Raw genomic sequence first — 231,477 nt, 5'->3', positions numbered from 1 at the left:
CTGAAGGTTAGGGCTTCAACATACAAGTTTTTTGGGGGGATATAAACATTCAGTCCATAACATTACCAAAACTCATCCAAAAACATGGAAAATCTGAATCTCCCTACATCTAATTATTAATTTATTTTTGAATATGTTTTTATTGATTTCAGAGAAAGGAAGGGAGAGGGAGAGAGAGAAACATCAACAAGGAGAGTCATTGATTGGCTGCCTCCTGCACGCCCCTACTGAGGATTGAGCAGGCAACCAGGGCATGTACCCTGACTGGGAATTGAACCTGACCTCCTGGTTCATGGGTCAAAGCTCAACCACTGAGCCACACCAGTGAGGCTGAAATTTAATTTTAGTTTGAAGCCTTCCCACAGAAAACCTTGGACCCAGATGGTTTTAACGATGAACTTTATCAAACATTTCTGAAAAAAATAGTACCAATAGTACACAAGCTGCTTCAAAGTATAGGAGTGGAGGGAACATTTTCCCACTTATTCTAAAAGCACAGCATTATCTTGTCCTCAAAACAAACAAAGGGGGAATTAGAAGAAAAGATAACTACAGACTCAAAAACTTCATGAACGTTGATGAAAAAATTGTAAACAAAATTTTAGCAACTCTAACTCAACAATATATAAAAAGGACATTGCATCATAACCAAGTAGAATGTGCCAGGAATGCAAGACTAGTTTAACATTCAAAGCTCAATCAGTGTTACTCATGTTAATAGACTAAAAAAGACCATATGATCATCTCAGTAGATGCAGAAAAAACATTTAAGAAAATCAAACATTCATTTCTCATAAAAGTTCTCAGCAAACTAGGAATAGAAGAGAAATGGCTCAATCTGATGAAGATCATCTTTTAAAAAACTAAAAAAAACAGCTAATATAGTGAAAATAAAGTTGTTTCCCTAAATGGAAAAAGAGCAAAGATTTATGTTTTTATCACTTATATTCTACTTTGTACTGGAGGTTCTACCTATTACAGTAATGCCTGCAGGGGGGGGAGGGTGTGGAAAAATAAGTGCCTACAAATTGAAAAGAAAGAAGTAAAAACTCTTTACTCACAAAGGATGTGATTGTCTATGTAGAAAATCATAAAGCTGCACAAATGCTAAAAGGACTAAAGAGAGAGTTAAGCAAGGTCAATGAAAATCAATTTTTGACGAGCTGGAGTGGCTCAGGTGGTTGAGCATCGTCCTGTGCACCAAAAGGTTGCTGGTTTGATTCCCTGTCAGGGCACATACTTTGGTTGTAGGTTCGATCCCTGGTCAGGGCACGTAGAGAAGGCAACTGATCGATATTTCTCATACCAATCTCTCTCAGCATGTCCTTGGGTAAGGACAAAAAGAATTAAAAATCAATTTTTATATACTAATTAGAAACAATTACAAATAGAAAATTTTGACATACCATTTATAATAGTATCAAAAACTATGAAATACTGAGGTATAAATTTGATGAAAATGTACAAGATTTGTGCACTAAAAACTACAAAACATTGCTGAGAAAGATGACATAAGTGGGCATGTATATACCATGTTCATGGATCAAAAGGTAAAATATTGGGTAGGAGAAATCTTAGTTACCTTAGGTTTGGCAAAAGTTCCTTAGACTTAAAAAAAATACAAATTATAAAGAAAAATTCTGACTTCATAAAATTTATACATTTTTACTTTTAAAGGGACATTGTTAATAAGATGAAAAAAGCCAGCCACAAATTGGGAGATGTTTATTAAAAATGTTTGAATACACAAAGAAGATAAAAAGCTCTTGTTATCTCTAAAAAGATAACAAGATCATGAAAATATACTATCATTTGAGAAATTAAAATGAAAACGACAATGAGATATCCACTGTTCACTCTCTAAAATGATTAAAATCAAAGACTTGAGAATGTGATGCAGCAGAACTCACACTGGTAGATATGTAAAATGATGTAATCATTTTGGAAAAACAAAAAATGTAAATGTTCATACCAGTATACCATGACACCACTGAGTCAAATCTACTCTTTAAAACTTCCATTGAATTTTTTCTCTTTTAAGTAAACTCATGATTGAAATGAAAACATAAATACAGAAAAGGACCCAAGCATAATTGTTCAGCTCAATTATTTTTCAAAAAGAGAATATACTCATGTAGCCAGCATGTGGATAAAGAAAGGGAACATTTCTAGTATCCCATTCTATTATTACCCATCACAGCAACCTCTATCTTTTCTTTTAACATCACAGACTTGTTTTTTGAACTGTATGTAATAGAATTGTATGGTATGTACTCTTTTGTGTCTAGTTCCTTTTGCCCAATACTGTGTTTGTGAAATTCATCCACATCATTGCACTTAGTATAGTTTGTTTACTTTGTTCATTCTCATTAGTGTATTCTGTTACTAAAACACCCCACAGTCTATCCATTCCACTGTCCCAGAGTTTAGATATTTTCAGTAGAATTATAGTGATCACTCTTTTACATATCTTTTGGTGAACATATCATGAATTTCTCTTGAGTATATACCTAGAAATGGAATTTTTGAGTCATAGGAGATGCATATGTTCAGTTTTAGTAGACAATTATATGGTTTTCCAAATAGTGGTACCAATTCATACTCCCTGGTATGAGTGCTCTAGTTGCTCTACATCCCTGCCAACACTTTGTTGCAACAAGTTTTTTTTTTAACTTAATTTATTTTAATCCTCACCTGAGGATATTTTTTCCATTGCTTTTCAGAGAGAGTAGAAAGGTAGAGAGAGAGAGAGATGTGAGAGACACATCAATTGGTTGCCTTCCACACACACCCCAACCAGGGCTGGGGATCGAGCCTGCAACCAAGGTACATGCCCTTAGCTGGAATCGAACCTGACACCCTTCAGTCTGAGGGCCAACTCTCTAACCACTGAGCCAAACCAGCTAGGGCTGCAATGAGTTTTTAAGTTATAATATTCTTTACTTATACAAGTTGTATTTCTGTTTCAAATATGTTTGGAACTTGGAAGATATGCATGAACTGAAGATAGAGAACTTGTGTATAGTTCATGTGCACTATTCAAGAGAATATAATAATTTTTAATAGTTGTATAATACCTAGCAATTTACCAGCTTTTACATAAATGTACAAGTTTAACCATAACAATCCTCTGAGATCAAAGGAGTTTATTATTATCCTCATCTTACAAAAGAGGAAGCTGATGCTCAGAGTATCTGCGATATACACAAGACCGAGGCAAAGCTAGACTCAAATGCTGATGTTCTGAGAGGTCATTCCAAGTGCTCTCCATTCATATCAGTGGGCTAAAGAAAAATCAGATGTGCCAGTGGTACAGACAAGCTTGATCCTACTATCTGGTCTATTATTGATAGTAAATGTAACTTTATACATATAAATATTATGGGTATAATGTTGATTTCCCAAAGACTTTGGATCTTCAGAGATGACCAAGATAGATTAGGGGTTAGGGATGGTCCATCTCCTCATCATATTTTTTATTGAATGAGACACAGGCATATCTACACAAACATGATAGACATATAATGTGTAATCAGTAATAACAGAAGGAATTAGAGTAGAGAATTGAATTTGGAATTTGTTGAAAAATCCCACACAGTTTGCTCATCAAATTTCTGAGTGTTTATTGTGTGCTGGGCCCTGTTTTTAGGCATTGGGACATAGCAATGATAAGATAAAGTCGTACCCTATGGAGCTAAGCTTCTAGTGGAGGCAACAGAGAATCAGCAGATGAACACAAATATGTCTTATGATTGCAAGTAGACATCACATTAAGAAAAATGACAGTAAATTATAATTCATAACGATTATTAAAGCCTGACAGAAGGTAATTGCTGGATTTAAAAAACAATTTTTAAAAGGGAAGGAAGTGCCCGGCCAGCTTGCGTAAGTGGTTGAGCATCGACCTAGGATCCAGGAGATTGAGTTCGATTCCCGGTCAGGGCACATGCCTGGGTTTCGGGCTGGATTCCCAGTGGGAGGCCTGCAGGAGGCAGTCGATCAATGACTCATTGATGTTTCTCTCTCTCTACCTTCCTCTCTCTGAAATCAATAAAGACATATTAAAAAAATAATAAAATATTTTTTAAAAAACGGGAAGGAAGTTTATTTTCCATTTTAAAGAATAGTAGGTGAAAATGGGGTTCACATAGGGAGGGGATCGAACAGACATGACCTGAGGCAGGTGGGACCTCTGGGCTGAGGGCCAGCAGAGGGCAGAAACCAGTAGTAGCTAAAGGACTGGTGATACGCAAATGAATTAAGACGAGAAAGCTAAAACGTAAAACTTTGCTAGCAGGAGAATCAGTCTCATTAAATAGTCATATGAAGTACCTGCCATGTAACTCTCAGAGTTTTCTGTTTAGTGAGTTTAACATGTAACAGTGTCAGATTAGTGTTTCCCAGCTGTGTGTGTCACTGAGGTAGGCAGACAAGGGATTTTGTGAGTAGGAGGATGAACATCTTTCCTTTTTGTGGGAAGGAGGGGGTCATATTCTCTTAAACCACGTTTCTCAGAAGCAGATCCCTACACAAGGATTTGTGTGCTGGCCATTTCTTAAAGGAGCCCACAGGAGAGGCTGAAACAAGAGGAAGGTGGGGATAGGACAGGGAGGGTGCAGTTTAAGGCCAGGTTTTACAAAGGGTAGCTTTAGCCTGGTCTTCCAGGGAAAGAGGACTTGTCTAGACCTAAGGTGAGGGAGCAGGGCTTTCATAGTCCCATATCCTCAGGCACTGGTTAAAAGCCATGCCCAGGATGCAGAGTCCAAGCTCTGCAAGTGTGGTCCAAGTGGCCGCATCAGCCCGAGCGCAGTGAGTCAAAGTCGCAAGTGTTGACTGTTGGAAGCAGAAGCACACTGAAGCCTAGAGAGCACACAAAAATGTTTAAGGGGACCCAAGGGGAACATTGTCCACTACAAATATTGTTGGGGAAATGTAACTAGAACATCAAAGACTGAATTTAATTTTTATACAGTGAGTCATTTAAAAGAATAATGTCAAGAAAATAGTGGCATAAGTAGTGCATAAGGTAAAAGTGTTAAACTGGCACAAGCCGGTTTGGGTATTTGTTTTCATTTCTATGACGCAGGAGTTCAGTTGCCATTTAGTGGTAGCCACTTCAATCTCCTTTGGCATTCTCCATGCCCTCCTACTACCCCAAGACAGTGTTAGTCTTGCACTTATTACATTGCACAAAAATGATTGATGTGTAGTATTCCTTCCCTAAAGGCTCTGCGAGGGTCTTAGAGCAATGACTGTGCCTTATCTTTGCATTTCTCACTTCCGCTCCATGCCTGGCTTACAGTAGGTAGTCAATAAATGTTTGTGGAATGGATGAAACCATTTATAGCCTATGGAAATTCTAGAAATAAATTTTATCTTCAGTATAAAGTTTGTGTCTTGTATAAACTAGACAAAAGCAATTTAAAAGGCAGACCCCTTCTAGCATGCCAATAAAAGTTACTGAGCCTCAGCAGATAACTTGCATTTGGCACAGAAAGGTTCTTACCTGAAAATGGAAACTTAAACCTTTAGTTAAGAAAAGCATTCTTGATTAAAAGCACTTGATTAAAAAGAGCTCATTAATGAAAAACAATACTATTTTTATAAGGACTAAGCTGCTTTTATCTTGCCCTGGTTTAGTTTCACGCTTCAACAAATAGCACCCTTTGGCAGTCACGGCTCCTTGCGCTGCCAAATGCAGGATCCGTGCTTGGTCATGCCCTTCCTTGACGTCACTCTGGAAGAGGTCATCAGCTAATTAGCTGCATAAACTGGTCACCATTATTGTCTCCAAGCTCTAAGTGGTGCCGTCTGATGGACTCACAATGACTTTTAAAAAAAACAAGTTGATTTTTTTTCTTGACATTACAGACATGGTCCTTAGAACATTAAAACTCGGGACAATTATAATGGAATGTATTTGATTAAAGGTGACCTATAGGTGTTCAGGAGAGCAGAAAAAAACCTCTCTTGCATAGGATGAATGCTTTTGGCTTTTTCTCCAGATTAGACAAAGAAAAACTGTTTCTCAGAGGTTAGCTTTTCCCTCTTCAACTTCCACCTCCCTACGTGTCTGCCGTTCACCCATACGTAGTAGTAGTTACTGCTGCTCCTTACAGAACTGGAGTCCATCAGCTAGGCTCCTCTGCTCACCTCTCTTTAACTTTGCTCCCCGGATAGTCAGCACCTTCAGAAGTGCTGGAGCCCCATCCCCACCCGCAAGAGGTCCCGCGTGTCCTACTTGGGAAGACCATGCTCTTGTTTTCCAAGGCAATTCTAGTTCCTTTGAAATTTGTCATTTTTATCTGTGTAAATCAATTAATGGTCAATCTTTTCACCTTTTACTATCAAAATTGCTCAAAGAAGCAACTCTGTGTAAATTTTATGTCCTATTGCAGACTAGAAAGGGAAGGATCAGAAGAGGGAAAATTATTTTTGAGGGGGCTCCCTGAATTATAGCCTAAGTATTTTAGGTCTTATTTCCTTCCCCATTCTTTCTGGGAATGAATTTCCAGAGTAGAACTTCTATCTTTGAACATTTAAAATTTAAATAGAGTCAACTAATTCATGACTTTAGCCAAAGGCCATTACAAAATACAACACAGTCTTTAAATTAAGGAATAAAGCGCAGAATAAAGAATTGCGGGCACAGAACTTTGTAATGGAAATTTCACATTTATTTGAAATACGTACTCACCTAATCAGAGTGTCACAAGGAATAACTCACTAAGTTGTGAGTTCCATAGTTGGGAAAGGAACTATATTTTGTTCCTAGGTTTCCCTGGGGTGTCCAGCTTGGAGCTTCACAAATTTATTGAATTGAAGTTTTATTAACACTCTTGAGGCAGTTAATACAAATAAGAGGCCTGCCACTTCAGGTCACAGAGGTTTATATAGAACAGTAGTATACCCCAAGGATGTCACTTAGACTGATGAAATTTGCCCCAGAAAGAGGTGATTTCTAGTCTGGTAACCTAGCTCAAGTCATAAAATAGGACTGCCTTGAAGAATTATTGAGGTTAAGTGAAATAACATATAAAATGCCTTATTGAGGTTGAGATAACATATAAAATGTGCCTGGCCCACAGTGAGCACCCAGTATATGTAAGTTTTCTTTTTTCTTCTTTCAGGTTTTACCTTCATTAGTCCCGATGCGACATAGTTGCAGGTACATGAACAACATAGAACAGAGTGAAGGATATTCCCTAACTCAGGCACTCCAAATGTAGCCACTTACTGCGCTAAAATACTCTACCACCCTTTTTGGTTGAGATCTGTGCTCATTTTATTACACTGTACCCTATCAGTTAAAGACCTTTGGGGTGATATATAGTCCAGTATTAGAAGTAGACACATTTCTCAAAAGCAACTAGGTTGTGTTTTTCTTGAACTATGAATTTTGTAATTGCTCACATTTCTCTCTGTTGGCTGGTACAAACCTTAGAATCAAATTTGTTCCTTAATGTGTAGTAAGTATATAGAAATTCATGATATATATTCTTGCATTATCTTTACTCCTAGTTCTATTTTATCTTTATTTTTTCCCTTTGCAATGTATTTTTACCTGCATTTAGTTGATGCAAACTTGGTACATTATATGCTTATTTCTTTATTAGCTGTCTTAAATCCTAGGGAAGAGAATAGGAGACACAGAGGAGTGTGTGTGTGTGTATGAACTTTGTAATTGTTCACATTTCTCTTTCTCCCTCTCTGTGATCATCCATGGCTACAGATATCAGTTGGAAAAGGGAAGTTAAAACACAACAATCGCAACAAAAAAGACCAAAGCACCTTGTCTATTACTTTTACAAAACCTAATAATGGAAGATTTCCCTGTTCTTTGTGCTATTTCCCACTCAAAAGCTTTCTCATCATGTTGTTTGTGTGGTCTTACTAGTCTGGGTTTTTATTGCAGGTAAAAAAGGAATTTATTTAAAGCATGTTGGGTAGGTCAGGAGATCTCCAGAAGTGTTAGAGAACCACGCCTGAGAAATCATCAGAAACGCAGGGCATCCAGGCAGCTGGAACCACAGTGTGCATCTCACCGAAAGCCAGCGCAGGCGGGAGGCTGCCGCTGTGAACTGTGGAGACCTGTCTCCCCTTCTGCCTTGCTGCTCATGGAGACTGCTTGCTGCTGCCCCGCTGCCCGGAATGGGTTCTTCACAGCCTCTCTTTTTTTCTTTTTCTTCCTTTGCTCTCTTTTTTAAAATCACTGCTCTTGCTTCAAAGTCCTGGGCAGGAGCCTCTCATTGGCTAAGCCTCAGCCACATGGTCATTCTCTCGTTGCAAAGGAAAACAAGTACTCATTTTTTAAAAAACCTTTTTTCTGATCTAATCTAAATTTTTATAGTGAAAGGAGGGCTCTGTGTCTCTCCACATTCACCTGATGGAGAAATTCCCCCAAATAAGAAGGTTCAGATCCTGGACAGCAAAATAATGACAACTGTCAACTCCAGTCCACTCTATTGCCTACCTGATAGCCACATGTACCCTTTTTTCCTAGCCTAAATTTTTTAAAAAGGGGCATTTACCTAACCAAAACACACAACAACAACACAAACATTTCTAACACATTCTCCTAATGGGGTGTGACCAGCATAACTACAGCAGCTTCATTCCTGCTCTAGCTTCAGCACAACCTTGTCCCAACCTATTTAAGTTTATATTAATAACACACCCTACATAAAATAATGTAGACAAGGGAGAGTGAAACTTTCATCTTAATTGAAATATATAAACATTTTCATTTAGTTGAAAGGAGGTGCGTACTAATCATTCTACATACTTAACAAGAAAACTGGAGTAAGCTGCAGAAATTTGGATCAATATAGAATCTCAGTGTCCTATTAAAATGTACCCACATAAAAACAGACTTTAGAAATGTTTGTTTCCTGGTTAAAATGTAATAACTCAACTATGGGTATAATTTATCAACAGAAACATAATTCTGAGCTGCAGTTTGCTCTTAATAGAATGTTACATTTTGTTGAGATTTATGAATTCATTATTCTTGTAGATGATTTCATTATATAGTCTTGCCTATGTTTTGCATACAAAATTTTAATAAGCAGGACTCCCAGCATCATAAGGGCTCAAAACGAAGCATAAAAGCTGTGGTTAAGTTACATAAATGATACATATTTATGATATCTATCTCCAAGGTGTCTACCCACTTCAAATTTCTCTCTAAATGTACAAAATAAAATTTCTTATTAAAAATCTCTCCAGATTGAATAGCATGGGGTTCTGACTTTCTTTTAAAATACTGAATTACTAGACACATCTTTATGTCTTCCTCTAGAAAAGTATGATAGCACAGACATTTAATTTCCTACTGTGAGTAAAACAGTGCACCGGAGTCACTCAGGGTAGAAGCTGGAATGGACCATGGAGATACATAATCTAGTCAAACACTCTCCTGTCACAGATGGGAAAGGGGGCCAAGAAGATGAGATTAGTTTCCCAAGGCTACACCGCTAGCATCAGCATTATTGCTCACAGATCTTATGATAGATTCTTCCTGAAATCTTTGTCAGAAATGACAGTGGTTGAAGCAGGTTTGAGGGCTATGTGAAGCACAGTTGCTTGTACAGAATTGTATCTTCTCATAGACCCTCTCTCCCCATCTCCAGCATCCCCACGCTAAGGAGAATACTGTGGTCCTTGGATTGGAATTTTATGGACCCATGACAAAAACAACATTCGTAGTGTCTTATTCTTCAGAACACTATCAAATATTTTATTTACTCTTTGAATTTTTGAGCTGAATGGTGACTTAGACATCTAGTCAGTCTCAGTCTTGGCTGCATAGTGGAATCACCTGGGGACCTTCAAAAATCACTGATGCTCCCTGGCAGGCGTGGCTCAGCTGTTGAGCATTGACCTATGATCCAGGAGATCGAGGTTCAATTCCCAGTCAGGGCACATGCCCGGGTTGTGGGCTCGATCCCCAGTGGGAGCGTGCTGATCAATGACTCTCATCATTGATGTTTCTATCTCTCTCTTCCTCTCCCTGCCTCTCCCTGAAGTCAATAAAGACATATTTTTTAAAACAAAATCACGGATGCTGCCCTGTCCAGGAAGCTCAGTTGGTTAGAGCATCGTCCCCATATGCCAAAGTTGTGGGTTTGACCCCTGGTCAGAGCACATATGAGAATCAACCAATGAATGTATAAGTGGAACAAAAAAATTTCTTTCTCCTCTCTCTTTCCCTCTCTCCTCCTCTTCCCCCCCCCCCACACTCTTTCTCTAAAATCAATCAATAAATGACAAAAAAATTGCTGAAGATTTAACTACACAGATTCTGATTTAATTGATCTCAGGTGTGGTCCAGGCATTAGGACTTTAAAAATATCCTCAGATGATCCAAATGTACTGCGGGGATTAGGAACCTTTGACCTAGAGCTACTCCCAACTCTCCTTCACATTCATTTTCTAGATAAAGTGAGACTTGGAGAGTTGAGCTTGCTCATAATCACCAGCTGGTTAATGATAGCTTATGATGTCAATTTAGCTTTGTTTTCCTAAGAAGCAGGGCCAGTGACTGACCTTGAGATTCTCACCAGCAGGACTCCTTTAGGCTGTCAGGACACAGAAGCGTCTGTCCTTGGGGCTCCTGGAATGACCACACAGGACAAGCCTCCATTGTTGGATCCAGATACGTCCATGAGGTTGGCATGAATCACCCCATTTTATAGATGATGAAATTGGTGGTCAGATAGATTTTCATAAGGTCACAGTTATTTTAGATTGTATGGGAGCTTTTGAGTAAAATCTGTTATAGTTACTCTAAAGTACATCCAAATTATTTTGTTTTATTATTAGAAACCAGATCCCTTAGCACTTAAAATGTAATTGATTCACAGCCCCACTTGTGAATTAAGTGAAAGGAAGCTTTTTAAAATAAAAAGAGAAATATATGACAGGGCTATGTAGAGTTAACAAGGTGTTTTTTTTCTTTATGCCCGTAATTCATTTGTAATGGCATCCATATAAGAGGATTTTCCTCATAATCAGCTCTCACAAGAAACCTAAAATCTAATAGGAAATACTGAACTAGCATGAGTAAAGGGCACGAGATCGTGTGTAAAAAGGATCATGCATGAATGATGCATTTGTAAGTCCTGTTCGGAGAGAGCAGGGTAATTACGGTCTCACGGGCGAGGCTTGTTTGAGTCAGCAGTGGCTGTGTGGCCACTGGCATTTGGAACACTGTTGGCAGAACTCCCCCTGTCACTCCTAGAGCTGTGGCCGGGGGCTGGCACTGAGCGGGGGTGGGTGCCGTGTGGGGGAACAACGCCTCTGGTTGAGGGGACAGGGCAAGTGCATGAAAATGGGCCTCGCTGACCGTGACTCACAGCGATCACACTCTGGCCTCCGAGGAGACAGTCACACGTCTCAGGCTGTGGCTTGGGACGTCTTTTTTATTGTGCCCTGATGGTTACCGAGAACGGGCCCCTCTTGGAGGCAGCCGCTTCCCGAGCCCTCCAGTCTCCTTCCAGCTGCTGGCCAGGCCCAGAATCGGGGGCCTTCCCGCCCCCCAGCCCTCAGCAGCCCGGGCGCCCGCCTGCCCAGGGCTGCCCGCGGCTGCTGCGCCGATTGAGTTCCAGAATGTAAAAATACAAAAATAAAAAACGTGCTTCTACATAGATATGTAGATAGAGAAATAATAGTTCCCTTTCTCTTGATTTGTGTGTGTGTTTGTCCCTCTCTCAGCGAATAAGAAAAAAATGGGAAAAAATCCAGGGTGGGACAAAAGTAGGGTTACAGTTGCTCGTATGGAAAATAGTACAATAATTAGTAAGTAATAAGACAAGAATAAACTTTGCCATACAACTGTAAACCTACTTTTGCCCCATCGTGGACATCAGATTGGTAAATAGTTTTCTCTGGGTAGTAGATGATTTTCCCCAGTCCTTGTTACTGTGCTTTCTAAATGTTCCACTATGAGCTTTTTTTAAAAAGAGATAAGTTTTTTAAATCCTCACCCAAGGATATATTTTTTTCCATTGCTTTTCAGAGAGAGTAGAAGGGACAGAGAGAGAGAGAAACATCGATGTGAGAGAGACACATCGATTGGTTGCCTCCTGTACGCTCCCTGACCAGGGCCAGGAATCGAGCCTGCAACCGAGGCCTGTGCCTTTGGCTGGAATCGAACCTGGGACCCTTCATTCCTCGGGCCAATGCTCTAACCCCCGAGCCAAACAGGCTAAGGCTATTTTTTTTTTTTTTTTTTTACCAAAATATAAAATATTTTCTTTTTTAAAAGTATATCTTTATTGATTTCAGAGAGAGGAAAGGAGAGAGATAGAAGCATCAATGATGAGTCATTGATCGGCTGCCTCCTGCACGCTCCTGACTGGGGATCGAGCTGCAACCCAGGCATGTGCCCTGACCAGGAATTAGACCCCGATCGCCTGGATCCTAGGTCGATGCTCAACCGCTGAGCCACGCCCGGCTGGGCTAAAATATTTTCTTGTTGAGCTTAAACCATCTTAACCATTTGGTCTCTAGCAAACAGTCTAATTAACTAAAGCACTGATTTACCTTAAAACCAAGATGTGTTACTTAAAACCCTATTTGTTCACAGGTGAAATGAAAGATTGGGTTAGCAAAGAAAGTATATTCAGAGAAAACTGGGAAGGTTAAAAAAGATATAGCTATAGCTATAAAAAGGCAACACGAGGAATGGTCAAAGTGGTCTGTGTCTTGACTGTATTGATGTCAATAGCCTGGTTGTGATGTTGGTTTTTTTGTTTTCATTTTTTGGGTGTTTTGAGGGGTGAGGGCAATATCTTATCATTGGAAAAAATTGAGTAAAGGGTATATAGGATCTCTTTATTTTTTCCTTATAATTTCTTGTGACTCTACAATTTTCAAAATAAGTTTAATTTTTAAAAAGTTCCTAGAAAGTATTGTTCAGCTATTTCTTAGGACCATTAAAGGCAGAAAAGCTTCATCATTATTATCCATCTCAGAATCGTTCTGGAGGTGAATATTTAATATTCACTCCTCACGATTTTGATGATAAAATTTTTGTTGCATTATATTTTAATATTTTAGGCCATAGACATGCATTTCAAAATGTGAAATACAGAAAGAGTATTCTGTGAAATGAGAACATGTATTGTTGGGAGGCAAACCTCCTCCAGTCTCTTGTGTTTCTGCACATCTTGTGCATGAGGCACTGGCTGCTCTTCACTCTAAATAATCTTTCCAAGGTGGTTTGTTTAGCGAATAGCCTTGAGAGATAGAGTGACTCCCTTCAGAGCAAAGAACAGGCATGCTTATTGCCCATTCAAAAATATTTAGTTTCCCTAAGCTCAGAGTCCCTCTCTGTAACACAACCCACTGGGTTTGCAGGTGTCATCTGGAGACCTTTGTGTCATTCTGTAGGAATTTGGACTTGGGGAACCAGTGCAAAAAATGCCAATACACAGGCTACTTCTATTGCCGTAAGGTATACATTGTCCTTTGCCTCTGACTCAAGATTCTCATGTCTTCTACCAGCATCCATGAAACTGTACCAGGCTAATTCATTAGGTTACGAGTAGGGTAAAAATTGCAGACGCTTCAGAGTTCTTGACAGTGTGGGTGATGAGTAGAGAGGTTACTTTCTGGAATAGGAAGGATGAGGGCCTTGTAGCTAGCTAATGAGATTTGAAGAATATCTATGAGAAATGGCAGGGAGCATGCTGGTGAAATTTTATGGTTAACGGCGTAAGAAATGGTCTTCCACTTTATTTCCTATCAATGAGGAGAAATTGGGAATTGGTTGCAGAGCGATGATAGATTCAAAAACAGCTGGCCAAATGGTACCCTGACAGTTGCTAACTATGACCCAGATGGAGAATTTCCTTGCCAAACTGGCAGACAGCCTCAGATCCACACCTCATTGTAACAACTAGTACCAAGATTTGTCCTGGGCCGGCGCGGGGGGGTGAGGCATGCAGGCAGAAGGTTCTTCTCTTTTCAAATAACAGTTACTGAGATCTGCACCTACACTTGGTATGAATTTCAGGGAAATTCATGAGTGCTATGGCAGAGACCAGGTAGATTACTAGAACTTGGGCTGGTTTGTATGGGAGATGAGATACCTCAGGACATAGTTTATGAAGAAAGACTAACAACAGCTGTGTGTCTTATGGCTCAAATCCTCCTATAGTCCATCAGGACAACCTTAGATCCATTTGGAAAGCAGGGTAAAAAGTCTCAGATTTTTTTTTGCAGCATGTCCTGGCTGTTATAGAGAGACTTTGGCCATCTTAGGGATGCTTCCCTGAGACGAATTAGCTCCCATAGGAAACCATAGATGAGGCATTGGCTAGTATTTGGGCTCCTACTGACTTGTATTGGGTTTATTTAAAATGCTGACACAGATGCAGATGATCAACTGGAGAATGAGAATCTGACTCAAAGAAATAGAGATAAATTCTTGTGGTCAGTCTTGCCACCCTGAAAAATTCACCTGACCATGATCTGGAAACAAGATGAGAACATGAGATGTTGTCTGAGTAATGGGCTAACAGTTGTTCCTGATTATGGTGACACACTCCTCAAAGATGGTCACAGCTGTGTGAGCCATGCTTGACTCAGCAGTGGGCACAAACCCCATGATCCCAGGAAATAATGTGGCTGTGGCTGCAAAGTCAAGGGTTCCCAAGGCTGAAATAAATAGTATCAACCATGAGGACGTCACTACCCAATATAGAGCACTGTGAGGGTTTTCAATGGACCTTCCATGCTGCCTACAATCCACAGATATCTGATATTGTTGACCATCGGCATGGCCTCCTCAACTCTCAACTCAAAAAGATTTCTAAATCAACTTTTCTCACACCATTCAGGTTTCTATATCTGTCTAAGGTAGTTTGGCCACTGAATTAGCTGTCCCAAGAAAGTGATCATCTCCTCTTGGCTACTTCCTAGATAATATCATGACAAAAGTGGTAGGGAGATCTTTTTTTTGGAAATTCTGGATTTTGTCCTAACTTTCTGGGTATGGTGTATCTTTCCCCTGCAAGTAACTCTAGGCTGGCCTGGTTTGTACACTATCTGGGTGGCAGCCTGTCCAAATAGGGCCTTGGTGAATCTAACTTAATTCTGGTTCAGATACCTGAATTCTCCTGTTGGATGGTCATGTCCTAGGTCATCAAGATAATGACCATTTGGTTGAGTACACTGCTCACTGAGTCTCCCTGGGGTGGCCTACAGGGGCCAAAGTGGCGGCACGATGGGTCTCTGAAAGCTTTATAAAAATGCCCATATCCCTGTTGCACCTAACTCGTCTATACAGGAGGTCTGGGCACAAGTAGGAGATGATCAGAAAAAAGTTATGATTATTGGAATGAACACAGTGATTTTATGGTAGTAGAATCTGGGAAGGACACTAATGATCTTAGACTCTGGAATGTATGAGGGAGGGAAGGGCACTATGATCTTTAAGAATCACCCTGAGGCCTTCCGCATGAAAGAAAGTGCCCTGGTGCATTGAGTGACATGCCTTTAACTGGCTGCTGGGTCTGCCATCCCCTGCCCAGCAACTCTGACCAGAATTTGATCTCCATTTTTCTTAACTAAGAAGTCTAACAAAAACAGCAGGGAATAGCCCCAGTTCTTGTAACACATGTGTCAACAACTCTGGATGTCTTCACACTCTTGATCTTTTTTATTTTAGGCATCAGTTATTCCATGTAGCAAACATATGCTACCCTATTGGTGGCATGGACAAAAGGACAGGTTAGACTGACTGCTATCAGGCAATCCCTCCAAAACCAAGGATCAGACTCAATTCTATTGCACTGGAAACCCTAATGCCTACCAGCCAACCAGGAGATCATGTTTGAGGCACTGTCAACCATGGGCCCTCACGGATGTTTCTACTTGAGTGGCACCAACAGTTGTAAATGCACTTTTTTTCTAGGGCACAGTGTACATTCCTGAGACTTTAATTCTTATGTGGAAGCCAGGCATTAACTTGCCTCCCACCTGAAAACATAGTGACACCCACATTAGGAGTAGTCAAAAACAAAACTTCAATGCTGGAAAGTATTCAGATAACTTCAACTCACCAGCCAGGATTGTTATGGATGAGAGAATTGCTTAAGACTTCCTCCTGTGCAATTGTTAATACATCCTGCTGTACTTGGAGTAATGCCTTGAGCCAAGGGGATTTCCAAGGTAGACTCTGATATTTATAGGATTTGTTCAGTTTAGAACTTGGGGTGGGGGAGGGGGAGATTGACTGTAAATTGGACTCATCCTGGTTCTTAGAATCTCATTAATAGCAGCTTTAATGAAATACTGTATGAGATGATCTGAATGGATTTGGTCTTAGCCTCTGTCAATCAGATTAATCAGTGCAATGACATATTCGTGGGAAAACTGACCAGAAGCTGAAGGGCTGAGAGGTGGCCCCTAAAAAGATATTTCCATGTCTTAGCTCCCAGAACCTATAAATGTGACCCTATTTAGAAAAAGTGTTACAGATTAATTAAATTAAGGATCTTGAGATGAGATCATCCTGAATTATTGAGATAGGCCTTAAATCCAATAACAAGTGCCTTATAAGAGAGACACAGGAGAGAAAAGGAGAAGGCCACAGGAAGAGGCAGAGGTTGGAGTGATGGAGCCAGAAGCTAAGGTACACCTGGAGTCACTGGAAGTTGGAAGAGGCAAGGAAGGATTTGAGCCTTTGGAAGGAATGTGACTGTGCCAACAGCTTGAATCCAGACTGTTGGCCCCTGTATAAGAATAAATTTATGTTGTTTTAAGCCACCCAGTTGGTGGTAATTTGTTTGGGCACTCTCAGAAAATTGATTCAGTGGTGTTGAAATGAGGGTTGGATATTGTTGGGGGAAATTTTTCCATGAGTATCTCGTTTCACTGTGTCTTGCATGCACGGTATTGGCTGCCCTTTATTCTGGATTATCTTTCCAAGGAACAGTCTTGGAAGATATAGTGTCTCCCTTCAGAGCAAAGGGCAGGTATGATTACTGCCCTCTATAAAAGATTCAGGTTCCCTAAACTCAGTTTCTCCCCTGTGACTCAATCCACTATATGTTTAGGTATCATCTGGCCCTCATCACATTACTGTGGGAATTGGGGCTTGGGGGACCAGCATAAATGCTGATACTTTGGCTACTGCTATTACTGTGAGTTATAAATTATCTAACCCCAGGAATTTCATACCTTCTTCCAACATCCAGGAAACTGGCAGATTAACTTGTTAGTTTGAATGTAAGTTAAATCTCAGCCTCTTCACAGCTACTGACAGATATTCTTAAATCTCCTGTAATTAGTCTGTGAGTACCATTTTAGCTCTGTCCCCACCTTCTGTAAATGCCTAATTTAATTCTATCCCCCCTTACAATTCTCTAAAATTATGTGAACATTATTTGTCAAAGAAGCACATAAATTGTAAAGAGGTTGATTTATTATAATATTTTATGTTTTCATCAGTTAGAGAAAGGGAGTAAAGAAGAGAGAAACTTTGCTCTTGAAAATCTGAGTCAAGTAGGGAAGACATTGATGAGCATATAAACATGAACAAATTTTATTGTCCTTACAAAGTTATATGTAGTCAAGAATGCTTGCATTAGAATATATCATTCCTACTTGTCATCTCAAATTAGATGGAGAGCTGATTTGTTGACAACTCTTCTTCGGGCAAGAGACACCCCCGCCAGCCCCAGAGAGCTGAGATAAGGACTTGCATTGGTGCATGTTGAACTTCATGAAATGACTAATTGGTGCCATTTGTGGTTAGATGTTGTAAATGTTTCATATCAACAATCCTGTCATCATTCAAAACTGGGCAGGAGAAAGGAATAGGAAGAATGTTTTACTTAACAAGCCTAAGCTGGTCAGGACAGGCTGGAGGGAAAGTTCTGAAACTGAGCTTGTCTCTGGCACCACCCACTCTTCTCTCCTTTCAGCATCTTTCACCAGGATCTTCATGCTATCTAACAGCTGCCTTAGGCTGTCACCTCCAGCGCCAGAGCTCTGGTCCTCCCCCATCCCTATCATACCTTCAAAACTTACCTGCCCAAGAATTTCCAAATTGTCCCTGTTGCAAACTGACACCACCCCATCCATCCTTGTTTGCTTTCCAATTAAAGCCCTCAGTGGATCCAAGTGGGCAACACTATAGACTGAAAGCGATGTGCCAAAGCCTGGGAAACCGTGTCTTTGATGGGTTGAATTGAGAAATGAATCTCTATGTTGTGTACTCTCTGCCTTTTACTTTGAAGAACAAGGGAGGATGGCCATGGAGAGGTGGGAGGTTAGATCTTGCTGTGACCTTCCCCTAGCTTTAAGGTAGGGAGAGTGTGAAAACCAGAGGGCCGGACAGCTACACCACACCATACAACTCTCTTCTCAGCTACACCAACTGCGCCACCTGCCTGCAGGACTTCACTCGTGATACGTTCATTCCGTGACTTCCACTCCCTGTGTGCGCCGGGGCTGCGGCTGGAGGGTGCGGGTCATCGGGACCTCTGGAAAGGCTCGCAGGCAGTGATGCAGCACAAGTGAATGGGGCCTCTGTTCATTAATCCCGTCTGAAATGGACAGACAAACCAACTACTCCCAACCAACAGTGACAACCATGGCATTTATCAAGACTCTCTCAGTCATAAGGGACACAAACCCAAATCAGACTGGTCCCTTTAAAAACGGGTTTATTGACTCACATAATCAAAGTCCAGGGATGGGGTGCATATCATAGGCCCAAGGAACTCCAGTGATGCCAGCATGTCTCCCCCTCTGTGTGTGTGTGTCTGCCTCTTCTCTCCCCTCTGCTTCTCTCTGTCAGCCTCCTCCTGCTCCCACCACAGGTGGGCATGTCCCCTGTGGTGTGGGGGTCAGAGAGCTCCAGGCTTCTGTCACCCCTGCCCAGCAAATGCAGAGGAGAGTATGGTTTCCTGCAAGTGCTCATATATAATCCAAGATAAGGACTCTCATTTCCAGCTTAGGTCACATACCCATGTGGGGACCACTTTCTGAGCTGGGCGGCCTGAGTCACTCGCCCAATCCTATACAGTGACAGCCTCACCAGTACTACTGGAATGAGGAAGGCTAAGCTCCCCAAAGGATGGTCAGTTCAGTTCGTTGGAGGAGGGGGAGAGTATAGGGGTGGGGAGATGAGCCGGTTCTCAGAAGAGATGCCTGCTTCCAAAGGTCCATGTGGACACAGCTCTGATGTGGTTGTGAAAAAGTTAGGTGCTTCCAGATCAAGACACGTGGTAGCTCAGGTGATTCAACGTAATCACACAGCTGGCCTGGGGTTAGCCTACTGCTCTCTGGAGTTTGGCCAACTTCTAATCATCAGTGTCTGGGGGAAGCACTTGACATCCACTGTCAAATAATGCTGGGTCACGTGGAACTAGTCCTTTATAAGCTTCAAGGAGACCAGGGCCCTTTTAGCATTGCTGACTCTTGATTTCTGTATCTTAGGCCACACCTGTTGGCAGTCATTAGGGTAGGGACAGAAAATAGTGGCATTCTTTCTGCCACTCCCCACTCCTGTGCTCCTAGCGGATATAATTAATGAATCAAAACACTCTTTCCCCTTGAGCCAGAAAGGGCCTTGTTCTCCAGGCAGCCACTGGTTGTGTGTGTGTGTGTGTGTGTGTGTGCGCGCGCGCACGCGTGTACTGAGGCGAGGCCTATTTGTTATCCCTGTGCTGTGCTGTCACAAGCCAATTAATTGATAACTTCCTTTTGTTATGCCTGACCAATCAGCCTAAGAAGGGCCTGTGTGAAATTCTCATTGGTAAGATTGAATATGGGCTGCACCAGATTGAAAAAGTTGGGTCCTGTGCCCTTAGGGGGATGTGACAAGTGCTGAGCATTGTGGAAAATTCTCTGTTGTTCAGACAATGTGTGAAAAATGCATTCTAGAACAATATATAACCTTTTTATCCAGATACCTTCCAGCTGTCCACATACATATTATCTTTCCAGATTTTTCTTACTTAAGGATGAATAATCCTGAAGAACTTATATGCATTTATGCATAGCTCACGGACAGACGGCAGTGTGGGGAAGGCCTGGGGAGGGGCAGCTGTGGGGGAGGGGTGTCAATGGAGAGGGAAAGGGGACTTCTGTAATACTTTAAACAACAAGGATACATTTTAAAATAAAAAAGGAAGAATAAACTGAAACTACAAAATAGGGACCATGACATGTTTTTAAGCATGAAAAGCGTGGCTCCAAAGATGCAGATTTACTATAGGGAAAATGGAACCAGCTTCGGAAAACGGCTTTTTTCTCTCGGACAATTACAAGAAAACACTAACTTTATAAAATAATATGGTAGATACAAAAAAGCAACAGATTTGACAGTGTGGAAAATGGAATTTGAAATGTAAAACACAAGTTTAAGAATCTTTCCCAAAACCAAAGACATAAGGGTGAAGAGCATAAATGATTTGAATCAGTGAACACACTTCAGTTGTGGATATGTAGACGAACCTGCACGAGGTCCAAATAGTTTCATAACTTTTATAACCAAGCCCTGAAGGAATCTTTATCATGTATACACCGTTTTGAAGAATAGAAAAGAGAAGAAGTTTCCCCGACTCCTCTTAGATACTACAAAGATTCTCAATATTCAAACCAGATAAGAACAGGAAAGGAAAAGAGAATTATAGGTCAATTTTACTAATAAACATAGGCATTTACAATTTTTCTATAAAATGCTAGTATATCAAAACCAGCAATGTATAAAACAAGAATACATCGCAACCAACGCAAGGGAATAGGATGTTTTAACATTAGAAAATCTAATCTAATTCAACATATTAGCCAGTTAAAGAAGATAAACGCTCTCAGTAAAGCAGAAAAATTCAGGGTTCACTCATAACTTATAAAAAGAGAAATTTCATAAACTAAGACTGTCGGAATTTTCTTAAAATGATGAAGAGTATCAGTCAGAATTGTACATCCCGTACGATACTTTACGTTGAAATGTAAAATCAGGCACAAAAACGCCGACTCCGGACACGTCTCTTCCCATGGCGCTGGAGGCCTTGGTGCACAGCGAGCAGAGGAAGCCACGGGAGGGCCAAGGCCGGGGGGGCAGACGCAGCTGTCCCGAGTCTGCACTGAGAACCCAGGAGAACCTGTCGGAAGATCTGTAACGTATGAAACACTGTCCACGTTACACCTAATGGTAGGTGCGCGCGGGTTTAGGGCATGATGCTGAACGCCTGCCCCGGCCGGGTGCTGAGCTGCGTGCTCAGTATGTGGTGGTGGATGAGAGGCCCGCGCGCAACGCGTAACTAGTGAAGGAGACAGGCGGTTAAACAGATCGCAATACAGTGAGATAAGTGTTATTATAGGGGAGGACTCTGAGATTCCAGCCGGAGCCTCTCATCCTGTGCAGAGAGAGGCGGGGAGTCAAATGCATCTTCCCAAAGAAATGGAAATGTGATCTGAGGTTTAAGAGCTGAAGGGCAGGTGGGCACAGAGCCTGGGAAGAGCGCTGGGCGCAGACAGTGCCCTCGGGAGGCCCAGAGAGCAGAGTGAGATGAAGGGCGGCTGGGGGGGGGGGGGGCATTGGAGCCTCGGTAAGTGGTGCGAGCAGGGCCCTAAGGGCATTGGCAGCCATCAAAGCATTTAAGCGGTTTCCATGTTGGGGGAACTACTCTGGCTGCCGTGTGGAGGATGAATGGAGAGAGGGTGTGCCAGAGGGAAGCCAAGGAGGCCGGTTGGAGGGAAACTGCAACAATCCAGGCAAGAGGTGGAGGCGGCCTGTAGGAGGCAGAGGCTGGGAGGAACTGGAGAGACTTGGGGTAGATTCAGAAGACAGGGTCACAGGACTAGGAGACTTTGTTGGATACAACATGGGAAGGAGGAATGATACTCAACTTTCATGCTAGGATATACCAAAGACTGGAGGGAAATATACCAAGATGTTAAAATGATCTATTACTTGTGAATGTATTAATGATTTTTCTTTTCTTTGTTATGTTCTTTATTTCCCAGTTTTCTATAAACTATTTACTACTTTCAGAATCAAGAAAAAGTGTGGATAACCATTTTCTTCTTCCTAACATCTATTCCTTAGGACTCGACTCTTCTAGGCAAACTATTATAATCCATGCTAACAGAATAATGGGTTGGCCATATGCTATTTTCCCATGTAAAATATTTTGCTTTTTATTGGTGGTTTCTAATGGCAGTTTGTAATCCCAAAGAATTTTATGATTTGGAAGCTAGCAATTAATATGAAAAAGTAGGAAAAACCCAAGTTTTGCAGACCTCTACTGCTTACTAGCTTAGTGGTCCTAGGAAAGTCACCTGATATCTCTGGGTACACCACCTATCACACTTTCAGTGTCAAGTGTAAATGTGTGTGAAAGTACTTATCAAACACCATACAGATGTTAGTAGTTACGTGGCATGACCTACAGGTAAAGTTCAAACTCCTTTCCTGGCACGTAGGTCCTTAAACAACTTTCCTGAAACTAACCCTTCAATTCTATCTTCTCATATTTCACCCTTCTGTTAAGTACTTTCTGTAACTACACTCCACTTTCTCAACCCCGTGTTCATTGAGTATTTGCAAAGACTGAGGCAGTGGTGCACATATTTTCAAAATGTTGCCTTAGAGCTTAAGTGATCATATGTCCTGGTTTGCCTGTTGTCCTGGCATCTCATACAGTTTACATTTATCTTGAACAACTGTGTCTTTTACTGTGCTCAGCTTCAGGAACTTTAGACCTACGTGGTCTGCTAAATCCTTGTGGACTTTGGATTCCATCCATGGGGCTCAGACCTTGGACAAATGATCTCTCTTTGAACTGTCATATATTGGTAGTAATAGTATCCACCTTGTGGTGATTAGAAATAGTATGCATAAAGTGACTGACACATAATAGGTGCTTAATAAATCAGTACTATTATTCCAGAGATTCTGTAGTAATTAATCTGGTTATTTTATATTTTCCGAAAACAAGCAAAAATACATTACTGCCATCAATATGACCAGCTTTCTGGTGAAGGAGGAATATAGATTTATTTTTAAAATAATATTTTTCATATTCTTGTACGGTGTAGTTTTCTGTGCTCAGTCTGTGTAATTCTATCACAAATTGGCTGTAACTCAAGTAATGGCCAGCTATTCAATCAACACAAGAAGTTCCCCAAATCTTTAGCACCCACTGAATGAGTTATCTAAGAGAAAACTTCATTCGTTCACCTATTATTCCTCTCAATCCATTTTATAGTTAAAACTAGGTTTTTAGAAGTGATGGAAAAAACTTGGCAAAACTGAAGGGGAAGGAAAGGTGGAGGAAAATGTATCCATCAATCTTTATGCCTTCTTGACATAGGATGACATACACTTTCAATTAACATATCCCCCTGTGAAGAGCCACTTGATGTGTAAATAAATACAAAATGCTGTTTTAAAGTTATATTAAAATGAGGTCTCACCCTTTCAAACATCCAGTGTGTGAGCTGAGTCTCAAGACCTTCAGAAGCTACTTCCTCCCTTGGGATAAGAAGTGTCAGCAGCAGTGGCTGTCAAGTGCTTCAAAGCCCTGAGCTAAGATCCAGGATGTCCTACCCTGTGGTCAGTCATCAGGGGAGACCAAGGCCCTGGAGGCACTGACTGGCCCTTAGCAGTGAGGAAGGTCCAGGGCTGGACTTCTGAGGAAACTTGACATTTTTCAATTGGATTTTGGGGGGAAAGAAACATTTATTTGCCCTTTCTAAGACCAGGGAAGCAAAATTCCATTGTCCCTAGAATTCTGACAAGAAATGGTGTCCTGCAGGCACTTGGGCAGCCTGCCTTGTGGGGACATTCAACCAGGAAACAGGACAGAATGATACAGGAACACGTGATGTGAGGAAAACCCCACAGAATCGGCACAGACATGATCTTTCTTGCATAAGCAGCAATGTTGCTGTGGATTCTTTTTCTCAGAGATTTAGCCTTAACTCAGGGCAAAATAATCCCTTTATCTCTGCTTGGGAAGCCCTGTGAAAATAAGTCAAATTAAATTATTGATATGGCTATATTAAGCTTATTCTCATTTTTTGTTCTAAGAGCTATAGGATGTCTTGCCCATAATCTATTTGGGTAATTTCAAGAAATTATTTCATTTCTAATTTTTCTTTTTCTACTTTCTGATCTCTTCCTTTGACATTTAAGGAAATAATTTATTTACAAACAGGAATGGCTTTCAGATGGCTTTTTACCCAGAAAAGAAATTTCCAAAACAGGCTATAAATTAAAATAATCAGATGCATCATTTGCCAGAGATGAATCTCAGGATTTTTAATGTTTGGGAGACTTTATACAGAGGTTTTAAGACCTTCCAAACTATGTCTTCATCTCACCTCTATATTTAGGGTTGGAAGAGTAAGGACACTTGTCTATAAAAAATGAAATGGGATCCTTGAGAATTAGATGTCAGTGGGTCTCCCGGGGAGCACACGCTGTAGCAGGAACACAGCACACCAGTCACGTGTTCAGGCAACAGGTCCAAGGCTGTTTGGTTGCTATTCAAGTGAGCACGTCACTGGCCTGGAGCCAAAATCAGGAGCTGCAGAAAGCATTTGCACTTTGGACTGCCGGAAAGTGCAGCGTTGCAAAGCATGCACATACAGGCCACCTCTGCAGGGCTCCTGTCCTTTCTACTTGAACGCCAGAACCACGTGTTCTTTTTTTCCTACTCAGTGAATTTAGGCATATTCCCATTTCTGTGCTGCGTTTTTTGACAGAAGAATTGGCACCACACTGATATTCCTACACTTCACTGCAAGAGAAGCATTTGCATGGGTTTTATCAATTTATGAGCTGAAAAACCATATGAACAGTTTATAGTTCCTTGTGTGACACATGAAGTCAAGAAGTGACATTTTATGTACATCACAGGCCTGAGGAGTGAGTTGTTCAGTTTTGGTATCTCTTTGTTTCACCACCTAATGAAGGGAGGAAGAGGCAGGATGTTTAAAAAGCACTGGCTTTAGAGACAAAAGTGGCTCTACTGCCTATCAACTGTGTGATGTCTGCTAAGTAATTTCTTTTTGCTCACCTGCCTATTGGGGATAAACATGCAATCTCCTTTGGACAGTTTTGAGAATCACCCAGTAACAGTACCTGGCCTATGGTGGGTAGTCAGTAAATAGTAGTGTCCTTTCTTTACCCCAAATTTTGACCCAACAGCTCTGGAAAATGTTATTTCAGCACATTTGTTAAACATAAAATGAAAACTGAGTGATCCTTTTTGAACACCAGAAATACACAGGAGCACAAACATTATCCCCATCATGTGCTCAGTCCTGTTAGATGCACTGAGGAATATTTAAAAACTATGAAATATATAAATAGCACCACTCAATAAGCAACAACCAACCTCATTATCAAGAACATATAAAGAATTCTCACAACTCAACAATGAAAAGACAACCTAATTAAAAAATGGTCAAAAGATCTGAATATACATTTTTCCAAAGATGGCCAATAAGCACATGAAAAGATGCTCAACTTCATTTTCCACCAGGGAAATGCAAATCAAAATCACAGTGAGCTACCACTTCACATCCCCTAGGTTGGCTATGACTCAGCAGTCCATTCCTTAGGTATATACTCAAGAAATAAAAACATTTCCACATAAAAACTTGAACATTGAATCTTCATAGCAGCATTATTCATAGTAGTCCAAAGTGGAAAGAACCCCAATGTCCATCAACTGATGAATGGAAAACAAAAGTGGTATACTCATACAATGGAATATTATTTAGCAATAAAAAGGAATGAAGTACTAATACATGCTACAACATGGATGAAACTTATACTAAGTGAAAACATGCTAAGTGAAATAAAGATTACACTTTTTATAATTCCATTATATAAACTGTCCAGAATACATTAACCTATAGAAAATAGATTAGTGGTTGCCTACAGTTGGATTGAGGGGGATTGTTGGGCAGTATATTAGTTTCCTATGGCTGCCATAACAAAGAACCACAGATTGGTGACATAGAATAGAAATTTATTCTCTCACAGTCCTGGAAGCTGGAAGTCTGAAATCGGTGTTGTCAGGGCCATGTTCCCTCTGAAGGACATCAGGAAGAAGGTCCTAAGGGCCTAAAGAAGAATCCTTCCTCGTTTCTAGCTTCTGGTTGTCTGCTTCCCTTGGTTTGTAGAAGCATCATTCCAATCTCAGTCTCAGTCTTTACATGGCCACCTCTCCACCTGTCTATATCTGTGTCCAAATTTCCCTCTTCTCATAAGGACATCAGTCATATTGGATTTAGGGCCTACTCATCTTAACTTGATTACACCTGCAAAAAATCTGTTTCCATTTTAGGTCACATTCATAGGTTCTGGTGTAAGGCCTTAACATATCTCTTGGGGACACAATTTAACTGACATTTCTTTTGGGGATGATGATATTCTATAACTGATTGTGATGATGGTTGTTCAACTCTACAAATATACTAAAACCTAGTAAACTGTACACTTTAGGTGAATTATATGGCATGTGAATTATATCTCAATAAATTTGTTATTAAAAAAATAAAACTATAAAGCATGGTCCTGAGGGAGATTAAAGATGGCAGTGGACTGAGTGGAAGCTACACTGACACTCTCCTGGGATCAAACTGGAATTACAATTAAAATATAGAAAAACCATTCTGAATAATCAACTGCAACGGAAGATGAGCTGGAGAGCACCCTCATAATCAAAGAGGAAAAGTGAAGACCACAATAGAGACTGGTAGGAAGTGCAGAGGCATGAGAGGGCTGGCTAGGCTCCCACAGGCAGAAACTGAAGGTCCAGAGGGATATCACAGCTGTGGGGGGTTCCTACTGAGGACCCTGGGGTCTAAACCCTAGGCTGGGCTTCCCGGCCAAGAGCACCAGAACTGAGAAAGGTGCCACATAATATCTGGCTGTGAAAAGCAGCTGGGTTTCTGTTTGCCAGGGAGAGAGAGCTAGAAATGCAGGCACCCTCTTAAAGAACCAACACACAAAGTTTCATGTGCAGCCACTCACCTTGGGCTCCAGCAGAGGGAGGGTGGAGTGGACTGAAGCTGTGTGAGGAAAATCGATGGTTGTGGGCTTTGGAGATAGAGCTCAGAGGGCACCCCTCTGGATTCCTGTGCAGAGCCATTCCACCGTACTGCAGAGGCAGACATTTGCCTTCCAAGCAGCTTTTGCCTGAGGGGGAAGCAATTGCCCCACCCTGCTGGGAAACCTCTAGCCCTACCCCATAGAGTTTCTACTGCATGAGGCTTATTAAGAGGCTGATAACAATCAGGTATCCCACCCTGTGCCTTTCTACAGCCTGAGGCTCATTAAGAGAATCAGATTAATCAGCCTTTGAGACTTTGCCTGATCTGCTTCTGGACCTGGGCCTTAGAAAAGCAGACTTTGGAGTGCATCTTGGTCCTGTCCAAATGCATCCAGCCCCAAAAGAGGGGACTTCAAGCCACAGGTTGTTGATAGCTCCAAACAGGGTACTGTAGGCCAGTCACAAACAGCTTTAGACATTGGACACTGAGACTGTCCAAAAAGACAGACAGTCCAAGCAGGCCTATCTAATACAGAGAAACAAACCCAAATAGGCAACCAAAATGGGGAGACAAAAAACCAAGCCCCAAATGAAAGAAGAAGAGAAGTCTCCAGAAAAAGAGCTGAATGAAATGGAGATAAGCAATCTATCAGATATAGAGTTCAGAATACTGATTGTAAGGATGCTCAACAGCATGAAAAGATATGGAAACAATGAAGGAAATGAAGAACGACATAGCAGAAATAAAGAAGACATTGGGATGAATAAGCAGCAGATTAGAGGAAGCTGAGGATCGGATCAGTGAATTAGAAGACAGGGTAGAAAAAAATCAATCAGAGATCCAAAAAAGAAAAAACAAAAAATAGGAGGACAGTCTAAGGGAGATGTGGGACAACATGAAACGTAACAATATTCACATCACAGGAATGCCACAGGAGGTCAAAAGTAAGCAAGGGGTAGAGAACCTATTGGCAAAAAACTTCCCTAACCTGGTGAAGGAAAAAGTCACACAAGTTCAGGAGGCACAGAGAGTCCCAAGCAAGAAGAATCCAAAGAGTCCCATTCCCAGACACATCATAATTAAAATGCCAAGAATTCAAGACAAAGAAAGAATATTAAAGGCAGCAAGACAAAAGCAATCTGTTACCTACAAAAGAGCTCCCATAAGGCTGTCAGATGACTTCTCATCAGAAATTCTATAGGCCAGAAGGAAATGGCATGAAGTACTCAAGGTAATGCAAAACAAGGATTTGAAAACAAGACTACTCTATCCAGCAAAACTATCATTCAAAATAGATGGTGAAATAGCTTCCCAGACAAAAAAAAAAAAAGGCTAAAGGAGTTTATCACCACCAAACCAGCATTGCAAGAAATGTTAAAGGGACTGCTGTAATGATATGAAGAAATAGAGAGAGAAACTTAGATATAAACAATTAAAATGGCAAAAATAAGGATCAATCAATAATAACCTTAAGGACTTTAAGAGAGAGATCAACAGCAATACAGTCATAGTCGGGGACTTTAATACCCCGCTGACTTCACTGGATAGATCTTCCAGATAAAAATCAACACAGAAACAGTGTCTCTAAATGGCACACTAGATTAGATGGATTTAATTGATATTTATAGGACATTTCACCCCAAAGCTTCAGAATATCCATTCCTCTCAAGTGTACATGGGTCATTCTCAAAGATAGACCACATATTAGGACACAAAACCAGTCTCTACAAGTTCAAGAAGATTGAAATATCAAGCACCTCAGATCACAAGGGCATGAAATTAGAAATCAACTACAGTAAACACACTCAAGAACATTCAAACACATGGGGGCTAAATAACATGTTATTAAACAATGAATGGGTTACTAATAAGCTCAAGAAAGAAATCAAAAACTTCCTGGAAACAAATGAAAATGAACACACAACAACCCCAAATCTATGGGACACAGCGAAGGCAGTTCTAAGAGGGAAGTTCATAGCACTGCAGGCCTACCTCAAAAAGCAAGAAACATTTTTAGTAAACTATCTAACCCTACAACTTAAAGAATTAGAAAGCTCCCCTGTGATGCCATCTGGACCAGAGCTTTTGTTTGCTGAGAGTTTTTTTGTTACTGCTTCGATTTCATCAGCTGTTATTAGCCCATTCAGGTTTTCTGATTCTTCCTGATTCAGTTTTACATGACGTGACTCAGATGTGGAATCTAATAAACAAAATAGACTGAGGAACAAAATAGATCCAGAGACACAGAGGAATGGAACAGATTGATAAATCTCAGTGGGAAGGCGGGGGTGGGGAGTGGGTGAGGAGAGATGAATCAAAGAGCTTATATGCATATATGCATAACCCATGGACACAGACAAATAGTGTGGGGAAGGCCTGGGGGGGGGGGGCGTGGATATTGTGTGGAGGGGATCAATGGGGGGGAAAAAAGGGGGATATCTGTAATACTTTCAACAATAAAGATAAATTTTTAAATAAATAAAAAAAAGTAAAACATGGTCCCTGCCCTACTGTAGCTTATGGTCTACTGAAGGAAACCAGTTCGTCCCTGTGAAACAGATGAACAACAGAAGTCCCTTTAGAATGACATGTCAAGTCATGCAATATGATGACAAATACTCTAGATGTTTAGAAAAGAGGGAGATGAATGAGAGCAGCATAATCCCCAAAACTTCATAGATAAGTTGTGATTCAATTGGAACCTTGAAATATGAGCAGGATTTAAAATGACTTCTCCTGGGATTTAGAATGGCTAGAAGTTCCCTCGCTACCCAGCGCTCCTTTGTCTTCAGGAATTTCATGTGTGGTCTCCTCTGCCCTGAGCACCCCTTCCTCTAGCCCCCTAGGGCTACCTCTGGCTGCTGCCCTGGATTCCAGTCAGAAGCCAGGCCCCTGGCTTTCCATGCTGACGTTGCCTGGATGGCAGGGTTGGGTGCACTTCCCTGGCTCTCCCCTCTGTGTGTACCTCCCCAGGGCAGGGTGGAGAGGGGGGACTTTCCTAAAACAGAGACTTTGTGTGAGTCACCTGATCCTGGGGGGCAGTTGGCTGGTCTTTCAGGTGCTCTGCTGGCAAAGAAATCCACTACCTGCAAAAGGCAGGAAGGAGCAGGCAGGCTGTCTCTTGCAAGGAGCTGGGACTCTGGGAGGATGCATGGGAGGAAAGCGTGGTGAAGTGAGAAGAGAGGGAACAGAGGAAGCCCAGAGACTCACGGTGCTCTTTGAGGGCCCTCTGGTCGGTCCTGTGTGGACAGAAAGGGCCCATTTCCCTGGAGAGAGTACAGATTCGTTTTTGTGTTATTTTCTGGACTCTGTGGCAGAGGACGGGAACTGAATGTCATTATAGTGTCTCCCAGACAGAGCCCACCTCCTGGACCACAGCGGCCCTCAGTGAATATTTAGTTGAATGAATGTATCATTCGGTTCACTTATAGCTCTTAGGCACTGCTTTTTGTTTTACTTAATACACCCACTTAATACTATCTTAATTTCTGAAGAAAAAGTAATAGGTATTTATTGTAGAACACTGTGAACATAAATCTTGGTAATGATTTTCATACATTGTACAAGGGACAAGTAAAAATGAAGATTATATGGTAATTATTATTTTAAGTAAGGCTGTTTGCATTACCTAAGGCTAGCATCACCATATTCGGTAGGATATTTTCATATTATATTATATTATTATATTATATATTACATTACATTATATTATATATTCCCTTTTCCCCCCAAAGAATATGGAGTATTTTATAACAAGTAGCATATAAAAATGGACAAGGGGTTCTCAAATATAATTGAGCATTAGAATACCTGGGGTATTGGGTAAATACAAATTCTTGAGTCTCACTTCTAGAGATGCTGACAAATAGGTCTGCATAGGGGTCCAGGAATCAGCATTTTTAATAGACACCTCCAGGGATTTTGATGCAGGTGGTTCTCAGATCACACTTTGAGAAAACATGCAATAGAATCCCCAAACTGAAAATCAGAATTAAAGAGAAGAAAGCATATAAAAGTGGTTCCTGAAAGGATCAATACAGTGTCTCATTGCTAAAATTTATTTTGAGATTCTGAGCAACCCTTGCAAAAAAAAAGAGAGATGATAATTTATATGGCTGTTATTGGAAAAGTGAAAGTGTATATTCCTTAGGAGAAAAGTGTTTTCCTATCAATAGACACTAAAAATTGTTTTCGTAAGTGGTCTTTACAGAACTGATGCCCAGGCTTACTCCTGGGGTGCTTGCAAGGCTGGGCGCAGGAAGAGATGTTTGCTGAGTGGGAAGCTGTTATCAGTGGCTCTGCTTTCAGAAATGCAGCAGCCGGAACGATGATAAAGCCACACACAGAGAAGTTCTTTGCAAAAAAAATATTTATTACCTACTATGTGCCAGAAACTCTGCTAAATGTTGGTGGAAGAGAGTAAGAGAGCCCTGCTCCTGAGAGGCTGATGGCCAAGGGGTGCAGGAGCTGGCAGGAGAAAGGAAGGTTGTGAGCTGAGCAGGCAGCTCGCTGGCAGGGGGCAGAGCAGGCGGTAGACTGTAGGGAGCGTTGTCTGACACGCGAGTGGGAAATGCTGAGCCAGTTGGACGGAGGCAGGAAAATGTACCCTCAGTGGGGTGAGCTTTTCAGCTCACGGAATCAGAGGTCTGGCCTCGCAGGAGCCCCACCAGGGGGAGAGAGGGCACCCTTAGTGATGATGTCCACTGTCACCAGTCTTGCATGAGTTAGGTTCCAGATTAGGGAATAAGAAAAAATTACATTTAATCAAAATTTCTCTTGTAAAATTCCTCAAATTGTCCGTAAAATAAAGCTTACATAGACAGGGTAGGGCAAAAGCAGGTTTACAGTTCTGAGTACACAAAACACTGTTTATTCTTGTATTATTATTTAATAATTATTGTGTGATTTTTCCATATGAGCAACTGTAAACCTACTTTTGACCTACCTTGTATACAATATATGTAGGACCATGAGGTATGTAATGAGTAGAACATATGCAAAAGGAAAGTTTGTACTTATTTTAAGTTATATCATTTAAATCATTTCCCTCTTCCTACCTACTTCCCAAGCATAAATCATTGCTTCAAATAAGTTAAAAATCGTGTATGATGAGATGGCACTGAAATGAATCATGTCCTCAATAGGCTTTTTCTTTTTTTGCCACAAATACAAAAACAGGTTTCATATGAGTGGTACTTACAGGCCTCTTCAATAAAATCTGAACGTTAAATGTTAAAGTATAACTCGGTCAAGATGATTCTAGCATTAAGCACTGAGTTATTGGGGTCTACAAAATAGGGTTCTTTGAGTTAACTTGCATTAAGGTAGAGTTTAGAGAGCCTAGAATTGCTGAATTCTAAATATTGTGTCCTTACGACATTTCCCAAATACTGCCCCTGTGCAAGGCTCTTTGTGAGACAGTTTAATTGTTTGCTGCCTGGCAAGGGCTGAGGTACTGGTCCTCTCTATTTCTTTCCCTTTTTTAATCCTCACCTGAGGATATTTTTTTCCAGTGCTTTTCAGAGAGAGTGGGAGGGAGAGGGAGAGAGAAACATCGATGTGAGAAAGATACATCGATTGATTGTCCTTTGCACGCACCCTGACCAGGGCCAGGGATCGAGCCTACAACCGAGGTACGTGCCCTTGGCCGCAGTCGAACCCGGGACCCTTCAGTCCACAGGCCGATGCTCTAACCACTGAGCCAAACTGGCTAGAGCTGGTCTTCTCTATTTCTGATTCCAGTCGCTTCCTTTAGGAAAGCAACAGAGGAGACTGCAGAGATGATGTTCATATAGGAAAGTTGTGGAGCCTGGCCTGTGTTTCTGCCAGAGCAGAAGGCTGTCCCACAATCACAAAGAGGGTGGCCACACATATAGAGATTTTTCTCAGGAACAGCTTTGGGCCCACCTTAGTATTTAAATACTATACGGGTCACCTGAGATCCAGAGTTTCATAAAATAAGGCAGAAATAGTTGTGGTCTGGGAAGATTTTGAAAGCAGATGCTAGTGGTTGCCCGGTATGGATGGAGAAACCCTTCGGGAGTGGGTCGTCTGATGGTGAGCAGCATGGCATTAAAATATACAGCCATTAAAATAAGTTAGTCGTAAAAGGCATTATGTTTATGACCCCAGTCTAACTCCAGATTGCTTGCATTTCATGGCTGGGTTTTAGCCTCATGTCCACACTCTCCCTGACACTCGAACCTTGGCAGCCCTTGTGTTGGGGTCCCCCCTTTTCAGTGCTGACAGCTCCTAATGACCTCACTTTGCTCATCATCGGAGATGGGCTAGCTCCATGAAAGCTAATCACTTATGAATAGAGGCCAAGGCAGCATTGTCCCAGGAGACTGATCAACAGAATTAAATCTCAAAGATACTTTACGCCATCGTGGAACAGTTCTGTATTTTCATCCATTCTTAATACAAATTTTCCATATGCAACGTTATTTACTCTGACAATGAAGAGGAGCTGTTAATTGTGATTTGGCTTAGATAAGAGGTTTACTTTATTATTTAATTTGAGGAGATTATAGTCTCAATTAACTTTCATGCTTGCATCTTTTCACCTAGTTTGAAATAGACGTACAGATTGGCTGCCTTCAAAGTCAGTCTACTGGGCCAACTCAGTGGTTTAGATTTCTTTTTTTTTTTAAAAAAAATTATATATGTTGATCGATTTTTTTAGAGAGAGAGGAAGGGAGAGGGAGAGAGAGAGAAACATCAGTGTGAGAAAGAAACATGATTGGCTGCCTCCTGCATGCCCCCTACTGGGGACTGAGCCCACAACCCAGGCATGTGACCTGACCATGAATGGAACCCGCAACCTTTATGTGCATGGGACAACGCCCATCCAACTAAGTCACCCCAGCCAGGACTGGATTTCTATGTCACCTATTTTGAGATACTCCTGGGGTCTTTACTGAAAAGACTCATGGGCCAGTCTTAAGGTAGTTTTTCTTGATGTGTAATCTAATAGATACATGAGACCAGTCCCTCCCAGCAGGGACAGGTCTTGTCAAAGGTGATGTGTGGTAGCTATAAGCATTTTACCAAGATGCCATCACTATCTCAAAGACTTTCTAAATAGGTCATGGCTCCAGTCTTCCTACAAAATAGTGAGCCCACAGTATCCATGGATTGATCTTGGATTAGCCTGGAGACACCAAATTGAATTGGGTTCACTGGAGAGCAGATCAAGCTTCCAAAGCTACTAAGTAGTGGCACAGAATTCTCAGAGAGGGGATTGCCTGTAGACACACCTGCACTGCACCTGAAAGGGGAAATATGGACATGAATTAAATGTTTGGGTGCCCTTCTTTGCCATGTCTGCCACTAGATCCTTTACGTAATAGTTCATTGAACCTGATGACATATGTAAGATTCCACACCTGTGTTAGATCAGGAAACTGAGGTTTAAGATGACTGGCAACTTGCCTGAGGTCATATAAATAGTAGGTGGTAGAGACAGAATTAGGATCTGGGGCTGCCTCCACACTACCACATCAGCCTGTCATCCTGGGAATATTATGAGAAAATTTACAATCACCTTAATAATTTTTATATGAAGCCAACAGATGAAAAAAATGTGTGGTGTGTGTGTAGCTACCTAGATGCTTATGCTTGATCTACAAATGTTTTCTATAAGGTTTTACTCAGATGAAGTGTTAGGCATGTGAAGCAGTTGGCTTTGAACTCTATCGCTCGTTCCTCTTTCCCTCTAAGCTTGCACAAATAGAAAGGCTTAATGTAAGACTCACCAGTCAAATGTGGATCAGAGCATCACATTTATATTAATGGTTTGATATGTAATGAATGGTTTCATACTGATCAATGGCTGAGCAGGGTTTCCAGGAAGCCATTGGGAGAATGAGGCATAGAGCTGCAGCCTGTTGGGGTCTTCTGCTCGCTCCCGAAATCTAGACCTTTGCAGCCCACTCTGCCCACGTACAGAGCAGCCGCAGAGAACCTCAAACTCAAGCTGACCTCATCTTCCCAACTGCCAGAAGGGAGAGGAGGGGGGAGGAGGAGTACTTTATACACTGGGGACAGGAAGTGAAAGGGAGGTCACAGTTAGGCTGATGGCCAGCGGGCCCAAGAGAGACACAGCCTACCTGTGACCTGAGACATATAATCCTGTCTTCTAGCAAAGCGTGGCCCAAGCAATGCCAGGCCCTCCCTCACCACATTAGCCAGCCCTCCCCCACATGGGAAGGACAGCAGGTGTCCTCGGGCCTGCTTCCCTCTCATGCCTGGGAACAGAAAATCCCGTCCTCTTTGGAAACATGAACAGGGATGATACACGTTCTTGAGCATTTGAGCTATGCAGAGAGCAAGACTGAAAACCAGAAATAAACAAGAGGCTTGAGCCAAGACGAGGTCACAGTGACAATCTTATTATCCCAGCAAACTAACTGTTCATGCTCAGAGGATTCCAGGGCCTGTCAGTGTCTACCCAGAAGCAGGTGGCATCATGTTCTCTCAGCACAAAGATTTTCTTAGAATTTGTTAGGATTTAATCTATATTAACTTGCTCTTAATTTTTTTTTTTTTTTTGCAGTGAAATATAGTACTGTATTGGAAAAGTATTGTCCTATTTTGTACAAAATGATTCCAAAACTTTATTTTGCTACTTAGTTTAAATGAACTTGCACAGCCTTCAAGTGGTTGTTTCAACATGCGAGCACTGATGTTGCAGCTACTACCAAATTATAGCAGCTAAAACAATATTTTTGTTTTTGCATTTTATTTGTGCAGTGATATAATTTTCTATAGTAATTACAAATGTGCATCACTCCTATTATCAATTTGGTGCTTGAACTTACTTTTTCAATAGTTTAAAGTATAACTGTCATTCATCAATTATAGTAGCTAACACTTACGTGCATGTACCATGTGCCAGGCATTGGCCTCCGAGCTTAACTCATTCAATCCTCGCTACAACCCTTTAAGGGGCTTGCTATTGTTAGCTTCACTTTACAGATGATGAAATTGAAGTAAATAAAATTCTGAAACCTAGTGTGTTTATATAAGAGATGGGGATGCTGCCTGCATTGCACACACAGACACACACTCACTAGCCGAAAGTGTGTGTGTGTATAATAAATACATATATGAATATAATAGAATTTATCTCCCATGTGCTCCCTGGTCCTCACACATGCATGAACTCCCCCATTGTCAACTTTCCTCACCAAAGTGCTGTTACATTTGCTGCGATTGATGAACCTGCACTAAGCACATCACCCAGAGATCAGAGTTTACATTAGGGTTCACTCTTGGTGGTGTAATTTCTATGAGTTTGGACAAATTTATACTGAGATGAACCCACCATTATAATATCAGAGTAGTTTCACTGCCCCCAGAATCCTCTGCACTCTGCCTATTCATCTCTTTCCCCCAGCCCCTGGCAACCATTGATCTTTTTACTGTCTCCATAGTTATACCTTTTTCAGAATGTCATATAGTTGAAATCATGCAGCATGTAACCTCTTCAGACCTGCTTCTTATAGTTATATTTATTTTTTTAATGTTTTAATTTATCTTTATTGTTGAAAGTATTACAGATGTCCCATTTTTTTGCCCATTGGTCCCCTCCACCCTTCTCCCCCCCTTGTAGGCCTTCACCACACAACTGTCTGTGTCCTTGGGTTATGCATATACGCATGTAAATTCTTAGGTTACTCTCTCCCCACCCACCCACCCTGCCTTCCCTCTGAGACTGTCAGTCTGTTCCATGCTTCTGTGTCTCTGGATCTATTTTGTTCATCGATTTATTTTGTTCGTTAGATTCCACATATGATTAAGATCGTGTGATACTTCAGGCTGCCTTATTTCACTAACATGCACTAAAGATTCCTCATGTCTTTTCATGGCTCGATAGCTCACTTCTTTTTTAGCACCAAGTTATTCCGTCGTCTGCATGTACTGCGGTTTATCCGGTCACCTACTGAAGGACATTTTGGTTGCTTCCAAGTTTTGGCGATTAGGACTAAAGCTGCTACAAACATCCTTGTGCAAGCTTTTGTGTGGACATAACTTGCAACACCTTTGGGTAAATACCAAGGAACATGACTGTTGGCTCGCACGGTGAGAGCATGTTTAGTTTTGTAAGAAATGACCAAACTGCATTCCAGAGTGGCTGCACCATTTTGCATTCCCACCAGCAACGCATGAGAGTTCCTGTTCCTCCACATCCTTGATAGCATTTGGTGTTGTCAGTGTTCTGGTTTATGGCCATTCTAATAGGTGTGTGGAGGTATTTTTTGTCGTCTTAATTTGCATTTCCCCGATGACACAACATGTGGAGCATCTTTTCATATGCTATTTGCCAACTTTGTATTTTCTTTGGTGAGGTCTGTGCTGAGGTGTTTGGCCCATTTTAAAATTGGGTTGTTTGTTTTCTTATTGTTGAGTTTTAACAGTTCATTGTATATTTTGCATGACAGTCCTTTATCAGATATACCTTTGGTAAGTATTTTCTCCCAGTCTATAGCTTGTCTGTCATTCTCTTGACAATGTCTTTGCAGAACAGAAATCTTTATTGTAATGAAGTCCATCTTATCACGTGCCTTTGGTGTTGTATCTAAAAAATCATCACCAAACCCAAGGTCATTTGAATTTTCTCCTATGTTATCCTCTAGGAATTTTATAGTTTTCTGTGACACATTTAGGCCCGTGGTCCATTTTCAGTTTATTTTTGTGAAGACTGTATAGTCTGTTCTAGATAACTTTTTTTTTTTGCCTGTAGATTTTTAGTTCTTCCAGCACCATTTGTTGAAAAGACTACTTCTGCTCCATTGTATTACTTCTGCTCCTGTGTCAAAGATCAGTTGCCTATATTTGTAGAGGTCTATTTCTGGGATCTCTGTTCTGTTCCATTGATCTATTTGTCTATTCTTCCACCAGTGCCTTACTGTCTTAATTACTGTAGCTTTATAGCAAGTCTTGAAATGTTTTAGTGTCAGTCTTCTGACTTAGTTCTTCTCATTCATATTGTATTGGCTATTCTGGGTCTTTTGCCTCTCCATATAAACTTTAGAATCGGGTTTTTTACATCCACAAAGCAATTTGTTGAGATTTTGATTGGGATTGCATTGAATCTATATATAAAGTTGGGAAAACTCACATCTGGACAATACTGAGTCTTCCTATGTGTAAACATGGAATATTTTTTCATTTGTTTAGTTCTTTGATTTCTTTTATTAGAATTTTATAGTTTTCCTCCTATAGATATTGGACATATTTTGTTAGATATATATCTAAGTATTTCATTTTGGAGGATACTGATGTAAATTGTATTGTTAATTTTTAATTTCAAACTCCACTTGTTCATTGCTGGTATATAGGAAAGCAACTGACGGTTTGTGTGTGAACCTTGTATCCTGCAACCTTGCTACAATAACTGATTAGATCCAGGGTATTTTTTTGTCAATTTCTTTCACATTTTCTTCATAGATTCATCATGTCATCGGTGAACAAAGACAGTTTATTTTATCTTTCTCAGTCTGTATACCTTTTATTTCCTTTCCTGTCTTACTGCATTTCTAAGATTTCCAGTACAATGTTGAAAAGGAGTAGTGAGAGGGGACCTCCCTGTCTTGTACCCGATCTTTGTGGTAAAACTTTGAGTTTCTCGCCATTAAGTATGTTTGCTGTAGGGTTTTTGTAGATGTTATTTATCAAGAGGAGGAAGCTCCACTCTATTCCTAGTTTTCTAATTGTTTTTATCATAAATGGGTATTGGATTTTGTCACTTTTTTTACGTATCTGTTGATATGATCATGTGATTTTTCTTTAGTTTGTTAATGTGATGGATTATATTAACTGATTTTCAAATGTTGACCCACTCTTACAAACTTGAGATAAATCCCACTTAGTCATGGTATATAATTCTTTTTATACATTATTGGATTTAATTTGCTGTTTTGTTGAGAGGATTTTTGCATGTATGTTCATAAGAGATATTGGTCTGTAGTTTTCTCTTAATGTCTTTGTATGGTTTGGGTATTAGGGTAATGCTGGCCTCATAGAATTAGTTAGAAAGTATTTGCTCCGTTTCTGCCTTTTAAGGAGATTGTGTAGTGATGATATAATTTTTTCCTTTAAATGTTTGGTAGAGCCCTGGCCGGTGTGGCTCAGTGGTTAGAGCGTCGGCCTGCTGACTGAAGGGTCCTGGGTCCAATTCCAGACAAGGGAACTAACCTCGGTTGCCAGGCTCGTCCCTGGCCCCAGTAGGGGTGCATGTGGGAGGCAACCAATCAATGTGTCTCTCTCACATTGATGTTTCTCTCTCTCCCTTCCACTCTCTCTGAAAAGCAATGGAAAAATATCCTCAGGTGAGGATTAAAAAAAACAAACATTTGGTAGAATTCACCAGGGAACCCATCATGGCTGGATGCTTCCTATTTTGGAAGAATATTAATTATTAATCCAATTCTTTAATAGATATAGCCCTATTCAGATTGCCTATTCATTTGCATTATTTTTGTTTATTATGGAAGTGCATTTTATTTCTCCTAAAAGCACCAATTCACAGATTTATTGTCTATAAATATGTGGGATGCTCACTTGTTTTCTAATAGTCAAGTCATGTAGTCTATATGGTCTATATTTGCTATATGTCTAAGCCATGTTTTCAAAGGCAGGCAAACAGTAGGTAAAGAATCTTTAAAAGTACATCTTCTGTAAAAGGTTTAGGAAAACCGGAAATTATAACGTTTAAAATTTGGAGGTTTAAGCATTTTAAAAATTAGTTTAGCTTGCATCTTCGGAGGTTGGCTTGATTTCAACTTGACCCTGGGGGTGCAAATCTGAATGGGATCAACTCTGAGAGATCCCGATGTGGACAGTCCTGAGTGATCTGATCATGTCTCAAATAAAAGTTGGCTGGAAGGACTTGGATTGTCTGTCTTTGATCCCATCCTCACACCCATCCAGTATCACAAACACAGTATGTAATGTATGGGTACTGCTCTACTGTGGTTCTGTCCTCTGCTGCAGTTTGGCCTGATTCCTCTCCAGGCCACCTGCGTAGCTCGCCCTGTGGAACCTGCTATCACTGTGCCCCTTGGTTTGACCCACTCTTTTTCAGATCCCACACATTTTTCTTGTTTTACTCCCTTGTCTGCTTGAACACAACTGCACCTTACTTACTCAGAAAAATACTTCAGAGAGGTTTTCTGAGTGCTTGCAGGTCTGAAAATAGTTTTGCTTGTTTTCTCCATAGTTGATAGATTGGTTGGCTACAGAGCAGCAGGGTAAGACTCGTTTTCCTCACACAGTCTACGAGAGCTGCTAAGTGTGTACTCAACAGTGCTCTCTCCCCTCCCAACTCAGTGTAACTATGAACGCAAGGAGAGCCCTGGAGGTGGGAAGGGAAATAGCTCAGGGCCTACTTCAATGTGGGCATCCATTGTGGGAAGAGCCTGTACTGGACATGGGCCTTCATGTCCTCCAGGCCAGAGAGAGACTGGGGCCAAAGGACGGTGCCTGGAGGCATGGCTCAGAGCTCCAGAGTTATTGGAGGGTTTGGCCCATGGGACCCCTAGGTAAGAGGAAATATTAGAGGGGGAACAACCCAGCTGACAAGGTGACCAGATTTAGCCAGCTAAAGTGAGAGAGAGATACAGGACACCAAGTTAAATTTGAATTCCAGATAAACAATGAATAATTTTTTGCGTACAAGTCTGTCCCATGTAATATATTTTATCTGGCAACCACAGCTGTCCCTGGAAGGACCTTCTGGTCTCTCTGGCCCTTAAGAGTCTCTGGTGAGTTAACAGGGGAGCTGAGGCCTCTGTATCTTTGAGGCTGAGAGAAAACTAACCTATGTAAGCTGAGGAAAGTGGGGAGCAGAGAAGCTTGGATGAGAAAGAGTTTTCCAGCTGATACTTTGTCCACAGGGGTGAAGACCACTGAGCTCCCATAACCCATGGGATGGATAGGCGTTGCTTAAGGCTCTTACGCAGGGTGGATAACATCGCAGGCGCGCAAGTAGCAAAGCCAGAGGGGGGAGAGTGAGAAGAGCACGCTGGGTGGGCAGTGCCAGCGAGACAGATCAGCTGGAGGAGTGCAGAGCAACTTGAACGGAAAAGTAATTAGTGCAATCAGGGGGATCCAATTAGAGCATTAAACTGCTATCACCAGAACTTAATGACGTGATTTTTAAGTTTAAAAACAGAGCAGATGTATTGAAAAAGAGTACAGCGCCCTGGCTGGGTGGCTCAGTTGTCTGGCGTGTCATCCAGTACACCCAAGGGTTTCAGGTTCGATTCCGGGTCAGGGCACATACCTAGGTTGCGGGTTTGACCCCCAGTTGCAGCACATACGGGAGGCAACCGATCAATGTTACTCTCTTACATCAATGTTTCTTCTCTGTCCCTCCCTGTCTCTCTAAAAATCAATAAACATAAGCTCAGTGAAGGAGTAAAGGAAAGGAGAGAAAAAGAGTGTGGCAGCTGTTGAGAAGGGAAGAGAGGCCTGGAAGAACCAGTAGGAAAAAAACCTCTCAAAACAGAAAAAATTTAAAGACGGAGTCACAAAAGCAAGCAGGAGAGAACCAGAAGATAGATCCAGAAGTTGGAATATAGAAAAAACAGGAATTTCAGAAGGAGAAAAAGCAGTAGAAGGAGGAGAGGCAATGTTTAAACAAACAGGTGAAGAAAATGCTACAGAGCTAAAGAGACACTCGAATCTTCGGATAGACAGCATTCTTTGAGTTCCGAGGAAGGAGTGACAAGAAAGGCAAACACCAGACAGATTCCAGTAAAATGTCTTGATCCCAAGGAGATGACAAAGTTCTACAGTCTACCAGGCAGTAAAAATAAGTTATCGAAACAGAAAAAGAATCACATTGGCTTTAGATTTCTACGTGCAACTCTGAAATCAGAGACAGTAGGGTAATATCTGCTGACAACGGTCAGTGTGGGTTAAAAAGTGAAACCCAACCACACGTTATCTAAAGAACCCCCTTTAAATAAAGTAATAGAAGTTGAAATTTAGAAGCTATAAAAAGACCATCATCCCTGGCCTGGTAGCTCAGTTGGTTAGAGCGTGGTCCAGATGCACCAAGGTTGTGGGTTCAATTCCCAGTCAGGGCACATATAAGAATCAACCAATGGTAAGTGGAACAACAAATCGATGTTTCTCTCTACTCACTTCTCTCCCCCTTCCTCTCTCTCACTAAACTCAATTTTAAAAACAGATACAGTGAGATAAATATAAACCAAGAGAAGTCATGTCTTATTAATATTAAGTTCAATATTAATATTGGAACAAATAGGATAAATATTGATACTATATAATGATAAAAGGCAAATTTCTAAAATAGGTACAACAGTCATAAACCATGTTTACCGATCAAGATTGTAGCTATATATATATATATATATATATATAAAGCAAAAACTCTTAAGAGAATGTAGTAAAAGTACAATTATAATAGGAGATTATAATATACCTTTTCCAGAATCAGACAAATCTAGCAGACAAAATAAATAAATAGGAACAGAGGAACAGAATAGAAAACAACTAAGAAACTTGACCTAAGAGACGTATGGAATTATGTAACTATCTCATAACGATTTCTTTTGTATTTTAATGGAACATTTACAAAAGTTAATCTTGTATTTGGTCCCAAAGAATATCTAGGACCTCTAAACTAACTCACAAAAGTTGAGGTTTTATAGGCTACACTTCCTAATTGTAATAATTTTTTTAAAAGAAACAAATAATGAAAAGGTGATACCACAAAAAAATCTTCTTTAATTACTTAGAAATTAAGAAACAACATTCTAAATAACCTTTCATCAAAATGTAAAAAGAACAGTAATTACCAACCCCTACAAAAGAATGCTGCAGAAAACTTCATAACAAAACATACACAACACAGCTTAAACTATCCCAAGTGGGAATTTATAGCCTTAAATGCTTTATTATTATCAACGTAAGAAATGTCCAGGCCTGTGAGAATTTTTATGAGTTTGTTTGAGCCAAACTGATGACAATTGCTGGGAAGCAAAATCTCACTGCCCTGAGACAGTTAAGAAGCCTCGCTGCTTCCACACCATTCTGGAGTTGTGAGCTATACCAAGGGCATAGCTTCTATTAGTGCAAATACTGACTACTTGATTTTTGGTCAGTTGACAAGACTGAGTTACTGTGGAAGTTACTGCATATTCAGCTTGGTAACATTCCTGTTCATCTTGCAAAGATATATCTGTAAACCAAATTAAGCTAGCATTACCAATAAGAGTTTCCTGTAAACCATTCCTTGGAACAAGAAGGTGGTCAGTAAGCAAAACACAATCATGGATGTCTTCATTCTGCAAAAAAGGTAGCAAAGTTGCTGGGTGAAGACTGTTACATCGAGTTAAAGTAATATTAGGTGCAGAAATCAAGAGCCAGTCGACTGACAGAAGTGCTGAGTGTGATGAGAATTCAGAGGAGATTCAACAGAATGAGGAACATAAACAAAGGAGAGCCCATAACTATCTTTTCTGTTTATTTGCATAACATGTCTATGGCAGATGGCTATCATGTAGGGAGGGAGCCCTTTGGTTACTGAGTCTAATCGCTGACTATAATATCCTATGATAATCACAATGTTTTAGAGTTAAAACTTCCATAGTATTTCCTTTATTTTTATGTATAAACAATTAGAAAGTTTATAATTAAGGTGACCCAGAGCTAGAGCTTTAGATAATTCTTTAGAGATTTCACATATTGTTTCCCTTCTGGGTTCCATTGAGTTGGATCAGGTCAATTTGATTTTAATAAGGCATATAGCAGTTGGGCCATTAATGAAAAATTCAGAATCCAATGCTGACAGTATTCAGTTTGACCTAGGAACGCACTAAGCTTTTTTGTTGCTGTTGCTCATTTTTAGAAGAGGAAAAGATACTATTCCTCTGAGTCTTTCAGGGTTAATCAGTAGCCCATCTTCAGATGTGGGATGGCCAAGGTATTTTACTCGAGGCAAGCAAATTGAAGCTTATCCTTTGAGACCTTATGTCCTTTTATGACTAGCTGTTGTAAAGGGTAAATTGTGTCCTCCTGGAAGCCTAATATGTTCTAGAGGACAAAAGTAAAGCATCTACATATTGGATTAGAGTGAAAATCTCTGGAAAATTTAACACCATTCAAATCATCTTTTAGTATCTAAGACAATAGTTGGGACCCTCCATAACCAACCTTTAGTATGTGTCCCTGAATGAGTCAATTATTTAATTACAGTTGAGTTGGAATTACCTATGGAGCTCCTGCACACTGTGAGGATATACCCTCTGATACCTCCACAAAGATTGAGTCATCTAAGAATACCAGAGAGTCGAGCTAGAAGGAGAAAACCCCCCTATTTTCAGTGCTGAACGATTCAGGCTCCCATTTATCCAGCAAAAGGTTTTTTTGTTCAGACCCTCAGAAAGCAATTTCATTGAAAGACAAAGTTAAAAACCAGTCACCCATTTTAATACTGTCCTGAGTTTTTAATTCTTACCTTTAGCCTGGTTTCTCTCAATCTTTAACCTTTAGCTCCACCTCAACTTTTTTTTTTTAAGAGCTTAAATAATGTCAGGCCTCTTACCTTAAAACAGGGAGTTCTGGAATTCCAAGGGAAACTCGCCCAACTTCACCCTGATGCAAAACAATGCAGACTGAGGAGCTGTTGGGGCACAGTGGGCTTCTGCTGGTACCAAGTCTAGGTCTGGGTCTGCAAGGTGGTCCTGGGTGGGCTTCTTTGGAATCCTGCCACACTACACCAAGTAAATGTCAACATAAGAAATGTCCAAACCTGTAAGAATTTTTATGAGTTTATTTGAGCCAAACTAATGACAATTGCCAGGAATCAAAATCTCGACGGATCCAGAGAATGGCAGTTTTGCACTTATTTTATACATTACAGCCAAAGGAAGAGTTATGTGTGAGGGGGTTACATGAAATCCATTGGCAACAGATTAGGGAGGCAGCAGAAAGCAAAGGGGGGATCTCTGGGACTGGATAAAAAGTAGAAGGAATCGATTCATACTTCTTTATATTGGTGGGAATGGGATAGTTAACAGTCAACAATGAACAAAATAACAATAACAATGCGGGCATTTGTGGCCTCTGCTCTAGTGGCTGTGCCCTGAGGGGTCCAGAAGAAAAAAGCAAATTACCCTGACATTCCAAAGGCATGTTATCATAGATGCAAAAAGACAATAGACAGGCATAGTTAAGGTAAAGATTGACCTTTGTCAGGAAAGATACCTGCCTAGACTATCTGCCATGACTCGGTTTCAGCTAGAAAGTTTTAATTTCAGACTTTCTTAGGTGGTTACTTTCTGTCTCTGAGTTTGTAAGGCCACCCTGCAGGCCTCCCCTGAGCTTGTCAGGTTTAGTACGTAGCCCTTTTTCCGTTCCAAATTATTTTTAAAAAGAGAGAGAGAGAAATAAACTCAGAGCTCAATCTAGGAAATTAGAACAAGAACAACACAATGAATCAAGGAGCTGAGAGAGTAAAGTTAATGAACAGAAAACAAGGACGATAGGATCAGTACATCTAAAAGCTGATTCTTATGAAAGACTCCCCTAAGGAGATGAAGCCCAGCCTGATGCTGGGAAACGCAGGGAGAGCCAGTGAACTAGTGTAATCACGGGCTCGTGGACTTGGCTTCACAGGGTGCAGTCAAGAAATAGCTTTGCTTTCTTCCACCACTGCCTCACACTTTTTTTTTTTTTTTTTTTTGGTCAAAAATATTTCCTTGCTCTTCGTGACATTTCCAGTAGATCTCATGGCTTTTTGCCCACTTTTGATTCTAAAAACAGTCCCATTTTTAGCTATTTTGTAGTTTGATCCAATCTAAATGAAAACTTCCACATCTCATGCAATTCAATGCTTTTCCTATTTTCCCAGCTCGGGCCTCACCCTCACTGCTTTCTAGAACAGAGGTGAGGAAGGGCTGTGATTGCCCCTTTCACCTGTGTCCCCTCTCCCCAGTGCTCCTCCAGAGTGAGGCAGGGAGTGTGTGGAAAGGGAAAGGACTATTGGTACTACTTCTTTTTTATTTTATTTTTAATTTATTGAGGTCATGGTTAATAACATTATATACATTTCAGGTGTACAACATTACAATACGATATCTGTATATTTCATTGTGTGCTCACTGTCGAAAGTCTAGTTTCCTTCGGTTACCATATATTGTACTATCTCTTTTGTTAGTCATACACCCTCTCTCGTGACACATTTTTAAATTCTGGTTCCTTCTTGGCGTAAAGCCACTGAGTCTTTGGAGGTTTCCTTCAGAGACCTTCATACCTGCACCCTTCCCTGACAGTTACACTCACCAGCTGACCTCTAAAACACCCCCAGCCCCTGACCTCTGCCTTTTGGGTTTTGTGGGGGAAGGGGGTTATTTTGCTTTGTTTTGGAATTCAATTCAGCCTGGCCAGTAGCCCTCTTTCTAGGAATCACTTCAAGATGCCCCAAGCCCTGCTACCTAAAGGTACTATGAAAAAAATGTAAGCATCCTTTTGCTATTAGATGGAGGAAATCCACCTAATTATATTGCAACCCACCCTCCCTGCCCTGTTGTAGGAACTGCTCCAATCCGCCTGCCTGCTCCAGACTCCTCGAGGAAAGAGACAAGCTCTAGCGCTCTGCAGTGACCCTCAGATTTCAGGAGACACAGGTCAGCCTCTCCTGATGAACTCCTGCTGGGTTCAGCCCTGGCCCCGCAGCCAGCCGGGGGGAGAAATGCCACCCCCTTTCCTAATAAACGGCCACTCCTACAAGCATGTTGCTTAAAGCTTGCTTGACCGGGCTTGCGGTGGGAGCTGAGGGAGCGGAGGGCAAGCACTCGCACGCCCATCTGGGCTGGCAACTTCTGCCCCACTTGCTCCCTTCCATCCCGCTTTTGAACTTCTAGTTTTCTCTTTTGTCAACTGGAGGAATGTGTTGAGATGAGTGATGAGGTACCATTGGCCGTCCATCCGGAATACAATGGTGAATCTCATACCATAACAAAAACATAAAGAAATTCCAGATGATTAAAGACTTGAATATAAAAAATAAAGAATGACAATTAAAGAACTACAACTGAGGATTTCTGGATAACCTTTAAATAAGACAGAAGACAATCTAGAAGCTATAAATAAAAAATCGGGCATATTTGAGTATGGAAAAAAGCCATGAAGAGCCCATCCCTTCCCTTTCTCCTTCCTTTCCTTTCTCTTCTCTTCCCTTCCCTCCACTCCCATCCTTTCCCCTTCCCTTGCCTCCCCTACCTGGACAATTCAGCCTAAAGCCACAGGGGGTGGGGGGAGCAGTGCGGGGAGTTGCATAATGACCCAGAATGAGCTGTCCTGTGAGTGGTGTGAGGAGGGCGTGGGGGAGGGAAGTCCCAGCACAAGGGGACAGAGCCTGGGTGGGACAATAATGAGGCTGTCTCCCCAGAGCAGCAGACTGGAGCAGGGTGTCCGAGGGGAGTGAGGAGGGCTGCTGTGTAGGAGGGCAGCCCCGAAACGGATTTCAGAATTGAGCAGGATAAAGGCGCTGTCCACCTGGCGGGGTGGCCAGGTGTGAACCGTCAGAGACCACGCTGGGTAGAGTGTGTCGGAAAGGGAGGGCTCACACTGGGAGATGTCCATGTGGGACGTCAGGGCCCAGGCAAAGTGAGGAGGGTGTCTGCACGCCACAGGAGGACAGCGTGGTGCAGGATAGCAGAGAACATTTGGGGTGAAGACGCTGCCCTCGCAGGCGGCTGGCTTGGACGAGATGTTGGAGCCTGAACTGGGTCGGGGGGACATCCTTGTGGGAGAGCCTGTGTGGGGAGCCCAGTGGCAGGACGCAGGTGGAGCAAGAAGGGTTTCTTCAGGGAGGAAGGGCCAGCATAGGGTAGGGAGACTGGGTATACAGAGGATTGATCAAAATTACAGAGGATTGATAATACTGAGGAAAAGAGTAGCAAGGGAGGGGAGGTATAAACATGGAAAGGGAGGAAATACAATCAGCTCTGTGGTATTGATTGGAATTAGAAGTATCTTGGGCTCATGGGTTTCAATGTTTATAGATATAGAAATAAATATGGATGCCAATGTGTGTGTGGTCTGTGTGTGTGTGTGTGTGTGTTCCTTATCTGTCCACTGAGATGGCCTGAGGTAGAGATACTGCAAAAGCAATGAGCACAGTAGTACCAGGATATTGATTTCTGAAAACCATCCTTCACTTAAAGGAGCCAGGGCTCCTTGGAGAAGTGAGATTCCAGGGCTGGAGCAGGGTAGTTCCTAAAGGAACCTAGGATATTGCATAGTACCAAAAAGCAAGAAGATACTTAAAGAATTTGGGGACATAGCAAAGGAATACAGAAGCCAGACTGAAGGAATGCCCACAAATCTAGGACAAATTGAGCATCAAAACAAGTCATGATAGAAATGCTTATAAGCCTTTGAATAAAATTGAAAACCATGAAAATATAAATACATGAATAAATTGAAAGTTTGAGAAGAGAATATTTACATAGCCTCAAAATACATCTTAAGAAAATACTACAGGGAGAAGACATAACTTAACAAACAGTGGAGAAGACTGGAAGACAACATCATAGTCAAGGTATCAATTTGGACAACACCAAATCCAAATCACCAGCCACCTGCTAGGATGCTGGGAACACAACATCACTTCTGTGAATTTTCTTCCAAAGGTGCATAACCTGAATCTAATAATGAAGAATATTTTCAAACCCAATTTCTCCAAAATATCTGGCCTATAATCTTCAGAAGAATTCAAGAATGAGAAATGATTTCCAAGTTGACGGAGATTAAAGAGACATGATAATAAATGCAATGTGTGATTCTGAACTAAACAGGCCTTTGCTCCAAAGACTACTGACGATGACGATAATGATGATGATGATGATGGTGAAGGTGAAGGAGAAGAGGGAGATAACTGGTGGTAATGTGTGAATGTCGATGTCCCGGTTTTGATGGCTGTCGTGTGGTTGTGTAGGGCAGCATCTGTGAGGTGATGGGGCACTGTGTTGGCAACTTACTCTTAGATGGTTCAAGAAAATGAAGGGCCTTTATATAGTGCCTGCGACTTTTCTGTAAATTTGAGATTGCTTCAAAATTTTTAAAAATTAAAAAGTGAATTTATATGTAAATATGTAATTTATAGATAAATATAAAAAATAGAGAGAAGGTGAAAAGACTGATTCCCAATTGGGAGAAATGTCAGTAATGCCAGTGTCAGATGCAGCTAATATCTTTAACATACAAAGGGCTCCTGTGAAACTGATAAGATCAAGACTAACAAACTCAAGAGAAAATCCAAACGACAAGTAAATAATAAACAAAAAGAGGTTACCTCATTCGTTGTCAGGGACATGCAATTTAAAATAGTAATCCGAGATCATAAGGCATCTGCCAAATGATATAAATTAAAAAGAATGGCAGCCAGCAAGGGTGATTGGGGATGTGGAATGAATATTTTCATACCATGATGATAGAAATCTAAATTGTTTAGTTTTTGTGGAATGAAATCTGTCAATATCTGTTAAAAATATGCATTCCCCTTGACCCAGAAATTTCATCCTGGGGAATCTATTCTCTACATAAGGATATAGAAACAAGAATATTTATTTCAGCTTTGTTTTTAGTAGCAAAAAACAAAATAGTGAATGGCTACTAATAGGAAAATAATTGGGATACAACCATTCCGTGGAAAACTATGCGACTATTATAAAGAATAAGTTAGTTCTATGCCAGTTGACTAAAAGGGATTCCTAGAGTATATATTTAAGAGAATAAAAAGCAAGCTACAAAGAAATATATAAGATATAATCTTATTTTTTAAACAAAGTCAATTCCCCTATATAGATACATATACTTTGTATGTGGTTACAGGAATGGCTGATGCAGATAAGATGATGAACTCTGATGTATTGCTCCATTTTGACTAATTTCTATTGCTGTGCTCACAGTCCTCACAGTCTGGGTTAACTGATTACTGAGACGCTAGCAGTTTGGATGAATTAATTGAGAAAGACTGCTACTGTGAAAAGAGTGAGAAGTAACAGTCTGTAGATCTAAGGCCAAGCCCCAACTGAGAGGCTGGGATCTGAGAAAACCAGCAGTTGGAAGTAGGACAAGTGACTAACACACTCAGAAAAAATGTCAATGGTGAGGTCCAAGAAAAATTTAAGATAAACCCCACAGGTGAAGACTATTTACCAGAAGTGGATGAAGGGGTGGTGAGTGGGAGAGGAAGATTCCAAACATGAGAGTCAAACATCAGAGGATATTGCGGGCCAAGAATGTGGAAAGACTTAGGGTCAAGTTCTTACAGCAAAAATCCTGTAAGTGGAAGATGGGTCTGGAGTTTATCTCAGAGGTAAAAGTGTTGACAAAGCAGTGTAGCTGGGTTGGGCCCTCATCTGCTCTTCCTCCTGTAAGGCAGTTCCAAACTCTCATCCTTGAAAGGTTTGGGCAGCTTCTGGTACCAGCAGAAAGGGAAGAGAGACAAAAACAACAACAAAAACACTCAGGATTAAAAATGTAGAATGCTGCCCCAGCCGGTGTGGCTCAGGGGCTAGGACATCGGCCCGCAGACAGGTCTCAGGTCAAGGGCACGTACCTAGGCTGCAGGCTCCACCCGGCCCCAGCCAGGGCGAGTGCATGAGGTGACCAATCGGTGTGTCTCTTGCATCACTCTCCCTCTCTCTCTCCCTCTCTCTCTCTCTTCCTCTCTCTCTCCCTCTCTCTCTCTCTCTTTTTTTTCTCTCTCTCTCTTCCCCTTCCACTCTCTCTGAAAAGAAACAACAACAAAAAATCCTCAGGTGAGGATTTAAAAAAAAAGTGGAATGCTGATGTTATTAAGAGAAAAATGCTCCTAAATTCCTCAATGTAAAATAATCACATCAATACTAATACTAATATTAATACTAAGACTAGCTAAGCTTTACTTAGTTCTTCTGAAGTGCCATGTAAATACACTAAGCCTCTCTTTTAAAATGTATTATCTACCCGGCTGGGCGTGGCTCAGAGGCTGAGCACTGACCTAGGATCCAGGTGATGGGGGTTCGATTCCAGGTCAGGGCACAGGCCCGGGTTGCAGGCTGGATCCCCAGTTGGGGGCCTGCAGGAGGCAGCTGATCAATGACTCTCATCATTGATGTTTCTATCTCTCTCTCCCTCTCCCTTTCTCTCTCTGAAATCAATAGAGAGATATATAAAATAAGTAAATAAAAATAAAATATATTATCTCTTTCAGGGTTCACAACCACCTATGAAGTAGGTACCATTATCTCCATTTTATAGATGATGAAGCTATGTCTGAGAGTCACATTCTTAAAGTCCCATCAGTAAAAATTCCCAGAGCCAGCACTCCAATCCAAGTTTGTCTGACTCCACAGTCTAACTATTCTGTTTGTACAGTAACTTATATTTACAATGATGACCTGGAGTCATCTGTAAATGTTAATTTTTTTTGTATCTTTTATTTCAAAAATCAGGGAAACTTATACTGTATTTCAAATATTTTCATCCAAATAAAAGCTGATTTTTTAGAGTAACCCAGGTTTCAAGGAATCTGGATAGCTGAAGATTGAACTGTACTTTGCAGCCTCTTACTAGATTTCAGTAATTAGAACTCTACAAATCGATTGAAATTGAGTTGCAAATAAATTTTTTATGAAATTCTATAAAATATATTGGTTGTAAATTCTGAGTACTAAATAAACTCTATTGCATTTCTTTTTTATTGGTTCTTTTTAAAATATATGTTTTCATTGATTTTTTTTTAGAGAGAGAGGAAGGGAAAGAAGAAAGAAAGAAAGAAAGAAAGAAAGAAAGAAAGAAAGAAAGAAAGAAAGAAAGAAAGAAAGAAAGAAAGAAAGAAAGAAAGAAAGAAGGAAAGAAGGAAAGAAGGAAGGAAGGAAGGAAGGAAGGAAGGAAGGAAGGAAGGAAGGAAGGAAGGAAGAAAGAAAGAAAGAAAGAAAGAAAGAAAGAAAGAAAGAAAGAAAGAAAGAAAGAAAGAAAGAAAGAAACATTGATATGAGAGAGAAACATCGATTGGTTGCCCCCCATATACACCCTGACTGGGCTCTGACCAGGAATCAAACCAGCGACCTTTTGGTGCACCTGATGATGCTCAACCAATTGAGCATACCGGCCAGGGCTATCTATTGTATTTCCTTGCAAACTTTTTTTTTTTTTTAAGCCTTTTAAATATTTTTGGCAGGATTTTTTTCTAAATAATACTTCAGTATGGACTTTTTCTTGGTAACCCATGTGATTTCCGCGAAGTTCCTGCTGAATATATCCTTACTGTGTAAACAGAAGACTTGAGTTCCACAGTAAAAGCATCAACCATTTGCAAATGTCAATAGACTTTATAAGTAATTTGCAACCTGTGAGTAAGGTCGTCCACATTTTTTCATATTTTCTCTAATGCTTGTGGTATGGGTTACAGAACTCTTAGTAAGGCCATTCGCAAATTCTTCTTTGCTTTAAGACTTCCAGACCTTTTGACTAAACATTCTTACATTTTCCTGGAGTAAAGAATCCGATTTAAAAACTCTAGCCAGCTTACCTGATCACATTTCCTCCAATATGTCAAGTTAGCCATAACTGCTTTGAACATCTAACCTTGCCTTAACCCCTGTCACATTCATACAACTACACATAACAATATATACAGTTCCTTTTCATTTATCAAAAGAAAGAATCCTTGGGGAATAAAGATTTGACAGCTTCTGTTATGAGATAATTGTAATACTTTAAAAAGAGAGAGAGAGAAAGAGAGACGAGACAGATGGTGTACACTGGAGACATGTGGAAGTTTGCTTGAAAAATAGCTTTAGAAATTCAATTGAGACTGAAAAGAAATTATGCAAACTATTTTTTGCATAAAAGCATCATGGAAAACTAGGAAATAATCTTTAGTCTTCCACAATCTTGTCAAAGAGAAAGAATGTCAACTGGACTAATACCTAAACCCTAGTCCTATTTTAAAAAAGCCTCTGTAGCCACTCATTTGAATGACAGAGAAAAGAGATTATTTTGAGTGAGATGATTAAAACCTGTTTTCTATATTGCTATGCTTAGGTGAGATTCCTTAACAGCAACCATTAATACATTTTTGATGAGTTATTTGGTATTTTTATTATATATTATGTAACTTACATTGGGAATGCTCTATGGTAAATGTATTTGGTATTCTATTTGATTTATAAAGCATAAAGTGATGATGGAAATTTAATTTAAAAAATTATGTTTATTACTTTAAAAATGATAAATTTTACATACTTGCCTGATTCACACATTATGCACACACACACACACACACACACACACACACACACACACACGCATGTTCAAGAAACTATGAGGACTCACACAATACAATATACAAATGATGTATTATAGATCTGTACCCCTGAAACCTATATAAATTTATTAGCTAATGTCACCACAATAAATTAAAAGAAAATAAAAAAGCTATGAGGACAGAAATTCTATAAGAACAATGTGAAGATTGGGGTGAAAATTTTGGTGGTATAGGTTGCTGTAATGAGGAGCAGAAAAATAGTAAGGAGACATTTCAGTGAAAGGAGGAAAGCCACTTACTGAATTCAGGCAAGCTTTCAGAAAAACAGATTTGAAGTGCAGCATGATCAATATCTGATGTCATGATAATCATACTTTTAAGAAGATAAATACACACACATTTTATTTAGGAACAAGAGAGAAGGTGAGGCTTAGGCTATAGACAAAAGAAAATGCTATGATGGGATCATTTCCACTCATTATGAATCACAGAACATAGGGTTGTATGTGAGTTAGGGTGGATGAATTGAGAAAGGCTCATATCTTTTGCCCACTATTATAATGAAAAAAGAAACATGGATCATCTATTATGAGTCTCCAGTGAATTCACCTCATGTTTCCTGTGTGTGTATATGTGTGTAAGCTGGCCTGTTTAAATGCATTATAAAAGTCAACCTTTATTTTTAATTTGATCAGAAAAAAGGGAATCTGAAGATTGATAAACACTCTTTAATATATAAAGATGGGTTACCAAGAGAGATTATGGAATTTCATCTCCCGAAGATGGTTAGATAAAGTGATGGGTATTTATCTACTCTCTAACAGTTTAGGTTAGGTAAGGTTTTCTTAGAAGCAAAAAGACCACTTCCAGGAACTTTTAAAATGATAATGGAATTTCACAAGAGAAAGTATTTTTATAATAGAAAGGAAGAAGTCCGGTTATATTTTCCTCATATAGGTTAAATTTATCTTTAAACTTGGGTCAGAAATGTACTAGGGACACCTAGTTTTTGGGTATGTTTTCATTGAAGTTTAACAGTACTAAGCAGCAGGACTTCCGAGGCTTGATGTGGGTGACCCTGGTCTACTTTTAGATAACTTGGGGCCAGCCATGTGTGTTTCTCTGGACAGGTTAATATTTTGGCTCCCTTTAAAACTGATATTAAAAAAAAAAATCTGTCCAGTGTTTATTAAGAGGTGAAGCCAAGCACTGCATGAGGGAGTGGGCAGGGAAGTGGGGGGCAGACTGGAATGAGTGGAGGTGGCAACACTCAATGGCTCTCCTGTGGACCCCAACTCAAAGCTCCCATCTCCTCAACAAAACCAAAGCCCTAAAGAGCTCTTTATATACTAGCTTCCCTGGTCAGTGCCTGGGGTACCCCCTTTTAATATGCCTCTTGGTGACTCTAGTTTGTGTTTTTCATATTGTATTCCCAGCATCACCTATATTAGAATCACCTGATTCTTAAACCCATGCTAGAGCTACTAAGTAAGAATCTCTGGGAAGGATGCTACAGGGTCTGTGTCAGTAAGGACCTTTGCAGGTGATTCTGACTGCACTAAACCTCAAGAACCACTCCGTGAAGGCAGAGCTGGATTTAGAGTCAGTTTAGAGAACTCCAGCTCTCCCCAAGTATTCCGCTGTCAAGCAGGTCCTCAAATCTTCAGACCTGTTTCAAGAAGTTGGAGGAAGATGCAGTTCAGTTTCCTCCCACTCATCTCCTAGCATCCATTCCAACTGAACTGAAATCCTTGGGGAGTGCCTATAAATATGCCATCTGCTCAGATTTTTTTGGATTTTTTTTTTTGCTGCCAGACAGTGGAGTTCGCACCACCTTCCCACTACTACAGACCAAAATAGCTACTTTGGGTTTGCCTGATTCTAATTGCTAGGAGCCCAGTTTCCTGACAACTAGGGCATCTTAAGACCACTTGGCTTTTTACAAGGGGATTCCCTTGCCCTTGGGTATCCTTTATGCAGTTCTGATGGAGATAAACTTTTAATGCTGGAAAGAACCTTAGAGATAATCCAATCCACCCTCTAATTATTTAGAAACAGATGCAGGCAGATACATGGGAAAGGAGGCAGGAAACAAACATTTTATTGACTCCCTACTATGTGCTAGACAAGTGCTGTGCTAGGTTTCAATGAGTGTTGTCGTTTTTTACAACAAACTTTTTTTTTTTAATATATCTTCATTGATTTCAGAGAGAGGAAAGGAGAGGGAGAGAGAGAGATAGAAACATCAACGATAAGAGAGTCATTGATTGAGCCCACGACCTGGGCATGTGCCCCGACCGGGAATCGAACCCTGATCGCCTGGATCCTAGGTCGATGCTCAACCGCTGAGCCACGCCCGGTCGGGCACAACAAACTTTTAGAGTAGAGAACGTTCTATCCATTTGTGTGGATATGGAAGTTGAAACTCAGAAAATTCATTTGCAAAGTCATTCAGTTAACAGGTAGGAGATCCAGGATTGAATCTAGATTCTAATAAAAAGGACAGTATTAACTCTCATTTATGAAGCACTTACCTAATGTGTTGGGCATGATTCCAAACATTCTGTTTTTATTAACTTATGTTAAATTGCCGCAAAAACCCGGAGGTAGGTAGTAGTAGTATGCTTTTTTTGACAGGGGAAACTCAGGTACAGAAGACTAGGAATGTGCCTGAAGGTCACCCGGTTGGTAGATGGAGAAGCCTTTGGTTCCAAAGTTCTCTCCGGAATCCAGTACCCTAGAGAGACCAGAAGCAGGGAAGGTAGTTATTGTTCAAGTAGGAGACAAACAAGCCTGAACTAAGGACTGGGAGGAAGGGACAGATTTAAGAAGTATTCCTGATGATCTCTGGATCATCTGTCTATATGGATGGGAGATAGGAGAGCAAACAGAGAAAGAAGGAAATACTGAAATAATAACTGCATTTCCTTGATTGCTTGCTTGGGAACTAAGTACATGCTGACCCCATTAACTAGGCCTAGAATGAAGACAAACAGGCATTGCCTTTATGTTCTGTGTTACATTTAGCTGTTTCTCCAACTTAACTATGAAACGTAAGAGGAAGAATCATGTATCCTCACCTTCTATATAAAAACGTATTGATAGATTATAAGACTTTCAATGGAATTTGAAACATTTTCTGCCTGACTTCCTGTCTGCAGGACAGTGAAGTATTAAGTATATATGTAGCTTTAGGAGGCAATAAATATAAATCTATACTTGATTAATTCATATTTGAGAATTATTCTCTGGTACCCACTGTGGATTAGCTGCCAAGGATGCCTTGGTGAAGAAGACAGGCCCAGTCCATGCCTTCAGGGACCTTGTATTCAAGCAAGAAGCATAGGAAATAAGCGAGGAATCAAGAATTAGTGAAAAAGTGTTATAAAGATAACGAAGTGCCATGATAGAGCAAAACGGGGCAGGGCCCAGGTGATATAAGGTCTTGTAAGACATGGATGTCATTTGATTCCAAGTGTATTGGCAAAAAATTAATGAGTTTTGAGTAAGGGAGTAATATAACCTGTTACGCATTTTTTTTGCAGTTCACTATGAATGTCACTATATTCAGGGCCAGATTGTGAAAGTAGAAAGGGAAGCAGAACAACTGGTTAGGAGGGCCAGAGGCAAAGAGTGATGGTGGCTTAAAAAAGGTATAATGAAGGCAAAGGAAAGTGGGTAGAAATTGAAATATATTTGTGGGGTAGCTGGCAGACTTGATGGAGAGAGATGGAGAGGAAGAAAGGGAGAAATCAGAGATCACCCCTAGGTTTCTAGTTTAAACAACCAGGTAAGTCCTGGCCAGGTAGCTTGGTTGCTTAGAGCATTGTCCTGATACGCCAAGGTTGTGGGTTCCATCCCTGGTCAGGGCACATACAGGGATCAACCAATGAAGGCATAAACGGATGAAACAACATATCAATGTCCCTCCCCCCCTTCTTCTTTCTCCCTCTCTAAAATCAATACATAAAAATTAAAAACAACAACAACTGGATAAAATACTGCTGTTATTTACCATTACCATAGTAACTGGAAGAGGAATTGGTTCTGATACACCAAAAGGAATTGGTATATCTTTCATATGCCAAGAGGAATTGGTATATGCATGTATGATACCACAGCTTACCAAAGAGTATTCTGGACTGGGAATTTAAAAGCCTATTTGTATCTTAATGTCGTCAGTAAGAACAATAACTTCTTTTCACCCCATTTTCCCCCATCTGCAACATGGGGATGATTGTATCTGTCTTTGCTGCTCCAGAAGGATGCTGAGAAGATAAATGAGGTAACATATATAAAAGCACTTTGAAGTCTTGGGAGGGTAAAACGGTATAAACCCAAGCTATCATTGTTACGTACAGCATGTGTTTATATTTTTATGTTTCTACTCAAAGTCACAGGGGCCATCAGTATTATCACACTTGAATTCTTTCCTTCATGTTCAGTTCTAAGGAATGGGAAGATGAATATACTTCTCATTCCCCAACTATCCCTTCACCTCTTGCATTCTCTTGACAGGATTTTGCAATTCTTAGTGTTGTCTCAGATTTTTATAAGATGCTGGCGCAAAAGGGTTTTGCCCAGTATGACTCAGCCTGGGTAATTCTCGTGTTTTCTTTTCCAAATATCTAAACTGATCTTTATTTCTAAAAGTTGTCACAAAATTAATGCTTATATTAAAAAGCTAGTTGACTTTTTATGACCTTTTATAATGTAGGAGAATTTTAACATTTCTTTAAATTTTCCAATGCATTAAAAAAAAAAAAGAAGAATGCTACATTTGCTTTGGGCAAAGACATATTGAGCAAAAACAAAAGAAGCTGTATTTATTTATATTTCAGTTTGCAGGATAGACATGGTATATATATACATATATATGTGTATATATTCACTTTATTATTTATCTTTATTGTTGAAAGTATTACAGATGCCCTCTTTCCCCCCTCATTGACCCCTTCTACCCTGCACAGCCTGGGTAATTCTTGGCAGATAGTGTTAACGATGGTATCTTCTCCAATAGAGATGTACAGGTTATAGGGAATTAGCACGTTGTCTCATTGGACCCTCCAACAACACTCTAAGAAAGGTCTTTCTTCACCAGGAAGATGGCTCAAGAGGTTAAAGGAATTTGCCCAAAACTTCATTTTACAACAGGAGTAATTAAGGCTAATGAAAGAGATGCGTTCTAAAAAAATGGCATGAACTAGCACCACGGCTGTTCAAAAAACTGCAGCCATGTCCTGATAATACTCATGGAAGTATGTGCAAGCTTATTTGATCCCTGTAATCTTGGACACACTGTGTTCAGTTCCTTGATAATGGGTTTGTGACTACTGATTTTCCTGCCTAGAATTTCAAGAGCTGTACCATACCACCCGCGGTCTTGTGCTGATGTCCTATCTAAATACAAACAAAATAAGAACAAAGCAAAAATTGTCCCTTGCTCTCCAGAGTGATTACGTGATTACCAGTATGGTCTTTCCATTGGGAGGAGACACAGTGCACTCAGTTTTGTCTGAGGTGATGTGAAAAGAGAGGTTACTGGAATGGTAGAAAGAAAACTGGACTCGGAATCCAGAGAGACATGAGCTTGAGTCTTGGTTCAAATTTATTGTGTCACCTGGGGATGAAGTGAACCTACTGGAGCTTCAGTTTTAATAACTGTAAACTGCTTATAATAATATTTATCTATTTACTGGCTGTAAACTTCTACTCAGCTTCACCTTCATCTGCACAGTTCCAGAAGCACAAGTATTTGGGTTAGTCACTTTCAGAGTGCCTTGTTTGTAGATTACTGGACTAAAAATTCTCTATTCTGTTCATTTCTTTCTTTGTCTTTCTCAGCAAAAATGCATGTGCATTTGCTCACTTCTAATATAATAGTGGGCTATTATTTCTGGTATTCATACAGTATGACTCTCAGCATATTAATCTATTTAGAACAAAGCTAAAGAGGAATGACATACAGGGTTGCATGAGGATTGAATTAATGCATGCAAAATGTTTAGCACAGTGACTGGCATACAGTGAATGACTGCTGATTGTTAGCTGTTATAATTTTTTCTTACTTAGGTGATTCTCATTTGTCTTGTATGGTTTAGCTGTGGCCCTGGCTGGGGAGTAGAGAATAATCTGATTCCCTTTAAAAACATCAGCCTGGTCGATAGCCAGGCAGGGCTTTCATGCATAGTATCTGTAACCCTTTTTCTTATTTTTGCCTAGTTTCTGCACACACAGGAAGAGCACCTGGATAATTTTTTGTAAGTTGATGGTAAATGCAAATACAATAACGACAACTTTGAGATCAGTGACAAAATTTTAACGAGTTTCCCCTTTGAATAGAGTCTGAAAAGCAACCCTAAACCTATGGACAACTTGTTTTTCAAAACTACATTTCAGAGTTTACAGGTGTGTGCCCGGGGCAACCAAAACAAAGATTACAGTGCCGGTTATGGCTGCCTCCCAGGCTCAGATAAAAGAGGCGCCTCTCAGCTAGCTTCGCGCGCCAGCTCACCTGAGGTCAGACTTTGAATTTTCCCCATCAGGGCAGGTAGACCAGGGCCTCCCGAGGCTGGGTTTTGAACCCACACGGCTGCTTTCCCAGCCTCTCTCCCTTCCTCATCTTGAGGTTCTGGGTCGAGTGCGTGTCCGAGGCAGGCAGGGTGGTGCCTGCGTGCGGGCAGCTCGGGGAGCAACGCTGGGAGGCGGTGGCCCCGGAAACCGGAGGGTGGACGGCTGCCCTGAGACTGTCCCCGCAACGGATTCAACGTGCCTCCCTCGGACCTGAGGGGGAAGGCACGTTTGGCTCTTACTCTGCCCAGAATCTCCCCGGGGCTGGGCGCACAGGAGCGCAGCGGAGCGGACCAGCTCCCGCCCTTCCCCGGGACCAGCCCCTCCCGCGCCGCGCGGCCGATCCCTGCCCCGTGGCCGCTTCCTGCTCCGCTCCGCCGCCACTCCCAGCGCGCTCCCCCGGAGGCTCCGTTTGGCGGGCGGAGTCCCCCAGCCCGCCCGCTCGCCGCCCCCTGGGTCCCCGCGCAGGTACCCCCCGCGCCGGGCGGGGCGCGGCGGGCGCGCAGGGGGAGGCGCTGTGGCGCGGCGCGGCCCTCGCGCCCCGGGCGCCGGCCGCGGCTCGGCCTCCGCCTCCTCCGCCCGCGCTGCCTCCGCCCTCCTTGGCTGGGAAAGTGGGAGGCGGCGGCGGCGTGTGTGCGCGCGCGAGGGGGGCGGCAGAGAGGAGTCTCCGGTGCCGCGGCGTCAGAGACGCTGCGAGCTGCGAGCGCCGCGGGGCCGCGTCCGCATCGGCCGCCGCCACCGCTGCGGGGCCGCGAACAAAGAGGAGGAGCCGAGGCGCGAGGTAGGGCGCGGGCACCGGCGCGGGCACAGCCTGGCGGCGGAGAAGGCGGTGGTCGGGGCGCCCCCTTCTCCTTCCCTCCGCGCCGCTCGCGCGCTCGGTCCCCCACGCTCGGGTCCCCGTGGGCCCGGAGCCCGGACCTGCGGGAGCGGAGCCCGCGCGGCCTCGCTGCCTCCTCCCGGCAGGAAGCTGCCCGGGCTCCGTGCCGCGGTCCCCGGCGCAGCCCAGCTCCCCCCGCGCTCCGCTGGCTGCGCCTCTCTGGGGACTCCCGCCTCCTCTCGGCGGGGTGATGGCTGTTTCCCGGTGGCACTTTATGGGGCTGACTTTTGCAACTTAAGGCTGCGAATTTATTTTTAAGTCCTTGAAAACTTCCAGCTGGGGGGTTTGGTGCCCGGCCTGACCCAAAGGGAGGCGGAGATGAGGCTGGTGAATGAGATCCCCGTTCGGGCACCGGCCGGGCCGCAGCCCCGGCTCGGGACCCTCCCCTGCCCGAGCCGGCGACACCTGGCCCCGGGGTGTGTCTGCGGCGCGCCCGCCGCGCCTCCCTGCTCGCCTGGAGTACCTGTGCTGGGCAGCGTGGGAGAGGGTGCAGTCCCGGGGCTCCCCCCGCCCCGACTCTGTCAAGAACAGCTGTTCACGCTCCCAGCAAAACCTCTTCGCCCCATCTCTCCTAGGCATTCACGTTTACATTTATTTTGGTGGTGGTGGGAGAGCGGCCGGCGCAGTCACAGGTTTAAAGGCTTTCTCCTGAATGGCCCCATTTCCATATGATGCCCATAGCTTTCAGTCCAGCATCCCATTGTCAGATTCTTTTGGTGATAATTTTGCCCGATTTTCTGAATGGGACTAGGGCAGGCCGTTCAGAAATCCGTTTCAGAGTTTGCCAGCCACTGCCCTGAAGGCTGCTTTTATATTTCAGCTGCTTTCCAGCCAATCTTCAGTTGTGTCCTTTAGAATTGTCACAACCTTCAGCTCATTTTGGTTTGGGCAAGATTAAACAGTTCTATTTTTAAGGCCAGTGAAGAAACATATGTATTTAATATTGGGATCATTTACCACAAGCGATCACATGAGGCATGGTTTTTCTTAAACACGAAAGTATCTTAAAAATTGGGAATTTTGTTGGATTTAAAAGTAATTTCAGGTGGAGAAAACTTTCAGTTGCTTCTGTTGAGCTTCTCATACGAGTTGAGGACTTTATTAAGGTAGCTAATAGCACTTTGAGAGCTGAAGAAATTATGGTCTTTATTGCATTTCATAAATCCTATTTATTGCAGGAATCCTGTATAGTACTTCATAGCTGTTTCTGCACAGTGAGCTCCTGAATATCGCTAGGGATTAATTTCCAATTGTTTTTAAAAGCCTACTTTGTTTTTAATTGTTGACTTTGGAGTTCAGGAACCACATTCCAAAGCAAAACTACACTATTCAGAGGAAGCACTTTTGTGTACTTTTTGGTTCTTGGCTCCTCTGTGAACCTTTTCCCCAGATAACAATAGTAATTTTTTGTCTCTTTTCTTTCTCCCCTGTGACTCTAGAGCACAGTCTGAAATGGATGTTACATGAATCACTTTAAGGGCTGTGTACAACTATGAATATTTCTGAAGCGTTTCCTCAGTAAACTAGATAAAGATGGATGAATCTGCTTTGTTGGATCTTCTGGAGTGCCCTGTGTGTCTAGAGCGGCTGGATGCTTCTGCCAAGGTTTTGCCTTGCCAGCACACATTCTGCAAACGATGTTTGCTGGGGATCGTAGGTTCCCGAAATGAACTCAGATGTCCCGAGTGCAGGACTCTCGTTGGCTCCGGTGTTGAGGAGCTTCCAAGTAACATCCTGCTGGTCAGACTTCTGGATGGTATCAAGCAGAGGCCTTGGAAGCCTGGCCCTGGTGGGGGCAGTGGGACGAACTGCACAAATGCATTAAGGGTTCAGAGCAGCTCTGTGGCTAACTGTAGCTCAAAAGATCTGCAGAGCTCCCAGGGTGGACAGCAGCCTCGGGTGCAAGCCTGGAGCCCCCCAGTGAGGGTGAGTAGCCTGCTGAACTTCGTTGCCTAATAATGGCGGTGATGACCACGTTTTTGCTTTAACTTGATGTTTTCTTTAGCTTATTGCTAAAGAAGCTATATGTACTATAACAGATAGGAATTTATGCTTCAGTGTATTTTTTCCCCCTTTTGGAATGAGATTGGATATAAATAATTTTCTTGTTTTTAAAATTTTCTCAGATAGTCTCTGTTATCTTAAGATAAATTTTGGGAAACACGTAGCAATTCCATGAAATCTAAAACAGCAGTTTTTTTGTGCCCACTTTAATATGGAAATTTGTTATGGTTTTACCTTGTTGATGGATTTGGGAGAACCATAATTATGTATATATGTGTACATTTGTGTATACATGTTATAAATGTGTGTGTGGGTAAATCATAAGTAGGATTTACCCACACACATATTTTTATGTTGCTTAGAGCCATTCTGTTGGTTTTATGAATGCACAGCACAGAATTTTCTGGTTGGAGGAATTCTTAACAAATCATGGCCACAGGTAGCAGAGTTTCGTTGCCGTAGCAACGAAATGTCATTTAGGACTATGCTAAAACAGCAAGAGAATCTAGCTTTAGGTTGGATTTTACAGGGAGTGAAATGAAACATTCTATTAAAATGATTTTTTCTTGGGTTTTGGGTTTGGGCTGAAATAATTTTAAGTGAAGTTAAATATTTGGACAGTTACCGCAAATTAAATTTCTAGAAGGTAAGATATTCTGAATAAATCTGAATTTCTGTTGTGGGTGATGGCACACCAATAAGACATGCTTTTTTCATTTTTGTAAAAATAAGTAATTATGAACATCAAATAGTTAAAACAGTTCTCTTTGTGTTGGAAGAAACAATTTTGATAATTGGCCAAAATGATAAAATATATATACATATATATTTTTTTCAATATGTTTTTATTGATTTCAGAGAGAGGAAGGGAAAGGGAGAGATAGAAACATCAATGATGAGAGAGTCATTGATTGGCTGCCTCCTGCGCGCCCTCTACTGGGCATTGAGCCTGCAACCCGGGCATGTGCCCTGACTCAGAATCCAACGAGAGACCTCTTAGTTCATAGGTGGATGCTCAACCACTGAACCACTGATGGCTGGGCCTAAAATATATTTTTAAGTAACAGTTAATCTGAATGAGAAAATTTTTTTTCAAACATTTGTAGTACACACACAAAACTGGCTTCTCTTATTTAATGTAGGAACAATCCATTGGTACAGCATTAGATAGTATGAATTCACAGATGTGACTGTCAGACAACTGTAGCAGAGTACAGCCTTATAACCATTCCCTCACTTTCTTCTCAGCTCATCTTTTAAAATAATATAAAGCATTTATATCACCAGATGTAAAGTATGTAAAACATTTTAATCACTAGAAAACTTGCTTCATATTTAACTTAAAAACATTTTTTTTAAAGATAGCGATGACTTTGGCTTATGGAGATTTTCTTTCCCTATTTGAAGCCCACATGTTGTAAAATTGATCTGCTTATAGCACTTTTCTGAGACTGCCTTTATTTTATGTGTCTTGATTAGTGGATATGGACTCATCAATATTTAAACCGCAGAACTGGTGATTAAGTTGATCATTTCTGAGACACCTGACCCACGTCTGCTTAGCTTAATTAGGGAGTAGATTTGCTGCTTTGGAGAGATTTTGTTTCCTTGTTAATTACAATAGAGAAGGCATAGCTTCTGGCTATGAATAGAAGTATCTTAGGGGTTGACACCTTGCCTTACCTGTTGTGAGGAATGCATTGAAGGTTTGATTACTGATAAAAAGGAATTTAACAAGAGGGCTCAAGCATTCAACTTGACATTTTCTTACTAACAGAAATATAATGCTGTAGTGTTTACTTTTTTGAACTGCTAAGTTCCCAAAATTGAGTTTCACTTTTCTTAGGTAAATTTTTGTGAGATTTTGATGATGTTAGTATTATTTTTCTGGCTTATATGATTTTCCTAATTTATTTCATGTTTCTCCTTTAGCGTGAGAAAAATTACCAAGAAGGGCAACTGAACTTGAGCCTTATAACTTGTATAAAATAATTGAGGTCAATAAAACGGGGTAATATCTGTTACTTTGGGGGAGGCACAGAGAGTGGTGGATGAAACAACCCAAGTTTTTCAGTTATCCAAGTTGATGCAAATGCTGCAGTACAGTGGTGCCTCGGTTTTCGAATGCAGTCCGTTCCGGAAGACCATCCGAGTTCTGAAATGTTTGAAAACCGAGGGACCCACAGCTGACAGCTGGGCCTCAGGATCTTGCCCTCAGCGGAAGCCACGTGGCCTGTTCGACTTCCGAGGCGTGTTCGAAAACCGAAGCATTTGCATCTGGGTTTACTGCATTCGTAAACCCAGATGTTTGTCAATGGAGACGTTTGAAAACCGAGGCACCACTGTACTTATAATAGAATAGGTTTTTTTTCCTAGTCTAAAATAATTTCTCATCAGTACTTTTTATGTTCAAGTATTCAAAACAACCAGGGCTACACAAATAGTCCAAGCACCTGAAAGGGAAAACATCTCAGAAAATACTCCTTTAAAAAAGTAAGAAATCTGTAAGGAACAGACATGTGGAGGTTGTAATGCACTCCTTGGACACTTCCCTGAGGTGAGTGACCATAATAAATACCAAACGTGCACCCTCCTCCCTTAGATGTTCTGACACAACCAAGCGGCGCGTGAGCCTGTTTCCACATGTTGCGCAAAGCTGAAAGTGATAACATGTGGAATGTTGCTTCAGTTTATTAGTTATGTTCTATGATCCGTTAGATTGTGACCATGTGGCTTCCTCATGTGTTTAGCCGAGGTAGATTGAGTGTTATCAGCAGATACGAACATTTCCAATGTGTGACACACATCTTGTTCCCAGAATTTTAGTGTTTCCTGTCTAATATGAAGGAGAAAATGAAAAAGTGTTGGGTTGGAGTCACCAAGGGAATCTGTCAGTTCTTTACCTCAACTCAAGAATTGCTGTTGATTTTAAGCCAAAGTCAAGCAGTGGAATGAGCCACCGGGAGGGGGTGACTACAGGTAATCGGTTTAATGGACTAAGAAATACCTTTGGAAGATAGATTTTATATACATATACATAAGCAAAGTGAGATATGGAAAACATATTTAAGTAATTCCTATAGAAGTAAAACTTAATAGGATAGTTTTTCTGCTTTCTATGTGCAGTCCCATTGGTCAGAATCTATATCCATGCTTGTTTGTCTATCTAGGTATTATTATGTAATGCTTTCACTCCACCTCTACCTCAAAGTGAGTTTATTCAGCAGAAATAGATCATGCAACCATTGATTTACACTAATTTACACATCACTTATTCTTTCTTTTATCTAACTAATATTTACTGAGCACTTATAGGTTCCAGGCACTGCCCTGGCTGCTGGGCAGGTAATGATGGACAAACCAGATACAGATTCTGCTTGTGAATTTATGAGTATGTGTCAGGGTCATATGAGAGACACAGTAATAACAATAACAATGCACGTAGGTAATTAAACGTGATAAGAAAAGGAGAAGGACCTGTGTTAAGTGTGAGGGTAAATTGTGTGTGGTGGAGGAGGGGGTGAGGTGGGCAGTCTTCAAAAGCTTCTTTGGAGAAAAGGCATTTGAGTTGAGGTGTAAAGGGTGAAATGATTTTATTAGATGACATGGGTTGGGCAGTCAAAGAGGCAGGGGGAAGAGCATTCCTAAGGCCCTGACGGACAGCAGGACAGGACGTGGCTCCTAGAAAGAAGGTGAGTGTGAACTGAGCGAGGGACGGGAATCGTAACCTAAGATGAGGTCTCAGCTGCAACAGTGTGCAAGGCTTCAAGAGCCACCACAGGGCCACCTGGAGTTCAGGGCCAGATGAATGGCGTAGCTAGTAAGTGCTCTGCATTTGGAATTAGAAAGATGAATCATTGGGACTGAGGTGATCACAAGGCTTCAGAACAGAAATGGAGCCTGGGGTGAAAGCACTGAGAGAGAGGAAAGGTAGACTCCTCTGGATATGGGGGAACACAGGTGAAATTTCCTCTCCTGCTAATGCCGAGTGTGCTTCAGTTTCTCTAGTCATACCCACACCTCCTTTCTCTCCCTCTCCTTACTGCTGACTTATGGGCTGAATTGTTTCCCCTCAAAATTCATAAATTGAAGTCCTATCTCCTAGGAGCTCAGAATGTGGCTGTGTTTGGGGATAGCACCTTTAAAGAGGTGGTGAAGGTAAAATGAGTGTATATGGGTGGGGCCTGATCTACAGTATGACTGTTATCCTTATTATAAGAGGAGACAGAGAGACCCAGAGGGAAGACCTTGTGAAGATACATGGATGGTCATCTACAAGCCATGGAGAGAGGCCTTCAGAAGAACCCAACCCTGCCGACGCCTTCACCTTAGACTTCTAGCCTCCAGGACTGAGGAAATAAATGTCTGTTACTAAAGCCAGCTAATCTGTGGTACTTGGTTACGGCAGCCCCAGCAAAGTAATACACTAACTGGGGATGTGCTCCTAAAGGTCAGCCCAGCGAGGGGCCTCAGTCCACTGCCAGTCCCTTCAGTCCTGGTTTTCCCATAGACCTGCCGTGGTCCTGCCCAGCTATGCTCTTTGCCCCTGAGGTACCATAACCTTGAGAAGTTGTCCAGTCCCTACTCACCTCCCCAGATGCCCAAATGGCCTGGCGTAGTTTTATAAAATGGACCAGAGGTTTATATGGCAAGATGCCAGATTCACCAGAAGTTTTGGAGGAGAGGGAGGGAAATGCTGGGGGAAGAGAAGTGCTAACACTGTCATCTCTCTCAAGTTCTTCCATAAGTGGAGTCTAGACAGGGTGTTTTATTGGACGTGGCGGTGTCTACGTGAGGCGTCACCCACAGGAAAGGCAGCAGAAAGAGGTTGGAATGAAGGGAGGAAGAGACAGGCATGACTCCAGTGACTCCAGGGAGGGCGTGGAAAGCTAGTGCCAGCTCTGAGCTGCCCCATGGGCCATCTCTGACCTCTAGCCAGTGCACAGGGGCCTGTGGAGTGTTTCTTTCAGGCTCCATTCTGTGCTATAATCTGTCCTGGGGCAGAGGTGGCATTAATTCATGTTTCTGTTGAAAAAATTCACATTTTGGGGGAGGTAAAACACCCAAGAAACAGCAAATAAAGGCTGTTACACCAAACTATGTGAAACATCAAACTATGGGATTAGATATGGAATAAGTCTGCCCAGCCAGAGTGGCTCGGTTGAGCTTTGTCCTGCTCGCCGTAGGGTTGCCAGTTTGATTCCTAGTCAGGGCACATACAGAAGTGGCAGCAAGGTCCTTCTGGGTCCTCATGCTGCTTGCAGCAGTGGACACTTTGCTTAGTTGTAACTAGTGGAGGTTCTTTTCTCCCCACTGCATTTTCTTTTTCCTGATAAAAAGGGGACAAGTTCCTTTATAATTACCGTAGACCAGGAAACCAGGCCTTCTGTCCCATGACGTATGGGTGGAGCATGGTTTGGAGGTCAGAAGTCATGGTCTCTGGTTTCAGTACTGCCACCAACCGGCTGCATGGCTTCCTTTCTTCTGCAGAAAAATGCAGAACCGTAGGTCCCTAAGCTCCATGCAGGGAGCAGGGGAACAAGGGTTGCTGAATTTGGTTCCTCTGACTCTTCAGAACCGTTTGTGGTGTCTGGCACATCTACACACTCCAAAGAGGTTTGTGGGATGAACGTGTACTCGATTCTTGGGGCTGCTGTAGCGAAGTACCACAAACGGGGTGGCTCAGAAGAGCGGAAGTGTGTTCTCTCCCAATTCTGGAGGCTAGAAGTCTGAAGTCAAGGTGCTGGCTGAGCCATCCCACTCTGAAACCTTCAACGGAGAGTCCTTCCCTGCCTGCCCGCATCCTAGCTTCTGGTAGTTCCTGGCAAGCCTTGGTGGTGTTTGCCTTGTAGTTGCATTACTCCTATCTCTGCCCTGTGTATCTGTGTCCAAATTTCCCTCTTATGAGGACACTAATCATGGATTAGGGCTCACCCTGAACTAATAGGACCTCATCTTAACTTGATTCCATCTGCTAGACCCTGTTTCCAAATAAGGTCACATTCATAAATACTGGGGGTTTAGACTTGAACTTAACTCTTTGGAGGACACAGTTCAACCAATAACAGAATGTGTGAATGAATGCATCAGTGAATGCATGAATGAATGAATGTGTGAATGAATGTATGAGTGAATGTGTGAATGAGTGAACGATGGACGAGAATTCTAATTACCCTGTGGGGGTCCTTAGCTGTATATTCTCTCAACACCTAATGTATACTTAACCCTTTGTACTCTTTACTCACAATCTGTAAAATAGGCTTAACACTGTCCCTATTTATAGGTTGTCTCGTGGATAAATGCAAGAATTGATGGGTAAATATTTTGCAAATTATAAAGTCAATGTAAGTGGATGTATTATTCGTGGTATAATTATAATTAAAATTATCAGTTTCCCTCACAAAGTTATATATCATTTCTCTTTGGGGCTATAAGAACCAAAGTAACTGAAGAGAAATTTGAAAGATCACAAAATGGATGCAATGTTTGGGTCTAGAGCCACACAGAATGGGGACATGAGCTGAGTTATTTCGGTTCCTTACTTGTGAGAAACAGCCTGATGAATGTCCATTCTCTTTGGCTACCTCTGGGGGTTCCCCCTTTCCTCCATTTATGTCACTATTCCCTGAGCCCTGTCTTATTTCTCTGGGTGATTGAAGGAGAGGAAGGGAAGTGAACAGGAGATCATTTTATTGTTGCAGGCTGGGCAGGAAAAGGGAGGGAAATGAGAGAAAGTCTAGTTTTGCTTTAGTTATAGGCCCCTGCTGTTTCGCTTCTCCATGGAAAGTCCGCCTGTGGTCTTTTCCTCACCATTCCGAGAGCCTCTGGCTCCTCTTTGCCCCCCTCTATTCTTGAACTCTGCCCCTCCACCAGGAAGGATGCCTGCTTTTCCCGACTCCAGTCAGACACTCACTCTGTTGAGTAATCCAGCCCCTTTCCAGTCCATTGCTTTCACGTGGTTTAAGCAAACCTGAGACAATACACGACAAGCCTTTTTTAGTCTAAGGTCAAGAGGCAAATGATTTTGCATCTCCCTTTGCAGCAGGAATCTTCATATGAGGGTCCACCGTGGTGGAGCAACGTCACACGCATAGTATAGTGAGGCATACAGGTGCTAGAAATATCCCACCTGGAAACAGCTTTGCTAGTAAGGCTCCCCTCACTGTGGAACTTAGACCCTTCCCTCTCGCAAAGCTTTTATCATAAAGGGTGTGTATAACTCCCTCCCCTCTTCCTCCACCTCCCTTTTTAAATTTCACAGACTTCTGAAAGTAGTAACCGTAAAAAGAACAGTTCTGAGCCCCCAGCACCCTCTCTGCGGCCCTGCAGTCCTTTGCAGTGTACGTGCCTGCCAGTGCCTTCGTCGGGGATGGCGGGGATGGCAGCAGTTGCTTCATGAATGGTGACATATGGGTAACTGTAAACACGGCCAATTTAAACACAGATGTGTGAGTGGGCTCTTCTGGGGTAGCTGAGAAGGGAATGGAGATGCCATTTCAAAGGGTTGATGGTAGCAGTTAAGTAGTAGATTATTGCATTTGTGAAACATGCTAAAAGAGCAGTAGGAGCATGTGCAAATCAATTGAGTTACATTAAATATAGTGCAGAAAGGCAAGGACTATCAAATATAAACATTTTTCTGTTAGCCTAAGGAAACAATACATTTCTTATTTTTTTGTAAGAAAAGAAATTCTTTTGAAACACTGCCTGTTCACTATAATTCATCAATGAATGGGCAGGAGTGAATTTTCATTATTGTAAAGTGTAGTGAGTGATTATACAGAAATGAAATTAAAGTTCGCTCTAGGGTACGCCATGTCTAGTTTTAATTTATGTGAGGTACCCCATCAAATAAGGTAGTAGAACTAGAATAAGAATATCAATGTGGGATGCAAATGGCCCTGGCATTTGTATAAGGTTCCTGGAAGCGTGTTTGAGCACTGATATTTGGAAGCTGAATTTTTGATTTTTTATAAGGAGATTTAGTTCTATGGAGCTAAAAATATTCTTACACTCCTAATTAATATGTTAAAGTTTTTAGCACATTAAATGCATAGATTAAACATTAACATTTGTAATAAAATTACATTTTAAATTACATTTAAGTACTTTTAAGTACTTGTTTTGCTCAGCTTATTCAAAGTGACATTAGTTAGCAAATTTCTCCGATTTTTTCCATTGTTAAACTTGTCTTTTAAGCACACTCTTTGATAAATTATTTCCAGCATTTCATGCTTTTTCCCCCCATAGTAGAGCATGATTGAAGAGCTTAAGTCCATGAGGCAAAATATTTTTTCCATTTTTAGTAGGCGTAATTATTTTTATTCATTATTATATATTTCATAGTACATAATAATATGTGCTAGTGTTAGCACTTTCATTTTTCTGTTTTTTACTTATTTTATAAAACAAGTCCAGCATACTAGAAGGTATTGAAAGCCTTGATTCTGTTGGACAAAGACAGTGATACTGTTGAAAGTGAAGTGTTGGTTGAAAGGCACCATCACGTCACAGCTTGAAATGTTGACGAACCCCAAGATATCCCGACTCTGACACCAGAAAAGTGTTGGGTCTCCCCATAGGAGTATGAAAATGTATGATATGTGGACCCTGAGGATCACTTATATGGTGGCAAAAATGATGGAGACCTGGTTTCCAGTCTTGCTTTTGTGACTGTAAGCCAGCGATTTCTCTTCCACGGTCTCTAGCTTCCCCTTTTATACAATGAGGGCTTGTCTGATATCTGAGTTCCTTTGCAGCCCTGACATTTTGGAAATAATTACCCTAGCAAAGGCCAACTTTGATAGTGAACATTCAGAGCAAACTGAGATTGGGGTCTGGATATCTTCTTGGTGTTGTGAGATGAACGTGCCTCTCACAGTCATCCACAGGTGCCAATGTCTGTTCTAATATCCCCTTGGAAGCCCACACCCTGCCTGCTGCAGGAACCTCCGGGTGAGCGGCTGAGTAATCAGCGTGTGGAAGAAAGGAAGAGAGAAAGGCGAGGACAGCTTGGGGATCCTGACCCAGGATCAAGCTCCAAGCTGTGCTGGTTTGCTTGGCCTGGAATGATCTACCTTTGTTCTGCCTGAATATTACCTTCAGTGTAAAGTTGTCACACTGCCTGAAATTCTAGCACTTAGAGATTGAATGTTTACATACTAAAATGTTCCAGTCAGAAGTGTATGGATTTATCTAATCCAGGAGTGGGGAACCTTTTTTTTGCCAAGGGCTATTTGGATATTTATCATATTCTCGGGCCATACAGAATTGTCAGCTTAAAAATTAGCCTGCTGTATTTGGTCAGACAATTAATTTATTCACCCCTAATGTGATGGCTGGAACTGCTTCTCTTTGGTGAGGCCTTGGCAGGGCCAGACCAAATGATTTCACTGGTTGCATGGGGCCTACGGGCCAGAAGTTCCCCACCCCTGATCTAATCCTGTGGCTTTTCCCATTCTTACTAACGTGCGAATGCCTACTCTGATGGGCAGGATGTTTATTCTGAAAGGGAGGGATGGAAGAAACTGAGCTGCTTTGGGGTCAGAAAAGCCTGCATGGGGGAAGCGCAGTGAGGGGCTTAGGTGGGGTGACCATGTAATTGATCCCCTAACACTGGGATGCTTTTGAGAGGGAAAAGGGATGCTGTTGATAATTTTGCAGAGTCAACAGAAGTCAGTCAGACTGTCTGGGGCAAACAGGGCCATGTGGTTACCCTAGCTGATGGCAGTGTGAGTGAGCCCAGGATATAGAAGAAGGTTTCATCAAGTGTGGGGAAGATGCCAAAGAATACAGAGGCTCTTTCAAAAACGTGCAGGGGAAGTGCGGGGAATTGATTTCTTCCTCTGAATGCTCTTTTCTGTGCGCTTTGTGGTTTTGCTGGAGTGAAAACGGGATGTAGTAGAAAAGGCAGGGGATTTTAGCACCAGGCCAACCTTCTTCTATTTCTTGTTATCTGTGTGGCCCTCAGGCATGTTATTTCCTTGGTCTAATTTCCTAATTTGTAAAATGATGACAGTCTGCTTTCCTGGACTGCGAGGATTACATGAGATAAGAGATTTTATGTGCCCAGGACCTAGTAGATGCTCAGCAAATTTCAGTACCTTCCGTTTTCTCTCTTTTCAGATATTAGAACTTTTAGTACCATATGTCAGTTTTATTGTAAAATAAAATCTGTATGTGTGAAGGCATGTTGGTAGGTGTGGTCTGATAGTTTAATTAATCAACATTTATTATGTTAATGCTATAGGTTGTTTTTTTATTTTTTTAAACAGCCAACTTAAACTTTAGGTATACAAGCTGTCCATCAGTTAGTGACTACAAATGATGTCACTAAATATGTGGTGTGTTCTTGTTCTTCAGTATCTGCAGTGCAACACTGGTTCTCTGGGTCTCACCTGTGAAAGGAGATGGCCAACACCATCATCTCTTGTACCTCTTCCTGTTCCTTCATCCTGGGATAAGAGACCCAGCCAGTGGGATCAGCTGTCCGTTAGACCATCTGTGACTGGTTTCATTGCTCTTCTTTTCTTTTGATGATGCGGGGAAAATAGTAGCTCAAATATTTTAAAATGCGTATCTTTTGACTTTGTTCTTTGGCATAGTTTTGAAAGAGATAGACTGCTAAGACTTTTGTCAGGGAAACTAGGTGTGCTTTGTAGTGCAGTTATAATTTAAAAAAATTAACATTAGGAAAGATTATTATGCCCTCACATGGGTCTGTTAATGCCATCGTTGAATATACATTGTGTGTGTGTGTGTGTGTGTGTGTGTGTGTGTGTGTCCTCTGTGACTCATTTTTCATACCCCTGTCACCTTCTCCCAGCCCTTCCTGCCATAGCATCAAGATTATGTTCCTTAAGTAGATATTGCTGGTCAGTTTATCCATATCTTGATTATTTTTATATCTCCTATCTAGAGTAACTGATTGTTATTTTTATGTGGCTTAGAACCATGTCTGACAAAATAAGTGCATTTATATAACATAACTTTTCTGATGGATTTTGGAAATGCAGCCACGGTGAGGAGCTGTACTGGGCTTCAACTTTCAATAAGTTTGTATGTTTTTTTAATGGAGCGTCTATTTATAGTTAAAATATTCACTTCCTGATTTTGTAGGGTAAGAAAGGACATGGAATGAACATTTTTCTGAAGATGTCCTTAAAAAAGTCTCATGAAAAGAACATTTGAAAAGCTCCCTGGTAACTTATTCCAGCGCCTTGCAATCTTCCTAGCCAGGGAGTTCTTTTTTTTTTTTTTTTGTATCATATACAAATCCCCACCCTTGCCGTTTAATCACATTCCTTTCGTCCCGTCCTTAATGGAAAAGAAGCGCTCCCCTGCGCACTGTCCTTCCTAACCCCGGGCTGTTTGCAGCCAGCCTCCTCCCTAGCCGTCTTTATCTGGCCTAAATAACTGTGTTTCCTTTACACGTCCTCTTAGGACCCATTTCCCAGCGTTTTAATCATTTTAGTCGCTCTCCTTTGGATGCTCTCCAACATCTGCTGGTCGTGCTCAGGTTCAGGTCCAAAATAGCTCTTAGGCAGGTAATAAAATTCCTTCTGTGGCAGGGCTGTCCCGTGACCCTCCTGAGCAGGCTGCTCCTTTTTTACCTGATCTTCTGCACCTTTAAAAATAACTTCACTGCGTTGCTCATTCATACTTTGCCTCGAGCCTCAGATTTTTCTCTTCCATCAATTTGGTTTTCTCCCATTTTTTAATTTGAGCCGTTTGTTTTTACTGCCATCCTAATTAAACTGCCTCCTGTGGTTTCTGTCATCCTTACGGTCGTGTCAGCAATTTGCAACTATCAATGGGAACTGAAAAATGTCAATCCCAAATGCTATTGCTTTAATAGGTATTTGTAATTAGATGAATGCTTGATTTGAAACACATACATAACTTGTTTATTACACTTACTTTAAGTATCCTCTTTCCCCATTTGGTATTTTGTTGTTCTCTAATTAACGGTGTTTTAGTTTTGTCTCCAAGCGATCTGTAACTTGAGAGCCGGAACTCTTTGTGTTCTAAACCTCCTTTCTCTTCTTTACAGTTGCGAAAGTAGTAGCTGTTCCATTCATTAAATACATCTCAATGGTACTGATAGATTGTTCACGTTCCAGGATCCCGAGGTCCATCCGGACGCATTCATACCTTCATAAGAGAGAGTACCTAGCCACACGTCTATTTTTGGGCCAGTTAATGATATTCATTTTCCATTATTAACGTCAGCAATGACAGCATTACCCAAAGGCTGGGCAAACCCTCATGAAACTTAGCCGTAATCGGATCCTGAAGAACAGTTCTCTTGAGGGTGGCCCTCGAAACATTTGTGTTGCACCCACCATGGTGGTCTAGAAATCATGTTTTCCTAGTTTATTAGAAAGAATGGTCTGCTGAATTTAATCAGAAGCCTTATAAAAGTTAAAATATGTGATCCATTTTCTCCTGTCCCCCAGGCACATCATGGTTCTGACAGAGGAAAGTGAAACGGAGTTACTAGGATGCATGTGATCTTTACCAAACACCTTGTGATTTCTCTGCTTGCACATCTCTACTTTTGGAATGAAAATGTTAACGCGTAATAATGGCCTCTGTTTTGATGCAGAATATCTATCTCCTAAGCAATTCCCGTGCCAGGTAATCCTGTGGATGGTCGGAAGCACAGGTACTGGTGTGGTCAGCAGGAGCACCTTCCCATTCTAAATCCCCAGAGAAGGAACACACACGTTCACAATTAAATTAAAATTCTTGAGAATGAAGGGGAAAGGGGAGAGAAAAGGGTAGTTAGAAGAATAAATTAGCACCAAGATACTCTTTCCAATTCTCAAATCATAAACCAGCCAGCTATGTTTTGAAACCCCATAAGGACCCCGGCTCTCTAGTTCAGATACCTGTGCAGGCTGATTCTCTGTGATTGTTAATGTATCAAATATTTAACTAGAATGCATAGCTACACCTTGAGTTATTATTAATCTCTCTCAAGAGACTTAATCTGTGTGATACCTACAAATAAGTCTTACTAGACCTACCTAACATTTCATTATAGATGAAAGAGAATGGCATATCTCGAGGAGCAATGTGTTAGGAGGACTCGGTAACTTCAGAAATGTGTCACGCTGTGGTTTCTAGGTATGTTATGAATGAAGAGCTTTGTGTGGAAGGAGTGGCAATGCTAAGTGAATATTTATATGTAAATTTGCATGTGTTGCTAGGATATTTAAGTTTCTTCTTTGTGATCCTAGCTTTCTTTATTTCCTGGACTGAAAGGCGTTTATTTTCCACATTAACCTGATAAGTAAATTTCTTAGCTCCTGATGGTGGCTTTCCCCCCCTCCCAATTTAATGGTATCAGGTCCATATCTGGGCAGGGAGTACCCATCCTTAACAAGTAGCTCGTGTCTTAACTGTAGCCAAGCTATGATCTACCCATCCCTTCTGTAACTGGGGGCTGTTGGCCATTGTGGGATTTATTTAATATGCCTTATGTTCAGTGATATATATTAAAATTTGGAACCTATGAAAAGAATGCATGTAGCAGTCATTCAGTATACATTTCTTCTCTGTGCCTGGGCTGAAAGGTCACCATTTCTTGGCACTGTTACCAGACACACTGGCATATTAAACAACAGAACCAAATAGGTGGGGTAAGGATAGATTGAGGCCCAAACTGATTTTCAGTTTGATAATAGCAATTTTCCTGGTCAGTTGAGTGTTATCTGACATGTATATGGAGTTGCTAATTCTTGGCATCCATGTACTAGATAGTACAATTGGCAAATTTGGGGGTAATTTGATCACAACTATCTATCAGTAACCTTAGGATGGCAACAGTAGCAGTTTTAGTTTGACAGCAAAAATCATTTTGAAATGGTCATAGAATCCTTTTAAGAGCTGATCTTATGGAATAATGTATATCTGGTTCAAGAAAGTAAATGATTGACTACCTGAACTTGTGGGAGAATATGTAACAAGATGTTTTGTGATCTTGAAAGGGCAAAGAAGTGTTTTAGTAACTGTGTTCTGTTTGTTGCATCCAGGTTAGCCATGGGTGAATTCATTCTGTTCTCAAAAAATTGGTTTTGCCTTGATGTCACTATTTGTGAAAGGCTGCTGTGGTAAATATCATAAGCTGGAAAATTCCACATGCCCTAAAATGTAAAATGCAGGGCTTCCTTTTATATACTAAGTGCAACCTGAAACCTTAGGTTGCCTTTACCTTCCACATCTTATGTGGTTCTTGAGTCTCTCTGGACAGCATACCAGAGTCCCTATCCCTGTAGACAGTTTTCATTGATAGTCTCCACCTGATAAATACACTTATTTGGCACAAACACATAAGATCAAAGGTGACATGAACAATTATATATAGTTTTGATTAATGAATATGCTAGGCTTTTTTGGTAAGGTCTGAACAAAAAATGATTATCGCTAGCAGTTTTGCTAATAAAATAAATACAGATTAAAGACTGGAACTGTTTCTGGTAGACTCTGCAGCCTTAAATCATTCAAAAGTAATGAAGCAGTTTTCTGCAACAGATTGTGTTTCCTTATGAAGGAAGCCACCTTTGTTCCATGTCACTGATGCATTCCTCTTAGGTGAGGTCACTCTGCATTACGGATATCTTTTTCCTTTCAGAAAAGGGAGATGGGGCCCGCTCCCAGTGCATTCCATTTCTCACAGCCTGTAAAATAAGGCTTAAATGTACCTGTCAATTAAAAGCTTTTGAAGGACCAAAGCCAACCTCAGAGGCTTTGTGAGCCATGAATTGACAATAAAAGACAGTATGCTTCTGTTCTTCAGATAGCCTGTTTAAGGACAAAAGAACTATTCACTCCTACATGACTTTCATGTAGTTATAATAAAAGCAAGGAGGATGGTCATCTTCGGTGCCTCATTTTAAGGCTGCTCGACTGAGATGATTTGAAACCAGTTTTCAGTTATTCAGATTAATAAAGTCACTGAGACGTTATCTGTGTATTAAGTGTATACATGTCTTTACGTCTATATCTTTAGATAGAATTGAATTTAAGAAGTAGCTCCCCACCCTCTACAAAATCTAAAGCGTGAAAGCATTTAGAGAGCATCAGGTTAAGCTTTAACTATTGAAATAGTCTCCTAACTAATCGTCCAGTCCCACCTTTGTTGCCTAGAGTCCTTCCCTTGCGTCTCAGTTAGTGTGAAATGACACACTCTTGATCAAATCTATGCAGTGGCCCCTGAGACTGAAGCAGTATAACTGAGCCATGCCCTTTCCTGCGCCTTATCTTCAGCTCATTATATATTTTGCTCCAGCCATACAGTTTCTCTTGATGTTCATCAAACCACCAAGGCCTGGGGCCTCAACACCTGCTCTTTGCCCTGCCTCAAACGAAGGTCTTCTTTCTCCCAGATTTCAACATGGCTCAATCCTTTACTTCAGTTCGATCTCTTCTCAAATGTCACTTCTCTGACCACCATGTCGATAAAGCCCCTCCCTCTACTCCTGTCAGTCTTCCTGCCTTGCCCTGCTTTACTTTCCTTTGTAGCACTTGTGTCCACTTAAAATTATATATTTGTCTATTCCCCTAGCCCCCCCCAAAACAAGAAGCTCTATGAGGTCCGGGACTGTGACTCAACTTATCCCCTGTCTGTATCCTCAGCAACCGGAACACTGCTGGGTACATAGTAGGCCCTCAGTAAGAGTTTGTTAAATGAATAAATCAGTGAGTGAGGTTTCCTTGATGTACGTTGGTCTCAGTTGCTCTGCCAACCTCTTGTTGAAAAATGTGGCAAATAGAAAAATGATTGTTAATCATTCAGATGTTTAGGTTGGAACTGAGAATTTTTATAGAGGAGAGAATTAAAGTGTCATAGTCACTCCTGTGGCGGTTCATTTTCTGTTGTTTTGTTTTATGAAGATAAATGTGGAGTGATTTAAAAAAAATAATCTTGCCATGAGCTTTTTTTTTTTTCTCCCCAACCCAGGAGATGAGCGACATTGTTTCAGACTACAGCAGTACCCCTGCTTTTAGCTTTTCGGAAATGAACCGACTGCGTCGGTGTGATTCAGTACACATACTTTTGAAGCTGCCCAGAACACCAGATACGAAAGCATGGAAAGGAACACTGTCGTTTGCATTTATTTTGCAAACTCCTGTGCTTGACATATACTTGGGAAGAGAAGTGACATTGTTTTCTGTACCTAAAACCGTTTAAGAAGTGGGTGGAAACACCTATTAATCTTGCCTGTGTCGTGACTTGAGCACATTTCCTCATATGAGGTAGTGTGGATTCAAATTAGCCTTCAGATACCTTTATTTTTTCTTTGCAGAATAATACAACTGAGCAGTGGGTGGATTCTGCTGAGTGTCCTGAGCCCGTTGATTAATGTCAGAGATGAATTTCCCTTTTCTAACCTAATCCTGGCTGCATACATTACAAGTGGGATTCATTCACTTCAGTGTCTCCTTGGGCACTCATAAACAGCACTGCAGTTACATGTTTCTCCGGTGACCATGCCTAAGTCTTCACGTGTTTGCTCCGGCTCGTCGACTCAGGGAGTTGCAGCTTGCTGAGAAGCACTTTCCCATTGTTGTCTTCTGTGTCCAACAGTGGAATTTCACTGACATACTTCTGTGCTTCACCATATATTGGTACTTGGTCTGCTTTTCACGTAGAATTAGAGGATATCTTCTCTACTCCCTAGAGGGGAATCACCAAAAACTATTTTAGTTTGACCAGTTCTGCAAGGTCACTGTAAGTAAGCTGAGTAATCACAGACACTCACTGAGCTGTTCCAACCAAGCCCTGCACTGGGAAACAGGACTTTCCACGTGGGCGTTTTCCTTTCCTATTTCTGTTCCCACTGTCAGCTACAGAGTTTCCATCATCTAAAGGAATGTCATGATATCCCCTCAGACTGAGAGCCCAAGGTCAAAAACGCCTGTGTTGTCTTCAGTTAGGTAATACTGTTCTCTCTGGCCCCAAAACAAAGTTGTGGCCCCTCCCCTGCCCATGTGTTACTATTATTTGTCAGCTGACACCACTTTCTTCACCCTCTAGATTCCAGCCTCCCTCCTGCACTCAGGGTCAGAGCTCAGCAGACATTGTAGTGATGTCCAGCTGGCCGCCTGGCTTCCTGTGCTCCGGGCTGTAGCTCCCACCCTCACACTTGCCTCACATCTCCAGGCCTGTGGGTTCGCTTTGTGGCTCCCCTCACTTATCACAGGTTAATCACTGTCCTCTGGATCAGGTACACACCTCTGAGGGTACTGTGGACACTGTCCACCATTCATTCACTCAGTAAATATTTATTTGGGAGAAGATCCCTGAGCTAGTTTGACTGCCTCCCCTGTTCACCTGCTGCAATCTCTGTAAATGTATCACGCTTGCTTTTTCTCACACAACCCCCCCTTCAGTTTTGTTGTTGTTGTTAATTCTCACCCGAGGATATTTTATTTTTCCCATTGATTTTTTTAGAGAGAGTGGAAGGGAGGGGGAGAGACAGAGAGAGAAACATTGATGTGAGAGAGACACATCGATTGGTTGCCTCCTGCACGTGCCCCAATGGGGGCCGCTTCGAGCCTGAAACCAAAGGTATGTGCCCTTGACCGGGAATCGAACCTGGGACCCTACAGTCTGCAGGCCGATGCTCTAACCACTGAGCTAAACTGGCCAAGGCCACCTTTTCACTTTCTGTTTGCCTTTTCTTGTCCCTCCCAACCCCGTCTCCAGTTTTAGTGTCTGAGCCTTTGTCTTCAGTCATCACCCTTTCCCCAATGAGCACATCAGGCCTAACTCTGTTAAACAGTCCCTAATGCCCCTTTTTAATTCCCTAACTACATTTGGTTCACGGTAGAAAAACCAACAGAGAATAAAGCACGTAGTAAAAGGCAGCTTTCTGAGTGCACTTCTAATTTCCCTGCAGAACGGAACCTCATCTCCTTCCACCTTCCTTTGTTAAAGAAGAGCCCTGAGATTATTTACGTTTTTCTACAACAGCTTGCAAGATCATCATATTTTCCAGGAATTATTTTATAGGTGAAAAAAATTTGAATGGGCTTTCAGTTTCAGAGTAAAATAATGGCTAGTTAAGTGACTTACATTCATGGGTCAGACCCAGGTAATGTAAATTTGCCTCTCTCTTAAAGGTTGAAAAATGAAATTTGTTCCTTGGTAATTTGATTTGTAGGAATTGGGGAACAAAGGATTCCAAACAGGGCTTTTAAAATCAGTTCTAATTAATTGTGTGTGCAGATGCATCCGCTAAGATTGCGAGGCAATTAGTCTAATTATGTTTAAAATACAGTTGCATGCTTAAATAGATAATCACACCCTCAGGCCTGCCTATCTTTTTCTACTTTCTCCTTTAGGCACGTAGTGAATTTTTTGGCCATTAAGCATGACCGCGTCAGTGTCTTTGGAGCAGAACAAAGTGACAGAATACACATGAGCAGGGTTACACATCACCCCAGCTTAGCCTGATATTTCAGAGATAATACCCACACAACATACCTAGACGGAGAGATTAAGATATGCTGGGGAGCCCTGGCTGGTGTGCTCAGCGGTTGGAGCATCAGACCGCGTACCGAAGGGTTGAGGGTTCGATTCCCAGTCAAGGGCATGTACCTGGGTCGCAGGTTTGATCCCTGGCCCTGGTTAGGGTGGGTGCGGGAGGCAACCAATCGACGTGTCTCTCTCACATCGATGTTTCTCTTTTTCTCTCTTCTTCTCTCCCTTCCGCTTTCTGAAAATCAATGGAAAAAATATCCTCAGGCAAGGATTAGCAATAACAATAAAAAAACAAACAAATAAATAAAGGCTTAAAAACAGATACTGGGGAAAATTTATGTTTCACTCTCTTTTAAATTTTACTTTTGGAAAGCTGAGCTCTCTCTATAAAATACCTTTCTCAAGATCCAATTTGGAGTAAACTATAGCTGAGTCCTGTTGTGAACGGTATGAAATAATTTGAATTGCAGAGTAAAACTTGAATAGTAGCAACATACTATTGGTACAAAAGACTCAGTTGCAGGCAAGGTAGTGGGGCCAGGTAAAAGTGTCATCTGGGCTTCTGAATTCGTTTTATACCCATCAGGTCATCGGTACAACTTAAAATAAATGTGACACCCTTGACAAAACTGTGCTTTCCTTTCCAACTTAAGCAGTTGATATTTATACAGGTGAATGAACGGAGATGTTTTCCCTGCCTTTCATTAAAAACTAATGTGACCATTTTTCTCTTCGGTAGATTGTTTTATGGGACGAATCTACTGAAGGTGGTCTTGTATAAATACTCCCCTATTGCCCTTCCTTTGGTTTCTGGTAGCATTAAAAATGACTTATGAATTACATTTTCATTTTATAGGATATCCTGCAGTTACAAGACTACAGTCTTTATTTGTGACCTACCACAACGATTTTGCTTTTTCTTTGAGCTGCGTTTACTATATTTCTGACCAATTTTTTTTGTAGCAGAAAACTGAAGCTTACTATCATTGTTCTATTTATACTGGAATATGTGGTTTCTCCCTGTAGGCTTTCTCCCACCAGAGTGGCATCTTAAGGATAGATATAGCTGGTGATGTTAGGCCAGATGGAGCTTTGCTTTCTGGACTATTTTTGCTACTCCTGGTATAAGAGCACAAGCTTATTTAGTTCATCAGTGGGTTTACATGAACAATAGACAAACCTGGACAGATTTGAAACGTGGACATTTGAATATGTAGATTATTGGTCCATGTGGCCTGTGCTATTGTTACTAGAGGGGAGGGCGCCTGTTTCCCCCTGCTGCTGCGGGGGGTGGGGTTCTTGGGGTACCGCTAGAATAAGAATTTCTGGAGGCCCCCAGGGGAGGACGTGATATGGTAGAAAGCTTTATTTCCGTGGAATTATACCCGTGTGTTTCAAAAGTCCCATTTCCCTTCGTCCAGTTGTAGAAGAAGTGTAGCTGGGGCTTCAGTAGAGCTAGAAGCAGAGCCAGTGTCCAGAGTTTCCTTTCCATGCTGGAGCCGGGTCCAGTCCAGCACCAGGCTCCCCGCAGTCCATTAGTCCATCGTGTGTGGGGTCTGCCTGGCTGTGGGTCATAGGGGTGAATGCAAGAGAACCAAGAGAGTGGGCCCCAAGCAACAAGAGAGCCAAGAGAGCAAACTCCTTTGTTTAGGGCAGGGGTGGGGAACCTTTTTTCTGTCAAAGGCCATTTGGATATTTAAAACATCATTCGTGAGCCATATAAAATTATCAGCTTAAAAATTAGCCTGCTATATTTGGTCAAACATTTAATTGAATTTACTGAATTTCTAGTCCTGCCTGCGGTTGCTTTGGCAGGGCCATGGCCCGGAGGCCAGATATTCTCCACCCCTGGTTTGGGGGATTATGTATTCCCAAGGGTTCTCATGCTTGCACTGGCCATGCCCCTTCTGGCCAACCATCTCTGTCCCCAGGTGTGATTGACAGGCAAGTACTTGCCCTATGTCACTCCAACTTTACCGGGCATGCATCTGTCTTCCCTTTGTTGGACCCCATCCCCCCTGGAGAGTGCAAAGTTGTAGCTTCCTGGTGAAGCTGCCCAAATGACATGTCTATAATATCTGGCCTCTTTATTCCTTTCCTATCATCAATAACTAGCTAATTACAACCGTATCACTATGACTCCAGTATGCACACTCCTTAGGGCCTTCTGGTCACATTACATCCATAGACACAGGCTTACATCTAAGTGGCTTTGTTCAGAGGTGACAAATGAAAAAAGCTTCATGTTATTTCCTTCTCTGAGGTTACCCTGTTGGAGCTGGTAGAGTAAAGTTGCATTGGAGAGCTTCATTCTTCCTTTTATCTTTGAAACAAACTACTCATCTTATTATGGTAAATGTAAGCAAATTTTTTCAAACTCTAGACCAGTTTAGGAGTGTGGTTTGTATTACAGCAAAGGGTAAATGTATTATTTTAGCAGATGTTTGATGCCAGTCATGCTATCATTACGATGGACTATCTGCTCACAGATACCGGTGTGTTTACTGTTGTGTACTGTCCTCTGTGTGTCAGATGATCTATAGAAATATGTGACTGTGTTTGTGTAACTTTTACTAAGAACTGGGTAACTCACATTTTTGGTACCTTAAGGACCTTTTTCACACAGAGCCTTATATACTACCCTTTTTGTTTCCTATTAATAAAACATTAAATATTAGAACAATTTAAAGATATTAAAGGAATTAACAGATTATGACAACAGTACTGGAAAACACCAAGTTTAGAAAAGCTTAGCACTGTGGGGTTGTCTTTGTGTCCTAGTTAAATATGTGCAACTTAAAAAAACCCATTATTCTGTCTTACGTATTATTTTTTTAGGCATTATCACATGTCAGTTTATCTTCAATATTCCTACGTGCATTTTGCTTGTTAGGACACTGGGTTTTGTGTCTTTCCCCGTCAAGTAATGCTGGTTATAGTTAGATGAATTTAAATTATTAATTTGTGGTCTAGGAGAGTTTAGATTGATTGACATTCTGGCATTGGCAGTATATTGTATTCTTGAGTCTACAAAAAAAGATGTAAAACTCTAGAATTGGTGGGAAGAGATCATCTGTCTAGTGTCTTAAAAAAAACCTGGGAAGAGCTTTTATAAAAGCAGCAGGAAGTACTTACTGAATCAGCACTGGTACATCATGTGGATGGGTTTGCAGATTTCTAATTAAGCCGCTGAGTACTTAGGTCCTCAATTCACAGAGAAAAATTTTTCAATGGTGGTGAGGCGTGTGTAGGTGGTGTGTATGTGTAGAGCAGCTCATGTAATGACTGATAAAGAAAATTAGAAAAAAGTCACATGTGTGGAAACAGCAAGAAAAATGGAAACAGAGTATCTTTAAAAAACAGGAAAAAGCAGAACAACAACCCCAGAGTCACTCCATGTAATTTTGAGATCAGACAAAAGGATGGCCAGAGCGTAATGGGAGTCGAAGTCTGTTGCTAAATCAGAAATGAACAGGAATGCAGTTCAAAACCTCATTTACTGCTCTTTAGTCTGTTGTCCTAGAGACAGACTTAACATATTGACTTTGGCAACTCCGGGGTAGCTTGCCATGTCTGCAGTTATTTAAGTGAAAATCTGAATTTGTGATTTAAAAATATAATTTTGCTGTAGTCAGTGCAACAAATTACATTTGTGATTGGGTGGGAATTTCCAGAAGGTTCTAAGTCATCTTTTGGAAAATGATGAAATTAATGGATCAAACACAACATTCCGATTCTAAAAAGTTCGAATAGGGAAGCACAGAAAAGGAAAGCAAGACTCATTGAAAACCCAGGGCAAGAGGCTGTTGAGACTGATTTAAATTTCAGGCATCGTCTTACTTTGTAGCGTGAACGAGGTAACTGGAGAATGTCCATAACAAAATTAATAGTCATGGGAGTGCTTAAAATGTTGTTTAAAGATTAAAATGAGAAAATTAGCTAGGAATGATGAAGATCCCATCCAGTTCTAATTTTCAGGGATTCCTTAGAGCAAGTGAGCTTTTCTGTTTTCTCTTCCTCTGTCTGCCATGCCTTGCCTTTCGGTGTTATTATCCTGTAGTTGCAGTAAAAATTACATTTTGAAGCTTTTCTTGAAAAACACTAATCCAACTAGGGATTGTTTAAAAAGTATCAAATGAAAAAGAAAATCATGGAGTTGGGAGACAGGGCTTGAAGACTGGACAGCTTAGCACAGTGGAAGTGAATTCTCTTTCCTGCGGTGCTATTTTTCAAGACCACCTGCCTCAGAAACACCAGGGTGCTGATGAAAAATACAGATTCCTTGTCTCACCCCAGATCCACTGATACTGATTTCTTGGGGGCTAGGACACACGAATCTGTATTTTGAATAAGTTCATATATTCATTGATGTTTGAGGGAAAACACTTCCAAAATTTAAGTGCAAATCTTAGCTATTAAGACATATGAATTTAATGTTTCAAACCTCTCTTTCCTCTGGGTATCATTTTGGAAGTGATATTCATCCTAAGACTATTGCTGAAAGGAAAAGATTATTCAGATGGTAGAACTTGAGCCACTGCACAAGGGAGGTGCCTGTGTGGGAAGACAAGTTTTCATGGAAATAATTTTTATGTTTGGGATTAAATTATACATCAGATTAATGATTGAAATGGTTTAGGCAGAGTATTTCCCCTTTGGGGACAGTAGCAGAGAATCATTAAGCATTATAATTTTTATTCCCATTAAAAATGTATTCTAATTGAAGTAGAAAAATATTTGATTAAGACTCAAATCCTGCCCAGTCGGCTTGGCTCAGCGGATGAGCATCAACCTATGATCCAGGAGATAGATTGTGGTTCGATTCCCGGTCAGGGCACATGCCTGGGTGGCAGGTTCGATCCCCAGTAGGAGGCGTGCAGGAGGCAGCCAATCAGTGACTCTCATCATTGATGTTTCTATATCTCTCTTCTTCTCCATTCCTCTCTCTGAAATCAATAAAGATACATTAAAAAAAAAAAAGACTCATCCCTTCCTTCCCATCAAAGGATCCTATTTATAATATTGTTGGCACATAAGCTTTATTGTTCATATATATAATGTTTCGATTTTATTCAAAATATGAAGGACCTGAAACTCAAATGACCTGAAACTTTATCTCATGAAAACAGTTTTGATGCTGTGTTTTCTGCTGTTTAGCTACCTGGTCAGCAGACTTAGGAACCTGGCCATAAGGGCCGGAGAAGCCCACAGCATTGACTTGGCCTCATGGGTAGGAAGTAGCTCTTATGTCCCCTAGAGCAGTATGTATTTTAGTAACCACACACCTGGATCTAGTTGTCCAATGACATTTCAGTAGGATCACAGCCTGTGCTTTTGAGTTCTCATTTTAGAAAGATAGCCACACTCACCTTTTTGTTTAGATGCATTTCTGGAGCAGCTGAACTTAGGCCCCTACACCAGGACGTGTTCAGGTGGAGCTCAGGTGTGCTGATGTTGGCAGTGGGCCTGTACCACAGCACATCTCCTTCCTCCGCTGCCTACCAACCCTTCTGTTCCCCTAAGGCCTTTACTTTAGCGGAGGGTGATTTAATGCAAACAGAACTCCCTAGAAATCCAGACCTAATAAGTCTATACAGAATTGGGGGTGAATTTTACTGCCTGTCTGCTGAAGGGTGAATTTGTTGAAGGAAATCTATTCAAGTTCCTTCTAGATAGTATTGAGCATGTATTTCCTGTATTAATTGGGGAATATTTAAACTTAGGTTTATTTCACATACACTTGACAGGGGCTTAGGTTTAAAATTTTTGGTTTCTAGTAGATGGTTTAAAAAGAAGACTTTACTTCTTTCTAGAAGGCCTCCCTGAGAGGATGTTTCGATGATTTTCAGTTAGGTCTTGTAAGCACATGGGCCATTGTATTATGAGGGGCAGGTACAGAAGTGGTATAAGTCAGGTCAAGAATAAAGCAGGTTAGTATCCTAAGTTGATCACACTTTCTCAAACCGATTCCCTAAATAATTGGGTGAAACTGCATTTATTATAAAACACCTTTCAATTCGTTAATTGACTTTGAATGAGTTGTCTTAAGATCCCACTCTTAGATGTTCCACTGTCCACTTTGAGAGTTTGTGCTTTGTAATTCTCACTGTAGATCTTAATTATCTTTAAAGAAAAGCTTTTAATTGATAGGTTTTGTGTTATAATTGGCAGTTAATTGCAATGATTCTACTTTAAAATACTGCACTCATTTCATCAATATAGAAATGTTTGATAGTGAGGTAGACGTTGCTAAAGCTGGAGTGGTTAGAAGTTTTAAACCTTAGACTATGCCTTTTAGTTTCGTAGGAAAAGTCTTTGAACAGTTATTTTAATAAAAACGCACGTAGTATGCGTGTTGAGTAGCAGTGACTAGTTCCAAGGTTGATCCTTGCAGATGTTTGTTTTGTTTTCTGAACAACACTTGTGACTCAGAGCCTCCTTTATTAACTTCTCATTACTTGTGTCTATGCTAGGCTTCTTGAACGTCAGCTTTTTTTCTGTATGTCACTTGCGCCCTTGGCCTGCATCCTATTTGTCATGATTTAATAGAAATACGTGATGGTAACAAAAATAGTCCCTTTATACAAAGTAGGTAGATTTATGACCTTTCTTATTGGTGTAGTTTTGGCCGAAACAGAGACCCACATAGGGTATGAAAAGGCAAAAATTCCATGTTGAAGGGGGAGATAAATAAGAAAAAAAGAGATTGATGAAGCATTATTTAAATGAGCTAAATGTATATTTTAATATTTAAGAATTGAGCAAGAACAGTGCCAACAATTAAACTATCATTTTTGAGAGTGCAGGAAAGACCAGTGTGGTATCTAGAAAGGAAAAGGACAAGGGAGAAAACAAAAGACTCAGCTTGGGAATTGTTTACGTGTCAATTTTTTATGCCCGAAACGGTTACATATTCTAAAAATCAAACAGGAGGAAAAGGCTAGGGAAGCTGTAAATGCTGATTTTGAAGTGATGGGAGGCAGAACCAAATGTTAATGATAAAAGAATTCTTTATAGCAATCTATTTGTGCAGCTAACGCTTTCAGAGGTGGAAGTGAACATTCCCTGAGCTAAGGAGCAGGTAGTAAGTTTTATTTAGCACTTAGATGATGTGGGGAAGTCTAGTCGGCTGAGCTGCGCCAGAACGATGGAGGTGATGACTTGTTCCTTGGGAAAGGGGTGCAGAGCTGATCCTTGACCTTCCTGCTGTCAAATCTGACCTTGAGGAAGTCCTTTCACCCTGATAGACAATAGCCTTCAATTCTCAGCCTCCGTCCCTCACAGGTGTCTGTTAGGACAGATCTGTAAGAATGTGCTGTGTGTTTGGAACAGAGGCGCCTAGAGGTTCGTGGTTTTGGTAAGTTGGGTGCGCAGCGGAGTATCTGTGGCAGCTTTATATTCTGTGTTTTTCCTGGCAGTGAAGATGGCTGATGGCCACAGTATTTGGCCAGGGCCAGAGTTCCCCCCTATGGACAGGACACCTGGCAGATTCCCTTCCCCTCTGCTGGACTTGGGCTGCCATCCAATCCTGGAGATATTCTCAATTGTCAACTTTTTTTTTTGAACCTCAAGGCTCAGTATTATCATTTCTCACCAATTACACTGTAGAAAAAGATTATGGTATTTGAGCAACATTTTTCTAAAAGCGTCCTGGAGTGGTGACCAAGTGCTTTCAGAGGTTGCGCTGTCCTTCTGGCTCATCCCTTTGTTCTGATAGTCTCTTGTCAAGTGGTTGGTTTAGGCCTCCCATCTCCTAGCTCCCAGGAAGAGGAAATTTTTATTCTGTCCTCTCAGGTCTTCTCTTTGTCCTTTGACATCTGTCTAGAGTGTCCAGAAGCCTCTCACATGTTTTCCCTTTCCTTTCTTCTGAGTTTGTCTGAAGAATTCTGTGCGTACATGAAAATGTATTTATTTTTTTTCTGAAGAGAGGGTCCACACCCTTTCCTCAGACTCTCCTAGGGCTCCATAACCCCAAAATGTTAAGAACCACAGGCCTCCAATAAGTTTATTCCTTATTTCATGATTAAGACTGTACAATATTCTCTCTCTGCAGTCTTATTACTAATTCCTTTCAGTGATATCTGTCCAGCTGACCTTTGTCTTAACTATCTTGTATCCTCTTGCTGAACTTTCTGGTCTCAGGGCTCTCTCCTTAATTTTTTTTAAAACTATATATAACTGGCCAAACTTCCTGGATTCCAGCACACTGCCTGTGACTCAGCAGGATGTGTCTGTCCCTCCATCAGCCACCTTCAGGGCTTATCAATTCAAATCTGCATTTAAAAATATAAATTGTTGATATGGGCAACGAACCGATGGGCATGAACAACCATTTCCCCTCGTGAAATCAGTTTTACATTTTTCCTGAGTAAATAAAGACCGTTATGCTCTTGAAAATGTTCTATGATTCTAAGAACATTTTTCCTATGATTCTAAGACCCTCTCTCTAACCAGATCACCTCCGCTGTGTGTCCAGGGATGTCTCAGGTTGGCTTTCCATGTCACAGCACTCCTTTTCTGTCTGTGCATTCTGTTCCCAGTTCCTAGACGTCAGGTGCTGGTTTATTAGTAGACACTACTGTGCATGTCACACAGCCAGTTGGCACCACATTTTTGGCTCCTTCTGATGAATCTCTGTCTAGTTGGCTGGCAAATTGAATCTGTTCATTGAGAAGGGGGTGTGTGTGTGTTTATATGTGTACTACAGGCGGAGGATGAGGCAGAAGCAAAAGTTGGGCTTGTTAGGTACAGTCATCTCTCTTCTATTTTCTTTCTTTTATTCTTTTTTCATTATTTTGTGGCTGAGGAGATTCCAGGTTTTGTTACTCAGTTTTCATGCCTGTCGATCAAGTGTTTGTTAGCCTTTGAGTCTGCATATTTAGCATTTTATTATTAGAATAGTAAGACACAATATAGAAACAACGTATGTATTTATGAATCCATTGCTCATGTTGTAGAGACCCATGACCACAGTGATAGTAGGAGTTAGCTTGCAGAAGAGTATCTGGGGTAAATAGTGGGTTCTCACTGTGTGCCAGGCAGTGTTCTGGTGTTTGCTTTATGTGTTGAATTCTCACAGCAACACTATGAGGCAGTTGCTATTATTAACTCAATTTTACAAATGAAGAAATAGACACAGAGAGGTTAAGTAACTTGCTTAAGGTCACACAGCTAATAAATAACTGTATTATTTAGAAGAGGTTAAGCTATGGTAAAGTAACAACCCTTAAATTTGAGCAGCGTTAACACAACCAACACTTATTTCTCTCTCATGGTATGTACCCAGTGTGGGCTCGCAGGGGCCTCTACTCATAGTAGTTCGTTACTTAGAGACCCAGGCAGCACATAACTTCTAGGAGGGGGAGTGGTGAATCGAGCTCTGGCTTTTAAAGCTTCCACTTGGTAGTGACACATTTTACCGCTGCTCACCTCACCTTTCATTGTCCAACCCAAGTCACTTGGCAACGACTCCATTTAAAGGGAGTAGGGAAGTGTGGTCCTGCCATGTGCCCAGCAGGAGGGAAGGATTGGAATGTTTGTGACCATCCCTAATAACTACCACAGTGGTGGAGCCAGGACTAGAGTCCTGGCAGCCGGGCAGCGGAGGCTGTGCCATGATTACAGCACAGTGACCATGACTGTAGGAAAATACATGGCAGTGTCCTGAGGTATATGTTGTCCAGAACAGTTTTGTCACTTAGGATGGGGAGAACGTGTCATTGAAACACATTAAGTAAAATTCTCCGATTATATGCTCATTACTATATGATTAGTAATTATGTGAAAAGCAGTGTAGCCTAATAGGTACGGATGTGGATTCTGGAGTTAGGCTGTTTGGATTGTAATGCCAGCTGCCACAGGTTACCTGCGTGACCTTGGGCACATTCCTTAATGCCTTTGTGCTTCAATTGCCTCATTATGTAAATGGAAATAGTAATATAGAGTATTATATAGACTTATTGTATCATTGTGAGGGGTTTCAAAAATGTGTGTGTATGTGTATTGTTAATAGTAAGTATGGAATTCATAGTAAATATTGAATACATGTTAGTGTTTTTTCTTATGAATTTTAATGCCGCTGTAAATGACATCTCTAAAAACTTAACTATAAGCAAAAAAGTTTGATGACCAGGTTAGTCTGTAAGGATATTACTATGTTATTATGTAAGCTAATTTTTTTTTCCATAATACTTGGGTATTTTTAATGTTGATAAATGTCCATCTGTATTCATTAAGAGTTAAAGAAGTATTGTACTGAGTATTGTTTCCCACAGTAGTGTTATAGGTGGAATCCTGTTTTAAGAATGTCAGCATAAAATAACTTGTTAACTTAGTAAATATATTTGTACCCTGAAAACCTAATATATGAAAATCTAGATGCGGAAAACTTAAAATTAGAGGTGTTTTGTTTTGTTTTGTTTAAGCTCTAGAATGGTGGTTTGCCAGTGGGGACCTGGGGGGTGATTTTGTCCCCTAGGGGACATTGGCAATGTCTGGGGACACGTTGTCATACTGGACTGGGGAAGGTGGTGCCACTGGCATCTAGTGAGTGGAGGCCAGACGTGCTGCTCATTACTCTACAATTCGCAGGACAGCCACCCTCCCCAACAAGGAATTATTAGGCCCCAGTGTCAATAGTGCCAAGGTCGAGAAACCCTGACTGAGAAATAGGAATTGATTTACTCTGGGTTACTTTAAATGGAAAGAATCCTTACAGTGCAGGTGGATTCCTGTCATAGTAAATACCATTGTAATGACCTACTGGAAATAGTGTGAGGATATTTCCAAACACTGCCAGGCGGCTTATTCTAGCAAAGCTGTGCTGTGAGGTGTAGCAGTTTTTATTGAATGAGAAGTGTAGTGTTAGAAGTGTGTTAATTAATTCTCACCCATGCAAGCAGCTATTAGGACATCTCTCTTTAGATGTGGTAAATGTCCTTCACCCAAATGGATGTTCTCTAACTGCTGCGGCAGTGTATTTGAGGAGTTCGATGTTAATTCCCTTCCTGTGAGAGCTGGAAGATTGTGGCACCTGATCCGAGAATCATATTCTGGATCAGGGTTTCTCAGCCTCACACCGTTGACCTTTTGGGCTAGATCATTCTTTCTTTATGGGGGTCACTTCCATGCATTGTAGGATATTTAGCAGCATCCCTGAAATATACTTACTAGATGCCAGTAGCACCTCTACCTGAACAGGAGGGACAGTGAAAAACATTGGCATTGCCAGATGTTCCCTGGTGGGGGTGGGGAGACACTCTCAGCGAAGTTCCAGAGTGATTTGGACGCTGCTTTCTGGGGGCATTCAGGTGGACTGAAGGGACAGGATTAGCCGAGTGAGGTAGGAACAGAAAACAACTATGACAAACTAGGAGTACTTTTCAGCTTTAGGGATACCCAGAGAATCAGGATGATGGTTGGAGGATGTCTCAGAACAGGATAGGGAAGCAGATGGGAACTAACAGGAGCAGAAAATGCTTTATAGCTGCTGTGGGGCAGGGGCAAGAATAGAGAAATCGAGGGGGAAGGAAGACCTTCAGACTTACCTGAAAGCTAGATTTTCAATTATGTCCCTTAATGAAATGTCAGCTTGTAAGGGCAGAGCTGACAAGTATGGAAGAGTAATGGGTCTGTGAAATAATAGGGTAGAGGGAGGTAGTTTCTGATTAAGTTGCTCATTATTTGGAGGCTATGAAGAAAATCAGTCAATGAGTTATTATGGTGAAATATAACCTTCATTTTCCCAGAAGCCAAACCACCAAAAAAATTTTTTTTAACTAACCAGATTTGTTTTTCATGACTTAGCCATGCCAATTCTTGTTTTTCAGTGAGTTAATGAGGTCAAGTGTAATGCAGTGAGTTAGTAGATATAAAACCCTTGGAAGAGTACCTGCCCCGTGGTAAGCTTTCAATAAATGTTAGTTATCCTTAGCTGTTAAAATGAAGACCATGAATAATCATATTCAATATGGTTTTAATTTTAAACAATTTTACTCTAAGTCTTTGAAAATGGGTAATTCCGCTGTGATATATAGGCTACACGTTAACTGTCAGATAATCAGAATATTACATTAACCAGAACATCCCATTTACCAATGATTTTGAGCCAACCTGAGTTGTATTATAATCTGCTACACATTGAGACTTAATATTTACAACTAGGCAGTTTCCACCATTGACTAGATTGATAGATTGTATCATGTTCAGAATTTAGGGATGAAACTGAATTCCTGCTTAATCGTTTGGTGGGCATGAGCCTTATTTGGGGGTTTGAACGCATCACTGAAGAAAGGTTAAAGCATGTCTAGTAGCAGCCGGCTTTCAGGGCTAAAGCACAGTTCATAAAAATGTTCTGAACCCACTTGATTTTATGCAGCTATGATGTGTGCGCTGTGCTGTGTCAAACAGAAAGTATCTATTAGTCAGGTTCAGCCCATTTGCCCCGGCTAACCCAGGCTCATTACTACTCACGGTGTGATGTGACTTACTTGAACGTCCAGGTTGAACAGTGAGGGCCAGTGGAGTGAGAAGACTCGGATTCAGGGGGCCGCAGGAGCCATTATTTCATCATTATTATGTGACCTTCGGCAAGCCTTTTGATCTTGTTGAAGCTCAGCTTTTGACGTTAAATGGGAATGATAATGCCTGCTCCACAAAGTTATTTTAAGAGTGAACTAATTTTGAAGGCACTATGAAAATCCTGAAGCTTGATGACTTGGTCTCCCTCCTTGTTTTGTTTTAGTTTCTATTTCTATTTTTATTCTGTACATGGCTACAGTTGTGGATCTGAACACTAACTCCCCTGTTTAAATTTCCTCAGAGCCCTCTACTGAGTAGAGAATCAAGTCTAAAAATGTTAACACAGTGTACAAGATAGTCTGTTGGGTCTGAATCCACTTCTTTGTCACCTCACAGGCCTTTACTGTGGTCTCACTGCCCATCCAGGCTTTAGAATGCTCTAAGCCAGTTCCTGCCTGGCTGCCTTAGTGCACGCCATCCTCTCTACCTGACCAGCACCCTGACCAGCACCCCTCCCCTCGTCCACCTGACCAGCACCCTGACTTGGCACTCTCTCCCCTCAGCAAGGCTGGCAGGCTTTCTTTTTTGCTGATGTAAGAAATTCTAGAATGGAAATATATCCAAATATGTGTTGGATATATTTCCATTCTATAATTTTGAAAACTTGAAGTATTTTTCCCCCCACTTTTCTTCTAGACTAATAGGTTTTTAAAGACAGGACCTCAAACTTATATATCTTTATATTTCTGATGTCAAACAGTGCCCAACATGTAGTAGGTATTTGATAGATACAGTTAAGTAAATCAATAATTGAAGAGAGATGGTTCAGACAGAAGTAGAAAAAGGCATTTATCATTCAGGACTGTGATGGGAACAGAAGTGGGTGGTTGGTGGAGGCGTAAGTGTCCTGTCAGAGAGCTTTGGGCAAACACTGATCTTGGTCTTTGAGTTTAGGAGAAATTTATTTTCCTTTTTATTTATGAATAACAGATTTGGCCCAACCAACATGATGAGATAGGGTATAGTAAAACAACAAAAATGTAACAGGGCACATTTGTTGAATGTGCCAGTACTATTCTAAGTGCTTGGCATATTTTAACTCGGTTATTTCTCAGAATAATCCCATGAGGTAGGTGCTATTACTATCCCATTTACCAATGAAGAAATGTGGGCACTGAGAAGGCCCATAGCCCAGGCACACAGTGCTGAGAGGTGAGTTGGGACCCATCCAGGCCCAGGGCTGTGGTCTGTGGCTGTATCTTACCACCTCACAGCGGGACACTCATTGGCCAAAGACATAGTTTTTTAACCTGTCCAGCCTAGTGTGTTGTTTTTACTTAATGGCCATAAACTTAAAGAAGTAGATCTCATTTTTATAGAATTTTTAAAAAGGGGGAACTGGTACTATTTGAATAGTTATTAATATTTGAAGCTTAAAATTGAGATTTTTTTAAATTGAGATTTTTAAAATTTTAATTTAATTTCTAGAATTTTATTGAAAAAAACGGTGAAAACCATTTAGAAGAAATTTTCCATTTCTTCAAAATTGACCTTACTTTATTTTAATTGAATGTTATTTTGGATTAACTCGGTGGATGAAGGAAAAAAAACCTTATAGTGCGTTCTATGAATCTTTTGTTTATATATAGTGATGGAATGTCTGTGGCTCTGTTTGAGGGCCAGCATTTTGAGTGAGATACATTTTGACTATTTATAAACATGGTATGGTTTGTTTAGACTTGGATCATTTAAAGTCATATTGAGTTAAACATTATTTCTTTTAAATGACCCATCCGTATAAATACAATTAGGGGCTGCAGTATATTTTCAGATTTGTGTTGTTTCAAGTAAATCTTAGTCATAGTTGCAACTTGGCATTCTTTCTACATTTGACATTTGCAAGTGTATCTCATAAACTCTCAAGGGCTAAACTGGGGTTGGTTTTGTTCCCACTTGTGATGAGAATGCTCTGAAGTGCTCAATAAGTAATACTCTAAGGAGATATTCTCCCCATTAGTATTCTCTTCTCAGCCCAGGATATTTCTAGGGGTGTTAGGAAAACTTTCTGAAAACAGTGAGGTTGAACAAAGTTAGAAGTTTCAATGTTTTGAGACGTAAGAATTTTATACAGTTAATCTGCATTGTGACCCTCAAAAGGGGGGCATAGTATATATACATCCTTTCCTAAATGTATGTGACCACAGAATAGGGTTTTTGTTTTATTTATTTATTTATATACTTAAATATATTTTTATTGATTTCAGAGAGAGGAAGGGAGAGGGAGAAAGAGTAGGAACATCAGCAGAGAGAGTCATTGATCGGCTGCCTCCTGCATGCCCCCTGCCAGGGATCAAGCTGGAAACCCGGGCATGTGCCCTGAATGGGACTCCAACTGTGACCTCCTGGATCCTAGGTTGATGCTCAACCACTGAGCCACGCTAGCCAGGCTGTTTTATTTTTATTTTTAATTTTTTAAAGGTGTATCAGTTTACATTTCCAAGTGTTCCAAGGAACATACTCAGTTTAGGGAACCAAAATGTCCTGTATTTTAGAATAAATTATTACTGTTTAAATTGCTGTTCTTAAGATTCAAAAATTGTTCCTTCGATCATTATTCAAAGAAAGTGACCAAAAGAAGTATTAGAGAATTGAGTTATTTGACAAAAGAACCATTCTTAATTAAGTTCAAATATGTATTTTAATTATGTAAGTCTCTAAACATAATAAAAAAAGTAGACTTGTAAAGATGAGTCCATTTTCCCACAACTGAGGTTAGAATTAAATTGTCATGATTTATTTTTATTGGAAAGCAGCGACAGTTGAGACAGAGTTCAGATATCTTTGGTTAACTAAACGGAGACTTAAGAGTTTCTGGAAAAACTCACTCTTTTGAGATAAAGTAAAATTAACTGAACAAAAGTATAGCCGTAGGTCAACCTGCCTATAGCAGAATGAGTTATAACGATAGGAACCTTAGGACCTTTTCTAGAATAAGTCCTGAAATACAATTACTGAAGTAGATATGAAACTCTTTGTGAACCTAAAAGAGCTCTATTGTGTTTTGATTGTTATTTTTAAAAATTAAAGTAAGATATTTCCTGGTTTTCACTCTTAGAACTATCTGGAATTTCTCTCAAGAATAGATTTTTTAAAAAAGTAAAATTTTAACATTACACAATTGTAGGAGATTTTTGTGGAGTTATTCAGCTAAGTTAGTCCAGAACACATAAATTAGAGCAGGGAAATCCAAAGAATTTTTTGTTGTTGTTTGTGGATATCATGTATGTCTGTGTGTCTGTATGAAAAAACACAGTGTTACTAACAGGTGGTTACAAATTGTGGCAGATGGAATAATGTCCTTCTGCCCCAAAGATGCCCAGCAAATCCATGGAACCTGTGACTATGTTGTTACATGGCAAAGGGGAATTAAGGTTGGGATGGAATTAAGGTTGCTAATTAGCTGACCTTGAGATGATATGATCCTAGAGTATTCAGCTGGATCCAGTATAATCACAAGGGCCTTTAGGAGTGTGCGAGAGAAGCAGAGAAGGTCAGAGTGATGCTGTGTGAGGAGGACTCAGGCTGCTGTGGTTGGCTTTGACGATGGAGGAAGGGCCCATGAGCCAGTGAATGCGGGCAACCTCTGTAGGCTGGTAAAGGCAAGAAAAGGACTCTCCCCTAGAGTCCCCAGGAAGGAATGCAGTCCTGCCGACACCTTGATTTTAGCCCATTGAGACTCCTTTTGGACTTCTGACCTCCAGAATTGTAAGATAATTTATATTGTTTTAAGCCACAAAGTTATAGTAATTGGTTACAGCAGCCATAGGGAACTAATACAGTACCCATGTATGTTGTGATCTGTTTCTAGGTGAACTTACCTGTGTTTGAATCACCTGATTTTATAGCCAACATTTTCTGGTGCTGATTTTTAGTTCTTATAGAAGGTATACTTTTAAAATATATATTCAATGATGATCTGCCTACTGCTCCTGGAAGCAGTTAAAAAAATAGCATAGTGAAACCACTTGTTGAAGAAAGACAAGAATTGAAAATGCATTATGTTACTTTTATAAGAAATAAAATCCTTAGTAAAGTTCAGATCAGGCATTTGGGATTCAGAATCACTTCATGACTCCAGGATTTATGGAGTTCCCTTCATTTACTCTTGTAGCATTATTTTTAAAAAGTTTTCCTTATAAGTTTCCTGAATTAAAGCATTTTGGAATGCTGTCTGTAGATTCTGCTCAAGTATCCAAAGATGGTATGCATCCATGTGGGAAGTTTCATTATAGCTATTTCACTGCCCTTTGGCATTCCTCTTAAAAGTGGCTGGGTTTGCCCCGGCCGGGTGGCTCATTTGGTTGGAGCATCGCCCCATATATCAAAAGGTTGTGGGTTCCATTCCCTGTCAGGGCACATACCTAAGTTGCAGGGTCCATCCCTGGTTGGGGTGCATATGGGATGCAATCGATCAATGTTTCTCTCTCACATCGATGTTTCTCTGTCTCAAATCAATAGTCATATCCTCGGGTGACGATAAAAAATAAAGTGGCTGGGTTTATCTCCGTGGCACATTTCTGCTGCCTGGGGACATTGTAGTCTCTCTACTCTCAAGTTGTTTCCAGTCCACTGGTGGAGAAAGGCACACACAGAGTAATTATAGATCAGTATGGTAGTGTAGTAAAATAAATAATGCATAGATGTGATGGAACACCCAGGGATCCCAGCTACCCGTGCCAAATGCTCTTTCAGAATATGAAATGCTAATTCAGATTTTAAAAGAAGCATTATGTTGCTGTGGGCTCCATTACAAGTTGTAAAGCATAAATTCCAACCTGACACCTGACACCTGTTAAGAAAACCACATATTTTTGTAGCCATGGATGGTCTCCATGAATCATTTTGCCATGTACCTATCAGTGAAAGATGAAATATTTGGAGACAGATACAGTTTATTCAAGAAGAACATTTAAAAAATATGTGAAATAGGGAATAATAGTTCCTTGTTTCTCATTTGCCATTTCAAATCTTTTTAGTGTTTAATAAATTAAGAGTTTTTTTGAAGATAGGTTATTGACCGATGTTATAGTCCAGTGATTTTTAAATTCTTTCCTATTTTTGTCATTTGGTCATTGGAATTAATCAAACTCTCAATTTTTGTGTGTGTGTGTTTTTAAAACCAGATTGGTAATTGAGATAGTACAACTTAGATTTAGAATTAGGGGTAAGTAATGCTGTTTTAACTCATTCAGTTCCTCACGGTTATAAGACTTGAGCCTCACTGACTGTTTTGGCACGTTGTATAAAATACAGTTACAAAGGTACATTCTCATTGTCTATAGTAGTTTGCTATAATTGGTGCATCGTGGCCAACTATTTTAAAAGCTTCTGACCTAGACATTTGCTGCTGGCTGTGCTTTTTCTGTAACTTTCTGTTTTCTGGGAGGTGTAGTGAGCATTAGATAAGATTGTTTATCTCATGAATTACTTAATTTATCTATGTATTCTGTTTTCTCCTGCACCTTCTTTTAAAGTCAGGCTCCACCCTATTTTTCCTTGTTATAGCATTTTCCCTCTCCCTCCCTCTCTCTCTCTTTCTTGCTTTTCCCTGCTGTGGAACGGTGGTGTTATGGTAACCAGGAAAAAACTTGATACATAGACACGACAACTATGGCGAAAAGCAGAATCCTTTTGATTTATGAAGTTAAAACTGAATTGTAAATGTCAAGTGATTCCGAAAGACAAACCAAGTAGGAGTTTAAAATTATTTTCAGAAACAAAACGCACTCTTTTTATATATGGCATGATTTTCATCGTCTGGAAGATTCTTCTTCATTCACTTACCCAAGGTACTTAACCACCCACCCCTTTCATTCACATTCGGTATATGAAACAAAGGAGACACACTGTGAGTCACAGCATTTGGTTGTCCCAATGCCATGACATTAACTAGAATAATGGCATAGTCAGAACATTGTCCCTTCTAAAATTGATGGTCAGAGGTGTGTTAGTGTATATAGCTTTCCTCCTTGCCTCATTGGTCATCCCATAGCTTCACATAAAATCGTCTCCAGTCTTGGTCAGCGGGGGCTGTCAGCAACATGGCAGCCACTGTGGGTCACACCTTCCCATGTCTCCAAGGGTATCTGTCTGCCCATCTCTTCTGTTATCTTGTTTCTTAGTAGATGGTTTCATCCCTGCAATTTTAGTCTCTCCCTTTCCATTGAGTTTTCTCTTTAAGCTCCTTAAATCAACTCTCACCCTTAAGACACACACACACACACACACAGACACACACACAGACACACACACACCCCTCCCCTCGAATCTACTACTCTCTCACCACTCCTTTTATTACCTTCCTTTTATGACCAAGCCTTGACAAATAGTGAGCACTCATCTATATTTCCTAGACTGACTCACTTCCTTTCTCTCCTGATGAAACTGCACTCTAGACAGTTCCTGCCTCTTAGTCACCAAATCCGTCAGCCTTTTCTGACCTTCTTTGCATCTGTGCATTCAACCTTTTTGCACACAGCTGGATTCCTGCAACGTGCTCTTTCCTTTCTCCTGTGCCCAAATTCTGTCCAAGATTTTCTCTGCCCACCTCCTCTCTGGTGGTGACGCAACTTCAGACCTGTGACTTCAGCGGTCATCACCTTGATGATGACTCGTAGACAGTGATCCCAGCCCTCCCCCGTGATTGTGCTCAGGTTGCACATTTTCAGCTAACTGTCCTACCTGTGGGGTTGGCCAACACTCAAACGCAGTATGTCTGAAACTGGACACTCTACCTTTCTTCTCACATCCTCTCCTCTCCACATAGCCCCTGGCTTTGGCCATGGCCTCACCCTCCTTCTGTCACCCAGGGTTGACTCTCAGGGTCAACCGGTCACTCACTGGTATTATCTTTATCTTCGGGTTGTCTTTTGGATTCATCCACGCAGAGCCTGCTGCAGGACTGGGATACCAGTCTCCCTCTCTTCAGTTTCTTCCCTTGTTCATTTAGCCTGCACACGCCTCTTGGATTACTCTGCTTAAGCATGAAGTCCTTTTTGGCACTGTCACCTGCAGAATGAGATGATACATCTTGGGCTGGCTCTCCAGGCCCTTAGTGACCCAGTCCCAGTTTCCTGTTCCAACCTCAGCTTTGACTTTACCTCTTCAGAGCTCTGCTCCAGCTGGGTAAGCCACGTTAGGCAACTTCTGATGTCTCTTTCTTCAAAATACCCCCGTTAGCACTACTTTTCTGCACGTCCACTCTAAGGCACCCTAATCCAAGCTGTTGTAATCTCCTGGGCGACTGCAGTAGCCTTGTTCCCTGGTACTCACTTGAATCCCTTCTTTTCTCACTTGTTTCAGCTCTCTGCTCACATATCTCCTTCTCTCATTCATCGCCCTTATAGGAATCCCCTAAACCACTGTGCCCTGATCCTGCTTTGTTTTTTATTTATATTTACCACTGCCTGACACTGGTATGTTTATTTGTGGGTCTGTCTGTCTCCTCCACTGGAAAATAAGCCCTGTGGGAGCAGTGACTTTGCCTGTCATGTTCACGGTGTATCCCCAACACTTGGGACAGTACCTGTGGCCATGTTCACTGTGCTCAATAAACCTTTGTTGACTGAATGACTTTAAGATGTGAGTCACTTTAAGATATGGAGTAGAATCAGTTTTAAGATAGGAATCGAGTGAACGAGCACGTGTCTGACATGTGCCTGCCTCCTGCTGTAGTCCCTACTCTCCTCATCTATCTAGAGTGCACTTTATTGGCATCTCTGACGCCTACCCACCCAGTTAGGGTGTATTCAGCCATCACGTCTTTCACGATGACTTCTCTTATCTTGCCAACTCCTCAAAATTCTCATAGAACTTTATATCTCTCATTATATAGGGGTGGGCAAAGTAGGTTTACAGTTGTAAGACAAATAACACAATAATAAATAATAGCCCAGCCGGTGTGGCTCAACAGTTAAGCGTCGACCTATGATCCAGGAGATCGAGGTTCGGTTCTGGCTAGAACACATGGCCAGGCTGCGGGCTTGGTCCCCGGTAGGGGGCGTGCAGGAGGCAGCTGATCAGTGACTCTCTCATCATTGATGTTTCTCTCTCTCTCTGGCCCTCTCCCTTTCTCTCTCTCTCTGAAATCAATAAAGACATATTTTTAAAATAAATAATAATACAAGAATAAACACTTTCGCATACTCGCAACTGTAAACCTGCTGTTGCCCATCCCCTATGCACGTGCTGTGTCCTGCGGGGAGGGTGGTTAGTTTATGTTTCTGTCTCCCTTGCTGGTCCAGGCTCAGTGTTTATCTCATCCTACTGTCCCGTGTGCTGAGCACAGCACCTTGCACTCCGTGGGTGTCCATTACCCATCCACTGGATCAGTGACCTTTCGTACCTTTCTGAGAGACAGGTTCCCCCTTGAAGTTTCATGCCTAGAAGGCCCTGGAGGAGGGCCCTGAAGTAGTCTGTGTGTTGGAGGATTGATGCCAGTTGGGTAGAAAGTTGGAGGGACTATTGGGTGTTCTTCACTTTTGTGAAGAGCTGCAGCTGGGCAAGCCATGTGGGACGGACACTGGGCCTCGTAAAAATGCACAGGAGTACAGGGATGCTGTTTACACAGGCATTTACAACCGACTGTGTCTGCTCCGCAGTCAGACAGCTCAGAACTTTTCATTTCGGACTGAATTTTCTCCGCTGAACTCATGAATTGGAAGCATGGTAGGGAGCCGGTGGAATGTGGGGAATAAACATGTTCCATAAAAGTTAAAGTGTCACAAGGTAGAGAGTTGTTAACGTCAAGTTCTTTCTCGCTTTTAGTTGTAAAATGCATTTTAGCAGGTGAAAGATTAACGAGGGAAGCAATAAACCAACTGAAATTTGCCCCTCAGATTGTGATTCCACTTTTATTATAGCAGACTTTGTTATTGTTTTGTTATGGTATTTATCCAACACTTGTTAATTTGGAGTTAATTCTATTATCTTAAATCCTTCTTAGGAAGGTGTCAAAATATACAGAACAACCAATGATTTATAATTTCAAAGCTTGTAATAATCACCACATTGCTGATTTTATATTGCAGTGTGCTTTGCCTTGGGAGGAAATATAAGTCAACCTTAAAAAAACAAATGGATTCAATATATATTATCACATAAAGGACATCGACACTCAATATTATAAGGAAAACCTAGCAATAGAGAATTTTGGGGGTGGGTGAGGAGAGGAAGGCTTACTTATGGAAGGATGAATTATATAGTTTATTATTATTCTAGGCTGTTTATCCACAAAGCACTAATTTATTCTTCAGCTTATCAGTTCACTCTGTGTTCTCTATAAAGATCCTGTATACAGGATCCCTCTAATAAAAGGCTATCAGAGTTGTAGAATGCAGATATTACGTGAATGATGAATTTTACAATTCATGGCAAATTTTAGTGAGTAACAGATGAAATGTTATGTCACCTTGGATTTAACAGCTGTGTTCTTATATTATAAGACACAAAGGATGTGACCTTTAATTGTAAATAGTAAGGTATGTTACAAGGAGTACAGTGTTTATATGTTGAAATGAAGTGCTGTCATGAAGAAGGTTTTAGCCCAGTGCATGTATTTGGCTGAACTTTCTTACCCAATGTTACTGTTTTCCAAATTTTCCCAGAACAGAGTTGTTAGTATAACTGATTATGGTAAATCTTGACTTATACGTTATTTTTCTTTGATGGAGATCAATACCAACAATTTGGGCAATTTTTGAGTTTTATTTTTGTGGAAACTAGGTTTTAAGAGTGCTTCCAAATCCATGTCTGCACATGAGGACTCAGCTGGTAGATTGTCCATCACGGTTTGTTGGAAAGGCCTATTTTTTTTTTTTTGGTGTTCAAATGCTTCTCAGAGTTGTGTTTATAAACATTGTCAGAAGCAGAGAGTGTTAGGAATCTTCCACTTGAAAGAAAAATGGCAAAAAGAATAAAATCATGACTTGACTTGCCCGTGGTTCCGCGCTCAGCCTCTCGTCTCCATGCCACTGAGGATTATTCTTGCTCCGTAGAGAGCACAGACGGATGTTGTGTCAGCAATCTGAAAACAGTGTAACATGCAGTGTGTGCCTCTCATTTCTGATGAACCACTTGAGACCTTTCTGCATTAAAGTTAGGTTGCGTTTAAACTATTCTGACACGCAATGTTCAAAGACCATGTACTTTTAGCTAAACCAGAATTACTCGTCTGCTAAACTTCTGCCTCTAAGGCAAATTTTACCTGTGACTGACCTTCAGTATCATTAATTTTAACAATAATGAAAACCTCTGCAATGGCTTTGTTCTGGAAAATTATAGATACTAACCTCATAAAAATGTATGGATTTGTAGATTCTTACTGCAGATTGCATTTTCATGTAATTACAAGTTCCTTTGTGCATTTCATACCAATAAATAATAGGAGGTTGTTAGTCTGTTCAAGCTTTGTGTTGCATAATTGTGAACTCTCTAGAGCTTTGTGGGCCAGTTGTTTCGCTGAGGAGCTCGGTGTAGTGGAAGCTGATTCCACTGGAGCTGGCTGCTCAGGTGCCCAGGCTGCTGGAAGGTGGGCCAGACTTCAAATTGCTAAAATTGCCAAAGGCCGTGTTCCCCACCTCTAACACCTGCCCACTCCCCAATCCACCCTTTCCAGAATATGCACTTTAAAAGTACTAGAAAAAGGAAAATGTATCCCTTAGAGGAGAGGCTCAAACAGAGCTTCATTGGGCTCATTCATTTTTGACTGAGGAAAGCTAGTTGTAAATATTTAATCATAGAACTCGTGAAATGACGTGCATTTAAAATGAAATTTATTCTTCATGTGAACAGTCAGCTAGCCGTAGACACCACCTGATGTTTCTCTGCCAGTTGTAGTTATAAGAAGTTCAGAGTGAAGAAAGAAAATTATGGCAATTTAAATTTTATTATTAAAGTGGTGAAAATTAAGCACAGTTTATAACTCAAAACAATGTCCTGCGTTAGCGACTACTCTCTTAGTTGTAGATGGGCCAGTGCAGCGAGGCTTGCTGATGGATGATTTTCTTTGACCGATTTGAAGTAATTTTAGCATTTCTTTGAAACATAAACCAGAAGTTTCTCCTTTCTCTTTTCTTCCTTCCTCCCTTCTGTGTTTCTCCTAATTGAGATTACCACAGGCCACTTTCAGTTGATTGCTTGGATGTTGATTGTTAATGAAAAACTTGTCTATCCAAGTGTCATTTTAGTCAGCTGAGACAAAATAAAAATCTGGGAATTAAAAGCATGACATTTAGGTGGCTGAAATGATTTTACGGAGGGCAAGAAGTAAAGGATTGATTCAGATGATTGCTTGCTTGATAAGAGAAAATGATAGAGTGGCACAAATGAAGAAATGCTCTCATCTACATTTATAAACCGCTGGTTGCAACAGCAAGAATGCGTGAGCGCGGTTCCCGAGTGAGGGCCCTTGGAGTAATCGGAGCAGCTGTCTGCTGGCCCTCTGCCTGCAAACAGGCTAAAGGAAACAGAAAACAGCCGACAAAGAAGAACCAACACAAGCTGCCCCTCATACACAGCCCTCAAATATTTGGGAAGGGCTTTCAGAGGAGAGCACAGTCGTTTTTTAGCAGACAATCTTTGATAGCATCGGAATAATTTCTTTTAGGATGCAAACCTTGAAAATAAAGCAGTGGCTCCTTTATTTGACATTGGATAGGAAATAAAGTGTTCTTGCGGATGAATATTTATCTAACGAGTATATTATGTCAAATACCAGAACTTTTTTTTTTTTTTGGTAATTGTAATTCAGCCCCTCCTTCACTGCTTCAAGCACTCCTCACATCGACTGAACAAAGACTACATACACTGCCTAGGGGAACCCTTTTCCGGGGGATTTAGGGTCACCTCCCTGCCTACACTCCTGTTGCTCCGAGCCTCCGCACAGGCCAGAGTCAGTTTCTTTTCCTGTCCTGTGTGGAGGTCAGGCTGTAGTCTTCATCTCCTCCATGTTATTATACGGCATCTGTCAGCTACTCCTCATTTTTTAGGAGTTGAGAAATCAGATAACTGGACTTGCTGTGACCTCTCTGTTATATAAGGAAGGGTTATGAAGGGCTTGGGGGATGGAGGCTTTGTGGTGAGTTGTATTTGGGTGGAGTAATCATGTGTCTGTGCTTAGGGCTGTATTTTAGAGGGTGGATCCATTAAACGTCTGACTCCTAAATACTGTAGATCACTAGGTTTTAAGGCACCTTGAAAGAACAGTTAACTCCCAATTACCTGAAGCAAACGTTTACTTCCAGAAACTACCTTTACTTAACATTTTAAAATTCTGAGTTGCTCTCTGGCCGGTGTTGGTCAGTGATTAGAGCATTGGCCCACGCACCAAAGGGCCGCGGTTAGGTTCCCGGTCAAGGGCACATACCGGGGTTGCAGGTTCCATCCCTTGCCCTGGTCAGATGCGAGAGGCAACCGGTCAATGTGTCTCTCTCACATCAGTGTTTCTCTCTCTCTCTTTCTGTCTTCTTCCCTCCCTCCCTTCTACTCTCTCTAAAAATTAATGGAAAAAATATCCTCAGGTGAGGATTGAAAAAAAACCACACACACACACAATTAAAAAAAAACACAGTAAAATTCTGAGATGCTTCTTCCCATTAATTAATGTATTTATTAGACACTACACCTATGTTGCATTCCTTCGAGTGAGTTTTAATATTAGCTTCAGTCAGCTATAATTATGTGGTTAATTCTACTCTAAACCTTAAGCTAACAATAAATGACTTGGGCTTTGTCTGCATTTTGTGCCATGGGTGGTGGTGGTCCATCTCGGTCCCTGTTCTATAGCCTTCTCTCCCTGCGTGGAGAGTGGCTGAACCCCCACCCTGAGGACCCTGGTCCCAGCTCCAGGAAAATGGGTGAAAGGAGTTTCAATTCAGGCCAGTGATTTTTATGGGGAGAGGGGCAGATATTTAAATATTTTAAATAATAAAATATTTGACTCTCCAAATGTATGTGTATATGTATGTATGTATATGTGTATGTTGTATATATGTATGTGTGTGTGTGTGTACACACACCTTTAAAATAAAGATGACTCTATCAAACTTGGTTCTGGCTTACACCCTGGCTATTGCTTATTCGCCCTAAGGATAAAAGCTTCACATTTGAATTAATATCGTGCTGGAAGTTCCAATTGTAGACTCTTCTTTGTACGGTAGTGATTTGGAGGATCAGTATTTTTGATTGATCAATGATGCTAGGAAACACTTTTCTCCTCGTTTTTGAAAAATTTCTTTTTTATTGTAGTGAAATATATACATAACATATAACTTCCCATTTTAAAACATATAGTTCTGTAGCATCAGGTATATTCGCATTGCTGTGTATCTGTCTACAGAACTTTTTAATCTTTGCTACTGAAAGTCTCTACCCATGAAGCAAGAAGTCCCTATTCCTTCTTCCCGTGACCAGGCCAGTGTTTCATTCTCACCATCAAGTCACACCTGATTCTCGTCTAGCTGAGACCTTGTGGCTTTATCCTTTCTCTAGAACCCCTGGTTTAGTAACTTGTCTACCCTTGAGCTCCGGACTAGTGTCCTGGGCCCTTTGGCTGACTGATTTTCTATGATTTTTGCCAGCCATCACCTACCCTGATTTTCTGTTTCTGATTCGTCGCCGGTGACAGACATTCCTGATGGAGACGGCTTCGTTGGTCATTTCTCTCTTGCCCAGTTGTAGGCTTTGGTGTTCTGCCTGCTAGTTTCTAAACTTCTTCCCAGGTTAACGTCTGTTTTTCCCACAACTGCCTTTACTGGCGTTGGTCCTGTCCAGCCTCCCCAGCTCATGGTGGTTAACCAACCTCGCCTGACCATGTAAGAAATAATATCAGGCAGATTTGAAATTCTAAACTAGCTTCTTTTATTGAGGACCATGGGAAGTCTACTATACATGAGACTAAATGGTATTTTATTGTAACATGTAACACTGAGAAATGAAATACGAAATGTATTTCATTTACCAAAATGTAAACAGCAGGAAAAATGCCGAAGACTTAACTTTCTAAAAATAATTTTGAGTTGGAGATTAATGGATAATACAAGAGGGATGGAAGAATGATTCCCTTTAATAGATCTGACTGTATGTTTAAGAAATTTGATATAAAAACATGAAGATAATTCCCTGTTGTTATGTTGCTATTTATTGCTGTGTAATAAACCACCACTAAATCCGATGTCTTAAAACAACAATTTATTATTTCTCATGAGTCTTGGGTTGGCTGGGCTCGGCTGTGTAGTTCTGTTCCATGTGCCATCTGTTGGGGTCACTCATTAGCTGCACTCAGCTGGGGGCCTTGCTGGGGCTGGAACATTCAAGGTGCTTCACCCTCATGTCTGACACCTCAGCAGGGTCTGCCTGGGCCTTCCTCTCTCTCCATGGTCTCTCAGACTAGTCCACCTCCATTGCGTGGTGGCAGTGTCCCAAGACATTAACTTTTTATTACCTTTTTATTCTAACATTTTTAAAACTTTATTTCTAACTGGATTTTATTAGTTTACTCTTTTAAAGAAATAGTTAAATACATCACTTGTTTTACATATATATATATATATATATATATATATATATATTGTGTGTGTGTATATGTGTGTATCTGGTAAACTAAAGAAAATAATTTTTGCTTGGAATAACTAGACAGTTATACTGCTTTGCATATGTTGATATAATTTTTAAAAGAATTGCTCTCATGAGATATTCCTCATATATTAGAGTGTAACATGAATCTTTGATATGAAAACATGAGGAGAAAGTATTTCTTGTTTCTGAACAGACATTTTTATGCTCCATAGTAGTCATTGCATAGATTATATTTATACTCACAACAATGACAATAAGTAAGTGCAGTTATAGAAAATTTATCCCCCAAAAGTGGAATTCCAAAATTAAAAACACAATACTATTTACATTAGCATCTCCAAAAAAGAAATACTTATGTATAAATCTAACAAAATATGTATAAGCTCTGTATGGAGAAAACTATAAAACTGTGATAAAAAAAATCAAAGAACTTAATAAATGGAAGAATACTTCATGTTCATGAATAGGAAAACTCTATGTTGTCAAGATATCACTATTTCCCAACTTGATCTCTAAATTCAATGCAATCCCATTCAAAATCCCAGCAAGTTATTTTGTGGATATCAACAAACTGATGCCAAAGTTTATGTGAGAGGCCAACACCCAGAGCAGCAGCAGCAGCGAAGAAGGAAGTAGGTGGAATGACACTACCTGACTTCAAGACTTAATACAAAGCTACAGTAATCAAGGTAGAGTGGTGTTGGCAAAAGAAGAGACAAATATTCCATGGAATGGAAGGCTCAGAAATAGACCTACATAAGTATCATCAACTGATCTTTGATATAGGAGCAAAGACAATATAATGGATAAAAGATAGTCTTTTAAACAAATGCTGCTGGAACAATTGGACATCAACATATAATAATGTGAATCTAGACGCAGACCTTATACCCTTCACAAAAATTCACTCAAAATGAATCGTAGACCTAAATGTAAAATGCCAAAGTATAGAACTCCTCAAAGATAACATAGGAGGAAATCTAGGTGACTTTGGATATGCTGATGACTTTCTAGATACAACACCAAAGGTACAATCCATGAAGGAAAAATTAAGAAGCTGGACTTCATCAGATTAAAAATTTGCTCTTCAGAAGACACTGTCAAGAGAATAAGAAAATAAAATCTACTAGAATTCTTAAAACTCAACAATAAGAAAGCAAACAACCCTAAGAAAACTGGGCAAAAGACTTGAACAGACACTTCACCAAAGAAGATATACAGATAGCATATAAGAGGTGGAAAAATGCTCCACACCATTTGTCATCAGGGAAGTGAAAATTAAGACAACAATGAGATAGCCACCACACACCTATTAAAACAGCCAAAATCCAGAACACTGACAACACCAAATGCTGTTGAGGTTGTAGAGCAACAGAAACTCTTATTTATTGCTGGTGGGAATGCAAAATGGCACTACCACTTTGGAAGACAGTTTGGCAATTGCTTACAAAACTGAACATACTCTTAGTTTAAGACCCACAATTGTGTTCCTTGGTATTTACCCAAGTGAGTCAAAATTATGTTCATACAGATGTTTATAGCAGCTTTATTCATAATTGCCAAAACTTGAAAGCCACCAAGATATCCTTCAGTAGGTGAGTGGGTAAATTGTGCTACGTCCAGACAATGAAATCTTTTTCCATACTAAAAAGAAACGAGCAACTCTAAATGCGTATTACTAAGTGAAAGAAGCCAATCTGAAAAGGTTAAATATTGTGTGATTCCAACTATATAACATTCTGGAAAAGGCAAAACTGTAGAGGCAATAAAACGATCAGTGTTTCGCCTGGCCGGGAGTGGCTCAGCGGTTGAGCGTTGACCTAGGATCCAGGCTATCAGGGTTCGATTCCCGGTCAGGGCACATGCCCGGGTTGAGGGCTTGATCAATGACTCTCTCATCATTGATGTTTCTGTCTCTCTCTCTCCTCTCCTGTTCTCTCTCTGAAATCAATAAAGATATAGTTTAAAAAAAAAAAAAAAATCAGTGTTTGCCAGGAGTTATGGTGGAGGGATGGAAGAATTTTGGAGCAGTGAAACTATATTGTGGGTAATGCTATAACGGTGGGTGTCGTTATACATTTGTCAGAATCCATAGAATGTACAACATCAAGAGTGAACTCTAACCCTCGCCAGTGTGGCTCAGCTGGTTGGAGAGCCATCCCATGTACCAAGAGGTGTTGGGTTCAATTCCCAGTCACGGCACATACCTGGGTTTCGGGTTCAATCCCCTGTTGGGGTGGGTGTGGGAGGCAACCGATCAATGTTTCTCTCTTACGTCGATGTTTCTCCCTCTCCCTCTCTCTCTTTTCCTCTCTCTCAAAAAAATTTTTTTTAAATTTTTAAAAAAAGATTATCTCAAAAAACACATGAACTCTAACTTAAATTCCAGACTTTGGATGATAGGCACATCGATTGTAACAAATGTACCCCTTGGTGGGGGGTGTTGTTATGGGAGGAGGCTGTGCATGTGTGGGGTCAAAGAGTATATGGGAACTCCCTTCTAATTAATGCTTAATTTTTGTTTGTATGTGAACCTAAAACTGCTCTAAAAGTAAAATCTATTTAATTGGAGAAAATGAAAGGAAATTATGAAAAAATAAAAAGTATATGGATGTTTGCTTAAATACTAAAAGGAGTCTTGAGGTTATTTTGCCACTCTGTTTCTTCAAACTGGAAATTTTTCCTTTTTCTTTGATAATGATTAGTATTTCAGAGAATATTTTAGAAGCTAGACATCACAGATATCACAGAAATACTTCTCTTAAACACTGTTCGTGAAAGGCTAAGTAGTGGTATGAAAATTGGAGAGATTAATTAGCTACAGTTGGGAAGAGGTATCTAAAACTGTTTTTTGCTGTTTTTCTTATATGTTTGGTATTAGGGTGTAAAATAGATTAGAAGTTAATGTCGCTTTGAAAAGCCCTCTCTGTGAGAGTGGAGTCAGGAGTGGTGGCCATCCAGAGGGTGACTTCGGGTGGGGTCAGCACGATTTTGTGCCAGTTTTATTGGCTTCTGACAAATTCCTCGATGTACATTGAAATAAAACGTGTGAATGCTTTCATCCACCAGTCACACACATACATTTATTCATTCATTACCTAGGCCCTTATTGATCATGGGCTTTCCCCCTTTAATTATGAAAAATGCTGTAGAAGCACACAAGGCCTTCATTCAAATTGAAGTAACTGTCTAAGAGCAGCTTGACCTGGTTCCTCTTCACAGTAGACAAGTGGAGATGTGATAACGGCATATTCTGAGTTCGCAGTGAATGGTGGCAGCTTGGTGATCTTGGATTGAGTTCCTTGGGAATGGGGTCAAATACCGAGACCTGCTCATGAGTGGACAATAGAGTGGAAACTTTTTATGGGATTTGGGTATAAGAATATAAATATTTTGTTTTGTTCTTATTTACATTGTCCTGTGAAAATAAGTAATTCTGTTTTGATGAAAGTGTGGGTTTTTTTTTTAACAGCATAACATTGAAGCTGCATTCCCCAAATAAATAATTGTGCAAAGTTGTGTATATTATTATGAACAGAAAATCTTCTTCCACAAACTAGGTAAATGCAATTCTATTTCAGTAGGGTTTGTTTTTTTTTTCTTTAATTTTAAACACCCCATTAGGCTTAGATCTGTTTTGGAAATAATAAACTAAAGTCTGCATTATGTTTCATTATTATTTATGAAATTAGCATTTGCTTCGATTTTTTTGCATCATGCTATAAATAATCATAGGTTAAAACATATCTAGAATATCAGCCAAGCAGTGACATAAAATATTTTGTCTTAGAGTAAATTGGAAAAATTCTCAGTTTTCAAATGTGGTAAAAAGATGAAAATAAACAGCAAGGTAAATACTGAAAGTGGAGCAGGAGGAAGAGCAAGAAAATGGAAAAGAGCAAATGGCAGAAAGACTCATGCAAGATGGAAGTGAAAAGGAGAGAGGTGTTAGGGAGGGAGGAAGGCAGGAAGGGTCCTATCAGAATAGACAGATTTGAGGACTGATGAGAAGGCATGAAAAAACGAAAACACTGCACACTTAGTGCCATGAAATATGCCAGCATTTTCTGGTATATTATAATAATGTATCTCTCAACACTTTGCAGGTAAGGAAACTTGAGTAATTTATGTCACGGTGTGAGTTAATGGTAGAACCAGGGTTTGAATTCATATTATTTACTTTTTCTAGTAATATTTACTGACTCTCATCATGGGCCAAGCTTGACATTGAGAATACTACAGTTACAGTCTAGATATGGTCCCTCTCCTCACAGAGTTTAAATTCCAGTGGGGAAGGTAGACAAGTGATTATGCAGTTATAATGCATGATGCTAAATTCTATAGATAGAATTCTATAGAATACAGTAGGAGAATTTAGGGTGACAACACTTCAAACATTCGACATCAGGGAAAGCTTCCTGGATGAAGTGGATCCTTGTCTGAGAACCGAAGGACAAGTGGACTAAGACTAAGACCACTCTCCTACAACATACTGCCTCATTTAAAAATTTTGTTCGATGTGGTTTTCATTTTTCTCTCTCATTTCTTCCCCCCCCTCCCCATCTCTTGCTTATTCTTTTGGCCATAGAAACTATAGCCTTGAGAAAAAATTCTTATATTTTATTCATGCCTGGGGGTTTTTATGCATGGTTAGGGCTCACAGTCTACTTCTTGGCTTTGTCCCTTGAATGTCAAATTACTCCCAACGAATGCCAGGCAGCTTTCTAGGAGCAGGGCCTGAATGAAGGAGATAGACAAGGCAAGCCTGATGGCAGCTTTAGACTAAAAATTTGACACTTGGTTCAGAACTCATTTTCATCTCATTTTGTCTTTGGGTTTGGTATAATTAAAGATGGCTGCTTGTCATTTACTGGCCTTTTAGGTTATGTGTATTTATTTGATTTAATAGTTAGGCATGAAAATTATTTAGTAATCATTAGAAAAGTAACATTTGACTTGATACCAATTTTTCAAATGTTATTAAAACTAACATAAAATAGATGGTGTGCATGTATAACACACATGTTTTTAGGAACTTTTGTGTCTTACTAAAAAGAAGCATAGCTTTATGGTGTTAAAATTTACTTTTCATCTTTTCTCCCCCTACCCATTGATAACTATTTCCTTTCTCTTAAGAGTTTCTTTAGGAATAAAGTAAAAGTGAGAGGAAAACGGCGGGGTGGGTTTCAGTGGGTAACAATAGGATGAATGGAATTCCTATAGAAGATAAAGTGGGTGGAAGGGCAAAGGTCATTTAAACTCTGAACAGAAACTGCTAATACTTGGAGTCTTGGAGTCAGCCAGCAGGGGCATGGACGAAGGAGGTTAGTGAAGGAATGTGGTTTCCTTTTAGGAAAACAAAACCAAACCAGAGGCCTTAAATAAGCAAGTCTGAACTAAATCTTTACGTTTCTAAATAAAGTTCTTTTACTTGAGTATGTTTCATTTTATCTGCTCTGTCGCACAGACATGAAAACTTGGCAAATCAGACTAGAGGCTCAACTCACCCAGTTTTGTTTGGGTTCCCCGCCCCCAGGCCCTGCTCCTCAACAAGGTGCAGGAGGACACCCCCCATGGTGTCATCATTAGCCCTGTGATCTGAGTCCAGCCCCGCTGGGAGGGTTGTTCCTTTGGAAAGTGGCACCTGTATAAACAACCCCCAGCTCCTGTTGTCCCCTGTTGTGTCTTGGTGGGTTTTGACCCAGGAGACAAGCAGTTAAGAAAAGGGGAGCTTTCTAAACAGTGTCCTCCACAGAGGTAGGCTGGCTGGAGCTGGCTGGGCCATCACATTCTACTGCTGAGTTTATCTTCCCAGCGGAGCTCACAGCGGCTGGAACTTGGAGGCATGAGCTTCCTCAAGAGTGCTGAAGGCCACCTCGGAGCTGACCACACAGAGACAGAGCTCTGAGCTTTTCAGTTCTTCCTGGGGCAATATTGGTTCAGAGGCCGGGGTCTAATCCTAAAAGGTATTCGTACATTGTGGTGACTTGTATTAAAATGTAGGGCTTTCACTGTAGCGGATGGTAGAATATCCAGAAGTCAGCAGATTTCATCTCTTTTTAGATGACTGCCCCATTCACTTTGTCTCAGACCACTGGTAAAGTGACAGCACTAAACGTAATTTTCTTCCATCTTCCATGGCTTGGTGTATCTTTTGCTGCATACCCTATAAAGAAAGGGTATCCTGAGAACCTGGGGCAGGGACTCTCAGTATTACTTACCTTTATGGAGATAGACCTTTGTGGAACACTGCATATGGCTCCAAATGTGGAGCACTGCTTGACCCAAATGTTTCTTGACTTCATTTATTTAATATTATTGAATTCTATGAGCAGTTTTTGTGGTTTTTAAAATTTTTTTGACATTAGACCCTAGGGCAGTATTGGCAGACCCCTGGGTGCTAAATTATTGCAAGGGGTCATGAACCCAGTGGAACTTCAAGCATCCTGTGTAACCAGAGTCAGGTATGGCACACAAAGGTATCATTTTCAAGGATTTGGAAGTGCTGTCATTTATAGGGGTAACTATTTCATAGGTTTTGTCATATTTTCTTTATATTTAAGAGTGCTCTTTAGAACCACTGTTCTAAATCCCTTCAAATTGCTGATCTTGAGAGAGACTTCATGTACCTTCTCACAGGTTTCTGCATTTGCTGCAATCCAGAATTCCATTATTATTTATTCCACTTAAAAATATGAATTCAAAAATGTATTTATTGTTCCTGTGTTGGCAGTGATGGGAAGAACCAACTGTACAAGGCCCAGAAATCTAAGCACAGCTAAAGTGTAAATGTCTCCAACCAGCGGGAATGGCTTTTTCCGAGGCCTTTATGCTAACGGGGATTTGAGACATTTCTTGGGATATGATTTGCTTGTTTTCTCAAGTCAGGATTTGAGGTTTTCCTGTGTGTATGTGTTGTTAAGAAATTCTTTCAGTATTCCTGGTTTTCTTTCCTTACTTCGAGTCAGAAGAATTTCACTCAGCGTCAGTGTGCTGTGCCTGCAAATTTCAAGAAAGGGAAAGATAGAAATTTATTAGTCTACTTAAAGATGACATTGGGCTCCTCTCAGAGTTATTAGCCATGTTACTATGTGAAAAAATATGCTGGAAGATTTTTCTGGCAGGAGAGTATTTGTCAACAGTTTAATGAGATCAAATGGCTTTAAAATAACCAGCGAAGGACATGCTCAGTGCTGCGTGCACTGTGCCCCTCGAGTTAGGGCAGTATATTTGACACTTGCCTGGAAATTGGCCTGCATTTTTAGGTGATCTGACCTTATTTGTACAAAAATCACAGTTATTAATAGAAAAGGGAGAGCACTTGGGAGAGTTTGCCATGCTATATTACTGCCTTATCAGTGAGATTACAGAAATATATATTAGTTTTTATGATGGAAATCTGACAAGTCATTTCTGTTCCTCCGAAGTCATACATGTGGTATTAATTTCGACCTCATTCATAGGTCCTCGGATACCCTAACACACGAGAAGCGTGTGTAAAATAGCTAGACTTATTGGCATTAGCTTTCTCGCAGCTCTTGCCAACAAAGAAACACTATGTACTGAACTTGAATCTGGTTTCAAAACACATGTCAAGATTTTAAAACACTGGGTTTACTGGAAACGTAAATAGCGCATTTAATGAAGCTATTTCTCTTGACTCCCTTGTTAGCCTGTCAGCACATCAGGTAACTCCATGTCGCTGGTGAATTTCCATTTTAATGTGGGATTCCCATCCCTCCTTCATTCACTAATGACTGATCGACACAGAGAAAGGAACTTCTGCCCTCTTCTAAAGTCTTCTAATCAACTTCTGAATATTATATATTGCTTCAAATTCCAGAAACAAGATAAATATGAGCACAGCCTCGTCAAAGGCTGATAGTATCTGTGATAACAAGATTCGGTCTTTTTGTGTGTGTAAACGAGGTGCATACTAAATACCCAACTTCATACTCTTAGTTGTTTTTAGTGTATGTGGAACATTAAACTTGGTTTACTTTGGCAAATTTTCATGCTTGAGGGCTGTTGGAGGAAAGAGACAATATATTGTTTTATCAGACAACTATGCTATTTTGATTTGGAAGATGATCCGCCTTTGACAGGGAATAGGGTAATTTAATGAAATCATGTGCTGGAAGCTTTGTTGAATTAGTTTGATTAAAAGAAGACATCAACCTCAAAATGGAAAGAAACTACAATACTGAAGACCTTTAGGAAATGGACGGGTGAATGGTATTACAGTCTTTAGAAATGAGTTTCTTATTCTGTCATTCAATGTGGGCTTTGGTTTGGCTTACTTTCTCTTATTTAGTAGTCTACCATAAAGTTTTACTTATCCCTGAGTTTCTTTTTCCTCAGAGTGTAAATTAGGGACACGTAAATTAGAATGAGGGAGAGAGAGAGATGACTGGTAATTTTTGAATTTTTCTGTGTACTAGGATTATGCCAGGCACTTTCTGCACAGTAGTCTTGGGGGCTGAAAACAGTTTTAATTCCTGTTTTGGGAAAAGCAACTGCTCAAGATCACACAGCTAGTTAGTGCAGCCAGACTTTAAACTCTGTTTGTGTTCTTTCTTCTGGAACGTGCTCCTAAATAAGTGTTTTCATAGACGCACAGATTGCTGGTACCTCCTAGGGAGTCTGGAAGAGCAGTTCAGAAGAATTACCTCTTGACTGGAATAAGGAGGAAAGTGAGGATTGCTCAACCCTTCCTTCAACACATATTTTATATGCTGGATACTGTTCTAGGTGTATCTTCAAGCAAACTGGCAAAATAGCTTACGTTCTTTTATATCGTTTAGCTGTGAGTCATACATTTATAGAACATAATTCCTACATCTGGTAGGGGTTGGGAACAATTAAGAGACCGGACCCAGGTTATCTTTCATTTTGAGGGGACTACAAACAGCAAAGTGTTTTGAATTGTGAGTTAATACTCTGGGATGCACTTTTAGTAACTGTTAATATGTGGCATAATTGAAAAGTACTGAATAACGGCATTTCATTAGGTGTGTTCTGTGGGGTGTTGATCAAATAATTTTCAGAAATGCTTGGTGAAGTACAAATAAACAGGTCTCTTTATTGCAAAACTTCTCAGAGCCCTTAAGATGGTAATGTGCACTGTTAGTCTTGTGCATTGTTTCCCAGGCTTATTAGGTCATGGATCTTTTTCTCTAAGAACAGCCTAGCTCAAACAGTGTTCAAGAGCACTTACATTACCATTAGATATTGAAAGCTTTCTAGCTTAGAAAGCACACAATAGTCTTTCAAAGTTTCTTTCCTTGAAGACCACCTCAGCAGTTCTAATGGTAAGTTTATTAAGTTTTACTTTAGGTGCAAAGATCAAATATCTGATGACAGTAATGTATCAAAGGAACTCCAAGAGGTTAGGCTTTTATTTTGTCCTAAACCGTTTCTCCGTGTGTCATGAAGTTGCTAGGTAAAATTATGATGTTATTTCTTTAGAAATAGGCACTTACACAGGCCTGGAATGAACTGATACTTTTGTTTCTGAAGGTAGGTATTTACTACCATTGTGTTTTCAGAGGTTCAGACAATTGTCACTGTGCTTTAAACCCAAATAATAATTATCAGCTGGCTGCAAGCTGAAGACTTTTATTTTAAATTACCCTTTAAAAAGAACCACATCCCCTCCTTCACATGAGATGGTAAATTGAAACAGTACTGCCCATCCCGGACTCCCATTTCTCATCCACACAGAGACTCACTGTGTGAGGCTGTTAAATGTGTGCTCTGTTGGCCTGGATGTGTGGGCACAGGGAAAACACAGAGGGCTGAGAAACAAGGTTGATCTCCTACCAGGAACCAGCCTCCTACAGAGGGAGGGGAGGTAAGGAAGCTGGGGAAAGAAACAGTTTTTTTTTTTTAGAGCCACAGCATGAACACTGTTCTTTATCTTCCCAGCACCCAGACTTCTGGCACAAAGTAGGCACTCAATAAATATTTGCGAAATGACTAAAACAATCACTTCCTCTTTAATTCCATATCCTGAGGTCAGAGGTAACTGTACAAGATCTGGGGAACTCAAGGTGGTTTCTTAAGTTGACATTTACCAGGTGCTGTGCTAAAATAAAGGTCATATATATACTGTCTCATTTAATTCTCACAACAAAATGAAGTACCTTTGCAATTTACGGGTGGGGAAACTGAAGCTTGAGAACATTCAATACTGTGCCCTAAGGCTCATATCTCATAATGACTGGAGCCTGGATATGAATCCAAGTTGACTAACTCTGGTATTTGCAGTTTTAACCAGTATCCTGTGCTGCTAGGTTTCTCTACGCTCCTCTGTAGTCATGATAGATGGGGTTTCGGTTTTCAGACCTTATCCCCAGAACTTTTAATAGTAAACCTTTTATTTACATTGGATAGAATAAAACCAACGTATGATTTTGACTGGGAAATTGGAGCTGCAGGGAAGTCAGTAGTGTTTTCTCTGTGACATCACAGGAAGTTACCATGGAAATGATTATGGTATTATGAATACAGAATTATAACCTTGAGTGGGAAATAAGCTGCCTAAGGAGACAAAACACGAGGAGCAGCGAAGCCATTTTCATGAAAGTGCTTTTTAGATTTCAGGTGAACAAACTTAGCAAAATGAGGCCTGAATGCCTAGTCTCTCAGTATTCCCAAACATCATTGTTAAATCATTCCTTTAACTCTCCCTGGTTATGTTACTACGTTCAAAACTCGTTGAAAGTAAAATAATTCCCATGTGTGCATATGTGTTTTTAGTTTAGCAAATACTGTTGTTTTTTCAGAGCCTTCCCACCCCAAGCCCCCTCTAATCCCTTCTTCCAGATACTCCCAGTGGAGATAAACTGTTTTCTGGTTTTTGCATCAACAAATTCCCTGTAGAGTAAGTTAGCACTGGTATTTGTTAATTGTTCAAGCCAATTCTGGCAGTTGGATGGAGGGAGTGTAGTAACAGTGTTTTTTTTCCAACAGATGCTTTAATTTCAAATTCCATCTTTCCTATTGCTGTTTAGAAAATGCAATGCTTTCAAAAAATGCTTTTTTAAAAAACGTTGGACATACATCTTAAACCTGGCATGGAAGACATTTTTTGATCTCCATAATTGGAAGTGGGGTCAGTACTACATTATCGTTCACTATCTAATATCTTTATGTTGATATTGGGCCTGACTGGCTTCAGGGCGCATTGAAGACTTCTGCTACTTACTTCCCCCATTTTACTTTGAAAGGGCTAACATTCTAGACAGGAACCTCATAGTGCTTTTGGTCCCTTAAGCTCTAGAAACCTGTCAATTTACTCGTTGCAGATAGTACCACAATTGCTCTGGGATTCAAGGTATTTTTCTCTGCAGTCTATTCTGATCTAAAGTATTTTCCTAATCTGTGATTAGAAAGAGAACAGTGAATAGCAGTGGAGCTTTCTGTTAAATAAAAGGGAATTTTAAAATGATAAAACAACACAGAGGGAGTTGAATTGGTCACAGATGTATGAGATAATAGTAATATTTGATACATATAAAGGACTATGTAAGGTATATGTGTCACAGAATTTACGTACATATTGGTGAGCCTATTTAAGAGTAGAACGTCAACAATACCAGTGAGGTTATTTGAATGTTCTTTCAGTGTCCTGTTCCTGTACCAGTTTATGTTTTAACATTCACTTGTCTTATAAAAACAGAGTAGTGTAGTTTACTGTGTAAGTGCAGATAGTTTTGAAGAAATGGTAACACATTAGCTATAGCAATTTGTTTTTCCCCCCTTCAATATTATGCTTTTTATTTATCTTTGTTTTTGTGAGCTATGGTTCATTCGTACTGATGTACACATTTCCTTTCCATTTTTTACTTTGATTTATTGATTATTTAAAAATGTTTAAAAAATTTCTCAACATATGGGGATTTTAAATTTATCTTTATATTATTGATTTTTAACTTACTTGCTGAGCTCCTAAAATCATAGCTTCTTTTTGTTGAGCATATAAAGAAACTACATTTCCCATCCCCCCTCCTCAAGGGAGGAGGCTGCAGTGAGCAGCCAGACCCAGCGCCCTGAGGCCACTGACAGGCACACTGTCTCCCTGACTGGGTGCCCACAGCTGGCCTCCCTGCCTCCCTGTACAGACCAGGTGCACACAGCGGGCCCCCCTGACAGGATGCCCACAGCCCGCCGACTTGACTACCACCTTGAGGTGGTGGCACTGCTGGCCCGCCTGCTAGCCTCTGTGAATGGGTCCCATGGCTGGCCTGCCTGCCTGCCTGTGTGCCTGCCTCCCTGACAGGGTCACAGGGCTGCCCTGCCTGCTACCCTGCCAGCATTGCTTCCCTGATAGGGTGCCTACAGCCAGCCAGCCAGCCTGCCAGCCTGCCTGCCTCCTGGCCAGTGGCGCCTTCCTGATGCAGTGCACAAGGCCTGCCTGCCTGGCCTGCCCCCTTAATGGGGTGCACCCTTCCTGCCTGCCCACCCACTGTGCCACCTTGACGTGGCGCACACAGCCTCCCTGCCTGCCTGCCTGTGCCTCCTTGATGTGTGAGACCTGCCTGCCAGCCAGGCCCACCGCCTTGGTGGGGCATTTAGAGCTTGCCTGCTGGCTGGCCTACCTGCTGTGCTGGTTTGACATGTACTTTAAGAAATGCTAAAGGGGCTGGTGGAAGAAGAAGAAGAAGAAATGCAGAGAAAGAGAGGAACATAGACATAAAGAGTGGAAATAAATAAGTACTGATCAATAATAACTTTAAGTGTAAACAGCTTAAATGCTCCAATAAAAAGACATAGGGTAGCTGAATGGATAAGAAAACATGACCCATATATATGCTGCCTACAAGAGACCCACCCCAGAACAAAGGACTCATACAGGATAAAGTGAAGGGATGTAAAAAAATTTTCCATACAAATGGAAATGAAATAAAGGCAGGGGTAGCAATACTCATATCTGAGAAAATAGACTTCAAAATGAAGACCATAACAAGAGATCATGATGGTCAGTACATAATACTAAAGGGATTGATCCAACAAGAGAATATAACTCTGATAAACATATTCACCCCCTATAGTAGCAACTATATATAAAAACTTCTGGAGGACTTTAAGAGTGAGATTCACAGCAATACAATCATAGTAGGAGACTTTAACACCCCACTGATATCGCTAGATAAATCTTCTAGACAAAAAATCAACAAGGACGCAGCGGTCCTAAATGACACACTAAATCAGGTGGAATTAACTGACATCTACAGAAGTTTCCACCTCAAAGATAGAGATTATACATTCTTCTCAAGTGCACATGAGACATTCTCAAAGAGACTACATGTTAGGACACAAAGCAAGTCTCTACAAGTTCAAGAAGATTGAAATCATATCAAGCATCTTCTCAGATCACAGTGGCATGAAATTAGAAATCAACTACAATAAAAACACTAAAAAACATTCAAACACATGGAGGCTAAATCACGTTATTAAACAATGAATGGGTTACCAGAGAAATCAAGAAAGAAATATAAAACTTCTTGGGAAAAAATGAAAATGACACACAACCCAAAAATCTATGGGACACAATAAAAGCAGTCCTGAGAGGGAAATTCATAGCACTACAGGCCTACCTCAAAAAACAAGAAAAACTTCTAATAAATTAACCCCACAACGTAAAGACTTAGAAAGAGAACAAGAAAAGCCCAAAGTGAGGAAGGAAATAGTAAGATCAGAGCAAAAATTAATGACTTAGAGACTAAAAAAACAATACAAAAGATCAGTGAAAACAAGAGCTGGTTCTTTGAAAAGATAAACAAGATTGATGCATCTTTAGCCAGACTTACCAAGGAAGAGAAAGAGGACCCAAATAAGTAAAATCAGAAGTGAAAGAGGTGAGGTAACAACTGACCCAGCAGAAATACAAAGGATCGTAAGAAAATACTATGAGCAACTATATGCCAACAAACTGGACAGCCTGGGTGAAATGGAAAAATTCCTAGAAGCATACAGTTTTCCAAAGCTGAATCAGGAAGAATCAGAAAACCTGAATAGGCTGATAACAACTAAAAAATTTGAAGCAGTAATCAAAAAACTCCCAGCAAACCTTATTCCTGGACCAGATGGGTTTACAAGCGAGTTTTACCAAACATTCAAAGAAGAATTAACATCTATTCTTCTCAAACTATTCCAGAAAATTCAAGAGGAAGGAAGTCTCCCAATCTCTTTTTATGAGGCCAGTGTTATCCTAATCCCAAAACCAAATAAAAGACACTGCAAAGAAGGAAAATTCCAGACCTGATGAACACAGATGCTAAAATCCTCAACAAAATATTAGCAAACTGGATCCAGCAATACATTATAAAGATCATACACCATGACCAAGTGGGATTTATCCCAGGGACACAAGGATGGTATATTTGCAAATCAATAAATGTGATACATCATATAAACAAAATGAAGGACAAAAATCATATGATCATATCAATAGATGCAGAAAAAGCATTCGACAAAATTCACCCATTTCTGATAAAAACTCTTAGCAAAGTGGGAATAGAGGGAACATACCTCAACATAATAAAGGCCATATATGACAAACCTACAGCCAACATCATACTCAATGATCAAAAACTAAAACCATTTCCCTTAAAAACAGGAACAAGACAGGGTTGTCTGCTATCACCATTAATATTCTACATAGTACTGGAAGTCCTTGCCACATTGATCAGACAGGAAGAAAACAGAAAAAGTATCCAAACTGGAAAGTAGGAAGTAAAACTATCATTATTTGCAGATGACATGCTGTTGTACATAGAAAACTCTAAAGACCACCAAAATACTACTAGATTTGATAAATTCAGCAAGGTAGCAGGATACAAAATTAATATCCAAAAATCAATGGCATTTTTATACACCAATGAACTCTCAGAAAGAGAAACTGAAAAAAAATACTATTAGCCATTGCAACTAAAAAAATAAGATACCTAGGGATAAATTTAAACAAGGATGTAAAACACCTGTACTTGGAAAACTACAGGATACTGAAAAAAGAAACAGATGAAGATATAAACAAGTGGAAGAATGTATCATGTTCATGGATGGGAAGGATTAATATCATTAAAATGTCCATACTACCCATTGCAATCTATAGATTCAATGCAATTCCTATTAAAATACCAACAACATATTTCACAGAGCTAGAACAAATATTCCAAAAATTTATATGGAACCATAAAAGACCCCAAATAGCTGCAGCCATCTTGAGAAAGAACAGAGTTGGAGGAATCACCTTACCAGATATCAAACTATACTACAAAGGCATTGTAATCAAGACAGCCTGGTATTGGTACAACAACAGACATATAGATGGAACAGAACAGAGACCCCAGAAATTGACTGAAGCCATTATGGTCAATTAATATTTGACAAAGGAGGAAAGAGCATATAATGGAGTAAAGACAGTCTCTTCAATAAATGGTGCTGGGAAAATTGGACAGGTACATGCAAAACAATGAAACTAGATCACCAACTTACTTCATACACAAGAATAAATTCAAAATGGATAAAAGACTTAAATGTAAGTCTTGAAACCATAAAAGTCCTGGAAGAAAACATAGGCAGTAAAGTCACAGACATCTCATGTAGTGGAACTTTCACTGATACATCTCCTTGGGCAAGAGAAACAAAGGAAAAAATAAACAAATGAACTACATCAAACTAAAAAGCTTCTGCACAGCAAAAGAAAACGTCCTCAAAATACAAAGGAACCCCATGGTATAGGAGAATATATTTGCCAAGGATACATCTGATAAGGGGTTAATTTCCAAAGTGTACAAAGAACTCGTACAACTCAACAAGAGGAAGACAAACAATCCAATTAAAAAATGGGCAAACGGCCTGAATAGACACTTCTCCAAAGAGGACATACAGATGGCCAAGAGACATGAAAAAAAATGCTCTGTCACTGATCACCAGAGAGATGCAAATTAGAACCACAGTGAGATATCACTTCACACCTGTCAGAATGGCCACCATCAACAAATCAACGAATGACACATGCTGGGGAGGATGTGGAGAAAGGGGAACCTTACTACACTCCTGATGGGAATGCAGACTGCTGCAGCCACTATGGAAAACAGTATGGAAGTTCCTCAAAAAATTAAAAATGGAACTACCCTTTGACCCAGTGATCCCACTTCTAGGAATATATACTAAAAACCCTGAAACACCAGTCAGAAAGAATATATGCACCCCTATGTTCATAGCAGTGCAATTTACAATAGCTAAGATCTGGAAATAACCCAAGTGCCCATCAGTAGATGAGGGGATAAAAAAGCCGTGGTACGTTTACACCAGGGCATACTATGCAGCTGTAAAGAAGAAGGATCTCTTACCCTTTGGGGCAGTATGGATGGACCTGGAGAATATTATGTTAAGCGAAATAAGCCAGTCAGAAAAAGACAAATATCACATGATCTCACTTATATGTGGAATCTGAAGACTTGTTAAACTGATGAACAGAGTAGATTTAGTGACATGGAAGCATGGATCAGACTTAAAAATGTCAGAGAAAAGGAGAGGGGTGGCGGAGTGGCATGGGGGGAGATTAACCAAAGAATTGATATGCATATATGCATAATCCAAGTGCACAGACAATGGTGTGTTGAGGGACTAGGGAGGGGTTTGGGGGTGGGGTGGAAGGTGTTAATGGGGAAAAAAGGGGACATCTGTAATATTTTCAACAATAAAGATAAATCTTAAAAAAAAAGTCTTTGTGTTTGGTGTTTTTCAGTTTCACTTTAATATGTCTAGGGGTGATTTCTTTTATCTATCTTCTTTAGTATTCATTTCGTTTAATGTATTTGTACATTTACAAAGATTTATATACATTGGAAGATTTGAAAAAGGTCAATCATTGATTTATTTCCACAGAGTGTGCATTTATTTTAATAACATGAATTTCTTTGTAAATTATATACAAATCAGGATGCATATGTTGGTACATATACACTATATTGACCATGATATAAAAAAGTAGGAGCAAAACCAAATATATACTTTTAGATATGTTAAAAGGTATATAATTTCAAATATTATATACACACTTATATTGACCAGTCCGGTGGAAAAGTTGCTGCATACAGCGTATTAAGAACCTGGTGATTTAATAGTCTTTTTATATATAGACTCTCTGAAGTACAGAAGCAGAACACTAATATTAACATAACCAGGGATGTTAAGAGTATTTATTTACCTGCATTTTAAGAATAAGGCCTTTCATTGTGATTTAAAATGTTGAAAGCTACAGTATCCTGACAATCAGTTTCTGATTATAGAAAGCAAATGAAAGGTAGAGACAAAGAACCTTGTTTTGGACCTTTCCATAAGGTAATTTCCTCTTTTCTCCAGCCCAAATATATTACCAGAAAGGGTGGAAAATATTATTAGATGGAATAATTTTGGACCAATTAAGATTCCTAAAGCACTATTATTATGGACATTTCCATTTTTCCCTTCAAAGGAGAACATTTGGGTTTTATATTTAGCAGTCAGAGGTCAGAGGATGAGGTCAGAGGATGAGAGGAGGATGAATAGTCCAATCACAGAGGATTTTTAGGGCTTTGAAAATACTTTTGTGTGATACTGTAATGATGGATACATGTCATTGTACGTTTGTCTAAACCCATATAATGAATAGTGTACAACACCAAGCATGAACCATAATATAAACTATGGACTTTGAGTGATTGTGATATGTAAATGCAGGTTTATTGGTTGTAACAAATATACCACTCTTGTGGGGGAGGTTGACAGTGGGGGCTGAGCTGTGCATGTGTGGGGGCAGGCATATGGGAAAGCTCTGTACCTTTCTTTTGCTATGAACCTAAAACTTCTCTAAAAGTAGTCTTTAAATTACAAAACACACAACTATTTGGAGACACTGGGGAGGTGATAATATAGTGAAAAGTTATAGGACCAGGATCAGGGAGAATGGAGGCCCAGTTTCTTATATCATCTTATCTCCTGAAATTAGATTAAGTTGATTCCATAGTACTAGTCCCACAGGTGTCTGGCAGAAACAAGCTTAAATCTCACCCAAAAGAATATGACAATATCTTAGTCCTTAAATTATTTCTACAACAAATTATTTCTATAACAGTTGTGCAAAAACAATATCTAACAATAAAAAATAAACAGTTGAGGATGAAAGGCAGCAGTAGCAAAAGCCAGCAAAACAATCACAATAGAAAATGCATAGAAGCTTCATATATTGGTATTAAATGAAACAGACTTTAAAATATTATGTTTACTATTTTCAAGAAAAGACAAGTCAAGAGAACTGGAAAATATAAATAAGAACCAATGAAAATTCAAGAACTGAAAATTACAATAACCAAAGTGAGCAACTCAATAGATAGATTTAACAACAGATTAGATATAAAGACAGAATTAGTAACCTGTAAAATAGGTGAAAGGAAATATGCAAAATAAAACAGAGCCAAAGGATTAAAAATTACAGAACAGAGGTTAAGAGACATAAAGAATGTGCTCAGAAGTTTTAATATACTTGTAACTGAGAATCTTTGAAGGAGTTAAGTTCTTAAATGGAGCACAGCAACATTTGAATAGAAAATGGCTCGGATCTTTCTAACTGATAAATAACCTCTATCTACAAACTCAAGAAATCCTATGAATCCAAGAAGGATAAATAAAAAGAAACTCATAACTAGACATATCATTGTAAAACTGATGAAAGCAATAACAAAGAGATCTTAAAAGCCGCCAAAGAAAGAAAGACAAATTACTTTCCTAGGATCTACACTTACAGAAACAGCTAATTTCTCAGCAGAAACAGTGAAAGCCAGAAAGCAATGGGATGATATCTTAAAAGCATGGAAAGAAAAAAACCTGCCAACTTAAGAGTTTTCTGCCCAACAGAACATTTTTCAAGTATGAGGATGCAATACATTTTCAAAGAAAATATGAAAGACTTTGTCACAAACAGGTTTTAGCCAAAGAAAATACTAAAGAGTGTTATTTAGGTAGGAGAAACATTATCTCAGATATTTAGAAATACAACTATAAATATGCTATCTAGAGAAATCTAATAACTATTGACTACATAAAATAGTGGCATTGTTTTGTTGGGTTTAAACTATACAGAGAATTAAAACACATGACAAATGGGATTTCAGAAGGTGCTCAGCACAATTTGTTACAGGAAGGTGGGACAAAATTTCCCTGAGAATAATGAGATACCACTGCACTCCACTAAGTGCAGCAAGGGTATGTGGCAACTGGAGCTTTTAGAAACTACTGTTGGGGAGCATGAATTGGTCCAACCAGTTTAGAAAGTGGTGTAATCTACCAAAGTTTATGATATGCATACCCTATGATCCAGCAATTTCACTTCTTAGTATATGCTTAACAGAAATGCATACAAAAGACATTCAAGAATGTTTAGAATAGCACCGTTCATAATAATTAAAACCTGGAAAGAACTCAAAATGGACAAATTTTTGTATATTTGTATGATGGGATATGTCAGTGAAAAGGACTAAACCCACCTATATGTTAGCAGATGGATACATTTCACAAATGTAGTGTGAAACAAAAGGAGTTAGACACAGAAGAATACAGACTGCATGATTCCTTTAAGTAACATTTAAAAAAGTGAAACCGAACAATAATGTCTCCGAATGTATACTTAGGTAGAAGTCAGGTTGGTGATTGGCTTTTAGGAAAGGGAGGGGCTAGTTGTTAGTGGCATCATGAGGGAGGGAGGCTCCTAGGTTCTGGCAAGCTCTGAGTGTTTCTTTTTGTGATAAATCTTTGAACTGAACATCTTGTGCATATTTCTGTGAATGATGTATTTCACAACCAAAAGGGTTAAAATACATATTCGTATAATTTTCGAACCATGCAGAAAAATTTTTAGATGGAGAGATGGAGGACGATCTTAACTTCGTATTATCTAATTGTGTGTGCCTGTCTCCATCTTTTTAAAAAATATTTTGGAGGTTCTCTTGGTACAGTTTTTCAGCAGCTCTCATGCCAGCTGCCAGAAGTAGGCTAGTCCCCTAGTCTCCCTTTACCACTCTGCCTCAAACATGAACAAAATCCCATAGGTTGCCTTAGCACAGCTGAAAAAAGATTTTACCAAATGTCCAGGGAGGAAAAGGCAGAAAAAAATACCAGTTAACAACAAAGGAACCTAAACCTGAAAAACAGTCTCTTCCGTTCAGATTTGAATCTCACAGCAGCTAATTTATTCCCAAGGCTCCTAGATGCTTTCCTCTTCTGTGACTGAGGGAGTGTCTATTAACTTCTAAATAGAGACTTCATACTTGTTGCAGTTCCCAGGCCAAAGGACCTTTTCTTCATGTGACTGACTGGCCTGTCGGAGAGACCTTGCCTCCTGATTCTGTCGATGGGGTGATGTGTTCCCCGACAGGGCCTACACTGTAACAATGACTCGGCTGTGCAATAAGCCCAGCATCCTTAGTAACAAAGACTATTTATTTGTTCCAGAGGGAACCATTTTGGAATGACAGTTTTAACTTGCAGACTTCTTATCTGTATATACTGAAGTAGAACATAACAGCCCTGGAATAGCTACAGGCACTTATTTATGTTTACAAGAAAAAAAATAGGCCCCAAATAACTCCCGGGGGTGGAGTCCTCGCACTTTGTCTACTGGAGGCTGACATATCTGCAGCGTTTCTGCTGGAACTTTAAACGTAAACCTAAACTTAGCTGGGGGACTGGGAAGAAGAGGAAAAGGGGCTCGAATCTGTTGACTGTCCTAGACCTCTGTGGCCTCAGGTGTTTTGCATTCTTGCCCTTTCTTCAGCCCAGGCTCACTCAAATGAAGAAACGGAACTTCAGGGAAGTTGAGCAGTTTGCCCAAGAGCACACAGCTAAGCACTGTGGAGCAGGGGGAGCAGGGAGTGGCCCCAAAGCTTGTTCTTTTCCTCTGCACCCTACTTTCTCTTACAGTGTTGGGAAATACTGATTTTATCTTAAACCTAGGGTATTGCATGGATGGCCCTTGAAATACAAAATCTGTGACTGTTGTAAGAGCTGCAGAGGAGCCTCTGGCAGGGGAGAGCAATACTGTACTTGCCTTCACACCCAGTTCTTTGCCTGTCCTCACGCTGGTCGTGCCCTGGCTTTTCATGTCCAGGGCTGTGATGGAGAGTAAGCACGCTCGTGCTAACTCACCGTGACTTCTTCACGCCACGTGGCTCCATGTGGCACCCATAGAGACTAAAGGAGAGTGCTTTAATGGGACTAAAATAACAGCAAAGTATCCACACTAGGTGCTGACGGCTTTACTGCTTTATGACACATTTGACTAATTTCAGAGCGTCCTTTCTGAGTTGACTTAAATGGTTTAGGGAGGGTATTGAGTTCATTATTGTGATAAATGTTCACTTTATTCTGGGGGCCCTTGAACATTGCATCCGTGGAAATAGAATTGTGAAACCCACAATGCGCTTCATCTTAAACATTTGGAAAAGCTTCTACTTGAACCGGTGAGAGTCTCTTCAAAAGAACAATTTAAGCCAAAGCTATTTTTCCTTGAGCGAGACAGTTTAATTGCATCCCCACGAGTTTTCCTTTTCACTGTGTATGTGTGTATGCATATATTTGCTTCTCCGCTCTACCTGACTTGTTGAAATGGTCAAGGTGACTACATAATTCTATTGAAAAGTCAGTTACAAGTGATACAGTGATAAACTATTTCCTTAGTGATGCAGCCACCAGAATATTGGAGAAGAGAAAAGCATGTGTTTAACACTCCTTGCCGAACGCTTGAAGCACACACACACACAACTGATAGATAGGGAGTATGGAAGAAATTATTTTGCCAGTTTGGGCCACTTTTGCACAAAGCTTCTCATTTTGAATTTACTGAGCTGTGGCAGGCAGGTTGAAATTATTAAGTAAGCCAAAAAAGCTTTAAAGATTTTGAGCATGTTGATGTTTTTAGAGGTGGGCTTTTTTCCTGTCAGATTTTCGATGAATGATAATGATTACAACTGCCTTTTCATTACTTTCCATACTGTAAATAAGGGCAGAGTTTTCAGAAACAATTAGAGAAAAACAGTGTATTGTTCCTCTGAGATCAGACCCTTTGAATAACAGCCTTTGCACAGTGTCTTTGGGTTCTCTAGTTTGGTTTTGCTTTGACCTTGCAGCGTGAACAGGTACAGAAAGCTACTGCATGGGTGAACACCAGGGTTTACAGTGAGAGTGATGAAGGACTTGTAAAGATTGTGTTGTCGTTAATATTAAGTTGGAAGTTGCGCTAGTGTGATGTATCTTTGCTGCCTTAGGACTTCATTTTAAAAACAAATGGGTCACGGGGAAGCTATTTTTCAAAGATATTATATTGGTCTCCACGGCTACTGTGGCAAATTACCACAAACCGGGCAGCTTAAAACAACTGGAATTTATTCCCTCACAGTTCTGCCAGTAAGAAGGCTGAAATCAAGGCGTTGGCAGGGCCACGCTCCCTCAGAAGCTCCTGGGAAGAATCCTGTCTTCTGTTTTCTTAGCATCTGGTGGTGGCCAGCAATCCTTGGTGTTTTTTGGTCCATATCTTCATCACTCCAGTGCCTGCGCATGACATCACATTACATGCCCTTCTTCCCTCTGTGTATGTCTCTCTGTGTCTTTACGTGGTCTTCATATAAGGACAGCGGCCTGGATTGAGAGCCCACATGGGTCCAGCATGACCTCATTTTACCAAATTACATCTTCAGAGACCCTATTTCCGAATAAGTTCATATTGCGAGGTTCCAGGTGGACATGAATTTTGGACTGTTTAACCCAGTACAGATACCCTTCCTTATTTGATCCAAAGCACATTTACTTCATTTTATTGACACCTTATTTATTTAATTTTTTAAAAAAACATGTCTTTATTGATTTCAGAGAAAGAAAGGGAGAGGGAGAGAGAGAGAAACATCAATGATGAGTTCACTGATCGGCTGCCTCCCACATGGGGATTGAGCCTGAAACCTGGGCATGTGCCCTGACCAGGAATCGAACCTCAATCTTCTGGATCATAGGTGAATGTTCAACCACTGAGCCATGCGAGCTGGGCAACACCTTATTTATTTATATTTGGTATTAACTTGCTTAAGAATTTTAATTTGTAGGTTGCAGATACCTGATATTTAATTTTAATGGGACCTTAATTACTTGGTTAGTTTTGGACATTGCTCTTGTGAAAATGGGAATAAACTTCAGTAAGTTGCTTATCAACTAGAAGAGCAAGAAACTTTTTTTTTTTTTTTTAAATATATCTTTATTGATTTCAGAGAGAGGGAGAGAGAGAGCTAGAAACATCAATGATGAGAGAGTCATTGATCAGCTGCAGCCCACAACCCAGGCATGTGCCCTGACTGGGAATTGAACCCTGATCTCCTGGATCCTAAGTCGATACTCAACCGCTGAGCCATGCCTGGTTGGGCAAGAAAGAAACTTTTTGTGTAAAACAGAGACCTTGAGGTATGGCAGAGAATCTTAGTTATCTGGGAGTGGAGACAATGCTCAAAATTTAAAGGACAGATTTTTTTTATTGACAGAATATTTTAATAGTCAAGAAACTATATCTGTAGAAATATTGTTTTTATTATTAATATTGGTATTGTCTAAAGAATATTTTGGAACATATGAAGTTAAAGGGATGCTTTTAAAACTCTAGGTGCAATTTTCCTAGCCAGTCTTTGAGAAGAAATAACTTCAGTTTTATAAAGTGAGATACCTTAGCTGCCTAAACAAATTTCTAACAATGTGTTTAGGCACTTTCCAGCCACCACTCTAAAGTTAAGTACAGTACTCAGAAAATAGGGCAGTCGTTCCTTGTGTTGAAAGACTGATTGATTCATTTCTTTACTTGCACTAGATTTCCATATAACCTGCAGGTTCCTAAATCTGTCAGCTTTGTAACAGTTCTCTCTCCTTAGTAGTTAAATAAAATGAGTCCCCACCCCATATATTTTGGGGAGCCCAGTGTCCTCCCTGGTGTTTCTGAGGATCTTGGGAAGGAGATGGGCAGAAGGGTATGTCTATATGTGTGGAGGGAGCTTGCGACGTGCATTCTTTTTGGCCTCCGTAACCGTGGAATCCTCCTCCCGCTGGGTTCTGAGTACCGTGTCTGCTTCTCCCAACCGTGACTGCTGCCCTCTCTCAGGCCTCATTGCTTTAAGCAGGGAAGAAAATCCCCTCTTCTCATTCCTCTAAGCACCCTATACCCAAAATTGGTGTGTATAACAGACTCTACTGAAGGCTCAGGGGATCCAGGAGACTGAATTAGAAAATAGTTTAAGACAGACAGTTTAACACCTTCAGGGTCCTGTCACTCTTGAAACCTAGAGCTTCAAGGGCTGTGACTGTGGTGCTGGGCTCATCGCCACCCTCCTAGACCCATCTTTCCTCTGCTCTGGGCCTTCATCTTGTCCTTCCTCCTCGGTTTCCTATTCAGTAAGCAGAGACTGGGCAGCTACCCTATTCCTTTTACCCAGTTATACGGAATAAGTCACTCTATCTCTTCTTTCCTACCTACCCCAGCTTTCAGGGTAGGGGATAGCCGTTGGTAATCACCTTTTAACTAAAATATTTTTCCTAAAAGAATAATGCTCCCTAAGAAAAATATTTCTTTCCTCTGCTGCTAAAGAGATGAGCTGAAACAGCAACTCACTTTTAAAATTTCAGAATTCTCTCTCTGCACTGCATGTAGAACATTTCAGCTGTTTGAGAAGTCTGGAGTTGAGTTTCCTCCTGCCACTGTTTCTCTCTTGGCAGGCGTCCCTGAATTCAGGTGTGGGCTCCAGACTGCAGAGGCCGTATCTTTCTCTTTCATCTCTTTTATGCTCAGTGTCTAGCATGGAGCTTGGTGTGTGACAGGTACCTATTCCACACTTAGCCTGTGTGCAAAAAAATAACAAAGCTCTCTTACCTCAGGTAATTGGGAAGTTAGGAACCTTTTCTCCACCAGCCTTCATCACCCAGAGATAGGCATCCTTTTTTCAGTGGCTCACAATTAATTAGTGGTTGCTGTGTATTGCATTTAAAGGTCATGAGGCTTAGCTCTCTTTAGCATATTATTACACTGTTAAATAGGAATGGCTAACTATTTGTGGGATGAGTGAGGAAAATAGAAGAACACCTCTTAACATATAGGGAAGGAAATCTGGAAATTCCTATTAAAACATGCCCCTTTCAATGGAAACTTCCTTGTAGGAAGCTGATAACACAAATAACACACTCAGAAACATTAGGAATGGGGAAGCTTTATCTTAAGTGGTCCTGCAGCATCACTATTTGAAAACTAAGATGAGGCACAAAGAATTTGAATCAGGAAATAAAATCTTTCATGGTGCAGATAATCCCTCACATGTACAGTCTTGTCCACAGCTGTCCGTTTTCTCCCATGTAGTCCAGTGTAGGCGGTGCTATCCAAGATATAATTTAGATTGTACACCTAGGGCACAAACTTTCTTGGCATATTCCACACTTAGCCAGTGTGCAAAAAATAACAAAACTCTCTTACCTCAGGTAATTGGGAAGTTAGAGACCTTTCCTCCACCAGCCTTCATCATCCGGAGATAGGCATCTTTTTTTCTGGGGCTCATAGTTAATTAGTGCTTGCTCTGGATTGCATTGAAAGGTCATGAGGCTTAGCTCTCCTCAGAATATGACTGCATTGTTAAATACGAGTGGCTCAGAAGGAAAAAGAACAGCCCTCCTCGTGCAGGGGTCAGCAGAGTGAAGTGACTTTTGATGAAGTGAAGCAGCCTGGATTCAAGCCCAGGTCTGACCGACTTCACAGCCCGTGTTGGTTACATGCTGCTTTGTGGCCTTACCATCTGGTTTTCTAGAATCTCCAAGTGTGGAAGCTCAGCTCTGTTTTGATACGTGCATGTATGATATGCCCTGGTGTTGCCGATGGAGCTAGAAACACCTTAAAATTTAGAGTTGAATGAAGAGTGTTGCTGTAAACTATTCAGTAGATAAGTTGCTCTGGAAATATAGATTTCCTGCAAGAAATCTGCTCTATAGCTTGGATTTAAGAGGTGGAGGGATGAAGGCTCACAGTCAGCCTGCTGATGGGCTACCCCGAGTTCCTTCTGTGAGTGAATTTCCATTAGTCACTAAGGATTGTTTGTTAATGCTCTCAGCCTCCTCACTGTGACATCCCAGGTGACAGATTTAAGGAAAAAGAATGACATAAGCTGTTAGTACTTTTAAAAACAAACAACCCTTCCCGTTAGCCTTGCTAATGGAGACAATCTGTCAGCTTTATCTTTGTAGTCTCATAAACTTCATGATTTTATAGAAATAATAAGTCCCTTCCCTACATTCCTGTTATCTTAGCAAAGGCTTCCAACAAGTAGTCAATGTCTTAACTCATTTGTTTCTTGTTGACATTTAAAAAAATTAAGCAGTTATTAAAAAGTATTAACAAATACTACTAAAAGCCATCTTTCCCTTTTTCTTTTATGATAGAAATAAGTAATTATTTACCTACTCACTTATTTCATAGTGTAATCTCTGTAAGGAAACAGTAAGTAAGCATCCTATTATCAGGACGGTCAGCATATTGTTTATTCTTTACCCTTGACCACTTTGTCATGTGGACAAAAAGGGGACGCGTGCTAATCTGACTAGCTCAGGGAGGGCCCACATGGCAGCCTTGCAAACTCAGAGTCCTAACGTAACCATAAAGGATGGTCTGAAATGAAAGCTATAACTAAAAACAGTTTATGGTGGGTAGTCATGTCCTAGGCTGGCATCTTCCCTGACAAAGGTCAATCTTTACCATAACTGAGCCTGTCCATTGCCTTTTTGCATCTATAATAACATGTGGTTGGAATATCAAAGTAATTTTCCTTTTTCTGGACCCCTCAAAGCACAGGCACCACTCTGCAAAGACCACAAATCCCCTCGTTGTCATTGAGTTGTTAACGATCCTGTACCCACCTATGTAAAAGAAGTGTGTGTCTAGCATTTTACGTTTTATCCAATCCCAGAGGTTTCCCCACTTTGCTTTCTCCTGCCTCCTAATCTATCACCAATGGATTTCATGTAACCCACATACGTCTCCCCTTTTGACTGAAATGGATAAAGTAAGGTGCAAAACTGCCATGCTCCAGAGCATTATCTCAATCTGTTGAGATTTTGCTTCCCGGCAACTGTTGACAGTTTGGCCCAATAAACTCACAAAAATTCTTCACAGGGTTGAATGTTTCTTCACAGGGTTGACAGTCTCCTCTCAGTCTTTTTGTAATAGAACCTGCTATGAAGATGGGTAAGAAAGGAATAATCATTAACAGGGCCCTGAAACCAATCTTTTGTGTTCTAGGAAAACATTGCCCATAAGTATTTTGTAATCACATTGGCACAACATTGAATCTAAAAATCCCCAAAATAATCTGTGATAGACTAATAAAATGTCTCTTTTATTTTAAACTGTAGAGGTTAGTTTTTATGTTATGTTAGTTTCCATACTCTGAGAGTTTCCATCATATTTTGGGGGAGTTTTGAATTTTCTAGGCAATGTTAGGAAATTAAGAGTACGTTGAAAGAGAATATCTTGGCATTCTTAATTACTCACGGGCTGAAACACGTGGGTCATGCTACACCGTGTCCTTCTGCACAAGCAGGTGCTCAGTAAATGACTATTTTGGGTTGTTCTCTTCTGTAAATGATCGTATTTTACCTTATTTGATTGTAAAAGTCAGCTCTTTCTAACAAATCAGTTGTAATGATGTATTCTCTTTTTTTCCATTTATCAGATAAGATACAAATAACTTTAAAATTATTAAGTTGATTGCATTGGATCAAGGATAGATAGTATGTCAATCACATATTTGTATTTTCCAGTATAGTCAAGATTTTAAATATTCGATTCCATTCTCCCATACATGCCACAAAACATTTATTCACTGAACAAATATTATTCGAGTACGTACATTATATCAGGCACTGAGGATACAGCAGCAAATAAAACAAACACGGTTCCCTCCTCTCATTTTAATAGGAGAGACATAATATACAACAAAAATAGATATCTAATAGACTATCACAGATATGTGTATAGACAGATATGAAATGGACTGTCAGTACTATAAAAAATAAAACAGAGTAAAAGGATTTAGAGATTGGTGGAAACATCAACATCAAAACATTTTTGTCAGACCATGCACCTTAATATTTAGTGTGAAAAATTTAGTCAGAAAAAATTACTATTGGGCAGTGGCTTTTGCAAGCAGGGTTGGTGAAACTCGGAAGGGAGAGGTGAACTCACCCTGAGACCACCTTGCAGAAATGACTGGCTCGGTGATGCCTTAGGCCTCACGATCAGCTCTGCGAGGCCTGAGACGGCGCGCTGGTCTCTGTTCCACTCCTGTCGGAACCACGATCTGAGAAGAATAAGAATAAGAGGAAAACCCAGAAGTTTAAAAGGACAGAGCGAGCAAGATAGTGGATTTTAAGGGTGCGAGGTTTCACATACCAGAAGTTCTAGTGATCTGCTGTACAAGGTTGCGCCTGTAGTTAACAATATTGTACAGGTAAACATTTGTTGAGCATACATCTCATGTTAAGTGTTCTAACCACAATAAAATAAAGTAAGAATTGAGCAGGATAAGGAGGCACATTTGTATGAATGTAATAGGTATCCATATAGTATAAGGGGAAGAGTGCTGGGGGGACTTTTTTTTTTTTTTAAATATCTCTTTACTGACTTCAGAGAGAGGAAAGGAGAGGGAGAGAGAGAGATAGAAACATCAATGATGAGAGAGTCATTGATCGAGCCCACAACCCGGGCATGTGCCCTGGCCGGGAATTGAACCCCGATCGCCTGGATCTCAGGTTGACACTCAACCGCTGAGCCACGCCCGGCTGGGCATGGGGGTACTTTTACACATTCAAGTATCATCAGGGTGCCTCAGATTTCACCATTGTTTTCATTTATTTGGCACCTGAAAGATCTTATTAATCTTTAGGAGTCTTCTATTAAAAGGTTTTCCAAAGTGAGTGTAGTATGTAATGTCAACAATTCAGTGAGGTGGTCAGTATTTATACAAACAATTTTAGATATGGGTCATTGGTAGGAAGGGATGGGGAGAAGATGAGGTACCATCAAAATAAGGGCAAAAAGACTCAGGTTCACTTACACAGAAAGGCCATTATTTTCAGTGTTGCTCCCCAGATGGAACATGAGCCTCAGTCCTGTTTTCACCCTTACCTGGAAGAGCAGCAGGAGGAACCTGCCCGCCGAGGGATGCTCAGCACAGCGGGGGTTTATGGTTTAATTGTAACAGGAGAGAAAAGAGATTGCAGTTCTGTTTCTTCTGTAAAACAAGAGGAGTGGAATGGATGATCTCTAAACTTCCTTCCAGATTTACTAGTTAACTAGGGCTGTGGCCTCAAACAATTGTAAAGAAATTCTTGGCATCCCGATGGAAAGGTTGAGCGTTTCTGTACAGTGTGTCTAAGAACATTCAGAGTACTGTATGTGATTGTCCTGATTCCCTGGGATGGGCTACATTTCAGATTTAATTTACCAAGAAAAGAATACAGCACCCTTCTTTCCTTAGAGCGAATGTGTGATTCAAAAGCCAAGGAAGGATGGGTCACTGGCAGGTGAAACTCTTAACTCTTCCTCCGGCTAGTGAGGGGAATGCTAACTTTTAAAGTATTTATTTAAGTTAGAGTTTAAAAAATTGAGAAATAAAAGTGTCTAAACGTGTTGGGTTTAAGTTGTTTGAGGGAGGGTTATGTTAAAGTTTATGAAGATGAAGAATAAAAGTGCCTGAGTTTGTTTTATATACACAGTAATCTGATTTAAATTAATATATATACTTTTTATTATATCATAATGTATATGAGGGTTTTTACTGAATCTTATTTACTTAAGCAGGCAACAACCAAAGGCTGGACTGACAAAACCAAAACACACAAGAAAAGTGGGGTGGGTGAGGGGACCCCCAGGAACCCAGCTCCTAGATGGACCAGACTCTTCTTGTTGACTCTGTGTTAGTCTGCATACTAAATATTCATTCTTTTCTGTCCCCATTTTTGCTTTGAAGCTCAGCACAACTATAGCCGGTGACGGGCAATTCACTAGAGTAGTTAAAATTCCTCTGGTTGTGGCAGTGTGTTAAGCTGTAGTGTTATTATTGTAACTGGCTAATTATGTAATGTCAACAGTTCAGGGAGGTGGAGGATCAGTATTTACACAAGCGGAACTTGGAACATGAGCCTTTAGACTCTCCGGTTTGGGCACATTTTTTCTCATGTGCAAGTGTTCAGTTTAACTTCTTTTTTCTTTCCTCATATTATTTTATTCTTCCTAGATAATCCCTTCCCAAATTGGGATACAGTAAATTGGAGCCTAGAAAGAAAAGCATCAGTTGAGGCTTGGGTCCCATTTTGCTGCATTTGTTTCTTTGGCCTTTGCTGTTACACAGATGGTCTGCCTTCGGTTGCTCAGCACGAGAACTACAAGTTTTCTGCTTGAATTCTGCTTGCCCCTCTGTGCAGCGTGTGTGCCCCTCTCTGCGGTGGGTGTGACCAAGGTTTATGCAGATTTCCTTTGCATTAAATTTAAGGCATTCGATGTATTCACACCTTCCTGTAAAAAACTAAGTGCAGAATGGAAATCCAAAGGATTTGCGTTCACACTGTAATTTACCATGATTACTAAGGCTTCTGGTATGACTTAGTGGGTGGAACAACATGTCTTAGGAAAAAAATACATAATTCTGACAAGATGCTTTTTGAAAAGTCCAACCAGCTGTTTCAAGTAGAACACTGTAAAATTTATTCAAAGTCAATTTTATTTCACTTGGAAGCAAATGTAGTTCAAAGAACGAGCTAAAGTAAACAGTGAAATTTAACTCACTCCAAGTTTGTGCAGTGTTGTCTTTGTATGGGGCTTTCAGCAGCTTTCTTTTCTGTTGTCAAGCTGTGCCCCGTTCTCCTGAAGTTATCCTTGTATAACCCGAGGGCTGTGGGAAGTTCCTCAGACGGAGATGTGCTGGAAGGCTGGGCCTTGGCCCACTTGGCCTTGGGCAGCAGACTGGCCAAAGGATAAAAATGTGGGATATTGATTCACTTAGTGAATTAATTTTCTTTTGCTGCTGTAACAAATTACCATAAACATAGCGACTCAAACAACATAATTTTATAGGTCAGGAGTCCAACACGGGTCTCACTGGCCTGAATTCAAGGCGTGGGCATGGCTGTGTTGCTCTCTGGGCGCTCTAGGAGAGAGCCTGCTTCCTTGCCGTTTCCATTGTCTGGAGGCTACACACGTGCCTGGGCTCGTGGGCTTCCGTCTCATGGCCAGTAACCGAGCAGCTCTCTGCACCAGCGTCCACAGCCAGCAGTGTCCTTCCATAGTCACGTCGGCCTCTGAACTCGGCTGGGACTTTCTTATTTTAAGGACCCTGTGACTGCATGCGGCCCACCGAGATAATCCGGGGTAACCTGCCCATCTCAAGGTTCTTAACTTCATCCCACTTGCAGCGTCACTTTTGCCATTAAAGTAACATCTTCTCAGGTATTAGGGTCTTGGCTTTGCTACCAACCAGCTGTGTGATTTGGGGCATTCGGTTCACTGTTCTGTCCTGATGTGTGTGATTCGGACTGAAAATCCTTAAGATTCCTTTCAGCTCCAACATCCTGTGATTATGTACCTCAAACAGGTTCATAGTTACTAAATTTTTTAAAAAACTCTCAAGGATGTCATCTGTGAGAACCAAGGTCTTACACTTTTATTTCTCAACTCTGTATCCGTGTGTGTATTCACATTATACACACACATGTGTAATGTTTCCGTTGAAATATACAGGGAACTGTAACTATGAAGTACATACTGAATCTTTCCTCTATCTTTTAACCCCTTAACTCCATGGAAACCTGTTTACATATATGAAAGGAATTTGAAAATACAGAGATATTTTAAAAGATTTGAATATTTAGTTTACTTTAAAAATAGTAGATCACACAGTTAACACACAGTTAACATGTCCCTTCACTGTAAAATTGTGAACATGTAAAATAGCTTATATTAGACTAATCCTTTTAGTGTTATGGACATACACAATGGGTTATGAATGTTCTTTTTTGTTTATTTAATGAACTTTTATTGCGTTTACCAATTTCTGGTGTGTTCAGCAAAATCAGTGTGGGGATCTTTCAGTGCTTAATTTCATAACTTCTCTTTGTTTCTGTTACTGCAAGTCTTGTCCTTTGTTTGGCTGATGTCTTGTTATTTAATTAGAGAGTGAAAAATATCTCCTTTGGTACAAGTGGGTGTTTATAAAGAAAAGATCTCTAGGGTGCAAGCTGAGGAAATCTTTAGGAAAAGATCTGTGTTTTATAAAAGAATTTTAAATTGTAGGACAAAGAGGTAAGCAAAACCCTAATTATGAACACACTTGTGACTATCAGGCAGCTGTATACAGGGTTGACAGAGGATGGTATAAGATCCCTGATTTGTTTTATAATAATTGAATTCCATACAAGTGCTGTACTTAAAGATGGCTTGTCATCCCTTCAAACGTAACTGGCTAACACTGCTTCTGAAGAGTTGTAAAAATCACCATTCAGTGTTCTTTGCTGTGGGTTTGAAATGGATGTTTAGATAAAAAAGGAAACGTATCATTGAAGAAAATAGTGATGAGAAGAGGAAGGGACCTATGAGCCCCCTCCCAAGCTGGCCACTTTCTGGGCAACATAATGTCAGGTGGTTATCCAGCCTACACTTGACCAGTGCTGTTGGCCAGGAGCTCATTATTTCTTCCTGACATTGGAGAAGAGCTTGGCTCATTGTAACTTCCCTTCGGTTGTCCCCTTGTCTTGTACTCAACCTGCTGTTAAGGCAGGTCTCCTGTAGTTTCCTGTACCTGTGTGAGTGTTTTTAAACAATGAAATGCACTAGTTTATGTTCATCCCAGTAAATATTTGTTCCATATCGATTATCAGTGAAAATCTTTCAAAATCTTATTTCATCCAGCATATTAGTTAGCTCTCCCTTCTAGGATTGTGCCACTAGCAAATTAATCATGCCCTAAACACCTTCATTCAAATTATTAGTAAAAGTGCTGGACATCCCAAAGGATAGACAGTTATAGAGCTTTGGGGCAACGTTACGGATCCCTCCATCCAGGTTACTTTCTGTTTCCTCGTTCATTTTACCAATGTCATAGTCAGTTTTGTGGCTACTATAATAAAATACCAGACCGGGTGGCTTAAACAACAGACACTTATTTCTTATAATCCTGGAGATTGGGAAGTTAAAGATCGAGGTTCCGGCAGATTTTTTTTATTGGTAAGGGCCTTCGTCCTGGCTTGTAGATGGCCATCTTCTTGCTGTGTGCTCACATGGCTTTTTCTTGGTGCACGTGTGTGGGGAGAGAGGAAGAGGAGACAAGCTCTCTGGTGTCTCCTCATATAGGGACCCTAATACCGTTGTAGGAGCTCCACCCTCCTGACCTCATCTAAACCTAATTACCACCCAAAGGCCCCGCCTCAAAGTACCATCACATTGGGGATTAGGGCTTCAACGTGGAGGACACAAACATTTTGTTCATGACAACCAACATGCAGTTCCTACAAACTTGCTAGTTACAGACGTAGGCCTATGATCCTACCTTGAACAAGACAAACTCACTGTCTTTTAGACCTTATGGTTTAGTCTTTTGGGGTTGGTGGGGAGAGACAATAAACAAGCCAACAAATGAATAATAAGTGTAACTTCAGGCAGAGATAAATGCCATGGGGGAAAAAAAAAAGTGAGTAGGGTTGAAAGTGCATGGTGAGACGATTATGGTGGGTGCTGGTTGTGTGAGGCTATGTTGCTATAGTTAGGAGAGGCTTGCTTGGGGTGACATTGGAGTAGAGACCTGAACAATGTGTGGAATAAGCCTGTAAAGAACATTGCAGGCTTAAGAAAAACAAGAGAGAGATCATGAGGCAGAAAGAGCCAGGAGTGGTCATGAGCAGCTACAAGGCCAATAGTTGTAGGCTAGCAGCAGTTGGATGGTAAGGGGTGAAAGAAATTGGAGAGAGAGAGCCAGAAAGTTAAACTGGGGCCAGATTTTATAAAGCCTTGGGAGCCATGGGAAGGAGCTTGTGTTTTATTTTAAGTGGGAGGGAAAACCATTGGGAGGTTTGCAGGCAAGATACTATGGACACCAGGTGTTAGGTGTTCAAGACTGGCAATATGGAGAGAGTGTAGCCTTGGCTTAGGCTGGTGGCACTGGAAGTTGTAAGATGTGGACTGGTTTAGGACATATTTTGAAGGTAGAGAACCAGCAGGCTTGCTGGATGTGGGATGTGGAAGAATGGGAATGGAGGCATCATGGGAATGCTCAGTTTTTATACCCAAGCAGCTAGGTGAGTGGTGGGGCCTTTTACCAAACAGGAAAAACTGGTAGAGGATCAGGCTTTAGTGGGGGCATGTGGAGGTCAAGAGGTCTCTTTCAGACAAGTCAACTTGGAGACGCCGAGAGACATTCAAGCAGAGAGGTGGAGGAGGCACTTGGAGCCCAGGGGAGAGGTTGCTGCGCAGGTCAGGCCCGGGAGACATCAATGTGTAGATCAACAGGTCTTAGCCCTTTATGTGAAAATCATTAAAGAGCTTTTTAAAAACCTATACTTCTGACTCAACCCCGGAAATTTTTATTTAATTGGTTTTGGGTAGGGCTTTAAAAGAAGAAGAAAAACTCCCTAGTTGATCCTAATAGGCAACCAGGGTTGGTAATAACTGGTATAAATGGGTTTAAAAGGAGGGAATAGATGAGATCCCCTTGGGAGTGAATTTAAAGAGAAAAGAGAAGCTGCCAGGACTAGAAGCTATATATCTATACCTATCTCTCTCTCTATATAAAATGACTCAGGGGAAATTAAAATGGAAGTATAATGCTATATATCCTTAAAGTCAGATTGATGGTAGGGGTGGGGATGCTCTTACATTTCTCAAAGACATTGTGAGAAAGAGAAATGGCTCTACTTTAAACATTTTAAAATCTTATCTCTGATTAATCAAGTTTTTGTGACTCTGGTTCTAAGAATTCATAGACTGTCCACTTGCTATCCTGCCCGCTCTTTAAAATGCTGCTTGTAAATGATCGAGTAACTGGTAGTCTGGATCACACTTTGATTTCCTAAGTTTGCATAAGTAGATACTTTAGAAGCTGACGTGTCAAGAGACTTCCGTGTATTTCACAAGTTAAGTAAACAGACCCCTCTTGATTGGAGAGAAGGTATTTACACTTTTATTTTCTCCAAAGCTAACACACTTCGCTCTCCAGGCTTCACTCGCAGTGTCTCAGGATCATCAACTCCTAGACATAAATTCCCAAGGTGATTAATCAGATCACAAGGTCTTGCAGAAGTGGGAAGCATGATTGTGGAGACAATTTATGTCTTTCCTTTTTTTTTCCTTTAAGAACAATTGGACTTACTGTATATATTTGTTCATTTTTTTATATCGAGTAAGGAAATTGGCACAGCAAACTAAAAAGTCCATATTTATTTTAAAGATAGAGTCTGAATAACAAGGGGTGGGTACATAGTGGAAATCTTACTGATGTTCTATTGATGTTAAAGTAATAGAGCCAGTTAGGAGTAACAGGGAATGGGAATAGGGGTGTGTATTTAGGTCTATCTTGTTTTTCTTTTCTTTTTCTTTTCAAAGCTGTTATGTGGTCAGTAAAGGAGGCTTCAATTGCATTTAAAATGCTTTATTTCTGAAGTTAGGTTTTGGGTACAGGGTTATCTTTTAAATTATTAATCTTCTTTGTATGTCTGAATTATTTAATAAACAAAATAATTTATTAAAATCTGTAGCGAGTACATTAGAATTTTACACACTGCATTCTTTTTTCTTAGACATTTTATTTCTAAAATTATACCTGCTCATGATAGAAAATGTATAACCACACAGAAGATTCTAAAGTAAAAATATCCCTCCTCTCATACCCTAGTGCTTTCCCCGAGCGAAGTGCTCTGTTCTTTAGTTTTTCTACCGGTTACCTTTCCAACCTCAAATAGTATATCTCTATTTTTATTTTTTAGGCTTCAACAATATCAATTTCAGGTACCAAGTGAAAAAATTTAGATTACTTCTGCATCCCACCTCTCCTTCCCTAACTCCTGATTTTTGTTCAGTACTGTATTTTTTTTTATGTTCTCAGAGTTTGCAACTTTCTATTCTGTAGGTATAATTAATTCTTCTTTGTGATGTGTGGAGATTGACTCTGAAAATTGAAACCTCATAAAAACAGCATTCGCAGTATTATGATTATATAAACACCCTTTACTGCAGTGTGCTTGGCTCCACAAAGAAGGAACCATGACCCATGTCACCAGATCCTGCCGCCTTGCAAGTGGGGCGAATCCAGCCTCTTAGTCCAGTGGCTCCTCTTTAAATTTCCTTTCCGTTTTCTTAGCCATCCGTGTTTCTTCTATCCCACGTCACCTCTCTAGGAGTCTTCTGTAGTTTTGTGGGGAAGGTAAGTGGGAGATACCTCCTTGGGTAAATTTTATTTTTCATTTGAAATGCGCAGGGGATAAGTTCTCTGAGATCTTATGTGTTCAAAAATATGGGGTTTTGCTTTATTTTGTTTTGTCTACACACTTATTTAACAGTTTAGCTGGCTAAGTTTTCCTAAGTCATGTTGTCTTAGAAATTTAAAGGCGTCTCTGTTTTCTATAATCCAATATTGCTACCAAGAAATCAGATTCCAGTTCCGTAATGGTAAACTCTTTGGCCCTAAATCTTTCAGATTTTTCTTATCTTTGGAGTTTTGAAATGTTATAAAATGTGTGTGAATATGAGTCCCCCTTTCCCCTATATTAATCCTGCTTGGTACTTACTGAGACTGTTGTAGTTGAGATTTTGGGTGTCTTTAGCTGAAGACAAATTTCTTTCATTACTTTATTTCTTTCATGATTCTTCTCCCCCTTATTGTCTCTATTCCCTTTTCTTCTTTTATGAAATTCACTTTAGATGGCTATTGGACCTTTTTAGAGTTATCTTTCATTTCTCTTAACTTTAAAATTTTTTCATCTCTGTCTTTTTTCCCTATGTTATGGGATATATACTTCCTGAGGAGGGTCACCACCATGTCTTTTAGCCGTACCCTATATATTTTTCAATCCAGCCTTTGAAATTTTTTTGATTCCACTTGCTTTCATTCTTCTAGAAGTTCCTAAAATTTTTCTACTATACTAGAAAATAAACCATAGAAGGTCCCCCCCCCCCCTATTTTCTAGACCTTCTATGGTTTTATTTTTTAAAAGAATGCTTTTTGTTATTTCAATTTGACCCTGGGAGGGAGGCCACTCAGGCAATGAAATGCATGTGTTTAGCCCACCGCTGCAAACTACTGCCTTGATTTAAGCCTCTCCTTTGATTTCCTTGCCTAGGTCAGGTATAATAACAAAAAATACAAGCAGACCCCATGTCAGTCCCCTGACCTTTTGTTTGGTTGGTACATATAGGCAGATAGCATTTGGGCCACTAAAATTTCCTAAGCAGAATTCCTTCGAGTGGGACACCTGACGTAGGTGGCCAACTTGAACAGAGGTGCAAGATGAGTGGAGAAACTTCTTCCTCTTTCTCAGAGTTGTCTAGTAGGTCAGAAGAACAGTTGTTTAGAAGGAGAGACTGATGTAATTCAGTTGGCATAAGAGACTATCCCTGCCCTTGGAGGGTTTCAGTCTGGTAGGGCTATTAGTTAAGTACACAAATGTATATAATAAAAGGTACAATAAAGTCAACAGAACTATAAACAAAACCTTCTGGGGTTCAAAAGAAGGTTTTCCTTCTTTTGGGAAATTAGGAGTTGCTTGGAAAATGTGGTATTTGAATTGTGTCTTGAAAGGTGAATGGATTTCTGACAAGAGGATATGAGGTGTGGGAAAGAGGGCTCTTTGGTTGGAGAGTGGCAGAGAAAAGTCCCAGGGGTGGGAGAAGAGAGACCATATTACAGGAGCTAGAGGGAAGTTAGTTTAGTTAGACTATTGAATACTTGTTGGAGAGGAGTGTGAGGTATTTGATAAAACAGTTTGGGGTCAGAATGTGGGCATCTTAAGTGCCAAACAGGATTGGAACTGAGTTTGTTAGAAAGAGAATTAGAAAAAGTTGATCAGACATGAGCTGGTAAATTGACATTTTTAAGAAGATGAATCTGGCAGATCTCCGTAGGATGGAATGAATTAAGAGGCAGCAGAAAAGCAGTCATCTCATGATTCTGTGCCATGTGTTGGGCTGTCAGGATACAAAAATGAATGAGATCCAGTCCCTGCCCTCCAGTTGCTCACAGCCCGGTGAACATTGAAAAACTAGTTGCTTTGCCCAAAGAAACGTTTAGTTAAATAATTTTTTTAAACATACAGATGTAGTATATCATACGAGTAGTCATTTTAAAACTGTAATTTAATCTGATGCTATAACCATCTCAGATTATCAGTTTTCTCATTGTCAGATTTTCTATGATTATGAATATAGGTAGAAGGATATTCTTCTGCAATATGTACTAAATGCTTAATAAAAGTAATCTCAGATGTACACATGTGGAATCTTGATTAATTTTATATTCTTTGCTACATATTAAATCACCTAGAAGTATAAAAAATAATATATCACTTATATATAATGGTTATGTTGGTTAAAAATACCATACCTGTAATTTGTAACCTACTGTCTATTTAAAGAAAATAGTTGCATTTGGGCTTGTCAGGACTGGCTTAGTTAATAAATCTTTTCCCTTTAAGTTTTTCTTATTTCTTACTTTTGGTAATTAGTATACTTGAATTTGAATACTTCTCTGTTTTTGGAGGGGAGCTTCAATAAAACTGCTTGTTTTAAAATAACTATTGGTAAAATTATTTATTGCAAATGGCTTTTTTTTTCTTTATAGTAGCATTTCTTGGACAGTCGTGTAATGGACAAATTAGAAAGTTAAGGCAAAGTGTTTTCTAGCCACACTCATTTTAGTACCTCAGGGTATTTGCAAGTGTTTTTTAAGCATCATTTTACAAAAGACTTAATAAAAGGTGAAATAGCTTAGTTGAAACAACTATAAGATTGTCTCTACATTCAGTTAATACTTTTTAAAGCCAAAATTTCAAAACATATGCATGTTTTTAATAAAAAGACTTAATTATATTTTAATGACCTTCATTCTACCCTATGGGTTTCACAGGATTGGTTTTATATCCTTATAATCGATTTATTTCGAAGTAAGAGGGTGTTATTCAGTCATCACTATGTGAACTTCACATTTAATTGACTAGCAGAACACTCCTTTGAAGAGTAGGAACAGTAAAACACACATTATGTATTACTTTTTCAACATGAGCAAAAACAGATAAAAGACAGCTTAGTGTGCTTGATCACAGCTGAGCTTGCCGCTTTTTTTCCTAACAAGATTGTAATAGGTTGTGATAGACTTTGGAGTATTGAAGCTGGCTTGAGTTTATTTGATTTCTGCAGGCTAATTCATGTTCTCAGTTCCCCCCCAAATGTCCCCTTCCTGCTCACTCTTCTGTACCTCATCACTACCCTTATTCTTGAGATTCCACTCCTAACAAAGAAAGAACAAAATCATCAAGACTGAAATTATTCTTTCAAATGGTCTGATTGCCAAAGAAATCATAATATTATTAGAGATCATAAGTTGTAAGCTGTTTCTTTGCTTTTGGGCAGAACCGAACTTGTGAAACTGTCCTATTTTTAAAAGTCTCCAGTGAAAGATATTATAATCCATTGTAATATTTAACTCCCTTCACCATCAGGAAATTCCTTTATCCTGTTTAAATAATGCACACATTGATTTAAGCCTGTACTGTATTTTTTTTCTTCAGTGAACATGAAGCTGACTTACTTTCCCTGTGTAAGACTTTTCATTGCACTTGAGGACTTACTTTAATACTACCCACTAATATATTGCAGTTTCTGCAGCTTGTCTGTCATAATATTTTCCAGACACTTATATCATCTATATCTGTCCCCACTGAATACACTGCAGTTTTCCATTCCCTTTGTTTATGGGATTCAGAATCTACCCTGGACATCTAGTGAGAGACTGACTCATAGTAAATGTAGGGTCAGATTGTGGCAGAAGCCCTACGTTACGGATATCCATTTCTGTTCCTCAGTGATGGATTTCCTTTTGGGAAAGGAGCCATCTTTCTAGGCACTAATCTCTATACTTCTGAACTTCAGATTTCTTGTTTTTCCAGTTTGCCATTCTTTTGATTGCCAGTGCAGCTTGTTATCTCTGTAGTGCTTTTATATCTTTTCCTCCACGTGGATACGCAGTCACATACCTGCTATATGTGGTCATTTCTAACTTTTTTTCCCTAGTGCTGCTCCTGGTTTATTTCTAAACGTTTTAATATTGAGGTAAAATTTACGTATGTGATTGCAGTTCTTAAGTGTGGAATGTATTAAGTTTTGACACATTTCTTCTTCTTAATAACCAACATCCCAGTCAAGATGTAGATTACAATAGTCTCCCTTTTTCCAGAGGGGATATATTCCAAGACCCCGGTGGATGCCTGAAACTGCAGATAGTACCAATCCCCAAGTATACTATGTTTTTTCCTATATATACATATCTGTGATAAACTTTGATTTCTAAATTAAGCACAGTAGGAAATTAACAATAATACCTAATAATATAATAGAACAATTATAACAATATAATGTGATATATATACACACACACTAAACCGGCAATTGAATTAGACCAAGCCTTTCCTGCCCTTTTTGTTTAATATTAAAACCTGCTCCCACATACCCTTCTCCCTCTGTGTTTCTCACTCTCTCCACCTTCCTGGGCCTCTGTAAGGATTAGATAAGGGCCATACAGATGGTTATTCCTCCCTGTCTAGTCCCGCATCACCAGGGGCAGATGGGAGGCTTAGGCAGGGGTAAGGAAAGGGCAGGTGCCTTGCCAGGAACCAAGCTGTTTTCCAAGTAGATAGAAACTTGACCTTTTACCAGGAATTATCCCTCTTTCTGCCTTAAGTTCTTAAGATGGTGGCTCAAGTTACTGCAGGGAATTTTCCCAGTAAATTTTCCTGCTCTCTGCGAAATACTATTGTAATTATTAAATATGTAGTGAAATAGAAAACTAACATTCAGGGCAATGGGTGGTATGAATTTCCTGCATTTCAGTTCAGCGATTGCATTCTCAATGGCTGTGTTCCCTTAGAGAAATGAGTAAGATTTGTTTTCTGTAATGATTTGTCTGTCTGTTGAATACTCCCTTTTTAAGGCCATCCAAGATAAAAGCCATATATCATTTTCATGACTATTTCCTCATAACTCCCAAATGAGTCTGTAAGGAAAATATTTGTTTGCTGTGGTTTGCCGCATAATGTGTTTCACATTTTTCAAATGCCTACAATTTGCTTAGTACAAAGCACTCAGCTGCCCATTTCCAGAATATATTGTTTCCAGAGTATATGGAAGTGGACACCACTGAGCAGTACTGGCTCTCATTTCCCCGGGTTTTTCTGTGCCACCTTTGCATGCCCCAGGTTTCCCGGCAATCTGAGGGAGTGGGAATAATGTTCCTCCATCAATATTCCTGCTCCTCTCGTGTCTCAGTGTCAAATATCCACCAAATCCTGTGTACCATAGGAGGCACTAAGGACAGTTTCAGAAGCAGAAGCTAACGGTCTGCTATTCAGAGAGAGTACCAGACACATAATACACTAGCCTATATTGGGCAATATATTCAAAGCTGCTGAGCCTGACTATCCATAGAACTGTTCAGGTTGCTTTTTCTCTGGATATGGTATTTTTCTACTTAGGTGTCCACATCTTAGCATTCAGCACATTAGGGATAACATTGAAAAAATATGTATTTTTTTAATTGATTTTTAGAGAGAAAGGGAGAAGGAGAGAGAGAGAAACATCGATGTGAGAGAGAAACATTAACTGGCTGCCTCCTGCATAACCCCTACTGGGGATGGAGCCCGCAACCCCGGCGTGCACACTGATCGGAAATCAAACCGGCAACCTTTCAGTGTGCAGATGATGCTCAACCAACTGAGCCAGGCCAAGGCAAGATAACATTTTTTCATTTATTCCTCTAGTAAGAATTTACTTATAGACACCAAGCTCGGTGAAAGAAATGCAGCGTAATTATCAACTGCAGCTGTATAATGATACATAAGCAAATGCTGGGAACTCTGGAGGTAGGAAGGTGGAGGGAGACATGGGCTGTTCTTGGTGAATTTTGGTGCAGGCATGTCTTAGTCCATTTGGGCTGTGATAGTAAAATACCACAGATTGGGTGGGGCTTCTAAAGAACAGAAATTATTTGTCACAGTTCTGGAGGCTGGGGCGTCCAGGATCAAGGCACAAGCATGGTTGAGTTCTGGGGAAGGCCCTTTTCCTGCTTCATAGCTGGCACCTTCTCAGTGTGTCCTCACAGGTAAAACCAGAGAGCTCTGTGGGCTCTCCTTTATAAGATACTAATCCCATTCATAAGGGCTCCAGCCTCATTACCTAATCACCTCCCAGAGGCCTCACCACCAAACATCATCATCACCTTTGGAGATTAGGACATCAATACATGAATTTGTGCGGAGACACAAGCATTCAGGCAATAGCAAGGAGGAATGGCATGTTTGAGGTTGGAGGTGATGACAGCAGCCTGGTTCGCTTGTTGAGTGTGGAAAGTATGAAGCAGGACAATTAGTCCACATGGAGGGCTATAAAACTCACAGTTTAGAACACGAATTTGGTTGAAGAGGTAATTGGGAATCGTTTCCAGATTGTCAAGACATGGGTGATGTAGATAAGGAATTATTTTTGATACTGTGGTTATATTTTGCTGGTCCCCTTCCTACCTCTCAATCTTGGGCAGTTTTATCCCCTAAGTATGAGTATTTCCTTAACAATGTCACTTAGTTCACTTCTCTCCCTACAACATTGCCTTCCAAACTGCTCCTGGGTGTGCCCTCAGGGTCTCCTGGGCAAGCAGGAGAGAACCAAGGAGATGACCATGCCTGACTACACCCCACCCATACATTTACCTGTTCGCTATATTGTGGTTCATAGAAGAGAATTTAACAAAGAGACTAAGATCATTTTTTTCTTAAGTTGGAAAACTCTGCTCTTTATTTTCTCTCTGATGTTTGAACATAACCTTTTGACCTCAACTAAGTGCATTTATATTTGGTTAAGTATTTGACTATTGTGGGAGGATGGGATTCTCAGTCCCTTCTGATACTGCTCTGAAAAATAACTATAATATTCATCCTAGATGTTTGTTATATTGAAGTTGAAATATTTCAAGTGATGTTTCAATAATATTTGAGTGATGATCCAACCTAGACAGCTTGAGAATGATATTTAAGACTTATGAACTATTAAAGCATCAGTATTTTTATGAAATACTGTTATTATATCCTGGTAGATATTTTACTTTATAGGGAAAAGCCAACATGTATTTTGTTGTACAAAGGACATTTAAAAAAAATCCTTTCCTCTACTCATTTTTCCATTTATTATACTCGGTGTGCAGTACTTCCCATTACTATGATTTCCTTGTGCCTCAGTTCTTTCTGGATAGTTTTTGAAAGTCAAGTTGGAATCAGCCAGAGTTTGTGCCAGTTTAGATATAACTAAATTACTAAATTATACACATTTTATTGCTGTTCCCATGACAAGAGTATCTTCTAGATATATTCTTTTTAGTAGGTCATTGAATCTTTTTTACTTTATGGAGCAGTAAGAAATGCATGAAGGAATTTGAATTTCAGGAGGCCTTCTTGCATTTATATCTGAGCATTGGCATTTAGAGTCTATAAAATAAATTGGCAGTGAATGTTTTATTTACCTGTTAGACTCTCAGCTAGATCATCAAGTAGTACTTTGCCAGATATATTGGGATACACTGGATGGTACAGAAATGGAGTGTAAAGCATTTAATCAAAAATATTTGTGTGCCGATCTCATGAGGATTTTAATGTCAGACAAAATACCTGTACCTGTAACATAGAAGCAAAATGTATTTGAAAAATAAAACGGGCTCACTGTCATATGTATTCTTTTTGGCTAAAATAGTCACTATTGATCGGAAAGTATTTTAGATTAAGAATCGTCACACCGCCTCACCTGTCTAAATCGCCAAGTGTTTTGATAAAGCTGGCAGCGTGAGTGACAGCTGCAAGCCCAAGGTTAGACTGCGGAGTTGGTTTCTCTCTGGCTTTCTCTCCTTTTAAGCCTCCCTTTCATGTGTAGCCAAGTGAAATGTAAGCTCGGCAGCTCCTCGGGGGCCTTGGCCTGATGAGAGGATGCAGAAGAAAGGCAGCAGTTTGGAAAAGCCTGCGGGAGGCACTGAGGGCAAAGGGCCCCGGTGCTGACACGACTCCCAGACCTTTCTAAGGAGATGAATGAGAAGGCAGTGCCTCCCTGAGCTCTGGGTGTATTTCACCCGCAAGGGTAGTCCTAGGCTATCAAACCAATTGTTTTGGCATCCTTCAGATGTTGCGAAAGAAAAATACATTCTTTTATTGTTCTTCCAAGTCGTTAACCGTTTATCCTTAATCATCTGCAATCTGCGTGGGAATAAGTCTTTTAAAGATCACTGAACTTGGCTTGATTTGAAATCAGTGTAGAATTCATTTCATTTAATGTGGGAAACCTTCTTTTGAGAAACTTGACACAGACGGGCTTCGTAGCCTCTTAGAATTGAATTGAAAAAGAACACCATAGAAAAACACAGCCAGATGCACAAATGCCTGCTCATGGGTTAGATTGCCATGAGCGTTATGACTCTTTCTCTGCGGTTATTGTTCATCGAAATAACATCAGCAAGTCAGTGTGAATGAACGAATTTCAGGTAGCAGCCACAGGGATGTAACTGGGCTAACCATAATGTGTGCCACTGTGAATAAGTTTTATCCTTGCCGCTCCTTGTGTTAAGTGTGTTTGATGATTTTTGGAACACTTAATAGATTTGCTTTGGTGGAAGAGTTAGTAAGACTGTTAGCCCACTGGTGTGTAGACGTGATCTGTGAAGAAATAAATTCCTTCAGTTCCCACGTCAGCGTATCACAAAAGAACCACACTGTGGGTTGTTTGGAATTTTACAGATCTCCTCAAGGAGCAGTTCAGACTGGTTTCTGAGAGTGCTAAATCAGTATCTCGGTGCATGGATTTGGCTGGCATGGATTTGGGCAGAGTGGGCCAAACAGAGCTAATTGAGGTGGGGAAGAAATCTAGAGAACAGGCAGTAATGGTGAATAGAGTTATTTGTCACCGAGTTTGTAATAGGATTTTCAATTAATTCATGCAGGCATCCAATGCCTTACATTAGCCCTGTCAAGATGAACTACAGCCACATCTAAAACGCCATCCCCTATTAAACGGTGCATGTCCGTGAATTTGTAATTTCTTCTGTTCAACCAGAAGATGAATGGATTCCACTCTGAAAACAAATGTGTGCTTCAGAAGTGCACATTTTGCAATCCCGAGCACTTCCTAGGAGGAACATTCTTTGCATTGTTCTACAGTGAACATGTATTAAAATGTAATTGCTATGTGAATTTGTCCAAAAAGAAAGGCGTGCAGCTGCATGGAGACAAATGCATTTTCAGGTGCCGTGTTTCACTGGCGAACAGGCTTTTTTCATTCTGGGTGATGACGACGATGATGATAGTTCACGCATGTAGCACTTGCTGCCTGCTGGTTTTCATAGCTGCTTGCTGCAGTGGTTTTCATACATTCACTCACTCAATCCTCACAACAACCCAGATGAAGAAAATGAGGCACAGAGAGGTTACCCTGCTCAAGATTACACAGCTAGTAAGTGGCTGAGCTGGGATTCAAACCCAGGCATTTATTTCTGGAGTCTGGGCTCCCAACAGGTGCCCTGTGCTGCCCGATCATGGTCCCATCAGCTATGTTCCAATAGTTGGTTTACTGTAGTAGTTATCAGTGCTTGGTCTCTGGCTCGATCACTCTTGCTCTGTCTTTCTCTCTCTCTCAAAGTAATATTTATTGCTGTGTTTATTTACTGTTATTTCCTCAAACCTCTCTTGGGAAATATTGTTAAACTGTGGTAACCAGACTTTGGGAAATACATAATAAAGAAGAGAATGTAGTGAGGCATCTCTGTGAGAGTAGACAGATTAGAATCTTTCCACAAAGTTGGACACCTCGTGGAATATCACCCAAATGCACAGGACTGTGAAGCACCAGAGTTCCTGATGGGCATTTCCCTTCTGGGGAAGCCAAAGGGCACAGCAGGATTGTTTACAAGATTAAATCAAGGATGGGCAACAGGAGTCGGGCCATTAGAGGCAGGATCTTAAGGCAGGGTCCAAAAGTCAGAGAGCACATGAGGGTCCCAGGACTTCTGGAAGGCTCAGCTCCTGTCTTCCGGGATATTGGCCTCTGCAGCAGTTCTAATTAACCAAACACAACATCATACAGGCCAAGCCAAGACAAGACGACTGCCAATAGCATGTTGGGATCCAGGAATTGTCTCTTCCTCTTCAGCCAAACAAAAAAAAGTTTGGCTTTTATAAGTAGGTCAGACTCTAAATCTCTGACTAGAAACCAAACTTTTTTTTAAAAACTATATTATGAAGTTTTGTTGCCATCCAAGGTATAAAACTTTGATCCACTTTTTTTATGGGGGCGGGGGCTCGGGAGAGGGTAGTAATAGGAGCAATGCTCCCTATTGCTGTATTTCACTGGAAAGAGTAAACTTAAAAAAACGATTCCAGCTAGTTCGGGCCTGTGCTTTGCACAGAGCTGTCAGCCTGCCAGCCCACTTCCTGTCCGGTTCCCACCCTGCTGCCAGACTCATCTGCCTGGCGCGGAGATCTCGTGGCTCTCGCTGCTTCCAGCCTGGGAGTGGCTTGTCACTGCCCGAAGGACATGGCGCCCACTCAGCACTCTCCATTAGCGAGCTCTGCCTACCTCCCCTGTACTCTATACTCCGTAATCCGTCTCCGGGAGCACCGCGCTCTTTATAGAGCCCCACTCCCGCCGCACGGCACGCTCCGGGTCTCTGCAGGTGCTGGCTCCTCTGCCCGGAGCGCCCTCCCTGTTCCCTTTCATGCTTCACCCCAGCTTTGCCTGGCTGACTCCCCTGTATCCTTTAATTGGCTCAGGTGTCACTTCCTCCGGGAAGTGTTTCATTTTCCCACCCACCAAAGACCTGCGCTTTCTGCTCCTCTGTCATCTCTCTGTCATCACATTCTGTATCCTTGCATAAGTTGATCAGTGCATTCCCTACACTGTATTATTATTATTATTATTTCTAACATCTTATCCCTTAAGGATAAGAACCCGGCCCTATTCCTCTTTAAATTCTCAGCACGAGCCCTGGCTGGTATGGCTCAGTGGTTAGAGCGCTGGCTGGTGTACCAAAGGGTCTCGGGTTCGATTCCCGGTCAAGGGGCAGGTAGGTACCTGGGTTGCTGATTTGATACCCACCCTCAGTCCAGGCACGTGTGCGGGAGGCAACCAATAGGTGTGTCTCTCCCACATCAATGTTCCTCTTCCTCTCCCTCCCTCTCTCTCTCTCTCCCCCTCCCCCCCATTCCCTCCATCCCATTCTCTCTACGAAAAAATCAATGGAAAAAAATATCCTCGGGTGGGGATTAACAAAAAATAAAATAAAATTCTCAGCACTGGCATGTTGCCTGGGGAAAAGGAAGAGCTCAATACATGTTTTCTGGGTGAATGAATAAGTACACGAAAAGCAGGAGCCCAGTAATCTCATTCAGCGAATTACCATGAGTATGTTTGATTTGTCATTTAGTCTTCAAATCAGCGATAGGCAGCAGCGTCCCAGAGAGGCCAGAGCTCTCCTTAAAGTGACAGCTAATGCTCAAGAATGGGTACCTCCAATGCCATTGGGAAATATCGTATTTATCCCATTTGATGATTAGATTGCCTTGGGGACACACACACATTTTCTCAAACCTGCCATTTAAAATTGTAATGCAATGCAGTAACATTTAAAACCTCAAACGGTATGTTAGCATACCGGCCTAACAGTGCTCTGTAACTTGGAAGGTACAAAGTCAAATCTTTGTACAGATTTTTTGCAGATTGTAAAAGACTGTACGATTACAGATGATAAACTCTGAGAGGGCAGTGGCTGTGGCTGTCTCACTCACTGTTCTATTCCAGACCCTGGCACATAGTAGACACTCAATAAATACTTGAGTTCATGAGAGAATAGGGCCAACTGTCCACATTAAAAGCAGTTGGGGAAGTTTTGCCCAAAGCCAAACTCTGATTCTTTTTTTTTAATAATATGTTTTTATTGATTTCAGAGAGAGGAAGGGAGAGGGAGAGAGAGAGAAGCATCAGTGATAAGAGACAATCATTGATCGGCTGCCTTCTGCATGCCCCCTACTGGGGATTGATCCCTCAACCCAGGCATTTACCCTACCAGGAATCAAACTGTGACCTCCAGGTTCCTTGCTGGATGCTCAGCCATTGAGCCACACTGGCTGGGCCAAACTCTGATTCTTAACGACCAAGTTTAAGAGCAGTCAGTAAATGAATGAATTGTGCTTCTATTTAAATTTTTCTTCTCAGTGCTTATCATTTATCCTGCTAAATAAAGTAGCTACTATTGGACAGTAAGTTTGTTTCTTACGAGTTTTTGAATTTTACACCAGGGAGCCAGACTCAGCAGTTGTATTTCCATGTATTAAATACCCCAAATAAACCCCAGTAAATTAGACTTAGGAGTAGAAGGCCAAATCACAGAAGGTGCATGGGTAGTCTTCTCTTCTTATTTCAGTGTGACATTGGTTTGTTTGCTATTTTTTTTTTGGTGAGACACATGTATAGTTGTGTGTTTTTTTATGTAAGATTTTTTTTCTTGGACAGTGTGTTAGTTTGACCTTGGCTTAAAAGTAATGATAACATGCATATATGCACAACCCAGGGACACGGACAATGGTGGGGAGAGGGACTGGGGAGGGGGGTGGGACGGGGTGGAGTGGGTCATTGGGGAGAAAAAGGGACATCTGTATTATTTTAAACAAAAATAAACAAAACAAATAATGATAACACAGTTACATTTTCAGACACTTTGGGGACATTTTCTCATGAAGACTCATCTCTTTCTTTCAGGGTATACCTCAGTTACCATGTGCCAAAGCGTTATACAACTACGAAGGGAAGGAGCCCGGAGACCTTAAATTCAGCAAAGGCGACATCATCATTCTCCGGCGACAAGTGGATGAAAATTGGTACCACGGGGAAGTCAATGGGGTCCATGGCTTTTTCCCCACTAACTTCGTGCAGATTATCAAACCGTTACCTCAGCCCCCACCTCAGTGCAAAGCGCTTTATGACTTTGAGGTGAAAGATAAGGAAGCAGATAAAGACTGCCTTCCCTTCGCAAAGGTAAGGGCGGGCGGGCTGAGTCCCGCGTCCGGGCAGGGTGGCTTGCGTTTCATTTTGCAAAAAAGGACAACAGTTCTATGGGAACTCTGCCACTGTGCTTTTAAAAATACCTGGAAGCAGTCTTCTTAAAGTCCCACAGAAAGGAGTTTTGTGCTTGGATTGCTCAGTATGAAAGGTGATTTCAGTGGATGCTCTACGTGGTATCATTTTCATATTTAGAGCCTAAATTTAATTCTAAGATACTGTACAGGGTATGCGTACCGCTCAGGGGTTTTAATTCACTAAATTATGAACAACAAAATGAAACAGCATTGCTTCCCTATTTTCTATGTAAATTCCTTTGCTGGAAAGCACACAGGAATATACTGAATTGATAATACCTGTGTGCTTTGAAATTATAAGTAGGATATTGTGTTTTATGTAAAGGAAAAGAGTGGGATGTGCATTTAAATGGGTATTTGGTGTATTTTCAGAGAGAAAGTGAGGAGAGCCTGAGAATCCATCTAAAACAGAGGTTGGAGAGGCTGGGTACCATTTGAGGTTGCCGTTTGTGGATCTAGTAAACAAAGTGAGCAGCCAACCCTTGTATAGGAGGGGTTCCTAGTTTAACAGCTTTCTGAAAGGGCACCAAGTTGACAGAAAGTTACCATTTAGTTCATCAAAACATTGGATTCATGCACAAAAGATATGTCATAGTGTTTTTATTCATGTACTCTTAAAACTCTAGTCCCTTTATTGAAAAGGAAAATTAAGTGGCAAGCTTGATGGGATCAGGCACACTAATGTTTATTGTTTCTTTAGGACGATGTTCTGACTGTGATTCGCAGAGTGGATGAAAACTGGGCTGAGGGAATGCTGGCAGACAAAATAGGAATATTTCCAATTTCATATGTTGAGGTAAGTTAATCTGTAGGCTCGTATATCATGTTAGTATTCAGCTTAGCAAATACATCTTAAATATGCCCTTAGAGTATTAAGAAGCCCTAATAACCATTTTGCAATATAGACATATTAAATCATTATGTTATGTACCTTACAAAAATACACGTTGTATGTCAGTTATATCTCAGTAAAACAGGGAGGAGGGGGGACACAAAAACCTAGTCTATTAAAAAAATGATGTCCTTGCCCTGGCTGGGTGGCCCAGTTGGTTGGAGCGTCATCTGTACACCAAAAGGTTGAGGGTTCCATTCCCAGTCGGGGCGAATATGGGAGGCAACTGAGTGTCAATGTTTCTCTCTCTCTCTCTCTCTCTCTATCTATCTCTCTATCTCCTTTCCCTTCCCTAAAATCAATAAAAACATATCCCTGGGTGAGTATAATAATAATAATAATAATAATAATAATAATAACAAATGTCCTCACAGCACAAAGCACTGGGAATGCACTCTTCCAGATCACTGGATAGTTTAGGAAGAATTCCTCCATCCTGCACCACGGTAACTAAAGATTATGAGACTGTGAAATCTTTGAAACCCTTCACTCTGTGCCCCTGCTGAAAGCGTCCCTGTGTCTTGTGAAATGTTACTGTTATGCTTCCTGCCAGCACCTGCACTGTTTCCAGGTGCTCTATGCCATTTGCCAGCTTGGGGTTCAGAAGGTTGACCAAGTTCCTGAGTAAGGTGGAAGTTGAGTGTGTCTGTTTATTTGTTGACTTGTTGCTTTTATTATCTGCCCCATCATCAGAATGAGAATAGTGATTTTCAGAGTAGGCCTCCAATAAACTTCAAATAAATGAATGAATCTCTGTTTTATCCCAGCAGCAGCTTGTCCCTTTTCCCCGTTTTAATCAACTTTACTCAGAAAGGTTATGGCCAACCTGATCCAGTGAAGCCTTTTTAGAGAATCTGTCTAAAGTAACATGGTTGTATTATTTTAAAGAGTAACACAAATTTAAAATGAACCGAGAAGTTGTAATTGACAATAGGCATTCATTACAATGATATATCATAAACTTTCATGTCCTGTAGTCGAAATAATTTCTTGCTGAAAACAAAATTGGAGGCGTTTTCCAAGACTGCAACACAACCCAAACAACCATACAAGGTTAGCTGAGGTCACAGAAGGCTTCTGGAAAAGGGAGTTCTTACAGGGTTATCTGTGTGACGGATAAAAAGGGGTTAACCAAGAGCAATGGAAAGGATTCATTTTTATGTCGGGAAGAAAATGCAGGCAGACCAGCATGTGCAAAAGCCAAAAAGTAAGAGACAGCACCGATTGCTTAGGGAACTGAAAGCAGCTCTGTTATTTAAGATATCAAAGCATGCAAAAAAGAAAACCACCATCACTTATTTCCCCATCTTTTTATCTGAGGCATTTGTTTTGGCATGATTCTGAGAACTAAAGTGACACTCAGTTCCCCCCACAGATAGTGAGATTGCCAAAGTTTTCATGAAAAATCAGCTTGACTACCACATATGCATGGAAAAGTAATTGAAACCATCGACGAGCCTTGAACTTGATCCACACCCTTCAGATACTCCTTTTTATTGAAATATTTTTTCATCCTTTGAAAGTAAACACCAAAAACAATTCTTAACTCTCAGGCAATCCTTCCTGTATATTATTTATATATTCTAACCCTGGGTAATGGAAAATGACAACCATTTCCAAGAATTCGAATAGTTACACTGAGCATGGGTAAGCATAAGCTTAGTAAGGAAAGCCTGTCTTCACTCGTTAGGTATTATCAATATTGCATGCCAATACTCGATGTGTGATGCAGGATAAAGGATTGCTATGCTTTTATTATTAGACAGGTGTAGAATTGCTCAGATAGGCATAGAGATCCACCCAGGGAAAGTCCAGAGTCACTCAAGTCATTGGATTATTTATGCTGACTTAAGTTGGAAAGATAAACTGCTGCCCAAATGGAAAGTATTTCCATTCTTTTCTTCTGCCTCTTTCCTTTCAAATGAGTATTTTCCTTGTTTGAACCAGAATTTTGCCAGTTGAGACCAGGTAAACAAGTCATCCATCTCTCGGAGACTGTGACTGTTTCTTTGATGTCAGGCCATCAGATTGAAGTTTCTGGGGTTTAGTGACACCTGGCTTAGCTTTTGTGGTAATAAAGGGGAGGCAGATTTCAATAGCAACCTACCAAAATTCACCTATTTAGGTAAAGTATGGACGGTTTTACGAGGCAATCTCAGATAGAGGAAAGCCAACTCTAGGAATCAAACTTGGGGCTTTTTTTCTGAATAATACTATTTCTTTTGCTCTGTAAACCTCTTCAGGGCCCAGACCACTCCCAATGTAAAAACAGGTTGTGTTACAAAAAATTATTTGTAAATTATTTTCTTATATTTTGTAAAGGGTACATTTAAGTCTCCATCAGTGTTAAGCTACTTTTCCTTTTTTCACGGTGCTGCCCAAAACGGACACCCCCCCCCCCCCCGATGTTTTGAGAAGATCAAATGTGATAACATATCTCAAAGGGTCTGGCACTGCTCTGTCTTACGCGTAGTGGTTTGGAGCTCAGATCAGACTGTGACTCAGAGTATGCCAGAGTGTAGTCATGATCAAATAAAAGAATCTCACCACCACATAGAATGAGGGAAATGAGTTCAGAATTGAATTCTGAGTTTCCAGAGAAATGTCTTCATTTGCACAGGCTTGTCAGCAAAAGTGCCGCCGCCCCCCCCCCCCCCCCCCCCCCCCCCCCCCCCCCCCCGCCCAACTCCTCCACTGGCTTTTGGCAATGGAAAGGCCCAAGGAACTTGCTTGTGGCAGAAACTAAACAGGATGTGCCTGGGGGGCGGATTCTGAACCTGGAGTAGATTGTCTGGGGTCAGAGGTTCAGCTGTGGAATTAAGGGGTGGAGTGACTTAAAAGGAGCTGAGCATTGGAGATAGGTGGAGAGAGAATCGAGTGGGAGGACTGAGAAAATGAGAAATGCTACTGGAATAGTTGGCCTCCCTTCTTGTCTTCCGTTGACTTTCTCTTCTCCCTCAGCATCCCTGCGTTGGAATAGGTACTAAAATGGTGGTAGTGGCATCATGTCTTGCAAACAAATGACCTCTTATTAAAGGACACAGTTCTTCCAGAGAAAATTGGTAGGGGAGATTGGGTAGGGGCAAGAATGGCGGTGTAAATGGCCTCAAATTCTGTCCCTTGGAGTCTGTTTAAATTCTTAAGATAGCGTTCTTTTGCTTTGAGCACCGTCACTCTTCCCTTCTGGAGGTGCTGTCATCACACTCCCCTCCTGTCAAGTCATAGAGGTTGTGGATTCTAGTCTATTTAGACAGAATCTTCCTAGACTTGAGCAGGTTGCAAATAGTGAGGGGAGGGAGTTTCCTGGGGACATGCCAGGATATGTATAAGAGAGTGTGTTAGTCAAGAACCGAATGCAGTTAAAAAAAAACACACAAATCAGTATCTTGCTTCTTTCTTTGTTCAAAAATACCAGTCTTATACAAAATAGAATGGAAGATTTTAACACCCTCACCAATTTGGAGCTGACTCATGCGAGTTTAGCAGTCATTTGGGAAAGGATGACATGATTCTTAGCAAGCAAAAAGTTTGAATAAAGTAAGTGTTAAACACCGGATTTTTTGGATGTTTTTCAAACATTATTGTATATTGTAGGCTTATGATGAACATCAATTTTCATTAAGGTTATCATTTTACTTTGATTCCTGGTCATTTGTTTAAAATACACATACTCAGTTTAAAAAAAATTAGCAACTTGCTCTTCTGCTGTAGATGTAATATAAAAATCAGCATTTTTTATGTGCTTAAAGTAGGCATGGCCTAATAGTCAAGTACTCTTGGTCTCTAGTTACTGCCAGAAAGAAGGGCTACATGTCTCGTTCTTTAGATCTCTACTCAAATGTCACTTCTGTAAGACTTTCCCTCTCCACCTTATCTAAAGTAATTCTTCCTCTTCCATTTGCTGTACTTCACACAAAAGGTGGTGTGATCATGAGGGAAAAAAACTTGGACTCTGAGTCCGAGATGGCTGAGATTCAAGCCTCAGCTCTGCCACTAGTTGTCTGAGTGACTTTGGGCCTTGTCTCCCCCATTTGTAAAATAATAGAACCCCTTCATAGGGTCCGTTAATTATCCAATGATACTTATACACAGTGCCTGGCACCTGGTAAGAGCTGAGTATGTGGTAACTGTAACGATCATCAATGTTACTGTTACTCCTTCATAGCACTTTCTACTCTGTAACTATTTGGTTTTTTTTAAAATATATCTTTATTGATTTCAGAGAGAGGAAAGGAGAGGGAGAGAAAGAGAGATAGAGACATCAATGATGAGAGAGTCATTGATCGGCTGCCTCCTGCATGACCCCGACTAGGGATCGAGCCCGCAACCCAGGCATGTGCCCTGACCAGGAATCGAATCCTGATCACCTGGATCCTAGGTCGACACTCAACCGCCGAGCCACGCCCGGCTGGGCCTCTGTAACTATTTTAAGTTATTTGTCCATGTGGTTACTGTCTGCCAGCATTCCATGCCTCTGTTAGCGTGTGAATTCCTGAGGGCCAGCATCTTGCCCTCCTGGTTCCCCTTGGTCTCCTGAGGTTCTTGTACAGCACTCGTCCCTAGTAGGCTCTCTGTAGGGACTAGAATGAATGAATGAGCAACCCAAGGGCCTTTGCACCTAAACCAAAAACAAACTAGTTTTTAGATGTTGCCAACTTTGACATTTTTTCAGCTAATACTCCATCATTTACCACCTTAGCATATATTTTATCATTAGTTTATTTTCCTGCTATATTTGGAAGTTACAGTTTTCAGAGTCGGAAGGTCTCTTGTGTGACCTTTAGTGAGATCTTTTAAAAATGAAGCTGGGTGAGTATTTGGTTATAACAAGTTTAGAATTATTTCCAGACTAAGATAATGGTGGATTATTTTAGATACTCTGGGGATTAGATCATGGAGCCTCCATCTTTTATCTCTAGTACAGAGACGATTCCCTGATACTTTCTGAGATGAATTGATACCTGCTTGAGATTATTCCTTTGGTTAGGGTGGCCTTGCTGTCAGGGGGCCTCATTTTAAGAAAATAACTTTATTGAGTTATAAATGACATACAGTAAACTGCACATATTTAACTTGTGCAATTTGACGAGGTACTGTTTGTTGTTTTCAACTTTTAGAACCAACCCATAGGCAAATCTCCGGAGAACTTTCTAGGGCTAGGAATAGAATTAAGTGTTATCAGTCTTAATGGAAAATCATGTGTGTGAGTCTCAAGTGACCTTAAGGGTGAGAGTGCAACTTCCTCTTCTAAGGAGTTAGGGAATTGGGAAATATTGTCTGTGATCCAAGGAGTAAGAAAAGGAGGTTTAGGTATGTAATTTGAAGTTGCCGAGGTGACCCTTGGAGGAGCTGAGAGTGGCAACCTTAGCTTTATTTCTAAATCTAAAGCCTTTGCTCTAGAAAATAATGAGAGCAGAAGACCAAAATAATAGTCTTTGATTTAATCATTAGAGTTGATTGAGCAATATAAAAAGATATTCTATCATTTGTATTTTGAATGTATTCTTTTCCTTTAAAATTAAAAAGTGAAATGTTCAGTTGATTGAAATCATGTTTATTTAAAAATTTGGGGGAAGTTGGAAAGACAAAATTACTGTGTTACTTAGCACCCAGATTCCCCCCTTGATCTCTGAAGTAAATTAATTTTCATAAAAGCAATTTAGAGAAATTTTTGGAAAGTCAGAAAGGCAGAATTACTATGTTGCTTATCAAACTTTTTTCTTCAGTTCTGAAGTAAATTAGTTTTTATAAATGGAAGTTCGAGATACTGTTAAGAAATCAGTAAGGGAGAATTATTCCGTTGCTTAGCACCAGGCGTTCGTCTTTTATTCTGACTCACTGAATACTTTGGAGCAGTATTTTTAATTTTTTTTTTAGTACTGTGAGCTCTGTCCCATGGTGCAGGTTTTCATGTCTTCTGAATGTTATCAGGTAGATACAAGTAATTGTTGCCTTTTGTTCTGCCACAACCATAGAAGGAAAAATGAGCACTGGCTTCTGAATTTCTAAGGGCAAAGTCAGGTCTCCGGACTCCAAGAACAACTGCTTAATATATATAGCTAGAGGCAACTGGACTAGACTCTGTCTGAAAAGGAGTCCTTTAAATTAGGTAAGGAACTTTATTTAGGGCAGTTTACGCTCCATCTGTTATTCAGCGGCCTCTTGCTAATTTAGAGTTTCCTTTTGTTTTCCATTAGGAAAACTTCAGGGAGCTGAGATTCTAAAGATCAGCTCATGTTTATTGAGTTCTCCCCGCATGAACGGACAGTTTCCGGTACTCTGGGTAGTTTTATAGAACGGCCAAATGCAGGTCTCCCGGAGAGCCTTAATCAGGAGCCCAGGATAATACCAAGTGGTGTCTAATGTGCACAACGACTCCCCAAGGAACCCTCGAGTTCTTTAGCCCGGCCATAGTCCCCTCCACGTGCCCAAAGCCCCTGGAAAATAGGTACCTTGGACTTGCTGCCTTTACAGCTCCTCTGGGCTATTTCTTTGTACTTGTACCTGTAGAAAGCTCAGCCTTTTCTCCAGGTTCCAACGAATACTTCTGTTCCTTATGAAACCTGTCTTTCCTAGTTCTCTCATGCAGAAACAACCCAGCAGAACCGCCCTCCCCGAGCTTCAGGCTCTACAGAATGAATGCTCAGCCTGTACCGTTCTTACACACTTGGCACACGCGAGAGCGTAGTTCTGTGTGTAGACAATTTGATGGTTTCCTGTGTTCCTTGAGAGCCCAATCGTACATAAAAAAGTATTTTAAATTATTTATTTCTGTAATAGAATCACATTCCAGAAATTTGGGGGAAAAATAAATAACCCTTCATCCCATCACGTATAATTTTGTTCAGTGTCCTTCCACTCTCTTCCCTTGTGGTTCAGTGATACGACACATGGTCTTGCCCTTCTGTGCATTATTACAGTGCTGCTGACCATCCGTTTTTATGACTGTATAATAAACATTCTAGTAGCTAAACCGTAATTTGGTTAATTATTTTTTTCCATCATTTAAAACAAGTTATGTGTCTTGTTTGGGAGTCCACACCCAGGAATTGAGAAGCGAACCATGGTGTCTGTCCATTCATTGCTGCCCTAGCCTCAGAGCACATGCGATACTAGTTAGTGTCCAGATGTACAGAATCACTATTTTCATAAAGCTTCCCTTAAGTGTACAGCACGTTTTGATTTTTTATCAAGAATAAGGACACATTTTCAAGTTCTTACACTTAAGAGGTTATTTTTGGTTCGTGCCTACCCAGGGATACCAAAAAAAAAAAAAGAAGGTTAATTTTCACAAATGATTCATTACTCAACAATTTAAAATACCTGAGGTGGTCTTTTTTAAGAGGAAAGTCACAAATTAATTAATACCTTAATGTTTTAAGGTCTTTTAAATTATATTATTTTATTTTAAAATGTTATTATGTTGCTATATACGTCCTCAGTTTCAGTAGTAACTAAGGTTTTAAGAAGCAAAGGAGGTTCACCTTAATTAAGCAAGTGTTAAACCATGTCTCTATCCTGTGAAGAAGACTGAATGGCTGTTCTGTGCTGTTCTACACTCATGTGAGTATGTAGCATATAATAACATGAACAGAGGAAGCATCTTGATGACTAAACCAATGGGGAACGGGTTTCTCTGTAATGAAATAGAATGTGTTTCAGGAAAAATTTTCCTAAGTGTTGTAAAACGACATTACCTTCCATAATAGAGGTTAGTGGCAATGTACCTATTAGGTTTCATATACATATGGAGCAGAAATTTGTCTATATGCTGAAAAGAAGGGAGATTTTAAACAAAAGTATGAAGTCATTATGGTCATTACTCTCAGCATTCTCTATCTGTTCCAAATTCCTTTCTTGGTGATCCCCCCCCCCCCATGCCCTTTACATCTCACACACACGTACACACACACACACACACACACACACACACTCTTACTTTAGGTACTGGGTCAGAGGAACTATTCATTCACTGATTTATTAACCAATGACACATCACTATGACATTTCTGTCAGTGTGTCATTTTACATTGACAAAGTTTTACTTGGAATTTAATGACAATTCCATATTCTTAACCTCCTGGGATATATGTATATTTCTTCTGTAGTTTTCTTACATCTGGTAGTGAGGTCCTTGACAATGAATTGTATCAATGGAATGCATCTTTTTGGCTTATAGGCATTTCTTTTTTATGGCCCACATTTGGTGAACAAATACCAAATAGGAGAAAGCATATACAAAAGCGGGTGTATTGTCAGATCCAATCAGTATTGAACTGAATGGAGCCCAATTTTTAAATTATTCACCAGTCTGTCTCCTCAGCAACATAATTAGACTGTAGATGTATCTGTTGCTTCAGAAGTAACATTACTTATTTATTAACTATTACTAAGTATTACTGCCTCTTTAGCCTCAGCTTTCAGAGTAGAGCCCTCTTCTTTCTAGACATCTTTCCTGCATATTCACTGTTCACAGCCTCTCTCTCATCTTCCTGAGTGAAACGTTTCTCTTCCTTTGCAGTTGCCGATTCCTTCTTCCTGGGTTTTTCATCACCAGGAACTTGGTCAGATCATATATATGTATCTAAAGTATATTCTTTGACTGCACACCCCTCGGGTTATGCTTCTACCTCTTTCCTTCTTCTCCCTGCCGGAATCCTCACAAGGGTCACTTGACACTTTTAGTTAGGAAGTTTTATGTTCAGACCATCCTAGGTGGTTACTTTTGGTGTCTGAGTTTGTAGGGCCCTCCATGCAGGCCTCCCCTGAGCTTATGAGGTTTAGTACGTGGCCCCTTTTTCGTCTACACTTTCTGTGTTCAGCAAATTGTGGTGCTAAGTGGGCCTCTGGATCTGTCCACCTTGGGTGCAGCTCCACTCCTCCCATGAGCTCCTGAGGTCTCCATCTGTGCTGCCCAATATGTAGGGCTGTCAGCACTTGAGGTGTGGCTAGTCCAGATTGAGATGGGGTGGAAGTGCACACTGGGTTGCAAAGACTCAGTATATAAAAAAAAAAGAATCTAACAATCTCGATAATGATTACATGGTGAAGTGATATGCTGGGTTATGTAAAATATATTACTAAAATTCATCTTACCTGTTTCTTTTTATCTTTTTAAAAATGTGGCTATTAGAAAACTTAAAATTACACATGTGGCTCATATTATACTTCAACTGGACAGTGCTGGTCTAGAGGCAGCATTTTTCTTCCCTTGGTAGTGTTAAGAATCCAACATTTTTATTCATTCAACAAGTGTTCACAGAGGCCTTACTAAATGGAGCTGCTACCTGAGGGAGGATTTTTGGCTCAATTTAAAAAGACTCCTGAGTAATCCCTTTAGTCTCTCTAATTATTCCTCTTCTGTGGGGGGTGTCTTGTATTATAAATGAAGACTGAGCTTGCTTTTGTATTTATGTCATCCCCAAACAAAAACCTTGTTACCTAAATTGAGTGGAAGAATAGAAGACTAATGGAAATACAAATTCCCCATTGCCATTATATAAAAAACATTTTGCAAAGGGTTATAATGTGAGGCACAGCATTTTCATTTCTTCTGAGAGGAGGTGAGTGGCATGAACTTCCATCCCACAGCATCCATTCACTGGTGTCCTTCAAAGTGTCTGACTCTCTGGGGGGAGGGCACATTGGGCCTAGTAATGTGGCAGAATGCCGAAATGCTCCGCTTCTCTCTTTTTTCTTTTTTAAATTAAATTTATCAGGGCAACATTGGTTAATAACATTATATAGAATTCCGGCATACAACTTTAATAACCAGCATTTAAAATGGGTTTACGAAGGTGGTCTTTCAAACCAGTGAGGGGAAGGTGGACAGTTAGATAAATGGTGATGGCACAGCTGCTGAGCCACATGGAAAAACAAAGTACTAGCCCCACCTGATTCTTTACACAAAACCTATTTCACACGGTCAAATGTTGAGATGTAAAATGAACGAAAAAGACAGAGGGAGGAAAGGAGGAAGGAAGGACCAGAAAAAAATGAAAGTAAGTGATTTTCTTTTAAAAAATAATTATGGAATAAGATTCTTAAAGCATGATGTTAAATTGAGATGACATAATAGAAAAAGATTGATAAATTTGGCACATAAATAAAAATGTATGTATAGCAAACATATATCAAGTTAAAAAACAAATTGAAACAATATTTTTACTTTGACAGATATATATATAAATACATACATACATGCATGCACATGATATCAGAGAATGATCTGTATAATACCTAAAGAACACTTATACTCTATAAGGAAAATACCAACAACCCAATAGAAATACGGATAAAGCTTGAGAATAAGCAAATCCTAGGGGGGAAAAATAGATGTTTAATCTCATTAATAAATGAAGAAATACAAATGAAAACAGAGGTTTCTTACCTGTCCAACTAATAGAAGTTTTAAAATTATTGGTAACACTCAATACTGTGAACAATACAGGGAAACGGGCTTTTGTATATACTTTTGGAGGCGATGGAAATGGGCTCTTTTTGTTCAGTGTGACAGTACCCTTCAAAAAAATGTTCTAAGCCTACACTTTGATCTCACAGCTTCACTTCAGAGGTTTGCCCTGCGGACCTGCTTGCACAGGCATGCCAGGGTGCTTACCCGGCGTGTCCGGACCGCGGCACAGCGCACTATCACCCTGGGCCTGTTTACACGAAAGATGCTCACGAGATATTGTTAGAGGGGAGGATGGTGTGTGCTGCTTGTGTTAAAATTAATGAAGTAGATGCATATTTAACAACACCTGCGTCGAAAATGCATGGAAGGATATATTTTATAATAATTTTTTAAAGTCTTTATTTGCCTTTTATCAAAAACTGTTAGGTTCAGGGCACTCTGGTGGGTTATAAATTCCTTGCACCTACTGTTCGTATTTTCTAGTGCTCAAAAACTAGAGACTGATTCGTCTAAAGCTTCGTATAAAATAGTGAGTATTCATGCTGGTTCTCATTCATTTTTGTTGTTGTTCTCTTTTAAAAAAAATTAAGTCCCATCTTTTAAAAAGGCCACATTCTCTTTAGCAAAGAGGACAACCACATACACATAAATTATTTTAATATTTCTTAAGCTGCCTTGTTATCCTTACTATTCTGTCTGTATTTTCATGTTTATCTATACTTTTGATAATTTCAAAGACGAATTCTTTCTAACTTTTAAGGTTTACCAAAAAGGGACATTAGAGTTCTAAGATCAACAAATCCCACTAGTCCATGCTTTTAGCTCCTGTGGGCTGAATTTTACCTTCTGTCCAACCTAAGTCTTATCAGATATTCCTGACCAAGTGCTTGGAAGAAGGTGTTTTAGGGCATACATTTATTTTGCAGGTGATGAGTGTACTCCTAAACTTACAGGTCATGGCTAGACAAATGTCATGGGGAGCCTACACTACTGAGCTCAAACATTCATAAATGAACTTCATCAAAACTCCATTAAAAGCTGTCAGATCCTTGCTTGCCTGTTGTTACTCCAGGTTAAGTTACACTTACAACAAAAGCCTCTTTAAGTTTCTGCCTGATTTGCTTAATGCTTCTACCAAATAGTCCTGACTTTATGATTTTCTTTGTAGCTTATAAGGCAGCAAATACTGTTCCTTAATACTGACCTCTGCTGCTTTACAAGAACTCTAAAGTAATTTTAAAATAATGGCAATAACCTGCTAACAAATATTAACATCCATGTGTTAAATGAAATGTGAGAAAACTCTACTAGGCTGTTTAGAGGAATAGAAATAAAAGGAGTGAAATGGAAAAATGAAATACATCTATATCTGTTCAAAGTGAGGTCATTATCCATGTGTGGAGCTAAAAGAGACAAAAAGATCACTGGCTTCAGCTTTTTTCATAGATGAGGAAGCTGCCATCAAGAGAGGTCACAAAGTTAAGGCTGTGCTGGGACTGGAACGGTGGTCTTCTATCTGCAGCTTGCTGGTTGTATCACACCATGTGGCCACCTGCATACACATGCTCTGCATATAGACTGTGTTTCTCTAAACATGCCATCCTGTGGCCCAGCAGTTACACTTTTGGACATAGACCCAATATCCACCAAAAGACATGTGCAGCCCGGCCGGGAGTGGCTCAGCGGTTGAGCATCGACCTAGGATCCAGGCGATCGGGGTTCAATTCCCAGTCAGGGCACATGCCCAGGTTGCCGGCTAGGCAGCCGATCAATGACTCTCTCATCATTGATGTTTCTATCTCTCTCTCCCCCTCTCCTTTCCTCTCTCTGAAATCAATAACGATATATTGAAAAAAAATAAAATAAAATCTTTTAAAAAAGCAAACAAACAAATAAAAAACCCAAAAGACATGTGCTAGATTATTCAGGGCAGCGTTGTTGTTAATAGCCAAAATCTGTAGGAAGGAAGAAAAAAGGGAAGGGGAAGAGGGAAGAAGGCAGAGGAGAGGAGAAGAAAGGAGGGGAGGGAATGGGGATCCCAAGTATAAATCAATAATAGAATGGGTGAATAAATTGTGGCATATCACACAATGAAATAATACATAGCAGTTAAAAAGAATGACTGTTTCATGGAGCAATATGGACAATTGGGGGGTGGCATATTGTTGAGTGAAAGAATCGAGCCATAGGAAATTATGCAGTGCATTTGTGTTATTTATATGTCGGTCTATAAGCTCCTTAAAGTCAGGGACCATTTCTCTGCATCTACAGGTCTCCAGCACGTGGCTCATTTTCTGGCACATAGCAGTTGCCCAATGTATATTTATTGTTTTTGTGAGAGTACAGCATATGGAAATCTGATATATTAACACAATATTAAGTATAACTGACACTTGGCTAGGTATGACCATAACTAGACTGGTAATATTTCAGACTTTTTCAATACAGAGACTGCTATTGAAGTCTATGGTTTGACTCCAGAATTAATTCAACGTGATATACCAAGCAGATGTAACAGTTTTCTCTAGTCATATTTTTTGCCTCCACAGGGAGGAAGTCTTCTCAGTTCCTTCCCCTATTTCCACTCAGTGCCACAGGAGTGCCGCTGAGTTCATTGGTCCAATTTTAGCACGTCTATTAGGTCATGCTTTTGAGGCTTTGTGCCTTGGGGACTACATGAGCTTACACTGGAGGAAGGCTTTCTCTGACTTCTTGTCCTCTGGCATTGCCTGGTGCACTGGCCCTCCATGTCATTGGGGTGGTAAGTTTGGACGAGGGAAACAGAGTAGCTGCTTTGATTTCAGACTCCTTCTACCCAGCTTGTGTAGGAATGAGGACCCTACCACCACATGGTTTGCTGAAGTTTGGTAGGGCTTCACGTTGAGGTTTGTGCAATCCCACCATGAAAATAAGACATTGCATTGCTTCCTTGAGGCATTTGATTCTTTGGGGGACCACCCAGAAGGTGGGATGGCTACACCAAGGTGGGATTGGTAAATTCTGGATCTCCTGGTTAAATGCCATCATAATGCTATTGTAAGACCACCCTTTAATAGTACTTCACTTCTTCATCCCTAAACACATAGCACAGAGACCCATGGTTCTCCTCTCGCCCTCAGTACGTCAGGCATTGAGAGGTGTTATTGGGGCATTCCTGCCTATTATTGCAGGTTATCACGTGGAAGAAATCCTTGAAGTCTGAAGGAAATGTATGCTCATGTTTGAGAAAAGATGTGCCCTACTAATTAAAGATCAGACAGGCCAGATGAATTTGAGTCCTTGGGGAACCCCAGGAACAAATCGTTAATCAATTTGCCATCATCTGTAGAAGCCCTGCTCACCAGGCTGCAGTGAATACAGCTTTGTGAGCAGCCACTTGTGTCAAAGCGAGTTCACGGTTAAATATTGACCGACAAGACTTCCATTCCGCTGGTAGGGCATTCGCATCAATAGGACAAAAACACATCCTAACACTTAGATGGGCCAGAAATCACATTTGGTGATGTTATTTAATCTAAAGGTATTTGTGAAGTGCCGAGCATGCAATGCTGAGGTGGGGAAGTCTTTTATTTTGCCTGTTACCTGAATTACCTTTAAGAAGTTTATTTTTTATCTCAGTGTGTTTTATGAGAGTTAAATTATACTCAATGTTTTCCCATTATTGTAATATCCAGGTAAGTTCTGTGCAGCTTGTTTTCACTGAAGCTTTCTGAGACATATTTTACCTTGGGGAAAACAAAAACCTCACATTCTTTCCTTTCTTGCTGGTGTGATCAGCCCAGCGCACAGCTTTTGGCCCACTGGGCCCTTGCTTTATTCACAATCAGACAACTTGTCAAATAGAGTAAGGTAGCCTGCCAACAAGACGTGAATCTCATCTTACCCTGTTATGATTTAAAATTTAAGCACATAGGAAAATAACTGATGTGATGACCTGACAAAAATATATCAAGAGTTTCTATCAACCTTTTTTGTGAGGCTCCCCCAAATTTATATGGAAGTATATGAGTTAATATGTTTGGTTCTATTCTTCATCGTCTTGCTCATTTTTACCAAGCCCCTAAGTTGCCCCTTTGACGTTCAGTTGTGCTTTGAGCAAATACCCAGCCATCGTTGGACAACAGAGTCTTTAGTCAGACAAACGTACCCTTTCTACTTGCTCTTTAAATTTCATCAATGAACTGAAATAAATGTTTGTTTGTTTACGGCAAATTTTTAAATTAGATATTCTGAAGATTCTTGGGAAAAAAGTTTTCTTAACCTTGGCAGCCTTGCATTGGAATTGTTCATTCTTGATTTAGCATCTGCCTGTGATGTAGATACTGCAATGAAATCCCAGTATTGAGAGAAAAGGTATCTCACATGGGGGAAAAAAGCATACTTGCATATGCAAACTTTAAAGTGGGGATTTGTTAAATTTTGGGTGAAAGTGTGTTGAAAATAGCCATGGCTGGGTGGCTCAGTTGATTGGAGCGTTGTCCTGTACACCAAAAGGTTGAAGGTTTAATTTCCAGTCAGGGCACATATGGGAGGTAACCGAGCTCTCCCTCCCTCCCTCCCTCCCTCCCTCCCTCCCTCCCTCCCTCCCTCCCTCCCTCCCTCCCTCCCTCCCTCCCTCCCTCCCTCCTTCCCCCCCCCCCAATCAATAAACATCCTCAGGTGAGGATTAAAAAAAAGTGTGTTGAAAATAAATGTCAGTGAGGCCCTAAGAACTAACTCGTGTTGGTTTGTTGGTTTGCAGTTTAACTCGGCTGCTAAGCAGCTGATAGAATGGGATAAGCCTCCTGTGCCAGGAGCTGATGCCGGAGAAGGCACCTCCGCAGCGGCTCAGAGCAGCACTGCCCCAAAGCACTCGGACACCAAGAAGAACACCAAAAAGCGACACTCCTTCACGTCCCTCACCATGGCCAACAAATCCTCCCAGGCGTCCCAGAACCGCCACTCCATGGAGATCAGCCCCCCTGTCCTCATCAGCTCCAGCAACCCCACAGCCGCCGCACGGATCAGCGAGCTGTCCGGGCTCTCCTGCAGTGCCCCCTCTCAGGTACGTCATCCAAAGGGGATGAAAAGAGGCTGGCCACAAAACGATCTGGTCACGAGCGTGTTTGCTCACCAGCTGAAAAATATTGTTTATTTTAGCCTTCAGAAGATAGTAGCTTTCCTGGGGAGTTTCAAAGACTTTCTCATTTTGTAGGTGGAAAAATGGAGAAAGGAGAAATGACTTGAGTGTATCAACCCAGAGCTATACAGTCATTCTTAAAGGAAAGATCAGAAATTATAAGATGATTTAAATAATACCAGTTTCACTAAGCGATCACTCAGTTTTACAGAAAGCTGCTTTGGGAGATCTTGCCAACTAAAACTTGATCTCCATCCAAACTGAAGATGCTGTGGTTGAAACTCATGAAGTCTGCAGTTGCCTTCATCTGTGTAACTTACCCTGATAGTTGGGCTTCCCAGTCAGAGTTATAGAAAAAAGATGTGAAGAAGCATTTAATTTAGGTTAGAAATTGGCCCAGCATTTTTTAAAAGCTCATTATTTCATCAAGACTTTGTACTGCCTTAAAAAATAGCTGCACATTATTCTTGTGTTAATAAAAATGCTCAAGATGATTGGGAACATTAATTCATGCATTTGGCAAACTTTTACTGGGTACCTTATTGGAGGTTCTTCATGGAGCTGTGTATACTCAACAAAATAAGATGTAGGACTTCCCTATTTTAGATCTTAACTCTGGACTGCAACCTGAGCGGAGCTGTGGCCCTCCTGCAGTTACCCAATTAGATGACAGCTGTGTGTTTCTCAGCCCGAAGGCCAGAGAGCCTAGTCCAAAGTAGCCCGCCACAAGTGGGAGAAATTTCTTTCAAGTCTCATGTTTTATTTTAAAAATTGATGCAGATTTTATATTCTACTCTATAATATTTATAGCTGTGGTGTTTTTTGTTTTTGTATTTTAAATACATGAAAATAAATTATTTTCCCTTAAAGGAAAGAAAGAAAGAAAGAAGCCAACAGCCCTGGCTGGGTAGCTCAGTTGGTTGGAGTATCGTCCCGATACACCAAAGTTGTGAGTTCCCTCCTCTGGTAGGGCACATACAAGAATCAACCAATGACTGCATCAATAAGTAAAACAACAAATCAATGCTTCTCTCTCTCCCTCTCTCGCTCTCAAATCAATAAATAAAAATTTAGAAAAAGAAAGAAGCCAACAAACACATAGTCCTTGCGCTCAGGACACCCACACAGTTGAATAAGTATCTATTTTGGACCACAGAGTAAATACCGACCATAGTTTTTGGTATTCCTTGCTAAAAGTGTTAAAAATTATTTTCTCTCAGACTCATTTATTTGCCCCTGCTTCTTTAGATTCAGACTGTAGGTTGTGAGTTAAATGCTTGCACTCTGTGAATGGGATTGCGGTTTGTCAATGTGTTTTAGGTGATAGGGCCATGAAGCTTTTGAAATTCTGAGGGAAGCAGGGGACACACACACACCCCTGTACTAGAACATGAGGGCGATGAGGGCAGAAGTCTTTGTTTTGTTCACTGATATGTCCCAAATGTCAGACATACAATAAGTACTCAAGAACTATTTGTTGAATGAATGAGTCACTTGAAAAATGGGTAGAGAGGAGAACTGTGCTATTTTACACGTCACTAATTATACTGTATGAAAAAGAGACTGTAGATCAGAGCACCAAGTACCAAGTGAGGTTCCTCTGGAAAGGTTCCAAACTGAAGGTTTTTGAATTAGGTTCTGACGTAGGAGGCTAGTAAAGGTGGCAATTCACTAATAGAAAACTGAGTCACTTGAGTGTGTTTTTTATTTTGTGACCTAGCAACATTTGCACAGTGATGTATCCTTGAAATAAAAGATAAGTTTCTGCTAAGAATAATGGCAGCTCACAGTGGGAGTTGCTTTAGAAGAATGGACGGTAATTTTACCAGGAGAGAAAATTAGAAAGGAAGATAAACTTAGTGTTTGTATCTTTTGTAGAGAACTCGGCAGTCAGGTGTGAGCATGCCTGATGCTGCCACGATAGAGCTGGGAATGAAGACTATAAAGGTAGAGCTATTTTTGTTTTGGTTTGAGTAGCTTAGGAAACAAGGCTCGTTCTGTGTTCCATTAAAACACTTTCCGCCTCAACCATTCCACCCTCCTCCCACATTCTCATTCGTTCTGTTTTCAGTGGTAACGTGTTGCCTCGGGGAGAATTTATTTCTAGAAGAGGATGGGAGATGTTTGAAGTGCTGCCTGGTTTCTCCCACCTAGGTTTATAGAAAACACTACTTGTCTGGGGTTCTGTGTACCTTGGAAGGAACCACAGTCCACAATAGAGAAGTGAGTACATGTAGCATATGTGACAGGCAAGCACCTTCCTAACCATGGAGATGAGTGGAGATGGAAATATGGTGCTTGTGAAGCTTTAAAATAGGGCTCTTCTGCCCGGCCGGGTGTGACTCAATGGTTGAGCTTGGACCTAGGATACAGGAGATCGCGGTTCGATTCCCGATCAAGGCACATGCCCGAGCTGTGGGCTCATTCCCCAGTTGGGGGCATGCAGGAGGCAGCCGATCAATGACTCTCTCTCATCAGTGATATCTCTACTGTTCTCTCTTGGAAATCAATAAAGATATATTAAAAAAATAAAATAAAATAGGGCTCTTCTTTCTGCCCAGAAAGGACCTCTCAGTAAATTTGACAGAGGCCCATGGCTGAGTGTGTCTCTTGCTATTGGCCTGATTTCTTCTGTCTTGCTTTTCCTTAATTAAATTTGGTTGCATTTATTAAAAAAATCAAACATAAGGGGCCTAAAGAAGTGAGTGTTTGCCTTGGCTGGTGTGGCTCAGTTGGTTGGGTATCACCCCATGTCCTGTAAGGTTGCCAGTTCAGTTCCTGGTCAGGGCACATGCCCAGGTTGCAGGCTCAATCCCTGGTAGGGGGAATGCAGGAGGCAGCCCATCAATGTTCCGCTCTCACTCACATTGATGTTTCTCTTCCCTTCTCCCTCTCCCTTCCTATGTCTCTAAAAATCAATAAAAAATCTTTTTTAAAAATTTTAAAAGAAGTGAATGTTTTTCTCTCACCCAAGTGAGATCGACATATAGGTAGTTTGGTGCTGGTGCGACGGTGCCTCCAGCTCACCTTTTCGCCATGGGGTTAGGTCCTTGTCCTCATGTTTCTAGATGGCCAGTTACAAACTCCAGGCAACCGGATGGGGGAATGAACTGAAGAAAGGGGCAAGGGCTTGCTTGCTGTTTTATTTGGTAACTATTGAGTGGAGGCTGAACTGCTGTCCAGGTGGGTCCCCAGGACAGATGTGCACAGATGTCTGTAACTGACACCTGTAAAAGCACGTGATGCTACAAGCAGCCAAGACATTGTGTCTGCTCCTATGGCCACACCCAAGATACTTTTTGGCCTCTGCCAGCTGGAGGAGTGATTCATAGTAGTAAGAGTTTTTGTGGCACTTTTGTATTGCCAGTGGCTTCAGGGGAGGCGAGAAAATCCACCCACTTGTTCCCATTTGCTTTCTCACCTCCTCCCCTGCATAGCCCTGTCTGGTAGGGAGGCCAACCTAATCTGCAGTTGCATGGAGTGAGCATAGCATAGAGTCAGGTTGTCCCTACATGGGGCATTTATTCTGGACATGCCCCCCCGCAGCCACCTTTCTTCTGCTTTTCGTCACCCTCTGGTGACCCTTCTTACTTTACTCCAGTGCTAGGAGCGGCTCCGTGCTGAACTGATGCTTGCAAGTTTCTGATGTTTGGTGCTTCACTGCTGCATCTGTACTGGCAGAGACCTTAGGGAACCTCTGGTCCAGCTCCTTGCCAGGGTCTAGAGACATAAAGTGACTCACTTGTTCTAGACCATAAGCTTATTAGCAGCTTGTTATCCTGACTCCCAGTCTGGGGCTTTTAGGGAAACGTCAGTCAATCTTGAGATCTCTTTGAGGTATTGGTAGAGTCAGGCCCAGGAAGCTGTATTTTGGTGGGCTTTTTTCAGCCCCCAAAGGTTTCTGGATAATGCTGCATGCTTTGAAGTGAACTTCATTGTATCTCCTAAGAAAGACTCCCATCATTTGTGTGGTGCCCACTCATAGATGCCCTTGGAGTGTGTATATAAAAAGATTTATTGGATAAAGTAGCTGAAGGCCATTACGTTTTATTTCAAGAATGAAAAACCAGTGTGCTTCCCATTACAAATTGATTAGAAATAGACTTTGATTCACAGAAGAGACAGAAAATGAGGGTTTGAAGAGAAACTCTTGTTAGTGGCACCCTTTGAATCTGCTCAGGTTCAATCAATCTATGAGCTAACAGGTACAGAAGTGATTTTAGGACTGGGTTACATATACAACACAGATTTATTGGTGGAAATAATTAGATGCTGGGATGCTGACTCTCCCAGCCTTGGCAGGGGCTAAGCTGGTGGGAAACTGAAAGTTCCTTCAGGCCCTCTGGGAACTAACTAATCTCTGAGCTTTTCTTTGTCCTGATAATCTTTTTCTTAATTTATGGGAATTGAGGAAACTATGCTTGGGATTAAGTTTTTATTACAAAAGGCCTAGCATTTCTGGTATAGCATTGTTTCCATGGGGACACAAGGTACCAGCCAAGCACATTTCTTTAATAGTGAAGGAGAAACCTCATTCTTGCAGGAGCCCACATCCCTGGTTCAGCAGCATCAATTAACACCATTGCACTCTGCAGTCTGACCCAATGTGCAGCTCAACTGAAAGTGATTGAGTAACCGAACACAGGCAATGAACTGACCTGAATAACTCAGTTTCTTTCTAGTAAATTAATCTTAGGTAGTATCATGGATAAGACACTGTGAAAACGGCTAATTTGGCTTGACATCATTCCCATAAAGCTTTAAAAGTAATAGCCTGCTATAGGCATGTGTAGGCAGATGCATTTTAATTATGTGCCCCCACTGAAAGGTAGAAATCATGAAAGCGATTCTGAAAATAGCAAAACACCTTGAGCATTTCATATAGATTTAACATTGATAGGTGAGTATTCAGCTACAACCCATTTCAACAGCGTTTTCAGGGAAATTGTTAGTAGGCTAGGGGGGCAAAGGCCTGACCATCTGAAAAGCCGGTTTGATTGATGGTGGCATCCCAAGTGAGGCGGCATGTTACTATTAAAGACAGCTGCAGTTGAATTCTGTATGTAAAAGATCATAGTGACCAGTGTTTATCACGTGACTTCCTAGTGTCTTAATACAAATTAGGAAAGCAGTAAATTGGGGTTGAATAAACTGAAAGGGATTCTGCCTTCCAAAAATAATAGAAACTACAGATTTTAAAAAAATTTTTACTTGCCTTCCCCAGGTTTAGCTGGTATAATCTATTATATTAAATATAGTCATTTTGTTAACTTTTCTTTTCTTGGCAGGTTCATATAAGTACCACTGGCTTAATTGTGACCCCACCCCCAAGCAGCCCAGTGACAACTGGCCCTTCGTTCACATTCCCATCAGATGTTCCCTACACAGCGGCGCTTGGAGTGAGTATAGTTTCTCCCGTCTCTGTTTCTCTCTCAGGTATTAGTCACGTTCATCTGGCACACTCCACCTCCTAACACCTGCAGTTTACATGACTCTTGCTTGATGGGGTGTGTTTCCTATCTTTTATCTATTATCTCTGTTAATCTTACAAAAAAATTAGAAACTCTTTTGCCTGCAGCCTGCCAAAGTTTTTAACAGCAAGGATCAGTGGCCTGAAACTATTGGAAATACTGAGGAAGCTGGGATCCCTAAGGCTAAATGATTTTCCTTAGTCACATGATAAGTCGATTTTAAATCTCTACATTTACAATTCACCTTCTAGTTTCTTGTTTTCTATTGGTATAACCATAGTCATGGCTGCCCAGAGGTCCCTGCTGCCTTGGAAGAGCCCTTAGATTGTGTTGATTTTCTTTCTGCAAACATAGCATCCTGCAAACAGAATCTAAACACTAATTGCTTTAAAACATCCTAATGGGGGAAATTAATAGGAAGAATCTTGGCAGCCAAGGGAGATAGATAAAAGAAGAACACTCTGGAGAGAAAATTAAAAGGGGAGAAACAAGCAAATGCAACCTCAGGTAGCAGAAACACAATAGTTAAATCCGTTTCCTAAAATTTGTACAGGCAATTGAACGGCAAGGAACCAGCTATTGTGAGACATCTCTTATCCAGGCCAGTGCCTTGGCTCATACTTTCAGATTGTTTCAGTGCAGAGTTGAATGAGAATAGAAGAGATCACTAAATCAGATGCCCCCAGTGGATCCCACCCCTATAAATTATTTTACCAAATCTCACCTGGCTATGATGCTTTCAGAGAAATTGTGTGGCCCAGTGATGGGGGCACAGGCCTGGCTTGGAAGCCCAGTTCAGCCACTTATTTGTTATATGAACATGAAAAATTACTTGGCCTCTTTAAACCTCTGTGTCCTTACCTGTAAAATGAGACCAATTGTACCTGCTTCGTAGAGTTAGCACCATGCCTAGAATGTAGAGAGGGATGGCTGTTACTGATCTTGTTAGTGGCTTCTACTGAGGACTGTTTCAAGGTGGGCCTGTGGCATGTGCCATTGGTTTGCTCTAAGAATGCCTGGAGGGACACGTTTTTCTCTGCTCTGTACCAGGAATATAGCGAGGCCTCTGAGCAGCTGGTTTGTTTTTAGGTTGTGGATTTTATATATGTTATAAAGATTATATTTCCCTCTGTTAGAATGCTTAGGGCCAGATTGGTACCCTTCTCTAGCTGGGACCTCACAACATTATTAGTCAAAATGTTGGCTTCGTCGAGTTTTATTGTCCTCATTTTCCTTTTGCCTCATTTTACTTCTTTTATATTTGTCTTGATACATTTTATAAATGACTGAAAACTGACTTTGAAACTAGGTGGGATATGAATAAATGCAGTCATTACCTAGCTTGACTCAGACTTTTGAAAATATTTTATAGAGTTAAGCATGTTCTTGTATTTAAATGGAAGTTAATAATGTTCTGGTTATGCCCTGGCCTAGTGGTTCATTTGGTTGGAGTGTCGTCCCATCCACCAAAAGGTTGTGGGTTCAATTCCAGTTAGGGCACATACCTAGTTTGTGGGTTCTGTCTCTGGTCAAGGTGCATACCAGGGGCAACTGATCAATGTTTCTCTCTCTCTCTTTTTCTCCCTCCCTCTCTCTCTCTCAAATCAATTAAAAAATAATAACAATATTCTTGCCCTAGCTGGTTTTGCTCAGCCCACAGACTGAAGAGTCCTGGGTTCGATTCTGGCAAAGGGCACATACCTTGGTTGCAGGCCGGATCCCCGACCCTGGTCAGGGTGTGTGCGGGAGGCAACGAATCGATGTGTCTCTCTTGCATTGATGTTTCTCTCTCTCTCTCCCCACCCCTTCCACTCTCTCTGAAAAAGCAATGGAAAAAGTACCCTCGAGTGAGGATTAAAATAATATTAATAATGAAGATGATGATCATGATGTTCTAGGAAAAGATTAAAGGTATTTTTTATGTTCCCAGAACAATTATAACTTTCTTGATAGTACCAGCATTTGGTGTGGGAGGGTTAGTTGCAATGATACATCTGGGTAGAAGGTGAAAATCTAACTTACTGACATGTGGTTTCCCTGAGATTCTGGTAGCCCCTGGGGATTTTGACTGGAGCCAAGTTCCATAATCAGTCTACCCTCTCATCTCCGCAGAGTACCCTCCTTTCCTTCCTTCCCTTCCCACCCCAACATTTTCACAACCAGTTGGCATTCTCATTTCTAGATAACTACTTCCCATGGAAAATTCTAACTTGATTTCTTAATGGGAAAAAACAACAACTGACTTCCCTGATCTTAGAAAAATGAATTAGTGGAAAAGACAGAACTGGCTGAGTTTCACCCCTTGTGAGCTAAAAACTTTATGATATAGTAAATGGCCAGTTGCTCTTAGCTAGAGGCACACTCTGGGCAAATCAATGGGACAGGTCACAAGAGAGAAGGAACATACAAAAATTAATTTACATTCCATTCAGTGATTTCATCCTAGGATTCCATGAAAAAGCTTGCATGTTAAGCAAAAGGAAGGTTTATTAAATGGTATGTCTACTGTGCCTGTTTCACTTAATGAAAAACTAATTATAAACAGACGTATCTGTCATCCCAAGAGATGTCTAGATCTCGAAGTCCCTGGTGGGTTGGCAGAAATGTTTTGCATTTAATATGTTAGGTTTAAATGGATAAAATTCTCAGGAGCTTGTGCCCTTTGCATCTCTCATTAATCATGGCCAGTATCCTTTTTTGAAATTTGAAGTATTTCCTGAGACTTTGAGCAGCATCGCAGCAATAGTGTGCAGCCCTGTAGGAAGGAAACTGTGCTTTTCATGGCATGGATTTATAGGTAATAAATGCCACCACTAGAATAGAACATGAAAGTTATTTCTAGTACTTTTTATGAATTGAGACTTTTCATTTTTTATGCCAAATGAAGTTATGAGCATATTGTTTCATACATCTCACATGGAACTGTTAAAATGTTAAATACCTAATCTTAGGAACAAACTGTTATTACATCTATCTAATTCAGACATCAGTCTATTAATAGTAGTGAGGGTTTTTCCCAGCTAATTTTTTGAGGGGAGGAAGATGAAGATCTTAGTCTTATATCTTCTGTACAGTGGCAGAAGGACTCTTTAAACAAGTGGTTCATAATTCCTGATCCTCTGTGCCAGCTGAGAGGTGTTTAGCTCTAAGATGTAACAGGGTGCCCAGGTCAATAAAGGCCAAATATAGCCTATAGCCAACCTATAAACAGATTGCATTACAAAAAGGTGTAACCCTAAGTGGTTTTTATTTTACACACACACACAGTGTTTAAAGAAACAAAATTAAATGATGTCAGGTTCTCAGAATAGCCAACATGTAATTAATTCATTGTAGCCCGCGGTAGAGACTAAACAGAATTTACTGCAGTGGATGGGATCAGGGAACGCCTCTGGAAGTGGAAGGATGGGACTGCAAACCTGGCAGTTTGAGAGGAAGAAGTAGAGTCTTTGGAATTGGCAGGAGTTCTGAAAATCAGCATGAGGGATAGGATACGGCCAACACTGTCATAGCAACAGCAGAAAAGGACTCCAGCATCTCAGGAACTGAGGCCTTTTGATCCATAGCACGTTGTTCTAAGGGGGTAGAGACACAGCATGTTTTCTCATTCGTGAAACACTCATTGAGGATCTGCTATCTCTGCCTGCAAAGCGAGGTGAGAGCGGCACAGAGATGAGTAAGGCAGTCTCTCTGCTTTCCCTGTCTCATGAATCACAACAGTAGCTGCCATTTACTGAGCTTCTGTTGGGCTCGGGACTGGAAAGGCAGCTCACCTAAACTGTTTCTAATTATAACTCCATCTCACAGGTCCATAGATTGAGGCCTGGGGACCTGTTGTAATTTATGCAAAGCCAGTTAACTAGTATAGGTATCTCTTCTTATGAATCAACTGAAGAATGATAAATACACAATTGGTGAGCAAAATTCCATTCCTGAAGAGATTCTTTTTTTAATTACTGATTTCAGAGAGAGGAAGGGAGAGGGAGAGAGAGAAAAGCATCGATGAGAGAGAAACTGTACGCCCCTTACTGGGGATGGAGCCCACAACCCAGGTATGTGCTGTGACTGGGAATCGAACCAGCGACCTCTTGGTGCATGGGACAATGCTCAACCAACTGAATGACACCAGCCAGGGCCTGAAGAGATTTTTTAAAAAATTACCACGTTGCTAATTCTGCCTTCCCCTTTAGACATAATCTTCTAAGCATTGATTTCTTGCATTTTTAAATATATTCTTTAATTTTTTTTTTTTATCATAGATGTACCCACAGTTGACTAGCTTAATTACAATGAGTGTCTACCTGAGACCAAAGACTCACTCACTCACTCCTTTCCATCTTAATCTTAATTTTATTGGATTCTGACACCAGAGTTATTTTTTTTAATCACTAGTGTCAGCACTTTCATTTTTCTGCTTCCTACTCATTGTCATAAAAAATAAAGCAAAATACTCAGATAATTGTACAACACCGCCTTATGCAGATGGTGATGCTGCTGAAATTGATAACACTGCTGACTGGGGGAGTTCGACCTTGCAGCATCTGGGCCTGTTTCATCATCAGCCAGTGCAGATGTGTCTGTGTCCGGTACACAGAAAGACTGTTCAGAGAGCCCAATATGTAGGGTTGAAAGTGGGTTGATTGGAAATCAGATTTATAAAGAAACAATGATGGGATTGGGGGATAGTAAGTGGTATTTTCCCAAAGGATACAGAAATGCCCAAAGTTCATCCTTCAGTCACTTTATAATTTGGGGAGGTGCACACATAAGGGGCAGTTGGAAAGAAAATGAGCCCTTCATTGTCCATTGATCTTGTACCTAAAACTCCAGTGTAAAGTACTTTACTGATAAACTGACCTGCAGTCCTCAGCCCTGGTTTAAGCCTCTGTGTTCACTGCAGCATTATTTACAATAGCCAGGATTTGGAAGCAGCCCAAGTGTGCCCATCAGTAGATGAGTGGATTAAAAAGCTATGGTACGTTTATACAATGGAATACTAGTCAGCCATAAAAAAGAAGGAAATCTTACCTTTCGTGACAGCATGGATGGACCTGGAGAATATTATGCTAAGTAAAATAAGCCAGTCAAATACCATATGATTTCACTTATATGCGGAATCTGATGAGCAAAATAAACTAAAAAAAATAGAAACAGACTCTTTGATACAGAGAACAGACTGACAGCCGTCAGAGGGGAGGGGTTTGGGGGTGCTGTGTGAATAAAGTGATGGGATTAAGCGAAAAAAATTTTCATGGATACAGACAACAATATGGTGATTACCAGAGGGAAAGGGGAGTGGGGGGAGTTAAAAGAGTATAAAGGGGGCATCACTAGTGATGGAAAGAGACTTGACTTTGGGAGGTGAAAATACAATACAATATACAGATGATGTATTACTGAATTGTACACCTGAAACCTATATAATTTTATTAACCAATGTCACCCCCAAAATTCAATAAAAATAAAATAAATAATAAAAAAATAAATTAAAAATATATTTCTTTTAATGGGGATTGGAATTTAAAGTATAAAGCAAGAAATCAGGGAAGAAATATAATTTCAGTACTCAATTACAGATGTCAGGGTTTTGATACTGGGTCAATCCCAGTGCCTGATGAGAATGCCTTTCTTACTAAAGTTTGAAGTCCTAGCTATATTTAGCTCACTGGACAGATGATTGTACTGGTTACTGTATATATTAAACCCAAACCAAAAGGCTCCTAGCAGGGCCAAATGGACCGTGTCCTCTGTCCTTAGTCAAGTCCAGATCATTTAGCCACTGTCTGGACTAGTTCCATGAAAGTGCGACAGGTGAGAGAGCACCGACAGAGAAGAGGTCTCACACCTAGTAATTGAACTTTCCACTCACAACATCCAGTAGCAAATGCGGCAGTCAGTGGCCTGGAATCCAGCCCACTCTGAGAGAGGGCACTTCTTTCCTGGTGCTCACTCTAACAAAGAAGAATTGAGGACTGCCTTAAAAGGCTGAGCCAGGGTTAGATCTACGTTTTTCTGACCCCAAAGCCCATGCTTCTACCATGTAAAGCTGCCTTTTCTTTCAATATCAGTGGGTCCTAGAAGGGAACCTGGACATGCAAAATATGACCAATTTACATTAGTCGACCACTAAGTCCTGTATTTGAGCTAAATGTTATTCAGAAATAGTCATTCTTGCCTCACATCATTGCTACATACTGGTAAATAGGTTTGAATCGACAGAAGCACAAGCAGGAAGCTAATTTTTAACACATATCATAATAACACCGAGTTTTTGACATTGGTATTCCTGTGGCCTGGGCCATAGCTATGGACACCTTTACTTTGATCATACAGACTTGCTGCATTTCCGTAAAGCTGCAAGTGATGAGCACTTTTTAAGCCCCTATTAATGTAAGCATGTCGTGTCTAGTGAACATGGCATTTAAGTGTGGTATTTAGTTCTGTACAATAGTAAGTTAACAACATATTGTTAGCAAAATGTCACCTATGCTCCTCGCAGGGCCATAGATGGTTTTGTTTTTGGTTTTTCCTACTGGTGGAGAGTGCATCTTGGCCTCTGGAGCTGTGCCAGCCTGGGCTATGAAATAATAGGCAGGTCTCCAGGTCAGCTCTGGGTGAATGGAAGGCCGCAGTTTGCTCTGTAGAAATGTTAGGTCTTGCAGGATAGCGAACTGCCCGAAGCACAACACACACAGTGGCTTACCTTTTGAACTTCCACATCACCAGATCATTTCAGTCGAGGTTGTTTATAAAGCAACCCACAGAGCTTCCTAGTCTGTCACAGCCCTGGACTCACAAGAGCCCTATCATTTTACCAACCCCGCAGGGCTGAGCAACATCTAGGAATCTGATTTTAATCAGACCTTCCCTCTTGGTCTTTGTCTGTGTGCTTATATGCCCATGGATACACATGCACACCCGTATGCACATTTCCCCAAAGATAGGTAACCCAGCATTGGGAAAAATCCTGCCCAATTTTATTAAGATTGTCTGTTTCAAGCACAACCTTTGGGATCTTTCGGAATATCCTTTTATCCATATTTCAGATGCCTACTGTTTATTCTTTGTAAAAGTAATGTGCATGAAACATTTGTTTATTGTGTTTGTTAACTAGGAACAATGACCTTTTTTTTTTGTTACATTTTGTTAAAATGTGAATATGTTTTTATTAGTTCTGTAGATATCCTTGCCTCTTTCTTCTTAGGACCAGTTTAATGCAGCCTCCATATTAATACGTTAAAATACAGCGGGTGATTTTAATTTCCTTTCCTCTTGAAAATGGAAATCTGTGGAGAGTGTGAAATGGAGCTTTTTGGTTCTTTGTCTTCGGTACTGTGTTAAGTAATTTCTGGGAGCGGTTATTGCCGGGCTCCTGTTGAGCACGTGCCATTTGTCTTCTGCCTTTCCACAGCCATGCTGCTTTGAGATTGGGCTTAGGGAGATTTAAGTGGAAGTCAGTTAAGTGGTTATTTTACAGTCTCCGTATATTATCCACTGTACAGTCTAGACTTGTTATCTCACCTGTCAAACCACTGGTGTATCAGTGCCCGTGAACTGCCCAGGTCACATTTGCTGAGCATTTTACCAAGGATTAGCTTTACTTCTCTCCACTTTGTCACTGGAAGGAGACCAAATGGAATGAATTCTTGACCTTCTCCTAGTTAAAGGGTTTGAAGCCTCTAAGCCCAAGTCTATGCAAATTCCAAAGCGGTAACAAATCTTCATGCTGCCGTGTTTTGTATGGAGAACGTGAGGAACGTCCACGGAGTTCTGACCTTTTGAGCTGACCTCTGCCTGGTCCAGGTTAGCGCTGCGTGAGCAGGTCCACGCCTCATTTATTTCCACACTGGCTGTTCTGCAACAACTTCAGCTGCTGTGTGGGAAAAATCCTTCCAGAAAGTCACTTGAGCAAAACTAAATAAAATATAATGTGTGAGACAGTTGCAACGTATGTCTAGAAATGTGACATTTTTTTCCTACTCTGTTTATTGTGTTTGTGGAACTCTGTATGTTAATAGGCAAATGAAGTCAGTGTTGTTGATGAGGTTCAAATTTTTATTCCAAAAAATAGACAAATGTTAGGAACTATATTTAGAAGTCATTGGGTTTTTCTTATTAATATGCTGATGCGTCCAAGTCATTTATGCTTTCATAGGTGTATTCTTTACTCCTCATTTCTTCTTTGATTCGGTTTTTACATGTGGTGGTTCAAAGATTTAGGGAGGGTAAGGTGGGGGTTCAGGCAGGGCTTTGTGTGCCTGTTTTCCCAGGAGTTTCAGTATACAGACCCTAAAGAATTATCTGGGGTTTGCAGATCAGAAGGTAACAATTGCCCCATTGATTTTCAAAAGGCATGGAATCCTGTAGGCAGAACCCCATTAGCCTGTGCCCATAAAAGAACCAGCAGCTTTTCACTGGTGTACTTGTTAAAGATTACCAGCCTTGATAGTCCTAAATTTCAAAAGCTGGCATAGTCAAGAACAGAATCAGCAAAAGTAGCAACAACAGCCCAGTGATTGTGGCTTGCTATTGTTTGGGCTTTTTGGAGACCAGGCATCAAAGGAAATTTTCTTCTGAAGGCACGGTTTCAGCTATAGCTATTGTTTTGTGTTGTGTTTAAGTTTCAGGTTACAGAAACAATCACAAATTAATTCCTAGTAAGCAGTATGACATTATAGCTGCCCCCTTGAAAGGCATTTGGATTTTTGCCCAAGTCTATACTTAAAAGTCTCATTAATCTTAAAATTACATGCAGTTGTTTTGTTGTGTGTTTTTTTTCTTTCCCTCCTCCCAAGTGTGATAACTTACCTGTTTGCTGGAAAAAGTTGCTGTGGCTTTAAGATCTTAAGGGAGAGCAAGATAGGAGTTTTGCTGTTTTTGTTGTTGTTGGTTTTTTTTCAAAGGAAGCTTTCATCTTAGGCAGCCAGCTGGTTCTGCTCTGTTTGGATTCCATTAAAGTCTTTTCCCATGGATTTCTGATTCCTTTTACTTCCCACCTTCCATAAAAGATGTAAATAAATATTTTGTTCCTTTTTGCCCCCCTGTCTCTTCCTTACACCAGACTATGAACCCTCCTCTTCCCCCACCCCCTCTCCTGGCCTCCACACCGCCGGGCGCTGCTGCTGCTGCTGGAATGGGACCGAGGCCCACAGCGGGACCCACCGACCAGATTGCACATTTACGACCTCAGACTCGCCCCAGCGTGTAAGTGAGGGTGTCATTTATTACGGCTTAAACATTCATTTCAAACTCGGCCCAAAGAGCAGAGGTAGAGAAACACCTTTCTGATACGAGCTGGTGACAGGCTTATGGGTTCCAAAGTGGTTTGTGTTCTGCAAACTTCTACCCAGTCATGCATATAATTAGGAGGCTGCTGAAGCAAAATGGGCCTAATACAAGAGCTCGCCAGGCAGCCGTCCTGCTGAGGGAAGGCCTTTCATATAGTTTAGGGAAACAGAGCTGTTTGCTTCTTCATAATATTATGTGTGTATGGAACTGCCTTTTGAGCCTTTTGTCTCATTTTCATTCCTTGCATTAGGATACCGAGGAACGGGAAGGTGTCCCACACAAACCAGGGCTAGTTGCAGTATGCATGTGAAAAGCTAAATCCCCAGCAGTAAGTATCCACAAAAGCCTAGTCATCTCGTTCCAAGTTTATCTGCAGCAGAATACAGCTAGGTTTTTGTGGATCTTCTGTTGTGTGAGTTTATACATGGAACTGGTGAGCCCTGGTAAAAACAACTGGTCAGCGTTGCCTCCCTGGTTCCCGTATGTTGGTGGCACAGTCACCTTGCCTTGTGGGGTTTTGTATGCTCTGTGACCTGGACTTCCATTTCCCTTTGACTTTTTCAAACTCACTATTGTTCCTGGCTGAGCACACAAAAGCAGGTGCAGCCCACGCCGCTGGGTTCGGCTTGTGTGTGGAAAGCAGCACGTTGTGCTTCCCAGTGGGGTTTTACACCATATGTCCTCATTTGGGGCTACTTCCCAAGTCTAATAAGTGCCATTTGAAGAGCTCAGTTTTCCCAGTGGGGACCTAATCCCCAGCACTCTGGGAAGCTGCATTAATTCTTTCACACCCGGCAAATACCATTTGGTGGGGTGGTCACCTTCCCACTGGGAGGGCCGGGTTGGCAGTTCTTAATCAGGAAGGTCTCTGCCTTTTCGATGTCGATGGCAAACCCTTTCAGTGGACGAATACCAATGCTCCTTACAGGCTGAAGAATTATACTTTCTGTTTTCATTTGTATAAGATAGTCAAGACTTTATACCAAGGACAAATTTTGAGCATCTTGGATTTTGTTTGTTACTCAGCCCGAAATCAAATATTCTTTGTATTCTAGGTATGTGGCTATATATCCATACACTCCCCGGAAAGAAGATGAGCTGGAGCTGAGGAAAGGGGAGATGTTTTTAGTGTTTGAACGTTGCCAGGATGGCTGGTTCAAAGGGACGTCGATGCATACCAGCAAGATAGGGGTTTTCCCTGGTAATTATGTGGCACCCATCACAAGGTATGGCTTTGAATAAATGGTTTACTAAGTTCTAAACAGAGAAGCTTTGTTCTTTTCCGTGGCTCTCAGCCTGTCCAGATTCCCTCTCACATTATAATTGCCTGTTACACAGCCAACATTTAAAAAAATCCGTATCTGTGCTTGCTGAGATCCCTTCTAACTCAAATTCTTAGCTTGCTTTTCACATGGATATATGTGAAATTGTAGGTTTCTACAAATAAATGCACTGGGCTTTAAGTCATTTGCTTTAAGTAACGTGTAGAAGACTCAGCTAGACCATTTTCAGTATTTTTCTGCTTGAAAGTAAAAAGCATAATGTTTAATATAAACAAAAGCTATATTATTAATGCTTACATGTTTCTATAATGCTTACTATGTGCCAGGCAGGCAGATTTCTAAACGTGCTGCACACGTTAACTCTAAGTCCTGGAACAACTCATTGTTGGAGTTTCTGTTATTATCCCCGCTTGATGGATGAGGAAATGGAGGTACAAAGAGATTAAATAACTTGTCTGAGATCACATACTAAAGTGCTCCAAGCCCAGGTGGTCCAGCTCTGTATTCCAATAGCTTGATTACCTCTGAATTCTGGCAATTATTTTCCGTAATACAGTCAGAAATAAAATTCCTTAAATATGGCATTGATCCTCTATCCTTCTTAACTGAAGGTGATTTTGCTTCCCCACGGGAATTTCAGTGTGCGGACACATTTTTGATTGTCCTCATGGGGTAGAGGGGGAGAGAGAGGTTGCTGTTGGCATCTAGTGCATAGAAGATAAAGATACTGCCAAAGGTCCTACAGTGCACAGGACAGCCTCCCACAGAAGGGAATTAACTGGCCCAAAATGCCACTGAGGTTTGGAAACCCTGTTATAGGGTAGTGGGAAGTAAAAGCTTTTAGATATACAAACTGTTCTTCATTTTATTTAGAGGTAAATCCACCTTCTGGTCACTGAGGAAAGCAGCCTTGGAAACTGAATGAAATGACTTACAATGGCATCGACATTCAGGGAGCCTCGGTTTCTGGCCATGGGCTCTTAAATGGTCCAGGTTTAACTGTGTTAAATCATTCCTTAACCCCTCTGATACTGAATAAATGGCTTAATGAATTGACATGTTTGTCAGCTGTTCGCCTTGATTTATAGGTTGGCCAGCAGCCTAATCAAATGAAAATCACTATTGGTGCAGATGGTGACAGGATGCTAGTTTTAATTTGACTTGCAGATTTTTAATCGATATAAACCTTCTTTTCTGTATAAGTTAAAATCTACATTTAGGATCCAGAAGATGGTAGATAGGCCCTCTCTGGTGGGAAAAAAAACACACAAAAAAACCCAAAAACAAACCACACAAACAACTGATGGAAGTAAAATAAACCAAAAACAAAATATTAAGTTAATAAAGGAAAACATGTTTATAAGATTCAAAAACGAATGAGTTAATTCTTTGTTATTCATCATGGTAAATAATAAGGGCGTTCAAGTTAATGAAGTAGTCTACTTAGTAGAAAGTTACTATAAATAGAATTGTTTAAGTGAATGTAGGATATAAAAAAACACATTACACAAAACTATGCCAAACCTAATTTAATTACATTCAACCAGTAAGTATTTGTTTAGAGCTGGCCATACCGCTATAACTACAAATCCTGGAGAAATGGAAAAGAACCATTTTTACACTGACCCTGTTATCCAGGAACTTTTACTGAGTCAGGAATATTTAATAAGGAATCGACTAAAAAACAATACACCACATTTTGTAATCAGGGTCATAGAACAAAGAAATCCACATAAAATAGAGTGATAAAGTCTTCAGCCTGAGCCTTAGGCAAGACTTCTTGAAATGATGGGATTTCTGCTGGACCTTGAAACATAAATGAGATTAAGGTAGGTCAAGAGAAGCCAGAGGGGACATTCCAGGAGCATGTATATATGTGTATGTGCACAGAAGGGCATATACACAAGTCCTTGGGTTATGTGGGGCGGGGCAAGTAGAGAGAAGGGCAGAAAACACAAGCAAGGCCATGGCCATGTGATTGTAAGGTGACAGGGCTGGTTTCTTGGATTGAGGAAGTAGGAGAATCCAGGGCCTTAAGTTGGTGGAGAGGTTCGGTCTTGGTGTGGAAAGCTGAGCCCAGACACTGTGTGTTCTTGAGCAGAATATGTTGTATGATTCTCTGTGACTCAGAATACATTTCAAGACCTTTCTCTGCCTCAGGGCCATTGTTAGTTTGAATTTGCTATATTTACACTTTGTAAAAATAGTTTCATTCATTTTTTTAAAATGTTTTGTCTTAAAGTTTGAGACCTTTTTTTTTTTCTTTTTTTTTTTTCTCCAATTGTTCTGTCTCCCACTTGGCTGATGGATCGGGCTATCTGTTTTTCTCTCTTGGCAGGGCGGTGACAAATGCTTCCCAAGCTAAAGCCCCTATGTCTACCGCTGGTCAAACAAGTCGGGGGGTGACCATGGTCAGCCCTTCTACTGCAGGAGGGCCTGCTCAGAAGCTCCAGGGAAATGGTATGGCTGGGAGTCCCGGTGTTGTCCCCACAGCCGTGGTGTCAGCAGCTCATATCCACACAAGTCCTCAGGCTAAGGTCTTGTTGAACATGACTGGGCAGATGACAGTCAACCAGGCCCGCAATGCTGTGAGGACAGGTAAGGAGGAAACCTGACTGGAGAGTGTCAGGAAAAGGGGTTGCCTGCCTAATGTCAGATCTTTCGTGACAGATGTTGACGAAAGCAGATGTGATATAAAATAACAAATAACAGGAAATAGAAGTGGACAGAGTCTAGTCAGTGGCACTTTGCATCTGCTTATTTTGGCTAAGCCTGCCCTGCATGTTAATTCAAGCTTGACCTACAAATCGAAAGCCTGAAAGAGATTAGGACAATCCTAAGAATGTAAGTCACTTCTTAGTCACTTCTGTACCTGCGGCTTACATCTTACAGTAATATTTGAAAATACGACTTCCATAGTCAAGATCATCTGATTTCAAACCTCACTGCTGCGTATCTACTGCAGCTAACCAGTGTGCCGATAATTTTTTGTCAGTTTAGTCACAAGTCTATTTTAGACCCAGTGGGACCTTAAATAGCTTTCTTCTTTCCATTGCATTGAAAACCTACCAACTGCCTTGGATAACAATAGGAGAAACTTGTGCTTTCTATCTGAAAAACCAAAAGAAAGAACAAGTAATAAGAAAAGAGAGACTAATTTTTAAAAGGACTGAAGACCGGTGTCGTTTGACAATGTAGACCACCATCAGAAACTGGCTCCGTGTCTCTCATTCCGTGGAAAGGCCTTCTTTCTCTCTAACTGAAGGGCCTCGGGGTTACAGCTAAGCTTCCAGGCACTTGAGACTCAACGGCCCATCTGGAAGGAAAATGCTGTCTAGGGTCCCAGCTAGGATTAAGTGCTTTTAAATCACCATGCATCCATTATTTATTGTAATAAATGTAATAGCAACCTTTCATTATGGTCTGATGCAATGAAATGACTCATATTTTGATGAGTAGCATTTATCAGAAAGTTGAACTTTACTGTGTACCCTCCTGTCATTGACTAGTTTTGGCACACAACCAAGAACGCCCTACGGCAGCGGTGACGCCCATCCAAGTACAGAACTCCACGGGTCTGGGCCCTGCGTCGGTGGGCCTTCCCCATCACCCCCTGGCCTCCTCCCAGCCTCTGCCTCCGATGACTGCGGTCAATATGGGTCGAGCCAGTGCCCCCCTGGCCTGTGCTGCGGCGGCGTCCATGACCTCCCCAAGCATCACCTCCGCCTCCCTGGAGACCGAGCCCAGTAGCCAGATAATGGCCATTCTCTCTGGACTTCCCACCTCTCCCGACAGCACATCATCCGCCTGTGGGAACAGTTCAGCAGCCAAACCAGACAAGGATAGTAAAGTAAGGCCAACATCCTATTTCTCTGCTTGTGTTGTGTCTCATCATTTCTACTAGTGAAAGGACCCGTTCAGCAGTCCTTCGGGTGCTCACCACGTGTGCCCCAGGTGCCAGGGGCTAGATTCGTGTTTCTCTGCATTTAAACGCTCACTCGTTGCCAGGCGCTGTGTTAGATGCTGGGTAGATCACAGTGAATAAGACTTAGTCACTTGTGCACCTGCGGCATACATCTCATGGAGGGATTTCCTTTCTGCTTACCCGTTCTGTCATCATTTTGCTGTTCTCAATTCTTCCTGTCTATATATGTTACATATATTTAACATACAAAGGGGATAGAACTGTTGATGAGAAGCGTTATTTGTGGATTTATTTTTCTATAGTGTACTTGATTATAAATCATATGGATAGTTTCTCTCTTGACTTGAAATATAGGGGGAAATTTTTATAAATCCATTGATCTTTTAAGAATCTCTCATTTTGGGCTGAATTTCAAAGAAAATATAAGTGGAAGGCTGTGTTTGAAAGACTAATCTATGGTTGGATTTGGAAACAGGTGGTTGGAGGCAGGGGGAATTGATGGTGATTAAATGTGAACAGAAAGAAGAGTGGTAACAAAGCCTGGGTAATTGTATTATGTTCATGACCTTTTCCTCAGTATGTTATGTGTTTCTCTTTTTAAAAAGCCCAACTCTAGGAAGCTCCAGGGTGATCATAAAGTCTTAGCCACCTGGTCAGTGGTAATGGATGTTGCTGTATTTAAATGGTTAGGTAAGCCTGTAGATAGGGGTTTATAAGGAAATAAACTTTACAGCCTACTAAAAAGTTAATATTTAATTGTTGGGTTAACATAAGCGTTTTTGAAAAAGATTGGTATCTGTTCAGCGTTTATAATTAACTACATTAAACTTGTGCTCAAGCTGACATGTTCAACTTTGTCAATATCTTTAAAAGAATCATTTTATAGTTTAGATTTTAAAGTTTTGGAACAGTGTGTCTCAGGGCCCTTGTCACTGAGGAGAACAGGGACTCATCGGCCCCTGCCCTCCCAGAAAAGAATTCACTGGATCTCTGAGGCCTGGAAGGGACCTGTGCTAGACAGAATAATGGCTCCCGAAAGATGTCCATGTCCTATTCCTTGAAATTTGAGAATGTGTTTCCCTCTAAGCAAAAGGAATTTTACAGGTGAGATTAAAGGTTTTAAAGGGAGTATCCTGGATTACCAGGGTGGGATGTATATAATCACAGGGGTCTTCATTTGAAGGGGAGGCAGGAAGATCAGGGCTAGAGTAGATGTGACCTCAGAAGCAGACATCAGGGTGATTCGAAGAAGGAGTTACAAGCCAAGAAATGCAAGTGGCTATTAGAAGCTGGAAAAGGTAAGGAAACAGACTCTTCCCTAGGGCCACCAGAAGGAATGCCTCCCTGCCAACACTCTGATTTTAGGACCTGATATTTATCCTGAAGTTTGTGGTAAACCAGCACAAGACCTTATGTGAATTATCCTATTGAGCACCGATCCTCAAGAGATGGCCACTGGCCTCTGTTTGGATACCATATTGACCCCAAGTGCCCTAGCTCCAGAGTGTCCATGCCATGTTCTTTATTTTGAGGTGCAATGGAGGAAATGTTGATCTCCTTTCTATATGATGTCTTAAGGTATTTCAGGGTCATCTTTTTTTTTTTTTTAGGATATACTCTTGAAGTTTTTTTCATTGTTCCTTGCATCACAGGTTACAGGTTTTCCCTTCCTAAATCCACTACCTCATTTAATGTTCCAAGTCCACGAAAGAGACCTTTTCTGATTGATACAAGTTCAGTGATTCCATGATTAACATGACTGGAGTGTCATTTAGCCCACATTTCTCCATTCTCTCTACAAGGATATTGTGGAAGAACTTTTCAAACCCTCATTCTCCCATCCAAACAATTCCCCGGGGCCCCATCATTTTGGCTGCTACCTGTTGTTAGCAAGGGTCTCCTGGAAGAGTCTCTTGCTCAGAGTCTCATTTCCTTTCCTAAGTAAACCTTTTATCTATCTATCTGTCAGTCTGTCTATCTATCTCTCTATCTATCTATCATCTATTTATCATCTAAATATATCTTTATTGATTTCAGAGAGAGAGGGAGAGAGAAACATCAATAATGAGAGAATCATTGATCAGCTGCCTCCTGCACGCCCCCTATGGGGATTGAGCCCGCAGCCCGGGCATGTGCTCTGACCAGGAATTGAACCTCGATCTCCTGGATCACAGGTCAGTGCTCAACAGCTGAGCCACACTGACTGGGCAGTAAACCTTTCATTTAATACACTATTCTAGAATTTTCCACACCGCCTTCAAAGTGCATTTTTGTCTTCTTTTTGAAAATTAGGACTACACATGCCCTTCTTTGGCCTGTTGAGTTGAGTGGCTCCCAGATTCACCAGAAACTATCAAAAGGTTTTTGGTTGTATTTCAGCTGTTAATTTCCTCTGTGCTCTGGGACAAATTCAACCTGTCAGGAGTAGTCATTTGATCTCTAAGTCCCCATCACTTCATCCATTTCCCTCTTAGCAAGGTTTGTTCTTCCTCTCCCCAGCTGAAGATTATCCTTGCCTTTCTTATCATCTGACAACCACCATCCATCCCAAACAGCAGGTCTGTGTCTTTCTTGTTCTCAGTTCAAACATAACTTTTAAGCAATGCAGTCCCCCCACACACACTTTTTTTAGTCTTTAGCATTTTTGCAACTTGAAGCTCATCTGGACCATGCTAATGTTCTTTCATATGGACGCTTCTCTTGATCTTTTTGTAGGAGTCCTTTAAAAATTTGAGCCCATTAGGCTGCTCCCTGGGGGATCACATCAGTACCTTTAGATGCCTTTACATTTTCATCTGCTGGGATAATTTGCAATTGTATGGTTAGAACTTTATATTAGAGAGCCCTCCCTCTTGAAGTATCTTTTCTTTTGAGTTTCAGGTCATGCATATATTTTCTTTGAACTTTTAAAATCAGTTCTTTTAAACTTTAGAGTTCAAATCTAACTATAGCGAACTTCTCTTTGAGTAGTTACTTCTAAGTTCTCAGTATTTCTGCTTCACAGCCAAAGCTCTTCACCCCCCTACCCCGTCTCTACCTTTCCCCCAGTTGATCAGAATTAGATCCAAAGTTGCAGTTTGCTCAACTTTCTGTGAAATTAATTTATCAGAAGGTCAGGGAAAGTGTGTATCAGAGATTCTAGTTTCAGTTGAGACGTCCAGCAAATATCTAGGTATTTGACCAGTCCCTCATTATTTCTATCTCCTTTTGTCATTTTGTGATCACCCACTTACTTAAACTCTCCAGGCAGTATGGAGTGTGTCCCCCAAATGGTAGCTTGTCTATTGCCTTCTTTTCTCTGTACCCAGCTCTCTGCCGTGGGCTGCCCCTGGTGTACCTGGCGTGTAGCTTCCATGTGCACACAGGGCCATTGTAACTCTGCACCTAACTGGGCTGTTCCTTTGAACAATATGTTCTTTGGAAGTCCTCTATCAGAGTCTCAGAAATGTGTTTCTGTCCCTGACTTAATGTCTCTAGCTAATTTGGTCTGGTAACTGCATTCTGTGGTTTGATAAATAGGCATCTAAAACTCTGTACTGTCTTTCCAAACATCATCTCAGTTATTTCTTGTTGAAATCCTGAGCCTTCCTGCCAATGCTGGTGTTCTTTCTATGAGGTTTCTGATGCCTTCTGCAGTTATCAGTTTACAGCATCATCTGTACATTTTTCTAACTTCATATTCAGTGCAAAGGCTTCATTATTTGGTCAGCTAGTCTCCAGGCAAATGTGTTTCCCAAGCCTTATGAGATACTCATTATATATGTATATATTTTTATTGTGGTTTCTTATTGTAAAAAATTTAATTATACATATTTATTTAGAAGTTAGAGAAAATCCAAACATCCAAACAGAAACCCTAAATATGATCCAAGATTTCAAAGAAAATCATTAACATTATTGTGTATATATGTTTTCCCCCCTATATACCGAAATATAAAAAATATTATTTTGGTATAGCAAGCTTTCATCTAGAAAATAAAATCTTCACCAGTCAATTATGTAATTAACTGTTCTTGTACTCTAAATTCTGTTAAAAGATAAACAGGTATATTTTAAAAATTTAAAGAGCTTATTTGAGTAAATGTCTATTAAAATCAGGTGACCCCAAACCAGAAGTGGTCAGGAGCACTCTACCAAGGGTCAGGGCCAAGACTTTTATAGAGAAGACAGGAAGCAAAGCAAGGAAATTATTTGATTGGCTATAGCTTATTTTGGAGAGCCTGGTTGGCTGTTTGTGATTGGTTGTCGTTGGGTTTTGATTTCTTAACCTTGAGGCATCTATAGGTTTAGGTTTTGGTTTGCTTCTGCAGGCTGCTCAGGCATTGTTAGAACCACCTCAGTCTAATGGCCACTAATTAAACCTCTAGTAGTTTAATTAATTTAACAGTTTTAGCCCTCACATTAAAAAAAAAGAAATCAACTCTGAAGCCCCATTCTACCCCAAGTGCTTCCATGTCCTACCCCTGCCTTCCTAGTCTGGGGATGCTTCATGGGTCTTCTCTGATGTTGACATTCGTTCCCATAGGAATCAGCAGGAATGGTGCTGGTTCTCTGCCACATCCTGGATATGTTCCTGAAAGATGGAATTTCTACAAGAGGTCTACAAGCATGCCAACATTTAGTGCCTGAAACCCACAACCCCAAATTCCTGATGACTCTCCCTTAAGGAGCAAACCACAGGTTTTCTTCAATCAATGCGCTAATGTTTAAAGGCCTTTGCTATTGTTCTTGGCTTTCCTAAGAAGAGGGTCCATCTAGTTTTTAAATGCCCATTTTCTTCTATTCTGAACATGTGTCCTGAAGTCCCTACAGGTCACTTTCTTTGCTCACATGATCTTCCTTTCTCTCCAGTTCTTATTTTGCTGTCAAAACGAAATGGTCTGAGGGCTTCACCATTTCATTTTCTTAAGGAGAAGCCCACCCACCCTTCCCGTTAAGTGGTCAGAGTCATTGTTGGCGCCCCTGCTGACAGCTGGGACCCAGACTAGGTCTGGACTGCACAGTGCAGATCTGCAATCAGAGTTTGGCTCCGAGGGACCTTGATGACCAGCAAGGTCAATGTGTCTGCTTCTGCCATTCACTGCATAGAGCAGATGGGTTTCTAGAGATGTTGCCTGTGCTGAACTCACAGAAGAGTGGGGGCTTGGTTCAAATATCACCCCACACTAGCAGTGTGATACTAGGCAAACTTAGAGAGGGTTAGGCAGTGAGAATAGCATCGATGCCTGTCTCATTGGGTGGGTGTGAGGAATAAATGTGTAAATCCTTATAAAATGCATTAATTAAGATTCTTGAATCCAGTGGCATTTAACCATCTCTAGAATATCACGTGGCCCTTTCCTCTTTCTATGCACTTCTTTAAAAAATGCTTTCCTGCCTCTCCCCACCTCCCACCTCCAGACAGCACCCCCTGGTCAGTCTGTCTCCCCATGCTCTGCTTTATTTTTCTACAGAGCCCCTGTTTTACAGCCTCGTTGGTGCCGGTGCTAGAGAATGTGAGCTGCTTGTTGTCTTGCTCACTATTGTGTTCCCAGAGCCTAGCAAATTGTTAGTTCATATATGACAGTCAGTAAATATTTGTTGAGAGAATGAGTGATTATTGTTAGAATATCATATGAATTAAGTTTTTGAAATTCCTTTCCTAAGAACAGTGACTCTGAGTATTGGGAGTCTGGCTGCGTAGATTTTTGATGACCAGTGGCCTGGAAGACTGTTTACCTTCTCTGTCCATCTGAGGGCAAGGACAGGAATAAGAGGGAGACTCCGGGGTAGAATGTGGCTAATTGGCTGTTGCTCATATGAAATTTATTTTTGCTTGGGAAGGAGCTCTGACTTGATGTTTCCCATATTGTACTCATTCTGTGTAATGTGACTAACAGAAAGTTATTAACTTATGTTCAGAAATTATTTTTATATGTAAAAATTATTCTTTCTGGCATCTGGTGATTATTTTCTTACCCAAATAATCCCCCCCCCCTTTCTTTCTGTCTGAGATGCAGTTTTAAATCATCAAATCTTCCAGTGAGAAAATGATGACTATGACATTATTTCATCTAAGAATAATTTCTTGGGAAACCCACAAGAGAAGAATTGTTAAGGTTTATGTTAAAAGATATGCCCTTCTATTTTATGCATGTTCACATTACATTTAAAAAATTGCTTTGCTGAAGTGTAGTCTTTATTAATTTGTCTGTAGTTTTCTGCTGCTGGATTTTGAAAAAATAAAGGTGCCCTGAGATGATAAGTATCTGAGTTTGCAAAATGATCTCTCTCATGTGCACATTGTTCTGCTAACGTAGAAAACATCAGAATATGATATTAAAAGCACAGCATCTGGGAACGAGGGCAGCCTCTTTTCCGTGTGAACAGCCAGCCCCTACCCGCACACCCTGCCACAGCACCTAATCTTCCTCCTTCTGCCCCGCAGTTCGTCCGCGTTGGCTGATGTGATAGCACATCCCCTAGAAGTCATTAATGCAATCTGAATTTAATGTGTATGATCATTTTAGATGAACCAAGCCATCTTTCTTCTTAATCACTTTAGAGGCTGTTGCCTGAGCGCCCTTCAGTTGACTGATATTTTTCTGAGTGCCCAGACTGAGCCTTTAAGAAACGTCTTTAGCTGAAGGCTTGCTAAGATTGTAATTTATCAATGGACTTAATGTTCTCAGTAGACCTGTGGGGGTCCAGGGATTAGAGAGTGATTTCCTACATCATGGCAGAAACAGCTGGAAACGGTGGCTGACCCCTGCTTTAGATGCGGAGCCAGTGGGCATGACCCTTTCCCCAGCCCAGACCTCGGGCTCCCTTAAAGCAGTGTGGCAGCAGCTCCGCAGGTGCCCCGTCAGCCCCCTTCACTGGCCGCTGTGTAGAGGGAAGTATCACCACTGGATGATCCAAAGTAGCCTCTTCCTTCCTTAGCTGGGGGATGAGCTGAATATTTTCCTTTCCTCCTCCCTGCCTCATGCTCTTGCAGCCTTGGCCTCTCCGCTCAGATGGTGCTCAGCTCTGTGCCAGGCCGCACTGGGTGTGATACGCAGGTGTGTGAGCTCCGGGCACTGCATTCAAGCAGGCCGTCCAACTTTATAGGGTCATTTACTGGAACACATATAGTAAACCTGTTGGCAGACGTGAGGTTAGATACATGAAGCAGTAGCTAGGAAGATGTATTGAGGCCAGGCCTTATGGAGAAATGCAGAAGAATCTTCCTCCGGCTGGGTGGGGGGAGAGGGGTCCGCAATCGATGGATTGGCTCTTCTCATCTGCAGCCTGAGTTGATCTTGGACAGAAATGACAGCACTCCCATTATCTTGCCCCTCCCTCTGTTTCTGACCCTTGAGTCAGCACGTGCTGTGAGCTGAGATGGGGCCTGCGGTGCCATCTCCCCTGGTGCCTTTCATTGTCTGGTAAATGATTACTTTGTCTCTTTCTTTTTTTTCTGCCATTAGGTATCTAATGGAACTGTGTCATTATGGAGTCACACTCTTTTCCCCAAGGGATTTCTACTGAGTATGAACTAACTCACATTCCTAAGAAAAATTCCTCAGTGTTACATCTCCTTGTGGGCCCCTCATAATTCTATTTTTCTACTAATGGACCTTAATTCCAATTTGCCTATAGAGTTTTCTAAAGAATTGCTGCTCTGTGAAATGTTTTATTTTCAAGCCATGTTTCCGTTCAGAGGACTTTATGACGTGGTTGACATCTTTGTAAAAAAATTTAAAATGAGGACTGTTACCTAGGCTTGGTCATCAGAAAGAACACTGACAGTTAGGGTTTGGGAATGTAGAGGAGCTAGCTGTAGATCTAGTTTTCCGAGAGGAGCAAAGAACAAAAATGTCAAAAGAGACAAAGATTTAAGAGGTGGCTTCCATGGGGTGCTATTGCTGGGAAAAAATGCTTATTTGTACAGTTGCTTGCAAAAAGAGACATACGGTGGTTTTCATTATACCGAAGCCTTCTTTGAGTTTTTATAGAATTGTTTTGGGCTTTTTAAACAAGGAGGTACTTGCACATAGAAATGGTTTGACTTCTTTTATTTTTGGCTTGTTAAATTTTATAAAAGTGACATGTGAGAAGTAGTTTAGCCCTTAACTCTGATCAAGACATCACCACCTATAAATATAGGAGTCAATTCTGTGGGTAGAAAGTAAAATGCTATTAGATTTATGTTTAATTCAGCTTTCAAGAACTGGAGACAGGATAGGCAAAATTTCAGGAAATTAAATCCATAATCTGAGATCTCCATTCTGTGCTATCATGTCTGCTTCTGCCTTCACCAAGCCCGAGATGTAAATTGATGAGTTTTTTGTTTTACATCTTTTTTTATCTGCTTATCCTACCTCTATATAGAAGATAGTGATGAACAGCGGAATGCCCAAAACAAGCAAAAACATGCAGGCAGAAAGGGAGAAGAGAAGCGAAAGGTCAGGTTAATACTACCTAGAATTGACAGGTAGATCGTGGATAACCAAACAGCCACAGAAATAATTTTAAAAGATCAAACCAAACGTTGCAACTGTAGTGCCCTGTAGACTACAACGCAACGGTACTGTCAGTCTTCAACTAATGTACTTTTTTTTTCTTTCTTTCTAGAAAGAAAGAAAGGGTTTGTTGAAGTTGCTTTCTGGCGCCTCCACCAAACGCAAGCCCCGAGTGTCCCCTCCAGCCTCACCCACCCTGGAAGTGGAGCTGAGCGGCAGCGAGCTGCCTCTGCAGGGAGCGGTGGGTCCCGAGCTGCCGCTAGGGGGCGCCCACGGCAGGGCCGGCTCCTGCCCCGCAGACGGGGAGGGCCCCGCCCCGGGGGTGGCTGCGGGAGCAGCTCTGGCCCAGGAGGTTCTTCACCGCAAGACGAGCTCCCTGGACTCTGCCGTTCCCATCGCTCCACCTCCTCGACAGCCATGCTCCTCCCTGGGCTCCGTCATGAGTGAGTCTAGGCCCGTTGTTTGTGAAAGGTGAGTTCACAGCAGAAAACTAAGAAATGTGTGGCAAGCTTTGCGCTGGAGTATTTATTTCTGATATTTAAGATATTTTTTTCAACATCCTCCTAAGTTTTTGGTTAACTCAATATGTAATAACGACAAGGCATTGACTTCCTTTTACCACTTGCTGTAACATACCCTGGTCTCTGCTCTTCCCTCCTGTGGGTCTTACACAGGTTTAGGCCTCCAGCCTTCTTGTGTATTTTCTCCAGACGACCACTCCAGAATTGTCAATCCCTGGAAACTTGTTCACACCTACCTCTTCCTTCTTCTTGCTTCTCTTGTACCGCCAGCAATGGCTCCCTCCTTTCATCCTTTGACTTTTCCACTATTACCTGCCACTTGTAAAGCCACTGGAGAATTCAGCCACCTAGGAGGATTCTCTGCATTCTTCCTGAGCCAGAAGAGTGTGGCTCAGCTCTCAAGATCTGTCACCCCTCCTGACCCAGTGACTTGGTTCGGTTACACTCAGAGCAGTGAGCCCTGTTTTAGTGATTCTGGCCTTGAATAACGATTATGGATGTGAGCATTTCGATACAGTCACTGGAGGTCTAGGAGTGCATTAGGAAAGAAAATATATTAAATAAGACAATATCTGCTAGGATTCTATGAATTAAAAATGAAGCACTGTTCGTCCCCCAGGAAATCATGAAATACACTAAAAATAGTGGACTATTTTCCCATAATGCGTAAACAGATAAACATTTGTTTCAAAGAGTGTCATCTGTTTCATTGTTTCTGTAAGCTTTAGGCCCTCCCTACGTGCACATCTCTCATTTGTGGAGCTATTGCCTTTTCGGTAGCATTTCCTGTTACTGATTTGAAATCTTACTATGAAGCGTTGTTCTTTAAAATGACTTAAATTCACCTTCACTCAGTATCTCCAATGAACACATGCACCCACCAAAATCTGAGGCCTTCGTATATTTTGGGGCATATCTTTTTTACCCAAAAATAAACTGGGGAAGAATAAACTTCAAGCAACCTATGCTCATTAAGTACAAAGCACGCAATTTATTGTTTTTATAGCGAGGTGAGATCATTTTCTATAATTGCGATTCTTATAAAACCAATTCTTTCCCCACAGAATCACTTGTCTTCCCCCTGGTCTGTTGAGCACTTTATAAAGCTTTGAAATTTCATCCTGAATTCACGTCATTCTTTGTTCTGACAGTCACCCCTTTTCCTGCAGGATCACTCTGCTTTCCAGGGACAGAGCCTCTGTCCCTGGAGCGAGTCCAGTGACTTGTTTACTTTCTCTTGGTCACAAAAGCTCCTCCTGTCCCCACCCCCAGGCATTGATCTGCAGTTTTGCCTTCATGCCCCGAGTCACTCTCTTCTTTTCCCTGTCGCTTGTGGTGTTTGTGTGACTATTCTGAGTGCTCGTTCACTTGGCCCAGACTCTCCCTCGGCGCTGGCCCGGGCACTGCTCTCCCGCCCCCATTATGTGTTCCTTTTCAGTCGCCAGATGTCCTCAATCTCTGCGGCTTCTGCATTCCAGCCCCTTCCCAGAGAGGAGTTCATTTCTAACAGCAGGCTCCTGCTGTTCAGTGCATCTGAAAAGGAGAGCAGACAGGTGACGGCGGTCCAGGGAGCATGGGACACACATCAGACAGGGAACATGGACACTTTGATGACGGGACAGATGGCCACGGGCACTCTGGAATTCTCTGGCACAGTTTTTTATATGACCATTTCCATTTTTACAAGTAGGAAAGGGGTCTTTGGAGAAGATTTCCGCCCAAGTTCATAGTTTTGTCACCTACATGCTCTATGGAATATAAATGCAATAGCCAGCCTGACCAGCTTTTCACGGCCCCTTTGCCTTCGTACAATGATAATATTTATTTATCTGGGAGTCTTAGGTCTGCCTGGCTATAAAAACAGTAGGAAAAATGTGTGGAAACCAGTAGTAGGAGAAAACATCCTATTATTCCCTGGGAATGAAACTTTTTGGTGACTAGAAAGCTACCAACTATCTTATTTTGATATTTCAGAAATTTCAACACAGTAAATAGTACTTGATGCTAAAAATGCAGGGACCGTGAACTTTCGCATCAGTATGACTCAGAAAGTGTTTCAGGATCTTAGATTCCTTGATTCACAATCCAGGTATCAACAGCTCCTGCCCCAGCAAAGTCTAGAACGCCTGGGATTCTTTTGGTAGAATTTTTACTGACAGAATGCCATAGACCTATGTTTCAGTGGATAGTGTTGGTACAGGACGAGACAGGATTCATCTGCAGGTTATAATAAGAACAAGCATACAATTTCCTCTCAAACCATGGCCCTGTCCCATAGATCTAGGGTAAAAGAATGTGACTGGGGCAGCCAGTGCTGTCAGTGGAAAGAGGCCTTCCTGTCACAGGAAGACTTAAAACAATCTCACAATGAAGAAGGAGGACTTGAAGTGTGTTGACAGGTCTTGGTGTCAGCTGAGAGGATTCTCTGAGGAACAAAAGGATTCTTTTGTGTTTGTTGGAGAGGCTGAAGAAAACAAGCAAGAAATAACGGTATTCTGGAGGCAGCAAATGTATAATTGATAACAGCAAAAATAATAGAACAAATAGGTTAGGCTCTATTTTAAGGAAAGGAGAAATAAAATATTTCAGAAGGGATGGCAAATAAAAGAAAGTATATATGACAGCTGTTTTTGTCTTCTGTTAAAAAATGTACAGATAAAGGGCTTAAGGAGAGACAGCAAGTCATCTCTGTGTATATTTGTAAATTTAGGAATTAAACTGATAACTACATACCTGTAAGCCCATCTCCTAAATTAAAAAAGGACCTATGGTCTTTGATCAGAGATTAAGCTAGAACACTTGGAAACATCCCAATTGGATAGAGTTAGATTTACAGAAAAGTGGTCAGCTTAATCGGCATGATCAATTTGAGTCAATGACAATGAGCCCACCCGGTGAAGCAATGGCCATAATTTACTTGGACTGCAGGCAAACTGCAAAGAGAGCTAGTATGGTTTTGCCAGTAAAATTCTCAGTTGGCTATTAGATTGTTGTAGTAACTAACAGAAAGCAGTAAATGGTTACCCACCCAGACCAGGGTGATGGGCAGAGTGCCTCCCAGAGCTACCTGAGGTCTAATCTGGGCTCTACCAAGGGAGATTAGAAACAAAAATGTATCAACTACAGAGAACGCGAGAGAGGCCAGAAAAATAAAGGAAATGGAAAATTTATACTAATAAAGATTGCAAGTGCCCATTTAGATGAAAGCCAGAGCCCCACAGCCAACCCAGGAAGGCTGGCATTGGAGGTCAGTGGTGCTTTTGTATGTAGCAGGCTTCTGTTCCTCGCTTTCCACCCCAGGAATGTCACCCAAAACTGAGTTGGGGTCCAGCAACCACAAGAGGCAGAGGCCCACCCAAGGCCAAGTCTGTGTGCTACACTGTACAGCCCACACTGCCTCCCAGGTGCTCTGTTCAAAGGGACAGAAGGTGCTTTCCAACAACCAAGTTACCTCTCAGCTTTGGATATTTTTACTCCCCCCCCCCCAATCTTTCCATTATATATTCTATTTTTAAAATTGTGGTAAAATATGCCATTCTTTCAATTTCAAATTCATTGGCATCAAGTACATTCACATTGTTGTATAACCATGACCACTGTCCTTTTCTAAACATGGTCATCATCTCAAACTGAAACTCTGCACCCATTAAACACTAACTCCCCACCCCCACCCCCCATCATCTCACCCCTCAGGCAGCTTGCAGTCTAGTAGAATACATGAGACAGGGATGCAGATGGCAATAACACAATGTAGACTGGGCTAAGTGCCGTAGAAAACATACACGATGCCCCTGGCGTCTAGTCAAGCATGAAATTACTTCCAGCCATGGGGCTAGAGAAGATTTCACAGGGGAGAAGGGGAGCAAGGTTTGAGAGGCTGATTGGGCCTGGATGGGCAGAGAGGTCATCAAAGGGCATTCCAGTGGAAGGAGCCGCATGAGCTAAGGTATGGAGTGGAGGAAGGAAAGGTCATATTTGGGGGACATGTTCAGGTTTAGAGAAGTGTTTGGTACATTCATGGAGATAATAGTAACTATAGCTATAGAGAACGAGGCTGCATCATTGAGGGCCTTACATACCAGTGTGAGAATTAACCTTCCTCACAGGCATCGAGAAGCTGGTAATGATTTTTGAGCAACAGTTAGCTACAGGTAGAGTTGCCAGCTAAGAAAATGAATATGTTCAGTGTAGAATGGAATGGGGACTGGAAGAGGTTTGAGGCGGGAGGACAGGTAGATTATTTGGCCAGGTGGGAGGTGAAGAGTTTGTCCACAGATGATGGTGGCAATGACAATAAAGAGGAATGGATGGGGCACAGACTTTGAGGGTGGATCAGCAGGTCCCATTGAGATCATGGGAAAGAAGTCTTTGACTCTTGAGGTTCAGACCTTCCCAAAAGCCCTATTCAAATGAAGACAAGCATAAGGAGTGAGGCAGAGGTGCAGCAGCAGACGGGAAGGGCCTTCACAGCTGGGCCTTACATCTGTTTGTTGATCTGTAAACATTCTACTTGGCAAGCCCTGTCCGTGCTTGAGATAGCTGGCCAGTTGTGCCCACTATTTGGCTTTAAGAGTTTGTATTAGAAATATGTATGCAAACTACCTCACGAGGCTCCAGGCCAGAACCGGAGCTGGGTGATTTCTGAGTAGAGTCTGTTCCCGCTGCACCTGGGAGTCTTCATACAATCAAGGCTGTGTCACAGTTTCCATTATGCACATGGTTTCTCCTTCCACCCCCAGAGGTTTATAACTTAGCAGGGAAAATGTGCTCCCCCTGGGAACGTGGCAGGAAGATTATGTTCTTAGCCCAGCAGCAGTTCTAGTTCAAAAAATTTTTGACAAAATTGGTTTAGTGCATTTCATAAAATGCAAATATTAATCCAATTCACTTCAAGTTGTTCAAGAACTATTTTTGTTTCATTTTCCCTTGAAGGAAGCTCACAGAGAACTGGTTGGGAACACATTTCATCAAACGTGTGCTCTGAATGGGATCTGAGTCACTTGTATACTTTCTCCCCCCTAGAATTATAAGGCTTTGCTTAAATTTTAACTTTCCCCAATGGCATCTGTTTACATTGCTTTTTACGTGGATTTTTAGTGTGTTGGCAACAGACTTGAGAAATCTCGTCTGTATCCCTTCCTTCAGATAAGTCCAAGAAGAAATTATTTGTCTTGCTTTTACAGATGTCCAAGGATTCCAAAACCTGAACTACACCATAATCTCATTATCAGGCAGTTTTCCTCTGGGTTGTGTTCTGAGTCTGTTTCTTGGGTAGAGGTGGCCAGCTACTGACTGGCCCATCCTTCATCCCCTTGAAGCACCAGACCCCTGCCTACATTGGCCTTCAGCTGTATGATCATAATGGGGTGTGAACTCTGTGAGCATCACACTTATAATCTCACTACATTACATGATAAACCTGTTTAACTCACCACAACCCTATACTACAGACAAAGAAACTGAGACTGAGCGAGCTGAGATAATTGGCCCAAAGTTAATCTGCTCTAAATGACCTTTATGGCTGTGTCAGATGCCAGGCCAGGGCTCCCCCCACAGTGCCATGCCTCTGCCCTCATTCCATGCTTGATTGAACCCTAAGCCTTGTTTTCTATAAATATTCATATTTGAATTAACTGAACCTTTCTTAGAAACAATAAGCCAGCCTCCTTGCTGTGCTTTTGCTTCAGATCTTGGAGGATAATTTGCTCTGTTGCCCAGAGTAGCTTGGGAATTGTTTGGGCAGCCACTAGTGCTTTGCAGAGATACCTTTTTAATAGAGTAATAGCCTGGGACTCTTGCAGTGGTCCTTCTTAATGAGAATGGATTCTGTTTCTTACAGGATGGAGATTGGTGAGACTAGCAATCTTCTGAAAGGGCTAGGCTCTGATGGGTTTTATGAGTTTGAGGATAGTGCTATAGAATTGTTCTGTCATGTTTTAAGCCATAACATTATTTGCTTACAGTCAAAAGTGGGTCCCATAATCCACTGCTGTGTAACAAATTACCCCCAAAACTTAGTGGCTTAAAACAGTGAACATTTCTTATTTCTGTTGGTTGGGAAATTGGGAGCAACTTATCTGGGTGATTCTGGCTTCAGATATTTCTTGAGATCATAGTCCAGATGTCAGCCTGAGCCACAGTCATCTGAAGGCTTGAGTGGGCTGGAGGACTCCCTTCCAAGGTGGCTCACTCACATCACTATCTTTTGTAAAGAGACGTCAGTTACCCACCATGTGGTCCTTCCCATAGAGATGCTGAATTTTCTCACAACATGGCAGCTGATTTTTCCCAGAGCACATGACTGAAGAGAAAGTAAAATAGAAGCCGCATGCCTTTTATGACCTAGTCTCAAAAATCACACACTGTCTTGTTCACAGTGTGTTACCTATCACACAGTTTTATCGCCATGCATTGTGGGAGGGGGCTACACAAGAGAACGAAAACCAGGGGGCCAGCTCAGTTGACTATACCATATACCACCTTTTCCCCCCTTTGGTTGGGAAAGCAAGAGAGGAGTAAAGGAGGCCATTAATGCTGGAAAAGTAAAAAAGGGACACAAGGATACAGAGCATAAAACAAGTCCCCTCCCTCTGGCTTCTGTGGCTGCTAACTATAATTTTGTAGGAGACCAAGGAGCATGGAAATGCTATAGACAACATTAAACCAACAGGACTCCTGGGGTTTTTAAGGGATAATTACAGCTCTTCCCTCCGATGTCTGAGTCGGGACCCAATGGAGAAACAGACGCAGTTATTACACTAACAGAGATCAGAATGTCAGCCGCGTTACTGGTGGTGTTGGATTGGATTTGTGGCCACAGTCTTCCCCTCCCTGTCTAGACCTTAGGACAACCTGCCAGGGGGAGATTTGAGGATATAAAGCAGATGAACTTCCTTAGATGTGCTGCCTTATCCCTGTCAAGCCCCATTGTCAGGGACACAGAGAGACCGACTTTCAGGCCCACTTCTAGAAGGCAGGCCTGAGCCCTGGCCACTCCAAGCTTACAGCATGACCCAGAGGCAGAGCAGAGCCCAATGGGCCTGGAGGCAGGCAGTTCAGAGAGCGCTGAACCCACCAGTCAAATAAATCCACTCCTTTCTTCTTGGAGAAAAGAGAAGGACGGGCCGTTTCCTCCATGGAATAAAACTTTCCTTCTGTGTTATAAATCTTCAAAGGGGACAGGATGGTTCTCCCGGTCAAGGACATTCAAATATACCAGTCTGGGTCATCCCTAGTGGTCCATGAGGCTGTTCATATCCAGACTGTTCATATCAAGCCTCTGTTTCACTGAGAACAGTTGTATTTCGAGTTATTTTACAGACATTGTAACTAGAACTCGTGCCCGGCCGGGCGTGGCTCAGCGGTTGAGCGTCGACCTAGGATCCAGGCGATCGGGGTTCGATTCCCGCTCAGAGCACATGCCCAGGGTGCGGGCTCAGTCCCCAGTTGGGGGCGTGCAGGAGGCAGCCGATCAATGACTCTCTCATCATTGATGTTTCCATCCCTCTCTCTCCCTCTCCTTTCCTCTCTCTGAAATCAATAAAGATATATTTAATAAACAAAAAAAAACAGAACTCGTGCTGCTTCCTGCTCTGTTTGTGTGCACTGTTTTTATCTCTGCTCTGAATGGCCTTCACTAAAACCTCTCTCTCTTTTCTAGGCACAGGGTGGTGGTTTCCTATCCTCCCCAGAGTGAGGCTGAACTTGAACTTAAGGAGGGAGATATTGTGTTTGTTCATAAAAAACGAGAGGACGGCTGGTTCAAAGGCACGTTGCAACGCAATGGGAAAACTGGCCTTTTCCCAGGAAGCTTTGTGGAAAACATCTGAGGAGACTAACATTGAGAAGGCTTAAAATCACATCACTCAACAAGATAGCACAGCGCAGTGTCACCGAAAGAGCACAGCGGTGGACTTGCAGGTGGCCAGGAGAGGAGCAAAGGACTGGCGTCTGACCCCAGTGCCCCCAGCACATGTAGACCAGCATGCGGTGTGACGAAAGCGTGGTTGTGGGTTTTGTCACTCTGGATTTGGATGTGTAAGGTGTGCCTTGTACTGTCTGATTGACTATACAGAGAAACCTTTTTTTTTTTTTTAAAGATATATAGCTAAAATGGACAATTGTTTACAAGGCTTAACTAATTTATTTGCTGTTTTAAACTTGAATTTTTCTCATAATAGATCAATTCCTTGGGTTATGATTTTAAGGAATTATTAATTTATGAAATTGATAGCTAAGGAGAAGCTGGATTATCTCCTGTTGAGAGCAACAGATTCTTTTTAACAGAGAATGAACTCCCCCTCTCCCCACACTGGTGGGCTTTTTTTGCTTTTTAAAAACAGAAATGCCAGTTCTCTGATTTGGTTTTCTTCTTTGGGAAACCAACATGTGCAACTGAATTCATATCAATAAAGGCCTGGGGTCGAGAGACAGAAACTTGAAAAAAAAAAAAGAGACGTTAACAATTGCCTGTCTTTCTAGTTTGGTCAGGAATCAGCCTTAAGATCTAGTCCTCAATTTAATTTTGTGGGTTTTTTAATTTTCCTAGAATGAAATCGGTGAGGCAGTAAGGAAGAGTAAAGCACAACCCTTGAACAACAAAAAAAAATGTATTCAGAAATATATTTAGTTTTATAAGAAAAGCAGCTCGGTTCATTGGTTGGCAGTGGGACAGTCTGAAGCTGTGCTCCTGTGAGAATGGTTGTGCAGTGTCACTTGCCGCTTTCCTTCGAGTGGTCCGCATGCCCAGGACACAGTGAAGCGTCTGTGAGGTCGTGGTGTCCGTGATGCGCATGCGGAATCCCAGGCTGTAGGAAACACTGTGAAGAGTTTACAGTCGCCCGTCGTGAGTCCTCTCGCCGTCGCATGTCGCTGGATCCCCGCAGCTCTCCCGGCCGTGCATGGCTGTATATTTCATTGCAATTTCCTGCCGAGGTGAGTTTGCGCTCAGAATTGACCGATGCAGGAGCTGTAAAATAAACAGTACTCTCTTCTCTACCCCAAAGCCATTACTGACCAATTTCTCTGAGTTCCCTCCCCCCTCCGTCCCCGGCTAAGGTATCCATCAGCCGTGACACAGGTCGTTAGTGGAAATGGCCCTTTCTCTGCCCCCCTCCCGGTGGACGGGTGGCAAGGGTGAGACAGGAGGCTGCCGCCGCAGCTGTTCTCGCGGCCCTGGGAGCGTGGCGAGAGGGAGCGTGCCCACACCTTGCAATTGTGGCGGGGTCCAGCTGAGCTTGTCTTTTTATATCTGTCCTTTGATGTCACTGGCCTCTTCGACCCATTTCATTCCCGTGCCACGCAGTCGTGGGTCTGGGTAGTCCTAAAAAAAACAAAAGGAGGGAAGACACCCTGGTAGTGAATGAAATCATTGCCATGGTTTCCTCGTGAGCCAACAAACACAAAAAACCTTTTCATTTCTTACTTTGAAGAATTACAACCAGGAAACAGAAACATGAACAGAAAAGTCTTCTTGCAACAGCAAGAGGTTTCATGGTCTTAAAAAGATATATTACGTGGTTGAAATGAAATCATTCCTAAATTAACGATTTTTTATAAGACACTGTACATTATGTTCCTGTGTGTTGAATTTTTTTAAAAAATACTTTACTTGGATATTCATGTAATATATAAAGGTTTGGTGAAATGAACTTTAGTTAGGAAAAAAAGCTGACATCAGCTTTCATCTGTGTAAGTTGACACCAATGTGTCATAATATTCTTTATTTTGGGAAATTAGTGTATTTTATAAAAATTTTAAAAAGTAAAAAGACTACTACAGGTTAAGATAATTTTTTACCTGTCTTTTCTTCATATTTTAAGCTATGTGATTGAAGTACCTCTGTTAATAGTTTCCTGGTATGAAGTTGGTTAAAATTTCATCTGTTACTAGATCACTTAGATAATATAATGTATGGGTTTTCTATTGGTTTTCTTGGGAAACAATAGGTGGAGATTTTGTAACAAGGGCTTGTTACACACTGATGGGGTGATGATAAAATTGCCGCTTGTCATGTTAATAATTTGAAGACTGGAGAAAAGGTTCAGGATTAAAATTTGATGTTCATCCTTTACATGCCCCTTGTGTCAGTCCTTAAAATTGTTCTTTGTTTGTTTGTTTGTTTGTTTTTAACCTGGGACATATTTTACTTAGTTTCTACTTCATAAAAATTCTTTGCTTGTACCTCAAACAGAAACTGTCTACAATAATCATTTTGGTGGTTATATTACATTTTATCTCTCCAGCTAACAAACATTTGGTTAGTTTCCCAAGAAGTTTAAAGTCTTCTTAAAAGGGTTTGTGGAGTTTCACCAGGTATAACACTTCTACTCCCCTCTCCCTGACTGAAAGAGTCTGGTGACTGCTGGAAGTCTTGTCTTAGCCATAGGGAGAGTACCAGACCTATAAGCAGCTGGTGGTAACCCATGGACCTCAGCAAGGCTGGGAACATAATCTATGATTTTAATCTTCCGTGGAAGGCCAATAAGTCATAAGTTTAAAAGGACCATGTATGTCATTAAAATATTTTTTTTTTTTCGTATTTTAACTTTTAGTTTCTATCAAATCACTTATCAGAATGAAAAATCAGGAATTCTAGGTTGAATTATAGCTTTGCCAAAAAATTCTCTTTGTAACCACCTGGACAAGTCAATTATTACTTAGTCTGTTCCTGCTGCTGCTCTGTGGACCTCCCTGGGTGAAGATGAGCACAGGAGACAGTGTCACTGTTTTGAAGAGTGCTGTTTTAATATGTGGCATTGTTTTCATCTCTGGTTTCAAATATTTTATCACTTCCTTGGAGTATATGCATCTAATGCCTTTCCTGGGGTCTAATTGGATTTAGAAGGAACAAAATTAAGGTGATGTTTCCAACTGCTAAGCATTTAGTTTTCTATTCGTAATGATGGTAAGATGCTTTTCCTACCTCTGTAAGGTCAGGGGAGTATTTCAATCCAGAACTCTAATCGTTAGAATTCAAGTTTAGAACATGCTTTTAATAGACTAAGTTGTACAGCTCACTGTGTGTATCCATGAGAAGTTTCTAGAAATAATGTTTCGAACCAATTAAACTATGTCTTTACCAAGGGAGCATCCTATTGAAATTACTCCTTTCCAGGAAAAAGAATTTGCCAACCTACCTCAGTAATTGAGAGGATATTTACAGCAAAGATTAGCCAATGTGCAGGCTTAGCAAGGGCCCACCCCTCACTCCTGGGAGCTCCAGGTTGGAGTGGGTCTGCTAGGGGGGCTTTGCTTGTTCCTGGCAGTAAATTACCAGGGACAGGACGGAGCCTTTGGCATAGAAACCAACCATTGTGAACCATGGCCGTTTAAAATACCCTCTCTCTGGTTTACCAATGACCACTTCTATTGTGTTTCCTATTAATAACTTTCTGGCTTGGCTCTTTCCATTTCAAAAACACCACTCAATGCATTCTTATTGTATAGCAATGACCGGGATTTCCAGAAACCGGGTTGAAGGGACCTGCAATTGGCATTGATCTTTGCCTGTCTTCAAATACTATTATTATGGAGTCAGACCACTTTTATCCTTAATGCCACATCTTCACAGAGCAGAAGGTGTATGAACAAGGAAGATGTAAAATCCTGAGTCCTTGCTGGCACTATGGCTAGAGGTTTTTCCCAGCTCTTTCGGCAGGTTCTCGAGCATGCATATATATATATATATATATATATATATATATATATATACACATATATATATATATATATATATATGAGCATAAAGTATAGAAAATAAACATCAATACCTATCATCTAGAGCAGTGCTTTCCAATAGAACTTCTGCTCTGCAGAGTGATGGAAATATGTGATATCTGTGCTCTCTATTCTGGTCACCACTAGACACATGTGGCTCTTGAACTTGTGAAAGGTAGTTACTGTGACTGCAGAACTGAATCTCTAATTTGACTTAATTTGATATCCATACAGGTATAAATGGCTACCGTATTAGACAGTCCAGTTTTAGAGAATAAAAATCTATTGTTAAATGAGCATCCAGAAAAGGGGTAAAGGAGATGTGGTGGTGTTCCACTGTATCCAGCCTCTGCTTTGGAGGCACCAACTTAATAAGTTAAGGAACACAGAACTTGATTGTGTTAGAAACCCTTCCAAGATAATGTGAAAACATCTTAACGTTCAGCAGTAGAGATTATTTCTTTAATTTTGAATAGTTCCTTCCTTCCCCTACTCTCCAAAAAAATAGATGAAACTGGAGATTAGATTCAAGAAGAACTATGGAGGATTCTGTTGGAGCCTTTTGGTGTGGCTAGCGGGCCAGTGCCTTCTACGCAAGCAGAGACCCTGTAATTCCTCCAAGGTCAGGCCTGGCCTCTTCCAAGTATGTCGTGACTGTAACAGTCGCCATGATCTTGAATCTACTAAGGATCACCAGAATAAACACAGGACTCCCAAAGCTGCTAAGATTATGACCGGATGATCTGTCTACTGTGAGCTTAATGAACGTTGTCTCAGCAGATTGAGGTTGGGGTTTAGAGAGAAGGGAAAAAAGAGGAATTCTAGCCCTCTAATTAAACGTGAACCAACACCTCAGAAACAAAGGCCATGCTTCTTACTCCCCAACCCCTGAAGCAAGGTCAGTTCAAGGGAAGGCCAGCGCCTTATCTTTCCAATCACATCTAGTTCATTTCTTTTGCTGGCGAAAATTGAAAGCTTAATGGAATTACCTTTCCCCCTTTTTTAAGTACTCGAGGGTGCTACAAGACATAAAGCAAAAACGTCCTTTTGAGTAAAACCAATTTCCTTATAAATTATATCACAAAGGCACACTCAATAAACTCCCTAAAGGCAGAAACAAAGTAAAGACTGATGCTTTGCTGCCAGCTCGCTCTCTAATACAAGCTAATTCAATCATCGCCTGAGGACTCGGTGGTAGCCCCCCTTTCATTTTAACTTTTTAATAAAGGGTTAGTAAGAAGTCCTGTTAAGAAATGATTCTGATTGAGAATCCTGGTTGGGGTGGGTGGGAGGGTTCTGTGGGTAAAAGTCCTTTTTCTGTTTTAGAAGATACCAGATGACAGCATCCGCGAATCTTGTGGGTCTTTTGTGTGAAATAATGGGGGGCTTTAAACCACTCCTATCCAGTGAGACCACCTTGGTGTGCAGATCCTCTGTGTACAGTAAAATTAGATGGACATAGGAAATAACTTGAGACATGGTGCTTAAGAGTGGCTCGTGTATGATGTAGACTTCACGATGCTCAAGCAGCCAAGCCCACGCAAAACAGCCACCTGCTAGGACACACATCTGAGGTAAGGCGTGAGGACTGGCTCCTCCGTTCCCATCTGGAAAGGAAGCGCCGGGCCCTCGCACAGGGGAGGAAACAGGGCAGGCTGCCCGCTCGCTCTCTCAGGCCACCATGGCACTAGGCCGGCTCCATATATAGCCCACGGGCTCGTTCTGGGGTAGCAATTGTGGATCCTGTGATGTGGTGATGGTTGCAGAAATCAAAGCTGGCCTTGGATTTCTACCCTTTAAGCTGAAATGTTCTTTCCTATGATTTATGTACCCACCAAGACAGATGTGTGGGATTGGCAGATATCAAGTCAGCCCCTATAATAAAACCAGAGTGAGTGAAGCTCTCCAGAAGAAAGGAGATGGCCAAAGAAATGCTTCACAGAAGCCAGGCTGTAATAATCTCTCCCGCCATCTGAGCTCGCCCCGTGGCTTGGGCACGGAGAAAGCCGACTCGGGACTCGCAGTCAGAATCTTCGCCTTTGGTTCTGAATTCTGTTCTTTATTCTGGAGAATGCATTTTTTCTTTCCTTAGGAAAAACTACGTTTTGGATTATTTCTTTCTTATCTCACTGTCTCTCTGTCTGTGCCTGTCTCCACGTCTGCCTGCTCGACCCTCTTCCACCCCCTTGCCCCTGACCCACTCTTTTCAGTGTAGATGGTGAGCACTTGAGCTTGGTGTCTGGTGGAATATTCCACGAACGAGTGTCCTCGGCTAGAAATGGTCTGGCTCCTACTCCCCTTAAATTCATTTGAAGAGCCATTGAGATTTTTGTAGTTTGTTTTTACCTTTTCTCTCTTTAGTTTTAGTTGTATCACATCATTATCAGGGTCCAGAATATATATGTGTGTGTGTGTGTGTGTGTGTGTGTGTGTGTGTGTATGTATATATATAAAACCAGCACAGCTGAATCAGGGGAACATGACTTAAATGATTCTATTTGATTTGGATTCTGAAGAAGCTGAATATATTGCTTTAGTTGTCTAAAACTAATGCTTATATGCCCTACTATATTGCAAACTTATTATGTATTTATTGAGTGAGTTCTCACAAACAGCTGTGTATTTAGCTAGCACAGTGATAGGTATTATAAAAGATATAGAAGAAATGCTTTTTTTAATTTTTATTTTTATCTCCATCCCAGGATTTTTTTTTCTGTTGCTTTTCAGAGAGAGTGGCAGGGAGCGAGAGAGAGAGAGAGGGAGAGAGAAACTTTGATGTGAGAGAGACACATCGATTGGTTGCCTTCCGCATGCACCCCTGCCCGGGCTGAGGATTGAGCCCGCAACCGAGGTACGTGCCCTTGACTGGAATCGAACCCAGGACCCCTACAGTCTGGCCAGGGAGAAAATACAAACAAAATTATAACAGATTAGAGGACAATGCATGATAATAATTTTAAGGTAGAGATTACAAATACAGGTAGAGAGTACAAATACATCTCAGAGGAGAGGGAGAGGCTGGAGTAGGTTTTAGATAAAAAGGTGATAGGACCTGGGCAGTGAATGGAGAAACTCTGAGAAGATATCAGGAAGTGAAGGACATTCTGGGGACAGGACACAGGGCACAGTGGCTCTGCAGCTGTCTGGTGGGAGATAGAAAACCCATGACTCATGCAGAAATGTGTATTTGGGGGGGGTTTCTGGTAGTTAGTTTAGGGCCAGGTACTAGGAAGTCGTGAAAGCCAAGCAGAAGTATTTACACACCTTGATGCTGCTAGAGGTTTCCAGGTACAGAGAAGAAGTGGAGAAGAGATTAGACCGGCAGTGGCCTGTAAGGGGAGAGTTACAGAGAGGAGCAGGGGGTCAGGGAGTCAGGGACAGCCTGAGGACATAGGGCCTATACCATGGGGGGGGGGGGGTGCAGAGGAAATGACAAGGAAAGGAAAGCTAGGAGAGACATGTTGGAAAACAGGTCAATAGGCATTGATGACTGAGTGAAGATGGGAAGCAGAGGTGATCAAACAAAAACCATAACTGCGATCTCCACCAGGATGACTGTAGGGAAGGTGGAGCTTCTGAGAGGGTTGCGGAAGTTGGGTGGGGAGAGTATTTCCAGGTAAAAATAAGTTTTATTTTTGGAAATGTTGAGTTTGAAATGATGGTAGGAGTTTAAACTAAATGCCTATAGGCAGCTGAAAATATGGAATTTAAGTTCAAGTAGGGCGACGGTGAGAAAAATCTCGATGGTGTGACTTTGAACTCCTTCAAGGAAAACAGGAACGTCGAGAGAGACCAGCCCAGGCCCGGGCTGCTGCTGGGGAAGGCCGGCAGGGGGGCGGCCTGTCGCCGCACTTCCTCCGACAGCAGGGCTGGAGGAGGGCGACAGGTAAGTCACAGCCCAGGAACCAGGAGAGCTGTCCCAGGATATATCGCAGCAGAGAGAGGATCCGAGAGAGAAGTTGGTGTTTCCCCCAATCTCCCCTCACATCGCCGGCCATCCCAACTGAATCCCCGAGCAAGGTGCTGCATCTGACATTCTGAGAAATTCTGCTCAGGATGGTTTGGAACCGAACCAAGAAGTTCTTGGCAGCTGTCCTGACCCTTTTCCCTCCTCTGTTTAAAAAAAAAACAAAACAAAAAAACAGAAAGAGAAGGAAGGAAAGAAGGGAAGAAATAAAGAAAGCTATTTCTCTTCAAAAAAAGAATGTAAAGATCTCGTAGACCCAATCAAAGCTGAAATAAAGTTTCTGTGCTCCTGGTATTTGCTGTGTAAACATGACTGTGTTTTCCTTGCATGCATCTTTCCTCTGTGAAATAAGAGCACATCATTTATGAGAACAGGCACACATCCCCCAGGTCTCCTGGGCCGATCACACAACTGCGTGCAGAAGACCCCACCCCTGGTACAAGGAGCAGTTTCGGCAAGTGCTTGCTGCCGCGGACACTTACAAGCACGTCCATTTGCTATTTGGATTCACATCTTGGCCGGCTGTTCACTTTCTGTGATTTTTCCCATCCCTAATCGTCTTCTCTGCATCTTGTGTTACATCGCTCACCCTGGGCATGTGGCCACGGCGAGGGAAGGAACACACGCTGCTGTTGACTCGGCGGTGCTCGTGATGTCTGTTAACTCTGGTGATTTTTCAAGATCAAGAACACAGGGTGACTTGGAAAAAGGTTTCCTTCCTGATAGGACAAAATGGGAAGTGCCCAGAATAGTCTGTGTTTCTTCCTTGCAGAAAGAAAACATCCTGGGAGCCATGAAACATCCTGGGAGCCAGTCCTCAAAGACAGCACGTCCAGACGGTGGATTCCTGTGTCTCAGATTGCCAAGCATGTTCCCTTTGCCTATGCTGGGGGACCAAAGCTACCCCCTTGGAGCTGGCTGGCACCAGCTGGGAGGCGTCACCTGATGTGACTCAGGATTCTCCCCAGCAGCCTGTGTTGGTACAGACTCCCCCTATTCCTGCTGCCCTGGGTTGATAGTTTATCACACACAGTGCTAGGTAGTGTGGAGGGCTGACCTATAAAGCACAGTATTATTGCAAACTCAAGTCCTCCAAGGCTCAGCTCTGCTCCTCCGCTTGCAGGTAACTGCCAGGTGTCAGTGCAGAAAGCTGCTGAGGAAGGCTGGGGTATGGTGATTTACTATAAGTATATATCTGGCCTTCGTCCCCATTTCTACCACAGAGCTCCTAAAACCCTTGAAATTTCCTAATGAGAGCAGCAAAGGTGTCTCTTGTTATGTTAATGAGGTGATTTTCGGAGGCTTTTATGGATGGGGCTGGTCGCCAGTAGAGCCGACCCTGTGAATGGAGGGTTGGAGCTTTCAGTCCCACCCCCTGACCTCCAGGAGGGGAGGGGATAGAGGTTGACTCAATCATCAGTGGCCAATGATTTAATCAATCATGCCTAAGTAATGAGGCTTCCATAAAAATCCAAAAAAGGACAGGGTTTGTAGAGCACCTGGGTCGGCGAACACATGAAGATTGGGGAGAGTGGCATACCTTGCTCTTTGAATATCTTCCATCTGGATGCTCCTGAGTCATATCATTTTATAAGAAACCAGTAATCTAGTAAGTAAAATGTTTCTTTGTGAGCCACTCTTGCAAATAAATCTAGCCCAAGGTGGCGGTTGTTGGAACTTCCAATTTGTAGCCTGTTGGTCAGAAGCACCGGTAATAACTGGGCTTGTGCTGGTGTCTGAAGCATGGAGGAGGCGGGCAGTCTTGTAGGACTGAACCCTTTACCTGTGGAATCTGACACTGTCTCCTGGTAGATAGCATCAAAATCAAATTCTTGGACACCCTGCTAGTCTCTGAGAATTGCTTGGTGTTGTGTGGGAAGCCCCCCACGCCCCACGCCCCACGCCCCTGCCCCACTTCCCCAACACACACATTGGAATGGGGTATAGGCGCCTAGATTAAGGCCCACCTGGAAACTCTATTTTGTAATTACTCATTAAGAGTATGAGTTAGGCATGCTCTCTAAGTGTTTGTAGTCTTTCAGTGTTCTTTGAAAGGGGCCAGTTACTCAGATATTTCAGGTTGGTCTCTGCACTGTTCAGTCTTTTCAAGCAAATAGATTTTTGTTTGTTGTTATTTTGCTTATCCTTAAAGAGGGGGGCGTCTATGTGTACCTGGTGATGCAAACTGAAATGTGTTCTTTTAGACTGGGGTGGCTTCTGTGCAAACCTTTGGGAGATGGAAAATGTTTAGATTTACTGTAGTTCTCTTTGACATCTCACAGATAAGGATGAGAGTAGGTAGAGGGTTGTTGGTGCCAAAGGCCATCTCTTCTGGGCCTAAAGATTTCGTTGAGGAATAACATGACCCATCCATCTGCAGAGAGCAAACGTCGCCATAATGGCAGGAAATCCAGAGGTCAGTCTTTCTGAAATGCTCCAAATCTTTTCATCCTATCTGTCTGGGTTTCCTAGTAGTTTGGGTGTGGAGGTGGGTCCAGATGCGCTTGATCCCATGTTAGTAAGTGATCAGAGTGGAGAGGAGCTGCTGACTGAACAGGGCCTTGTTATGTCCAGAGCCCAGAGCTGGACAAAGCCCTGCTCACCTAGTGGCCAAGGGTATTCAGGAGAGAGGCAGTATCTCCTGCAGAAATTGATCTTGGAGTTTGTATTCCATCTCTTCCAGTCTTCCTGGCCGGGACCTTCAGGTTACAGATGTTGCATATTATATTCATCTCAGGGAAGGAGGCTCCCAGCCACACTGGCCTAGGGACTTTAAGTCAAACCCCTTCGATTCCTTGTCCGCTCTGAGTGTAGGGGGCTGAGGGTGGTGGTGAGCACAAGCAGCTAAGCAGTTGGGAGTGGTTGGGCCTTCTCGGTAGAAGGGGATTGAGTAGGGATTGAAGTTGTCCCTGAATTTTGTGTCTCTGTAGAGCAAAGCCCTTTGTAGGATCTCTGGAAACAGCGACCCCCTAGAGCCAGGCTTGGTTGTGGGGACCTCACTCTCTACTAGGCCCAAGCCCAGAGTGTTGCAGGCCTTAGTTACCAACTCTTTCATCATAAGCACAGTTGCACCCAGGAGAGGAGCCACAGCTTTGTGCAGTTGCAGAGCACACCATCAGGCGTCTTGTGTGTGAGTGACCCGCTGCAGCAGTACCGCCAGGGCCTGGGCTGGAATGACTTCCAGCTCATCACTCTGCAGACAAGAGCACCCCACCCTCCTTTTTTGAGGAGTGGGGCAGATTTCCTTTCAAACCCTCAAAGCACAAAGTGTCTTGTGAGTTTACCCCTTCCTCCAGGCAATTTAGGTTTTGACCCATGCCTATTCTCCTCACGGAGGGTCTTCTCTTCCATTCTCACCAAATTAGGAAATGTCTCAATGCTCATTTCTGGCAGGGTACCACCTTAAAAAGGCACCCCACCACACACACGTCTCACAGCCATCTGAAGCTATCCAGGGCAGTGACCTTGCTCTAACTACACAGCTGCCCACGTTGGAGCCAGAGTAGAGAGGGACCTGACTATCTCAACACCCCATCTGTGCTAAATGTAAGCCCCAAGCACTGCACCCAGATGTCCCTGGTATGGAATCCAGCATCTGGTAACTTCTAAGAGGCATCAGTGGGGCAAGTTGTTGCTGTGCCAAGTGCCCAGTGGCCTCATCTCCAGCCTCACCCAAACCCGAAAGGTTGGAGGGTTCCCACTGAGAGTGATTGTCCTTCTCTCAGACAGGACCTTCCCCTCTGATACAATGGATCATGGCCTGGTTGACCCTCCTTTTTCTCTGGTCTTGACCACAATCCATGTCAAAGAAATTCCTGTTTTTGAAATGTGGATAGCACTATCCCTTACCTACTGTGAGTTGAATAGATGTTTAACTACATTGTTTTCTTGAGGTCGTTTCAATGAGAATTTAGAAGAGAAAGGGGCATTCTGGACACGATGTATTGCGAATTCTTCTGGAGTGCTTTAGGGAGCCTACTTCTACTGCAGAAAAAACATCTCAGTTCTGCCAAGTTGCCCTGGCCACTTCGTAGCGTCTTGTTTCGAATTTCTGACAGTGGCCTAAATTGCCCACATCTCTGAATCTCCACTCCTGGAATGCTAGACTCAGTTTAATGAGTTAATTCTCAGAAAGCCCTTAATGTGCAGGTTCTGAGGGTTTGAATTGAAAAGTAGTCAGAATTAAAGAAAGTGTGCCCTCCAGGAAGTAGCAGTGTTAGAGAAACTGGTTTGCGTAAATAGAAAAATGAAACATTCAGTTAAAGCACTGAGTGAGAACTGACTGTGTACATGTTTTAAATCTATAAAAGAAAAATGTCTTCTACCATAAGGTGATTGGGGTATGATCTCTGAGGAATTATGAAAAAGAACAGGGTGTCAGTGGGCGGTCAGGAGATGGGTAGGGTATGGTGTGCTTCTGTCTCCCCTCTGCTCTCTCCCACCTTCTCTCCCCCCACACCCCTCCGGCTCTCTGCCAACATTCTCTCAACTTCTTTTTTCCTTCCCTTTGTGCACTTTGTTTTTTAGGAATTAAATAGAAGGCTGGCAGTTTTGAATTCCAATTGCTAGTTTGCAGCTTAAACAAATTTTGCAGGAATTATGGAGAGTATTAAAAAATTCAGAGGTATATGGAGTATTTAGTCATATTACTCTGGATATAATTCTTCTCCTTAAAGATGACCTTCCTCTCTTGTTTTCTCACCTTCCCCAGTCTCTTCTCCTTTCTTAGACTTTTCTCTTTCTCACCTCCAACCCCAATTCTAATGGTCTGAACATTTCACTATAACGAAATAGTGTATATTTGTGCACAAAATGATTGAATTAATATAATAATTTTAAGATTGGTGATTCTAAGAAACCATTTGAAATAATCTTACAATGCTTTTGTTGGCCAAAGATATATAAACTAGATTAAGTGAGACTAAAAGGTGATGTTTAATGAAGTTAAATAAGGCCCAGGTGATATAAACTACCTTTTACAAGTCTTTCATGTTTTCCCGTGGTAGAATCTAAGTATACAATAATAGCAATGAAGTTCGAATGACCAGCAGGTGTGCCTGGGATAGGGTAGAGTTGTTTGTTAGTTTTGTTTCCCTAGCATTTATAAGGTACGCACTATGACAAAGAGTGGTGTGTTTGGACTTGAGGGCATGGGGTTTTCTTGGGACATTTGACATTGCAGACAGATGGGCTAAGCCTTGTCTTGATTTTCAGGGATGTGGACAGGCTTTGAGGACATTCCATAATGTAAGCTAATGGTGTAGTCTTCAAAAATAACAGAGAATATGGAATTTCTCAACTCTCGCTTTCCGTCTGTGTTCTCAAAGAAGAATGTTTTTCAAACTGAAAACTGCAATTCAAATATACAAGAGGATTGTAGGAGTGTTTTCCCAGTTAGGAAAATTGAATCCCAGGATGCAGAGAGAGTTTGCAGAAGTGACTGAGAAGTGGTTTGAATAACTTCTGAGGAATCACGAAACAGAATAGGGCCACAAGAAATGGGGAAATTTTCTCTGTAATTTTCAAAAAGAGAAAGAAGGCCGATTCTAGACACTATAGATAAGTGAACTTGGTATTGACCCTTGGTTGGAGTCTTGAAGAGAATGCGAGAAGCTGGCTTCTGAGCTCTTAGAAAGGGAAGCAGGGATTATGAAGAGCTAGCACAAGATCACTAAAAATAAATTGTGTCAGACGGTTTTCATCTCCTTCCTTGACAGGATTATTGGACTGACAAACTTGTAAATGAGATTGATATAATGTGTCTAGATGCCAGGAAGGAATCTGACATGTTCACTCTAGCACCATGGGGAGAAGGTGGAGAAGCAGGGTATTACTCACTGTTGTTGGGTCACAAACAACAGAAACACACTCTAGATAGTTTAAGCAAAAAAAGGGATTTTATTCAAGGATATAGGGCAGCTCACAGACTCTCCAGAAGAGATAGACAACCAGGCTTGGATATCACACATCAGAACCATATCCCAAAACCACAGAGCTGGTCTCGTGAGGACATGACAGCTTTTCAACACTGGTCTGAACACCACTGTTTGTATTGCTGACACCACCGATCCTGAGGTCCCAAAAAGGGCATAAAGCTGCCCCCACCCTCTGCCAGCAGGGAATCCTGAAAGTCCCAGCTTCTTTGCATCTCTGACTCCTGGGTTCAGCATGCCTCTGACTGGTGAATCCTAGATTGCATACCTATCTCCTAGCTGCAAAGGAAGCTGGGAAAGCCGGTAGCTGACATTTTTTCACCTTTCATACTGGGAGGTGGTCTCTGCCTTCTAAAAGACTCATAAGGTAGATAATGGCCCCAGATGGAAAAGGGGTTCGGATGATGGCTGCCGTACAGAATGGGGTTGAGGAATAGGGTAATTGGGTAGGTTTATACATGGTTAAAGGATCATATTAAAGGTTGTTAAATTAATCAGTCCTTTTTCATGTAAAAGAAGGTTTTTATTGACATACCACAAGATTTTTTTAAATCAGTGGTTTGGCTAAAGATAGAAAATATGCTTATTTTATTTGCAGGTGACACAGAGCTAGAGCGGAATGCTAATACATTCAAGGGCAAAATCAGAATCACAAAAGACCTCTAAAGTCTGAACCAATCAGTCCATATTTCAAGACTAGTCTATCAGTAGTAAATGGCAGGCTCTGTTTTGGGGTTTTAAAAATCCAGCTACTCAGATGTGTAGTTGCTGCTAAGAAACAAGTCATAGTTAAATGTGGCTGCCAAGAAAGCTGATTAAACCCTAGGCCGTGTGAATAGATGCATAGTATTTAGAACAAAAAGCCTGCCTCGCTCTGCACGAAAGAGACCAGAGCACTGTGCCAGGCTGTGAGCCCCAGCGTTACGAGGGACCTGACAAGTTGGAGGGTGTTCAGAGGGGAGCACCGGGAAGGTAAGCCGTCTCAGACACCCGGGATAGGAAGAATGGTCACAGAAACTGAAGGAGGTTGGCCTGTGAAGAAAGGCCTTGAAGGGAGCAGTAAGATACAGGCATACCTTATTTTATTGCACTTCACAAATGTGTTTTTTTACAAAGTAAAGGCAAGACCCTTCACCAGCAAAAAGATTACAACTTGCTTTATTAAGATTCTTGTTTTATTGTGGTGGTCTGCAACCGAGCTGGCAATACCTCCAAGGTATGTCTGCAGTGGTCACCAATTACCCAAAGAATTCAACGTGGAAGAGGGCTCAGGTTTATCTCACTAGGTGTCAAGAAGTGAGCCTAAAGCCAATAGTGCAAATTATAGGGAGTCTTTAATAAAAGGGAGACTTTTTTATCTGAACAATCCAAAGCTGGAAGAGCCTGTGCTGAGAGGTAGTAAGTTATCTGTTGTGAAGAGATCCAGATAAGAGATTGGTGGGCAGCATTTAGAGGTGCTGTAGAGGGGCCTCAAGCTATGCTTAGATTAAATAAACTTTCAACTTCTTAAATATTTTTATTAAATTTTTTAATTGAGATATAATTGACGTAACAGGTGTGCAACATAACAGTTCAATATTTGTATATACAGTACCGTGAAATGGTTACCATAATAAGCCTGGTTAACATTGGTTATCATACATAGTTACAAAATTTTTTTCTTATAAGGAGAACTTTCAAGAGCTAATCCCTTAGCAACTTTCCAATACACAATCCAGTATTATTAACTATAGTCACCGTGATGTACATTACATCCTCATGATCTATTTATTTCGTAATTAGAAGTTTGTAGCTTTTGATTCCCTTCACCCATTTTGCTGCCACCTCCTTCCCCCCTCCCCCACCTCTGGCAACTAGCACTCTGTTTCTATGAGTTTAGTTTAGTTTGTTTTGTTTAAGATTCCACGTATAAGAGAGTCCATTGGTATTTACCTTTCTCTGTCTGGCTTATTTCACTTAGCACAATGCCCTCAAGGTCCATCCATGTTGTCACAAATGACACCATTTCCCTTCTTATGGCTGACTTAATTAAAGACCATTGTATATATATTTATATGCCTCATCTTCTTTATCTATTCATCTGTCGATGGACACTTAGGTTGTTTCCATGTCTCAGCTGTGGTAAGTGGTGCTGCAGTGAACATGGGGGTGCATGGGTCTTTTTGAGTTAGTGTTTTCATTTTCTCCTGATATATATCCAGAAGTGGAAATTACTGATTATATGGTAGTTCATTTTTAATTTTTTGAGGAACCTCTTTACGGTTTTTCATAATAGCTATACCATTTATATTTCCAATAGTGCACAAGGGTTCTCTTTTTTCCACATCCTTGCGAACAGTTGTTATTTCCTATCTTTTTTATAATAACCATGGGAACAGGTGTGAGGTGATATCTTGCTGTGGTTTTAGTTTGCATTTCACTGACACTTAGGGATAGTGATCACCTTTTCATGTGCCTGTTGGCCATTTGTATGTCTTCTTTGGGAAACTATCCATTCAGATCTTCTGTCCATTTTTTTAAATGGATTGTTTGGGTTTTGTTATTGAGTTGCATGATTTTTTATATATTTTGAATATAACCCCTTGTTAGATATGATCTGCAAATATATTCTCCCATTTCGTAGGTTGCCTTTTCATTTTGTTGATGGTTTCCTTTGCCATGAAGAAGCTTTTTAGATCGATACAGTCTCACTTGCTTATTTTTGCTTAAAACTTTTAACTTTAAGATTCTATTTTTTATGAAAATACAAGGCATTCCAAAGGTAAGATAACTAGTTCTAACATACATGTGAACATTTTAAAAGATTGTTTAATATAAAAAATGCCTTAACATGTTTTATGGAACCTCCAAAGGCAGAGTAGACCTGCTGTGGGGTGGGGCGCACAGATGGCCAAGGGCCAGGGTCTTCCTGGGCCTGTTTGATTTGGGCTCCATGCATGTGGGCCCCTAACAAAAAATAAATTGCCAAGAATTCTGAGTCTTAAGGACAGACTCAGAACAGAGCTGAGGCAGCAGTCCCAGGGAGCTCCATGTTTTCTGGCCTCACTCAAGCCAACAAGCTACTCCCCAAGGACAGCCAAAGCAGACAACCAGTAATCTCTAGTTGAGTCTCCACTGAGAACTTGGGCTACACCCAGTGTCTAATGGAACTCACAGAACAACCTCATTTTTACCTTCATGATTTGTAATACTTTTATCTCAGTTGCTCATGAATCATTCCAGTCACGTAGGCCTGGGAGCAGCAGCCTCCTTGTACAGAGGGGAGAGGGAAAGAAATGAAATTACTCCAGAGAAAACCAGCAAGGACGTTTAGCTCCAGGGCTCTTGGAGAACCACAGTCTGAGCCTCTCACCCACACACCTGGAGAAAAATAACTCAGAGGCCTAACAAAGGGAAGCATACTGGTCAGACTGGTTGAACACCTGGCATACTGCACCCAGCTACACAGGGGTGGTGTCTGTGAGGTACTCCTAACCATTAAAGATGTCATTTAAAGAGGACAGTTGTAGAAAGTGTGTACATTATAATTTTCTGTTTCCAAGATATCAGATTAAAGCAAGAAGAAGTGAGGAAAAACCTAGACACTGTACTGTGCTATGTACCATATTATCTTAGATTAGGCATCACAGTAGTGGTGGTGATTAGGATGGCATTGGGGCTATCAGTGTTTATATCAGCGTTCAATGTTCATGTCCCCTATATGAAAAACCAATTGTTTCTCTCTCCTGAATACTTCCCCAAGTTAGAATTCTAGAAGTTCAAAGTAATGCTTTGATAGTAGATTTCTGGAAGTTCAAAGTATTCCTGCGCTGGTCAGGTAGCTCACTTGGTTAGAGCATCATCCTGATACACGAAGGTTGTGGGTTCGATCCCTGGTTAGGGCACATACAGGGATCAAGAATCAACCAATAAATACATAAATAAATGGAACAACAAATCAATGTTTCTCTCTCTCTCTCCCTTCTTCTCTCCTTCCTTCCTCTCTCTCTTCCTCTCTCTTAAATCAATAAATTTTAAAAAAGGTATTCTTGTATGTCTGGTCCAGGTCCTGCTGATCACTCCGCCAAACGTTGGCAAATTCTCAGCATACAAGGCTGCCTTTGTGATTGAAACCTTTTGGGGGCATAGAGAGGGAGGGCGGGGCTTTCTAATGGGTATAATGGGTTTTAAATTTATAGTGGCATCTCAGATGTGCAAAAATGGAACTTTCTTTCTCTATAACTACACTCGATTTGCCTATGAGGTAGTGGAAACCTCAATCTTGGCACTTTAGGATAATTGATTTCCTTCTGGCTTAAAAGCCTCTTTTGGGTAATTCCTCAGTCAATTCAGGATTTTAACTCCATCAGGGCTGCTTTCTCTTGTCTTCTCCTCCTGGTTGAGTCCTGGGTGAGTCCCATGCTTTCTATTCTCTGGCCCGAACTGGCCTCCTTGGAGGCCTCACCTTGGTCCTGGGTGTTGGCCTCGGTCCCTGGTGCCTTCACCACTGATCCGCCTTGTCACCTCTCAGGCAGCATGCGGGGGCTGCTGCCTGCTGCACGGGCCCCACCTCCACAGGGGCCAGTGCTGCTCTCACCAGCTCTTCATTCTCGGCTGCTCCCTCACCCTCCCAAGGAGCTGTGGGCTCTTTTCTCGAAGCCTTCTATCAATCCAGGTCTGTGCTAATGACCTTTCGACTATACTTATCTTTCCACCCCATGCTCTTGCAGGGCAGGTGGCAAGAGTTTTAGAGGGAAACAAGGCCCGACCCCTTCTGCCCTCACTCCCTTACCTTCCACCCCAGCCAGCAGAATTTCAGCTCAGGAGGCAGGGCATAGCTCCCTTCCCCGATAGGTATGTGCTCCTATATAAGACTTTTTCTGTCTAGGCTCACCCCCACCCCCACCCCCCATATCCTGAGTCAGAAAATATTTTTATTGCTTCCTTTTTGATGGAGAAATGACCTTGTACCATGACCTCTATCCTTTAGAGGTTAACAACTATAAACTCTATGCCCTGGTCCTCCAAGCTTTTACTATCATCTTAAAGCTAAGCCTTTTTTGGAGTTCAAAATAAAACACATCTCTCCCTCCCCCTCCCCCTCTCCCCTCCCCCTTTCCCCCTCCCCTTCCTCTCTCCCTCTCCCAGCTCTTTCAAGTCTCTTCAACTTCGGATGCTGCAAATTATAAATCCATTCAGCACCTCCATTAATTGCCTTCTTCGGGCTATTTCCACTTTTTTCTTAAGTAACGGATGGTGTTGAGCCAATAGGTGGAGAGCCAATAATGTTGGGAAGAAAAAGAACCTCAATTTAAAATTTTTAAATATTATTTTAATTTTTGATCACCCATATACCTCCACTTTAAATAAATGAAGATCAAAAAATGTGAATAAAAGTCAAGATGGCATCAGTCTAGTTTTTCCCAGTCCCGTAAGTAAAAGCAGGTGTCCCTAGTAAAAGCTCAAAGTAACTCACCAAGTTTGTTAATATTGCTCTGTTTCCAAACCATCCCACAAAGAAAATCACATGTAGATGACATTACCTTCACCAAAATCTAGTGGACACTTATGCCATTGGGATTACTGTTTACATCTGCAAAGAACTGATAGACTTTCAATAAGCACAGTGGGCATTATTTCTCCTGTAGCTTATTGTCATAAAGGCTTTATGTTTTAGAGAAAAGCTAGGCTTTTGTTCTTCAAGTCTGACTTGAACGAGTTTTATGTTGTCTTTGACATATTTTCTGTAAATTTCAGTTGTAGAAATGATGGTGCAGTTCAAGGTCAACACCAGTGGTAACTGGGACGGCTTTTGTGCTCCCTCTGGGCCTTCCTCTGAAGTGTTGCTGCTGGCACAGGTGTCACCAGCGTCCCCTCACTTCTAGGGGCCATCTTCTCCTCCACCAAGCCCAGTCCACCCCCAGTCTCCTGGATTGTAAGCAAGTGTCTCAGCAGAGTTGGTGAGCTTCTGGTGGATGGTCCTGATGGCAGGTGGAGAAAGTGGTCAAGAGGAGGCAGCTCTAGGGGACCCAGAGAAATGTATGAGTTTGGTGGAGTTGAGTCTGGGCTTATTGGTGAAACAGGGAGAGAGAGAGAGAACGAAGCAGAGCACATGACTTTTAGTGAGGAAGAGGGAGCAGCGTTTAATTTGGCCAACAGTTAGAGTGTACTATTTCCAACGTTTTCAACATTTTACCCAGCACTTTTCTACATGCTGTGGGGCATAGAGGCGGATCCTGGTTTTGTGGAGCCTGGAGTTTACATAATCTGGGGGGCACTCTTTACCAAAAAAAAAAAAAAAGTCATATTACCAAATTTGTTATGACATAAGAGGCAAAGAAGTCACAACAAATTACATATTTTAAAAAGTTAACAAATGGTACAAGATCACAAAATCCAAAAAAGGGTGCAATATTTTGTTAATTAACTGGATGCTATAGTTCTGTACTACCTTTTTCTTCCTACAGCCTTTGGCTGTATATTCTTTAGTCACCCTTTTTAAAGAAAACAATGTTATAATTTCATTTTTTCTAGAGAAGA

General features: G+C 41.1%; 1 protein-coding gene across 1 annotated transcript; it reads left to right on the top strand.

The window, feature by feature from the left end:
- Positions 1–60,401: 60,401 nt before the first annotated feature.
- Positions 60,402–213,411, top strand: SH3RF1 (SH3 domain containing ring finger 1). The gene is made up of 12 exons (XM_081137512.1): positions 60,402–60,686; positions 62,222–62,708; positions 157,568–157,843; positions 158,645–158,740; positions 173,992–174,294; positions 179,658–179,768; positions 188,902–189,044; positions 190,184–190,354; positions 192,750–193,009; positions 193,921–194,261; positions 202,932–203,290; positions 211,001–213,411. The coding sequence occupies exons 2-12, from the start codon at positions 62,316–62,318 to the stop codon at positions 211,167–211,169; spliced, it is 2,622 nt and encodes an 873-aa protein (XP_080993638.1). The 5' UTR covers positions 60,402–60,686; positions 62,222–62,315; the 3' UTR covers positions 211,170–213,411.
- Positions 213,412–231,477: the final 18,066 nt, after the last annotated feature.

This window comes from Miniopterus schreibersii, assembly GCF_964146895.1.
Source record: "Miniopterus schreibersii genome assembly, chromosome: 4".
Lineage (NCBI taxonomy): Eukaryota > Metazoa > Chordata > Mammalia > Chiroptera > Miniopteridae > Miniopterus > Miniopterus schreibersii.
The sequence above is the reverse complement of the archived record's forward strand: the minus strand, read 5'-3'. Positions and strand labels throughout refer to the sequence as shown.

What these genes read in the sequence shown, in the direction of transcription:
- SH3RF1 (XM_081137512.1), top strand. Translation starts at nt 62,316, where the DNA reads ATGGATGAATCTGCTTTGTTGGATCTTCTGGAGTGCCCTGTGTGTCTA. An exon ending in ACTGCCTTCCCTTCGCAAAG is followed by an intron (nt 157,844 to 158,644) that starts GTAAGGGCGGGC and finishes TTGTTTCTTTAG; the next exon opens with GACGATGTTCTGACTGTGAT. An exon ending in CCTCAGACTCGCCCCAGCGT is followed by an intron (nt 189,045 to 190,183) that starts GTAAGTGAGGGT and finishes TTTGTATTCTAG; the next exon opens with GTATGTGGCTATATATCCAT.